The sequence below is a fragment of the Macaca fascicularis genome, chromosome 14 (assembly GCF_037993035.2).
Source record: "Macaca fascicularis isolate 582-1 chromosome 14, T2T-MFA8v1.1".
Classification (NCBI taxonomy): domain Eukaryota; kingdom Metazoa; phylum Chordata; class Mammalia; order Primates; family Cercopithecidae; genus Macaca; species Macaca fascicularis.
The window spans coordinates 128,228,858-128,496,773 of NC_088388.1; the positions used below are offsets into that span (position 1 = coordinate 128,228,858).

General features: G+C 43.5%; 3 protein-coding genes and 2 pseudogenes across 17 annotated transcripts; 2 read left to right on the forward strand and 3 right to left on the reverse strand.

Moving 5' to 3' along the window:
* Window positions 1-41,085: 41,085 nt before the first annotated feature.
* On the forward strand, window positions 41,086-83,634 carry TMEM45B (transmembrane protein 45B). Its single transcript, XM_005580164.4, has 6 exons — window positions 41,086-41,136; window positions 76,169-76,354; window positions 78,295-78,501; window positions 79,390-79,574; window positions 80,950-81,095; window positions 82,178-83,634. The coding sequence occupies exons 2-6, from the start codon at window positions 76,177-76,179 to the stop codon at window positions 82,287-82,289; spliced, it is 828 nt and encodes a 275-aa protein (XP_005580221.1). The 5' UTR covers window positions 41,086-41,136; window positions 76,169-76,176; the 3' UTR covers window positions 82,290-83,634.
* Window positions 83,635-86,326: 2,692 nt separating this feature from the next.
* Window positions 86,327-120,151, reverse strand: NFRKB (nuclear factor related to kappaB binding protein). Of its 8 annotated transcripts, none has more exons than XM_074015637.1 (28): window positions 120,079-120,151; window positions 119,135-119,315; window positions 118,954-119,033; window positions 117,336-117,491; window positions 112,928-113,129; window positions 109,835-109,962; window positions 108,966-109,140; window positions 108,275-108,376; window positions 107,594-107,667; window positions 106,640-106,724; window positions 105,647-105,827; window positions 105,294-105,402; window positions 104,935-105,061; window positions 104,650-104,715; window positions 101,701-101,780; window positions 101,546-101,592; window positions 100,545-100,605; window positions 99,951-100,125; window positions 98,602-98,708; window positions 98,035-98,158; window positions 97,743-97,822; window positions 97,352-97,572; window positions 96,984-97,254; window positions 96,122-96,334; window positions 92,744-93,511; window positions 89,209-89,315; window positions 88,290-88,425; window positions 86,327-88,173 (listed from the first exon to the last, which is right to left on the reverse strand). In XM_074015637.1, exons 4-28 carry the CDS (start codon window positions 117,468-117,470, stop codon window positions 88,048-88,050), a joined length of 3,900 nt encoding a protein of 1,299 aa, XP_073871738.1. In that variant the 5' UTR covers window positions 117,471-117,491; window positions 118,954-119,033; window positions 119,135-119,315; window positions 120,079-120,151; the 3' UTR covers window positions 86,327-88,047. The 8 variants fall into 8 exon arrangements, with proteins under 8 accessions (XP_073871738.1, XP_045225892.2, XP_045225894.2 ...); XM_045369957.2 differs by having other exon boundaries at window positions 108,275-108,412; XM_045369959.2 differs by lacking the exon at window positions 119,135-119,315.
* Window positions 120,152-124,603: 4,452 nt separating this feature from the next.
* LOC102143441 (small ribosomal subunit protein eS24-like) lies at window positions 124,604-125,221 on the forward strand (annotated as a pseudogene).
* Window positions 125,222-131,544: 6,323 nt separating this feature from the next.
* Window positions 131,545-232,154, reverse strand: PRDM10 (PR/SET domain 10). 8 transcript variants are annotated; one of them, XR_010581078.2, is made up of 22 exons: window positions 232,023-232,154; window positions 192,522-192,708; window positions 189,336-189,500; window positions 187,113-187,172; window positions 176,971-177,196; window positions 175,607-175,848; window positions 173,635-173,838; window positions 168,813-168,885; window positions 166,627-166,744; window positions 163,529-163,658; window positions 162,795-163,037; window positions 156,585-156,932; window positions 154,997-155,152; window positions 150,259-150,438; window positions 148,851-148,961; window positions 147,382-147,582; window positions 146,422-146,736; window positions 143,766-143,906; window positions 142,224-142,398; window positions 137,427-137,530; window positions 135,294-135,420; window positions 131,545-134,321 (listed from the first exon to the last, which is right to left on the reverse strand). XR_010581078.2 is itself a non-coding variant. In XM_015435950.4 (21 exons), the coding sequence occupies exons 2-21, from the start codon at window positions 192,588-192,590 to the stop codon at window positions 134,118-134,120; spliced, it is 3,426 nt and encodes a 1,141-aa protein (XP_015291436.1). In that variant the 5' UTR covers window positions 192,591-192,708; window positions 232,023-232,154; the 3' UTR covers window positions 131,545-134,117. The 8 variants fall into 8 exon arrangements, 6 of the variants coding, with proteins under 6 accessions (XP_015291436.1, XP_005580223.1, XP_065385301.1 ...); XR_010581076.2 differs by having other exon boundaries at window positions 135,294-135,951; XM_015435950.4 differs by lacking the exon at window positions 135,294-135,420 and having other exon boundaries at window positions 143,805-143,906.
* A 21,173-nt stretch (window positions 232,155-253,327) lies between these two features.
* On the reverse strand, window positions 253,328-255,768 carry LOC102145828 (elongin-B pseudogene; annotated as a pseudogene).
* Window positions 255,769-267,916: the final 12,148 nt, after the last annotated feature.

A 267,916-nucleotide genomic window follows, 5' to 3' on the forward strand; every position in this document is an offset into this window, starting at 1 on the left:
CTGGAGCTGAGTCAATTCAGAGAGCCGTGTGAAATGCAGGGGTAGAGGAAGCAGTGGGAAAATCCCTGTGGGCTCTCTGGGTCCCCCGGCAAGCCATTTCTGCCTTGCCTCCCAGGGGCCATTGGGGAGGGCTACCAGAGGCACTGGGAAAAGGCCACATGGAGAAGGAAGCCTTCAGCTGAACTATGTAACAATTCCAACTGAACAAGAAGTCTACTGGCCAAAACTACAGGGAGGGCATGAATCCGGTGTGCAGACCACAGGCAAGGAAGCACAAAGGGTTCACAGCTTTCACAGCTGGGAGACTGGTAGCCTGGGGCAAGCTCTCAGCCCTGCTTGCCCACTGCCTGGACACAGACTCAGTGTGTTGAGCAGGGAATGGTGAGAGTGAGACTGGCCCTTTGGGTTGTGTGGGAGCTGGGTGAGGCCTGTGACTGCCAGCTTTCCCTCACTTCCCTGACAACCTGCATGACACAGCAGAAGCAGCATAATCGTCCTAGAAACATAACTCCATTGACCTGCGAAGCACGACTCCAGCCCCCACAGCAGCCACAGCAAGACCCGCTCAAGGAGAGTCTGAACTCAGACATGCCTAGCACTCCCCCCACTTAATGGTCCTTTCTACCCACCCTGATAGCTGAAGATGAACGGCATATACTCTCGGGAGTTCTAGAGCCCCACCCACTACCTAGTCTCTCCCATACTACCACAGCTGATGCTCTCCTGAAAGTGCCACCTCCCAGCAAGAGGCCAACCAGCACAAAAATAGTGCATTAAACCACCAAAACTAAGGACCCTCACAGAGTCCATCTCACCCCCCACCACCTCCACCAGAGCAGGTGTTGGTATCCACAGCTGAGAGACCCACAGATGGTTCATATCACAAGACTCTGTACAGACAACTCCCAGTGCCAGCCCAGAGCCTGGTAGACCTGTTGGGTGACTAAATTCAGAAGAGAGATAATAATCCCTACAGCTCAGATCTCAGGAAGTCACGTCCCTAGGAAAAGCGGGAGTACTACATCACGGGAACACCCGGTGGAACAAAGGAATCTGAACAACAGCCTTGAGCCCCTAGACCTTCCCTCCAACAGAGCCTACCCAAATGAGAAAGAACTAGAAAACCAACTCTGGTAATATGACAAAACAAGACTCTTTAATACCCTCCAAAAAATCACACTAGCTCACCAGCAATGGATCCAACCAAAAAAAAAAAAAAAAACCCTGATTTACCTGAAAAAGAATTTATAAGGTCAGTTATTAAGCTAATCAAAGGGGTGCCAGAAAAAAGCAAAGCCCAATTTAGGAAATAAAAAAATACAAAAAATAAGGGGAGAAAGGTATCATATAATAAAAAGCAATCAAAACTTCAGGAACCAATGGATGCACTTACAGAAATTCAAAATGCTCTGGCAAGTCTCAGCAATAGAAGCGAATGAGCAAGAGAAAGAACCTTAGAGTTCCAAGACAAGGTTTTCAAAAGAATCCAACAAAGACAAAGAAAAAAGAGTAAGAAAATATGAACAAAGCCTCCAAGAAGTCTGGGATTATGTTAAACGACCAAACCAAAGAATAATCAGCATTCCCGAGAAGAAGAGAAATCTAAAAGTTTGGAAAACATATTTGGTTATCCACTACTGGGTATCTACCCCGAGGAAAAGAAGTCATTATACAAAAAGGATACTTGCACACACGTTTATAGCAGCACAATTCTCAGTTGTAAAAATGTGGAACCAACCCATATGTCCATCAATCAATGAGTGAATAAAGAAACTGCCATATACATATACAATGAAATACTACTCAGCCATAAACAGGAATGAATTAATGGCATTCACAGCAACCTGGATGAGACTGGAGACTATTATTCTAAGTGAAGTAACTCAGGAATGGAAAACCAAACATTGCACATTCTCACTCATATGTGGGAGCTAAGCTATGAAGATACAGAGATATAAGAATGACACAGTGGACTTTGGGGACTCAGGGAGAAAGGGTGGGAAGGGAGGGACGGATAAAAGACTACTACAATTTGGGTGCAGTGTCTACTGCTCGGGTGATGGGTGCACCAAAATCTCACAAATCACCACTAAAGATCTTACTCATGTGACCAAACACTACCTGGTCCCCAATAACCTATGGAAATAAAATAATTTTTTTAAAAAAACGAAACTAGGCTGCACGTGGTGGCTCACGTCTGTAATCCCAGCACTTTGGGAGGCCGAGGCGGTGGATTACCTGAGGTCAGGAGTTTGAGACTGGCCTGGCCGACATGGTGAAACCCTGTCTCTACTAAAAGTACAAAAATTAACCGGGCGTGGTGGCACACACCTGTAATCCCAACTACTCAGGAGGCTGAGGCAGGAGAATTGCTTGAGCCCGGGGGACAGAGGTTGCAATGAGCCGAGATCATGCCACTGCACTCCAGCCTGGCCAACAGAGCGAGATTCTGTGTCAAAAAGAAAAGAAAAAAAAACTAATAGGGAACAAAAGCTAGTATCACTCTTACACGAGATCTTTAGGTATTATACAGTAAAACTATCTCAATCTCAGTAAGAACTAAGTAAATAAATAAAATGACAATAAGGGACTTTTACGCATCCAAAATTTTCAGGCGAAGATCATAAGTTCTCTAGCATCATTACATGTCCAGGTTATATTTATTGAGCCTTACTTGCTCCTTCCCACACATTAACATTTCAGAATTATATATCATTGATAACAGGTATTCTCTAAACTCACCTGACAGGGTTAATATCAAAAAATAAAAACAAAATTAATGGCATTTAAATAAAAATAGCCTGTGGCTTGAGCCCATCCTGGCGACGACAGTGAAATTCCAGCATCCCCCCCAATCTTCTCAGAGTTCTTGGATGGCCTGAGAATGATCCCCACAGCCTCTAGCCAGTACCAGCAACGTTCTTGCAAGATGCTCCCCTCCTTCTTTCAATTGGTTCCACCTCTGTCTGCTAAGGCTGCTTTCCTTTCTCTCTTATGGCTCACTTTACTGATACTGAACTCCTCCCTTCCCAATATTGAGATCTACTGTGTCCTGGGGCTGGGACTGTACCTCTCCCGTATCACTCCCCTGCTCCTCACCACCACTGCTTCTGTCCTGAGTCACAAGCCCTCAGCTAAGCCACAGCATGCAAGTGTGTGTTTCAGTCCAGAGGCAGAGCTGGAGGCCACTCGCTCCAGAAGAAAATGTGCACTTTACTTTCTTGCCTTGCTGCATCCACAAGAGGGAGCCTCGTGCCAGCTTCTCCAGTCAGAGTGGTAGCCCCCAAGACTTCCTCTTCCATCCACCTTTAGGTGCAGCATCCAACAAGGTCAAAATCACAATGTCTTGCGTCTAATCAAAAATTACCAGGCATGCAAAAAAACAGAAAAATATGACCCTTAATATAGAGAAAACAAACATGAAAAACAACCCAGAAAAGACACAGACTATGGAATTAGTGGAAATAGTTATTGTAATTGTATCCTATGTGCTCAGAAATTTAGAAGACTGAACGTGTTGGCAGATACATTTTTTAAAATACCTTTTTCTGAAATTAAAACTACAATGTCTAACATGAAAATACATTGGATGAGATTAACAGCAGATTAGACACTAAGAAGAAAAGATATGTGAACTTGAAGACAGCAATAAAAAGCATTCAAATTGAAATACAAGGAGAAAAAAACGACTGAAAAGAAACGAGAAGAGCATCAGGGCATTGTGGGACAACTTCAATCAGTCTGAAAAATGAAAAGATGCTTCCAGATCTAAAAAAGAATCCTTTAAATTTTCAAAGAGCCCATCAGAATTTTTAATAGCTCTATTAGAAAAAGAAATTTTCATTTTGCTGCTTAAGTTCCAGCAGGCCAATCTTTGTGACGAATCCCTTGGGATGTTGCCAAACCAGACAGGCAGCTCTTAAGGTGACACAACAGTCATCCCAGGACTTACCACCACATCAGTCATTTTGTTACTGTCTTTAATCATGTAAAATACTTGACCAATGAGGGTTCCTTCCAGCAATGCAAAAGTTATTCAACAATAGGAATCCTGTCTACATCAATCATTACATTTATAAATTAAGAGGAAAACTCACATGATTTCATGAATTAATATAAAAAGGCATTTCTCTAATATTTAACAGCATTCTAATAAAAACATTAACATAGGAATAGAGAGAAGCTATCTAAACAAGATGAAAACTGTTTACCAAAACAGAATTCTATTTTTAATCATGATGGAATAATAGAGACTAGATGTACCTTCCCTCCTCACGTAACTAAAAGCTAGACAAAATATGTGAAGCGAAAGTTTTCAGACATTGGACAACAGGTAGTGCAAGACTGTGATCCCTGAGAGAAAGACAAGTGAGATGAGCCCTGCAAATACTCCCAGCTCACTTCCTGGAGAATTTCCAGGCTGACCACAGGAAAAAGATACCAAAACAGAGTCCAACAGTCTCACTGATTAAGGAGACAAAGTTTAGAGTTCCAGCAGGGCAAAATGAGAAAAAATTGTGAGGCAAAGTACAAAGAAAAAGAACAGCAGAGAGTGAGGGTTCCAGAGATCTGCAGAGCAGTCCCTCAAGACTTTGGCTGAGTACTGCTATGCGCTTGTGTAAGGAGACTACTGAGGCTGGGGAAAGAACAGCAGAGAAGAGTAAGCAGAACAATTTCAGGAGTTTACACAGGACCAGAAATAAGTGTCTTCCCTAGCCAGTTTGGGAAGATCTCCTAATACGGTGGGGCATTGGGTACAGTTCTCAAAAGCTTATTGCTTCAGTGGGGCCAAATTAACCCTCAGTGTAAAAGTAAAGTATCTAAAGGAATGTTTAGAAATCCAGCACCCAATAACATAAAGTGTGCAATGTCTGGTATTCAATAAAAGATTACCTGGTATGCAAATAAGCAGCAACATATGACCCAGTACCAGAAAAAAAAAATCATTCTATAGACATAGACCTATATATGACTCAGATGTTAGAATTTGCAGGCAAGGACATCAAAACAAGAATTATAAATTCACTCCGTATGTTCAAGAAGTACAAGAACGTGTAAGTATAGTCAGGAGAAAAATGAAACACCTAACTAAACTTCTAGAAATGAAAAATACCATAACTAAACTGAAAAATACATTGGCAGGATTAACAGCAGATTAAATGCTACAAGAAGAAAGATTTGTGAATCTGAAGATATGGCAACAGGAACTATCCAAATTAAACACTGAGAGAAAATATAAGCCAGAAAAAAAAACTAAACAAAGCATCAATAAGTTGTGGGACAATATAAAGTAGCCCAACATATACATAACTGGAGTATCCAGAAGAGGGGAGGAAAATAATACTTGAAAAAAATGGCCATTTTTTCCCAAATTTAATGAAAATAATTAACCCACATGTATTAGTCAGGGCTCTACAAAGAAACAGAAGGAATAGGATATATATATATATAGTATTAATATTAGTATTATACTGTACATAGCTTATATATATAAAATACATTACAGGTGTGAGCCACCATACCCAGTATATGTATTATTTATATATGTAAATATGTGGTATTTTTACTAATATAAATATATTGATAACATATAACTATATTTACATATACGAACATATTAGAGGGAGAGAGATTATATGAAGAATTGGCTCACGCAGTTATGAAGGCCAAGAAGTGCCATGATCTGCCATCTTCTAGTCAGAGACCCAGGAAGGCCAGTGCTATAATTCAGCCAGTGGTTGAGTCCATCCAGAAGCACTCTCATGGACACACCAAAAATTATGTTCAACCTGCACGGCCCATGGCCCAGTCAAGTTGACACATAAAATTTATTATCACAAGTCTACCCTTTGTCAACTTGGCACCCATACACGTCTCCTCAAACCAAACTTATTTTCCAAATAAAAATAATAGGTCGTAATTCTGCCTATCTTAATACTACCCTGGATACAATAAAAAACACAGTTAACTTCTTTCCCAGATGAGGAGGTAAAATCCTTGAAAGAAGTTTACTCTTTGATATCCTGTAACACTTGGCTGGGTGCAGTGGCTCACACCTGCAATCCCAGCACTTTGGGAGGCCAAGGCAGGCAGATCGCTTGAGCTCAGGAGTTCAAGACCAGCCTAGGCAACACGCTGAAACACCAACTCTACAAAAAAATACAAAAATTAGCCAGGCATGGTGGTATGTGCCTGTAGTCCCAGCTACTTGGAAGGCTGAGGTGGGAGGATGACTTGAGCCCAGAAGGCAGAGATTGCAGTAAGCCAAGATTGTGCCACTGCACTACAGCCTGGGTGACAGAGCCAGACCCTGTCTCAAAAAATATTAATTAAATTTACAATACTTAAATAGTATGATATAAAATAGTATAAATACACCTTATGTTACATAAGGGCATAAACGTGGAAGGATAACAAAGATACACAAATGTGTTTACGCAAAATAAAGGAGAAAATAGACATGGCAATTTACCATCTTTGTTTCTGTAATTGGCCACATGGTCATGGCCAGTATTTACAACTACCTTTTCCCACCACCCATTCTGTATTCCCGTTGCCTTCAGCAAGCACCTCAGCTTTATTCAGTAGGGCAACCTCAACTTTTATTCCTGAAGGGTCTGAGCCATTTGTAGCCCTGCCTGGTTGGGTTGTAGTTTTCTATTGACATAAAACACAGGGCATGGTAATACTAAAAGATACCCTAAGGAATCTCCTGTATTCTGGATATACTTTTCCTTAACTCCATTGTGGAATAGTAGTCCAATTTCCCCCTTGGTAGTCAGAACCAATCATCCCAGCCAATACTGTAACTCCCTTCTTTACCTATTAATTGAGAAATATGAGGACCCCAAAGTGGCCAGGCAGAAGTCTTAACTTCCAGTTCTTGGGATCATTGTTGTGTCTCCTGGTGGAAATGTCCCTGCCTTATGGAAATATCCCTTCCTCTAGAACTAAGACCTCTAGGTCAGCAAAGCATAAAGTCAGGAACAGGAAGCAAAAATTTTGCTAGTGTGTCACTCGGGGTAATAGTGAGTGGTGCCATTCCCACTTTTGTCCTTTGATTTCCTGACCTGTGAGTGCTACTAGCTACAGGAGAAACAAGATCTTATATTGGACTCTGATTCATAGCATATACTGCCTTCTGGGGAACTTCACTCCATCCCCGCAAGAAATTGCCACCTAGCTGGTGTCGTAACTGAGACTTCAAAATGCTATTCCACTGTTTTATCAAGCCAGTTGCTTCAGGATGATGGGGAACATAATCAGACCAGCAAATTCCACGGGCATGGGTCCATTGCTGTGTTTCTTTTGCTGTAAAGTGAGTTCCTTGATCAGAAACAACGCAATGTGAAATACTACAACGATGAATAAAGCATTCTACAAGCCCATGGATGGTAGTTTTGGCAGAAGCACTGTGTGCAGGGAAGACAAAACGATATCCAGAGTGAGTGTCTATCACATTAAGAACAAACACTGTCCCTTCTATGATGAAATGTCCCCACATAATCAACCTACCACGAGGTGGCTGTGTGATCACCCTAGGGACTCAATGTTGGTCTCTGCTCAATGTTGACCATATCAGGGACTCAATGTCGCTCTCTGCTGTTGGCAGATTGGACCTTCAGCAGTGACTGTAAGCCAGGTTGGCCTTGTTGAGTGAAGTCCACGTTACTTTACCAAGCATAACCTCCATCACTGCCATCATGGTCACTTTGTTCATGAGACCATTAGGCAATGACAGAGGTAGCTGAGAAAAAAGGGCAAGCAGTATCCGCAGAATGGGTCATCTTGTCCACTTGATTATTAAAATTCCCTTTGGTGAATATTCACATGGGACACAAATATCACCATGTGTTTTGCACACTCAGAGAAGTCTGTCCATATATCTCTTCCTTAAATTTGTCACCAATTTTCCAATCGTGTTCCTCTCAATTCCCTGAACATCCAGCCAAACCACTGGCCACAGCCTGAAGTGATATATAATCACAGGTCTGGCCGTTTCTCCTTCCAAGAGAAGTGCACAATCAGATGCACTGCTCAAAGCTCTGACTAGTAAGATACCCCTGTCTTTCAGGGATATCCCAGTAAGAGGTTCTAGTACTGCAGCTGTCCACTTTTGGGTGGTGTCTGCATATTGTGCAGAACCATCTGCAAACCAGGCCTGAGTCTTCTCCTGTCGATTGATCATAGGGAACTCCCGGTAACACCATAGGTGCAGGCAGTGGGAGAGAAGGCAGTGCTGCAAGAGTAGATACCATGAGCATTTGGGCCACTTCTTCATGGAACTTACGTGTGCCTTCAGGGCCTATTCCAACAGGATCATGTATGTACTACTTCCATTTGATGATGGAGTGCTGTGTATGCCAAATTTTATGACTTGGTGGATCGGATAACACCCAGTTCATGAATAGGCAGCTCGGGTTGCATGGTAACTTGGCAGCCCATGGTCAAACATTCAGTCTCTACTAAGGCCCAGTAGCAGACCAAGAATTGTCTCCCAAAAGAAAAGTAGTCATCTTTGGAGGATGGCAGGGCTTTTTTCCAAAATTCTATATGCTTGCACTGTGATTCTTCCATTCATCCCTATCTGCCGTTGACACCTCAAGCACCATGGGTCCACTGGATCATATGACTCAAGCAGGAGAGCAGCTTGCACAGCAGCCTGGTCCTGTTGCAGAGCCTTCTCTTGTTGTGGGCCCCACTCAAATCCAGCAACTTTTTGGGTTACTGGGTAAATGGGCCAGAGTAACACTCGCAAATGAGGAATGTTGACTCTAAAATCTTAAGAGGCCCGCTTTCTTGGTTGTAGGAGGGGCCAGATGCAACAATATACCCTTCACTTTAAAAGGGTTGTCTAGCCATGCTCCACGCCACTTGACGAATAGACATTTTGCTGACATATAAGCAAAATTTGCCTGAATTTTAGGCAAGTCACACAAACGTCTTACCAATAAGTCTACAGTAGCTGTTATTTCTTACTCACCAGGTCTAATCAGCATTTAAAATGCTGGAGGAAAAAAAAAGTTTAAAAAAAGGATCACTAAGATTAAAACAACATCAAGTAGCCTAACAACCGTATAATTGAAGTTCCCAGGAAAAAGGAGGAAAAAAAAAAACTTGAAAAAAGCGGCCATTTTTTCCAAATTTAATGAAATTATTAATCTAAATATTCGAAAATAGGCTGTGCATGGTGGCTCATGCCTGTAATCCCAGCACTTTGGGAGGCCAAGTCGGGCAGATTACCTGAGGTCGGGAGTTCAAGACCAGACTGGCTAACATAATGAAACCCTGTCTCTACTAAAAATACAAAAATTAGCCAGGCATGGTAGTGGGTGCCTGAAATCCCAGCTACTCAGGAGACTGAGGCAGGAGAGTGGCTTGACCCTGGGAGGGAGAGGTTGCAGTGAGCCAATATCGCACCACTATACTCCAGCCTGGGAGACAAGAGTGATACCCTGTCTCAAAAAAAAATAAAAATAAAAACAAATAAATATTCAAAAATATAAACTATCCTCAAGTAAGATAAACATTTATTTGAAACACCAAGGCACATCATAAACACACTGCTGGAAAGCAGTGATAAAAAACCTTTAAAGTAGTCAGAGGCACACTGCAATGACAGCAAACTTCCTAGGGTGAATGTAAGCCAAGAAACAATAGTGAGGCCACTTTAAAATACTGAAAGAAACTGCCAGTCTAAATTTCTATACCCAGTGTAATGGTTGGCTGGAGCTACCTTAACAAAGTACCACACACTGGGTGCCTTAAACAACGGAAATGTATTGTCTTACTGTTCTAGAGGCTAGAAGTTTGAGATCAAGGTGTCCACAGGGTTGGTTCCTTCTGAGGGCTGTGAGGAATACTAGGTTCCATGCCCCTTTGGTGGCTTCTGGCGGTTTGCTGGCAAGTTTTGGAATTCCTTAGCTTCTGCTGCTTCAACACCAACTTCCGCCTTCATTTTCACCTGGCATTCTCGCTCTTCAGTGTGTCTCTGTCCAAATTGCTCCTTTTGATAAGGACACCAGACATACTGGATTAGGGCCCCATTCTATTCCAGAATGAACTCATCTTAACGTAACTAATTACATTTGCAATCACCTTATTTCCAAATTAGCTCAGATTCTGAGATACCCAGGATTAGGACTTAAATATAAGAATTTGCGGGGACATGATTCAACCTACAATACTCAGTAAAAGTATCTTTTGGTGGGGCACAGTGGCTCACACTTGTAATCCCAGCACTTTGAGAGGCCGAGGCAGGCAGATCACCTGAGGTCGGGAGGTTGAGACCAGCTGACCAACATGGAGAAACCCCGTCTCTACTAAAAATACAAAATTAGCCAGGCGTGGTGGTGTGTGCCTGTAATCCCAACTACTCTGAAGGCTGAGGCAGGAGAATCGCTTGAACCCAGAGGCAGAGGTTGCAGTGAACTGAGATTGCACCATTGCACTCCAGCCTGGGCAACAAGAGTGAAACTCCGTCCCCCACAAACAAAAAAATAGAAAAGACGTACCAAAAGGCAAAAAACACAACTTGAAAAAATGGAGCAAACATCAGAACGAGACTTAGACATGTCAGGGACGTTGGAATTATCAGACCAGTAATTTAAAACACCCATGATACATATGTGAAGGGCTCTAGTAAATAGCATGCAAGAACTGATGGACGGGCAGGGCGCGATGGCTCAGGACTATACTCCCAGCACTTTGGGAAGCCGAGGCGGGCGGATCTCCTGAGGTCAGGAGCTTGAGACCAGCCTGACTAACACGGTGAAAACCTGTCACTACTAAAAATACAAAAAATTAGCCGGGCGCGGTGGCGGCACCTGTAGTCCCAGCTACTTGGGAGGCTGAGGCAGGAGAATGGCGTGAACCCGGGAGGCGGAGCTTGCAGTGAGCTGAGATCTGGCCACTGCACTCCAGCCTGGACGACAGAGTGAGACTCCATCTCAAAAAAAAAAAAAAAAACAAAAAAAAACCTCACTCTAAGACTATTTAATTTTCCTGATACATAGTTCATACCAAAAAGATAAGATAAATGCTTAATTCTTTCCTTTTAATTACTAATTTTTTAACAAATAATTTGGTGCCTTAGCAATCTCCAAAACTGTCTAATTAGTTTTATTTATCTTTCTTTTGAACTAAAATTAATGATTTTTATGAATTCAATGTTTTTATATATATTCAATATGTTGTAAGTTGTTGGCATTATGTTGGGTTTTCAAATTATCCCATCGTTAGACAGAACATCCCTTCAAGCGAGCTCCTGTTTTCTCTGGACAAACTCCTTTTTCTTTTAACCGAGGTTTCCCCAAGTCAGAGCCAAAGGAAAGGCTTCTGTGTAGGTAGCGCATTTGGGAAGGTGATTCCACGGAGCAGGAGTGCATGCCATGGGGAATGCTAGGAAGGGGGGACATGGTGGCCACTGGGAGCCTTTTTCTTTTTTTCTGACTTGTACTTTTTGAGGAGCATTTTAAAACATGTCTCAGAATTCTCCACCTAATGGCAAAGAGGTGAAGCATTTATACACTGGCTGCTACTCCTCACTGATCAAGAGTAACCTCCTGGGTTACTCCACCCAAATTCCCAGTTGCACTTGCATGACCACTAGGTGGGTTCCTACCAAGTTTCTATACCTAGGAAAGAGTCAGATACACTCTAGGGTGGAAAACAAGTGATCAGTAGCACAACCAGACAGGAAACATTATCTGTTTATCCCTGTACAAAACCTGTCAAAGCTTGCATAAACAACTGACCACAGCTACGCCCGAAATAAGAGGTGACGCTGGGAGGACTTTGAATGTTGCACAAGAGGTGTCTGGTGCTGTTCACTCTGAGCTATTCATGCATCTCCTAAGTCTAGTCTATCACAGAACCTCCTTCAACAGTGATCAGCCACAATTTCTGCAAGAATTCCATGTAAGTGGATAAGTGGAACAAATTACAGTTCCCACTGCTCAGCAGGTCCAACGCCATGATTGGGATAATCATCACATACCACCTTCATCCTCACTTCAGCCTGCAGCATACTTCTGAAAAGAAGTTAATCTCTTGAGGGTTTTTTTTTTTTTTTTTTTTTTTGCCTTTGAGTATACATGTGATTGCTAGATTGTAAATGCAAATTCCTGAAAGACTGTTTCTGAAAGCAGAATGATGCAGCAGAAAATGAAAAGGTTTCCCTCTTATTCCAGCAGTATCTTGTCTTCAAAGAGAAGTCCATTACATCTTGCCTTGATTTTTACGGTTGTGTTCTTGGATGGAAAGCTTAACTGGGTAGTAATTTCCAAATGTTCTTTATAACCACTCTGTATATTATAAGCAAAATTGTTTCATATTTTGTTGTATCTTTTCCTGTTTAGCACTTCATGCTTTTTAGTCTATTGCATTTGAGAATGTAGTTTAGAAATTATTTTACTGTTAAAGCCATGTGAAAACTAATAGAAGATAATGAAAATGAGTGTACGTTATTTTGTATTTAACTTACTGTTTTGTGGTGTGTGTAAACAAAACATTAGAAATATGTTGTCTTTTTATAATAATGCTCTTTGACCTCATTTAAAGTGATCTGCCATGAGGTCTCAATGATCAAGTTTTTGTTTATTCTAGTGTGTTTTATTCTAACACCTAAGGAATTCAGCCAACTTTTTTTCTATCATCAGATAGTCTCAGAAAATAATGTGCTTTATCTATATTATTGCCTCTTTTCAATATTTAAGAGAATAATTGTCTTCTGGTTTCTACTGAGCCTAGTAATAATCACTAAAGACCTAAAAAAAGTGAGTAATTTTTTTCTTCCGTTAGAGTATTTGGATAGCCCATTCAAGATAATGGTGGTGTGAAAATGAATCATCCAAGCTTTTTTGCCATATCTAAATTTTGAATAATACCCACTTCCAAAAATTTCAAATATTGTCTTATAGCAGTCACTACCACTTGCATTAATCCTGTATATTCAGTGGATGTGAAGTCATAATTTGGTATTGTATCAGAAGTAGTGTTAGTCACTGGTCTTGCTCGTTGAACATTATTTTCATTTGTAAAATTAGGGAATTGGTTTGTTATGATGGGAAATAAGTTAATTTTCAGGGTCCTGAGAAAGTTGCTTCATTCATGGCAGTGCTTGGGGTAACTACAGTAACTTTTTTTCAGGTATTTGGTGTCATGTTTTGGAGTTAATGTTTAGTGCTTACATAATTTTTAATTATTACATAATTTTTATTGGTATCTTACCTTTTTGGTATGAACTGTGTATCAGGAAAATTAAATAGTCTTAGAGAATGAGTTGTGTTTTTTTTGAGACGGAGTCTCACTCTGTCATCCAGGCTGGAGTGCAGTGGTATGATCTCGGCTCACTGCAAGCTCCGCCTCCCGGGTTCACGCCATTCTCCTGCCTCAGCCTCCCGAGTAGCTGGGACTACAGGTGCCCGCCACCATGCCCAGCTAATTTTTTGTATTTTTAGTAGAGACGGGGTTTCATCATGTTAGCCAGGATGGTCTCGATCTCCTGACCTTGTGATCTGCCTGCCTCGGCCTCCCAAAGTGCTGGGATTACAGGTGTGAGCCACCGCACCCGGCCGAGAGTTTTTATTTATAGAATACTGCACTCCAGCCTGGGTGACAAAGTGAGACTCTGTCTTAAAAAAATAATAAAATAAGTAATGAAGATAACTTTCCATATCTTCCTGTTATGCTTATACATGTAACACACATGTAAACATTTTTTAAACAACGTGTGTGTGTGTAATATAATCTCATTAATGTGAATCAAATGAACAAAAAAAAAAAATTACCAACTCGATCGAACATACATATCCTGAACACTCTACGCAACAGCAGCAGGACACACAGGCTTCTCAAGTGCACGTGGAACATTCTTCAGGAAGACCATATGTTAAGCCACAAATCAAATCTCAGTAGATGTTAAGAGATAAAAATCATACAAAGTATTTTCTCTAACCACAGAAACATGAAGTTAGAAACCAGTAACAGAAGGAAAACTTGAAAAATTACAAATTTGTGGATATCAAACAACACATTCTTAAGAAAACAATAGGTCAAAGAAGAAATCACAAAGGAAATTAGAAAATACTTGGAGATGAACAAAACGAGAACACAACATACCAAAACTTGTGGAATACAACAAAAGCAGTGCTGGGGGAGACAATTATAGCTGAAAATGCTCGTATTTTGAAAAGAGTGATGATCTCAAATCAACAACCTAACTTTACAACTCAAGGAACTAAAAAAATGAGAACAAACTAAACCAAAATCTAGCCAAGGGAAGGGAGTAATAATGATTAGAGCAGAAATACATAAAATAAAGAGCAGAAAAACAACAGAGGAAATTTAACGAAACTCAAAATTGGTTCTTTGAAAAACATTAATGAAATTGACAAACCTTTAGCTAGATTGACTAAGAAAAAGAGAGAAGTCTCAAATTACTTAAACCAGAAATGAAAATGAGAAATATTACTACTAATTCTATATAAATAAAAAAGATTTTAAGAGAGTATTATGGACAGTTGGACTCCAACAAATTGGATAACTGGTATAGTTTGAATGTTTCTGCTCCCTCTAAAATTCATGCTGAAATTTAATCCAAATGCAACAGTATTAAGAGGTGTGACTCTTGGGAAGCAGAGCCCTCATGAACGGAATTAGGTGCCCAAGGGGTTTAACTGAGGGAGTCCACCCCTTTTCCCCTTCCATGCCTTCCACCATGTAAGGACACAGAGTTCCTCTTCTCCAGAGGATGCAGCAACAAGGTTTCATATCTTGGAAGAAGCAGCTGGCCTATCACCAGATCCTGCTGGCACCTTCATTGTGAACTCCCCAGCCTCCAGAACTGTGAGAAATAAATTTCTGATCCTTATAAATTACTCCGTATTAGATATTTTGTTATAGCAGCACAAACAGACTAAGACAATAATGAAGATAATTCATAGAACCCACAAAACCCATTAAAACTGAGTCATGGCAAGCCAAATCCAACAGCACATCAAAAAGATAATTCACAATAGCCAAAATACGAAAACAATCTGAATGTCCATCAAGTGATGAATAGATAAACAAAATATATATGTACACACACACAATGGAATATTATTCTGCCTTCAAAAGGAATGAAATTCTGATACGTAACACAACATGGATGAACTTGAAGGCATTATGATAAGTAAAATAAGTCAGACACAAAAAGACAAATATTGTATGATTCCACTTATATGAGGTACCTATAGTAGTCAAATTCATAGAGACAGAAAGAACAGTGGTTACCAGAGGCTAGGGGGAGGGAGGAATGTGGAGTTAATGTTTAATGGGTACAGAGTTTCAGTGTGAGGTGATGAAAAAGTTCTGGAGATGGATAGTGATGACAGTTGCACAACCTGTGTAAATACACTTAATGTCACTGAACTGTGCAATTAAAAATGTTTAACACATTTTAGAAAGAAAGAAAGGCATTCTATAGTTCAGTGTGGACCCTCAGCCACCCTCACTTGTCCTTGTTACCTGCCTGGCTCTGTATCTTGAATTTTCTTTTATTTATTTATTTATTATTTTTAAGACAGGGTCTCACTCTGTCTCCTAGACTGGAGTGCAGTAGCACCATCATAGACCACTGCAGCCTCAAACTCCTGGGCTCAAAAGATCCTCCTGCCTCAGCCTCTCAAGTAGTTAGGATTACAAGTGTGTGCCACAATGCCTCGCTAATTTTTAAAAATTTTTTTTTTTTTTTGAGACGGAGTCTCGCTCTGTCACCCAGGCTGGAGTGCAGTGGCCCGATCTCAGCTCACTGCAAGCTCCGCCTCCCGGGTTCACGCCATTCTCCTGCCTCAGCCTCCCGAGTAGCTGGGACTATAGGCGCCCGCCACCTCACCCAGCTAGTTTTTTGTATTTTTTAGTAGAGACGGGGTTTCACCATGTTAGCCAGGATGGTCTCGATCTCCTGACCTCGTGATCCGCCCGTCTCAGCCTCCCAAAGTGCTGGGATTACAGGCGTGAGCCACCGCGCCCGGCAAGTTTTAAAATTTTTATAGAGATGGGGTCTTGCCGTGTTGTGCAGGCTGGTCTCAAACTCCTGGCCTCAAGCAATCCTCCCACCTTGACCTCCCAAAATGCTAGGATTACAGGTGTGACTCACTGTATGGGCTGCATCTTGAATTTTCACCTCCTACCTGCTTGCCCCTGTATCTTCAATTTTCAGTCATTTCTGAATAGTCTCAGGTTCTGATGAAGAATAAACCACCAGCCCACAATGACAACTGCCATGTACTGCTGAGACCCTAGAAGCTGAGACTCAAAAGAGATTAACTGACTTCGCCCCAGGTCACATAATCAAACAGAAACAGGTTCAAACACCTGCACCCGCCAGGACCCAGTGTGCACCCCCAAATCCTGATGCAACCATCAGAACTTCATCACAGCAATCCCTTTGTACCAACCTGCCAAGTTCCTGCTGCTGGAGGCACTGGCTCTGAAACCACATAGAAAGAGAGATTGGCCTTAAAGTGCCATCCTCACAGGACAAGGCTAGCACTTTCCCATCATTTCATAAAGATTGGGCGAAGGGCCCGCTCTCTTGGAAACTGGGACTCAGAATGTGATGATAGATCTTCTGCCTCTAGTAAGAATGGACTTAGAGAAGATGGGCTTTCCCAAGAGACTTAGAGTTTTGGAGGACTGTTATGGAATAGAAAGAAGGGAGGAACTGTTCTAGATCAGCAAGAAAGATTTACCACACAAAGACTGGCACAAGGGACAGCCTGGAAGAAAAGTAATCTGGTGTAACAGGAAAGGTGAGAATGGAAGGAGAGAGGTAGAGATGGCTCAGATTCAAAGTTTGATGAGTGTGAACAGGATCCAGTGAAAAGAGCAGAGACAAAGTCAAGGAGGATATGGGCTTAGGGAGGAGACTTGCATTTAGGAAAGAGTGGAGGGAATGAAGGTAGGAAGGGATCCAGTGAAGGGTAGGAGTCTCAGAACAGGTAGGGAGGAGGCTCTGAAAGAGAAGTCAGGGAGGCCCCATAAATGATTTAGTTACCATTTATTCAGATGGGCCCAAATACCATCAAGCTTCTGCAGTGCTCCAGGCCCTCCCATGCTCGGATCTCCCAGTCGTGATCCCTCCCAGGCGGGTTCTTCTAACTACAGGTCTGTGGGCAATGCAAGCACAAAGGTAGCAAGGCCAGCCAGTTGCAACTTTTTAACTTTACCAATGCATCATAACTATTTTCCTGGTCAATAAATATAAATCTAATTCATCATTTTTCAATGTAACACATTGCAGAAATATAATAAAATGCATGCTATATTTAACTACTCCCATGTTGACAGACATTTGCTATCTTGCACAATGCTGCAATAAGGATCTTCAAGATTATTCTTATCTACTAATTCTGTACAGTGGAGTTCCTAAACTGATTATTGGGCAAATTGAATGGTATATTGAGATTTTTCTTTAACCCATCTTTAACTTTCGTTTATCATGTAAAGTAGAAGGGGAGATGTTCTGATTTGGTTAGGATATGGAATTAGCTACATATAACAAAAACCTCAAGTAACTGTGACTTACATAGACATAATTTTATTTATCTTTCACCTAACAATCTGGAGGTGGTCATTCCAGGTGGGCACTAGTGGACACTAGTTTAGTAGTCTACACTAGTAAGAGACCACTGTGTGAAACTATCCAAGGATCTAGCTTCCTTTTGCCCTAACATTGGTCTAAGATGACGCATTACCATCTTCCAGGCAGCAGGAGAGGGGAAAGGGAGAAGATGGGCACACTCTCTTCTTTGCAGGACACCACCCGGAAGTTGCCTGTATCACTTCCACTCACAGCCCATTGGCCTGAACTTAGTCATATAATTCCACCTAGCTCAAAGGAAGGCTGGTGTGTTAGTCCATTCTCAAACTGCTATAAAGAACTACCTGAGACTGGGTAATTTATAAAGAAAAGGTTTAATCAACTCTCAGTTCCAGAGGCTATATGAGAGGCATGACTGGGGAGGCCTCAGGAAACTTACAATAATGGAGGAAGGGCGAGAGGGAAGCAAATACATCTTCACATGATGGCAGGAGAGATAGAGCAAAGGGGGAAGTGCTACACACTTTTAAACAACCAGGCCTCGTGAGAGCTCACTCACTATCACAAGAACAGCAAGGAGGAAATTTGCCACCATGATCCAATCACCCCCCACCAAGCCCCTCCTGCAACACTGGAGATTACAATTCAACATGAGATTTGGGTGGGGACACAGAGCCAAACCGTATTATTTCACCCCAACCCCTCCCAAATCTCATGTCCTTGTCACATTTCAAAATCAATCATGCCTTCACATCAGTCCCCGCAAGTCCAAAGTCTTATCTGAAACAAGGCAAGTCCCTTCCACCTATGAGCCTGTAAAATCAAAAATGAGTTAGTTACTTCCAAGATACAATGGGGATACAGGTATTGGGTAAGTGCTCCTGCTCCAAAAGATACAAATTGGCCAAAAGAAAGGAGCTACAGGCCCCATGCAAGCCCAAAACGAGCAGAGACATCATTAAATCTCAGAGCTCCAAAATAACCTCCTTCGACTCCACGTCTCACTTCTAGGGCACACTAATGGAAGGGGTGGGCTCCCAAGGCCTTAGGCAGCTATGCTCATGTTGGGAACAGGCCCCCCCAAAACCTGGCCATAAACAAACTCTCTGCAGCACTGTGACATGTTCATGATGGCCATAACACCCACGCTGGATGGTTGTGGGTTTACTGGAATGAGGGCAAGGAACACCTGGCCCACCCAGGGCAGAAAACTGTTTAAAGGCATTTTTAAGCCACAAACTATAGGATGAGGAATCTGTGTCTTAAGGACATGCTCCTGCTGCAGATAACTAGCCAAACTCATCCCTTTATTTCAGCCCATTCCTTCGTTTCCCATAAGGGATACTTTTAGTTAATCCCGTTTCCCATAAGGGATACTTTAAGTTAGTCTGATATCTATAGAAACAATGCTAATGACTGGCTTGCTGTTAATAAATATGTGGGTAAATCCCTGTTCGGGACTGTCAGCTCTGAAGGCTGTAAGACCCCTGATTTCCCACTCTACACCTCTATATTTCTGTGTGTGTCTTTAATTCCTCTAGCACTGCTGGGTTAGGGTCTCCCCAACCAAGCTGATCTCAACATGCTCATGTAACTCTGCAGGGCTCAGCTCCCATAGCTGCTCTCAAGAGCTGGCATTGAGTAGGCCTGCGGCTTTTCCAGGCACGCAGTGCAAGCTGTTGGTGGATCTACCATTCTGGGATCTGGAGAATGGTGACTGTCTTCTCACAGCTCCACTAAGCAGTGCCACAGAGGGGACTCTGTGTGGGGGCTCCAACCCCACATTCTCCCTCTGCACTGCCCTAGTAGAGGTTCTCCATGAAGCCTCTGCCCCTGCAGCAGACTTCTGCCTGGACATTCACGCATTTCTATACATCCTCTGAAATCTAGACAGAGGTTCTCAAACCTCAACTCTTGCCTTCTGTGCACCTGCAAGCCCAATACCACTTGGAAGCCACCAAGGCTTGGGGCTTGCACCTCTGCAGCAATGGCCCAAGCTATACTTTGGCCCCTTTAGCCAAAGCTGGAGCTGGAGTGGCTGGGACACACGGCGTCATGTCCCAAGGTTGCACAGAGCAGTGGGGTCCTGGGCCTGGTGCACAAAACCATTTTTCCTCCTAGGCTTCCAGGCCTGTGATGGGAGGGGCTGCCATGAAGTTCTCTGAAGTGCCCTGGAGGCACTTTCCCCGTTGTCTTGGCTATTAACATTTGGCTCCTCTTTACTTACACACATTTCTGCAGCAGGCTTGAATTTCTCCCAAGAAAATGGGTTTTTCTTTCCTAAAACATGGTCAGGCTGAAAATTTTCCAAACTTTTATGCTCTGCTTCTCTTTTAAATATAAGTTCCCTTTGCTTATGCAAATGAACATAGGCTTTTAGAAACAGTCGGACGACCTCTTGAATGCTTTGATGCTTAAAATTTCTTCCACCAGATACCCTAAATCATCTCAAGTTCACAGTTCCACAGATCCTTAGAGCAAGAGCACAATGCTGTCACTCTTGCTGAAGCATAGCAACAGTGACCTGTGCTTCATTTTCCAGTAACTCCCTCATCTCCATCTGAGACCACCTCAGCCTGGACTTTATTGTCCATATAACTATCAGCATTTTGGTCAAAACCAATCAACAAGTCTCTAAGAAGTTCCAAACTTTCCCTCATCTTCCTATCTTCTTCTGAGCCCTCCGAAGTGTCCCAACCTCTGTCTGTTACCAGTTTCAAAGTTGCTTCCACATTTTCAAGTATCTTTGTAACAATGCCCCACTTCTCCTGGTATGAGTTTTCTGTGTTAGTCAGTTCTCACACTACTATAAAGAACTACCTCAGACCAGGTAATTTATAAAGAAAAGAGTTTAAATAGACTCACAGTTCCACAGGCTATACAGGAGGCATCGTTGGGGAGGCCTCAGGAAGCTTCCAATCATGGCAGAAGGTTGCAGGGTAAAGGAGCATGTCTTCACATGGTGGCAGGAGAGAGAGAGCAAAGGGGGAAGTGCTGCACACTTTTAAACAACCAGATTTCGTGGGAATGCACTCATGATCATGAGAACAGCATTGGGAAATCTGCCTCATGATCCAATCACCTCCCACCAGGTCCCTCCCCCAACACTGAGGATTACAGTTCAACACGAGATTTGGCTGTGGACACAGAGCTAAACTATATTAGCTGGAGAAAATAATAATACTTATTCTGGATGGCTAGCACCATGATGGCCAAGGAGAGATTAGATAATGAGAAACTCTATAATAGGATCTTCCAAAAGAATAGTCAATTATACTAGCAACACACAAACCACTTCCCATTGAATTAAAATGCCATCCTTGCCTTTTACTAAGTTCCACATACAATTGGATTCATTTCAGAACACTAATCTTTCTTGCAATATTGGTCATTGCAAGGAAAATTTGTGTGTTTTTGCTTTGTAAGATTTGTGTGGTTTTGCTTTGCAAGTCTAGCACTAGGTTTTGGGAAATGACTGTATTGTGAAAGGAAATCAGAATTCTTTCTGAGCCTCTTTCATTGTCCCTAATATAATCACTTCCAGAAAATTGTCTATCTGGAATCAAAGAGATTTAACAGCAAGACTCCAGGTTGTTAAAATATAATCGTTTTTTAAATGCTCATGTTTGTAAAGCACCTTCGGTTCTTTGGATGAAAGGTGCTATATTCCCTCAGTGTAAATGAATAAAAGGATTTTACCAAGAAAGCCACTAATTTGTCCCACTATTATATTAAAACAGCTTGGTAATAATTATTAACTGGTATTATTGTATTATTCTATAATTGATTTATTAGTAATTTATCTTTTGTTAACTGCTTGATTGAAGTTGTTTGATTACGTTTGTTTTACAGGTCAAGTTAAACAGTCAGACTTACTTTTTAAAAACTGGTTTTTCATCCAGGTGCAGTGGCTCACACCTATAATGCCAGCACTTAGGGAGGCCCAGGCAGGAGGATCAATTCAGTTCAGGGGTTTGAGATCATCATAAGGAGACCTCATTTCTATTTAAAAAAAAAATTAAAATGAGGGAAAATAGCAGACAGGAGACAGAGCTAATGTGCAGCTCCCACATGAATGGACAGAACAGTATGTGGAGACTCACACCATAATCTTTTGCTCTAAGAACCACGGCAGGAACATACCAGGAAAACAAAAGAATTCACAGAGCCTTTGAAAGAAGCAGCACACCAATGCAAATTTCATGAAACAGGAAAAAAACCTGTGAGTTCCCAAAGTGTTAGAAGGGGAAAATTTACCTCTGAATACACATTCCCACTGGGGAATCTGAAAATTCAGATCACAGGACAAGGATTTAACCTTACCTAGAGATTAAATGGATTTAGGGATTCACACAAAGTATAAAAGCAGAAGTAGCATAGGGGAGTGCCTTGGATGTACTCCCAGTCTCCAGCTCAAGCCCAGGGAAGCCATCCCTCAGTATATCTTACAGAGGCCCTCACAGAAGGCAGCCAGTGGAATTGGGTAAGGGTCACAGGGTGAAGAAACCTCCCAACTGAAATTGGTAGTGGTTTCAACTGGGCACAAATTTTCTTAAGCGGAGTCTGAGGGATGAGTAGGAGCTGCTGTGGATACAAGCTGCTGCTGCCAATGAAATAGGCAGATGGGGAGGGGTGAGGTCTGAAAGTCATGCTTGCTTTCTCAGTGGGGTAGCTCACAGCCTGGGGCAAGGTCTGAATGGTCCACTGCAGAGAGGCTGGCCCGACCAACAGTGTAGGAGCTGAGTCAGGCCTCTTGCTAGCAGCTATCTCCTACTACCCTGGCAAACTATATAATACAGCGGAGGCAGGCAAAATCCCCTCTGGAACATAACCCAGTTGGCCTGAGAACTACCCCCATCCCTCACAGTGGCTGCAGCAAGCCCCACCCAAGGAAAATCTGAGCCTAGACCCTCCTAACTCTGCCCCAAGCTGATGGTATTTTCCTACCTGCCCTGGTAGCCAAACACAAAACTCAGATTTCGTGGGAATGCACTCATGATCACAAGAACAGCAGTGGGAAATCTGCCTCATGATCCAATCACCTCCCACCAGGTCCCTCCCCCAACACTGAGGATTACAGTTCAACACGAGATTTGGCTGTGGACTCAGAGCCAAACTATATTAGCTGGAGAAAATAATAATACTTATTCTGGATGGCTAGCACCATGATGGCCAAGGAGAGATTAGATAATGAGAAACTCAGAAATTTTTGGGAGCTTCATGACCCTGCCGATCACTTGAGTATCCAAAATACTTACCCTGACCATCTTAGGGCAAGCTTAGAGCCCCCTACAACTACTGCAACTGGTGCTCTCTTGAAAGCACCATCTCCTAGCTAGAGGCCAACCAACTCAGGCCACTACAGTAACCCATGACAGAATAACCCTGATCCCAGGAAGGAAAAGACAACACCTAAATCCACTTCCTGCAACATCCTGGCTAACCAAAGGTCCTGAGTGTGTTCATGTGACGACTTTACTGCTTGTATAACCAGCATTAGAGAAAGCCAGCACACTAAACATATCTACAACCAAGGACTCCCACAGAGTCTACCTCACTCCCCTGCCACCTCCACCAGAAAAGGTGCTTGGTATCCAAGACTGGGAGACCTGAAGAAATATCACATCACAGAACTCTTTGCAGACATTCCCCGGGCACCAGCCCATAGCCTGGTAGCTCCACTGGGTGGCTAGGCCCAGAAGAACGTAAGAATCACTACAGTCCAGCTCTTAGGAAGCCCCAGCGCTAGGGGAAAAGGAAGAGCACCACATCTAGGGATCACCCCATGGGATGAGAGAATCTGAACAGCAGGCCTTGAGTTTCAGACTTCTTCACTGAAATAGTCTACCCAAATGAGAAAAAAAAAAAAAAGAAAGAAAGAAAGAAAAGCAATTCTGGTAATATGACAAAACGGGGTTCTATAATAGCCCCAATGATCACACCAGCTCCTCAGCAATGGATACAAGCCAAGAAGAAATCTCTGAATTGCCAAAGAACTCAGAAGGATGATTATTAAGCTACTCAAGGAAATACCAGAGAAAGGTGAAAACCAACTTAAATACATTCAAGAAGCAATACAGGATATGGATGAAAAATTCTCCAGAGAAATGATATCATAATGAAAAAAAATCACTTCTGGAAATGAAAGACACACTTAGAGATATACGAAATGGATTAGAAAGGTCAACAATAGACTAGACACAAACAGAAGAACTTCAGACCTCAAAAGACAAGGCTTCTGAATTAACCCAATCAGACAAAGAAAAAAAGAATGTAAAAATGAACAAACCCTCCAAACAGCCAAACCTAAGAATAACTGATGTTCTTGAGGAAGAAGAGAAATCTAAAAATTTGGAAAGCTTATTTGAGGGAATAATAGAGGAAAACTTCCCTGGTCTTGCTAGAGATCTAGGCATCTAAATACAAGAAGCTCAAAGAACACCTGGGAAATTCATCACAAAAAGATCATTACCTAAGCACATAGTCATCAGGTTGCCTAAAGTCAAGAATCTTTTTTTTTTTTTTTTTTTTTTGAGACAGAGTCTCACTCTGTCACCCAGGCTGGAGTACAGTGGCCGGATCTCAGCTCACTGCAAGCTCTGCCTCCCGGGTTCACGCCATTCTCCTGCCTCAGCCTCCCGAGTAACTGGGACTACAGGCGCCCGCCACCTCGCCCGGCTAGTTTTTTGTATTTTTTTTGGTAGAGACGGGGTTTCACCGTGTTAGTCAGGCTGGTCTCGATCTCCTGACCTCGTGATCTGCCCGTCTCGGCCTCCCTAAGTGCTGGGATTACAGGCGTGAGCCACCGCGCCCAGCCTAAAGTCAAGAATCTTAAGGAAAGAATCTTAAGAGCTGTAAGGCAAAGTATTAGGTAACTTATAAAGGAAAACTTATCAGACTTCTCAGCAGAAACCTTGTAAGCCAGAAGGTATTGGGAACCCATCTTTAGCCTCCTAAAACAAAACAATTATCAGCCAAGAATTTTGTATTCAGCAAAAGCAAGTTTAATAAATGAAGGAGAGATAAAGTCTTTTTCAGACAAACAAATGCTGACAGAATTTGCCACTACTAAACCAGCACTACAAGAAATGCTTAAATGAATTCTAAATCTTGAAACAAAACCTCAAAATACACCAAAATATTAATAGAACCTCTTTAATCATAAATCTCACAGGGCCTATAAAACAGTAACACAGTGGGGAAAAAAACAAGGTATTAAGGCAACAACTAATATGATGAATAGAACATCACTACCTCACATCTCAATGTTAACACTGAATGTAAATGGGCCAAATGCTCCACTTAAAAGATAGAGAACAGCAGAATGGATAAAAATACACCAATCAACTATCTGCCGCCTTCAAGAGACTCACCAAACACTTAAGAACTCACATAAACTTAAGGTAAAGGGGTGGGAAAAGACGTTTTACATCAATGGAACCCAAAAGGGAGCAGGAGTAGCTATTCTTGTATCAAACAAAACAGACTTTAAAGTAACAATAGTTTAAAAAGACAAAGAAGAACATTATATAATGATAAAAGACCTTGTTCAGCAAGAAAATATCACAATCCTAACTATATATGCACCTAACACTGGAGCTCCCAAATTTATAAAACAATTACTACTAGACCTAAAAAACAAGATAAACAGCAACACAATAATAGTGGAGGACTTCAGTATTCCACTGACAACACTAGACAAGTCATGAAGACAGAAAATCAACAAAGAAACAATGGACTTAAACTATACAAATAGACCTACCAGATATTTCCAGAACATTCTGCCCAACAACTGCAGAATACACATTCTTTTCTTCAGCACATGGAACATTCTCCAAGATAGACCATGTGATAGGTCACAAAACAAGTTTTGGTAAATTTTAAAAAATCAAAATTATATCAAGTATCCTCTCAGACCACAGTGGAATAAAACTAGAAATTAACTCCAAAAAGAACCCTCAAAAGTATAAAAAATACATGAAAATTAAATAATCTGCTCTTGAATTATCTTTGGGTCAACAGTAAAATCAAGACGGAAATTTTAAAATTATTTGAACTGAATGATAATAGTGACACAACTTTTCAAAACCTCTGGGATACAGCAAAAGTGGTGCTAAGAGGAAATTCAGAGCGTTGAACATCTACATCAAAAAGTATGAAAGAATGCAAACAGACAATCTCAGGTCACACTTCAAGGAACTAGAGAAACAAGAACAAACCAAAAAAAAAAAAAAAAAACCCAGCAGAAGGAAAGAAATAACAAAGATCACAGCAGAACTAAATGAAATTTAAACATATATATATATATATATATATATATATATAAAACAAAAAGCTGGTTCTTTGGAAAGAAACAAAACTACTAGAACATTAGCAAGATTAACCAAGAAGAGAGAAGATCCAAATAAGCTCAATTAGAAATGAAATGGGAGACATTACAACTGATATCACAGAAATATGAAAGATCATTCAAGGCTACTATGAACATCTTTACACACATAAACTAGAAAATCTAGTGGAGACAGATAAATTCCTGGAAATATACCACCCTCCTAGGTTAAATCAGGAAGAAACAGAAACTGTGAACAGGCCAATTACAAGTAGCAAGATTGAAACAGTAATTTTAAAATTGCCAGGCAGGCACGTTGGCTCACAACTCTCAGCACTTTGGGAGGCCGAGGCAGGTGGATCACCTGAGGTCAGGAGTTCAAGATCAGCCTGACCAAAATGGTGAAACCCCATCTCTACTAAAAATACAAAAAATTAGCTTGATATAGTGGCAAGCACCTGTAATCCCAGTTACTCAGTAGGCTGTGGCAGGAGAATCCCTTGAACTCAGGAGGCAGACATTACAGTGAGCCAAGATCATGCCATTGCACTCCAGCCTAGACAACAAGAGTGAAACTCCGTCTCAAAAAAAAAAAATTGCCAACAAAGTCGAGTGTGGTGGCTCACAGTAATCCCAACACTTTGGGAGGCCGAGGTGAGCAGATCACTAGGTCATGAGTTCGAGACCAGCCTAGCCAACATGGTGAAACACCGTCTCTACTAAAAATACAAAAAAATTAGCTGGGTGCGGTGGCACACACCTATAATCCCAACTACTTGGGAGGCCGAGGCAGGAGAATTGCTTAAACCCAGGAAGCAGAGGTCACAGTGAGCAAATATCGTGCCACAGTGTGTCCAGAATTGGTTCCTTCCAGTGGGTTCTTGGTGTCAGAATGAAGCCACAGACCCTCAGGGTGAGTGTTACATTTCTTAAAGGTGGTGTGTCCGGAGTTTGTTCCTCCAGATGTTCAGATGTGTCTGGAGTTTCTTCTTTCCGATGGGTTCATGGTCTTGCCAACTTCAGGAGTGAAGCTGCAGACCTTGGCAGTGAGTGTTACAGCTCTTAAAGATGGTGTGTCGGAGTTATTTGTTCCTCCCAGTGTGGGTTCGTGGTCTTGCTGACTTCAGGAGTGGAGCCGCAGACCTTCACAGTGAGTGTTACAGCTCGTAAAGGTAGTACAGACCCAAAGAATGAGCAGCAGCAAGATTTATTGTGAAGAGCAAAACAACAAAGCTTCCACAGCCTGGAAGGGGACTGCAGTGGGTTGCTGCTGCTGGCTGGGGTGACCAGCTTTTATTTCCTTATTTGGTCCTGCCCACATCCTGCTGATTGGTCCATTTTACAGAGCATTGATTGGTCTGTTTTTATAGAGCACTGATTGGTGTGCTTTAGCTAGACACAGAGCGCTGATTGGTGCATTTACAAACTTTTAACTAGACAGAAAATTTCCCCAACACCCCACCAGACCGAGAAGCCCAGCTGGTTTCACCTCTCAACAGCACTCCAGCCTGGGTAACAGAGCAAGACTCCCTCTCAGGGGGGGAAAAAAAAAAATTGCCAACGAAAAAAGTCCAGCATCAGATGGATTCACAGCTGAATGCTATCAGACATTCAAAGCAGAATTGGTATCAATCTTACTGAAAATATTCCAAAAGATAAAGAAAGAGGGAATGCCACTAAATCATTCTATGAAGTCAATATCACCCTAATTCCAAAACCAGTTAAGGACATAACCAAAAAAAAGAAAGAAAAGAAAACTACAGACCAATATCCCTGATGAACATAGATGCAAAAATCATCAACAAAATGCTAGCTAACCGAATCCAACAGCATATCAAAGGGATAATACAGGTGGATTTTGGGATCATGGCAGATGGGAGGCAGGACTAGATTGCAGCTACAAACAAGGCAGCATGCAGAGGTTTGCACTGTGATTTTTAGCCCAGATTGACTGGAAGAAAAAACCAGCAATCCTGAGAGAATCCAAAGACCCTCGGAAGGAATCAGACTGCTCCTGCAGGACCGAGGAGACACCCTAAATACTGTGAGTGCCCCAACTGCAGAAGTGGGAAGGGAGACTCTCTCCTTTCCCAAACACACCCCCACTAGAGAAGCTGAAGGTCTGTTTGTGGGAGAAGTTTAACTTTACCTGGAGCTGAGTCAAGTTAGAGAGTGGAGCGAAATACAGGCGTACAGGAAGCACCAGAAAGGCGCTGGGAGCTCCGTGGGTCCCCAAGCAGTCCATTCCTGCCTGACACCACAGGGATCCATCAGGAGGATGGCCAGAGGAGCAGGGGGTAAAACTCCACAGGGAGAAGGAATTCTCTAGCGGAACTCTGTTAACAATTTGAAAGGGGCGAGAAGCCTCTTGGCCAGAACTTGGGGGAGGGCATGAATCTGGCGCACAGACTTCACAGGCAGGGGGAAGAACTAAAGCCCTTTTCTTTCACAGTTAGGAGGCAGAAAGCCTCCAATAAGTTTTCAAGTCCATCTCACCCTCTGCCTGGAAACAGACTCAGGGCTGTTGTGGGAGGCACAGTGGGAATGAGAGTGGCCCTTCGGTTTACATGGGAGCTGGATGAGGCCTGTGACTGCTGGCTTCCCCCCATTCCCCGGACAACCAGCATGACTCAGCAGAGGGAGCCACAATCCTCCTAGGTACACAGCTCCAATGACCTGGGAATCTCACTCCCATCCCCCACAGCAGCCACAGCAAGACCCGCCCAAGGAGAGTCTCAGCTCATCACGCCAAGCCTCGCCTACACCTGATGGTCCTTCCCAATCCACCCTAGTAGCAGAAGACAAACGGAATTTAATCTTGGGAGTTCCAGGGTCCCGCCCACCACAGTCCCTCCCCACACTACTACAGCTGATGCTTTCCGGAAAATGCCACCTCCTGGCAGGAGGCCAACCAGCACAAAAATAGAGCATTAAACCATCAGAGCTAAGGACCTTAACGGAGTCCACTGCATCCTCCACCACCTCCACTGGAACAGGTGCTGGTATCCACAGCTGGGAGACCCATAGACGGTTCACATCACAGGACTGTGTGCAGACAACACCCAGTACCAGTCTGGAACCGGGTAGACTCGCTGGGTGGCTAGACCCAGAAGAGAGACAATAATTACTGCAGTTTGGCTCACAGAAAGCCACATCCACAGGAAAACGGGGCGAGCACTACATCAAGGGAACACCCCATGGGAGAAAAAAGTCTGAACAACAGCCTTCAGCCCTAGACCTTCCCTCTGATAGAGCCTACCCAAATAAGAAGGAACCAGAAAACCAACCCCGGTAATATGACAAAACAAGGTGCTTTGACACCCCCCAAAAATCACACTAGTTCACCAGTAATGGATCCAAATCAAGAAGAAATCCCTGATTTACCTGAAAAAGAACGCAGGAGGTTTGTTATTAAGCTAATCAGAGAGGGATGAGAGAAAGGCAAATCCCAGTGCAAGGAATCCAAAAAATGATACAAGAAGTGAAGGGAGAAATATTCAAGGAAATAGGTAACTTAAAGAAAAAGCAGTCAAAAATTCAGGAAATTTTGGACACACTTTTAGAAATGTGAAATGCTCTGGAAAATCTCAGCAACAGAATTGAACAAGTAGAAGAAAAAAATTCAGAGCTCAAAGACAAGATCTTTGAATTAACCCAATCCATCAAAGTCAAAAAAAAGAGAGTAAGAAAATATAAACAAAGCCTCCAAGAAGTCTGAGATTATGTTAAATGACCAAACCTAAGAATAATCAGTGCTCCTGAGGAAGAAGACAATTCTAAAAGCTTGGAAAACTTATTTGGGGAAATAGTTGAGGAAAACTTCCCCAGCCTTGCTAAAGACCTAGACGTGCAAATACAAGAAGCACAAAAAACACCAGGGAAATTCATCGCAAAAACATCTTTATCTAGGCATATTGTCATCAGGTTATCCAAAGTTGAGACAAAGGAAAGAATCTTAAGAGCTGTGAGATGGAAGCACCAGGTTGCCTATTAAGGAAAACCTATCAGATTAACAGCAGATTTCTCAGAAGAAACCCTACAAGCTAGAAGGGATCGGGACCCTATCTTCGGCCTCCTCAAACAAAATGATTGCCAAGAATTTTGTAGCCAGCAAAACTAATCATCATATATGAAGAAAAGATACAGTCATTTTCAGACAAACAAATGCTGAGAGAATTCACCATTACCAAACCACCACTACATGAACTGCTAAAAGAAGCTCTAAATCTTTAAACAAATCCTGGAAACACATCCAAACAGAACCTCTTTAAAGCATAAATCATGCAGGACCTATAAAACAAAAATACAAGCTAAAAAGCAAAAACAAAAAAAGTACTGAGGCAACAAAGAGCATGATGAATGCAATGGTACCTCACATTTCAATACTGACATTGAATGTAAATGGCCTATATATGCTACACTTAAAAAATACAGAACCACAGAATGGGTAAGAACTCACCAACCAACTATCTGCTGCATTCAGGAGACTCACCTAACACATAAAGACTCACATAAACTTAAAGTAAAGGGGTGGGAAAAGGCATTTCTTGCAAAGCAAATGGACACCGAAAGCAAGCAGGCAAAAAAACTTTAAAGCAACAGCAGTTAAGAAGAACATTATATAATGATAAAAGGTCTTGTCCAACAGAAAAATATCACAATCCTAAACATATATGCACCTAACACTGGAGTTCCCAAATTTATAAAACAATTACTACTAGACCTAAGAAATGAGATAGATAGCAACACAATAATAGTGGGGGACTTCAGTACTCCACTGACAGCACTAAACAGGTCATCAAGACAGAAAGTCAACAAAGAAACAATGGATTTAAACTATACCTTGGGACAAATTCACTTAACAGATATATATAGAACATTGCATCCAACAACCGCAGAATACACATTCTGTTCAACAACACATGGAACTTTCTCCAAGATAAACCATGTGATAGGCCATAACACAAGCCTCAATAAATTTAAGAAAGTTGAAATTACATCAATCACTCTCTCAGACCACAGTGGAATAAAACTAGAAATCAACTCCAAAAGGAACATTCAAAACCAAGCAAATACATGGAAATTAAATAACCTGCTCCTGAATGAGAATTGGGTCAAAAACAAAATCAAGATGGAAATTTAAAAATTCTTTGAACTGAATGACAATAATGACACAATCTATTGAAACTCTAGGATACAGCTAAGGTGGTGCTAAGAGGAAAGTTCATAGCCCTAAACACCTACATCAAAAAGTCTGAAAGAGCACAAATAGACAATCTAAGGTCACACCTCAAGGAACTAGAGAAACAGGAACAAATCAAACTGAAACCCAGCAGAAAAAAGGAAATAATGAAGATCAGAGCAGAACTAAATGAAATTGCAACAACAACAACAAAAAAAAGATAAATGAAACAAGAAACTGGTTTGTTGAAAAGATAAAATAAAATTGATAGACCATTAAGCAAAATTAACCAAGGAAAGAAGAAAATCCAAATAACCTCACTAAGAAACAAAACAGGATATACTACAACTGACACCACTGAAATACAAAAGATCATTCAAGGCTACTATCAACACCTTTACACACATAAGCTAGAAAACCTAGGAGAAAGGGATAAATTCCTGGAAAAATACAACTCTCCTAACTTATATCAGAAAGAATTAGATACCCTGAACACACCAATACAAGCAGTGAGATTGAAATGGTAATTTTAAAATTATCAACAAAAAAAAGTCTAGGACCAGACGGATTCATAGGAGAATTCTACCAGATATTCAAAGAAGTGGTACCAATCCTTTTGACACAATTCCACAAGATAAAGGAAAAAGGAACCCTCCATAATTCATTCTGTGAAGCCAGCATTACCCTAATGCCAAAACCAGGAAAGGACACAATCAACAAAGAAAACTACAGATCAATATCCTTGATGAACACAGATGCTAAAATCCTTAACAAAATACTAGCTAACTGAATCCAACAACATATCAAAAAGATAATCCACCAGGATCAAGTGGGTTTCATACCAAGGATGCAAGGACCATTTAACCATATAGAGGTCAATAAATGTCACACTCCACATAAACAAAATTAACAACAAAAATCATACAATCCTCTCGATAGATGCAGGAAAAAAAAAGGATTCAACAAAATCCAGCATCACTTTATGATTACAACGCTCAGCAATATCAGCATACAAGGGACATACCTCAATGTAATAAAAGCCATCTATGACAAACCCACAGCCAATATAATACTGAATGGGGAGAAGTTGAAAGCATTCTCTCTGAGAACGGGAACAAGACAAGGACGCCCACTCTCACCACTCCTCTTCAACACAGTACTGGAAGTCCTAGCCAGAGCAGTCAGACAAGAGAATGATATAAAGGGCATCCAAATTAGTAAAGAGGAAGTCAAACAGTCACTGTTTGCTGACGTTATGATTGTTTGCCTTGAAAACCCTAAAGACTCCTCCAGAAAGCTCCTAGAACTGATAAAAGAATTCAGCAAAGTTTTTGGACACAAGATTAATGTACATAAATCATAGCTCTTCTATACACCAACAGTGACCAAGCGGAGAATCAAATCAAGAACTCGACCCCTTTTACAACAGCTGCAAAAAAAAAAAAAAAAAAAAAAAAAAAAACACTTTAGGAATATACCTAACAAAGGAATCAAAAGGCCTCTATAAGGAAAACAAAAAAACACTGCTGAAAGAAATCATAGATGACACCAACAAATGGAAACACATCCCACACTCATGAACAGGTAGGATCAATATTGTGAAAATGACCATACTACCAAAAGTAATTACAAATTCAGTGTAATCCCCATCAAAATACCACTATCATTCTTCACAGAACTAGAAAAAAAATTCTAAAATTCATATGGAACCAAAAAAAAGCCCACATAACCAAAACAAAACTAAACAAAAAGAACAAACCTGGAGGCATCACACTACCTGATTTCAAACTATACTATAAGGCCATAGTCACCAAAACAGCATGGTACTGGCATAAAAACAGGCACACAGACCAACTGAACAGAATAGAAAACCCAGGAATAAACCCAAATACTTAGGGCCAACTGATCTTTGACAAAGCATGCAACAACACAAAGTGGGGAAAGGACACCCTATTCAACAAATGATGCTGGGATAACTGGCAAGCCACATGTAGGAGAATTAAACTGGATCCTCATCTCTCACCTTATACAAAAATCAACTCAAGATGGATCATGGACTTTAAGACTTGAAACTATAAAAATTATAGAAGATAACACTGGAAAAACCCTCCTAGACATTGGCTTAGGCAAGGATTTCATGACCAAGAACCCAAAAGCAAATGCAGTAAAAACAAAGATAAATAGCTGGGACCTAATTAACTAAAGAGCTTTTGCACCACAAAAGGAAGAGTCAGCAGAGTAAACAAACAACCTACAGAGTGCTAGAAAACCTTCACAATCTACACATCTGACAAAGGGCTAATATCCAGAATCTACAACAAACGCAAACAAATCAGTAAGAAAAAAACAGCCACGCACAGTGGCTCACACCTGTAATCCCAGCACTTTGAGAGGCCGAGTCAGGTGGATCACGAGGTCAGGAGATCGAGATCATCCTGGCTAACATGGTGAAACCCCGTATCTACTAAAAATATATTTTTTTTTAATTAGCTGGGCGTGGTGGCGGGCACCTGTAGTCCCAGCTACTCGAGAAACTGATGCAGGAGAATGGCGTGAGCCCGGCAGGCAGAGCTTGCAGTGAGCCGCTGCACTCCAGCCTGGGTGACAGAGCGAGGCTCCATCTCAAAAAAAAAAAATACAAAATGAGCCAGGCGTGGTGGCAGGTGCCTGTAATCCCAGCTACTTGGGAGGCTGAGGCAGGAGAATCACTTAAACCTGGGAGGCGGAGGTTGCAGTAAGCCAAGATCTCACCATTGCACTCCAGCCTGGGCAGCAAGAACAAGACTCTGTCTCAAAAAACAAACAAACAAACAATCCCATCAAAAAGTGGGCTAAGGACATGAATAGACAAATCTCAAAAGAAGATATACAGGCCGGGCGCGGTGGCTCAAGCCTGTAATCCCAGCACTTTGGGAGGCCGAGACGGGCGGATCACGAGGTCAGGAGATCGAGACCATCCTGGCTAACACAATGAAACCCCGTCTCCACTAAAAAAAAATACAAAAAAAAGAAAAAAAAAAAAAAATTAGCCGGGCGTGGTGGCGGCGCCTGTAGTCCCAGCTACTCGGGAGGCTGAGGCAGGAGAATGGCGGGAACCCGGGAGGCGGAGCTTGCAGTGAGCTGAGATCGCGCCACTGCACTCCAGCCTGGGCGACAGAGCGAGACTCCGCCTCAAAAAAAAAAAAAAAAGAAGATATACAAATGTCCAACAAACATATTAAAAAATGCTCAACACCACTAATGGTGAGGGAAATGCAAATCAAAACCACAATGAGATACCACCTCACTCCTGCAAGAATGGCCATAATCAAAAAAACAGCAGTAGACGTTGGCGTGGATGCAGTGAACCAGGAACACTTCCACACTGCTGGTGGGAATGTATACTACTACAACCATTATGGAAACAAGTGTGGAGATTCCTTAAAGAACTGAAAGGGGAATTATCATTTGATCTGGCAATCCCACTAGTAGGTATCTACCCAGAGGAAAAGAAGTCATTATTTGAAAAATATACTTGCACATGCATGTTTACAGCAGCACAATTTACAACTGCAAAATTGTGGAACCAACCCAAATGCTGATCAATCAATGAGTGGATTAAAAAAAACTGTGATACATATATATGTATGGAATACTACACAGCCATGAAAAGGAATGAATTAACAGCATTTGCAGTGACCTGGATGAAACTGGAGATTAATATTCTAAGTGAAGTAACTAAGGAATGGAAAACCAAACATCTTATGTTCTCACTGATATGTGGAAGTTAGCTATGAGGATGTAAAGGCAAAGAATGATACACAATGGACTGTGGGGTCTTGGGGAGAAAAGTAGGAGGGGGTCAAGGGATAAAAGATTACAAATATGGTGCAGTGTATACTGCTCGGGTGATGATTGCACCAAAATCTCACAAATCACCACTAAACAACTTACTCATGTAACCAAATACCACCAGTACCCCAATAACTTAAGAAAAAAAAAATTTAAAGATAATACAGCAGTAGCCAAGTGGGTTTCATACCAGGGATGCAGGGATATATAAGTCAATAAAAGTAATATATCCAGTAAACAAAATTAAAAACAAAAATCACGTTATTATCCCGATCAATGCTGAAAAAGCATTTGACAAAATGTAGCATCGCTTTATGATTAAAACCCTCAGAAAAATTGACATGGAAGGGACATACCTCAAGATAATGCTATCTATGACAAACCGACAGCCAACATTATACTGAACAGGGAAAAGTTGAAAGCATTCCCCCTGAGAACTGGAACAAGCCAAGGATGCTCACTTTCACCACTTCATTCAACATAATACTGGAAGTCCTAGCCAAAGCAAGCAGACATGAGAGAGAAAGAAAGAAAGGGCATCCAAATCAGTAAAGAGGAAGTCAAACTTGCAGTTCACTGATAAGATTGTATACCTAGAAAACTCTCAAGACTCATCCAAAAGGCTTCTAGATTGGATGAATTCGGTAAAGTTTCAGAATACAAAATAAATGTTCACAAGTCAGTAACACCACTAAATACCAACAATGACCAAGCTAAGAAACAAATCAAGAACGCAATCCCTTTTACAACAGCTGCAATATATATAGAGAAAACTGTTGTGTGTGTGTGCATATATATATATATATATAAAATCATAAAGCATTGCTTTATGATTAAAACCCTCAGAAAAATTGGCATGGAAGGGACATACCTCAAGGTAATAAAAACTATCTAAGACATATATATATATAAAACCAAGGAGGTGAAAGACCTCTACAAGGAAAACTACGAAACACTGCTGAAAGAAATCACTGATGACAAACAAATGGAAACACATCCCATGCTCATGGATGGGTAGAATCAATATTGTGAAAATGACCATACTGTCAAAAGCAATCTACATATTCAGTGCAATTCCTATCAAAGTACCATCATTCTTCACAGAACTAGAAAAAAAAATTCTAAAATTCATATGGAAACAAAAAGGACCCCACATAGCCAAAGCAAGACTAAGCAAAACAAAAAAAAAAAAAAATCTGGAGACATCACATTAACTGACTTCAAACTATCCTGCAAGATTTAAACCAGTACCAAAACAGCATGTTACCAATATAAAAATATGCGCATAGACCAATGGAAGAGAATAGAGAACCCAGAAATAAAGCCAAATACTTACAACCAACTGATCTTCTACAAAGAAAGCAAAAATACAAAGTGGGGAAGGGGCACCCTATTCAACAAATAGTGGTGGGATAACTGGAAAGCCACATACAGAAGAATGAAACTGGATCCTCATCTCTCACCTCATACAAACATCAACTCAAGATGGATCAAAGACTTACACATAAGACCTGAAACCATAAAAACTTTACAAGATAACACTGGAAAAAACTCTTCTAGACATTGACTTAGGCAAAGATTTCAAGACCAAAAACCCAAAAGCAAAACTAACAAAAGCAAAAATAGATATGACCTAATTAAACACTTCGGCACAGCAAAAGAAATACTCAGCAGTGTAAACAGACACCTCACCGAATGGGAGAAAATATTCGCAAACTATGCATCCTACAAAGGACTAATATCCAGAATCTACAAGGAACTCAAATCAGCAAGAAAAAAAGAAATAATCCCATCAAAAAGTGGGCAAAGAACATGAATAGACAGTTCTCAAAAGAAGATATACAAATGACTAACAAACACGTGGGAAAAAAAAATGCTCAACATCACTAATTATCAGGGAAATGCAAATTAAAACCACAATGAAATACCACCTTACTTCTGCAAGACTGGCCATAATTTAAAAAGTCAAAAAATAGTAGATGTTTGCAAGATTGTGATGAAAAGGGCACTTTTACACTGATGGTGGGAATATAAACTACTACATCCACTGTGGAAAAGACTTTAGTAAAAAAAAGAGTTTAGTTCTTTATGGAAACTCCTTAAAGAACTAAAAGTAAAACTACCATTTGATCCAGTAGTCCCACTATTGAGTATCTACCCAGAGGAAAAGAAGTCATTATATGAGCCACTTGCATCTGCATGTTTATAGGAGCAGAATTCACAATTGCAAAAATACGGAACCAGCCTAAATGCCCCTTGACCAACAAGTGGATAAAGAAAATGTGATATATTTACACCATGGAATATTACTCAGCCATAAAAAGGAATGAAGTAACGGCATTTGCAGCAATTTGTATGGAATTGGAGACCATTATTCCAAGTGAAGTAACTCAGGAATGGAAAACCAAACATCCTATGTTCTCACTTATAGGGGGAGCTAAGCTATGAGGATGCAAAGGCATAAGAATGATATAATGGGCCAGGAATGGTGGCCCCAACCTGTAATCCCAGCACTTTGGGAGGCTGAGGCAGGCAGATCACGAAGTCAGAAGATTGAGACCATCCTGGTTAACATAATGAAACCCCATTTCTACTAAAAATACAAAAAATTAGCCGTTGTGGCACGCGCCTGTAGTCCCAGTTACTCGGGAGCCTGAGGCAGGAGAATGGCTTGAACCTGGGAGACGGAAGTTGCAGTAAGCCGAGATTGCACCACTGAACTCCAGCCAGGGCAACAGAGCAAGACTCTGTCTCAAATAAAAAAAAAAAAAGAAAGAAAAAAAGAAAGAAAGAAAAAGATAAAATGGACTTTGGGGACTCAGGGGAAAGAGGGAGGAGAGTGAGGGATAAAAAACTACACATTGGGTACAGTGTACACTGCTCAGGTGATGAGTACACAAAAATCTCAGAAATCACCACTGAAAAACTTACCCATATAACAAAAAATGACCTGTTCCCCAAAAACTATTGAAATTTTTAAAAATGTAAACATTAGCCACTCATGTTGATGCACACCTATAGTCCCAGCTACTTAGGAAGCTGTGGCAGGAGTATCTCTTGAGCTTGGGAAGTCAAGGCTGCAGTGACCTATGATTGCACCACTGAACTTCATCCTGGGCAACAAAGTGAGACCCTGTCTCAAACACACACACACACACACACACACACACACACACACACACACAAAATTAAAAACTGGTTTTGTCCTGGCACCTGGTTATTATAATTTGAGGCAGAAATAATTTTCTTTGTTTAGATTTTTTAATATTAAGCAGCATCTCAGCCGGGCGAGGTGGCTCACACCTGTAAACCCAGCACTTTAGGAGGCCGAGGTGGGCAGATCACCTGAGGTCAGGAGTTGAAGACCAGTCTGACAAACAGAGAAACCCCGAGTCTACTAAAAATACAAAATTAGCAGGGCGTGGTGGCGCATGCCTGTCATGCCAGCTACTCAGGAGGCTGAGGCAGAAGAATTGCTTGAACCCAGGAGGCCGAGGTTGTGGTGAGCCGAGATTGCACCATTGCACTCCAGCCTGGGCAACAAAGGCAAAACTCCGTCTCAAAAAAAAAAAAGAAAAAGAAAAGGAAAGAAAAAAGCATCTCTACCCACCAGTAACTATACAATTAAGAGGTCACACCTTTGTTTCATCATCATAAGCAAGGTAAATATTACTAAAGAATATACCTGTCCATAAAAGGGACCTGGTGACAGAGGACAGCCTCTCCCAGGGTAACAGGCATCCAGGACTCCACTCTATCAACGATTTCTAAAACAATGGGTGTGAACAAGTGCTAGGATACGTGTGATTAACTTCCTGAGCTGATGGCAAATTTAAAAGATGCCCTCCCAGCTCCTGCCTGCGTGCCGCACATCCTCCAAGGTGCATGACTCCATTATCCTTTTAACTGATGGCACTACCTCTTGGCCATTACCACCTCCCAAGAGATCCCATTCACTTTTTACCAGGGAAAGACCTGCTCCAGTTAATGCCTTATCCTTCACAGTGATTTTCTTTGACTTTACAGGAAGGGAGAGCCATTTGGTCAAGAGGCTTGCCCGTTGGATCCTGTGTCCTTCTGCACTGCTAATGTGTATCTGTGGCCCTGCTTTAAAACCCAAATACAAACACCTCTGCCACGAAGCCGTTCCTGATTGCCAGTGCCCTCAACAGTGGAATAAGCTGTCAGGCATCTTAGAGATCTAGACCCGTGGTTCTCAATCCCGACTTCCCCAGGCCTCCTGAGCAGTTTTTAATAGGTGCATCAGCCCTGGATTCTTAACAGTAGGTCTGAGAGGGGGACTTACCGCTTGCGTTCTTTTAATATTGTGCACAGGGTTGATGGGCAACACACACACAGGGTGCAGAACCATTCCACGAGACCAACCTCCTAGTGTGTCCAGAATTGGTTCCTTCCGGGGAGTTCTTGGTCTGGCTTTCAAGAACGACGCTGCGGACCCTCGCGATGAGTGTTACAGTTCTTAACAATGGTGTGTCCGGAGTTTGTTCGTTCAGATGTTCAGATGTGTCCGGAGTTTCTTCCTTCTGGTGGGTTCATGGTCTTGCATGACTTCAGGAGTGAAGCCGCAAACCTTCGCAGCCAGTGTTACAGCTCTTAAACGTGGCATCCGGAGTTGTTCGTTCCTCCCAGTGGGTTCACGGCCTTGCCGACTGCAGGGCTGAAGTCACAGACTTTTGCAGTGAGTCTTAGAGCTCTTAAAGATGGTGTGTCCGAAGTTGTTTGCTCCTCCCCGGGGGTTCATGGTTTCGCTGACTTCAGGAGTGAAGCCGCAGACCTTCGCAGTGAGTGTTAGGGCTCTTAAAGGTGGCGCTTCCAGATTTGTTCTTGCCTGCGGGTTCGTGGTTTCGCTGGCGCTGGCTTCAAGAGTGAAGCTGCAGATCTTCCCGGTGAGTTTTACAGCTTATAAACGTAACGCAAACCCAAAAGTTAGCAGCAGTAAGATTTATTGCGAAGAGCAAGGAACAAAGCCTCCAAAACATGTAACAAGACCCACCAGCTTGCCACTGTTGGCGCACGCGGCCAGCTTTTATTCCCTTATTTGGCCCCGCCCACATCCTGGTGGTCTATTTTACAGAGCGCTGATTGGTCTATTTTACAGAGTGCTGGTTGGTCCATTTTACAGAGTGCTGATTGGTCCATTTTTACAGAGTGTTGATTGGTGTGTTTACAAACCTCTAGCTAGACACAGAGCGCTCATTGGTGCATTTACAATCCTTTAGCTAGACAGAAAAGTTCTCCAGGTCCCCACTGGATTAGCTAGACACAGAGCACTGATTAGTGCATTTTTACAGAGTGCTGACTGGTGTGTTTACAAACCTTTAGCTAGACACAGAGTGCTGATTGGTGTGTTTACAATCCTTTAGCTAAACAGAAAAGTTCTCCAAGTCCCCATCCTACCCAGAAGCCCAGCCAGCTTCACCTCTCAGTAGCTTATACAAGAGGATGCTGCTGCGACAGCACAATACCACAAAGAAAGTCATGCCTCCTCAGCAGGAAGCCCCGTTCTCCAGGACAGGAACTTTGTCTCCTTCTTAATCGGCACCTAGAACTGTGCCCACCTGTCAGATCTGCTATCAGATGGGAACATGGCAGATTTGCTGAACGAATGAAAGAATGAATGAATGAATGAATGAAGTGACACTCAAAGTTAGCCACCAAACTTAAACTAGGAAAACTGGGTTGTGGACCCTGATGGACGGTTGGCGCCTTCTTCCTTTGCTGGACGGTGATCTGTGGCTGTTTCTCTGGGTGTGTTCGTAGTAGTTGCCTGGCTTGGTAACAAACACTCTTCAGAGCCACAGCCTCTGCTCGGGATCCTCGCTGCCTCCCAGGCCCTGCGATCTCTTTGCATCCCAGGAGGTCACGGTTGGTTGCAGTCCTCCTGGGTGACTCAGGAACCAGCCCCTCCTGAAGCACACAGCTTAGGGAGTTCCTGGGCCAGAGACATCTCCAGGGGAAAGTCAAGGGCCTGGAGGAAGTGCGGACCTGACGACAGAGGCCCCGCACGCTGGCCGGGACCGGGAAGGGCGGTCAAGGGTGGAAAGCGGCAGGCTGCTGCCAGGCCTGGAGGAGTGGAGCGGGGCGGGGCGCAGCGGGGCGGGGCGGGCCTGGAGCTGCACCTGCTTCTGGGCGGACGCACTTGGCGTGCGGCGCGGGCTGCAGACGGCTGCGAGGCGCTGGGCACAGGTCAGACGTCCGTACCCGCAGGGGGCTGGAACCTGGAGGAGGGCTCGAAGGGAGAGAGGGCCCCGCCAAGGAGCGGGGCTGTGATGGAGAGGGGGTTCCGACTCGCAGGGGACCTGCGGGGAAGGGGACGCGGACAGGGAGGGGCTACGGACTGGGAGGGGTTCTGGGACAGGGTTGGAGGCTCCGCTAGGGGAGGACGGGAGGGGATGGAGGGCCCTGGTGTCGCGGAAGCCCACCTGGGGCCCCCTCCGGGCTTCAGAACTGGTGCGCACACTACTCCCACCGCCCCCAAGTGCCTCTGTCCGGCTGGCCGCGGCCCTGGAATGAATATTCCTCGGTCCCCCGCGAGTCAGGTCTGCCGCGTTGCCGGGTGAGGGGAAGGTGTGAAGCCCCCGACCTCCGTCTGCCCCGTGAGTCCGGGGACGCGCGCCCCTGGGGATGCCATCTGGCCCCTGGGCTGTGTCCAGTCACAGCTCACATAGCTCTGGGCACTGGTACCCCAACTGCCTTTCCTTGTTAGCTGCGATACACAAATACACGAGCCAGATCCTTTCCTGAGGCCAGGAAGCCTGGAATCTAATAACGCGGCGGTGGATAAAGTCCCTCGAGCCAGCGCTTAGCTTCCGCTAATGGAACCATGGATAGAAGCGGATGTCAGGTGCAGTGGGGGAGAAATTTGCGGGGGTGGCTCTGTCTAGGGCCAGAGAAACAACCTCTGAAACTTTGATCCAGTCCTAGAGGGAAGAAAGATGTGAGTTTCAGCCAGGGAAACCTAGCACTTTAAGAAATAGAAACCCTTTCAAAATTTGAGGGCAGGTAGCTCTCCTAAAAGTTGCAGAAATGGCCACTTCTTTCACGTTCTCTGCCGCTTTCTCCTCCCGCGCCTTTTTGTCTCCTAGGGTCGCATAGCCTTCCGAACAGACCTGCCTACAGCATTTTACCTGCAATTTTACACTCATTGTAATAGGATGGATGGCTTATTTTTCAGGAGAAACGTGTACTGTTTTTAACCGGATGTGTAATATCTTCAGTGTAACCTGGATGTTGTGCAGTGGGAAATTATGGAAAGAATCGGGACACATGGTTAGGTAGGGGCCCAGTAGCGTCACACTTAGCTCTTCGTGACTGTGAGCTTCTTGATTTAATAAGGATATTGGCTCCCTCTGTTCCTGGGGTTTCTGGGAAAAGATATGGAACTGATACGAAGGTTTTATTGCATATGGCCCACTGATTTTACAAGCGGAGGTGCCTGAGATAAGCAGAAGGTGAGGCATGACCTCTGGCTGTGCATTATTTGTTATGATATTACAGGAGCCAAGCATTCCATTTCCTTCTTTTTAGAGAGCTTTGATTTCCTCTCACATCTTCATGAAGATGGAAACAGTGTCCCAACTTACTTATCCTCAGGCCACACCTGTTCCCATTTATTCCATGAGTTCCTCCCACACCCTTCTGGTCGGTGTTGGTTGTGATGGCCGAGGCAAAGCTATTGAATCTCACATTTGGCACCAGTTATTCCTGTTTCTCATCTCCCCCGTACCTTCAGTTAAACATCAGCTGCCATACTTAACTGTTCAAAGTACAGATGTTACCTGTGTTGGGTGTAATCAAAAGATTATCTCTTTTCCTCAAATGTAAAATGGGTGAGGACAGTTTCACCACACATAGAGTCACTCCCCTAGTCAAAGTCCTTGCTATTACAAAACTTTTTATTGTAATAGAATTGAAGTCACTAGTGTGTCATCAACTAATGGCTATTATATATTATAGACACATTCCATATTTGTTTCTATAGACAGGTCATAAGACAAACACTAGATTATTCCCAGTATGAGACCACACTGAATATGAACAATTAGAGGCCACAGGTGAGTGCTGTCCTCCTCACACTTTCTTTGAACTCTTAAGCTTCTACCCTTTTAACCAGCCAGCCCTCTCCTCGAAACCTTCACTGAGGCTAGAAACAAACACAAAGAGACTATTCGAATTTTAGCGAATTTTGTCTCTCTTTTCTGTTCTCTTGTGTAAAAATTAAATGGCCACAAGCTACACCACTGGAGGAAAAGGAAAGTCAAAAGGGGTATCAGCCTCCTGTATGTGATGCAGAGTTCAACTGAATATAGCAAGGTACACACCCGCGTTCTCCTTGCCAGGACTTAGATATCCTAAGCCATTATCTTGCTGGTTGTTGAAATCATAATGAGGCTTTACAGAGCACAAGGTGATGTTTGTAAACAGCACTGTTCAGGGAAGATAAGAATCCGCATTTCAAAAACAAGGAGATGGAAACAGAGATATTGTGTATGTGGTCCAGGGTTCGTCAGTAATTCAATGGCAGAGCCAGAACTTAAACCAGCATTCCTTCCAGAATGCCACAGCTGCCTCTGGAGTGGTTTTCGTTGTTCTTGTTGAATTTTGTGATGGAAGATTGTGATTTGTTTTTCTTGAACACTTAATATGTTTTCTGACTTGAATTGTTAGAATCTAAACTTAGAAACTCTCTTGTTTGGTATATCTCATGCCCAGCTTTGTTCCATATAATTACAAAAATATCTTAGAGCTGAGTATAATCTTAAAGATTGTCAAGTCCAATCTTGTGGTTTTTCAAGAAGAAAATTGGATTTAAGAAAAATAAAGCAAGTACCTCATGTTGCTTCCCCAAATCTACTTCATTGAAGAATTGGAGCTACAAACAATGTTCAGATTATTGCTCCTTCTGTCATGTGGTCCCTTGAGAATTTGCCAAATGTATAAATCCAGTGACTGACTTCGATGTACTTTTTTGGTTTGAGGTCTGTGACAGCAAACATAACCTCCCTCAAATGCCTATGGACCTTCTAACTGTAGCCGTTATTATAGTGGCTAAAGACACAGAGCTTTACTTGTCTTATTCCTAGCACAGTGCCCTTAGCAGGCATACATAAAACGTGGTCAGATAAATATGTCAGATAAACATCTGAAAAAGTGTGAGATGTCATTAGAAGTTCATTCAGCTACAAGAACAGAAAACCCTGCTACAGCAGCTTAAACAAGTAAGGAGTTTGTTTTTCTCAGAAAACGAGAAGTCTGGAGGTGAGAAGGCTGGGGCTGGGAAAGGGGTTCCGATGTGAACGTCATCTGAGACAGGTTCCTTCTGTCTTCCCGCACCACCCTCCTTAGCATGGTGCTTTCATCCCCACTTCCCCAAGTTGCAGCACAAAGACGGGCAGAGGCATGTGCCAGTAGGGTCTTGTCTTGTCTTGTCTTTTCTGTTTTCTTTTCTTTTCTTTCTCTCTCTCTCTCTCTCTCTCTCTCTGTCTCTGTCTCTTTCTTTCTTTCAAGACGGAGTCTCACTCAATGGCACGATCTCGGCTCACTAAAACCTCCGCTTCCCAGGTTCAAGTGATTCTTCTGCCTCAACCTCCGAGTAGCTGGGATTACAGACGTGTGCCACCATGCCCCGCTAAGTTTTGTATTTTTAGTAGAGATGGGGTTTCACCATGTTGATCAGGCTGGTCTTGAACTCTTGACCTCGTGATCTGCCCCCTCAGCCTGCCAAAGTGCTGGGATTACAGGTGTGAGCCACCGCGCCTGGCCTGTCCTTCTTTATAATAAATAATAATAATAACAGCTTTTCTGGTAGCCCACCCCAAAAGACTTCTTACATGTCATTGGTTAGAACCATGTCACATACACACTGTTAACGGTAAGGGAAATTGAGAGAATCTAGTGTTTTAGATGGACACGTTGCCAATACATCAAAATAAGAATTTTGGGCCGGGCACAGTGGCTCACACCTGTAAATCCAGCACTTTGGGAGGTCAAGGCAGGTAGATCACCCGAGGTCAGGAGTTCAAGACCAGCCTGGCCAACCTGGTGAAACCCCATCTCTACTAAAAATACAAAAAATCAGCCGGGCGTGCTGGCAGGCGCCTATAGTCCCAGCTACTCAGGAGGCTGAGGCAGGAGAATCACTTGAACCCAGGAGGCAGAGGTTGCAGTAAGCCGAGATCATGCCACTTGCACTCCAGCCTGGGCAACAAGAGCAAAACTCCGTCTCAAAAAATAATAATAATAACAAAATAGGAATTTTGTTAATAAGGCAGGGGAGAGAATGAACATTGGGTAGGCAGCCAGCAGTGTCTGCCATAGTGTGTTTGATGAGTCATAGATCCCGTCTCTAAATAGACTATTTGTTTTGGTTGTTTGTTTGTTTTACTACAGTTTGTTTTGCAGTGGGTCTAGGGGAACTTTTTTAAATGGTAGAGTGCAAGGACCACTCTGAGAACTGCTAATTATGTAGGTCTGGGCTGGGTCTATACATCTCCATTACAGACTGGCACGTCAGGTCATCTGAGGGCAGGTGGTTGCGGGAATACATTTTGAGAAACACCGAATGTCGGGTAGTTTAGCAGAAGCGCCTTCATTTTATTTCTGTTAGCTTTTTGCCTCACTCCTCTTGAGGAGTATTACTTTATTTTTTAATTTTCTACTTTGGTCAACATAAATCAATGTAGAATCTTAGAAGTCATTCGTTGTAGAAGGTTTTTACTGAGTTTATACTGAATACATAACCCTAGCGGCAATTACTTCAATGCTTTGGGTTGTGTTTTTCTGATATTAACATATCCTAAATAGTATGCAAATACTGGCCATTTCTTCTTCTCTTTTCCAGTTCTGGATGACATCGATTGACATCCTGCCTGGAAGGATGAGGGTTTAGCTCCTTTACACCCCCACCCTCCCTCTCACCTTGACATCCCTTTCTTTTAAGTTCCCAATATGGTTATATCCTAAATTTCTGATATGTCAATGTTTGGCGTTTATATTATCATGACCATGTATATATTATTCCCAACTAAGGCATGTGATACACCATGATCTTTACATTTCCCTTCTTGACCAGTCTTTTCCCCCTCCCCCTGGAACGGGGTGTAGGAATTGCTACGTTTTCTTTAGTTGTTTAGTTGTTTGAGAAGTCATCACCAAGGAGACATTTTCTGGAGCCAAGGAAACTCATGGGGGCCCTCTGAGTGCTGCTAATTGCATGGAGCTGTTGAGTGGGGAAGAAAAAGCAGGCCGCCATCAAGAAGCATTTGGGGTAAATTTTTTAAGCACATCTGAAAAGCAAGAGTCTAGAACCTCCACAGTCCCTGTCTGTCGTGATTTATTTTCTCATTCTAAATACATATGCACTTTTTTTTTTCTATCTAGGCCATCTCTTGTGGAATACATATGTACTTTCATACCCAATTATGTACAGTTTTTGTAATTTTACGCCTTTTTCTTGAAGAAGGCTCCCAAAAGTGTCTAAGATTCAGGCCCCATAAGATGCAGTTGCTTTTTGAGCTTGTGCCCATTTAAGAGGTCACTTTTCTTCCTTCACACTTGATTGCTGGTTTGGCTGCGTATGGGACATTAATTAGAAATCATCTCCTGTCCCAATTTTGAAAACATCACTCTACTTTCTTATGGTGCTGTTGAGAAGCTGATGCCATTCTAATTCCTGATCCCTTGTATTTCGTTTTAATATCTGGGCATTTGTAGGGTTTTCTTTATTGCTTATATTCTGATATTTCATGATGTTGTTCTTTAATGTTGGGGTGGGGTTTTTGGCGGAGGGGAAACAGGGAGGTATTGGTCACTGTCTTAGGTATTTTATAGGCCTTTTCAATCCAAAAATTACATTCTTCAGTTCTGAGTAGTATTCTTCTGTTATATAATTTTCTCGTTCTTTCTTTCTGAAGCTTAAATTACTTAGACTGAATCTGAAAATGGGATCTCTTGGATCTGTCCCGTAATTTCACCTTTTTTATTTAAAAAAAAAATCCCATGTTTTTTAGTTCTAATAAATCTTCCAACACTGCTGCTATTAAATGTTTACATTCTACCATTGTATTTTTAATTCTCAGAAGCTTTTATTGGCAAGTGGTGTGGTCTTCTAAATGGTTTTTACAGTATCCTGTTCTCATTTCATGAATGCAGTATCTTCTATTATTTCTCTGAGAATATTCATTCAGTACTTTTTCTACATTTTAAAAGTTTTCTTCAGCTACCTACAATGTCTGTGTCTATTTTCAAAGTGACTTTTAATGTAGCTTTTGGCCTGCCTCTCACATTGGAAGCTTTATTCGCGTGTACGTGTTTAGGGATGGTGTGCGGCGTCTGTGAGCGTGGCTTGTAGTTTGGCGGGCTTCATTGTAGGGTGGTTAGACAGAGAAGGCCTTTTTGATGGCTTATCATTGTCTGTCTCTAGTGCTTTCTAGTACATATAATGGGTTTCTCTGTAGAAAGATCTGATTTCTAGGCATTTATTCCTGTTTGAGAAAAGTCAAATAAAAACTTAGATGTATTTATTATGTCATCTGCTTAATAGCAGAGGTTCTTGTTGTGAGGTGGATGCGTGGAAGTCTAGGATTCAAAATGGGAAATGTGTCCTTGACTCTGCCTCCACTTTGAAGTTCCTGATGTTCTCCACGTTTTCTTTTCTATTGAAACATAAAAATAAAAAACTCCGAGATATTAGGGAATGAAAACTCTTTGAATACATGTACAACTAATTACTTTTTGATAACTATTTGCAAAATATTCATTACCCACCTACAAGGAAACAGTCACTAATCCAGTATAAATTAGGGCCTCTGGAGATGCTCCCTGTCTTGCCAGTGTTTTTCTTTACAAGTTGTGTAGGTGGAGGGCTTAGCTAAGATGGAAAAGTATAATTGGCACAGTGTTTTTCTTTGATGGATTACATTGGGAAAACACTTTTCTAATACCTCTAGAATTTGGGACAGAATTTCTGCCCTTGAAGATGACCCTCCAAATCCATGCAGTTTTCCCCTTGTGCAGCCCAACAGTGATCATCAAAACTTGGAGCAGATTCATCTTTATTTATTTATTTTTTTTTCTGGGAAAGGTTTAGATCAGGTGAAGGGAACAGATACGATGTATGATAGGAATAGTTCCTGCTTTAGCTTCCTAAGGCTTCTCTCTTGGAAAGCCTGCCCATTAGACCCTGGAGTTTTTGCTGTTAGCTTTTCCTTCTTAGAGGCCTTCAAAAAAGACTGCAAACTTCCTGACAGCAGGGGCCCAGGCTGGTCACCTCTGCAACTCCATCGCCCAGAACAGTGCCTTATGCGTAACAGGCACTTGATAAATGTTAGTTGACTTAAATTGACCCTATTATCTGTTTTAAACTAGCCCTTCCTACCTGTCCCCTTGCTACTTCCTCTGTTTCTCTTACATCTTTTTATGTCACCACCTCTTGGATGATGCTACCTCATTCTCAAATCTGATGGTATGGAATAGCTATAAGAAAACAAACTTAGAAGATCTCTAATTACTAGGACTCTAAGCAGAATTTCCAGGATTGAAAACTCCCCATATCACCTTATTAAATATCTAATTATTTCTCAGGTTATCACCAACCACCCTGCATTGAGTCCCTCCTGAGCCACAGTTCAGTTTGGATTATTTTTTCCTCATGTTCCATCCCTTGACTGTAGTGCCCTTCCCTTCCTTCCAGTGTCTTTGATCGGCCTCCACTTTGATCCAGAGCTTCTCTTTGATCTGTTCTAATGGTCATTTTTCTGCCTCCTCCCCTACATCGATCTACCATCTGGCATATTTTATACATTATACAAAGCACATTTTTGCACCGGTTTCAGAATACCTACCTGTCAATCAGACAGACATCTTTCAAACCTAACTCAGACCCACGATGAAAGTCTCTCTCTTCTGGCCATTACTGAGATAGCTCCTGCTTTGGTCTCACTGGGGCTGTTTATTTCTCTATGGGAGGTTCTAGAACAGTAACTAAACTACAGTGCAAAACAGTGGTCTGTAGATTAGTGTTTCTCAATCATCAGCACTAACAATAGAATCTAAACTCCCAAGGACCTGGAGACTTGGTTGAGAACAGCCTGGCATAAGTGCAGTCTCTCTTAATACTAAAAAATGTATGCTACCCCAAAATATGTCTGTATCTGTTTGAAAATGAAAATCATTTTTCCAGAATCTTTAGATGAAATTGATACTCAAGTATTATGTTCATCTTGTGATTTCAGATATCATCTGGGGGGAGAGGATTCACATATATGCCAGTCTGTGAGACACAGCAGTAGAAACCAAAGGACTTACCTAGCGCTAAGAATTGTATGAAAATAGTGATGGTACCAACAACTTTACCAATGGCTAGATTTAGGAGACAGTGTTCTCTTGATTCAACATTAAGGCTAAGCTGCATCAGTTCAGTTCAGTTCAGTTCAAGAACTATTATTATATAATATCAAGCTTGTGCTAGTTTATGATGGAGATAATAAGGTCTCTGCTCTTGAAGATTCTGTAGACTAATGGGCAAAACATATGTCACTATATAATTTTAATATAACATGATAAGTGATAAAAATCATGGTATGTATAAGGTCCTTTGAAAACACAGAGGTGGGGCACTTAGCCCAGCCTGGAGATTCACAGAGGCTTCCTGGAGGAGGTAAGGCCTAAATACAGAAACCAAGTAAGAGGAATGAAAAGGATGTGCAATGTAGAGAGACAACTTGAGCAAAGGGGACACTGTCAGGTTCACGGCAGGGAGAATTGGAAGGTGATGCTGGAGAGGAGCCACATCCAGGTATACCTAATGCAAGGGGACGTAGACCCCTCCACAGGCTGCTGGTTAGCCAATGGAACATTATCCATTCTCTAGTAGTGTAGTCACATGTACACGGAAGGTGGATGACTGGCTGCGGAGTGGAAGGATTCATGGACAGCAGGACTAGAGGCCTCGCAGTCATTTAGGAAAAAGACAATGAGAGCCCAAATGAGATCGTTGCTGTAGGCACAGAAGGGAAAGAGAAAATACCAAGATACTTGGGGAAGTGAATTTAGCAGAATTTTGGTGGCAACGGTGAGGGGAGAAGAGAGTCCGGAATGACTGCCAGGATTCTGGCTTTCTGGGTGACTGGACCTTAAGCCATTGCCCAAGTTTGGGATATGAGAAGAGAAGCCGATTCGGTGGGGAAAGAAGATGGTGAATTCAGTGTTGGACATACTGATTTGAGGTGTCTAAGAAACATCTATATGTTTATGTGCATGTCTGTCTATTCAGCAGGTTGTTGGATCTGGGAGTGTGAGACTTAGAGACAAGGTCAGAGCTGGAGATGAAGTTGTGGGAGTCACCAGTGTGTAAGTGGTGATTAATCCATGGGTGTGTGTGAGAGTTCTTGCAAGGGGAAGAGGAAATGGAAGTAAGGGCTTATGCAAGGAGGACTGTTGAGTAAAGTGGAAGATCCCAGCCTCTGCCTATTCACTAATGTCAGTGCTGAAGCAGCTCACTAGCAGTGGACGCTGAGGGAAGGAAGAAAGGAGACTGTAAACTTGAGCACTTTTTCTAAGAGGTGGAGAAGGCGGAGAGCTCAAGCCTTGAAGAAATGTTCCTTAGTGGCCTGGCATCTCGGAAATGTGACTCCATGACTTTGGAGAGATCTTTCCATCATTATTTTCCTTTAGCACCCAGAAAGAAAATTATGAGCTAAATGTATTCTTTCACATGGCTGAGTTAAGAATAGTGTTAATTACTGAAATATATGTAAGGGGTTTTTTTGTTTTGTTTTTTTGGTTGTTTCAAAACTAAGCCCACCTTTGAAGTCCAGAGATGTCCTTTCACTCTAATGTATGCTGAGGTGACAACTGGTAACTGCTTCTTTGTAGGTAATATCCATAGCCTTAGTTTCATCCTCTCTTCTCCATGACTAAAACTTGCTCCAACTTCTACATTTCGTTTTTGTGATATAATAATAAGGAGCAAAGACGTGAAGGGATTTCAGAATTCCGAAGAGCCATGGAGAGTCCCTCTTCCAAACTCCCTATTTAACAAATAAAGAAATTAGGACCCTCAGAGGCTTTGTGTCTCTCGTTCAAGGTCACAGAGTGAATTCCTAGCAGCATTCAGGCTAGGACCCAGGTATTCTGACTCAGTGGCCAGTGTTCTTGTTAGATAGTGAGAAAATAGAATTTAGTCCAATTTGTTTTTCAATCTCGAATTCAGGATCCAGCAAAACTGCCTAATTTTCATGACAGTTTGAAGAAAGGCCCAGATCAAATGTCACCTCCTCTGTGAGGCCCGCCCGGTTTCTCAGGTGAGAGTTACCCACTTTGTGTGCTATATGCTAGGACTGCTACCAGTACGTCCCAGGACAATTAGTCTTTCACAAGTATTGTCATGTAGCTCTTAACGACAGGGACATGTTCTGAGAAATGTGTCGTTAGGCGATTTTGTTGTGCGGACATCCTAGAGTGTACTTACACAAACCCAGATGGCACAGCCTACTACACATCTAGGCTATGCGGTGTATAATGTCAGTACTGAGCATACGCCCTGTTAGCAGATGCTGAAGGGAGCCTGTAGGCGTGAGCACTTTTTCCAAGAATTGACTTCAAACCTGTACAGCACGTTACTGTACCACACACTGTAGGCAGTTACAGCACAGTGGTAAGTATGTGTGTATCTAAACATGGAAAACATGCATTCAAAATACGGTATTATGGCCAGGCTCAGTGGCTCACACCTGTAATCCCAGCAGTTTGGGAGGTGGAGGCAGGCAGATCACCTGAGGTTGGGAAGTTCGAGACCATCCTGACCAACATGGAGAAATCCCGCCTCTACTAAAAATACAAAGTTAGCCAGGCGTGATGGTGCAAGCCTGTAATCCCAGCTACTCGGGAGGCTGAGACAGGAGAATAGCTTGAACCCAGGAGGCGGAGGTTGCCATGAGCCAAGATCGTGCCATTGCACTCTAGCCTGGGCAACAAGAGCGAAACTCCACCTCAAAAATAAAATAAAATAAAAATAATTAGCTGAGCGTGGTGGTGCTGCTCCCAGCTATTCAGGAAGCTGAGGTAGGAGGATCACTTGAACCCTGGGGCGGAGGCTGCAGTGAGTTGAGATCGTGACACTGCACCCCAACCTGGGCTACAGAGTGAGACCTTGTCTCAAAAAAAAAAAAAAAAAAGGTATTATAATCTTATGGGGCCACCATCATACATGCTATCTGTCATTGACCAAAATGTCATTATGCGGCCGGGCGCGGTGGCTGAAGCCTGTAATTCCAGCACTTTGGGAGGCCGAGACGGGCGGATCACGAGGTCAGGAGATCGAGACCATCCTGGCGAACACGGTGAAACCCCGTCTCTACTAAAAAATACAAAAAACTAGACGGGCGCGGTGGCGGGCGCCTGTTGTCCCAGCTACTCGGGAGGCTGAGGCAGGAGAATGGCATGAACCCGGGAGGCGGAGCTTGCAGTGAGCTGAGATCCGGCCACTGCACTCCAGCCTGGGCGACAGAGCGAGACTCCGTCTCAAAAAAAAAAAAAAAAAAAAAAAATGTCATTATGCAGCACCTGACTGTATACAGCTGTCTACTAGCTTATAAACTCCTTGCAGATAAAACTACTCATTTTATCATTATCCATTATATTATTTCCTTAGCACCCAGAAGAATCATATATTTAATTGGCTCATATGGAAAATTTTAGAAAGAGAGAGACAGCAGGGCTGAGACTATCTTCTGCTCAGGAACCAAAACGAGCTGGGAGATAACAGAGTTCTTTTTCGTAGTAATTGTATTCCATATCGTGGTGAAATCGTGCCAGAACAAGCTTCAGACTCTTTCTGGTCTTACTCCTTCTGACCGTGCTGTTCCAAAGAACGTCCCATACAGGATATAACAATGATGGCAGTAGCTGTCAAATTCTAAAGAGGGGGATAGACTGTGGACTTCCTCAGACCCCTGAGGTCACTGCAGAGCAGGGACGTGACTTAACTGAAGTTCAGGACTACGGCCACAGTCACATCCACCTGTGAGCAATGGAGGACTTTCAACACGGAACCCTCTGCTTCCCCTGCATTCTGTTACTAAGCAGCTCATAGAATGCTAAGAGGTATTAACCTTGTTATTTGCAGAGTTACAAAAAGCTGAGTCAGGTAGGTTTGGCTGTATTCCAAAGCAAACCCAGACCAGAAGCCACCTGAGAGTTCCTGCCGGCAAAGACAGATTCAGAATGTATAAAAATGATGAAAATAATATTCTATGATCACCCTATAACCTACTTCCTTACTGACCAAACACACGTCTCATTCCCATTAAAAAGTTATGCTCAGCCACTACCCTCTCTAGGATTATGTGATGTTAGACAGTACTTTTGCCATTTAGGGTCAGCTACTCAAAAGCAAAGAACAGCAACTTTAGGTCAAAAGTACATTCTCCTAGGAGAGAAGCCCAAGTCCCTCCCCCATTATTGCGGGATAGTGTACAAGCACCAGACTAGAGAGGAAGCTAGCACTTATTAAACATGTATTCTAGTCAGCTGCTAGACATTTTCTGGTAAGCCTCACAGGATCCCTCCAAGGTGGTATTAATGTCCCTGTTTTAGAAGGAGGAGTACTGAGACTCAGAGACATTAGGGAACTTGTCCAAGGTCTTACCAGTAAAAGTGGCAAAACCAGGATTGAACTTAGGTCTGACACTACATAGTTCATATTCTATTATGTGACTATATTCCTCCTTAAAGGGAAATTTAGGAATTCAGTTTCCTTTAGGAAGATGTAAGAAATAGAATGTACTGAAACTAAGATAACAGGTGACTTAAGTCTTTTCTAACTCAGCCTCCCTCAGGCCCATGTGTGAGTCAGTTTCTATCCTTTCCCTGAGACTCTTGGGAACATAGGACCATAATGTCTGCTTGATTTTACTTTTAAGTATATTCTTTTGGTCAGTCCCAATCTAACAAAATTTTAAGATTTAATGCATTCTATCCATGCAAGATAATTACATGTGGTTTTGCTTGTTAAAGAAGGTGGAAATGATACAGGGTAAAGAGAGTAAGTGACATTATCTAGTTCACTCCCACCATATAGACGATTGGCTGCAACTGCCTCTCAGCCCCTGCATGTGTTATTTGCTCTGACTAGAACTCCACCCACACTACCTGACTAATGCCTGTGTGTTTTTCCAGGAAGCTTTCATGACACTACCCTCTATAATCTTTCTCCTATCTCCTCCAGGCTGAATAGCAATCCTCCCTTTGTTTTCATTGTTATGACTGTTCTCTGTATACTCTAGTAAAGTATTTTTATATTAATCATAATAGTTCAATTAATCAGTTTTCTGATTCACAGTTTGAGCTGGTTATAGGCAAGGTCCTTCTGTAAAGAGTTGATGAAATTTACTTTTAAGAGTAGAAGGATAGACAAAATGCCAAGACAATTCAATAGGGGAAAAGAATAGTCTTACTAACAAATGGCTGGGACACTTGGATATTCACATGTGAAAGAATAAAGTTGGATCCCTACCTCACACCATATACAAAAATTAAGTCAAAATAGATCAGAGGTCAGGTGCAGTGATTCACGCCTGTAATCCCAGCACTTTGGGAGGCCAAGGCTGGATCATCTGAGGTCAGCAGTTCTAGACCAGCCTGACCAACATGGTGAAACCCTGTCTCTATTAAGAATACAAAATTAGCCAGGTGTGGTGGCATATGACTGTAATTCCAGCTACTCAGGAGGCTGAGGCAGGAGAATCACTTGAACCTGGGAGGCGAAGGTTGCAGTGAACCGAGATCGCGCCATTGCACTCCAGCCTGGGAGACAAGAGCAAAATTCAGTCTCAAAAAATAAATAAATAGATCAGACACATAAATACAGAGCTACAACTATACAATTCTTAGAAGAAAACGTAGAAGTGAGTTTTCTGACCTTTGGTTAAGTAGTGGTTTCTTGGATATGACATCAAAAGCACAAACAAAAGAAAAAAAAAGATAAATTGGACTTCATCAAAATTACAAGCTTCTATGCTTCAAGGACAGCATCAAGAAAAGACAACTCACAAAATGGGAGAAAATATTTGCAAATAATATATTTGATAAGAAACCTGTATCTAGAATAAAGAACTATTACAACTCAATAATAGACAAATAATCCAATTAAAATGGGCAATGTATTTGAGTAGGCATTTCTCCATAGATTTACAAATGCCCAATAAGCACATGAAAAGATGCTCAACATCACTAATCATTAAGGAAACAAAACAACAAAATACCACTTCATACCCACTAGAATGGCTAAATGAAAAAAGACATAACAAGTGTTGGCAAAGATGTGAAGAAATTGCTGGTGAGATTGTGCAAGGGTCTAGTCACTTTTGAAATGTCTGAGAGTTTCTCAAAATGTTAAACATAGAGTTACCATCTGACCAAGTATTCCACTCCTAGGTATACAGTCATCACCCTTTATCTGCAGGGGATATGTTCCAAGACCCCCAGTGGATGCTAAAACCATGGATAGTTAGTTCCAAACTTTTTATACACTATTTTGTTTTCCTAGATGTATATACTTATGATAAAGCTTATATAAATTAGGTATAGTAAGAGATTAACAATAATAGTAGGACTATATTAGAACTATATGTGTACTAGAACAATTACAATATACTGCTTACAATTTCATGGATGAAGATTTATTTTTACTGTAGATCTTAGCAACCTCAGCATACTATTTTTTTCTTTCCTTATTAAGAACTTTCATGTTTCCACTTAAACAAAACACTTGACAACTTCTCTTTGGCATATTCGAACTGCCAGCATCACTCCTTTTTCATTTTGGAGCCATTAGGTAAAATAAGGGTTACGTGAACACAAGCATTATGATATCATGACAGTCAACCTGATAATCCAGACAGCTTACTAAGTGACTAATGGGCAGACTGTGTGTACAGTGTGGTTATGCTGGAGAAAGCGACAATTCATATCCAGGGTGGGAAGGCATGAAATTTCCTTATGCTACTCAGAATGGTCTGCAATTTAAAATTTCTAAATTATTTGTTTCTTGAAGTTTCGATTTAATGGTTTTGGACCATAATTGACTGCAGGTAACCGAGACTGCAGAAAGCAGATCCATGGATAAGGGGAGACTAGTGCATATCCAAGAGAAATGAAAACATCTATACACACAGAAACATGCGATTGTTCACAGCATCATTATTCATAACAATTCAAACATCCATCTACTAACAAGTGAATAAATAAAATGTGACACATCCATACAATGGAATATTATTTGGCAATAAAAAGGAATGAAGTGGCCAGGCGTGGTGACTCATGCCTGTAATCCCAGCACTTTGGGAGGCTGAGGCTGGCAGATCATGAGGTCACCAGTTCGAGATCAGCCTGGCCGATATGGTGAAACCCCATCTCTACTAAAAATACAAAAATTAGCAAGGCATAGTGGTGGGCACCTGTAATCCCAGCTACTCCAGAGGCTGAGGTAGGAGAATCGTTTGAACCCAGGAGGTGGAGGTTGCAGTGAGCCAAGACCATGCCATTGCACTCCAGCCTGGGCGACAGAGCGAGATTCCGTCTCAAAAAAAAGAAAAAGAAAAAAAGGAGCCAGGCGCGGTGGCTCACACCTAGCACTTTGGGAGGCCGAGGCGGGCAGATCATGAGGTCAGGAGATCAAGACCATCCTGGCTAACACTGAAACCCCATCTCTACTAAAAATACAAAAAATTAGCCAGGCGTGGTGGCAGGCACCTGTAGTCCCAGCTACTCGGGAGGCTGAGGCAGGAGAATGGCCTGAACCTGGGAGGCGGAGCTTGCAGTGAGCAGAGATCGCGCCACTGCACTCCAGCCCAGCCTGGGCAACAGAGCAAGACTCTGTCTCAAATAAATAAATAAATAAATGAAGTGCTGATACATGCTATATCATGGATGAATCTTGAAAACATTATGCTGAGGGAAAGAGGCTCTATCTTGTATGATTTAATTTATATAAACTGTCTAAATTAGGCAAATCCACAGAGATGGAGAGCATATTAGTGACTGCGAGGGGCTTGGGGACTGGCGGGAAATGGGAATGACTACCAATGTGTATGGGAATTCTTTGGGGGTTGGTAAAAGCATTTTAAAATTGAATAGTTGTAATTTTATCTAAAACTAGATAGCAATAGTGGTTGCATAACTGTTAGTAAACCAAAAAATATGAAATTGAACACCTTAAAAGGGTGAATTTTATGGTATGTAAATTACATGTCAATAAGAGTGGGGTTTTTTTTAAGAGTAATGGCAAGAAAGTACAGAGAACCATCTTAGGGTGACTTTCAGAGCCATCAGGAAAAACTGTCACAGAAATAAAAAGTTAAAAAACTTAGTAAGGTTGTTGAAATCTTTGTAGCTTCGTTATACACCTGAGAGTTATTTTTCATAGTGATTTAGTAATTAAATCTATAAAAGGAAATGTAAGTATTAATTGGCCAGGTGTGGTGGCTCACACCCATAATCCCAGCACTTTGGGAGGCTGGGGCAGGTGGATCACCTGAGGTCAGGAGTTCCAGATCAACCTGGCCAACATGGTGAAACCCCATCTCTACTAAACATACAAAAATGACCCGGGTGTGGTGGCGCACCTTTAGTCCCAGCTTCTTGGGAGGCTGAGGCAGAAGAGTTGCTTGAACCCAAGAAGTGGAGACTGTGGTGAGTTGAGGTTGCGCCACTGCACCCCAGCCTGGGAGACAGAGGGAGACTCTGTCTCAAAAATTAACAGAAAAATAAAAAATAAAAGGAAATGTGTGAATTGATGAATGGATAAATAACATATGGTGTTATGGGCAGAATTGTGGCCCCCCCAACCTCCAAGTGTATGTTGAAGTCCTCACCTCCAGTGCCTCAGAATATGCCTGTGTTTGGAGCCGGGGTCTTTAAAGAAGTAATCAAGCTAAAATGAGGTCATTAGGACAGTAATCCAATATGACTGGTATCCTTATAAGAGGAACTTTAGGGCTGGGGTGCGATGACCAACACCCATAATCCCAGCACTTTGGGAGGCTGAGGCAGGTGGATCACCTGAGGTCAGGAGTTCCAGACCAGCCTGGCCAACATGGTGAAACCCCGTCTCTACTAAAAATACAAACAATTAGCTGGGCATGGTGGCAAACACCTGTAATCCCAGCTACTCAGGAGGCTGAGGTGGGAAAATCACTGGAACCCAGGAGGTGGAGGTTGCAGTAAGCCGAGATTGTGCCACTGCACTCCAGCCTGGGCAACAAGAGCGAACCTCTCTGAAAAAAAAAAAAAAAAAAAAAAGGACCTTTAGACACAGACACCTGAAAGACCATCTGAAGACACAGGGCGAAGGTGGTCATCTACAAGCCCAGGAGAGAGGCCTCAGAAGAAACCCATTCTGCCAATGCATTGGTCTCAGACTTCTAGCTTCCAGAACTGTTAGAAGACAAATGGCTGTTAAGTCCCCTAGTCCTTTTTTTTTAAGAAAAGGAGGAACCAAAACTTGACTTTGTTACAGCAGACCTGGCAACGAGTACAGATTTTGATACCAAGAAATAGGGTGCTGGTGAGCAGACGTGGCTTTGGAACTAAACAGTGAGTAAGGGCTGGAAGAGTCTGGAGGTGCATGTTGGAAAAAGCCTAAATTGCCTTAAAGAGATTGTTGATAGAAATGTGGACATTAGCCGGGCACGGTGGTTCATGCCTGTAATCCCAGCACTTTGGGAGGCTGAGGCGGGCAGATCACTTGAGGTCAGGAGTTCGAGACCAGCCTGGCCAACATGGTGAAACCCCGTCTCTACTAAAAATAAAAAAATTAGCCGGGCATGGTGGCAGGCACCCGTAATCCCAGGGGAGGCTGAGGCAGGAGAACTGCTTGAACCTGGGAGGCAGAGGTTGCAGTGAGCTGGGATTGCGCTACCGCACTCCAGCCTGGGCAACAGAGCAAGACTCAGTCTCAAAAGAAAAAAAAAAAAAACCAGAAATGTGGACATTGAAGGTGATTCCAGTGAGGACTGAGAAAGAAAAGAAGGAGCTGTAGAGAAAGCATCTATCAGCCAGGCACCGTGGCTCACGCCTGTAATCCCAGCACATTGGGAGGCCGAGACAGGTGGATCACCTGAGGTCAGGAGTTCAAGACCAGCCTGGCCAACATGGTGAAACCCCATCTCTACTAAAATACAGATGTGGTGGCGCGCATCTGTAGTCCTGGCTGCTCGGGGAACTGAGGCAGGATAATTGCTTGAGCCCGGAAGGCAGAGGTTGCAGTGAGCCAAGATCATGCCTCTGCACTCCAGCCTGGGTGACAGAAAGAGACTCCATCTCCACAAAAAAAAAGACAGAAAGAAAGACAGAAAGAAAGACGAAGGAAGGAAGGAAGGAGGGAGGGAGGGAGGGAGGGAGGGAGGGAAGGAAGGAGGGAAGGAAGGAAGGAAGGAAGGAAGGAAGGAAGGAAGGAAGGAAGGAAGGAAGGAAGGAAGGAAGGAAGGAAGGAAAGGAAGGAAGGAAGGGAGAGAAAGCATCTATCATCTTAGAGAATACATATATCATCAGTAACAGCATGTTGGTTAAAATATGAATGTTAAAGGTACTTCTGGTGAGATCTTGGACAGACATGAGGAACATGGTATTAGAAACTAGAAGAAAGATGGACCTTGTTAAAAAGTGGCAAAGAAATTTGTTGAATTGGATTCTCATGTTTCATGGAAAGCAGAACTTATAAATGATGAACTTGGATAGTTGGCTGAGGAGATTCCTAAGCAAAGTACTGAAGGTGGCCTGGTTTCTTCTTGCTGCTCATAGTAAAATATTAGAGATAAACTAAAAAAGGAATTTTTAAGAAAAAAAGGAACCAAAACTTGAAGATTTGGAAAATTCTTAGTCTATCTATTCTACAAAAAATGAGAACGCCCTTTCTGGAGAAAAGACCAAGGGTGTGGCTGAACCCCCCTCTGAAAAGATGGCCAATGTGATACATGGATACAGTCAACCAACTCAGCAAGTTGGGAACAGAGATGTGGTTTGCCCATGAACATCTGTGGAGGGCCCTCTTGTCAAGTGGCCTTGCCCCCTGTGGATTGCATAGGAGGCCAGCAAGGTTTTTGAGAATTTATACCAGCAGACATTGCCAGTTTGGACCAAATGAGACAGAAATAGGAAGAAATGAAGGAAGATTGTCAGACTTTTGGAATTCTGTAGGACCAGCCAGTACAGCGATATGACTGTGATCATGAGTTACCCTTAAAGGAAAGGGAAGAATGACCCTGAAGGCAGTTCAAAGATCTGCCAGGCTGCTACTGCCACCTTGGGCCCAGGGCACACAGATTCAGGGTCAGGACTGGTGTCATTTCCTTGGTTTCAGCAGGCCAGGATGCCCCAGCCAAGGACCAACGGGTGGGGCCACCATTTAAGGTAGAGGAATCAGGGTGATGGCCCTGGAAGGCAGGGCCACCCTGTGGACCCAGACAACAGAACATTGAGCCAAAGAGGATTATTCTCAAGACTTGGAATTGGGCTGGGCGTGGCAGCTCACGCCTGTAATCCCAGCACTTTGGGAGGCTGAGGCAGGTGAACCACCTGAGATCAGGAGTTGGAGACCAGCCTGGGCAACATGGTGAAATCCTGTCTCTACTAAAAATACAAAAATTAGCCGTGCATGGTGGCACATGCCTATAATTCCAGCTACTTGGGAGGCTGAGACAGGAGAATCACTTGAACCCAGGAGGCAGAGGTTGGAGTGAGCCAAGATGGCACCATTGCACTCCAGCCTGGGCGACGAGGGTGAAACTCCATCTCAAAAAAAAAAAAAAAAAAAAAAATTGAATGGAATTTGCCCTACCAGGTTCCAGGACAGGAGATCCATGACCACTTTCTTCTTTCCAATGTCTCCCTTTTAAACTAGAAATGTCTATGCTCTGCCTGTCCTGTTTGGGAAGCATATACTTTCTTGTCTGGTCGTAAAGGTTCACAGCTGGAGACGAATTTTGCCTCATGATAAACCATCCCTCAAATCGCACCCACACCTGGTTTAGATGAAACTTACATGAGATTTTGGACTTACAGTTGATGCTGGTCTGGGTTCAGACTTTTGGCACTGTTGGGATGAGGGGGAGTGTATTTTGCATATGAGAAGGACATGGATTTTCAGGGAGCAGAGGGCAGGGTGCTATGGACTGAACCGTGCTCTCTCCAAATTCAAATGTTGAAGTCTTATCTCCCAGTACCTCAGGATGTGACTCTTTCAAGATAAGACCTTTAAAGAAGTAATTAAATTAAAATGAGATCATTAGGGTGGGGCCCAAATGCAATATGAGTAATGTCCTTATAAGAACACAGACACACAAAAGAGGATGACCATGTAAGGACACTGACAGAAGATGGCCATCTCCAAGCCAAGGAGATAAGCCTCCAGAACTGAGATTTAAATGGTTGTTTAATCTGCCCAGTCTGTGGTACTGTGTTACCAGCCCTGGCAACCAGTATATGTGGTCTACCCACACAATGAAATACCATTCAGCCATCAAAAGGAGTCAGCGGTGATCCATGCTGCAACATGGAAGAACCTGGGAAACATCGTGCCAACAGAAAAGGCCAGTCACAAAAGGCCACATATTATATAATTCAATTTGTGAATTGAAAGGCAAACCTGTAGAAATATAAAATTGACTGGTGACTGCCTGCTGGACACCCTGCAATGCACAGGACAGCCCCACAACCAAGACCCCTGTGGCCCCGAGTATCAGCAATGCTGAGGCTGTGAGATCCTGCTCTTGCCCAGGCCTGCTTCCCAAAGCCCTTTAGTCCTGAAGGGAGAAGAGAACAGGCTGCATTCCTTCTTTGTTATTGAAATCCCACTTACTCCCTCATAGAGCATGCTCTTCTCCCTTCCTTTAGGGCTGGGGAAGGAGAAGATTGGTGAGAGTAAAGGGTTTCTTTCTTCTTCCTTTTTTTTTTTTTTTTCTTTTTTTGAGACGGAGTCTTGCTCTGTCTCCTAGGTTGGAGTGCAGTGGCGCAATCTCAGCTCACTGCAACCTCTGCCTCCTGGGTTCAAGATATTCTCCTGCCTCAGCCTCCTGAGTAGCTGGGATTACAGGTGCCCACCACGATGCTCGGCTAATTTTTGTATTTTTAGTAAGAAGGTTTCACTATGTTGGCCAGGTTGGTCTTGAACTCCTGACCTCAGGCAATCTGCCCACCTTGGCGTCCCAAAGTGCTGGGATTACAGGCATGAGCCACTGTGCTGTTTTTTTTTTTTTTTTTAGACAGGGTCTCCTCTGTTGCTCAGGCTGGAGTGCAGTGAGATAATCATGGCTCACTGCAGCCTCAACCTCCCGAGTAGCTGGGACTATAGGCACGCACCACCACACCCAGCTAATCTTTTTTCCTTTTTCTTTTTCTTTTTTTTTTTGGTAGAAATGGAGTTTCACCATGTTACCCAGGCTAGTTTTTTGTGGGTTTTTTGTTGTTGTTGTTTTTGAGACAAAGTCTTGCTTTATCACCCAGGCCAGAGTGCAGTGGCTCAATCTCAGCTCACTGTAATCTCTGCCTCCTGGGTTCAAGCTATTCTCATGCCTCAGCTTCCCCATTAGCTGGGACTACAGGTGCCTGCCACTACGCCCAGCTAATTTTTGCATTTTTAGTAGAGATGGGGTTTTACCATGTTGGCCAGCCTGGTCTTGAATTCCTGACCTCGGGTGATCTACCCAGCTCAGCCTCCTAAAGTGCTGGGATTACAGGCATAAACCACCGCGCGCAGCCCCCAGGCTAGTCTTAAAGGGAGAAGAACAGGCTCTAAGAAGGAGTGAAGTGGGATTTAAATAACAGAAAGAAGGCAGCCTGCTGTCTTCTCCCTTCAGGACTTAAAGGGCTTTGGGAAGCAGGCCTGGGCGAGAGCAGGATCTCACAGCCTCGACATTGCTGATACTCTGGGCCACAAGGGTCTTGGCTATGGGGCCGTCCTGTGCTTTGGAGGATGTTCAGCAGTGTCCCTGGTCTCGACCCAGAGAAGCCAGAGCGCCACCACCAGTCCCCGTTGTGAACCACTGGACTCGAGAATGACCTAAAGGCTTAACCTTGTACTGTGACAGAGCCCGAGTTACCTGAATTTTAATTATACAAAGAATTTTAATTACACTAATTTAATTTTAATTTTTTTTTTTTTTTGAGACAGAGTTTCACTCTTGTCACCCAGGCTGGAGTACAGTAGCGCAATTTCCTCTCACTGCAACCTCCACCTCCCAGGTTCAAGCGATTCTCCTGCCTCAGCCTCCTGAGTAGCTGAGATTACAGGCGTGCGCTACCACAACCAGCTAATTTTTGTATTTTTAGTAGAGACAGGGTTTCACCATGTTGGCCAGGCTGGTCTTGAACTCCTGACCTCAGGTGATCCGTCCACCTCAGCCTCAAAAGTGCTGGGATTACAGGCATGAGCCACCACACTTGGCCTATATAACATAATTTTTGAAATGACACCATGTTAGTAGTAGAGGATGGATTAGCAATTGTGGAGCTGAAGGGGTGGGGGACAGGAGGGAGGTGGCTGTGGTTACAGAAGGCCCTGGGCATCCTCGTGTTGGAGCTGTTCAAAATGTTGATTGTGATGCTAGAGACGGGACTACGCTAGCGATGACATAGATGGAACTTAATACTCATGTGAGGAGCAGTGAAACGGGAGGTCTGATAAGACCCGCGGATGATCCTGCTGTTGTGGTATTATGATAGAGGTTCGCTCTTGTTGCCAGGAAGGAAAGAGGGAGGGAAGGAAGAAAGGGGGATAGAATGTAGATAGGGGAAAATCGTCTAAAAACAAGAAGTACAAGGAAAATAAGGTCAAATCTCTTACTTAAATTGTGTTATTTTTCCAATGATCCCACTAGATATGAAATAAAAAGGAACAGTTGCTCAAGCCTCCAGTCTTCTTGGCTGCCAGCTTGGTTGCTGTTTTTAATGCTAGGCCATAGCAGCAGATCAGCCAGGGATTTAATAGGGAGAGTCTGGAAATAGAGTCATGGAAGTGTTGAGATGAGGGGTCTTCACACATCCCTGGCCGACTGAACAAGCTGTGCATCTATGGGGAAGACCTGAGACAGCCCAGCAGAAAGCGAAAGGCAAAGTTACTCCCTGTCCAAAACATTCAGTCCTCCCCTCACACTCCCATCATATCTCATGTGAAATTTAAAAAAAAAAAAGAGGAAATATATTGAAATAAGAAAGTTGGGGAATTTGCCTTTGTGAAAGCACTTATTTTTTTCCTTTGGAGACAGGGTCTCACTCTGTCACCCAGGCTGGAGTACAGCGGTGCGGTCATGGCTCACTGCAGCCTCAACCTCACAGGCTCAAGCAATCCTCCCACCTCCACCTCCCAAGTAGTTGGGACTACAGGCATGCCCCTCCATGCCCAGCTAATTTATTTTTAGTAGAGACAGGGGTCTCACTATGTTGCCCAGGCTGATCTTGAACTCCTGGGCTCAAGCAGTCTTCCCACTTCAGCCTTCCAAAGTGCTGGGATTACAGGTGTGAGCCACTGCACCTGGCCTAAAAGCACTATCTGATATTTGTTTTCCTATTTGTAAGTTAGTCCTTAGATTGAAAGGTTTTGTTGTATATTGCCCACACCAGTTGTGTATATTAGAAAACACATTCCTTAAAATTTTTTTATTTAATATTTACTTTATTTAAATTTTTTTAATGCTAAACCACAGCAGGGGCTTAGCCTATATTTAGATAATGGGTTATCCAAATTATATAGAAGTCAAAATTTTTATTGTTCTACTTGAAGTTAGTTTACCTTATTCCTCCTGTAACTAAAACTGACTCATCCTCCATCTCCTCCACGTGTTCCACAATGTAGCTAATCTAATGAACGAATCCATTAATTTGTTAATGGAAGAAATATAGCCCGTCCCCATTAAATCAAAGTACTCAGTCTTCTATGAATCATACATAAGTTTAAAGACATTTCTACAGACATGCTGCAGGCCCTGCTGTCCACTAGTGTGAAGTTTAGATGAGGTAAAAGGGAAGGGTGGGTCTTGACAAGCCGGTATCAAGTACATAGAGGCAGACAAGGACTCTGCCTTATTTCAGTTACTGCTTTTGAGAAAAGTGAGGAAGGGCAGGAAGGAGGGAAGCCGGTTAGTCAGTGGGCAGTTTTGACATACATTTGCAAAGCTGGTTTTTCTGCACCTTTGCCTAGGAAAATGAAGTATAACAAACTTGATATTGAAAGGGACCTGTGTTAAACATTAAACAAAAATGTAAATTTTTTATGTTCAAAGGAGGGTTTAAAAAGGAAGCGGGCCAGGCACAGTGGCTCATGCCTGTAATCCTAGCACTTTGGGAGGCCGAGGCAGGTGGATCATTTGAGGTCAGGAGTTTGAGATCAACCTGACCAATATGGTAAAACCCTGTCTCTACTAAAAATACAAAAAAATTAGCTGGGCGTGGTGGCACATGCCTGTAATCCCAGCTACTTGGGAGGCTGAGGCAGGAGAATCACTTGAATCTGGGAGGCAGAGGTTGCAGTGAGCCGAGATTGCACCATTGCACTCCAACCTGGGCAACAAGAGCGAAACTCCATCTCAAAAAATAGTAGTAACGAGGAGAAGGCCTTCCAGTTATGGCAGCACAGAGACAGGCAATTCCATTCTGTTAAAAAAAAAAAAAAAGCAACAAATAACAAAAATATATAAAACTAGTCAAAATTGTTTATCAAAACCAAGAGAGAACTGGAAATTGACAAAATGCAGGCAAAAAATTGAGCAGCATTTATTCTTGAAACACTGTAGATCTTCAGGCAAGTAGGAGATTGTGGCCTTTCTTTGCCTGTGGCTGCTCCTGTCACCCCCAAGCTCAGCCAATGACTTTTAAGTAAGATGGGACTGGCCATGAAAACTAGTAGCTTTGCTGCCACACGAACATTCAATTCAGAACAGTGGCTGGGGGGCTGAAAATCCTTGGCTTTGCTGGCTTCACATCGGAATGAACACCTGGAAATGGGCAGGGAAAATGCACAGCTTTGCTAGCTTGAGGTTGCAGCCCCACTTGGGGCAAGCAGCAGGCCAACCAGGAATTTAACAGGGAGATTCTGGAAATGAGAATCACAGAAGTATTGAAGCGAGCTCTTCACGCATCCCTGGCTGACTGAAAAAAACTATGCATCTATGGAGAAGACCTGAGAGAGTCCAGCAAAAAGTGAAAGACAAGGGAGACCTGAAAACCGGCCTTCTCCAACCCCCACACAGATCGACTGATAGGGGCTGGAAGTGTAATGGGCTTGAATTTTTTTTTTTTTTTTTTTTGGAAACAGAGTCTCCCTCTGTCACCCAGGCTGGAGTGCAGTGGAGCAATCTCAGCTCACTGCAACTTCCGCCTCCCGGGTTCAAGTGATTCTCCTGCCTCAGCCTCCCAAGTTGCTGAGATTACAGGCACCCACTACCATGCCCAGCTAATTATTTGTATTTTTAGTAGAGACAGGGTTTCACCATGTTTGCCAGGCTAGTCTTGAACTCCTGACCTCAAGTGATCTGCCCGCCTCAACCTCCCAAAGTGCTGGGATTACAGGCATGAGCCACTGTGCCTGGCCTCAGAGAATTAAAGAAAACTGTTCAAGGAATTAAAAGAAAATATGATTTAAATGACTCAACAAATAGGGAATCTAAATAGAGAAATACAAACTATAAAAAGAATTAAATGGAAATTCTGAAGTTGGAAGGTACAATTACCAAAATTAAGAATTCACTAGATGGGCTCAATAGCAGATTGTGAGATAGTGGAAGAACTAGTGAACATGAAATAGACCAACAGAAATGATCCAATTTGAAAAACAGAGAGAAAAAAATGAAGACAAACGAACAGACCTTCAGACACACATAGGATGATGTTAAATGTTCCCACATACATGTAATGGGAACCCCAAAAAGGGAGAGAGAAAAAAATAAGGAAGTAATGGCTGAAAGCTTCCCAGGTTTGATGAAAAATATTGAATTGCAGATTAAAAAAAAAACAAACTCAACCAACACTGACTTTTAAAAAACACAAAGAGAACCACACAGGAAGGACAAAGCCAGAAACATCACACTTCCTATGTTCAAATTATATTATAAAGCTATAGCAATCAAAACAGTACAGTACTGGCATAAAAACACTCTTAGAGCAATGGAACAGAATTGAAAGCACAGAAATAAACCCACTCATATAAGGTTAACTAATCTTCTACAGAGGTGTCAAGAACAAGAATGAGGAAAGAATAGTATCTTCAATAAATGGTGCTGGAAAAACTGGATATCCACATGCAAAAAAATAAAAAAGAAATTAGATCTTTATCTTCCATCATATGCAAAAATCAACGAAAAGTGGATGAAAGATTTAAATGTAAGACCTAAAATGGTAAAACTCCTAGAAGAAAACATGCAGGGAAAGGTACATGACATTGGTGCTAGCATTGATTTCTTTTTTGATACGACAACAAAAGCAAAAATAAAGGAGTACGGTTGCATCAAACTAAAAACCTTTTGCATAGCAAAGAAAACCATCAACAGAGTAAAGATACCCATAGAATGGGAGAAAATATTTGCAAACCCTATATGTGATAAGGAGCTCATGTCCAAACTATACAAGAAACTCTTACTACTCAATAGTAAAAACAAATAACCCTATTAAAAAGTAGGCAACAGGCTGAGTGCAGTGGTGCAATCTCAGCTCACTGTAACCTCTACCTCTCAGGTTCAAGTGATTCTTCTGCCTCAGCCTCCCGAGTGACTGGGACTACAGGCATGCACCACCCACACCTGGCTAATTTTTTGTATTTTTAGTAGACAGGGTTTTGCCATGTTGGCCAGGCTGGTCTTGAACTCCTGACCTCAGGTGATCCACCTGCCTTGGCCTTCCAAAGTGCTGGCATTACAGGCATGAGCCATGGTGCCCAGCCCATTTTAGACTTGTTGATTGCCCTATGATCTCAGTTCTCTAATGAGTTTAGGAAAAGTTATGATTTTGTAGTTTATCTGCTATCGTTGCTGTTAGGGTGTAATACTCATCCCAGCTTTCCACGTCCTGGATTCTTTGTGTTTTAAGAATTTTTTACTGTAATCTATTTCATATGTTCTACTGTATACACTGCCAATATTTGCTTTTATTTATTTGCGGTTTTGATTTCTTCTTTGACCCAAAGTTATTTAGTGACTTTAAAAATTTTTAAGCTGATTGAGATTTTTGTAAAAGAAAATATTTCTGTTGTTATAGCATTGTAGTCAAAGAATGTGGGCAATAAATTTCTGCTTTGAGAAAAAAAAAAAAAAAGTGGGCAAAGGACCTGAATAGACATTGCTCTAAAGAAGACATACAATGGCCAACTGGTTTATGAAAAGATGCTCAACATCACTAATCATCAGGGAAATGCAAATCAAAGTCACAATAAGATATTACCTTACACCTGTCGGGATGGCTATTGCCAAAAAGTCAAAACAAAAAACAAAACAAGATTGGTGTGGATGTGGAAAAAGGGAGGCTTCACATACTGTTGGTGGGAATGTGAATTGGTACATCTATTATAGAAAACAGTGTGGAGGTTTCTCAAAAAATTAAAAATAGAACTACCCTATGATTCAGCAATTTTACGTCTGTGTATATATCAAAAGGCAATAAACTCCCTGTCTTGAAAAGATATCTGCCCTCCCATGGTCACTGCAGCTTTGTTCACAACAGCCAAGATATGGAAACAATCTAAGTGTTCATTGATTGTTGAATGGACAAAAAAAAAAAAAATGTAGTGTATATATACAATGAGATATTATTTAGCCTTAAAAAAGAAGGAAATCCTGCTGTTTGCAACAACATGGATAAACCTTGAAGACCTTAAACTAAGTAAAATAAGCCAGACACAGAAAGACAAATACTGCGTGATCTCACTGATATGTGGAATCTAAAATAACAAACTGGACATAAACAGAGTAGAATGCCTGTTACCAGGGGCTGGAGCAGCGGGGGAAATGGGGAGATGTTGGTCAAAGGGTACAAACTTGCAGTTATGAGTAAATTTTGGAGACCTAATGGACAGGAGGGTGACTATCATTAATAATAATATACTGGCCAGGCACAATGTCTTAGGTCTGTAATCGCAGCACTTTGGGAGGTTGAGGCGAGAGAATAGCCTGAGCCCAAAAATTCAAGACCAGCCTGGACAACATAGTGAGACGTTGTCTCTACAAAAAAATTTTTTAAATTGGCCAGGTGTGGTGGCCCACACCTGTTGTCCTAACTACTCAGGAGGCTGAGGCGGAGGATCACTTGAGCCCAAGAAGTTCAGGGCTGCAGTGAACTATGATTATGCCATTGCACTCCACCCTGGGTGACAGGGCGAGACCCTGTCCCTAAAAATAATAGTAATGATAATAAACTGTATACTTGAAATTTGCTGAGAGTAGATCTTAAGGATTCTCATTACAAAGGAAAGGAAAAGGTAACCAGGTAAGGTGATAACTAGGTTAATTAGCTTGATCATAGCAGTCATTTCACAATGTATACATGTATCAAATTGTCATGCTATATACCCTGAGTATATACAATTTTTATTTGTCAATTATACCTCAATAAAGCTGAAAAAATATTAAAGGCCATTCTTCATATTGAAAGAAAATGAGATTTTAGAGTTATTAAAATGACAGAAATAAATGAACACTGGAAATGGTAAATATGTGATTAAATGTCAAAGAATATATATATTCATTCTTTGAAAAATGTAAAATTGCTTCAAGAAATAATTGCCACAGTTAGTTTATAACCTAGACTTTATATATTCTTAAATCTTAAACTTGAAAACTTTATAACAAGCCCAAACATAAATATGATATGTACATATATATGTATACACACACACACACACACACACACATCTCTGCCTTTTTGTTGGAGTGGCTTATTTAGTCCATATATATTCATATTAATGGCTCATTTAGTGTATGTATATATAATATATGCATGAAGGAAGGGGTAGGAATTAGAGCTATTATATATTGGAACAAAGTCACTATATTTTATCAGAATTAAAATACTATTAAAGTAGACCACAGTAACTTAAATATGCATACTATAATCCCTAGACTAGAGCATGCAGTAGGAAAAAATATATATAGCTTAAAATATGAAAAAAAGTAATTAAAATGGTATACTAAAATTACTTGTTAGACATAAATGACAGCAGGAAATGAGGCACAGAGGAACAAAAAATGAATGAGTGACAGAAAACAAATAGCAAAATGACAACTGTAAATATAACCACACCAATAATTACATTGATATGAATGGACTAAATAAACCGTTCCAATAAAAAGGCAGAGATTGTCAACCATGCAGATTCTCAAGGAATCTCCCTTCTATGCATAGTTTTGGGAATGCTAGACTTGTATTAATGGAAGTAAGCCAAGAAAGAAAAATAAATGGCATCCAAGAAACAGGGGATCCAAAACAAGGAAAAGGCTTTTTTGGAAGCTGCAGCAAAAGGCAGGGTGGGCAGAAAACAAGCAAAAGGCAAAGGGAATTTGTAAGATGGTGCAGAATGCTTCAGGAGGACAGACAACCAGTTCAATTTCGAAGAGAAGATTCTCAAAACAGGTCTCTAGGAATAAAACAGAAATAAGTTATCTGAGGTTAAAATGTCTAGAATTTAATTTGGTCAACATTTGACAGACCTTTTAGCTCTTTTGAGGAAAAAGATAGTGATCGATATTCGGGAAGATAAACATGTGGAAAAAAAAAAAAAGGCAATGATTAACCCCAGAATAAAACAAAAGTGTTAGGCCAGGCACGGTGGCTCATGCCTGTAATCCCAGCATGTTGGGAGGTCGAGGCAGGTGGATCACCTTAAGTCAAGAGTTCGAGACCTGCCTGGCCAACATGGTGAAACCTCATCTCTACTAAAAACACAAAAATTAGCTAAGTGTGGTGGCACCGTCCTTAATCCCAGCTACTCAGGAGGCTGAAGCAGGAGAATCACTTGAACCCAGGAGGTGGAGGTTGCAGTGAGCCAAGATCATGCCATTGCACTCCAGCCTGGGTGACAGAGCAAGACTCTGTCTCAAAAAAAAAAAAAAAAAAAGTGTTAGAGAAAACATAACCCATAATACAATACTTGGATCGCATTCATTCATTCCACAAGTATTTACTGAGTGCTCACTCTGTATCTGGCCCTGCAGTAAGCTGTGGACTAACCACAATAAGCAAATAGATCAAACCTCTGCTTTCCAGAGGCCCACATTTTAGTGGATGAAGACAGATGCTTACAAGAAAATCAGTCTGCAGTATCACATGGTGATTCATACTTTACAGAAAAGTTACAAGTCGACATAGATTGAAAAGTGGGGCAGGCCTGTATTTTACATGCAGTAGTCATGGAATAAAGTGGCATTTGAACAGAGACCTGAGTAAAGTGAAGGAGACAACTGTTGGCTCCCTGTGGGAACACTGTTCTAGAAGCCACAGACAGTGCAATGTCCTGAAGCAGGAATGGAGTGTTCTGAGCCGTTTAAGGGAATGGAAGGGATCCACTGTGGCAAGGGATGAGTGCTGGGAGAAATCAAAGAGATGGCCCAGGATCATATACGGCCTTATTGGCCCTGGTAAGGACTTTGGATTTACAGAGCCATGATAATGAAACTGATGATTTCAATAAGTGAGTATAATGCAACTGCTATGAAAATAGTAGGGTGGGGAGGAGGGAGAGGCTGTGAGAGAGCTCCAGGAAGTTGGCAGGTAATGCCTGACAATGATGAATTAACAAATGGCCGCATGCACAAAGTATTAGGTTGGTGCAAAAGTAATTGTGGTTTTTGCCATTATGTTTGCACCAACCCAACAACTACAATGGTAGAGGTAAATACTGGAGGAAGCAGCTGAAAGGGTTGAAAGTGGCTTTGCTGGGGGTGAGGAGGAATAGAACATGAGGCTGTTGCTTTTCACTATAAGCCTTTAATATGATTTGAGTTTTTGAAAACTGCAAACATTTTTTTTAAAGCTTGTGAAAGTTCTGGATGATGGGTGGGACCCTCATCTGTCAATGTGTAAGATGTGAAACAGCCCTGACAATGTAGCTGGTGCTAGAGAGATGGGTCTGTGTCCAAGGTTGGAATATGCTGTGTAGACCAGAGATGCTTTACATTCCAGGGTGGTCTTTTCTAGATCACTGTCTTAGTCTGCTTGTGCTGCTATAACAAAACCACAGACCGGGTAATTTATAAGGAATTTATAAGGAACAAATTTATTTCTTGCAGTTCTAAAGATTTGGAGGTCCAAGATCAAGGCACTGGCCTGTGGTATCTGTTGAAGTCTGTAGCCTCACATGGCAGAAAGGGCAAAAAAGGGAACCAACTCCCTCCATCCAGCCCTTTATAAGGGTGCTTAATCCCATCCACAAGGGAGGAATCTTTATGTCTTAATCATCTCTTAAAGGCCCCACATCTAATACTATCACATTGGCAACACCTGAATTTTGGAGGGGACCCTTTCAAACCACAGCATTCCAATCCTGTCCCCCCAAAATTCACGTACTTCTCACATACAAAATACATTCATTCCATCACAATTGCCCCCAAAAGACTTAAATCATTCAAACAGGGACTTTAAAATCTAAGTCCAAATCTTATCTAAATCAGGTATGAGAGAGACTCATTCACTTTGAGATAAATTTCATCCTGAGGCAAAGTTCTCTCTAGCTGTGAGCCTGCGAATTCAAATGACTTCCATACTTTGATTCAAATACAATGGCGTGACAGGCACAGGACAGATGTTTCTAGTTCAAAAGGGAGAAACAGGAAGGAAGAAAGAGTAACAACAGGTCTCCAGTGAGTCCAAAACTCAACATTGGATCTTAGGCTTGAGAATAATGTTATTTGACTCCACATCTCACCTTCTGGACACACTGGGGTGGGTGTTGGGCCCCCAAGGCTCCAGGTGATACCACCTCCAAGGCTTCCCTAAGTATTGGCCTACTGGGGGGCTCTCTGCAGTGGCTCCACCCGGTGACAAATCTCTGCTTGGGCCCTGAGGTCAAAGAAATCCTTTCGATCTAGGTGGAGGCAGCCATGCTCCCACAGCTCATACAGTATGCATACCTACCGAGTCAGCACCACAAGGATGCCACCAAGGTTTGTAACTTATGCCCAGCCTGCACCTGGTCCTGCTTGAGCCACAGCTAGGGTGACTGAGGAATGCTCTGCCGGAATGTGGGAAGCAGAGACCCAAGGTGGCCCTGGGCAGTGATCTCTGAGACCCCACAGGCACCTGGGCCCTTCCCCTGAAACTGTTCTGCCCCAAGGCCCTAACCCTCTGGGCCTCCAAAGACCAAGGCAGCCCCAAACGCCTTTGGGGTCATTTTTCAAAATGCCTTTGCGGTCATTTTCTCATTGTCTTGATAACTAGCACCTGGCTTCCTTCTACACATACTAATCTCCTTATCAGTCATGTGGCCATGCCCGTGGTTCTCTCTCCTACACGTACGTTTTTATCTTGTATATGGCTAGGCTGATAATTTTTCAAATATTGACGTTCAGCTTTCCTTTTGATGATAAATTCTGCCTTCAAATCATTTCTCTTTTCTCAAGTTTTTCTCTTTTTTTTTTTTTTTTTTTTTTTTGAGATGGAGTTTTGCTCTTGTCACCCAGGCTGGAGTGCAATGGCGCGATCTCGGCTCACTGCAACCTCCCCTTCCCGGGTTCAAGCGATTCTCCTACCTCAGCCTCCTGAGTAGCTGGGATTACAGGCTCTCGCTACCACACCCGGCTAATTTTTGTATTTTTGGTAGAGACGGGGTTTCACCGTGTTTTTCAGGCTTATCTCAAACTCCTGACCTCAGGTGATCTGCCTGCCTTGCCCTCCCAAAGTGCTGGGATTTACAGGTGTGAGTCACCACGCCCAGCCTCTCACATTTTTCTATAAGCAGTTAAGAGAAGCCACACAGCATCTTGAACACTTTGCTGCTTTCTATCTCTTCTGCCAAATATCCTAGGTCATCATTCTTAAGTTCTGCCCTCCACAAAGTCCTAGAACACGACATAATTCAGCTAAGTTCTTTGCCACTTTATAACAAGGATAACCTTTCTTCCAGTTTCCAATACCTTGTTCTTTATTTCTGTCTGAGACCTCATCAGAAGTCCCCTCACCATCCGTATCTCTATCAACATTCTGTTCAGGACCACTTAGGCAATCTCTAAGAAGAACGAGGCTTTCCCCACAGCTCATATCCCACACCTACAGCTCTCCTCTTCTTCTGAGCCCTCACCAGAATCATCCTTAATGCTCCATTCATGGCAATCCAGGCTTTTTTCAGCACTCACTTCAAAGCTGTTCCAGCTTCTATTCATTATCCAGTTCCAAAGCCACCCCCACATTTTTACATATTTGTTATAACACCTGGTTATAAATGTTATAAACTTCTCTGGTACCAGTTTCTTAGTCCCTGTTGTGCTGATATCACAGAATACGACAGACTGGGCAATTTATAAAGAACAAAAATTTATTTCTCACTGTTCTGAAAGCTGGGAAGTCCAAGATCAAGGCACCAGCATCTGGTGTCTGCAGAGGGCTGCATCCTCACATGCAGGAGGACAAATAGGGTGCCAGCTCCCTCCAGCCAGCCCCTGTATGAGGGCATCTACTCCTAGTTCAGGAGGGAGGGGCCCTCATGGCCTAGTCCCTTCTTAAAAGTCCTCTTCTCAGCAGGGTGTGGTGGCTCACACCTGTAATCCCAGCACTTTGGGAGGCCGAAGCGGGTGGATCACCTGAGGTCAGGAGTTCGAGAAGAGCCTGGCCAACAGGTGAAACCCCGTCTCTACTAAAAATACGAAAATTAGCCGGGTGTGGTGGCAGGTGGCTGTAATGCCAGCTACTCGGGAGGCTGAGGCAGGAGAATCGCTTGAACTGGGGAGGCGGAGGTTGTAGTGAGCCGAGATCGCGCCATTGCACTCCAGCCTGGGCAACAGAGCGAAACTCTGTCTCAAAAAAAATGTCCCCTTCTCTTAATGCAACACCTGGATTTTGGAGGGGACACATTCAAACCATAGCAATCACCAACAACTGGCATTTTTCTCCCACCCTACATATTCTTTAGGTAACCACCCAGGCCAGTGAGGAAAATAATCAATCTACTTCTGAATAAATCCTAGCTATAGTCTCATGCTACTGTAAATGGGATAAAAGCAAACCATGCCCGAAAATTTTTGGAATAAAGTGATGTTTATGCCATTATGCTGATTTTTACAAAATGTGAATCATATTGACCATGTTCATTTGTACTAGACCACCACACCAAAACTTTTTAAAATTATTTTCCAATTAGGTGACACACGATGTTGTGCTTTCGTATGTACATCTCTAATTTCTGGGAGATTTATAATTGTATTATTTTGTGAATCATCCGTTCATGTCTTCTGCCTATTCTCCTACGGTCTTTTTCTTATTAATTTGTAGACTCTAATGTAATAGCTGTTTCCTATACAGCTGCTACAAACATGTTTCTGATTTGTCATTTACCTTTTGATGTCCCTGATATTAAAAGATGCTTATATAGCTGAACATTTTTCTTTTCGAGTTCCCCCCCCCTTTATGTTTATGCCTTGGAAGGCTTCTCTACCTGAGATCAATAAATATTTACCTATCCTCCTCTTTCCCCACCCTCATCCTTTTATTTTGCCCACATGTTTAAAGCATTACAGACAGTGGAGTCCAGTTGGTCATGTAACTCACCTTACAGATGAGACTTCAGTGACATAACATAAAGGCTTGTTTTTTGTTTGTTTGTTTGTTTGTTTTGGCGGAGTCTCGCTCTGTGGCCCAGGCTGGAGTGCAGTGGCTGGATCTCAGCTCACTGCAAGCTCCGCCTCCCTGGTTCACGCCATTCTCCTGCCTCAGCCTCCCGAGTAGCTGGGACTACAGGCGCCCGCTACCTCGCCCGGCTAGATTTTTGTATTTTTTAGTAGAGACGGGGTTTCACTGTGTTAGCCAGGATGGTCTTGATCTCCTGACCTCGTGATCCGCCTGTCTCGGCCTCCCAAAGTGCTGGGATTACAGGCTTGAGCCACCGCGCCCGGCCAAGGCTTGTTTTATGAGAATGTGTTGATCCTTCTTAACGTGGCTTATGATTTGCAATCTCAGGCACATATTGTATTTCCTCCCAAAATATACATTTGTTTGCCTTCTTCATTAGCCACCTAACAGCCTTCTCCTAATTTTTTAGGTGTCCTGATGGCAAATTTCCAGGGCCATGCGCTCCCAGGGAGTTTCTTCCTGATCATTGGACTGTGTTGGTCAGTGAAGTACCCACTGAAGTACTTCAGCCACACACGGAAGAACAGCCCACTGCATTACTATCGGCGTCTTGAGATCATCGAAGCCGCAGTCAGGACTTTGTTTTCTGTCATCGGTAAGAGCAGGGGTCATTTGGTCCAGGGAATCTCCTCCCTCATACCCAGAACCTTTAATTCATGTTTTGAGCCCTGTGAAATAGATGTTTCCACTGGCAGAGATAATAGGGCAACAATTTCCAGATGGCCACTAGACTATTTTATTATAACATCCATTGCGTACAGAGCTTTATAATACTAACGGTTGACGGCTCTCACATCATGGGACACTGAAAAACTATCAAATCAACAAGGACACAGGTATGGAAAGTTGTAGGAGTAAAACACCAACTGTATGAAAAAGATCTGACACAAATACAAAGAGAAAAAAACCAAATAGATGACGCTCGTGTACCTGAGCTGTGACAAAGTAGAAAAATCACCTTTTTCCTCAATTGTCTCTCCCTCCAGATCCTTACAGTAGTTGACACTCAACCCATTGGCTCTTCCTCATCCTCAAGTCTCAAGCGCGTAGAGAGAGAGAGTTCATGCAGATTAATAAATCAGCCAGTAGGAGAGAAACAGCAGCAGAGGGCTGTTGGAGAGGGAATTTCCTTCACTCTGCCCCATTCCAACAAGATCCACCCACTCCCAGTTTCCTTTGCATCCACTTGGCTCCACTGGGGCCCTCCAAGAACAAGCAGTGATGATAGTAATAAGTATTCTTCCTCAGGACCAGCCCCACCTGGGGGGAATGAGGGGTCTTAATCTGCAACTAACAATCACCACTTGTCATCAGTGGCCTGTGGTTTCTTGAAGAGAGTGAAGCAACATCGCTGGCTTCTCTTGGAGGAAGCAAGGCTTTATGGAGCTTTGTTGGCCTCATCCTGCCGAACTTCCCCACTCACCATTCACGCATCAGAGGCTTCCCGTGAGAAGTGACAGGGACCTGCGGCCTAAAGGGTCAGGACAGCGTCAGCCTTGCCTAAATAAAGCTAGGACAATTACAGCATTTGGTCCCTTGACTGGGTGAAAATGGTACTCATTCAACAGCTCTCTGGCACTCCTACCACATGCCAGGAAGTCACTGTTCCAGGCACAGGAGATACACTGGGGAACCACACAGCCTCTGCTGTCACAGGGCTTCCATTTTAGTGTCACTGGGACTTTTCCTGGGTCATTTCCACAACTCCTCGACTCTTTGTGTGGGAATTCAAAAAGGATCTGGCTTGAGAAACAAATATCTGGGGAACAGAGTCCAAAATGTCATCATGGAGGATTTCTTCTAGGCTTCCCCAAGAACATTTTGGGTACCAGGCATAAAAACAAATCTTTTGCCTTGCAAATTAGGTATAAAAGTAGAAGGGATAAGAACGAAGAGCTATCCTGTGGCGCAGTTTCGTCATTTTCTGGCCCACACCATGGGGCCTCTGCCTTGTTTACCCAGTGTTTTAAAACACAGAGCTGGGAGGGGCACAGGGCTTGCAGAGCTGGCTCTGTGCCCAGGAAGGACACGCACTCAAAGTCAGCCCTGCAAACACGCACCTGGGAGCCGCCTGCCTCCCTTGGCACGTACAGGTATCTTCATTACCAGTGTCTCTGCTTGGATTCTGCTTTCAACCTAACTGTTTCTGTCGGGGATTTCTTTCACTGCTCACTAGGCAGGGAAGCCCAGGGATTATTCCATCAGCCACACTCCGACTTAAGTGATGATGTCTTGCTCATCTCCACTCCTGGACAAACCTCCTGTGGATCTGGTTGCGTTCGTTGATTCTTCTACCCTCAACCCCAAACCCCTAAAAGGAACAACAATGGCAAGATGTCTACACAGGTTACTCAGCACACACCCTATTTTATCCTGCAGCAGCTGCACCTGAGGCAGCAAAGTAGGTCTGCTGACCCGCAGGCCACCCTCACCTCACCTCATCTCCGCTTCATTCACGCCTTTGGGCTGTTTCTTGCTGCTATGTGTCTTGGAGTCATTCTTCCCTCTAAAACATCCATTCTCATTTCCCTGCAGGGATCCTGGCAGAGCAGTTCGTTCCGGATGGGCCCCACCTGCACCTCTACCATGAGAACCACTGGATAAAGTTAATGAATTGGCAGCACAGCACCATGTACCTATTCTTTGCAGTCTCAGGAATTGCTGACATGCTCACCTATCTGGTCAGCCACGTTCCCTTGGGGGTGGACAGACTGGTTATGGCTGTGGCAGTATTCATGGAAGGTAATTCTGTGGAACGGATGGAGAGGAAGGATAGCCTGACAAGCCGTATTTATGAAGGATCAGAGTACAAAAGACCAGAAATGTTGCAAATATAATAACCTTCCCCAGAAAATCCACATCTCTGGGCTGCCAAAACCTGAACAGGACCTAGTGCTCTGCTCTGGATGGGCAGGCGGCATATTCCTGAAAGCAGCCCGTGAAGGCTTTGAGGCTTGCAGGCAGCTACCAAGGCCCCTGGTTAACACTGCAGGAGTCCTCCTTGCCATCCCACTGCCGCCAGCAGTCCCTGCTCACGCACGTGCATACTCCTCAGTGTGGATGGATGTGTGCACATACACATGCGTGTACACACAATACCCCAGCAGGTTGAATGCCACCATGCAGGGGATACATCCCCTTGGTTAAGCGAAACCACACTGTACCCTTCACCCAGGGAGGTACCGTCTTGCCCCCATCATAAGTCTCAGGAGACCCACCCCGCTGCTAGGGGCACACTCCCAGTATGACTCACACTGACTGGGGTATGAAAATACATTTTGTCATCTAACAACCTCACTTCTGTACCTCGGCAAGTCGAAAAAGGTTGAGGGCAAAACTGAATTTCAAGTATACACATAGTCTGTTACAAGTCAGCAACATGCTTCAGCCGACCCATCCTATACTGACCCACCATGGGTTCCAGAGAGATTTTAAAATACAATCCCGGGCTGCTTTATACTCCTAACATACTCACGAAATACACTTACTCGCATCGGTTTGCTGCCTGTAATGTTATGTAAACTAACTTCCTAAACGCTGAAGAGTCTAGCTGAGACAGGTGTAGGAGGAAACATCGGTGATGGTGAAGGCCAAGCGTGGCACTGACAGCTGCCATCTGGTTTGTGGCAGGTTTCCTCTTCTACTACCACGTCCACAACCGGCCTCCGCTGGACCAACACATCCACTCGCTCCTGCTGTATGCTCTGTTCGTGGCGTGTGTTAGTATCTCCCTAGAGGTGATCTTGCGGGACCACATTGTGCTGGAGCTTTTCCGAACCAGTCTCGTCATTCTTCAGGGAACCTGGTTCTGGCAGGTGATTTTCCACACCCAGGCCCCTCGCTGGTATGGATGGAGCAGCGCCACCGAGTGTAGCCCTGATTATATGGGGTTTGCAAATGCAGCACTAACATGCCATGCAAAGGGTTTAGATGTGCCTACCCTTTGACTTCTAGTTTTATCCATTAACATCCAGAGGATGCGTTAGCAATCCAAAATTTAGAGCGTGCACAGTGAGGTTCAGCTGCCCTCCCCGAGGAGGGGCTGATGCCTTTCACAGGCTCTGCCTGCTAAACTCTCCACAGGAAATGTGGGCCCTGAAGTTCTGTTTTGTTTCTTTCGAGAGAGAATCGCCCTGTCATCCAGGCTAGAGTGCAATAGCGCAATCTTGGCTCACTGCAACTTCCATCTCCCAGGTTCAAGCAATTCTCGTGCCTCACCGTCCCGAGTAGCTCAGGTTACAGGTGCCTGCCACCACATCTGGCTCATTTTTTTTGTATTTTTAGTAGAGACAGGGTTTCACCAGGTTGGCCAGGTTGGTTTCGAACTCCTGACCTCGTGATCCGCCTGCCTCGGCCTCCCAAAGAGCTGGGATTATAGGCATGAGCCACTGCACCTGGCCCTGTTGTTTTTAAGTAAGCCTTAAAATTAACCTGAAGTCATTTTTGTTTTTTTGTTTTGAGATGGAGTCTTGATCTGTCGCCCAGGCTGGAGTGCAGTGGCATCTTGGCTCACTGCAAGCTCCACCTCCCAGGTTCACGCCATTCTCCTGCCTCAGCCTCCCAAGTAGCTGGCACTACAGGCGCCCACCACCACGCCCAGCTATTTTTTGTATTTTTAGTAGAGACGAGGTTTCATCGTGTTAGCCAGGATGGTCTCAATCTCCTGACCTCGTGATCTGCCCACCTCAGCCTCCCAAAGTGCTGGGATTACAGGCATGAGCCACCGCATCCGGCCTTTTTATTTTTTGAGACGGAGTCTTGCACTGTGGCCCAGGCTGGTGTGCAGTGTCATGATCTCAGCTCACTGCAACCTCCACCTCCAAGGCTCAAGCAGTTCTCCTGTCTCAGCCTCCCAATTAGCTAGGATTACAGGCACCCACCACCACACCCAGCTCATTTTTTGTATTTTTAGTAGAGACAGGGTTTCACTATGTTGGCCAGGCTGGCCTCGAAACTCCTAACCTCGTGATCCGCCTGCCTCAGCCTCCCAAAGTGCTGGTATTACAGGCGTAAGCCACCGCACCTGGCTACAGCCATTTTTCTATGTGAAAAGCTCTTTCTATGCTAACGAAGTGTGGGAACTACGAGGTGGTGGTAACATATGGGCCACTTCGGTGGCCACAGGAGGATGGCTAGGTTGCTTCTCAGGACAGCCAACCATAAGACCAACTTCTCTGTGTAATCCCCTAGATTGGGTTTGTGCTGTTCCCACCTTTTGGAACACCCGAATGGGACCAGAAGGATGAGGCCAACCTCATGTTCATCACCATGTGCTTCTGCTGGCACTACCTGGCTGCCCTCAGCATCGTGGCCATCAACTATTCTCTTGTTTACTGGTATGTCTGAGACTTTCGTGAAGGTTTTCCTCCTAGCTCTAAGCAGGACTGATGTGATTAATTCGCGCCATCTGAGTGCCGACTACATGTCAAGTTCTGTGCAAGGTACTCTCATGCAGGGAAGGTGTCACTACCCTTATTTGCAAACAAGGGGAATGAAGCTTTTCAAAATTAAATGACCTGTCTGGGTCATAGTAACCCGAGGGGCCCAGGTTTCAAATGCAGGTCTCACAGATTTTAAGCCTGTGGTGTGGTGGGGAAAACTGAAATGGGAATCAGTACCGGATGGTAGTCCCCGCTGTAACGGGTTCATTCTGGACCCATCATCTTACTTCCAGACCTGCCCTCCCTGCTTCCCAGAGACGATGTGACAATCAAAAAATAAACCAGAGCAGAATGTTAAGACAAACTGCACTCCACCCCTCACTGAAGTACTCATTAGAGGTAGATAGATAACAGCTATGGACTCCTATGCACTTGCTGTGCCCCAGGCCCAGTGGAAAGCAGCTACACTCTATTATCCCATTTAATCTTCATTGCTCTATGAAGTATGCGCTGTTAAGGCTTCCAAAAGCTGAGTAACTTGACCAAGGTCACCCCACTAATAAATGGCAGAGCCTCTCAGTGCAAGGGTGACTTTTAGCAAATGGTATTACCAGTTCTATTTGCTGTTTGGCTGCCCCTACCTTTCTTTCTAGGTCATTTCTCTAGATCCCAAGTAGAATATTAGGTTGGTGCAAAAGTAACTGTGATTTTTGCCATTATTTCATCCAGAAAGAGTTCCATATGGACCAAAGAGAAGGGAGCTCAAGTCAGTTTCTTCTAGTTCTGCTGCCCAGCCACTGAAACAGTAAACCAAGATAGGCAGGAGACTTGGCCTTAATTCTGACATTCAGTAGTTTCCACCAATGCCCCTTTATCTACTGGTATTTCCTAAGAAGTCTAGTTTATAGACATGTAATCACAGTATTTGATAGAAATATAAAGAAAATAGTTTAAGAACCAGTAGATGCCTTCACATCCTTGGGTAATGGATTAAGGGAATCTCTGGCTAATTGGCTCTTATTGTTTCTCTATTAAAGCCTTTTGACTCGGATGAAGAGACACGGAAGGGGAGAAATCATTGGAATTCAGAAACTGAATTCAGGTGACACTTACCAGACTGCCCTCTTGAGTGGCTCAGATGAGGAATGAGCCGAGATGTGGAGGGCGTAGACGTCCCACCGAACAGCTGGAATGAATGGAGTTCATCCCCCCACCTGAATGCCTGCCGTGGTCTGATCTTAAGGGTCTATATATTTGCACCTCCTCATTCAACACAAGGCTGGAGGTTCTAGAACAGGAAATCAGGCCTACAGCATCCTGTGTATCTTGCAGTTGGGATTTTTAACATAATTTAAAGTCTGTGTTGGTATAGTACCCCTCATAAGGAAAAATTAAGTAAGGCCTCCAAGCAGCAGGCCTTTGTGCCTCAGTGTAAAGAGAAATCAAGAGATGCTAAAAGCTTTACAATGGAAGTGGCCTCATGGATGAATCCAGAATATGAGTCCAGCAGGAGAACTTGCTGCTTTTGGTAACTTATCCCTTTTTCTCTTAAGAAAGCAGGTACTTTTTTATTAGAAATATGTTAGAATGTGTAAGCAAATGACAGTGCCTTTAGAGTTACAACTCTAACTTACATATTTTTAAGAAGTAAAATAATTCACAAGCTTTGGTATTTTAAACTACTGTTAAACATATCATAACTAATCATACCAGGGTACTAAACCACTGTTTATAAGTGACAAAGTTAGGCCAAAGGTGATTTTGTTTTAAATCAGGAAGCTGGTTACTGGCTCTACTGAAAGTCGGGGCCCTGATGTTCTGACTCCTCAAAGTCACCCTAACAGAAGATCTGATAGGAAAGCTGTATAATGAGGTAGAGAGAAAAATACCAGGTATGGAAGACTTTCAATTTTAATATAGCTGAAAGCAAAGGATCGCGAATCCAGAATTAGTAATGTAAAGTGCTGAAACCCTCATCTTGCTCCTGGATCTGGTCTTTTTAAAAAACTTCCTTCACTGCACCTGTAATCCCAGCACTGTGGGAGGCCGAGGCAGGCGGATCACAGGGTCAGGAGATCAAGACCATCCTGGCTAACATGGTGAAACCCCGTCTCTACCGAAAATACAAAAAATTAGCCGGGCGCGGTGGCAGGTGCCTGTAGTCCCAGCTACTCAGGAGGCTGAGGCAAGAGAATGGCGTGAACCTGGGAGGGGAGCTTGCAGTGATCCGAGATCACGCCACTGCGCCCAGCCCAGGTGACACCTGCCCAGCCCAGGTGACAGAGCAAGACTCTGTCTCAAAAAAAAAAAAAAAGAACTTCCTTCAACAACTATTTATTAAATATCTACTTTGCAACAGCACTGAAATGGCTGTAAGGACTCCTGAGACAGGTGTCCAGCAAGGAGTTTATAGTCGAACAGGAGAGACCTGCCAGTAGTTACACCGAGTGTGATGGGTGCTATGGGAGACAGGTACAAGCCACGATGAGAAAAAGGAGAGGAGGGGAAATACAGAACTTGCCCTGTACAAAAAACCCATCCCAGGCTGAGAAAGTAGCACATTAAAAAATGAAAGCATAAAAAATATGGAGAACTTAAAAAGATTAAGTTCTACAAACTGATAAAAGTGGGTTAGGACCAAGTTGATGGGCCTTAGAGACCAAATAATACTTTCCATGTGCATAGTATTTTTCAGATTCTGAGATGCGCCCGATCTCATTTGGTTCTCACAACCGCTTGTAATGTGTAAGAGCATGGGGGTCTTTCACAAAAGCTGGCAGTCCTAGCTGGGCACAGTGGCTCGTAATCCAGCACTTTGGGAGGCTGAGGCAGGCGGATCACGAGGTCAAGAGATTGAGACCATCCTGGCCAACATGGTGAAACCCTGTCTCTACTAAAAATACAAAAATTAGTTGGGTGTGGTGGCGGGTGCCTGTAGTCCCAGCTACTTGGGAGGCTGAGGCAGGAGAATCACTTGAACCCGCGAGGCAGAGGTTGCAGGGAGCCGAGATTGCACCACTCCACTCCAGTCTGGCGACAGAGCAAGACTCCACCTCAAAAAAAAAAAAAAAAAAAAAAAAAAAGGAAAGAAAAGTTGGCTGGCCTAAGACCACACAGATGCCAGGTGGCAAAGCCAGTCTTCAGTATGACTCCAAACCAGGCCTCTCTCTCACCATTCCACCCTGCTACGTCACACAAACCCAGGAGAGAGAATTTAATCCAGCACTGCATGCGCTTTGGAAGAAATGCTGTACTTCACTAAGTGAAGGTAACCTCCCAGGGTCAGCCAGCCTTTCAGAGTTGAAGTCACTGCTTAGGGATTCAAAATGAGCTACTAAAAGCACTAATTTAGTTACTAGAGAACCCCGGGTTCCACTTTCAGGAGCCACCGTGGTTGGCCAGTGGAGAAACACAAGCATTCTTCATTCAACAAGTACTGAAGGACCTATTATTGGCAATCAACATAAAATGTCTTCTTTCCCTGGGGATTGGAGGTGGGCAGAAGGACCTATTCAGTTTTACTTTCAAAGAAAAGATCCACATGAGTTATTTTTAAGTGTACCATATTTTAAGAAAATGTACTATTTTCTCCAGAGTGAGGGGCTGAGGTGTGAAGAACAGCTATATTAAAATGTATTTAGATGCCCTTCACACAGCAAGGCTTGTGATGCCTCCATGGAAGTAATCAACCCTATCATAAACATTATTAGATGTGGTATTAAAGTATACACTGATGACAATACTATTCTCCACATCCTGTCTCAGATGTGTTCTCTGAATAATTTTACCAATCTCTGTCAACCAGAGGCTCAATCGTTGCCACCAGATTCCTTCTGGAATCATTCCCTACAAAACACCCACCATGGCCGAATACAGTGGCTCACGCCTGTAATCCCAGCACTTTGGGAGGCTGGGGCAGGCAGATCACCTAAGGTGAGGAGTTGGAGACCAGCCTCGTCAACATAGTGAAACCCCATCTCTACCAAAAATACAAAAATTAGCAGGGCTTGGTGGCGCATGCCTGTGATTGATCCCAACTACTCAGGAGGCTGAGGCAGGAGAATCGCTTGAGCCCAGGAGCCAGAGGTTGCAGTGAGCTGAGATTTCGGTGCTGCACTCCAGCCTGGGCTACAGAGTGAGACTCCATCTCAAAAACAAAACAAAACACTCACCATAGCTGCGCCATTCATCTGTCAGAAACCTGAAACCAGCATATGAAGGAAGCTAGTGTGGCACAAATCCTGGGCTGTCACCGTAAACAGCTCCAGTAGGGAATTTCCACTCTACGCTATTGTTATTCCACCCACAGGCTGGATAGTGCCGAAGGTACACGTCCTGACAAGTCAGCATCCTGAAGCAACCTGAACTTTACACTCATTCCCTGCTCTCCAGAATGCACACGTCTGCATGTGCAAAAAATGACAAGCAGAGTCAGTTGACCTCAGCAAACAGGAATGCGGGCAGGGCTGTGGCTGAATGCCAGAGCTACTTTTATGAAATTCCTTGTTAATAAATTCAGAAGGGGTTTGTTTGTAGCTGGCAGTAAATACCTAAGACAGGATCTCTGGAATTTCTACCTTTTGTTTTTCTTGTTTAAAAACTGCCACATGGCTTTCTAGGTGAAATGTGATTCTTGAAAATAACAAAGATACGCAAATATCAAAGGATTATCAAACGCAGACACACTCGCCTTTCTCAGGTGGAAAGACCCATTTCCCCGCACTACATCCTACCTCTCCCCACTGCCAACCTTGTCCCGTGCCAGTCTACTTGCTCATCACAAGCTGAACCTGGGAGGCCCATTCACCTCTGCTCTCTGCAATGCAGGCTTCCCACTTCCTAAGACTGGATCGCCCCCAGGCTCGCCAGGATACATCACAGCCCTCCTGCCCGGAGGAAGGCAACAGAAAGAGACTGGACTTAGAATCAGAAGCTTCTCTTTAACTTCAACTCAGACTCATGTCTTCCAACGGTTAAAAGAGGAATGATGACACTGGTTTTACAGAATTGCTCTAAACGAAATGTCTGTGAAAGAGCTGTGGAGCCAGCCAGCCTCCCAGATCCTCCTCCGCTTCTCGGCAACCGCCTAACCACCCAACAGCTAAGCCAGCCTCCTTCCATCCCACATCCTCCAGCTCCACCTCTTCACCCAGAACCCACAAAAGAGCTTCAATACACTCCAAAAATTAAAGATATGTTTTTAATAATTTGGGCACTTTCAAGAGTCAGGGAAGCCCTATCACCTCAGAAAGCCTTTACCACTCACTGCTGCCCCAAAACAAGAGACACATATATTGTTGACAACCAGTGCTTGCATTAATTACATTTTAAAGTATCGTCCTGAGCTCTCCCTGTAGCTGACAGAGGCTGAGAAGCATGAAATAGCCAGGATTAAATGACCTGCAAATCTAGACTGGCTTCTTTTGGGGCTGGTAGTACCAGGCAGGCAGATCCCTGTTCCTTGCACCCCCACTGTCCTCCACCGTCTCTACTCTGGAGCAAGGCTCAAAAAACTTTTTTTTTTTTTTTTTTTTTTTTTTTGAGACAGAGTCTCACAGGCTGGAGTGCAGTGGCATGATCTCGGCACACTGCAACCTCCGCCTCCCGGGGTCAAGCAATTCCCCTGCCTCAGCCTCCTGAGTAGCTAGAACTGCATGCGCACACCACCACGACCGGCTAATTTTTTGTAATTTAGTAGAGACGGGGTTTCACCATGCTGGTCAGGATGGTCTCGATCTCCTGACATTGTGATCTGCCCGCCTCGACCTCCCAAAGTGCTGGGATTACAGGTGTGAGCCATCGAGCCCAGCCACAAAAAAAAAAAAAAAAAAAAAAAAAAAAAAAAAAAAAACATTTCTTAAAAGGCCATATAGGAAATAGTTTAGGCTTCAGGGCCACACAGTCTCTATGTCAACTACTCAATTTTGCCTTCGAATCTGAAAGCAGCCACAGATAATACAAACACAAATGGGTCTGGGCTGTGTTCCAATAAAACTTTATTTACAAAAACAAATGGCCGGCCCCAAGAACCTGGTTTGCAACTCTTGCTCTGGAGCAGAGCAGAATGTGTACTATCTGAACTACAACAAACTTTGTGCTGCAAAAGCAGCACCTCTGCTGTCACTCCCCTCCTCTCTGTCCACTGGCTCTGTACGTCCATGTGAACAGGCTTGCCAAGAAGGATGAAGCGGGCAGGTGAAGCTGAGGGGGCCACAATCAAGATCCCAACACCCCTATCTTTAACAGGCAGTGCCAAGAGAATCCCATTTCAGGGGACCCACTCTACCCCGCTGCCTACGGTGTCTTCCCATCTTAAAGCCTCTTGATTACTATGCAGTTACCAAGTTGGCTACCACCTTACTAAGATTCTTGCCATTTTCTTATTCTAGTCAAAAGAATAAGTCAGTTTGGTGGAGAGGGCAGCTAAAGCCCAAGTTTGTATTTGATAAAGATGTACAACAGGTTCTTTAAAAAAATAAATTACATAAAATTTTCTGGACACAAACTCCTATCCAGACCACTAGTCATGGAGAAGACCAGAAGCCAAAAAATACAATCCTCATGGAGAACCAGCTTATTCACTGTCTGTGCACTCTGCGACTGGTAATCCTTCCCTGGGGGTCTTACTCTCAGAACTCTGGCTTGTAGGACATGACTGGTACCTCCTGCAATTCCAACAGAATATTATCCTCGATTGGTAGACAGCAGACCCTGGAACCCCGGAGTGACCCTTTCTCAGGGTGCTCCACTATGGCACGTGGCAGCAGAATCCAGGCCACTGTTGCCATCACCCCCAGCTTGGCTGCCTTGAACAGGCAAGCTTAAAAGAATGATGCAACCTCCCTGCTCCCTTCTCAGCCAGGACAGACCAGGCATGGTGTTTCATGGAAGCCATCCTCTCTCATAATCATTGTTGCTCAGGTGCCTGTTTAGGAGATGGAGCTGTAGTCACAACAACAGTGGAGACTGCTTTGGAGGAGCCAGAAGCTGTTCCCTGTTGGAGATGGGATGCAGGGACAGTCTGGATGCGCACCTGTTTGCAAAGAGAGAAGGTCAGGTCAATGGACTGCAAGTGGGCTCACCAGTTAAGAACAGCAGTGGAGTCAGAGAGGAGCCCGATAATGGTGAAGAATTTGCCCTGAGCCTTACCTGTGTGGCCTGACCTTGCTGCTGAAGCTGCTGCAACTGCTGAGCAGTGAGGAAACTAACAGGCTTATTGCCAGCAATAAGCTTAGTGCCCGCTGGCATAGTTGTGAGGATGATGTTGCGGCCCAACCCACTGAGGCTGTGGAGGGAAAGCAGGGGTGAGGTATAACAATATCGGCGGGTATTCTCTGGCCCAGATTTAGGCCATGCATTGAAGGACAACAGGGAGGTCTGTGCCAATGAAAATCCCAGCATTTCAGATTGAAATGGAACCCAATTGCTGAGACCACCTTTCTTCTAGCTTTTCCACTTCCCATAGCAGGAGAAGACAGTAATCCCAGAAGCCCCTAGTGCTCTGGATAAAATGGCCCTTGGCTCCTGGCCCTGACCAGCAGGAATAGTGGACAGGGCCCCAGAGAGGTATGCATGTCCGCAAGAAACCCTCCCCCAATAGCCACATCTCATAAGCTGCCCTGAGACTGCCAGACTGATTTCAATGTGCCCTTGATCCCTGTTTAAATCAAGGCCACAGGTGGCCCTCATTCCCTGAACTGCTTCGGTTCAGAGCTCAAATGTCAAAGCGAGGGCCACAGGTGGTCCTCACATCTAGCTGAGCCCCATCCTAGCACTCCCCACACCCTTTTCTCTCCAGTATGTATCACCACGCATGCTGCTTTATTATTACTTCTCTACTTTACAATGTATGCTTGGAGAACAGCAAGGATTTTCATCTGTTTTAATCACGGCACCTAAAACAATACTAGGTGCTCAATAAATACCGTCGATGAGCACAATAAAGGAGAGGTGTCAAAGGAGGGACCCAGAAAGAGCAGCCACTTTGCCATTCGGTGACAAGGACTGGTAAGCCCTGCCTGCCACCTCCACCCCGAAACTGGTTCCTTCACAATGACATAGTACTTACTTGGCTCCAAGGTTGCCTTTGATGATGGGGGCTGTGACCACACTCTTGCCCTTCATTGGCTGGCTGATCACAGACAGGGGAACTGTGATCCGTGTAGGCAACTTCCCCTAGAAAGAAAAGGCAGTCAGGTTTTTAAGACAGGAGGTAAGGAAAACCAGCAAGTGTCACCTCCAGGGCATCAGGAACTGAGGAGCAAGCACTACAGATGCTGTGAGTCCCCAGAACCCAGCAGGGTCTCAAGGCTCCTAAGGTTTGGGCCCAGGAAACCCTAACGAAACTACTTATACCATAGTCAGGTGAAATCTGATCTTTTATCATCCTCTTTCATGCTACCAAAAGCAGCAGCAACCCTATCTATCTGCTTTCAACGGGATAAAACCTGTATCTGAATCACAAAGGCAGGTGTGTCCTCGCTTTAGCACAGTCCAAGATTCTGAGTTCCTTGGAGGACATGGCACAGTGCTGGGCACACAATCACTATTTGGTGAAATAAATTCGAGGAAGGACAGGGGACCTCAAGAGTTAATACCTAAAGCACACAGCTACTCACTGGAGCGCAGGGCCACTGGTGACGAACAAACAGCAGGAAGTGCTAGATTAGGGAGAGGCCATGCTCTCTGGTGCTTGCCATTTCTCCCGGAGATAAGAGAGATTAGCTAGGGGACACTAATAATAAACTCAATCAAGTGAAAAGTCCAACTCCCAAGCTAATAAAGCCGAAAAAGAATTTTTTTTTAGAAACTGAGAAGGCCTAGAGTCTTTGGGACTTAGATGGTTAAGACAGGTCACTGCGTCACCTGTTTTCAGAGTGCCTTGGTTTTAATGCTTGACTGGTAATAAAATTTATATGCAATAAAATCTTATGTAAATTAAATCTGAGTTTTAAAAAATTGAAGAGGGCTGCCTGACAGGATGCTGGGAGAGGGCATCAGCATTCCACAGAGGCAGGCTAACTCTAAGGAGACGGGCCCTCAGCTGCAAAACTGCACCGCAGGTCCCTGCACCTATCTCCATGGGGTTCACCCACAGCCTGCAGCCTGTTAAAAAAGCATGCAGAGGGCAACAGGCAACAGAATTCCTTGAGATGGTACCTCCAGATACATTTACGTATGGTTTTATTTTCTTCCTCAAAATGCCTTTGTTGCTTAAAACATCTCAGACCAGTACATCACCTAGAATGATCCCTTCAGGAACTACCTAAAAAGCTGACTAGACAGTGGGAAAAAGCACCATCAGTACTTCCCACCCCACCAAATGCTCTCCAGTTGCACCTACCCAGGTTGATTGTAACAGGACAGATGACACTTGATACAACCTTTCTATGTTAGAGGGATTCGACAGAAACAAAAGTAGATCAAGTGAGTGCAGTTTCCCCGCTTCCTTATTTCAACTTTTACGATGTAGAAACCTAAGTAACTACTTTTGTGTGTGTGTGTGTGTGTGTGTGTGTGTGTGTGTGTGAGAGAGAGAGAGAGAGAGGGAGTCTCGCTCTGCCACCCAGGCTGGAGTGCAATGGTGCAATCTTGGCTCACTGCAACTTCCACCTCCCGGGTTCAAACAATTCTCCTGCCTCAGCCTCCTGAGTAGCTGGGATTACTGGCACCCATCACTACACCCGGTTAATTTTTGCATTTCTGGTAGAGACGGGGTTTCACCATGTTGGCCAGGCTGGTCTCGAACTCCTGACCTCAGGTGATCCGCCTGCCTCGGCCTCCCAAAGTGCTGGAATGACAGGTGTGAGACACTGCGCCTGACCAACTATTTCTTTTTTAACCACACTATGTTAGGGTTTTCTGTTTTGGGTGTTCATTTGACTTATGTTTACATCCTTCTTCATTGCTCTGGCTTTTATCCCAATTAATGACGGTTTCCCTACATAGCTTGCTCAGTAAAGTGAAACTGTATTTTATACTGTCCACACACACCTCTCTTCTGAACAATGCTCCTTACCTAGAGGCTAAAGAGTAAACACACATGCATCCACAGACACCTGTGTGGATATGAGGATTTGGTTTATGATAACTGTAGCCTTTCAAGCTAGTGGGGGAAGCAACAGCTGATTAGTTTGGCAAATTTGAAAACTGGGAAATGAGATTTCAACTTCATCCTATTCACAAAAATATATTTCAAATGCATTAACAATTCTACTTTTTTTTTTTTAAAACTCAAAGTATTTTATGAAAATAAAGGTTAACATTTTATAACCCTGGGGTAAGGAAGACACAGACACAAAACCTACCAGCCATTAAAGGAAATGCTGACAAATCTAATTAGATACAATTACAAAGCTCCGTAGAGCTACAGACTCCATCTATAAGGTTAAAAGATGACAGGCTGGAAAAAATATTTTCTATGCATATGAAGAATTCACATCCACAGATTCCGTATCTTCAGGATGTTATAAAAAGCCACCTCAAACAATATGAAAATGCCAAATACCGCAAAAGAAAAGTGGCAAAGATTTACTCCCCAGGGAGCGCATGCCAACCTCCAAATGAATGGATACTCAACTTCACTCACATCAGGGATATGAAATCAAAAAAGAACCCCCTTTTCACCAGTAAGACATGTACATGAGGTTAAAAAGACGTGGTATCAGCACTGGTTAAGGTAAGGCCTAGGTGAAACAGGAGGCTTGCTGATGGGGCACACGTGGATGTGGCTTTTCAGGCAGTGCCGCTGGAGTATCTCAACTCTCCAAGTGTGCACCCCCAAGGCTGGCGCTAGCACTCTCCGCTTCAGAAACGTTCACACATAAGCCCAGAAACATTCGCCACTGCCTGGTTAATAGTGGAAACGCATCCTTTAGCAGAGCCCCTTCTACTGGTTGCTATACCATTAAAAAGACCCCAGTCAATATCTGTGTACGGCCTAGAATGATCATCAAGACATTTACAAAAAATAAAGAAGGCAGGCAGGGGCAGTGACTCACGCCTGTAATCCCCAGCACTTTGGGAGGCCAAGGTGGGCGGATCATCTGAGGTCGGGATGTTCGCAACCAGTAGGGAGGCAGAGGCTGCAATGAGCTGAGATCGCACCAATGCACTCCAGGCTGGGCAATAACAGTGAAACTCCGTCTCAAAAATAAATAAATAAATAAATAAATAAATAAATAAATAAATAAAGCCAATCACAGAATATATAAAGTCTCTCATGGGTGTTTTTTAAACTACGTGTACATGTATGAAAATGCTCAGGAAAAGCACTAGAAGGATAAATGCCGAACTACCAACAGCAATTAATCTTCATGAAGGGAGAACTGGAACATGGTCAGGTTTTATTTCATCTGCACTGTTCTTTACTATTTGAAAAGAATGTATGCATGTACCACACTTTGATAAATTGTGTTTCAAAGGAAAACAAAAGTCTATCAGTAAACAAATCTCTCTGGGGTAAATGAGGTGATATTTAGGGCCTCTAATTTCCACTCCTAAAAAGAAGTTTCCTAGTTTTTAGGGAGTCTCTCGCACAACGGGCAGTTGAACCTTAAGTAGTTTTCTAAAAAGAAGGCCTAAGCTTCACCCTAGTTACTCACAGCCTGGGGCGTGGACACAACCGCGGTGCTGACGGGGACCTGGCGCACGGTGGGGGCTCCTGTGCCAATGCTGATGGGGGTGCTTGCAGTCCCAGAAGCCACAGCCACAGTCTTGGACACGGCAGCATTCATACTGGGCAAGGACACAGCTGAAGTATGGACAGTTCCAGACCCACCGGCCACCGAGGCCCCCTGCTTGGCGTGGGTTGCAACGGTGATGGTCTGGCCTGCTTTGGGAGGCATCACTCCCAGTCCCTGCACGATGCGGATCGTGGCAGCTGGTTTTGCTTCTGAAGAGGCCACTGTGCTTTTTCCCTTCTGGTCAGCCACACTCACGCCAAGAGCTGGCATCAAACGAAAAGCTGAACTTGAGGCTTCTGTTGGCTTGAGGTCAGGAGTCACTTTGACCACAGTGGTACCTGTTGGAGTGGACGAAGGGGCACTGGCTGAACTGGCCTTGGCAGGGCTATCAGCGGCATGGACTGGATTGGAAGTGACGTGTAAGGTGGCAGAGATGCCTTTGCCTGTAGTGTTGCCTCCTGTCCCGAAGAGGTCCTGGGTCAATTTGACTGTGGTAACCTGGGACTTGGCCAGCGTGGCCATCATGTCCGGAGTGATTCGCAGAACCGTCTGGCCCTTGGCATCTGTGGTGATGGAAGAGGGTGGCAGACGCAGTACATCCTTACCCTGGATGCGGAAGTTAGTGGCTGTGAGTGGAATGCTGTTGCCTGTTTGGGGCTTCACACCAAGCTGCCCAGTGATTGCCACCTGGAAGGGGAGAAGCAGCACTTACAAGGGATTCACACTAGTAAACTGGTTACAAAACACAACTAGACAAACTTCCGTTTCTTGGGTAGATGTTGTGTATTTTTTTAAACTTTTTATTTTGCAAACATTCACAGAAGTAGAGAACAGTATAACAAACCCTTATAACCTTTCACCCAGCTTCAAAAATTAATACTTTGTTTTAGCTATCCCTCCCCACTGTGGTGGGGGAGGGAGGAATTAGAATATATAAAGGTAAATCCAAGATCTATTATTTTACTGATCAGTATCTCTGTACACATCTATAACCTAGAAAAGGACTTTTTGAGACGGGGTCTTGCTATGTCACTAGGCTGGAATGCAGTGGTACAATCAGAGCTTACTGCAGCCTCGAACTCCTGGGCTTAAATGTTCCTCCTGCCTCAGTCTCCTGAGTAGCTGGGACTACAGGTGTACCAGAGCCTGGCTTCCCACCTCCTAAGGCCAAGTCCCTCATGTGTAACAGATGCAAGCCTTTTAGCCTTACTCAGGGACTTCCTCTCTCTGTGGCGTGATCGATCTTCTCCCTTCTACTGGACCATGACCATCAGAATGCAAACATGCTGTAATACCTCCCATCCTAAAAAACAACCAATCCTGGCTAACTCTACACCTCCCTCCACCTACTCCACTCCACACTCAACTCCAGTACTCTGCTCTCTTCAGAAGCAAAACTCCTCTAAAAACTACCTAGAGTCACCCCTCGGTATGTGCGAGAGACTGGTTCCAGGATGCCCCCAGGCAGATACTAACATCCACGGAAGCTCAAGTCCCTTACACAAAATGCACTATCTCCATAAAACCAACAAACATCCTCCCGTGTAGGTAAAATCATCTCTAGATTACCTATAATATCTAATACATTGTAAATCCTGTGTAAATAGGTTGTATACTGTATTGGTTTTTTAATCTGTATTATTTTTTACTGTATTATTATTTTTTATTGGAGTTTTTTCCAAATAATCCATGGTTAGCTGAATCTGAGGATGTGGAACCCACAGGTACAGAGGCCGATCATACTGTCTCCACTTCCTCACCTTACCTTCTCTTTTGAACCCATTCCCCAAAGCCACCAATCCACTGGACCAGTGAAGCCCATGCATTATCCTGATCCACCGAGTCTCATCTCACGCTGCCACTACATCTCACACCTTCCCAACTACACTTTTCTCTCTCTTGCCGTCTCCACAACTCAATTTTCTCCTGCTTCAATAAATGATGCCACCATCGATCCAAGCACCCAAGCCAAAGCCATGGATGGGGTAATTCTCACCTTCCTCCTCTCAGACCCCTACTCAAGCCACCAGCAAACTGCACTGGCTCTCCCTTCAACCACATCCAGACCCCACTACTCCCCTCCACCTCTGATGAACAGTCACTCCTATCTACAGCAGCCTTGCTTCTCACCTGGACGACTGCTACTGCCTCCTACAGGGGTTCCCCATTTCCATTCTTGTCCCCCACTGTTCCTTCTACCCAGCAGCTGGATGTTTCATTAAATGCAAACCAGATCAAGTCACCCTTGCTCACCATCTTCCAGTGGTTTCCCCTCACATTCAAATTAATTTTAAAGTCCCACATAATCTAACCGCTGGCAACCTCTCCCATCCTTATCTTCTAACACCCTCACACTTGCTCCCTATGCTCCAGCCACAATGATTTTCCTCTCGTTCCTCAATCATATTCCTGACACAAAACATCTGCACTCGCCATTCCTGGGCCTAGAATATTTTATCTCCCAATCATCGCTTCATGGCACGCTCTTTGTTTCACCACTTTCAAATGTCATCTTCCCAGAGAGGCCTTCTCCAATCACTCCAGCTAAAATAACACGCTACTGCTCTCCACCTGAACCTGTCTACCGACCTGCATAGCATTTATTACTATCTCACACTGAGGTACTTATCTCTTAGCTCTATCAGAACACGAGTTCCGCGAGGGCAGGGACTTAGTCTGTTTAATGTACTATTAAATCCCCAATACTTAGGACAGTGTCTGACTTAATGTTTGTTGAACAAAAAAAAAATTACTTTATTATTATGTGGTTCCATTTTCTCATCTGTAAATAATAAGAGTGCCTACCCCATAGAGCTAAGAAGATTAGACTATTTAACAAGCAAAAAATGCTTAACGCAGTGCAGGCACACAGGAGGCACTCCTATCAGTATTAGTTGCTATACTGCTTAACGATTCTTTGAAGTTCGATGATTATTCTTTTATATTCACAACCAAGAAAGCAGAAGCAAATTCTACTTTTACAAGTGGTAAACTGAGAAGCCAATAAAATATGGCCATGGGAATTTAACTAAATGAATTCATGGAGAGTCGACTCTAAATCCAGAAACTCCACTATTAAATGCTGAGTTAAATGGAATGAAACAGAAGAAACCTCTTCAGCATCTATAAAGGCTGCACTGCCTTTGGTGGGAACTCACACCTAAGTATCTATAAGCTGAGAGTCAAAGCTGACAAATCTTCTTCCCATGTGCATGCAGTCTGGCCAAGAACCTCCAGCTCCAGTGGTCCCTGCTCCAGGATGAAGGATTGAGATCCCCCTGAAAGAGCCCCACCTACCTGCTTGATGATGTTCTGTCCCGTGACGTTTTGAATGACAGCTGCCGTAGATGCACTGGGAGCAGAGGTCCCAGGAGAACTCGTGGCTGGCTTACTCACAGGGCTGGCTGTGGCAGGGAGACTTGTCACCGTGAGCCCTGTCTGTCCAGGTCCAGGCCGCTGCACAGTGGCTGCCGTAGTCTGCGCTTTGACTGGCACAGTGGCCATTACTGTCTAGTTCAGGGCATGAGGCCGAGAGCTTAATTAGACTCTAAGATGCAGACCCCATTCTAAGCAAGAGTCTCCCTCACCGCATCCAGGAAGCACTCCTCTCAAAGAGCTTCTAACCCCACAGTGCTTAAGGCACATCACTCTCTAAAATGGACACTGTAAATGTCTTATTTGTGTACATCTTAATTTTCAGAATTTTACATTTAACATCTCATTTTATTCCTACACAGAGGACAAATACTATTTTACCCCTTTTAGAGCAAAGGAAACTGAGACAAAGAGGATATAAATCTTCTCTAAACTCACACAACTAGTTCATGGCATAGCTAAGACTAGAGGCACCGCAGAAGGAGCCTGAGATGTAGACTCACAAGGTCCGAATTTACAATCCGCCTCTACCAAGATCCTGATGTTAGGGTTCTGGGGAAACCACCAGACTCCTCTGAAGATCTGATTCTCAACACATAAACACACTATCTAACAATGCTTACACAGCTTTGAACATTAAGTGGCTTATTCTGATGAATGTCATCACCAGTAGCAATAATCTATGGCTCCCCCAGGTCCTCACCCAGACTCTGCCCATCTGACTCATCAGCCCACCTCTGGGTCTGCATCCCTGCTTCCCAGTGACCACAGCTTCCCTCTTTACCTGAGGCACTACTTTGGTCTGTGTGGCAGTGGCTGGAACCCGGATCTGCGGTCCTGCTGGCATCTGTGGCAGCGTCTGTGCTGGCCCTGCCGACTGCTGGGGAATAGCAGGAAGGCTAGGCTGGGCCACCACTCGCACCTGGGACAGTCCGGCAGAGCCAGAGTGGCTCACCACCCGGGCAGCAGCCTGAGAACTGGGTGTAGTCTGGCTGGAAGCTGGGGAAAGCATTGTTCCCAGATGTGGCATTGTTGGTGAAGACACCAGAAGAACACTATGAAGAACATCAGGGAAAGACAAAAAACAAAAACTTGGGACATGCATACAAAAGGCCTCTAGAACGAAAAAGCTGAAGAAAAGGAAGAACTTACCCTGAGCTAGACTTAGCTGGTTCTGAGACTGTGGTAGGGCCGCTTTTGTTCACCGCCGATACAGGTGGAGGGGAGATGGGAATGGCAGGCAATGCTGGTGTGGTGGGGGTTACAGGTGTGACTGGAGTGGGTGGCATACTGGAGTCACTGAGGCTCATCTGGCTCTGCTCAGAAGGGCCACTGCTAAGGACCTTTATGGAGCTCTCCTTGCTACTGGACTTCTAGAACAGAAGACAAAGAAAACTCACCTGCAGGTGTCGTGAAGATCCCCCTAAAGGCAGGGATGCCCCTACAGCTCCTGATGCCCCACACTAAGTAAAAGCCAAGCAGCTACTCTTAGTTGCCTCCATCCCAGAATCCGTAAGGCAGACACTCTCCTGAGGTCACTTACCACCTTGGATGGGGGCTTGGGTTTTTGCTGAAGGGCTTTTCTGGCTTTAGCTGCAGCTGCTTGTGCTTGGTGAATCCGCTCTGTGAACAAGAGGGGCAAGCTTCAGCCAGAGTTTAACCTTAGCGAACTAAAGACGGGCTTTGTTAAAAACCAACACCTTGCTGATGGACTGAATCCTGCCTCTACCATCTTGCCCCACCTATACACCAATGAAAAGAATAATGGAATTGGGGCAGAAAGTCAGAAAGTATCCCCAGTCGGGCTGGACACCATGCCCAGAGGCCTCACGCACCAAACTCTTCTTCACTCCGGTCACGATGCAGGTAGATCCACAGCTTTCGTCCAATGTCGTATTTCACACAAGGATCTTTCTCATAATGTAGCCGATCCAGTGCACCACTCACTACTGTATTTACCTACAAATCAGACAAAGGGAAATAAGAAACAAGTCAAGTTCAGATAACAGAAGTTATTTGGACTCCAGGAAAAAAAAACATGTCATTGTATCTAAATCACAGCTGATACAGATTCTATCTCAGCCTAGCTGCATATTTCCAATAGTTCACCAAATCGTTTGGCGAGACAATAAATGCTGTAAGACTACTGAGATATTGATCTATTTTTACTGTAAGGATACTGTGAAGTAAGTGACCAGCCTGTCCTTTACCATAAACTAAAAGAAAGCCTAGAGCCAAATTTGTGTTTCACTAACAGTAAGGGTTTTGATCACTACGCATTTTTCAAGACACGTTTTTCACTTCGCTCAGTTTTTTAAAAATTTGTTATATTTTATATTTCTTAGTAAGTTTTCTTAAATCCATTCTGGAACAAAGCAGAAGTAATCTCTTCTCCATCCTACCTGAGTGCTGGTGACATCTGGTGCAAGGAACTGGGAGTCCTTAAGCAGTTCACAGATTTCTGCCCGTGTGCCTTCTCCATTAGGCAGTCGAGCCGCAGCGTCCCGAACTGATGACATGAGAAAGCACAGTCCACAAGTCAGGCAGGGTTCCTACAGAGGTACAAGCTCCCCCACCTGCCGTGGTGGGCAACGCTCCCTGGGGCTCCTGCTCCTCTACCTTCCCTGACGCCAGATTAGGTGCACTCTGCCCTCCAGCAGCAGGCAGCTCAACCACTGGCGTTCCCTACACACTTGTTTTTTTTTTTTTGAGACACAGTTTCACTCTTGTTGCCCAGGCTGAGGTGCAAGGGCATGATACATCACTGCAACCTCCACCTCCCAGGTTCAGGCAATTCTCCTGCCTCAGCCTCTCGAGTAGCTGGGATTACAGCCGTGCACCACCATGTCCAGCTAATTTTTGTATTTTCAGTAGAGACAGGGTTTCACCACATTGACCAGGCTGGTCTTGAACTCCTGAACTCAGGTGATCCGCATGCCTTGGCCTCCCAAAGTGCTGGGATTACACACATGAGCCACCACATCCAGCCCCTATACATTTTAAGAGTTACTTTTAGGTAACACCTTAAGAATTCAGAGGGCCTGTGAACTCAGGTGGGAAGCAAAATTACATTTTTAACTGAAATTAAACACTTCCTTCAATTATGAACAAAGGGAACAAACGATATACTGGCAGTGCTGTGATGGTGTAATGGAAATCAAACATTTTCATATATTACAGCTACTGCAGATAGCTAAGAATATCATTTATACTCATCACTACTTGGAAATTTCAAGAAATGTCAGACCTCATGCTAGACCTTGTCATATAACATCATAGTAACAACACATATTTTGGCACCATAAACTTGTTTTAACATTTTGATAACTATTTCAAAACAAATGGTCTCTTTTGTAACTGTATTTTATTTTATGCATTTAAAAGCATAATTCTGAGAAGGGGTCCACAAGTTCCACCAGATTGCCAAAGAGATTCCTGGCATTCAAAAAGGTAAGAATCCTCACTGTTAAATGAAGCACAGCCTGGAGGAAGCAAATTCCTATATTTAACCTATTAGCTGGTCTGGGAGCAACTCCTAACTGAACGTAAACGTAAGCCCAGACTTGAGGAGAAGACTGGGAGCTGAAGATGTCCCCTTCAGCTCCCAAACTCCAACACTTCAAAAAACTATGCCTTGTTCTCAAAGTCTACCCTGGCTGGAGGGGTGTGGAGAGGACAGAGTTCAGAGTTGATAAGAGAAAAGCTGCACGGTGAAGAAAGGGATCTCTGATAAGCAGCATGTGCCACCTACCGAGAGACAGAATGGTAACGTAGGCAGGCCGGTCGGAGCGCAGCAGGGAGTGCTCCCGAGCCTTGTTGAGCGAGGTCTCCTTGTCAAACACGCCCTTCACTGGCCCCACCACAGACTCAAAGCCGTGCATGCGAAAGGTGAACGCCTTATGGGGTTGGCTATACCGGTAACGCTCCTACCAAGAGACAAGGGACAAGGCTCCTGGTCAGAATTAGTGGGGTTCTCTCTCGGGCTTTCTTACAATATAAGCAGATCCACATGGAACAATTAAAACAGGAAGGAACAAGTGATTCTAGTAGGAATGCTCAGCCAACCACAGTGGAAACAGGACGGCTCTCAGAGCCAGTCACTGAGCAGAGGGACAAGGAGGTAATATAAAGGCACTTTGCTACCTGGAAGATGAGATCATGCAAGTATTTCTTACTCCCCTTCCCCACAGTTTCCACCCCCAACAAGTAATCCCAGCCAACAGAAGGTCTAAGGGGAAGGGTATGAGTTTCTTGCAAGAAGGCAGATGCAGGAGAGTCAGGCTGAGCTTCTCCCTGCACGGCTCACAGAGGCAGAGACTCCCACTGGCTTTTAGGTACTTCTTACCTGCTCCTGAAAAACCCGCTTCTCCTCCCCTGTGCTGGGCCGCACCACATAGTCAGTTCTTCTGGAATATAAAAAATTCTGTATCAACCCTGAGAGCTGGCATGTGTGTCAGACCCACTGCCCCTGCTTCAGAACCATTCCCACTATGACATGGAAAGATGTCCCTCAAGAAGCACTCAACTCTTACAAAGGAGAAGAGCCCACTTTCCAGCTCCTATGAAGGAAATCCTGTTGGTATTTACAAAATCACTTGATTCTTAGAAATCCAGAAAGGTACTGGGTGGATAGATGGGCAAGAGGCTGACATCTTTACCTATTGTTTTCAATATTGCTGCTAAGTAGGTCCATTCTAATGGCAACAAACAATTCGGCCTTAGAGGAACAAAGGGCTTCAGGTGCGTTAGATAAGGGTTATTTTTCTACCTCCAAGGAAAGTACCCAGGGGCTTGAGATCTACACCTCTATTACATGAAGAAAAAGTTCTGCCGCACTTAAGACTGAGCCTCTGTCTGTTGTCAGAAAACTACGGAACTATGCCAGGACAGAAACAGAAACGTGGGACAATGTGATATAAAGAGCCTAGGACTAAGAGTCAGGAGATCTAAGTTCTAGAAGGTTAGTCCTACTGCTAACCTTCAGCAAGTCACTTAACTTCATGCTTCCATTTATTGGACTAAGGTGGCCTAGATGAATAATTCTCAAGTAGGAGCCCAGGGAGGAGTACACATTAAAAAAGTATGTCCACCTACAAAGGAGATTATATGCCCCTTAGAGGCTCTCCTGCCAGCCCCTCTCTCCATCAGACCCCATTCCACAAGGAGTCCCGCTCACTCAGGGGGTGTGGCCTGCCTCAGTATGCCAAGTCAGGAAGAACCAGGGGACTCCTCAGAGCTCTGAAGCCCATTACAGCTCTAGCATACCAAGAAGTATCAACAAAACCAAGGCAGTATCTGAACTACAGTTTCCCGGGACACCACCCACCACTAGAGTATTGTACTCACACCCGAGGGACAGGTGTCGTGGCATCTGAGCTGTCTTCATTTTCTTGCTGGAGAAAAAGAAAACGTTGACAGGTAACTGGACTAAAGAATTCGGGCAAACTTAAGAGCTCTGGAAACCTAGTGAGAAGGATCTGGTATTTCTTAAAAAACCATACCTTACAGAAGGCCTGATCTTTGGTCTCTAGCCATAGCTGGAAGAGGGCAGCTAATTCCTTTTCATTATCTTGGGATTGGCCTATTAGAGGAATAGAGATAAAAAATAAGGTCTAAGGTATTACTGAGAATCCTGCTTTCTCTTTACTAGCTTTATCTACACCACAGGGAGATTCTATCAGGAGCTGTAACAACAATCCTTCACACAGCCACTGCCTTCCAGCTGGTGGAAATCAGCCTGGACCACCGCTCTTGGATGCCATCTAATCAAATCATTCACTCTGTAGGCATCTGCTGAGTACCCACTGTGCCACGCACTGCATGTGAAGCTAAGGTTACTCAGTGAATTCAGTCTCCACCCTCACAGGAGTTTACGGTCAAGTGAGGAAAGAGCACACGTTTCAAAATCAATTCAAAAGGTGGTAGGCATCACAAAAGATGTAATGATAGCTTATACCAAGGTAATTATTCTATTTTTGTAGGTAAGAACGGTTTCTGGCTATTGGGGCACAGAGAAATTCTATTCACTAGCATAGCAGTTAAGATCCTGGGGCAGGAAAAAGCTTGACTTCCCATGACCCGCCTAGAAAGAGATAAGCCCTGTCTCCTGTGCCCTCCTCTGAGGTCACTCTGTTCAGGCTGTCTGAGATCCTGATGGCACCTGTGTCTCCTGCCCAGGTTAGAAGCCACAGGATCATCATCAGCCAGGTTTGCTTATGTGATGAATACAGCCCTTCTCAAAGGGGCTGTTTATCTTTGTTTTCATAGTCAATACACAATATCACTATTTGCAGAAAGCTCTCAACAATGGCAGAGTAGCTTCAACTAAAGCACCTGGCCGACAAGCTTCAAATGCTTATCATCTGGCCCTGCATGAAACAGTCTGCCAGGCCCAGGTATATGTGTTCCCTCCATGGCTACTGCAGCCTGACTGACGGGGGGAGTGCTTGCAGTCAGCTACCATCATCACCTTCAGCTCACGGTGGTTTCACCTCCACTGTTCCACTAGGGACTCATGCTCACTGAAAAATTCACAACTTCCTCCATGTTCACAAATCTTTAGTCTTTGTCTTACTGAATCTTTTAGGAACTATGGAGGAAAATGACCACTCCCCACTTCTCAGGCGCTCCTATCTCCTGGCTTCCAAGACTCTGGAAAACCCTGTTCCAGGCTTTCCCCACCTCCACAGTCCCACCCCCCGCCCACACTCTCATGCCCTCACTCAGACCCTCTGCCGTGAAGAGCCCTTCTCCACCCTCTCTCCTCACTCTGTGCTTCCTCCCCAGGTAACAGCATCATCGGCGCCCTGCACCAGACACATGCTAACACTCTCCCTCTTAAACTCTCTGGTCTGAATTCTAAACCCACACATCCTACTGTCCACTCAACAACTCCACTGGAATACCTCAAACGCAGCTCTAAAACTAAAGTCAGGCTGGGTGCAGTGGCTCACACCTGTAATCCCAGCACTTTGGGAGGCTGAGGTCGGTGGATCACCTGGGCTCAGGAGTTCAAGATCAGCCTGGGCAACATAGGGAAACCTCGTCTCTACTAAAAATATAAAAAACAGCCAGGTATGGTAACGCACGCCTGTGGTCCCAGCTACTCAGGAGGAGGAGGAGGAGGAGGCAGGAGAATCGCTTGAGCCCGGGAGGCAGAGGTTGCAGTGAGCCAAGATCGTGCCACTGCACTCCAGCCTGAGGCACAGAGCAAGACTCGGTCTCAAAAAATAAATGAATAAATAAATAAATTTTAAAAACTAAACTCGGGATCTCCACCCTCCAAATCCAGACCTCCACAGCTGCTACCTGCACAAAAAACACCTTCCTCCACCAGCTGCAAATCTAGCAGGAGCCGTGCCTCACACCATTCTCCTTCACTCCCCACAGCCAAGCCACAACCAAGCCCACCTAAATCGTTCTCCAACGTATCCTCTCCCGTGTCTAAATTACCATCAGCTCTCATAGCCTGTGGGTTGCGTGACTATTTTAGATCACATCTTCCCCATGGAAAGGTTCTAACTCCTCCACCTCGAATGCTGCTGCCTCCCCTCTGCCTGCCTGGCTCGGTCCTATTCATCACATACCTCTGCTCAGACGCTGCTTCCTCAGCAAGGTCCTCCCAACTCTGCAACTACATCAATTCCTATTATACTTTTCCTTTACAGAAAGGATCAGTTTGTCATTAAATCTAATAAGTATTTGTTCCCCAAACAGACCTTAGGCCCTATGAGAGGAGCGCACTGTCTCAGAAGCCATTGTATCCCCCCAGCACCTAACAACAGTGCCTGACACCTAGAAGCTGAATAAATGTAATAAATAACGAATGGATGAGTCTACGGTTTTCATAACCTGCTCTCCATACACTTCTCCACAGACCACTCAGCACAGAGAAGTGCCTGTGAATTTCAACAGGAAACCAACACGGATTTCTCTCTTTTCACCATCACCAGGCAACAGCCTCCAAGTGACTTCAGATGCATGTTATGACAACTTACACACTAAGTGGGCTTTATAAACTTAAAAATCAGGACTCTGTTCTTTAGAAACAATTTACTCGGGGCTGCTGCACATTCTCCTCAATAGCAAAGCCCACTTTTAGGAAAGAAAAATATTTATAATTACAAATTAATCCAAAGTCATTGGTATGATTAATATAAATGTTGACGCTCTTGCAAAATACCCTTGCAGATTTAAATTTAGCCATCACCAGACTACATCATACAGAAAGGGTATTCCTTCCATCTCAGCACTGGTCCAACCAGAGGAGTCAGTTAACCCACCTTGAGAGTACAAAAGGGTCTTGAAGGACTCCTTCCCAGAGCAAAATAAGATCTAATACTGCTTTTTTAAACCAATCTGCAGGACCATATTGATTGGAAGGCAAAGAAACTTAGGGGAAGAAACGGGAGGATGAAAACCTGTAGGGGTAGGTAACACGGATTACTCACCAAGCAACTTCCACTGTTGGGTTTTCTCTTTGAATTCAACAAATGGAGAGAAACTGGAAGGAACAGCTGCAAGAAATGGACCACATAAATAAGCCATACAGGTGCATCCCTGAACTCTGAAACAGCTTTTGAGTGTTCCACAGTGTATTAGAAAAGCAGGAACCTTCAAGGCATAGCATTATGCAAAGGCATAATGGATTACAGCAGTAAAGCTGCAGTTTATTCTGATAATTAATTCGACGAAAGGGGGAAAAAATACTGACCCTACAAAAAAAAGCACCTTACCTCGACTTTCTCCAGCAAGATACTGCAGGGCTGGTAGTACCAACTCAGCCCAGTTGGGGGCCGCAGAGAACCAGCTGTTGAGGGAGCTGGCTGGTGATGACTGCCAATCCAAAACTCGCTCCTCTAGCTGAGGGAAAGCAAAGGCAGAAGCCAGTTAGACTTCTCTTCTATACCAGCAATTCCACACAAGTGCCACCACAAGCTGGGGCATATGCATCCGGAGTTTGTCCAAATCACAAAGCAAGTTAACTAGAGAGCTTTGAGAGGAACCCAGACTTCCACTTCTCAAGCTATAGACTATTCAGGATTTGAACTCTTTGAATACTCTAATGTACCTCCAACTTTTCCAAAATGCTTACCATAGGAAGGCTAGCCTGACTCTCCAGCAGCAAGATCTCTAATAGAAGAGAGAAAAAGCTGGAAGATATTTCATTGATTCCAAGGCAAGGCTTGAGGTCTTCAAGGGGCCTAATGAGGGAAGAAAAATAAAAGAATCAAAAAGACCAAGAACACATCCCTAGATTGATTCAGGCCCCCAAGCCTCCTAGCAGTCACAAAAGAGTTCAAGAAAGGAGCAAACAACACATTTTCCCAGCAGTATCCCTGGGACTCCAGGTCTACAAGTCCAACACACTTACAGCTATGACAAGCCCTGGGGGCCAGGGCACACCCATTCACCCTGAGAATTACAGAATCTCTGTTGCTCACTTACTCCTCCTTGATAGCAGGAATTGCCAGCGGAGAGGGGGCCTGTGAGAGAGATGCAACCCCTTCAGTACTGCTTAGAGGCTCAGCCAGGTCCTCTACCTCTGATTTGATCGTTTTTATTTTCTTCTTCTTCTTTTCCTCTTTTTCCTTAACCTTTTTTTTAAGGACAGCCAAGTCATATAAGGCTGGGAAGGAAAAGTAACACCAGTCACAGAAATGTATCTCCTACACAGGGAAGTGAGGGGTCTTATCTGCATATTCTTTTCCCAAGGCCCACCAAAGATAGAAGTCTCAGTAATAAAACACTCAATGAAACCAAATGCAGTGAGTGATTTGCCGTTAGTTTTTTTTTTTTTTGAGACAGGATCTCACTCTGTTGCCCAAGCTGGTGTGCAGTGGTGCAATCATAGCTCACTACAGCCTCAACCTCCCTGGCTCAAGCGATCCTCCCACCTCAGCCTCTCAAGTATACGGCTTAATTTTAATATTTATTATAAAGAGCTGATAGGCCTGGCACAGTGGCTCACGCCTGTAATCCCAGCACTTCGGGAGGCCGAGGTGGGTGGATCACGAGGTCAGGAGATTGAGACCATCCTGGCTAACACAGTGAAACCCCATCTCTACTAAAAATACAAAAAATTAGCCAGGCATGGTGGCGGTCGCCTGTAGTCCCAGCTACTTGGGAGGCTGAGGCAAGAGAAGTGTGTGCACCCGGAAGGCGGAGCTTGCAGTGAGCCCAGATCGCGCCACTGCACTCCAGCCCGGGCGACAGAGCAAGACTCTGTCTAAAAAAACAAAACACAAACAACAAAAAAGCTGATGCTCTGTTGTGCTGATTTTACATTCATTTCCCACCTGTAAGCCCATAAGAGGTAATAATAAAGGTTACCAGCATGAAGGAGGCCATGGTTTCATTTATTTGTGCCACATGCTATGGGCTCATGCAACTAAACACCATAGTCAGATGAAGGCTCCTAGAGGGCGCCCAGTCATTTACCTGCGAGAGAGCCCTTCCTGCCAGCATTTACTCGAGTCATGATGTCATTGAGGGTCAGGTCCCCTGTCAAAAGGTCCGGGTGATCCTAGATGTGATATCCAAAATTTGGTCATGGAGGCCCAAAAAGGAGCAAAAACTAAGGTGATTTTGCAAATTTATGTAACAATTAGATGTTACGTACACTTGGGGAAATCACATTGAATAAAAAATATAGAGAGAGAAAACTATTCAATTTTTCCCTATCATATCCCCATTTAATTAAAAAAAACAAACTTGATACTGGTGCATAGAACCCAGTCCCATCCTTCCTATCGTTCAGCATTTAGCTATAAAGCTCTTCTGCATTCCTTGTCTCATGTGCTCTGCACACAGTCTTGTGAAGTATTAATATGTTTTACAAAATGTGGAAATAGGGTTTAGAGAGGTATCACAGTAACTAGAAAAGAGAGAGTACTGACTTCCCATGTGGGGTTCTTCCCCTCTCACCTCCTAGCCTTAGAAGGACTGTCTTTTCTTCTCAAAAAGGCATCATCTTTTCTCCACTAAACTCTCTGAGGTGCTAGCTAGCTACCTCAACTTGGTAGCATGGAATAATGGAAACAGTAAAAAGTGGGACAAACCCAGGGCCTGACTCCTGGCTCTGCTGCTTACTGGCTATAGGACCAATGACAAGCTCCCTAACCTCTCGAGCACTGTTGAGGTGGAAACGACCATTCCTATACTCGACAGTGTCACTGTAACAATTAACGCAGACAACACATTCAGCAGGCCCTGTGAAGTCAAAGCCCCCACGCCTCACATCGTTGATGCCAGCCAGCCTCATCGGCTGGTCCTGTGCCCACATGGTAGGGAGGACATACAAACAAGGCAGTGATGCCCCGTGTCTTCCTCAGGACAGCCAATCCTGAAACATCAGGCTGAAAACCACACGGCCGCAAGCCCTGCCCATCTTACTGGCTGATGTTTCCGCTTCTCATGGTGCTTCTTTAACATAATCTTCAGGTCACTGTCCCCCAGTTCTATTTTATCTGAGAAAACAAACCAAACCACATTCACTACCATGATTCTCCAATTTACATCTTTCTGGTCACTTGTCCAAAGAAAGATATTTCTGAGTTTCCCTTCTGACACCTGTGAACTACAAGTACCAAAAATCTTTAAAGTCACAGGATCAACACTTCCACTTCTCCATACATTGGTAATAAATGACTTCAGTGACTCTGCTGGTCCTAAAACACACTTAAGGTTCTTAACATTCTTCTTTGCTTCCTATTCCAAATAAAAACTCTTCTCCAAACTCACAGCCACTCTGGAGAATGGCTTGGCTCTGGTTATTCCTTTGTCCTCTTACTGAACTGTCCCTTCGTACTGCTGTTTCGAGATTTTGCTTTCTTTAGCCCAAAATATCAGCTTCTGAGAAGAAATTTTAAAACAAAGGAAAAAAGGCAGGCCTATGTCCAGATGTAAAAAATAAAATAAAATGGTACAAAAACTTTACCAAACAAATCGCCTAGTTCCAGGGAGCTTTGTTTTCCTGGCAGTTAGGAATCTGCCCCCACCCACCTCCCTCTAAAGGAGTTTTCAGGTCTCCACTGCAATGTCCCAGAATGGTGACGGCGGCAACTCGGTTCTCACCTGCAGTTTTCATATCCGTGGTTGAAAGTGTGGGCACCACCCTCAGGGGCACCGCAGGACTAGGAGAACGTGCTGGAGAGCTCGGAAGCCATGAGCTGAGATCTTCAAAAGAAAATTGTTCTTGTAAATCCAACGTGGCTGTGGACTCCAATAGGGGAGATTGGGTAAGTGGCCATTTGGGTTCAACAAGGCTAAGCCAACAACATGGAGGCCAGGGTTCCACACTCCTTTCTGACCCTTCCCCAGAGGAGCTGGAGCACACTTAGGCCATCTAACGGCTCTTCCAGGAAGAGAGACTTCAACAGAGTGCTGGGGTCGCACTGCAGCAGGCCGACAGCCACTACTACTCTCCTGTAAGGGGAAAACAGTTCTCTCAAGTGGCAAATGGGACCAGTCAGGCCCACTGCGGAGAACCCTGTCATGCAGGCAGTCGCCTGGTGGGCTCTCATCTAAGCTCAAGCGCCACAAGGCCATGAGGGTGAAAAAGGCCATGTAGTCACTCCCCATCTGACGGCAATGCCTTAGCAACCCAAAGACCAAGGCCTTCCGAGCCCCGCTATCCACCCCAGACCAAGACAACTCAAGAGGGTTTCTCTGCCGGGGAGATAAATGGCTACCACTGGCTCCAACCGGACAAGCGGCCGGTATCAATCCAATACCCCAGCTACCCCAAGTGCCCGAGGACACTCACCCTCTTCATCAGATGACAGGGCTGTGTCACCACACTCCTCTTTCACTTCCCTCAAGACCTTCAAGTAGCGCTGCTGGGTCCGCCACTCCCGCTCCTCAGGAGTGCGGGATGGTGAAGGCCGTTTCTGCCGGAAGGGAAGGGCGGGGCCGCTCCGCCGGGCCATCTCCAGCAGATCCTAGGAAGAGATCAGGTGGGGGTACACGTCATCATCCAAGACCTGTTCTGGAACAATGAACACTCTACAAGTCTACGTTTTCTTCAGTGTGAAGCCCAACTCCTTTCCTCCAGATCACAAAGAAAGATACACATATATATCAACACATCCAAATAAAAAAAACCTGTATTGATTACATGAAGAAAAATCCCAAATCTGAGTGAAGTGCTCTACTAGGAATGAATACTTTTTTATACTAGACACCCAAGTATTTCTGTACCAAAGCTTAAAGGATGACTTAAAACCCAAACAATTTTGCCTCTAAGAATTTCCAGCGGCCATTGGGCCTATTATGCTACCATCCATCACAGCGTTCGGAGGCCCGTGCACACCTTCATATCCATTCCAAGGAATCCTGGCTTCCCTTAATAACCCATGATGGATCCCAAATCCATCTGTTTATCTCGGTAAACACTGAAGCTACTGTAATTTCGTCAATTTTAAGAAGCACTTTTTTTTATGTTTTAACATCTCTGAAATCAGGACACATTTGAAGTTTATCATAAGAAAGGATGGCATAGCTTAACTGTGTTACAGATTAATCGGTAGCATTTTTTCTTAGTGGCAACTTTTGCGTTTTGCACCTGAAATGCTTCTTGAAGTCATGATACCTGTGACCAGCCACATTCTATATCCAGTTCCCAGCACTACTTACACTCCGAGAAGCAAGAATTTGCTTCAGCAGCCGATGGAAATACTGCTGCTGGGAGTTGAGGTAGCGCTTGTACTGTGACTTGAAGCATAGCTGCCGGTACTTGACCACCTCGGGGTTAAAGTGTCCATCTTAAAAAAATAAAGGTATATATATACATCAGTCAACAAATATACATCATCAGTCAACAAATATATTGAATGAGTGCTTAACATGGTAAACTCTGTACCACAAAACTTAAGGGAAAAGTGAACATCTAAGAGAATCAGGAAACAGAACCAAAAGTAAGTGTGCTGAGAAGCAATGACAGCTCATTTAAGGCTGATGACCATCATAGCCACAGTAATGCAACTGTCTTCAGCAACACTAGAACTGATACGTGGCATGGGTCAGAGTGGAATATGCAGGAAGTCCTGCCTTGACATTCCTCACTTGTATCCTTACCAGACTGCCATACTGTTCTGGGGGAAACATGCCAGCACAAGAGACAGTGCTACCATTATGGAAGGTCACTTACAGAGCCCCTCTAAAGCCAAGTGGGTCTCCCTGACTTCTGCTCTACCAGAGGAGACAGTGCACCCTCAGCTGTAGTGAAACAGATCTCCGACAACCATAGAGGGGCATTCCTTTTCACACTAGTAACCCACCAAAGGTGGCAATGTTCATTTTAAAGCCTTAAAATAATGAGATTTCAGATTATAAGCCTGCTCTCTCTGGTCATTAGCAGCTGTCAAGTTGCCGAGTTTAACAGAATTCAAGATGTGCTGCTCATTCAGGGCCTTGTGTCAGAACAAAGTCACCCTGGAAAGGAAGGGGAAGAGGCTTCCTTGGCTCCTCTCCATGGTACAGAAAGCAACTGTAACTTAAAGAGTGGTCCAAACCATCCTGCAACTCCCAATATAATAACTGATGCGGTTGAGAATCACCCATGGAAGCAAAAACCACTGGGTAAAACAAAGGCTTTTGGAAAAGGAGACTATCACATGACCCATGATCCTAAAGTATCATCCCACAGTGCTTCTTTATGATAAAGGAAAGAAAGTACCTTTATCTTGCTTGCTTACAAGTATCTTGCTTGCTTACAAGCAAGAGGTATGGCAGACACCACTTAACCAAGTGATCACATGTGGCTTTACCAAAATGGAAAAACTGACACCACGTGCCTCCTGAGGTGACACAATGGGAAAGACCACATTTCCTATATCGTATTCTTGCCGAAAGCCTTTAACCCAATCTAAAGAAGAGAAAACACAATGACAGACTCCCAGGAAGCAGGACATTTTATAATTGAAGTGTCCTGGCTCTTCAAAAATGTCAGCGTACTGAAAGACAAAAACAAAAGGGACAAAGGGCCCTAGATTCAAAAAGCTAGAGACATAAGGCCCACGCACAATGCATGAACCCTGAACAGATCCTGGATTTACACAGCCACTCTAAAGGACGCTGCAGGAACAATTAAGAAAATTAGAACACGAAGGCCGGGCGCAGTGGCTCATGCCTGTAATCCCAGCACTTTGGGAGGCCAAGGCCGGCGGATCATGAGGTCAGGAGATCGAGACCATCGTGGCTAACACGGTGAAACCCTGTCTCTACTAAAAACACAAAAAATTAGCCAGGCCTGGTGGCGGGCCCCTGTAGTCCCAGCTACTCAGAAGGCTGAGGCAGGAGAATGGCGTGAACCCAAGAGGTGGAGCTTGCAGTGAGCTGAGATTGCGCCAGGTGACAGAGCGAGACTGTCCCCCCCCCAAAAAAAAAAGAAGAAGAAAACTTGAACATGAAATAGCCTATGATATTATCTGCTCAATGTAAAATTCCTTGTGTGTGGTAACAGGGCTGTCATGATATGGGAGAGTGTCTGTTAAGAGACATGGACATGCGGAGTCGAGCCAAGCGTCGCCGCGATGGTGTTGTTGGAGAGCGAGCAGTTTCTGACGGAGCTGACCAGACTTTTCCAGAAGTGCTGGACGTCGGGCAGCGTCTATATCACCTTGAAGAAGTATGACGGTCGAACCAAACCCATTCCAAAGAAAGGTACTGTGGAGGGCTTTGAGCCCGCAGACAACAAGTGTCTGTTAAGAGCTACCGATGGGAAAAAGAAGATCAGCACTGTGGTGAGCTCCAAGGAAGTGAGTAAGTTTCAGATGGCTCATTCAAACCTACTGAGAGCTAACATGGATGGACTGAAGAAGAGAGACAAAAAGAACAAAACTAAGAAGACCAAAGCAGCAGGAGTGGCGGCAGCAGCGGCAGTAGCAGCAGCAGCAGCACCTGCCGCAGCAGCAACAGCAGCAACAAGAGCAACAAGAGCAACAAGAGCAACACCAGCAACACCAGCAACACCAGCAGCAACAGCAGCAACAGCAGCACAGTAAAGGGCACAAATTTCCTGCTTTCACCAATTAACGACTGAATTGCTATTTTTTCCTTTTGGCCACATAGCTAGGTTTCTGGTTCCCCCACAGTAGGTGTTTTCACATAAGATTAGGGTCCTTTGGAAAGAACAGTTGCAGTGTTTACAGGGTAGCTGTGGTAAGAATCTAGTTTATTTTGCATTTGGCTAATTGGTCTGTGTTGCGTGGTTATAGTCTCCTGGATTCTAGATTAAGTCTCTGTAGGCATCTCTGTGAAGAGCAAGCTATCATTAAACATGTCTGTTTATCAAAAAAAAAGAGACATGGACACGCTCAAGTGCTTGGCAGTGAACTGTCACATCTTCTGCAGCAAAAAGTATGTGTGTACCTAAACACACACACACACACACCCCTTGATATGTGCAACAAAGCAAATGGCAAGCTCTTTTAAAAAATTTTTAAAGACTAGGCATGAAGGCACCTCTAGTATGCTGGAAATGTTTTTTTTCTTTATGTAGATGCTGGTTACACAGCTGAGATCATATTATGTACTCTCTATATAAGTCAATAAATTTTATTTTTTGAAACACAGCCTAGACAGCAAAGTGTAACACAAATCCGCTCTCTGCCAGCTCAGTATCTGTACATGAAGATAAAGAGAAGAAAAGGAAGAAAGGAATACCCACATAAGTGAATGTGTGCCCATCTACCACTCCCCTCAAAGAAAGAATACTGAGCTACAAACCTCGGAAAAGCTTCTGGGCAATGTGCAGAGGATTTCCAAAGCGGAAGTTCTCCCCACTGAACAGGGCTAAGATGAGTTCGTTCTGCTGCTCAGCACTGTCTTCAGGAAACTGAGGCAGAAACTGCTGGAGGTGTTCACGCTGAGAATCACTTAACACTTCCTGCCATGTTGAGAGGCTGACAACATCAAAGAAGATCTCAGGCTAGAAGAAATAGGAAAGGTAAACAAAAGTAACATAAATTTTTAAGTTTTTTGTATGTGTGTGCACACAAAACATTACATAATATACATAAGATTTACCAATTTAACCATTTTTAAATGTAGACTTCAGTGGTGTTGCATTCACATTTGCCGTGCAACTATCACTACCAACTTTTCATGTTTTGTTTTTTTTTTTTTTGAGACTGAATTTTGCTCTTGTTGCCCAAGCTGGAGTGCAACGGCACAATCTTGGCTCACTGCAACCTCTGCCTCCCAGGCTCAGGCGATTCTCCTACCTCACCCTCCCGAGTAGCTGGGATTACAAGTGTGCATCACCACGCCTGGCTATTTTTTGTATTTTTAGTAGAGATGAGGTTTCACCACGTTGACCAGGCTGGTCCCGAACTCCTGACCTAAGGTGATCTGCCTGCCTCGGCCTCCCAAAGTGCTGGGATTACAGGCATGAGCCACAGTGCCTGGCCTACATTTTTTAAAATAAACTAAAATTCCAATGATCTGAGCCACAGTCTTTTATCAAACAGTAAATAATAATCCAGAGGAAAATGATTTTAGTAGAGAATCCCACTTGGAAGCCGCCTCTGCCAACGAGGGTATGAGGGTGGACATCTGAATTCAGCTTCAACTGAGTGGCAGGAAAAGGTTAACACGAAAGGAATGAACTTGAGGAATTGAAGTCACTAGCTAAGAGTGAGAAGAAACAGGACGGAGTTCATTTTCAACTCACGGGTTACATACTGGATACCTTCCATGAGCAAAATGCTAATTTGGCCTGGCATATATGCCGTCTGAGGTGGGGAACAATTAAACATTCAGTTACAATGTAGTTAAAGAAGTGCTGATGTGTATGGAAGCAAACATCCCACATTTACAATGCAGAGAACGCTCACCAAAAAAACGTTGTTTAAGACAGGAGAGGGACAAGGAAAGAGAAAAAAGATGGTCGGGGACAGGGTTAGATATCCACAGAGCAGCACCACAAAAACAAACAAACAAAAATTAACACAAAAGAAAGGACAGCAGTTGCCTGTGGGGGAATGGAGAGGGATAAGACAGGGTGCGTGGTGGCGGGCTTCAGTGGTCTTCGTAGTGCTCCTACCCTAACTGAAGGCTATACCCATGTTTTATTATTGTTTTACCTGTGTGTATATATATGCATTTTATAGACTCTTGTGTGTGATACATTTCACTTTTTTTTTTTTTTTTTTTTTTTAAAGAGTTCAGGCTGGCCGGGCGCGGTGGCTCACGCCTGTAATCCCAGCGCTTTGGGAGGCCGAGGCGGGCGGATCACAAGGTCAGGAGATCGAGACCACGGTGAAACCCCGTCTCTACTAAAAATACAAAAAATTAGCCGGGCGCGGTTGTGGGCGCCTGTAGTCCCAGCTACTCGGGAGGCTGAGGCAGGAGAATGGCGTGAACCCGGGAGGCGGAGCTTGCAGTGAGCCGAGATCGTGCCACTGCACTCCAGCCTGGGCGACAGAGCGAGACTCCGTCTCAAAAAAAAAAAAAAAAAAAAAAAAAAAAAGAGTTCAGGCAATATTTGGCTAGAGCAAGAACAGGGAGAGAGGTGGAGGCAGCAGACAGCAGAAAGATGCAAAGGACGGCAAGCATTTCAGGTAGTTGTGACTTTATCCTTAAGGACAATAGAGACCCACCAAAGGGGTTTCAGCAGGAAACAACCCAGAAATCACAACCACCTACTCCAGGCATCTTTGCATGAATGTATCAAAAACTCCTCAGTCCCAATGCCCAGGATTTTCCCCTGCAAGCCTATTTTTGCCTACCATTTTATTCCCAGCATCTAACTCAGTGTCTGGCATAGAGGTGCCTAATGGAACAAGTGTTTGCTGACTACATGAGTAACATAAAGGGATTGTCCTGAAAGAGTATGCCAAGAAAACATGGATGGGAAGCATGTACACCAACTGCAGTACAGTTGTTAGTAGCTGGGAGAGAGGATCAGACAACAGCATACTGGTGGCTTTCATTTTATCCGTAACACTTGACATACTACCAAAGAAGAATGTAAAACAAAAAACTAAATTATCTCTTAAAACTGGGTGATGCACAGATGACTGTTTGCTATATCATGCTCCACACCTGTATGTTCAAAATATGGAAAACAAAAGAAATATGTAATTAAATGAATGTTTTCACGTACATAGTGGCTTGCAAATAATAAGCACTTAATAAACAGTAGCCACCTTAATGATGATGATGACGCATCTTGCCTGTGAAAGCGGACAAAAACAAGCTGGCATCCCATCCCAGGGCATATACTATTATTGAGTAGCGGGTTACCTTACGGATACAGAAAATACGTGTAGATTTTGCTTAATGTTCCACGACATGGTAACCATTTTAAACGCATATATAATTCTGCTTTTAAAATATACCTTTTAAAAATGTTTGTTTATTTTCTATTAGTAAGTGGTCTTATTGACATCACTGAACATAACCATGTATAACATTTATTCGTTTCCCACTGAAAGGCTTCCCAATGGAATTGTTTCCAGTAGAATATAGATCCAGGCATTAAGCATTTCCAGTGATGTTCTACGGTTGAAAAGGTAGTGGTGACCAGAACCAGAGGCCTTGTCCGTGCTTGCAATGGGACTCAATATTATCCTGCTGGGCAAAAGAAACGCTAAGAGATACAATCATGCCATGACTGAAAAAAGCCAGGAGCACAAAAGATGCCAGAGAGCCCACAGGTTGAAAATCAGAGCAAACGACACTACCTCTCCCATGTACCAATATGCTCTGAATCTAAAATAAGTCCGGGCAGCAAACTAAGAATGACAGTCTATTTCCTATGGTTTATTAAGTTTGGGCCCTGCAGATAAGACTGCCAGAAAAGCAGCTATAGTTTAAGTGGTCCAGACATTTCTCATCTGAACATAAACAACGATCAGCTCATTCAGATTGCTGGGTCCCTACTCAGTTGTTGGAATGAGGGCAAGCATGGGGCAATCCAGGCCAGACAAAAGGAGTGAACTGGGGTGAATGACCCCAGGCTGTGATGGATTCCCTGAGTCACCAGGACCCTCAGGGGCTTAAGGCCCTACACAGAAATTCCACTGCCAGCCTTAGCACCATCAGCACCACTGCAGCGGCCTCCATGGTACTCCACTGTCAATCAATCTGTAACCACAGTGCACACCCTCTTAGTGACTACGTTTTTAGATCACACATCAAATTATTAATGTAAACCAAACTACTCCATTTAGTGATAAACATGTACTTCATAAATATCAGGGAATGAAAGTGTCTCAAATAGTTGAAAAAGAACCAAATGAATAAAGGAGACTGCCTCTAAGTTTACAACAAAAACATTTAAAAGAAATACTGCAACTGTTAACTAATAGATTTACTAACACAGTAAGACACTGCGTCAGAGAGGAATTAATTGCCAAATATTTCACAGTGAAGATTAAGTACTCAGAACAATCTTCTGGTTTTAGTAGAAAAGACACCCACTGATGTATTTTTTCATATTTGTTTTCCATAATTTCTACTTTTTTTTTCTATTTTTAATTATTATTTCAATAGTATTGGGGGAACAGGGAGTGTCTGGTTACATGGGTAAATTCTTTAGTGGTTATTTCTGAGATTTTGGTGTGCCCATCACCCAAGCAGTGTACACTGCACCCAATGTGTAGTCTTTTACCCCTCACAGCACTCCCATCCTTCCCCGCAAGTCCCCAGAGTCCATTATCATTCTTACGCCTTTATGTCCTCAAAGCTTAGCTGTCACTTAAAAGTGAGAACGATGTTTGGTTTTCCATTCCCAAGTTACTTCACTTAGAATAATGACCTCCATTTCCATCCAGTTTGCTGCAAATGCCATTATTTCATTCCTTTTTATGGCTGAGTAGTATTCCATGGTTAAAATATACAACCTTTTTTAATGGATGAAAATTATCTTGTTAAAAATAGGGCTTATATCACGTTATCAAGTTATTTTGACATGTTATTAAACATGCAGAATGCAGCTTGTTTTCTTCCTTAATCAGATACTAAATAGACTCTAAACTTTAAAAAAAGATAAGAGATCAGGCTGCCTGCAATGTAGAAAATGAACGAAAGGGAGCACAAAAGACTGGAAATGTAGAGTGGAAAAGGTTTCCCATAACTGTTACAAGGAAGCTGACAGAGAGGAAAAGGTCGCAACCATATTACTACTCACATCCTCCAGAAGGTCCTCAGGCAGACTAACTCTGGTGCCTCCCAGGAGGCAATCCTCCATGATGCGCGTGCCATGGCCATCTCCACATGGACCAAGTTCCAGAGGATCTGTCAGCATATGGTCTAAGGAATCCATTGTTTCTTCTCCACAGGTACTCTGGACAAAGACATGCATCTTGAGACAGAAAGGCAGAAATTCCAGGGATCTAGCTGATGCTAACACTCCTCCAGAAAAACATTCAGCCTCCAGCCAGTTCTTACACCTTATCCTTGCACCCTAATTACAGCTAAACAGCTCTTCTCCCTCCCTTTCACCACAGCATTCCCACTGGAATTTTCAAGTGTTATCTGGAAGAGTTCTTTTCTCAGAATGCTCCTACAGTAACTCCTAAATTCATAAATTTCATATGCCTTCACTTTACAGATGAGTAAAATGAGCCTGAGATTAAATGATAAACAGATCACAATCTATAATTTACACTTCCCAGACCAATAATCACTCTCCCACAATGTAATTCTTTAACAACTGTTTTTTAGCAATTAATTCTTTGTTGTTGGCTGGGTGCAGTAACTCACACCTACAGTCCCAGTACTTTGGGAGGTTGAGGCGGGCTGTCCCCTTTCATCCAGGAGTTTGAGACCAGCCTAGGGAACATGGCAAAACCCCTTCTCTACAAAAAATAAAAATAAATCAGCCAGGCGTGGTGGCACACGCCTGTAGTCCCAGCTACTCGGGAGGCTGAGGTGGGAAGATTGCTTGAACACGAGAGGGAGAGGGTGCAATGAGCCGTGATCACACTCCAGCCTGGGCAACAGAGACCCTGTCTCAAAAAGAAAAAAAAAGAAAAAGAGAAAGAATATTCTTTGTTGCTCTTTCACAAAAGAAAATTTGCTGAAAATCAACCTACACTAGTAAAATGCAAATGCTAACGGTCACTTTATGAGGGCCTATCAAACACCAGGCCTTTCACATATCTCATTTAACTCCTACAACTGTGCAAAGTAGGGTCATGGGTTTTTACAACAGAATTAAAACTGAAAATCAGAGTAGGTCAGTAACTTGCCCAACCCCAGAGGCAGTACTGAAATTCAGGTCTGCCTGCCTGCAAACCCATGTGCTTAATGCTACACATAATACCTCTTGTATAACCTCGCAACATTTAAATAATGAAAAGGAAGCTTACTGATATGACTTTATTAGTCCACATAAATTCCTGAGGTTCCACACACCTGACCATAACAACCAGTAAAGTCGATGGCCAATCTGCCTTTAGGTGGTCCATCTGATCCGTATAATCACGTAAATTAATGCTACTTTTCTCCTTCCTGTAATAACTGAACACTGCTGAACACCTTTAGAAAACTACATATTACAACATTTCGGACTGATGGCTGGGATTAGGTGTCAAGTTGACAGCACAGGACTGCACAATGCTAACAAGACCACAGGGAGCTTCAACTCAATCACTCTGCTAACATTTACTCAATCCATCCTTTCCAGCTCCTACTTCCACGAAGTGGGCTAAAAAACACACTAAAATGAAAAGAAAAAAGGATGTTAACAGTCAAAACACCAGAATTCCAGCCAAGGTCTGCCAGTAACATTCCACAGATCTTACCAAGCCAGGTGTCAATTTCCTTATTTGATGAAGGGAAGCGGGACCGGGTCCTCCCTCCCGTTATTTCCAATGCTGAAATCCTGCAATGAATAATCTCCAGATGAGTGACAGTGTGAATTACGTAATACAGGTACTTTTCTTTCCCAAAATTCTCAAATGATAACAGATCTAGAATAACTACACGTAAAGTGAAGCATGTTCCACTAAATTATTTCAAGTTCCCTTGAAGAGATTTCAGATCCATGTAAAGATACAGCAAAAACTTCAGTGTTGGGTCAAGGCAGGTGGGTGGTCCCCAAGCAACTCTGCCCCATCATCGCCCTTCAGCACATGGTGAAATGACATCCTGACCATGCCTGTGCCTAAATAAGTGAAGCGGGTGAGACAGCACATAGTATATGAGTTTAACGAAATTTCAAAATAGCAAAAAAAATTGCAGAAGCAACCTGATGCTCAGAATAAAACCTTCTTAACAGAACTGGCATAGAACAGACTATCAGCTGCAAAGTCAGTGTCCTACCTGCCTCTTGGGAGGTCTATCTCTACACAACTTGCTCACAAGTTTCTTCAAAGACGGTGCATGTCTAGCTAAATTTTATCCAGTCCGGTGACAACCTTTGCACTGCCACTATTCCGAACAGAATCTCAAAACACCAAAACCAGGCAGCTGCCAGGGAGCTGGACCCCGGAAGCCCAGGATTTCCAGGTCTTGGTGCGTTCTGAACCTCTTCACTAGACCAGGAAGCCCTGTCGGCCTCTCATCACTGGCTTTTCCTCAGCACCTGGTCTAACTTTCCCCGCTGGACCCTCCCCAGTGCAGAAGCTAAACCCTCGGGTCCTTCCGGAGCAACAGCCGGCTCCAAACCCGTCAACTCTGCAGCAAATCCCGCGCCGGGCTGGCCCAAGCCGGGGACCCATCCTCAGCACTGCACGGCTCGGCCCCGCCCCTCCCCCACGCGTGCCTAACCCTAACCCCCAGCCTCACGCGTCGCACCGCTCCCCACGCCCCGCTCCCGCTCCCCACGCCCACAGGGGCAGCGACCTCGCGGACCCAGCCGCCTGCTCCCGCTCCCACCACTCCCCCCAGACACTTTAACCCTTTCGCCGCCCCTTGCCCGCCCTCACCTGAACCGCGGGCGCCGGTCCCCTAACCCGCAGCCCTTCTCGGCCGCGGGGTCCCGGACGCGCTCGCTCCCGCAAGGAGTCTGGGTGCGCGCACGCTCTGGGCCTGAGCGGCGGAAGGGGCGGGGCAGCGCGGGGCGGGGCCTGGAGGGTGCCGGGGCGGGGCCACAGCGGGCGGGGCCCGGAGCGGGGCGACTGGCACGACGGTCGGCAAAGGTCCCTGCGCGCGTCTGGGCCTGGGAATGCAGGTTCCAGACCGCTTGCGCGTCTCACCTGATGTAGGAGCTTCCAGAGGCCCCAGATAGTGCCTGTGTTTGCCTGACCGCGAATCAAAGTTCCATAGCTCATCAGCGAAGGCACGTCTATTAGCTGAGGTTTGCAGAGAGCATACCCTGCCCCAGGCCCTATGCTAAGCACTTTCTACCCACCGTCTTTGTGCTGCAGCCCTGTGAGCTATGCACTCTTAGTGCCTATTTTACAGTTGAGGACATGAGTAGAACGCGACCTCAGCCTGTGCCTCTGAGTTCCTTCATTCCTCCTTCCGGTCCCCGGGCCCTCGATGTCCAGAAAGAAAGTAAACACATCGAAGGATCACATTTTAAGTTAAACTCCATCGTGTTCCTCTTATTCACTGGGTTTTGCTTAGTACGGCTTCACACTACTTATTATTCCAGGTACTCCCAGCAGTGGCGCAGAGACCATCCTCAGTTCTCTGTGTGGATGGAACCAGAGAAGCCGACCGGCCGAGCTAATGTTCTTCCTTTCCTGGAAAAGAGCGGTTTCCAAACCACCCAATCTGTGCTCCTCTGCTGGCTCCACAAATGCCCTAAGTTCCTGTTACACTGTTGAGAGGCTCTTGAATTAGAAACGATCACGTCTAAATGGCAGTGGACTATCACTCCATAGTTGTCACCGATATTTCCCTTACGTTGCGATTGTGACAAGACCAGAAAGAGAAAAAGAGTAAAAACAATGGAAACTATAATTTTTGATTGACTTTGTTTTTTAGAGCAGTTTAAAGTTAACAAAATTGAGCAGAAAGATCAGAGATTTTCCAAATACTCCCCGCCCCACCTCCCCACATGCATCGCCTCCCCTTTAATCAACATCCCCTACCAGAGTGGTACATTTCTTAGAACTGATGGACACTGCCCGGCCTGGTGGCTCACGCCTATAATCCCAACACTTTGGGAGGCCGAGGCGGGCGGATCCCGAGGTCAGAAGATCGAGACCATCTTGGCCAACATGGTGAAACCCCGTCTCTACTAAAAATACAAAAATTAGCTGGGTGTGGTGGCGGGCACCTGTTAGTCCTAGCTACTCAGGAGGCTGAGGCAGGAGAATTGCTTTAACCCGGGAGGCAGAGGTTGCAGTGAGCCGAGATTACGCCATTGCACTCCAGCCTGGGCGACAGAGTGAGACTCCGTCTCAAACAAACAAAAGAACTGATGAACCTACATTGATACATCATTACCCACCATCACAGTATAATGCAGAGTAATTTCACTGTCTTAAAAATCATCTGTGCTCTGCATATTCATCTCTCCCTCTCCTCTATCCCTGGCAACCACTGATCTTTTTGTCTCCATAGTTTTGCCTTTTTCCAGAATGTCTAGTTGGAATTACATAGTATGTAGCCGTTTCGGATTGGCTTCTTTCTCATAGTAACAGGCATTGAAGTTTCCTCCATGTCTTTTCATGACTTGATAGCTCCTGTTTCTTTTTAGTGCTGAATAATATCCCATTCCATTGTGGTATTCCAATAGATACGCCACAGTTTTATCTACTCGCTTTCTGAAGGACGTCTTCATTGTTTCCAGGTTTTGGCAATTATGAATCAAGCCAATTGCCAAATTACCTTCCAAAGCAGCTATACCATTTTGCATTCACACCAGCAATGAATGAGAGTTCCTGTTGCTTCTCATTCTCACTAGCACTTGGTATTGTCAGTATTCTGAATTTTGCCCATTCCAATAGCTCCATAGTGGTGTCTCGTATTCTTTTTTGTTTTTAATTTTTATTTTTTGTAGAGACGGGGTTTCGCCATGTTGCCCAAGCTGGTCCCTAATTCCTGGGCTCAAGCAATCCACCCACTCCACCCTCCCAAAGTGCTGGGATTACAGGCATGAGCCACTGCACCTGGCCTCATGTTGTTTTAATTTGCATTTCCCTGACGTAGAGCCTCTTTCACATACTTCTTTACCATCTTTATATATTTTTTACTGAGGTGTCTCTTAAGGACTTTGGCCCATTTTTTAGTTTTCCTATTGTTGAGTTTTCGTTGTTCTTTGTATATTTTAGATAACAGTCCTTTATCAGGTATGTCTTTTACAAATATTTTCTCCCAGTCTGTGGCTTATCTTTTCATTCTCCAGTCTCTCTCTCAGGACAGAAATTTTAAATTTTAATGAATTCCAGGCTACCAATTATTTCTTCGTGCCTTTGGTGTTATATCTAATAAGTTATCACAAGACCCAAAGTCATCTAGGTTGTCTCCCATGTTATCTTCTAGTTTTATAGTTTTGCGTTTTACATTTAGGCCTATAATCCATTTTGAGTTACTTTTTGTGAAGAGTGTAAGGTCCATGTCTAGATTCATTTTTTTTTTTTGCATGTGGATCCCCATATGTTCCAGCACCAATTTTTTTTGTTTGTTTGTTTTTGAGACAGGGTCTTACTCTGTCACCAGGGCTGCAGTGCACTGGTGTGATCTCAGCTCAGCTCACTGCACCCTCTGCCTCCCAGGCTGAAGCAATCCTCCTGTCTCTACCTTCCAGGTAGCTGGGACTATAGGCATGTGCCACCATGCACAGCTAATTTTGCGGTGTTTTTTGTTTGTTTTGTAGAGATGGGGTTTTGCCACATTGCCCAAGCTGATTGCAAACTCCTGGACTCAAGTAATCTACTCACCTTGACCTCCCAAAGTGCTGGGATCACAGGCATGAGCCACTACGCCTGGCCTCCAGCACCATTTCTTCTTCTTGAAAAGACTATCGTTTCTACATTGCCTTTCCTGCTTTGTCAAAAATCACTTGACTGTATTCATCTGGGTCCGCTACTGGGCTCTCCATACTGTTGCACTGTTCTTGTCTTTCACCAGTATCACATTGTCTTGATTACTGTAGCTTTATATTAAGTCTTGAAGTCCGGTACTGCAGTCTTTCAACTTTGTTGTTCTCCTTGAATAATGTGTTGGCTATTGAGGGTCTTTTGCTTCTCCATGTAAACTCTAAAGTCAGTCTGTTGATATCCACTAAGTAACTTGCCGGGATTTTGATTGGGATTACATTGAATCTATAGATTAAATTGGGAAAACCTGACATCCAGACACTATTAAGTCCTCTTATCCATGAATACTTTCATTTATTTAGTTCTTCATTGATTTCTTTCGTCAGATTTGTAGTTTTCACCATATAGATATTGTGCATATTTTGTCAGATGTATACCTAAGTATTTCATTTTTGGGTGTGCTAATGTGAATGGTATCATGTTTTGCCTTTCAATTTCCACTTGTCCATTGCTGGTATATAGGAATATGATTGACTTTTTAAAATTAACTTTATACCCTGCAACCTTGCCATAATTGCTTATTAGTTCCAGGATATTTTTTTTTTATTCTTGGCCAGGCAGGGTGGCTCACACCTGTAATCCCAGCACTTTGGGAGGCCAAGGTGGGTGGATCACTGGAGGTCAGGAGTTCAAGACCAGCTTGGCTAACATGGTGAAACCCTGTCTTTACTAAAAATACAAAAATTAGCCAGGCATGGTGGCGGGTGCCTGTAATCCCAGTTACTTGGGAGGCTGAGGCAGGAGAATTACTTGAATCCAGGAGGCAGAGCTTTCTGTGAGCCAAGATCACACTATTGCATTCCAGCCTGGGCAACAGAACAAGACTGTGTCTCAAAAAATTAAATTAACCTCACACCCTGCAACCTTGCTATAATTGCTTATTAGTTCATTTTTTTTTTTTAATATTTTGGATTTTTGTCACCTGTGAACAGACAGTTTTTTTTCTTGCCAATCTGTATGCCTGTGTGTGTGTGTGTGTGTGTGTGTGTATATATATATATATATATATATATATTTTTTTTTTTTTTTTTCCTGTCTCATTGCATTAGCTAGGACTACTGGTACAATGGTAAAAAGCAGTGGTGAGAAGGAACATCTTTGTCTGGTTCCTGATATTAGCAGGAAAGCTTTGAATTTCTCACCATTAAGTGTGATGTTTGTTGTAGGGTTTTTGTGGATCTTCTTTATCAAGCAGAAAAAGTGCCCTTCTATTACTAGTTTGAGATTTTTATCATACGTGGGTTTCAGAGTTTTGTCAAATGTTTTTCTGTGTCCATTGATATGATCATGAGATATTTCTTCTTAGCCTGTTGGTATGGTGTTTTACATTAAATTGTTTTCAAATGTTGAACCAGCCTTGCATACCTGGGATGAATCCCACATGGTTGTGGTATATAATTGTTTTTATACATTGTTGAGGGCTTTGGCATCAATGTTCTTGAGCTATATAGGTCTGTATTTTTTCTTGTAATGTCTTTGTCCGATTTTAGTATTAGGGTGATGCTGCCCTCACAGAATGAGTTAAGATCCTCTTTTCCTCCCTGGCTGTCTCAGGATAGACCGCCATCATGAACGATACAGTAGCTGCTCAAACTAGAAAGTCCATGACCAACCGACTACTTCAGAGGAAACAAATGCTCATTGATGTCCTTCACCCCAGGAAGGCAATAGGCCTAAGACAGAAATTCAGGAGAAACTAGCCAAAATGTGCAAGACCACACCAGCTGTCATCTCTGTATTTGGATTCAGAACTCATTTTGGTGGTGGCAAGACAACTGGCTTTGGCATGCTTTATGATTCCTTGGATTATGCAAAGAAAAATAAACTCAAACATAGACTTGCAAGACATGGCCTGTATGAGAAGGAAAAGACCTCGAGAAAGCATTGAAAGGAACACAAGAACAGAGTGAAGGAAGTTAGGGGAATTGCAAAGGCCGATGTTGGTGCTGGCAAAAAGCTGAAGGAGTAAAGGTGATGCCATCTGCAGCCACTGGGGATTTTTCACAAGATGAATAAACTAAAAACTTTTTAAAAAGATGTATTCTCTCTGCTTCTATCTTATGAAAAAGATTGGAGATAATTGGTATAATTTCTTAAGTGTTTGGTAGAATTCACCAGTGAACACGTCTGGCCTGGTACTTTGTGTTTTGAAAGATTAATTATTGATTCAATTTATTTCATATATATATGAAATATATATGTATATATGTGTATGTATGTATATGTATGTGTATATATGTGTATATGTATATATGTGTGTATATATGTACATATGTATATGTGTGTGTATATGTATATATGTGTATATATATGAAATATATATGCCTGTTCAATTGTTTATTTCTCTTCTATGAGTTTTGGCAGACTATATCTTTTAAGAAATTGGGCCGGGCGCGGTGGCTCACGCCTGTAATCCCAGCGCTTTGGGAGGCCGAGGCGGGCGGATCACAAGGTCAGGAGATCGAGACCACGGTGAAACCCCGTCTCTACTAAAAATACAAAAAATTAGCCGGGCGCGGTTGTGGGCGCCTGTAGTCCCAGCTACTCGGGAGGCTGAGGCAGGAGAATGGCGTGAACCCGGGAGGCGGAGCTTGCAGTGAGCCGAGATCGTGCCACTGCACTCCAGCCTGGGCGACAGAGCGAGACTCCGTCTCAAAAAAAAAAAAAAGAAATTGGTCTATTTCATCTAGGTTGTCAAATTTGCACGCATACAGTTCGAATAGTATTCCTTTATTAGCCTTTGCATGTCCATGTGATCTGTAGTGAAGTCCCCTAATATATATATTTTTTTCTTTTTTGAGACGAAGTCTCACTCTGCCCCAGGCTGGAGTGCAGTGGCAAAATCTCAGCTGACTACAACCTCTGCCTCTCGGGTTCAAGCGATTCTCCTGCCTCACCCTCCCGAGTAGCTGGGATTACAGGAACCTGCCACCACATCCGGCTAAGTTTTGCATTTTTAGTAGAGACGGGGTTTCACTACGTTGGCTAGTCTGGTCTCAAACTCCTGACCTCAGGTGATCCACCTGCCTCAGCCTCCCAAAGTGCTAGGATTATAGGGGTGAGCCACCGTGCCCGGCCTATATATTTCTGATATTAGTAATTTCAGTCTTTTTTCTTAGCATGGCTGGATACATCAATTTTATTGATCTTCTCAAAGAAGCAGATTTTTGTTTCATTTATTTTCTTTATTGATTTCTTGTTTTCAATTTCATTGATTTCTGCTCTAATTTTTATTTATTTTCTTATATTTATTTTGGATTTGTTCTTTTTCTAGTTTCCTAAGGTGGAACTTCAGATGATTGATTTTAGATCATTATTTTCTTTCCTTCTTTCTCTCTCTCTCTCTCTCTCTTTCTTTCTTTCTTTTTGAGATGGAGTCTCGCTCTGTTGCCCAAGCTGGAGTGCAGTGGCGAGATCTCCGCTCACTGCAAGCTCCGCCTCCCGGTTTCACGCCATTCTCCTGCCTCAGCCTCCCGAGTAGCTGGGACTACAGGCGCCCGCCACCTCGCCCGGGTAATTTTTTGTAATTTTAGTAGAGACGGGTTTTCACCGTGTTGACCAGGATGGTCTCGATCGCCTGACCTTGTGATCGGCCCACCTCGGCCTCCCAAAGTGCTGGGATTACAGGCGGGAGCCACCGCGCCCGGCCTAGATCATTATTTTCTACCATATGAGTTCAATAATAAAATTTCCCTCTCAGTACAACATCCCAAACATTTTTATGTTTTATTCTTATTTAGTTTAAAACAAAAATTCTGGAGGCAAAGTCTCACTCTGTCACCCAGCCTGGAGCACAGTGGCACAATCACAGCTCACTGCAACCTTGACCTCCCAGGCTCAAGCAGTCTTCCCACCCCAGCTTCTCAAGTAGCTGGGACCACTGTGCTCAGCTAATTTTTAAAAATTATTTTTTGTAGAAATGGGGTCTCACTATGTTGCCCATGCTGGTCTCAAATGATCGTCTTGCCTCAGCCACCCAGAGTGCTGGGATAAGAAGTATGAGCCACTGTGCCTGGCCCACAATATTTTTTAATGTGAGATGTCTTTTTTGGTTCATGTGTTATAAAGAAGTGTGTTTAATCAGCAAGTCTTTTGAAAATTTACAGCTGTCTTTTTTATTTCTAGTTGAATACCATTGTGGTATAAGAGCAGACATTGTATGATATGTGTTCTTTTAAGTTTGTTAAGTGTATTTTATGCCCCAGAATGTGTCCTATGCTGGTTAGTGTTCCATATGCTTGATAACAATATGCACTCTATTATTAGAAGAAGCAGTCTATAGATCTTATTTCCCATTGATCTTTGTGTTGAGCATAACTATGTCCTTACTGATTTTCTGCCTGCTCGATCTGTACATTTCTGAGAGATGATTCCACCATTATAGTTGGAGACCAATGACCCTCTGTTTTTCCTTGTACTTGTTTTTGCTTTACATGTTTTGATGCTCTATTGCTAAGCACTTACCCATTAAGGGTTCTTATGTTCTCTTGGAGAACTGACCCCTTTATCATTATATAATGCCTCCACTTTATCCCTGATAACTTTGTCTGAAGTCTGCTGTCTGAAATTAATATAGCTACTCCCACCTTCTTTGATTAGTGTTAGCATGGTGTATCTTTCTCCATCCATTTGTTTTTAACCTACATGTCATTATATTTAAAGTGGTTTTCTCATAGACAAAGTATAGTTGGGTCTTGTTTCTTGATCCAGCCTGATAATCTCTTTTAACCGGTGTATTTGAACACTGATGTTCAAAGTGATTATTGATATATTTGGGTTAACATTGACTATATTTGGATTAATACTGACTATATTTGTTCCTGTTTTCTATGTGTTCCCTTGTTCTTTGCTCCTATATTGTCTTCCACTCCTTTTCTGCCTCTTGTTTTTGAGATAGGGTCTCACTCTGCCACCCAGGCTGGAATGCAGTGGCACAATATAGCTCACTGCAGCCTCAAACTCTGGGACTCAAGTGATCTTCTTGCCTCACCCTCCTAAGTAGCTAGGATTATAGGCACATGTCACCACGCCCTGCTAATATATATTTTTATTTTCTTTAAAGACAGTCTCACTATGTTGCCTGAGCTAGTCTTGAACTCCTGGCTTTAAATGATCCTCCCACCTCAACCTTCCAAAGTGCTAGGATTACAGGTGTGAGGCACCACACCTAAACTCTTTTGTGGTTCTAACTGAACATTTTATATGATTCTATTTTCCTATTTTCCTAACTTTCTTAGAATATCAGCAATACTTTTTTTTTTTTTTTTTTTACTTTTTAGTGGTTGCTCTAGAGTTTGCAATTAATTCAAGTACATTTTCACATAACACTATCCCACTTCATTGATAGTGTGCATATCTTTTTTTTCTTTCTTTCTTTGAGATGGAGTTTTGCTCTTGTTGCCCAGGCTGCAGTGCAATGGCATGATCTCGGCTCACCACAACCTCCGCCTCCTGGGTTCAAGAGATTCTCTTGCCTCAGCCTTCTGAATAGCTGGCATTACAGGCATGCACCACCATGCCCAGATGATTCTGTATTTTGGTCAGGCTGGTCTCAAACTCCTGACCTCAGGTGATCTGCCTGCCTTGGCCTCCCAAAGCGCTAGGATTACAGGTGTGAACCACTGCACCCGGCCATAGCGTGCACATCTTATAATGAAATAATCCTAATTCTTCCCTCCCACCCCCCCATCCCTTATATCATTGCCATCATTCATTTCACTTACATATGAACATATATACAGATATATTAGTATACATCATTGCTATTATTTTGAACAAACTGTCATGTGTTAGATCAATGAACAGGCCAGGCACAACGGCTCATGCCTGTAATCCCAGCACTTTGAGAGGCTGAAATGGGTGGATCGCTTGAGCCCAGGAATTCGAGACCAGCCTGGGCAATATGGCAAAACCCCATTTCTACTAAAATAAATACAAAAAATTAGCCGGGTGTGGTGGCACGTGCCTGTAGTCCCAGCTACTCAGGAGACTCAGGTGGGAGAATCGCTTGAGCCAGGGAGATCAAGGCTGCTGTGGGCTGTGATTGCACCACTGCACTCCAGCCTGGGCGACAGTGAAACCCTGTCTCAAAAAAGTAAAAAGAAAAATAAATCAATGAAGAATGAGAAAAAGCAAGATTTTTCTTTTACCTTTAGTTATTAAAGGTAATAATGATGCTCTTTCTTTAAGTAGATCTGAGGTTCTGACTTTTATCATTTTTCTTCTCTCTGAAAAACTTCTCTTCTTTTAACATTCTCTTCAAGGCAGGTCTACTGGCAACAAATCCCCTTTACTTTTGGAGGATAATTTCATGGGGTACAGCATTCTAGGTTAGTCTGCTTTTTTCTCTCAACACCTTAAACATTTCATTCCACTCTCTCCTTGTGTGCACAGTTTCAGAAGAAAAGTTATTTTTTGTTCATTTGTGTTTTGAAGGATTTTTTGCATTTACCCTGTATGTCCTCTGAGCCTCTGTGGTTTCATGTTCCATATTGATTTGGGGAATTATCAATCATTATTGCTTCAAATATTTCTTCTGTTCCTTTCTCTGTCTTCTTCTAGTATTCCCATGAGACATAGTTATACCTTTTTTACATCATCTCAGTTTTTGGATATTGTCTTTCAGTTATAGAGGTTTCTATTGAGATATCCTCAAGCTCAGCAATTCTTTCTTAGGATTTTTTTTTTTTTTTTTTTTTTTTGAGGTGGGGTCTTGCTCTGTCGCCAGGCTGGAGTGCAGAGGCGCAATCTCGGCTCACTGCAACCTCCACCTCCCAGGTTGAAGCGATTCTTCCACTTCAGCCTCCCGAGTAGCTGGGATTACAGGGGCCCACCACCACGCCTGGCTAATTTTTGTACTTTTAGTAGAAGCAGGGTTTCATCATGTTGGCCAGGCTGGTCTTGAACGGCTGACCTCAAATGATCCACCCACTTCAGCCTCCCAAAGTGCTGGGTTTACAGGTGTGAGCTTGCATGCCCAGCCTATTCTTCATTTTTTATCTCTAGCATTTTAGCTCATTCTTAGGATTTCCATGTCTCCTTACATTGTTTGTTTGTTATTGCTTGTTGTCTACTTTCTCTAGTAGAGCCCTTTTCATATTGATCACAGTTGTTTTAAATTCCCAGTCTGCAAATTCCAACATCTGGGCCATATCTAAATCTGGGTCTGATGTTTGCTCTCTTTCTTCAAACTTGTGTCTTTTGCCTCTTAATATGCCTTGTAATGTTTTTCTTGATAGCTGGTTATGATGTGCCAGATAGAGAGAATTTCTGTAAGCAGGCCTTGAGCAATGTGGTGGTAAGGTGTTGGGGTCGGGGAAGCATTCTGTATACCTAAATGAGGCCTCAGTGTTCTGGTGACCCCGTGCCTCTGGACTGTGTCCTTCATGAGTGCTATGCGGTTATCCCCTCTTAGATGAGGGACGATGGCTAGAATGAGCTGGGTTTGGGTATTTCCCTTCCTCCAGGTGACTGAGGTTCTGCTATAACTTCAGCAGGTTAGGTGCTTGTTACAATAGAAAGATCAGAAAGCTCTGGAGTATTTCTTTTTTTTTTTTTTTTTTTTTTGAGACAGAGTCTTGCTCTATTGCTCAGGATGGAGTGCAATGGCGCGATCTCGGCTCACTGCAAGCTCCGCCTCCCGGGTTCACACCATTCTCCGGCCTCAGCCTCCCGAGTAGCTGGGACTACAGGCGCCGGCCACCAGGCCCGGCTAAATTTTTGTATTTTTTTTTTTTTTAGTAGAGACGGGGTTTCACCGTGTTAGCCAGGATGATCTGGATCTCCTGACCTCGTGATCCGCCTGCCTTGGCCTCCCAAAGTGCTGGGATTACAGGCGTGGTGAGCCACTGCGCCCGGCCTACTCTGGAGTATTTCAAAATGGTTCCTTCTCCCCTTCCTCTGCTGGAAACGTGGGGATTTTTCTCCGAATTTCACTGTGAGGACCTAGTCAAGCTCCTGGGGATAAAACTGATAAAAGTGTGGGTCTCCCTTGACCCCCCTCCAGTGACTGAGTTCCCTGGAGTTTTTAACTTCTCAGAGCTCTCCACGCTAAGCCTGCAGCAATTTGTCAAATAGAGTTCACGTTTTCCTAACCTGGCACTGGTTCTCACAGAGGTTACTGCTCATGGATCTTTTTCTCACGGGTTTCTGTTCTATAAGCTACGATTCTCTGTATTTGCCTGTTTGTCTTTCCAATTTTGGGGACAGCAGTTTGTCCTGTGAGCTCAACTTTCTGACGGATCTAAGGAGAGATGCTGATCTTTCCACTTGCTCAGCTTCTTACTTACTGCTAGGATGGAGAAACAACTTCCGTGCTTCCTGCATGCCACGCTGGAAACCAGAAGTTGTAATTCTTAAAAGAAAAAAAAAAACAGCTCTTGTAGCTTCACGCATACAAACAGGCTTATTAAAAAATATATTTATTAATTTGTACACCTGCTGCATAGCACAAGACTATTAACACTATAACTCACTGAATGTACAATAAATGTTCACATTTAAATAACAGGATAGGGTCAACATTTTCAACCAGTGGGTCAGCTTCAGCATCTCATGAAGTGCTTTTTAGACCTAGATATCTTAAGAGTTTTTTGAAAGGATACTTCCGAGTCAGAAAACAAGAAGATCAAAACAATAGGTTTTTCCAGAAAAACAGGAATTTTACATGATGAAATATCTATTTCTGTCGGTACAAATCAACAATAAAAACAAAATCTACATCCAACCTACTCCAAAATACTCACACTGCACTGAATGAAGTCTACAGTGTCAATGTGTCTTGAGAGAGGCCACAATATCCACACTGGCTACATACATGTTTTCCAAATTTAGTTTTCTGATGGCTCATCATTTACCATCAATCCAGGTCCTTTTACAAATCTATGACCTTGGAATGAACGTGGAGAATACCTGATCTGAAAGCCACGTGACTTGGCTCGACTGCCATCCGCATCTCTGGCTGATAATATACAAATTAGTTTGAGAGTCTTTATTTCACATAAGGACCAAAGAAGAAGAAGAAAACTTAGAAGGGAAAGCAACAAAGAGGTCCTTCCACAATGTTTTCCTCTGTGTATTTTAAAACTTAAAATAACTGCCATAAAATGAACATTCCATTCAGTGATTCTTTTCAGTTTTCCAATAAGTTATTCCTGAGGGGAGGGAAGATACCTTATGGTTCAAATTAAAAAGAACATAACAGGGCCAGATTTCAGTTATAAAAGCTAAAACTGGACCTTTGGAAAATTCTACTATTCTTCCCCTAGAAAGGCTTTCTGGACAGGACACTAGGATATTTGTAATCATTACACTGTGGGACTTAGGGAACCCGAGTCTGTATTTTGTAATGCAGGGTCAATATTTTCTGTTGAATAGCTTTCTCCCAAAGACAGAGAGACCATTTTCAGTTTCTGTGTATTTATGAAGTAACTTTCTCAAGTTCTCTTCGTACTCAAACATTGGGGAATAGCTATACGAACGCGGTCTCAGAAATAAAGTGCGAAATCTACCCATCAGTAAAGTTCTTTTAACAGAACTGTTCACTTTTCAGAAACTGTCTTTATCATGAAGAAGCTACTCTACTTAATTTATAGAACCAGTTTTTACCCAGAAATGTAAATTAATTAACTTCATTTGAAATGAAGTAAGGTCTTTCTGTCCTGGAGTAATAAATTCTACTATGCAAAATTATTCTAAAAACGTGTTAGCATGTCACAAAAAGTTGATAAAATGTATTCTGATTTTTTAATGCCCAACTAATAGTATATTCATAAAGACTGGATTTCTTCCAGATCCCTTATAACTACTTTATTTTAACTTTTCCTCACATTTTAATTTTTTCCCTAAGTGTGAAGTTGATCATCTTATTAAAAGGTCCAGATGAGTTACAATATGTTTAAAGTTAAAAGTGTTAAGAAATAAGAAATGCCAGCTTTCCATCCAACTTTAAAGAATGTTCATTTTAAGACAGCATTAAAAGTACTAAAATACACTGAACACTGTCAGCAAGAGTTAAATGTACACTTGGTCAAGGAATATATCTTTTACCAATGAATGATAAAATGGATCCTGCAAGGCAGAACAAAATTTCAATTCTCTCTCTTCTCTCTCTCTCTCTCTCTATCTATCTAGTTTTGGTAATTTTTCTTGATACCAATATCTCCTTCTTACCACCACCACAACCAGAGAATGGGAGGCAAAGTTTTAATGCAGGGGTTTAGATTTTGCTGACATCAAGCAGACTTTTGTCTTTCAGGGAGTCCACCTCTGTGAAATAATGAAGAACTATCAGAACATGAGCTTCTGACCTAATCCACTGAGGACCAGCATCTGTGGAAAGCACTACCAACAGCCTAACAACAGTTTTCTAAAATAGGGAAGTTAAAAAAAAAATCAGCAAGAAAAATTTAGATGACAGTTTTTGCTTCAGAACGTCACTGTCAAAGCTTTTGTTTCATCATTTTCATTTTCTTATTCAACAAGCTCCCTTTGTTAAATTACTGAAAACTAAAACAAGACAAAGCAGTTCAGACCTAATACACACCCACAAAATGCCCCTTCTCCTTCGGTGCCACAGCTTGGAATAAGAAGTCCAGTAACTATGGACTTGGCACATCCTGTCTCCACCTTTGGTATGAACACAATACGCCACTTAATATTTCCACAAAGGAAAAGTAAGGCTTGTCAGTGTGTTAAAAGACCAACCCAAGAGCAAGGCAAATTCTCTCCATCTCGAAATCTACTTTCCCCTGAAAGATCTCCGTTCCGTGGCAAAAAACGAAGGGTTTGAAGAGTCAATTTGATAAAGATGACCTTGGCAAAATAAACCCCAGTGGATGGATGAGAGACAAAACTGTCGTTTCCAGACTCTTGAGTGAATAATAAATCTTACAAAAGAGCTCTAAGTGTCAGAGCTTTCAGACTTATGAGAACAGACATGAGGTGGGTGCTGGATTCGAGCTCCAGGGCGGAAGTCATGGTTTGGTGATGTGCACTTCACTGCTTCCGTTCCCATTGGTGGTGGTGGTGATGATGTACTGTGTGGTCTGCTGTTGGCTGGTGGTCTGGGGATCCAAGGAGTCACTGTGTGCAGGTGGCTGGACCTGGACTCCACCAGAGAGGGCGGAAGTTTGCTTTTCCTCCAATTCTGTTTGACTTTCTGATAACACATAATGACCCTTAAGGAAGAAGAAAAGGATGTTTAAAAACCTGGGGCCTTAAAGGGAGGATGAAGCTACTAGGGAAGGAGAGAGATGCGAAGAAATGTCACAAGGGACCCAAAATAGGCATCTATGAGAGATACTTTACCTAGGTCCTTTAGAGAGGGCGGATCAGTCACAATAATTGACTACAAAGGTAAGCTCCTTAAAGGAGCACCTTAGCAGTTTCACCAAATGCTAGAGTGAACAACTTCAGGTACAGTAATTTGCATCATGGTGGTAACATTCGACGTGGCAAAGAAAACGTGCTGTTGCAATGCTCCTAAGAATTTACACATTCAGAAAAGACAGTTGACTGTCCATTCGATCTTAAGATTAATACAGAATGGATCCAAGAAGAGATATTTAAAGTCTCCTTGAAGAGGAAGAATGACCCTGAAGACAGGTAGTCAAGATCAATGTTCTCAGAGTTCAGAATTTCAAAAGACCAGCAAAATTTTAAAAAATAATAAATGGAGGCTGGGCGTGGTGGCTCACGCCTGTAACCCCAGCACTTTGGGAGGCCAAGGTGGGCGGATCACCTGAGGTCAGGAGTTCGAGACCAGCCTGACCAATATAAAGAAACCCCGTCTCTACTAAAATTACAAAAAAAAAAATTAGCTGGGCGTGGTGGTGCATGCCTGTAATCCCAGCTACTTGGGAGGCTGAGACAGGAGAATTGCTTGAACCCGGGAGGCAGAGGTTGCAGTGAGCCAAGATCGTGCCATTGCACTCTAGCCTAGGCAACAAGAGCAAACCTCTGTCTCAGAATAATAATAATAATAATAATAATAATAATAATAAATGGTTCCCAAATTGTATTTTGTTAAGTAAGGTCATTTAAAACACGCTACCATCAAATAGAGATTTTAACACTCAAGAGCACAGGAACGACAGGATCTCAGAATGAAATCCCTTACACTGAATAAATGTAGCTTTATGAAAACTTACACATTGTCTTTGTTTTCTTATTTTTCCCCTCATCATGAAAACGTCTTCAGAGCCCTGTAGCTGGCTATTTTGTTACATTAACATTTTTAAAGAAATGTGTCTGTCAGTCAGAAGGAGGGTTGGTCAGCTACAGAACAGAGGAAAAGAGAGGTCACACAGAGACTCTCAGGCACTAGCCTGTCTGCACTGCCCAGAAAAGAGCCATCGCCAAATACCCACTTGATTCCACTAGGGCCAGATGTTCTGAATTCACCCCCACCAGGCAACGTTCTGATCGTGATTGTTTTTTCCATGTGGGGAGGGGGCTGTTTCTCAACCTAGGGTCCATTGACTCCTAGAGGGGTCCATAGGTCAGCTGCAAAAAATGCATGAACCCCCAAAACTGTACATCAAACGAGTGTGCATGTACACTGTGGCGGGGGAGAGAAACAAGCTTGGCTGAAACCATTCTCAAATGAGTTCCAGGCCAGAAAAAGATCAGAGTCAATGGGTCGTACAGGGAACAAAAAATGTCCTGGTCATGCCAGCGTGATGATCCCATTTCACATTCGTTACTGTTTTCCCTGACAATGAATAGTGTTACTCTGGATTTGCATCTCTCTCCTAAGTCTAGTTAAAGTGACTGTGTGTGCTGAGAAACAGGCGAGCTCTCCGTATACTAAAAAAAAAAGAAAGAAAAAAACATCAGGGTTTTGAGACCACAAGACTAGCTAGCTATCCTCTGAAACCTCTTAAGAAAATCTTCCCTTGATAATATCTCAATATTGCTAGCCATTGAAGAGCATTTTTCTTTTTTTTTCTTCTAGCTTTATTAAGATATAATTAAACCAAACAGCCTGATTAACATATCCATCAACTCATGCACTTACCATTTTATTTTGTGGCAAAAAACATTATCTATACTAACAGTTTTCAAGTATACGATACATTATGAACACAGCCAGCATGCTGTACACAAGATCTCCAGAACGTATCCACCCAGGAGTATTTTTCTTTTTTTTCTTTTCTGAGACAGAGTCTCACTCTGTTGCCCAGGCTGGAGTGCAGTGGCATGATCTCGGCTCACTGCAACATCCGCCTCCCAGGTTCAAGCAATTCTCATGCTTCAGCCTCCCAAGTAGCTGGGATTATAGGGATGCACCCCCACACCCACCTAATTCTTGTATTTTTAGTAGAGGCAGGGTTTTACCATGTTGGCCAAGTTGGTCTTGAACTCCTGACCTCAAGTGATCTGCCTGCCTTGGCCTCCCAAAGTGTTGGGATTATAGGCATAAGCCACTGAGCCCAGCCAAGAGTATTTTTCTAAATTCACATGTATGTACTCTGTCTTCTAATAACTTAAGAGGCAGGCCAGAACAAACCAGTGAAGATAAAAACAGAAGAAGGAGACACAATCAACATTGTACCTGCCCAACTTAGATAATTTAAGGCAATGTTTTTCACCTTCAGGTGGGTGAAATGTTTAATACAGCTCCATAATTGATTCATTATATTATTCTCTCCCAACCCAGTTGAGGGCCAATTGTCTTGAGGACTTAATCTTTCCAAGAAGCATATAAAAACGCTCATAAGGGCCGGGCACAGTGGCTCACGCCTACAATCCCAGCACTTTGGGAGGCCGAGGTGGGCGGATCATGAGGTCAGGAGATTGAGACCATCCTGGCCAACATGGTAAAACCCTGTCTCTACTAAAAATACAAAAATTAGCTGGGTGTGGTGGCGCATGCTTGTAATCCCAGCCACCCTGGAGGCTGAGGCAGGAGAATCGCTTGAACCCAGGAGGTGGAGGTTGCAGGTGAGCCAAGACTGCACCACTGCACTCCAGCCTGGCCACACAGCGAGACTCTGTCTCAAAAAAAAAAAAAAAAAAAAAAAAAAAAAGGGCTCATAGTGATGGAGCTAGGACCATTACAGTTATTAATTAAACAGATATTTATTGAGCATTTGCTATATCCTAGTCTCCTGGATAGGGCACTGAGGATAAAGCGATAAGACCCAAGACCCAGCTTTCAAAGAATTCATCAACTACTGTGAGAAAACAGAGTAAGCCAATCATTAAAAGATAAGTGGTGATAAGAGTTATACAGCACCACAGGTTGGAAAGGAAAAACCCGACCGAGTAGCACAGCTTACCGGAGTAACCGCCTTCACCTGGCCAGTAGTAACTGGAGTTGCCACACCACTGTCCGTGATCACAAACTGACCTGGGGGAAGGGTCATCATTTGAATCTCAGATGCTAAAAAACAGGAAATATTCATAGTTCAGTGGTCTCAGATTTTAACACAAATCTTAGAAATAAAAACATAACCAGTAGCCACAGTCCCCACTGATGTGCTTGCCACAAGAGTCTTACAATGATATGATTTCTCTGCTACAAATTGAGAAGAGACTGGTACGCAGCAACCCAGTGTCAGAGACAATCAGTGCATTCCCCTTCAAATGTGGCTTCTCAGTATCCACAAAGACAAATACTCAACAATTTTTAAAACCTTGAAATAAGTCAAAAAGAGTTACCTTTTAAATCAATATTTTCATCTTTTATATTCAGATTTGAATTTGTGACACAAATGTATCCACACTTGGCTCTCATAATTTAACCCAACTTGAATTTTATTTCACCACCAGTGTTATTAGAGCACATTAAAAATAAAGCCAACCCTAGCATCTTGTTGATAAATAATATTTTCTACTAAAAGAATGAGACTTTCTTGGGAAAATGGCTGATTCCAGACCTGGGCAGAAAGCTTGTGAGACAATTGTGGGGCACTGTGTCTTCCCAGCACACAAGATGTGACGAAAGGCTATCGGGTCATGTGGGAGTAATGCAGGAGCCAGTTAGAAGAGGCTCCTACAAGCCAGAGAGGGGATCACTTGAGCATCGGTAAGGATCACAGCTGCAATGGGCTGAAACACACCAGGCGTTGAAATCCACGGGTACAAAACCACACTAAGACGTGCACACACACCCCTATCACCTTGGATAGCATAAGAAATCAATTCATTTTGTGAAAACTGGTAAACAAAGGAAATGAATCAGGTATTTAAAGCATTTATCCTGCCTTTCTTGTACAAATTGTACCTGAGAGAAACTTGGTAGTTAAAATTTTTTTCTTTATAAAAGTTTTCTAGCTAATTAATGAATAAGGTGCTAGAATCATGGCCAGGCACAGGGATTCACGCCTGTAATCCCAGCACTTTGGGAGGCCGAGGCAGGCAGATCACTTGAGGTCAGGAGTTCGAGACCAGCCTGGCCAACATGGTGAAATCCCATCCCCACTAAAAATACAAAAATTAGCCAGGCAAGGTGGCAGGTGCCTGTAGTCCCAGCTACTTGGGAGGCTGAGGCAGGAAAATCACTTGAACCTGGGAGGCAGGTTGCAGTGAACCAAGATCGCACCACTGCACTCTAGGCCTGAGTGACAAAGCAAGACTCCATCTCAAAAAAAAAAGAATATCACAACTTTGCAAGCCCTAATGAAATAATGGAGCTAAGGAATAAACACTGATGGCTGCTAACATCACAAAAAGAGAGACACCTGAACATTATGTGCTTTTGATAGAAGTACACACACCAGCTATGAAGTATCAGGAGGCAAAAAACAAACTGCACCTGAGCAAGCCTGTAGCTCGAATTGCCAGTCTACAGGAAATGAAAGGAACAGAAGAGCACATATTCACTGCACGGTAACATGGGAATCCCACCAGCAAAATCCAGAATGTGGAAAACAGCACAAACGACCCGGTTTCCTCAACACAGAAATTATAACTTAAAATAGTGAACACATACATTAAAAGAAACTCAAAAGTCATCATCAATTGCAATGTATGGCCCTTATTTGGAACCCAATATGAGTAAACCAACTTTTTTTGTTTGAGATGGAGTCTCGCTCTGATGCCCGGGCTGGAGTACAGTGGCGTGATCTCGGCGCACCACAACCTTCACCTCCTGGGTTCAAGTGATTCTCCTGCCTCAGCCTCCTGAGTAACTGGGACTACAGGTGAGCACTACCATGCCCAGCTAATTTTTGTATTTTTAGTACAGGCGAGGTTTCACTATGTTGGAGAGGCTGGTCTTGAACTCCTGACCTCGTGATCTGCCTGCCTCGGCCTCCCAAAGTGCTGGGATTACAGGCATAAGCCACTGAGCCTGGCTGAGTAAACAGACTATTTTTTTAAAAATTTCTGAGACAATCATAGAAATATAAAAACCCTGACTGGGCATTTTAAATGTATTTGTGGGTATTAAAGAATTACTGTTGACTGGGCACAGGGGCTCACGCCTGTCATCCTAGCACTTTGGGAGGCCAAGATAGGAAGATCACTTGAGCCCAGAAGTTTCAAAACCAGCCTGGGCAACACAGCGAGATCTCATCTCTACTGAAAAATTTAAAGGAAAAAAAATTGGCAAAGCATGGTGGTATGTGCCTGTAGTCCTAGCTACTGGGAGGCTAGGGCAGGAGAATGGCTTGAGCCAAGGAGTTGGAGGCTGCAGTGAGCTATAATGACATCACTGTATTCCAGACTGGGTGATAGACAAGACCCCCTCTCTTAAAAAATAAAGAAAGAAAAATTACTGTCATCTCTTTTTAGGTGTGACAATGTTGTATGGAGTTGTGCTTTTAAAAAATAGTTTTTTTCAGCTGAGCATGATGGCTTATGCCTGTAATACCAGCACTTTGGGAGCCCAAGGCGGGAGGATCACTTGAGCCCAGGAGTTTGAGATCAACTTAGCAATGTAGTGAGATCTTCGCTCTAAAAAATTGTTTTAAAATTAGACTATACATGGTGGCTCACATCTGTAAACCCAGCACTTGGGGAGGCCAAAGTGGGTGGATCACTTGAGTCCAGGTCAAGGCTGCAGTGAGCCATGATCACGCCACTGCATTCTCCAGCCTGGAATACAGAGCAAAACCCTATCTCAAATAGTCTTTTTCTTTTAGAGATATACCAAAATATTTATGGATGAGGTGATATGATGGATCATTATCCAGTTGGAGGATGGGAGATAATGATTGGCGCATATATGAGACAAGGTTGGGTGTAAGTTGGTAACTGCGGAGGCTGGACAATGGGTACAGGATGGTTTGTTACACTCTCTCTACTTTTGTATATTTTTATATTTTTCCCTAATAAATTTCAGTCCCAGAATCTTTTTTACAGGTTAGAATGCTAGCTCATCGTATTTTTACCATGAGTATCTTCATCACTCCACTTTTTTTTTTCTTTTTTGAGATGGAGTCTTGCTCTGTCACCCAGGCTGGAGGGCAGTGGCACGATCTTTCTGCCTCAGCCTCCTGAGTAGCTGAGCTTACAGCCACCCACCACCACACCTGGCTAAAGTTTTTTGTATTTTTAGTAGAGATGGGGTTTCACCATGTTGGCCAGGCTGGTCTCAAACTCCTGACCTCAAGTGATCCGCCCACCTTGGTCTCCAAAGTGCTGGGATTGCAGGCACGATCCACAACACCCAGCCCACTTCACTTTCTTTCACAGAAATTATACTGAGTACAGAGGTCAGTCTATTCACCAGATTCTAGTTGTAAGAGAATCCTTCCCTGAGTGGAAACTAGACCCAGCCCTCGTTGTGACGTCCAGTGTTTAAGAGTACAGATTGTGGCCGGGCGCAGTGGCTCATGCCTGTAATCCCAGCACTTTGGAAGGCTAAGGTGGGCGGATCACCTGAGGTCAGGAGTTCGAGACCAGCCTGGCCAACATTGTGAAACCCCGTCTCTACTAAAAATACAAAAATTAGCTGGGCTTGGTGGCCCGTGCCTGTAATCCCAGCTCCTCGGGAGGCTGAGGCAGGAGAAATGCTTGAACCCAAGAGGCGGAGCTTACAGTGAGCCAAGATTGTGCCACTGCACTCCAGCCTGGGCAACAGAGCGAGACCCCATCTCAAAAAAAAAAAAAAAAAAAAGAATATTGACTGTAAAAATAAACTAGATGGTAGAGTTTGAGCCTGACTCCACAGCAAATCTATGTAACATAGCCAAGGATCAATCATGACAAAGACGGGCCCCCCCAAAATAAATCAACAGTAGAAGAAAGATCAATACTGACCCTTTCCCTTCTCAGCACCTATTCCTCCTAGTTTCTACTGCTGAGGTCTGTTACGTCTGCTACTCCTTCCACACCTTCCATGACAAAGGTCTCATACTTCCTGGCCTGCAACCCAAAGCTGTTTCCCCACCAAGGGGTTCACCTACTCCGACCTGTCAGCCAGCCTGTTACTGTTTCCATAGCACGAATCTCAGGGTTTTGGAATCAACCACTCATATATCTCTCTCCTTTACTAGATGACGGTCAGCAGCACAGTGGGGTGGTGTAGAGTGTACACTCTGAAGCCAAACTGCCTGGGCTCCAATCCTCTGTTTACTAGCTCTTGGAAAAGTGAGTGTGTGGAAATTGCCTTGTCTGTAAAATGCAAATAACAATTGTACTTATCTCATAGGTTGTTGTGAATACTGACTGTGATATATATGGTACGGAATCATTCCTGGCCATACAGTAAGAGCTTAATGAAAGTTGGTTAACATTATTATTGTGTGGTGTTACTGATACTAATGAGAATATTATTCTTGGTATGGCCAGGGTCTAGTACAGTGATTGATACACAGGCATTCTAAAAATATTGGTGGAAGGGGTGACTCAACATAGCCTATATCCATCTATCTTACCATTTAATTACATAGCTATGCTTCCTCCAGCGATATACCTGGCGTTTCAAAAATGTCCTAACAGGGTATCTCCGTGAAATCAGAATGCTACACCTTGAGTTTTGTCATGAAACTCATTGAAGTACATGAACTAGAGAGTGTACAAAACGGTCAATAGATACTTTAAAAATCTATCATAAGCTGAAGAAAGTATGACACATGGCTGGAGATCTCCCACCCCTGACCGACACGGCATCGTCCCTTCTTACTTACAATAGCCACGGAAGGAATTCCAAGCACTGGGCAGGTACGTGTGCTGCACAGAGGAACTCTGCTGCTGCTGCTGCTGCAGGGCCTGCCCCTGTGTGGAAGAGCTGCCCTGGATGTGGGAGGGGCTGAGCCCCTGCTGAGCCTGCTGGGCTGAGGGACTCAACGGCTGCCCAGATACCTGGGGAGAAAGAGAAAGCAATGGTAGGGAATTATGAACTTCTAATATAGTGAAGACTCACAGATAACTGAAGGCGGTAAATCAGACTAATATGAATTATAATGCTGAAACTATCATTGCTTTTTCTTTTTTTTTTTTTTTTTGAGATGGAGTTTTGCTCTTATTGCCCAGGCTGGAGTGCAACGGCACGATCTCGGCTCACTGCAACCTCTGGTCCCCGAGTTCAAGCTATTCTCCTGCCTCAGCCTCCTGAGTAGCTGGGATTATAGGCATGCGCCACCACGCCCGGCTAATTTTGTATTTTTAGTAGAGACGGGGTTTCTCCATGTTGGTCAGGCTGGTCTCAAACTCCCGACCTCAGGTGATCGGCCCCCCTCAGCCTCCCAAAGTGCTGGGATTACAGGCATGAGGCACCGCGCCCAGCCTATCGTTGCTATTATTAAAAGTAATATTTTAAAAGAATAAAATCAATGAAAAGCAAGCATAACTATGAAATTCTAATTTGTTTTCAAAGGATTCTCTACCAGAGTATGCAAAAAAATTAATTTCAATCAACTGTTAGAAAGATAAATGAAAGAAAATATAATTACCTACATTATACAAGGTTAAAAATAATGGGAGGTGAAGTAACTTCCCTGTGTCACAAAACTAATCTGGAACACAACATGAAATGGAACTCAAAGTTCATCATTTCCATTCACCAGCACTGATTAATCCCACCTGGCTGGTGGAGTTCAGCACAGGTGAGTGGAGAGGCCCACTCCTGACAACAGAATGAGGCCAGAGGTCTCCAGCCTGCCACCTGCAATTCTGCTCCAAACTACCCACCCGGCTTCCTTTCCAAACATCATTTCCTGTTAGTAATCCAAACAGAATAACCCTGTTTCAGAACCGTACCCCTCCTCCAAGACCTCAAAGACCACTTCTACAAAAATGCCCTGGACTCCCTCCTAAACCTAATCTCTCCCTCTCTGAACTCCGAGAACGTATCTATGTATCTCAATTCCAGACTCAAGTACACAAACACAGTATCATACAATATACCATAATACTCCACAAAGCCACTGTTCCAAACCAGAGAAGCCACTTAGCCATTGCATTTACAATGGAAAGCAAAGACCACTGTTGTTTCTAGGATGTCATAGCACAGGACTCTATGAGGGCAGAAACAGCTAATAGCTTAATGTGTGTCCACAATACCAATATAAAACTTGGAGGCAAAGGTAAATCCTTCAATAAAAATCCAAAAATAACAGTATCTCAGTAGCTGAGGAGACTAGGTCTGAAGGGAATGTCCTCCCTCTCATTAACTCTGATAGTCCCTGAGGCCATGCTAACACCGCCAAATAGTCTGTGGAGCAGGGTACCTGGGCAGAGGACGGGGCCGAGGCAGTAGGCTCGCTGACCTGGATGTGCTGCACCTGGATGGCGTGCTGGGGGTAGGGCTGAGGATCATGGAGCTGGCCAACATCCACGGTGGACTGCTGTGACTGGTGAGGGGAAGTGGCCTGGAAGGAGAGAAAACAGGCCCAGAAACCAGATATATATTGATTGAGATTAAGGGAAATCCTTCCAGAGAAAAGGTTTAGTTAAAAACAATATCCTGGCCGGGTGCAGTGGCTCATGCCTATAATCCCAGCACTTTGGGAGGCCAAAGCGGGTGGATCACTTGAGCCCAGGAGTTCGAGACCAGCCTGGGCAACATGGCAAAACCCTGTCTCTACAAAAAAAATATAAAAATTAGTCAGGCGGCCAGGTATAGTAGCTCACCCCTGTAATCCCAGCACTTTGGGAGGCTGAGGCGGGGGGATCACTTGAGGTCAGGAGTTCAAGCCAAACCTGACCAATATAGTGAAACCCTGTCTCCACTAAAAATACAAAAAGTAGTTGGGTGTGGTGGTGGGCGCCTATAATCCCAGCTACTCAGGAGGCTAAGGCGGGAGAATCACTTAAACCTGGGAGGCAGAGGTTGCAGTGAGCTGAAATCGTGCCACTAGACTCTAGCCTGGGCAACAGAGCAAGACTCCATCTCAAAAAAAAAAAAAAAAATTAGCCAGGCATGGTGGCATGCCTGTAATCCCAGCTACTGATAAGGCTGAGGTGGGAGGAATATCTGAGCCTGGGAGGCAGAGGCTGCAGTGAGCCATGATTGTGCCACTGCACTCCAGGCTGGGTGACAGAGTGAGACCCTGTCTCAAAAAAAAAAAAAAAAAAAAAAAAGCAAAAACAATATCCCAATATATGCCAACAGAAATAGAAGAATGGAAGGGATTTCAGCTCCAATGCTGCACTCGCAGATAGCCCACACCTAGACCAAGCCAGAAAACAGGATAGAAAAAGATCGTTTAAAAGAAATGTGCGGCCGGGCGCGGTGGCTCAAGCCTGTAATCCCAGCACTTTGGGAGGCCGAGACGGGCGGATCACGAGGTCAGGAGATCGAGACCATCCTGGCTAACACGGTGAAACCCTGTCTCTACTAAAAATACAAAAAACTAGCCGGGCGAGGTGGCGGCGCCTGTAGTTCCAGGTACTCGGGAGGCTGAGACAGGAGAAAGGCGTAAACCCGGGAGGCGGAGCTTGCAGTGAGCTAAGATCCGGCCACTGCACTCCAGCCCGGGCAACAGAGCCAGACTCCGTCTCAAAAAAAAAAAAAAAAAAAAGAAATGTGCTTCTAACACATAAGCCACTAATGTTATTAGATTCTGGAAGAGAAGGAGAGAGAGGAAAGATAGTTCCTGACAATAAGCTGAAAAAGAAGTTGTCAGGAATCAAAACTTTCAGTTACATTTAATGATCTACCCTTTATCAATTAAAAGAGATCAAAGAAGAGAATGTGCTTTTAGTTTGTCACCATTAACCTACTACAACCATGGTTCTTAACCTTTTATGTATCATAAACATCTTTGAAAAAGTAGCTAAAGTACAGGCCCTTTTTCTAGAAAAGTGTACCTATACATCATAATTTACAGGCAACTTCAGGGACTCATATAGGTTTCTCCAAAGTCTGAAGTTAAAAACCCTCCATAAGAAAAACAAGACAAAGAATAGTCAATGACAGTGGCAACTTCCAATCTCCTGTTCCCATGTTAGTTTTAAATTTTCAGAGACCAAATGATTTCAAAGCAACAAGTTTGTTCATTTGTGCCTTGGGGACACTTCTCCTCAGTGTAATTAAATGAAACAATAGTTCTGGGAGAATCACTTTCATTTAGTTCCTTAGTCAATAAGAATGAGTTATTCATTATCTGGTAGAAGGAACACAGTTATACCTCTATACTACAAAGGCACTGACTGATACGCAGAGATTCAATCAACATTATTCCTTTTTTTTTTTTTTTGAGATGGAGTCTCACTCTGTCGCCCAGACTGGAGTGCAATGGTGTGATCTCGGCTCACTGCAACCTCCGCCTCCCAGGTTCAAGCACTTCTCCTGCCCCAGCCTCCTGAGTAGCTGGGATTACAGGCATCCACCACCATACCCGGCTAATTTTCGTATTTTTAGTAGAGACGGGGTTTTGCCATGTTGGCCAGCCTGGTCTTGAACTCCTGACCTCAAGTGATCTGCCCACCTTGGCCTCCCAAAGTGCTCGGGTTACAGGTGTGAGCCACTGTACCCAGCCATCAATATTATTCTTTACAACCTCTCTTTGATATAAGACATTTGATATGCAGGTCATGATTCATCAAACTGGCTCATTACGAAGCAGCCAACCAGGATGGTAAACGATAAGGATTCAGAGGAGGATCAGAAACAGGTGCTGTGGCTACTGTCCTGCCATAGCACAGGAGGCTTGTATATGCTGGAGCCTAAAATTTCCTGACTACCACAGACAGAAATCTCTTACACTGCTAAGGCCAGAGGCCTCATCAGCCTGAAAGGGGAAGGGGCATTTGTAAAATGCCCAAGGCTCAGAACTTCCACGCAGAAGGACATTACATAGATCCCAGCCCCAGATCGGAGAATGAGGTGCTAGTGGCAACACGGCATTCATAAGGCAAAGGGAAACCCGAGGCACGCAGTACCGGGGCCACTTGCACCACTTGAAGCTGTATGTGCTGAGGCTGCTGGAGGCCAGACGCCGACTGCGACACAGGGATGTACTGAATTCTCTGGTAATCCCCTTGTGGCGTTCGGTAGTCTGTTGTCAAGGTCTGGGACAGTTCTGTCATTGCTTGGGTGAGCAGGTCCGTCGTCACCACAGTCTCTCCGGTGGCGCTGTCTGTAGTTAAAACCGCTGGGGTGGCACTGATCACAGCTGTCGTCAGTGGTGTGTGTATGGTGTTGGAGAGCTGGGCGAACTCCGGATGCTTCTTTCGAATGTGCTGGACCATCTTGGTCTGAAAAAGCAAGGCAAAAAACAAGAATTATTATTAGAATTTGTGATTTTCCATTTTTCTCATATGTAAATCCTCCAAAGATTCCTAAAGTCTTTTATCTTATGTCTTAAAAAAAGAAAGGTCAGAGCAACACCGACTCTATGCCTGTACTTCCTGGGGTAACATAATGCTATGAAAGCAGGAAAGAGGGTGGGAATGAAGTAAAGCCCCACCTGGTCTCACACCACCAGCAAGGTCTCAACAATCCCCCCAGCTAGTACCTGCAGCAACAGTCACAATCCCCCCAGCCAAAACCGCCTCCTCTGTAAAGCCACCGCTTAACCCTCTATGCGGTGCTTCCATAAGCCTGAACTCACCAACCACAAGCACAGAACATTCAAACGTGAGGCCCTCCGCAGGCCAAGGGAAAAGGCAAACAGCCAGCTGCTTGGGCTGCAGTATGGCACGAATTCTGGGGGAGGTCCACAGTATTCTCCTTCCATTCTCTGCTGTGGTCCCTGTTTACGGTGACTAGGACAACAGCTCTTTCAGTCCCCGTCAACTCGGAAGGAGCCGCCCAGACCATGTGGATGAGAGGACGTCTTCCCTTAAGAGATTCCCTACGTGGCTGTTTTGACCTCGGCTTTAGTCAGAGACCGCCCCTACCTTGCTGCTGTACTGCTTGGAGCAGTGGGGACAGCAGACGGGAGGGGTGGCAATGGTGCCCGTCAGCTGGGTGTGTGTGCTCAGCATGGGGTCTGGCTCTCCGGGACCAGCGGGCCGGAGCTTCCGGATGCTTGGTGGGAGCTCTGCTCCTGGGTGGTTCTTCAGAATGTGGGCTTTGCGCTTGCTGGCGCTTTTATAAACCTGCGAATGTAAGTGCCTGCCATGAAAGCAGTATACGGTTCCACTTTCTTGCTTAAAGCAAACTAACAATTTCATTATAAGACATTGAGGAAAAGTATTGAAGTAGACCCAAATAAAATATATGAATACGTATATTAACAGATCTATTGAAGGACAACAAGCATATACCATAAATTAGAATAAAATAAGAACATAATGTAGATATGCCAGGTTTCTTTAATCCATAAATCTAAGATAATAACTGTGAAAGTACCCTTTATCCTAAAGTTTAAAATTTGGATATGACACACAGACACAGGAAGGTAATTGTTTTCAAGGCCCATCCACCTCATATGAGAGCTGCCTGTGAAAGCTCTCATACTACGTATGCAGCTGAAGACCAGGAGCCAGAGACTCTTCCAAACGGCAACGTCAGTAGCAACTGCTATCTATAGTGGGAATCTATGTTAAAAAATGTTTCTCACTTTTAAGCTGATATAGCTACATTATATAAGGAAAGGATGGCCAGGCGTGGTGGCTCATTCCTATAATCCCAGCACTTTGGGAGGCCGAGGTGGGCGGATCACCTGAGGGCGGATCTTCCTGGCCAACATGGTGAAACCCCATCTCTACTAAAAATACAAAAATTAGCTGAGCGTGGTGGCGGGCGCCTGTAATCCCAGCTACTCTGGAGGCTGAGGCAGGAGAATCGCTTGAACCCAGGAGGCAGAGGTTACAGTGAGCCGAGATCATGCCACTGCACTCCAGCCTGGGTGACAGAGCAAGACTCCATCTCAAAAAGAAAGAAAGGATATTATGGTGGAACAACAAATATATATTCTGTGTCTTTTCTGAAACTACACAAAAATAATGGAGTACAAGTAGAGTACTCCACCACGAAGCTTTCCCAACCCCTCCCCACCTTATAGAAACCCCCAATGTACCATATATGTTATAGGTCATATGATAAATGCTCTCACTTTAGAACCTAGGAATTTGAAATTAATTCATACACTAGGCACTCAGTAATAAGCCTCTTCTTGTGTAACAAAAATCACAGAGAGAAGGGACAGTAAGAAAAATGAAGTCAACTACTTCTTAAGAAAAAAAAATTGGCTTAAAATTAGGCTGCATTTGTAGTCCTTTCTTGTCTGAATGGAGACTACGGAGAGACAGGGAACCATCTGGTCAGAGCAACAAACAAATCATAGCATATATTTATAAATGCGGACGAGTCAGCTCTAAGCAGGAGCCCCAGTGGCACACCAGCACGAATATTTCCCTTTTACCTTATCGCAATACTGACAAAAGTAATCACGATTGGGTTTTATGATGGGTAGAGTTAACTCTGGCACCTCTTCTATCTTCATGTCTGGGTGTCTCTTTGACAAGTGATTTACCTAAAGTGAAAACAAAGAACAAATGAGAAAAAGAGATCCCATTAACCAAACGGAAGCTACACAAATGCCTCTGATAATGACCGCCAGAAGCTGAAATTCTCTGAAGCAATGCCCCAAAACAATAAGGCATTTGGCCAGGACCAGCATCACCAGACCCCATCTGACACCAAAGCACTCACAGTCGGGGTTAACAGGAGTTAATAATTCACCAGACAACTGAAGGTGAACTCACTGTGGTGAATTCAGCCATCAACAGTCTTTGGCTGAAAGAACTACTGTTGGAAAAAGGAAAATTACACTGATATGAATTTCTTTGGTGAGTTCTCCTCATGCAAACCTGTCTTTCATTATTTAATGCCCTAGCCTTACTAAGAACATGGAATGAGATACAGACCAAGGTTCTGATTTTTAAATATTGCTCTATGACTTTCCAGCTCCTGGCAGAAATATATTCTGCACCTGTAACAAGGTCAAAATGAGTTGAGAGCAGAGCACTGGCTGTCCTGATACTTCAGCTAATCTAGATGCACATACCCTGCTTTGATGGAAAGCTTCCTTCTACTGCTGTTTGATATCTGGAAAGGAGCGACATTAAAAGTAAACAGCTGGGGGCTGGGCGCAGTGGCTGACGCCTGTAATCCCAGCATTCTGGGAGGCTGAGGAGGGTGGATCACCTGAGGTCAGGAGTTTGAGACCAGCCTGTCCAACATGGTGAAACCTTGTTTCACCATGAAATACAAAAATTAGCCAGGCATGGTGGTGGGCACTTGTAATCCCAGCTACTCAGGAGGCTGAAGCAGGAGAATCACTTGAACCTGCGAGGGGGAGGTTGCAGTGAGCCGAGATCACGCCATTTCACTCCAGCCAGGGCAACAACAGTGAAACTCCATCTCAAAAATAAATAAATAAGATAAAATAAAATAAAAGGGAACAGCTGGGGAGAAGGCAAACACCCCACAAGAAAATACATTCAGGGACACAAAAGAGGGAAATAAAATAAGGTGACAGCAGAGATTGAGATGGGTAAAGAAAAACAAAACTAGTAAGGAAAAGTGATTTAAAAAAAAAAAAAAAAGCCTCTTGCAAGAATTGACCCAAAAAGCAGCAAGAGGGCAAAGGGAGGCTAGAAAAGACAGAACTCCAAACTGGGAATTGTTTGCCTCTGTTTCTTCTCCGGACATTGACAAAACCATTGATCAATATGACTTAGGACAGAATACAACACAAAAGTCACCATCATCGACAGAAATGAGGTGTGCTGGGAAGACAGAGGAACCCGCGGCCACTTGGCACTGACCAGCATGCCGCGCCGGCGGAAGCCCATCATGCACAGGCGGCACTTGAACGTGAAGCTGTCGTAGTCTGTGGACGTGATGCGGGGCTTGAACGTCTTGGAGCGGCTGATGCGGTCGGCTTTCTTGGCCTCCCTCTCAGGGTTATGCATCCTCTGCATGTGTTCCCGTAGTTTGTCTTTTCGCTATTTGGAGAGAATTTTTGAAAACAGGGTAGACATGGTGGTAGAACATTTTTAATTGAAGGGATAATTGTAAAAATCAATACAAATTAGCAGTAGCCACAAGCCTCCAAGAGACATTTGAGTTGCTGGAACACTAGGACATTGAAAGACGTGTTAAAAGTGCCTGGGAGTTACTCTGTTCACTAGCAAATATGTGCATTCCAATGAACCTTGGTTTAAAATGACCAGTAAATAGGAAAGATACATACCGACTTTTGAGAATAAAGACCATGCATTAAAGAATTAAAGAGAACATGGAATAAGCCTGGTATAAAAGAAGACAAATTGATAATAGGTAATACTAGATTTTAGAAGCCATGCGTAGGCCGGGTGCAGTGGCTCATGCCTGTAATCCTAGCACTTTGGGAGGCTGATGCGGGCGGATCGCCTCATGTCAGGAGTTTGAGACCAGCCTGGCCAACACGGTGAAATCCTGTCTCTACAAAAAATACAAAATTAGCTGGGTGTGGTGGCGCACGTACTCCCAGCTACTCAGGAAGCTGAGGCAGGAGAATCACTTGAACCCAGGAGGCGGAGGTTGCACTGAGCTGAGACTGCGCCACTGCACTCTAGCCTGGGCAACAGAGCAAGACTCTCTCAAAAAAAAAAACAAAAAAAAAAAAACCAGCGTATACTCAATTCCCACACATTTCAGCAAACATTATATTTTTCTAAATCCCAAAAGAATTTAAGTGAGAATCTCTATCTTATGGATTTAGAACTTCTCACCTTACAGAATTAGAAGTTCAAGTAAACAAATCCATTGTTCATTATGATGGAGCATGGGGCCCAGGGCTCAGCTCCCGGTTTCACTATTTAGTGACACATGCTGATGTGAGTCCATGGAGAGAATTAGGCAGAGCCCATCCTGAATACAAACAAAGTGCCAGCTCCCTGATCCAGTGAGGCTCTCTGCTCTGGGACACATGAATGAATTGTTATTAGTCCTGTAGAGACTCTGAGCCTTTCTACAAACCAGTTCTTCCCACCTTTTGGTACAGGGACGTTTTTAAGGACTTCATTTTCCAGCACACTTACTCAACAAATATTCCTTGAGTGCCTACCAAGTATCGGGGAGCAGGCTAAGGGCCCAGCTCCACTGCCGGACCTCCCTCACCCACCTGCCTCTTCTGCTACAATGCATATGACCCAACTGCTCTTTCTTCCTATCCCACCCGCCTTCATTTCTGGAAAGCCCAGGAGGGAATGTTCAGAGCTTTGTAGGCTGCAGTAGGATTTGAATTAAGGACACTGCCCTAAATGATGGTATTTTTCTTTAGTGTAATACGATGACAACGCACTGCTGCACTGCCGCTATTTTTTCTTTTCCTCTTCCTCCAACTCCTCTCGCATTCCCACTTTTTCCTAAGCATCAATGTTTACTAGTTCCCCTGTCTATTCCCTTTAAACAACCAATTTACCTTAACCGAATCATCACGTAAATTTCAAAGCCTAACACAAATACCACACCATGCTATGCACATCGTGACAGGCACACATTTGTTGGATGCCAAATCTCCATGAGGCCTTTCCATCCTAACATCCCCCAAACCAAATCCGCTATCTGCCCCCACTCCTTCTGCCTAAGTCGTGCTTTTTCATATCAGTGGTGCTCCTAAACATCTAGCCTCTCAAGCTGCAAATCTCCATTCCTCGTTGTCTACCCTTCCGCCTTTCATCCAAGTGCAAGGTCTGGTCAGCTTCCCATGACGCCTGTCTTGAACACAGCCCGTCTTCTCCACACCCACTGCCTCCACCTGAATTAGCCCAGCTCTGAAACACTTAGGGCTCACTTCCTGGTAAGTCTGATGACTTAGCACAGCGCGCTAGTTTAACCTGCTTCCCTGGCTTCCTCTTGCCACACCCTCCATCACTCCCCTTCTCCCCATCTCCTGAACGTGGCATTGTTACTCCCTGCTGCTCCCTCTGCTTGAGATGCCGATATCCCTCCGATATCCTTCCGTCACTCCTCACCTCTCCCTTTCCCCAGCTGGCAAAGTCTTTCCTACCCATGAGTGGATTCAAGTGTCACCGTATCCATGAGGTCTCCCCTATACCCCAAATCAGTGAATCCCTCTCACGGCATTGTTGAGATGGAGTCTCACTCTGTTGCCCAGGCTGGGGTACAATCGCACGATCTCAACTCACCGCAGCCTCCGCCTCCCAGGTTCAAGTTTTTCTCCTGCCTCAGCCTCCTGAGTAGCTGGGATAACAGTCATGTGCCACCGCGACCGGCTACTTTTATATTTTTAGTAGAGATGGGGTTTCTCCATGTTGGTCAGGCTGGTCTCAAACTCCTGACCTCAGGTGATCTGCCTGCCTCAGCCTCCCAAAGTGCTGGGATTATAGGGGTGAGCCACCGCGCCTGGCCACTTTATTCTTTTCTCTATTCTAGTGTGAACTCCCTAAAGTCAGAAGGTCCCACCTTGACTTCAATGCTGCCCTCATGGAGCTTACACTTAGCAGGACAGGCAAATGCAATACACAAATGCTACGACAGGGTCACCAGCAAAAGGCCCTGTGGGAATTCATGGGAGAAGCAGCACTTAATCCAGGGATCAGAAAATGCCCCATATGAAGTGACATTAGCCAGGTAAAGGAATATGATAGTTTGAAAGTGCGTTTCAAGTCAGGACGAGGAGTGAGAGCAAGTGCAAACAAAGGCCCAAGAAGAGAGAGTACGCCACACTTGGGTAAAGCTATGGAGTTCAGGTCACCCTGAGTGCACAGGGAGGCGGGAACCAGAGAGGCTGGCAGGAGCCAGATCTTGTAGCATCTTAGAAGTAACAAGAACTTCGGGATTTATCTGCATGAAGAGCTATTAAAGAGTTTTTCAGAAAGGACATGACATCAGAGCTGTTCTCCAGAAAAATTACTCTGATTCTAGTTTGAAAATATGCCAGGAAGGTAGGTGGTAGTGGTTTTGTGCTGGGTCAACTTGGCTAAGGGGAACTACATTTGAAGGGAGTCTCCTTCCCAGCATGGTTCTGAGTTGGGTTAGCCAAACAGAAACTCATACCAGCCTGGAAGGTGGAAAGGAAGCAGCTCCATGCTGCTCTAGACAGTGTCACACAGAGGTACCTGTGGGTCCCTACTTATCCTCTCTTTCCCACCCAGCCACAGATGTCTTCCTGACTGGCAGCCCTGCTGGCCAGCTCCATATCTGCCACCAGATGCAGCGACACAGTCTTCCACAGACCGTACCAGCTCTCCTTCCCGGCCCCCACCGCAGGTGGAAGGGCCTGGTTCCTAGATTCCCAGGTAAGTTCCCATTGGACCACCCAGACCAGTGCTTCTGTGGGCATACTGCTGACTTCCGACCTCCCAGCTTCTCCCTTTGACCCCCACTTCTCCATCTTCTCCTATAATTCAGTTCTCAGTCCTATAAGAAAATCTTCTGTGACACTCACAGCGGCTTTGCTTCCCTGACTGAACTGTGTTGAATATGCTGGGTCAAAGTAAAAGAGAAAATGAAAGCAAGAAAAGAAATTTTAAAGAAATATTCCAAGGTGTTAAAATATGGTATCTGGCACAAAATGAAAAATCAAAAAACATTGGCTGGATGGGATGGATGGATGGCCAAACAGTATCACAAAACAGGAATCCTTTTAGATATGATTTTTTTAAAAAAAACAGAAAAATCCCAGACCTATTTATACTTTTCACATTGGAGTTCGCTACACAATTCTAAATTGTGCTACTATATATTAAAAGGCATTAGATTATATTTTATAACACACTACCATAAAACAAGCTTTGAAAATTCTATTTCTCTTTAATTTCTTTGCATCTGTTACAAATATACCCTTAGCTTTCCTCTCCTGAATCCATTTCTGATTCTTTTCCAGTTTCTATGAGAGTGTGGCCTACAATCATATTCAGTAGAATATCTTCCGATGACAGTTTTGCAGAATCACCTGATTTCCCAATGAAGCATCTTTCATTGTTTTTACATTTATTTATTTAACTTTTATTTCTGGGTCCCCTGCAGGGTTTTGCTTGGCTTCTTCTAAGTTCCAGGTAGGTTACCGACACTTATAATGTTCTACTTTAATCTTTGAGGTCATTAACATTCTCCAAAGCAGTCTAAGCCTTCTCAGCACTCTTCGGATTTCCCACCTGTGTTAGATGAGAGTCCTGCTGCCTGCGAGGCTCAATTACTGGCTCTTGTACTTAATCAGTGCTCAACAAAAACCTCTTGACCTGAACGTTAAGTAAAGGTATTGGTCTGTCAGGAAATCTCAATAGCAATTTAGTTATACTTGTCATTATACATTTGGATTCTTTTAGGAGATGCATTTTCACTCTACTTGTTTGGGGATTTGAATTAACTATTTTGAGACAGTAAGTTTACCCCCTTAATTTTATAACTAAGTCAAACACAAGGCCCAAAGTGCATCTCAGGTCCAGTTCATCAGAAGTGGGTGAAAAACTGATGAACTGAACAGGCATTTACCCTCAGCTTGCTATAATTCCAGTGGCCACGAGAACCACCTTGGGCTGTGTCTTGGTGTCATACCTTAAATTGCTTCCCACAGGTGGAACACAGGAAGTCTTTGCGGTCTGAATGCCGGAGCATGTGGAGTCGCAGTTTATCGGGGCGACAGAAGGCCTTGTCACACTCTGTGCACTGGTAGATCTTTTCTGAGTGGAAGCTGCGCACGTGTTTTTTCACCTGGCAGTAAAAACCATGGGAAAACTCAGGGGACACAGGCACCAAAGGAAATGACCAAAGGCAGCTTGTGAACGCTAGAGGGAGCCAAATGCATTACCATGGGTTTTCATCAACCCCCGCCGAGGAATCCAATCAGATGTGATAATTGGCCTCAATAACACATACTGTCCCTGTCACAAAGAAACAAAACAAGTATCCAGAAAGCCTTAGAAATCCTAACCTCCCCGACAACTTGAAACATGAGAGAGAGAGAGGAGGGAGAGTGCTTGCTTGGAGCCCATTTTTTAAAGATAAAAAGTAAAAGTTCCTTGGGTTTAAATGAATCTTGCTAAAAAGGATCTACAGGAAGACAAAAACCAGTTCTTCCTTACTTTTCTCCAGCTTTAATCTGCATAAAAGCAATTTAGCCCCTTTTGATGCTTTTACATCTTCTTATAAAATCAAGTTCTGAAGAATTAAAGACATGAATGAGTGGATACAGAAGACATTACCGGTTTATGAGAGCAACATGACGCTGGCGCCATTTCTCAACTGGGACTTACTTCCCTTACTTTTAGACAAATAAAGGAATAGGGCTTCTGAACTCTCTTAGCCACATATATCCAATGAAGAAGAGCTGACGAAGGAAGCTAAGTAGTGAGTCCTATCAAACTATTCCTATAAGACAGTTTGCTTCATTATTTTTGGAGTTTCTTTTGCCATTAAATTATGCCTTAAAGCAACCTTTCTACTAGTTTGTGTGAAGTGAGAAAATCTCCAAGACTCTCAACACTAGCAGAACTAAAAGTAAATCCTCGTCTTCTTTTCCTTTGGTAATTGAAAAGGTGTATTTTTAGAAAATGTTTCATTATTCACTGACAGGCATAGGAAAATCTTATCATGTAAAGTCCAAATGAAATCATGAGTATTCTGAAATTTATCTTCACCCATTTTGCTCCAACAAAGAATACACTACAGGGGAGGAGGCGGTGGGTTCTTGATACAAAAGTATATTATATACCAACTTTCTCTTTGTTTCCTTCCAAAACGCATGGCCTTGGTTAAAGCAAGCAGGAAACCACAGTAGTAGTAGGGATGTTCCCAGCCCCTCAGAAATGGGAGTATGTCTTCTACAGGCTCTGTATATTTTATAAGCAATAGATATTGACATGGATTATGAAAGATTTTTTAAAAATTATAACAGATCTGGGTGTTTATTACTTGTAATATAACTGAAACACTTTAATGTCAATGTCTGATCTGGACAATTAAGGGTCATAATAATCTTTTGTTTATAAAAGTAGTTTGATTGAAGAAATATTGTTCTCAATTGTAAAGTTGTTTCAAAGAAGGGATGAAAATGCAGGTGCTAGGCAGTCTCGGTTTTCCAAAAATCGAAGTTTCTTTTACCAAAAGAAGGAAGCAGACAGGAATCTCAGTAGTAGACACTCACCTGGATAAAATCTGGGAACCGTTTCTTACAAGTTGGGCAGGTGAAGTAGCCATCATTGATATGAATGGCCACATGATCTTTCAACAAATCAAGGCGGTCAAAGGATTCTGGGCAAAAAATGCAAGAGTAAGTCTTCTGGTCTGAGTGGAGCTTCATGTGGCTCTCCAAGGATGCGCTGCTGATGAAGCCCTTGTTACAGAGGTCACAGGTCAGTGGGCAGTTCCCCTCCCGCCCATGGAAGCGCAAGTGCTGGTCCAGTTTGTCCTTTTCCCGGAAGGCCTTCCCACACTGCAAGCATTTAAAAGGCCGGAAGGACTTCCGAATAAACAGATGCTGAAGAGCTGCATTCTGAAAGACATACACAAATGTGATCATTTAGTGATGAAATTAAGAGTGCAACTGGATCACACTTTTACAGAGAAAGAGAGGATGATCTCTGCAATCACAGACTTCCCATAGAAGTTCAACTCTAGGACACACACAGTTGAAAGATTTTTCTGGTGAAGACACTGAAAATGAAGCCATCCTCAAAGAAGTTCATCTTGAAAAGACGAAACGTTTTTGTGTTTTGTTTTACATCTATGTATGTGGGTTTTCTTTTGAAAGGGTTTAAGTAACACAAAAAAAGTGTTCCCAATAGAAGACTTGTATAATAAAACAAATCCCACACTGGAACAGGATAAAAATGGAAGATTTGGAGGAAAAGACTTAGGGTAAGTCACACATGCAGGAATCAGGCTGGAGCAAGTCAGCCAAATGTTACTTGTTGAAATCCATGAGAAAAAGAATTTGAAGCTTGATTAAAACGTTTAGGGGAAAAAAAAGACAATAAAAAGAATTGAAGGGTAGTCCTTGCCAGTGGCAGGGTAGAGAAGGAAATGGATACCAGGCATCTTTTGGGGGTGATAGATACCAGGTTTCTTTTGGGGGTGATGAAAGTGTTCTGGAATTAGAGAGTGGTGAAGATTGCACAACTTCAGAATATTCTAAAAACCACTTCAAAGGGTAAATTTTATGCCATGAGAATTATAGATCTCAATTCAAGAAAAAGAACTGAAAAGGATTCAGATTTATGTGAATGAGACATGAGCACACGTCATAAATGGAATATAAGCATTTCATCACTTTCTACTTAGAAAACAGAAGATAAGGTCCCAGCATAGCTAGTTAGTTCTACTGGTTAGAATGCCATGCTAACAAAGTTAAGCTCATCACACTGTTCCCTGCCTAGACCAGGCAATTCTGCTGTTTGTTTTCAGGCACAGATTGCACTTGTAATGCTGATTAGCCATCTTGTAAATTCATGCAGTTGTTATAGGGAACCCAAGTGGGAGAGCATGGGTACTCGGTGCAAACCCATCACCACCACTACTGGGAAAACTACTCATGCTCTGCTGAGAGCAGATCGACAAAATCATCTCTCACACGGAGAATGCAGAATCAATCAATCTTTCAGTTACGCTTATAATGAAGATTCATTCATGAGTTCCTCAAAACACTGAGGGAACGCTCTAGATTGCTACAAGGCAGGGGTGGGGGGTGGGGGAATCTTTCAAGTATGTCTGTGAATGGCTGAGCCTATGTAGCTATAAACGAACAGTAATTGAAGGATTAATGGAGATCTTAGTGCGATTTGTGTAATGAAGAAAGTGCAGTGAACAATGCTTACACTCTTAACTTCAAATTACTTGTAAGCATCAACTTTTAAACTAAATTTAATGTGAAATCATCATGTGAGGAAAACAAAATACTTTTGATTCAGTGAAATTTCTAGACATAATTACTATGTAACACGAAATTTCCTTCTCAGGGCTTCCCTAACAGGGCTAGGAGAAAGATTTTTAAGCTGCTACCTAATCACTTATGTTGAGTAGATAAACAGCAATTCTGTTGTCTTCTTCAGCTCATGGGGCTGCCTCAGGGGATGTGTCATACTTTATTCTCCTTTATATCCAGATTCCTTAATAAGCTGCTTAGCTTATAGGAAGTCTTCAAAAGTAGTTTGAGAATCAGTGAAATATATTTCATATGAAACTAAAAAAAATGATTTCAAGGATTTTTCTATAGCATCTGCAGAGATTTTTAAGAATAGGTCTTTCTTGGCTGGGCACGGTGGCCCACGCCTGTAATCCCAGCATTTCCGGAGGCCGAGGCGGACAGATCACCTGAGGTCGGGAGCTTGAGACCAGCCTGGCCAACGTGGTAAAACCCTGTCTCTACCAAAAATTCAAAAATTAGCCAGGCGTGTTAGCAGTCACCTGTAACCCCAGGGCTGTAAACCCAGCTGCTTGGGAGGCTGAAGCAGGAGAATCACTTGAACCTGGGAGGTGGAGGTTGCAGTGGACTCTGTCTCAAAAAAAAAAAAAAGCATAGTTTTGTTCTCAAATCAGCCGCAGGGCTTGCTTTCACATCTGTGCACAGTTCAGCAGCCACCTCATCTTTTTACTCCATCTGGATCCTAATTTTACATAAAAGCTTTACTATTTTGTCTACTTTCAAAACTTTACAGAAATACTGCAGATGAACCAATACTATTCTGAGGTTCAAAGGTACAAGATTTAGAGCACTTTTGCCATGTAGGAATCTTTTCCTTTATCTACGTTCACTGAAGTGTCCAAGAACAGACACAATGCACATTGATTGTGGTCCCGCTGAGGATGCCATTTCTCCTCAGGTGCCAAATCCAGAACTCAGTTTTGTTTTGATCCATTATGCTAATCGGTCTTCTGTCATTTCTGATTAGCGCGAGTACCTTCAGACACTTGATTTAAACTGAGCCACCACCTGGCTCCACTTTCTTGGCTCTATTGACAAACCTTATCATCTTTTCAATTTCCATGGAGCCCTGAACATTGTCTATACTCAAGTAGATTATATTTCTCTGATCTAATGATACTAATAGAATCGTTACAAGGTCGTAAAAATGCTGAAACTGTTCCCATCCCTTGACCCATTTGCAGGCCATTTCTGTTCTAAGGTGTCTTCTGTAGCTCAGAGCCACAGCCCGTACACATTTCTAGAAGAAATCATGAAAAATGTTGGAAAGAGCACATAGATCCACTCTAGTTCTTCTGCTTCCTGAGTTCATCAGGCAATCCACCACACTATAAATATATATCAGCTACTCTAGGGATACCAAAATCGTATTGTTGCTAAACTCTGTGATTTGGGATTCAACTCACATTGCAGTGAATTCTGAGACAACGGATTATTTGTAGACAAAGATTATAAAATGTTTCTAAAGTTTAGGGGGTTTTTTGGTTTGTTTTTTAGAGATGGAGTCTTGCTCCATCACCCAGTCTGGAGTGCTGTGGCATGATCATAGCTAACCGCAGCCTTGACCTCCTGGACTCAAGCACTCCTCCCACCTCAGCCTCCAGGGTAGCTGAGACTTATAAGTATATGCCACCATGCCTGACTAAAATGCTTCTAAAGTTTGATATTAATAGCTAAAAGAACCTAAATTATTAATCAATTTTCATACTAATTTAATCCTGACACAAAAAGGAAATCAAACAATCATATTTGTTGATTTGGGGTTTGGGGGGCTTTTTTTTTTTGAGACAGGGTCTCACTCCATCACTCAGGCTGGAGTGCAGTGGCACGATCACAGCTCCCTGCAGCCTCAACTTCCCAGGCTCAGAGGATTCTCTCATCTCAGCCTCCCGAGTAGCTGAGACTACAGGTGCGTGCCACCGTGTCCAGCTATTTTTTGTATTTTTTTTTTTTTAGTAGAGACAGGGTTTCACCACGTTGCCCAGGTTGGTCTCAAACTCCTGGGCTCAAGCAATCCACCTGCCTCAGCTTCCCAAAGTGCTGAGATTATAGGCGTGAGCCACCATGCCTGGCAGTTTTGGGGTCTTTTAAACAACTTTCCTTTGGACAATTGTCTGCCCACTTTCAAAGCCTTTGGTTGGCCATCCCTGCCCAACTCAGCTCACTCTGCACTGTCCTTCCAGTGCACCCTTGCTAGGGCCAGGCTCATGTCTGCACTGTCCGAACCACAGCAAGAACCTCCTGTGTCTGGGCCTGTGATCCTAAAGCTATCATTCTTTGAAACAGTCTACCTTCCTCCTCTCTCTCTTTCAAGGGCTGGTCTAAGTCTCACCTCAGCCAGGAATTATCCCGACTCCTCTATTTTACTTCGACTTTTCACTCTTCCAAGTTATACTTTCACATTTAACACCTAACCGTAAACTCCCCTACATTAGTACTGATTTCCTACTTAGACTGCAAGCTCAAGTGAAAATTCTATTGTGTACCCAGCACAGTGCCAAATAGACAGTTAGAACTCAACAGAAGTTATTCCAATGGTTTTAGCGCTGGAAGGGACCTTGGAGATCACTTAGTCCTACCCTTCATTTTGTATATGAGGAACCTGCAGCCCACAATTTATTCATTGATCTATTTACAATTAAATTATCATTATTTCATTAATTTGCATTTACTGTAGCAACCAAATTGTGGTTTCCACCAGGATTTAGTAAGTACAGGTTGCAAAGAACAGCAGGTCAGGCAAACACTTAAGTAACATTCTGTTATGTGAAACACAGGAAACAAACCTACCTGCAGCTCCAACTGAGCAGGCAGCATTAGAGGAGAGAAAAATAGTTACATTACCAATTGGATTGGAAGACTTCCCTTCAGTTGGTCATTACCAATCTGGATAGAAAAGATGAAAAAATACATAGCCCTGCTTTTTAGAATGTGTGAGAGAAAAAAAAAAAACAAAATAGCTCAACTAAGACTGACCTCCAAAAACCAAATACATATGGCTTTTGCTTTGCCACAAGGAACCTTGTACCAAAACCAGTAACCCTGCTCATTCAAAAATGCAAGTACAACTACGGCTGGACTGTGTTTGTGCATCCACAACTTCACTGCATGTGTGGGCTTCGGGTTTTTTTCCTTCCAAAAAAAAAAAAAGAAATCTAGCAAGCATTTCTCTGGACTTAGTAAAAAAAATCAGAATGGCAGAGCAGAAAACATAGTAACTGAGCAAGAGAAAGAAGTGCAGATCAGGAACTAAAGGGGAATGACGGATGGGATGACATTAATTCATAGCTTTTTTTCCTTGCTGTCCTATATTTCTGTATGTTGATATACTCTTGTGAAATAATATACAGTGAGCTGAGAGTTTTATATGTTTTGATTACAGGGCCCTCATAAAGGCTGTTTAGCCTCAGAGTTCTTAGAGCCCTTCAAAGCTATCAAATGTTTAAATGTGTTTTTACATTGACTACAAATGTTTAAATGTGTTTTTACATGAAGGCACGGACTAGACTATTTTTCAAGGTCCCTTCTAGCCTATAGGCAAATAAGAAGACCAAAAGAAACATACACTGAAACAATCATGCATGTAGAAATTATACAGCCTAGGAAGTTACACAAAATGTCTCTTTCATCTACTGGAAAGTACCAGTAAGTCTTTATGCACTCAGCTGCCACAAACATGGGTTTTAAGTCATTGGTTTTTATCAGCACAGACACTTATCATCCCACAAAGCCATATTGTTTTCCACCGAATCCCCTGCAGTTCCTAACTCAGACTCAAATGCTATTTGTGAGATCAGAGAAAACGCATCTGAACTGCAAGTCAGGAAAGCCCTGCAGCCGCATGGCCTGAGGCCAAGACGCAAGTCACGTGGCTCAGACATGTCACGTGGCTCAGGCACTGACTCTCTCCGACTGACAGCTTTGGCTCAAGCTATCCCCAGGTGTGTGAACTGTACCTGCCATATCAACTTGGACACAGGTCACTTTACATTGATGAGTAATGACATTTGCCATTCTCCCCTGGGAAGGTGTAGATAAGCACATTTAGTTACCCAAAATTAACTTGAGAGCTATGATTAGGCACAAATTAGCCTGGTTTAAAATATAAATGATTATTATAATTAAATGTACTTATTTCTCCACTTCCAATCTGTGAATTGAGGGATGCAGAGAGCTAGTCCAGGAGCTGCCAACCTCTAGGCCTCTGTGTCATTACTAAATTGGTTGAATCTAGGACCAGCCATGCCAGCCTGCCATGGGGCACTGAGACATTGAGAAATAATGGGATCTTTCGAAATAATGGGATCGAGCACGTGACGGGCTAGATGCAAGATTTCAGAGTGGACGGTGAATAGGTTGGAAAACCACCAGAGAGCTGCTAGTGGGAGGAAGATCACCGGCAGGTGCAAGGAGCCGCCGGCTTTCCCCACTTACTCGGATGCGCTTGGCTCTGCGCATGTCGTCGGCTGTCAGCGTGCTCTGGGTGGGCACCACGCTCTCTTCATGCTGCGGCTGCAAATGCAGGGTGTGAGTTTCTGGTTCATGTTCCAGGGAAGACTGGGTTTCTTGTGGCAGCTGAGGGATTGGGATAGTGGTCTGTTCTGGTTGATCCAGCCCATTCAGAGTGGCTGGTTCAGCCTCATCAAATTGCTCCTTTGTGGGAAAATGTAGCAAGTCCTGAAATTTGAAATAACCAGGAATAGAGATCAGTGCCAGGGGGACTGTCGGCTCAGATTTAGAATTGCTGCTTATTTAGGAATGACTAGATTCATAATACTCAGAAAAAATATTCTCCCTCTGGGAAAGTTAATTAGGTAACTATGCACAGAAGGCAAAAGCAGGATAGGTTCCAGACCACTTAACAAGGAAAAGACTGTGATCTGACTTTTCTGGAATATCAATAATTTTAATTGTTTAATTAAACAAAGTCCACCTCTACTAACTCTGGTCAATTTTATAGAGCGGCAAAGTTGGGTTTTTGTTGTAGGTAACACTTGAAAATACATTCTTTTCTGGCATTCTCCAATCATGCTTTAATTAACAGGCAGCAAGCTCTGATAGGAAAGGTCTACAAACATTGGGAAGGTCTTTGTACTTAGATCTTGTCAGGGATCTGGCGAGTCCTCCACACAAGCATCTAAGGAGGGCTCCTTCCCATCCCCCTGTACCTGTGTCCCATCGTCACTCTTTTCCCCATTTTCGCTGGTGATTTCCAGGCGGATAAATTTTGGAGGACGCCCTGGCCGTCGACCTGGACCAAATCGCCTCTTGCCTCGTCCCCTTCCTCTGCCTCTTGTTCTAGGGACAAGAGATTGGGTTACGGGTCGTCGTGGTTACATAATATTCCATAACAAGTAGTGACCTAAATGATTCTTACTAACCCCAGAGTATGATTCCTCTCACCTTATTACTTTCCCAGATTTTCTCCAATGGAAACAACTGTTTTACTAATATACACTTTCTGAATGTCTCATCCTTCCCCTCTATTACAGCTTAAAGATATGTCTTCAATTATTCTGAAGAAAAGAGCTATAAACATTCAAATCACTGACAATATTTTGCTTCTGAAATGATGTGAGAAAGGCAGACAGGACAGAACATGCTAAGCCTTCGAGTGTGTTCCCAGGAGATGTCATCTGAGACAAGATTCCCATTATTTCTCTTACTCCCCTGGCCTCGCGTCATATTCCTTCTAAGAAACGTGGCCAAATTCAAACAACTTTCTCGTTTTACTACAAGCCTCTGGGAGGTCGGAACAAATTTCTAATTCAATTGTTTCATAACATTCCTAGTAAACATCAATTAAATTTTACATCCCCTTTAATGGATTTTTTTAAATTAATTAATTAATTATTTTTTTGAGACTAGGTCTTACTCTGCTACCCAGGCTGGAGTGCAGTGATGTAATCATGGCTTACTGCGGCCTCAACCACCTGGGCTCAAGCGATCCTCTAACCTCAGTGTCCCAAGTAGCTGGGACTACAGGCATGTACCACCACGCCCAGCTAATTTTAATTTTTTGTAGAGACAGGGTTTCACCATGTTGCCTGGGCTGGTCTAGAACTCAAGCAATCCTCCTTCTTGGGCCTCCCAAAGTGCTGGGATTACAGGTACGAGCCACCATGCCTGGTATGAATTGCCGGCAAACACAAATTCCTTAATAAAAGAGGCTTTAAAAAGTAGGTTATGAGAGCTGCTTTTAGAAGATATGTATGTGGAAAGCGTACAATGTCAATGAGATCAAATTTTATCCTTCCACTCATTTACTTAATAATTTAACAAATACTATATATTTTTTCCAGGAACTTTTAAAAGACTCTTCATGTTGGAAAATTCTGAACCTAGGTAAACATAGAGAATAGCATGATAAGCCCAATGTACCCATAACCCAATTCCAACATTTTTCAACCCATGGTCAACCTTTTCCATCTATATCCCCACCACTTGCCCACATACATACCCAGTAGATGATCTGGAAGCAAATCCCAGGTATCTTTTCATCTCTAGATATTTTGGCATGTCTCTCTGAATCATAAGGACTCTTTATATATATATGAGCACAATACCATTATCACACCTAAGAAATACCTGATAGTTGCTGAGTATTATTATATCCAGTCAAAGTTTAAACCTTCCTAGTTATCCCAAGTTTCTCTTAACAGTTGGCTAACAAACGTATTACCTACTGTGTATCACATACTGTTTCTCAATGTGTGTTATGAGCACTTGGCAAAGCCACAACCCTGTGTAATCCAATTCCTGCCCGCTCTGCACCAGCATCCTTGCAGCTGAATGAAGCTAGGCACTAAGGACATCAGATTACACACAACAGATTTTACCCTCAGGGCTCTAGAAGAGGGAGGTGGCATATAAACCAAAAATCACAATATAAAATAAAAAGTGCTACAATAGAGCCACCAACAGAGTTTTGGAGATACCCAGGAGTGAGTGACTCAAATCTCACTGTGTCCACCCCCCCTTAGACATTTACCCCTGTGGTCACATTCTAGACCCTGTCACCCTTATAAGCCTCTTCACGCCAATCCCATGCACTGCCCACTCGGGCACTACCCTGGCTCTGTAGTTTACTCCCTCTGGTACAAGCACTCAGCAACCCTTCGGCCACGCAAGCATCTCCAGTCCAATCCTTCTGGTGCTCCTGTGCAGCTCTGCACCACTGCCTTGATGTTCTCTCCCCTTTTTCCACAGCACACACTCCAAGGTCATCCATGGGAACCACTCCCTTGTGCGTACTCTCAGTTCCCATCCCACAGCTGCTCTGTTTTCTCAATGTGTGTTATGAGCACTTGGCAAAGCCACAACCCTGTGTAATCCAATTCCTGCCCGCTCTGCACCAGCATCCTTGCAGCTGAATGAAGCTGGAGAAAAACGCACAGTCATGCGAGTGGGTTCACTTCCATTTCATAACCATGAACCCCAAGTGGGCATTTAATGTAGTGGGCAATTGTATGGTACTTCCCTAGAACATTCACTTTCCCACTTACCTAACTACCATCTCACACGTCTCCTCTCTTTCCAAACCCTGGAAAAGCTGGCAACCCTACATCTGTCCCCCTGGCACGACCCTACTTCAAACCACCCTCATTCCGATCCCAAACTGTTGTGATAGATGCTAACAGGACTCCTTGTCTTCACTCTTACTCCAATATAAGCTGGTGGTTATTTTTTTCCAGGTGTTATTTTTATCCAAAATGGTTTTCAAAAAAATACAATCAACATCACAATACTCCCTGACCAAAACCCTCTAAAGACTTCTCATCACACTTGGAATAAAATCTAAATTTCTTACCATTTCCCATAAGGCCCTACCTGATCTGGCCCCTGCCCCCTTCATCCTATACAATTCTCCCCTCAGCTGTCTTTTTTATACAGTGGAATTAAACATATGACTTGGTTTGATTAAGTAATCGTACTGCTGAAAAAAGTCTGAAAATCAGAGATCCGGATTATTTTAAAAGTAGGTGCTATCTCAAAAATTCCTATTTCAGAATCTCCAGTTAAGGGAGATTTACCTAAGATGAAAGGATCTCCCATTGCTGGGTACTGGTTATGCTGGCAAAGATGGATAACAGTAAATGAGGAGCAGAGGGAAAAGGAGATGACAGGTAACACCGTTCCCTCAGTAGCCCACCTGGTTACCTGTCTACACATGACACTTGGAGACACTCATTAGCTAGTGGACAATACAGAAATGATTCTGAACCTTTATAAGCTCCGTCTGTGGGCCTTTCTCCCTCATACCTACCTGCTAAACACATCTAGTTTCTCATCATGAGAATTGAGATGCTGTTGCAACTGCTCCGAGCTTATAAATCGGCGGTTACATTCATAGCAGGGCCAGTTCTTCTCTTGCTCCCGAAGAACTACAGTCACAGAAGAGAAATCATGAAGGCTGATGATCAACAGACACCAATACAACTCAAATGCCTGCGATCCCCACCATTCTTATCGTGCTGCAGCCCAAAGCATTCATAGCTATACAGTATCTGCTATTTGCATGACTGTTTTGTTATCAAATCAAAAGCTAAAACTTGGCAGAGAGTTGCTTTTTAGGATCTTACTTTCTAATGCATCCATGCAAGGCATCAAAGGAACAAATACCCTCACATCACCCTCTCGCAGCCTCAAAACACGCACACGACTTCACCGCACCAAAAACACATGAGATGTTACAAAGGTCTGTATTCAGATAGCCTAGTATTCAGACCCAGGTTTCATAATCTGAGGGTATGTTTTAGAACAAATAACTTAAAACTCAATGCCCAGTATAATCACTTCAGCAAAATGCTCAGAAGCACCCCCTAAGTTGAATATAGGCATACTCCATGACCCAGCAACTCCACGCCTAGACACATACCCAACAGAAATGTGCACATAGGTTCACTAAAAGACATGTCAGAATGCTCGCAGCAGCACTCTTCAAAATAGCCAAAATCAAGAAACAATCTTATTGTTTAATAAAGAATCTGCCTGGTCTTTTTCCCTAGTTGGTAACCTTTAAGTCACTGGAATTTCCTGAGTAATAGGAGTGTCTTTGTTATTCATGGTGTCCCACCCCACAAACATACCCAAATGTATTCTAATGAGATGCTTCAGAGCAGGGACAGGCCATGCAGGAAAGCTCAACCATGTAATTGGAGATGTGGGGCTTTGAGCCAGGGGTTATCGGCCTGACCTCATGGAAGGAGGAGGAGAAGGGGGAGCTGGCAGTCAAGCTTGATCACCCGGACAATGATTGAATCAGTTATGCCTGTGTCATGATGTCTCAATAAAAATGCTGGACACTGAAGCTCGGGTGAGCTTCTACGGTTGGGAATCATATATCAATGTACCAGGAGGGTGGCATGTCCTGAGGACATTTTGGGGCTTCCCAGACCTCACCATATGCATCTCTTCATTTGACTGGCCCTAATATATAAAAATCATACCTTTTAATATATTAGATATATAGATCTTTACATTATAATAAATATAAAGGATTGTAACAAAATGGCCATCGTTAAGAACAGCTCTTTTCCGAGTTCTGTGAGTCATTCTTGTGAATTATCAAACCTGAGGAGGTACCGGGAACCTCCTAACCCGTAGCTAGTTGGTCTGGGGCTTGGGACCTCCAGAGCCTGCAGCTGGTGTCTGAAGTCTTGACTGCCCTGAGCCTGTGAAACTTGACCTAACTCTGGATAGTGTCAGAATTGCATTTCACAACCAAATCTACAGTAAAATGGAAAAATCAATTGTTTTATATTCATACACCAGAATACCAAATAACAACGAGAATAAATAAATTATAATTATATACACCAACATGGATGAATCTCACAAATACCATGTTGAGCAAAAGATGCCCAGGCACCAAAAGGGTACATATCACATCATTCTATTACGCACAGTTCGATAACAAGCATATCTTATTGTGCGGTACTAGAAGTCAGGAAAGAGTACTTAGGAGTGAGTAGGAATTAGAAGGCAGCACAAAGAAACTTCTGGGGCACAGTAATGCTCTGTTTCTTGATCTGGGGGCAGGTTACATGGGTGTGTTCACTTTGTGAAAATTTAAGCTGTATACTTACAATGTGTGCAGCTTTCTGTATATAGATTATACTTCAGTGACGTTTGCATTAAAAACAAAGCCAATGCCTGCCTTGGTATATCCTCAGAGATGATAAAATCTGGATAGGAATCGTCCTCTGATCTAGGTTCTAATTTGGCATTTGGAAGTTTTCATTATATTAAATATTATTTTCCAGCACACATGAAAGAAATGTAAACGTCATTGTAATTTGACACTGAATTAGATGGAGATGTGTGTCTCCAAAAAACCTACTGGAATAGTTTCTGAAATATACTGAGACAAAAAATTAGAGGTTTCATAAAGATGTGATATATACAATTTAGAATTCATATAGAAAATGTAAAACATAAACGTCTAACCACCTTTCCTTTCTTCCTCAGAAATGTCATGAATTTTCTGGTTCACGAACTCAGCATAGGACGCGGCATACCACACCTGCAAGAAGCAAGTATATCATCAAGAACTGGGGACATCACCAGATGTTCCTCGCATGCTTACATTATTTCTCCTGCTTCCAGGAAACAATTCAGGCTTTTCCACAGCCCATTAACAAAGGAAAAAAAGATCACGCTGTGAGCTCCCCTTGCAATACCTTTCCAGCAGATCAGTCAGGAAGTTCATTTGCCAAGACATACTGCCTGTTTTTTCTTTTTCTTTTTCAGAAAATAGTTACTGTTACTAGAATAACTTCACAGGAATTATAATCATAGTCTCTTCAACTAAATAAAACAGCCTCCTCTGATTTCTTATCTATATTTAAACACCGGTTTTTACAGGGTTGTAGTTACAGTGGTTGCCACCAAACACCCCTTACTGGAGTCACCAATGACAACTTCAAAGGCAACCACCTTCTCCCGCCCACCCACTGGCTACTTCTGATCACTCTGTTTGCCTCTTTTTTTTCTCCCTAACTTCTACATATTGGTGTGGCTCAAAGCTTAGTTAGAGTGTACGGCCTTCTTATTTTGACTTCAGGTGGCCACTTTCATTTCCAACCAACTCTATGCTAATGACTCCCAGATTAATATCTCCATCCCAGACCCTCTTTCTCTGTTCTCTCTGAGTGTGTCTGACTGGATGTTTTGGATGTCTCACAAACAGATGAAACTTAGCATGTCCAGAATGGAATTCTCAATGCTTTCCAACTCACGCCCCCACCCATCTTCCCCATCTTGATGAATACCTTCCACCCAGCTGCTCAGACTTGAAACCAAAGGTGCCTTTGATTTCTCTGCTTGCTTCCATATGCCTTTAGCAAGGACTGCCGCTCCCTCAGGTGTTCTCCATCCCTACTTTTGCCACCCTGATGCATGTCAAGACCATTTCTTGCCTGGATGATCACTTGGCCTTCTGACTGGCCTCTCCTTTTCTCTGCAATCTACACAGTAGCCAGAGTGGTCTCAAATCCCAGTTACCCCAGTTGGATCATTACACATCATATACAGGCATCAAAATAGCACATGTATCCCAAAAATATGTACAACTAATATGTATCAATAAAATAAAAAGAACACACAATCAGATCTTGTCATGCAGGCAATGGCTTCTCATCTCATAGTAAACCTGAAATACTTGATAATCTCCAAAGGGCTCCACAATCTCCCCAACCTGGAAAAGCAACCTCAGCCCTTGTCAGTCCCCCTGACCCACGCTTCAGTCAACAGGGCCTGCTTTCAGCTGCTCAAACATGCCCAAGTCCTTCACCACCCCAAGCATTCAGCCCTGCTGTTTCACCCTCACCCCTGCCATAACCCTCCGTAGTGCTGGCCCCATTCCATAGTTCTCAGCCTCAGCAGTGCCTCGTCAGCAAGGCCTTCCCTAACCATCACATCAAAATCGGTCCCTTCTTGTTACCTGCTCTTTCTGCACCATCTGTTTCCTTCATGGAACTTACCCCATGAGTTATGATTTGCTTGTTTACATCTTTCTGTGCATTTCTGCTCTAGAATAAAAGTTCCCTGAACACAGGGAGCCAGTCTGTTTTCTAGGGTCTCAAACACAGTAAGAGTTCAATATATCAATTACCAAGTGAATTAATCATATATAATCTTATGGATTATTTTATATATATGGAAATATTTATAAAGACACTTTGTTTTTTACTGTGGAATAGACTACATAGTCTGTATTCTATAATTTAACTAACTATGCCCCTGTAGTTGTACTTTTAGATGGATTATCATTTCACTATTATAAATCCTACCCTAATCTATCAATTCCAAGGTGTATTTTTAAATATTTTCACAGGTCAGAAGTCAGGATGTGTTTCACACTCTAGGGCCTTCTACAGTCATGGCCACGATGGAGCTCTTGCTACCTGCCCACTGCTCCTGCACAAAGCTGGTCAAGCTCTTTGTACTGTTCTCACCTCATTCTGTTATAAGCCCACTGACACCTCATGAGTGGACACTTGCCAAGCAATGCAAACGAAGGCCAAAAAGCTCTGTCATTTCCCTGAGAACAAACACAAGAAATCTGAAAGCCATGCAAGGCTGGCGTGCGTCCTGCAGGGCTTCTCAGTAAGGCATCAGCGGTCAGAAACTTCCTACAGACTTGATCCGAAACCTCTCCACTTCCAAGGATATGTGATTCAATTGAGGAAAAAGGCACAGATGAGTTCAGTCAAATGGGAAAGCACAGTATCAAAACTTGCAGGAAGGTGATCAGTGGCTTGAGGCAACATCCCAGGGGCAACAGCAGAGCACTTATTTTTAAAATATTGCAGCTGCATCAACACTCTCGATGGCACAGAAGATGAGAGCATACAGAAAGGCTCCAACATCCACAATGAAGTCAAACAGTGATGCAGGAAAAAGAATTCAGGCTCTGCACACAAAGCAGTTTATACCTCAACCAATTTATTTTGCTTCAGTGTGTCTTTTTATGAATGCACAAGTATGATATAATTTTAAAATTATGTCAAAATAAGTCTAAAATAGCTCCTTCTAACCATTTTTTATTTTTAAAAAGCACTATAATAGGTAGCATTTTTTTCTTAATGATGCATAAAATAAAAGTGTATCCTAAAGTCACTGGTATCTTAGAGTCAGTAAAATACAGTAGAGTCTAGTACTGTCTTCTTTTTATAACTATTTCCTCAGATTAATGTTCAATGATTAGATTTAGCCAGCCAAGAACACTTTTGCTATATACTTCCAGAAATGTTTTATGAAATGCAATTCTACAATTAACATTCCTATTTTTAAACATTCACATTCATTGTACTGTGTCCATTTATTTTTGCTAATTGAAACATAAATAGTAGCTCATAGTTATTTTGAGGGTTTTTTAAATTATTAACGTTGAAAAATTTTTTTGACTTTTTAAAGTTCCAGGGTACATGTGCAGGATGTGCAGGTTTGTTACACAGGTAAACATGTGCCATGGTGATCTGCTGGACCTATCAACCCATATGTAGGTATTAAGCCCAGAATGCATTCGCTATTTTTTCTGTTTTAAAACTTTTTTTTTACTATTTGTTTCCTCCTCCAGATAGTCAACTCCTGACATTTGTTCATTTGTCCCTCTGGGGGTAGTGAGGTCTGTCAGTTTTCAAAGTTGAACTTTTTAATGTGTATTACAAATATTTCCCCCATTCTGTTGTTTCCTTTTTATTTGTTTTATGGTTGTTCATTAGACTGAACTATTATATTTTTATTTGTTTCTCTCCAACTTTATAGTTCTATCTACTGGTTTCAAGGAGGAAATCTCCCCTTCACAGTTAAAAAATATTCACCTCAGTTTCTTTTCTAATCAGGAATTTATTGGGATACATGGTATGAGATACAAATCTCCTTTTACATGTTTTCTTCAGGGTTAATGGATTCTCTAGCTGATGGTTTCAAAAACAGAGGCTCTGCATACCTTTTTAACAAAATCCAGGATTCTTTCTCCCTCAAAAGACGTATCCATTTCTAATTTGTACCATATGCAGGCACTGTGCAATTCAGTGTTTGTGGACTTACATGATCATTTCATTTTTCATTTATATCAGGAAGCTAAAGAGTATTTTGATCCCCTCTTTTGGCATGTTCTTAATATAAGTTTTATTTTAAAAAAGGAATTTTCATTTAGAATCATAGCAAAATTTTGTTATGTCATCAAGAATTATTATTTAGATAAATTTCAATAGTTATTACTCAAAAATATATTTCTGAAATCAGAAGTCAGCACACAGGATTCTTTGAGTGAAACATTCATACACAGAAAAAAATCTTGCTCATATATCTAAACATCTTGCCCATACCTCTAAAAATCTGTTTCCCAACTATGGAGTGTGTAAATGAAGTTAACCCACATCTTTAATCACTTCGTCACAGATACAGACGCGTTCCTGTCAATGGTTTGACTTACAATTTTTTGACATTACGATGTTGCAAAAGTGAGACGCGCTCAGTAGAAATCGCCCGAGTGCCCGTACAGCCATTCTGCTTTTCACTTTCAGTATTCAATACATTATATGAGATAGTAAACACTTTATTATCAAAGAGGCACTGTGTTAGATAATTTTGCCCAACTGTAGGTTAATGCAAGTGTTCTGATTACATTTCAGGCAGTCCAGGCTGAGGTATGATATTCGTAGGTTGAGTGTATTAAGTACATTTTCAGTTTACAACATTTTCAATCACAATGGGGCTTATTGGGATCTAACTTCATCATCGGTAGAGGACCATCTGTACCGGTCTACTCCCCAAAACAACTACCTCTTTACCCCGGACCTCATGCTTTCATATTGGCTCTGCACAATCTCCTGGTTCAAGCGATTCTCCTGCCTCAGCCTCACAAGTAGCTGGGATTACAGGCACCCGCCACCACGCTCGGCTAATTTTTGTATTTTTAGTAGAGACGGGGTTTTGCCATGTTGACCAGGCTAGTCTTGAACTCCAGACCTGAAGTGATCCAACTGCCTCAGCCTCCCAAAGTGCTGGGATTACAGGCGTGAGCCACCATGCCCGGCCTCACATAGGCCCTTTGATAAGCATAAAAGTCTATACTTTTCATCCTATTTGCAGGATTATGACAGTGTATACTACATGGTAGCTACTCAATAAGTATGTGAATAAGCAGGAAATGACTCTTTTTTAAAAAAAAAAAACAAACCCACTTTAGGGAAATAAACTTGCAAAAAGCCCTAAACAATCACTCTTGCTAGCAAATAGCAGCACGGGTCTGGCAGCGCTGTACCTTCAGTTCCTGCTTGGGCTCCACATTTTTTATGGTTGTATAATACACATGGTGGCCATACTGGTAAGCCACCAGGTTCTGCTCCAGGTGATTCTGGGCTGGCCGTACAAACATCATCCAGTTACAAAGCGTCTCATCCGACAACTCAAACCATAGGTCCTCATGTAAATCCCTGTCTTTTCTGTCCCCTTTATCAAGAGAAACCTGTACGAAAAAAAGCCACACAAAAAACAAAACAAAACCTTCAATATGAGACACATTTTATAATGTCACAATACTCAAAGTATTGCTCCTGAAAGTAACCATACATCCTGGCTCTTCCCTTTGTATCTGCAAAAATCCTAGACCTATGACTGGATGTAGGAAAATTACCGGGCACAATCTAAAAGTTAATCTAATTGCGTAGCTTTAGCTACTATTTCACAAAACATGACCAAAAATGCTATAAATATGCCAGAAAATGCAAGCAAAATACTCTCTAGTTCATTACAATTTGCCTCCTTTTGGGGTTTCATTGCATTCATTTATAATAGGCAGCCCAGGGACAGGCATTTCTCTTTACAAAGTAATATTCTTGCTTGGAGGTTTTGAGAACACAAAGAAAACCTCCCCGCGACAGCAGATGACTTGTCAAAAAACGCATCCCAAATATTCACCCCTTCCCACTGCCCTTTCCTCGTTCTCTGGAGCGGTTACACGAAGCAAGGAGCAGAGAGGGCTGGACAGAAACACAAGGGTCAGCTGCAAAGAGATGACTATAAACATACGTCACCATACAGGGAGCTATTCTTTAACCAGAGTCTACAGGTCAGACCTGTTTCAAAGCTGGAAAGGGGGTTTCTTGCAAACATTACGGGCACACAGCAGATTACATTAAGCCTACATAATTCTCTTTGCATTCCAGTCAAAATTATTTTAAATACAGCAAGCAAGCCCCTGTTATGGGCTGAACTGTGTCTTCCTCAAAATCCACGTTGAGGCCCTAACACCCAGTACCTCAGGCTGTGACTGCATTTGGGGACAGGACTTTTAAAAGGGTACTTAAGTTAAAATGAGGTCATTAGGGTGGGCCTTAATCCAAACAGGACTGGTTCTTATAAGAAGGGAAGATGGGCCAGGAGAGGTGGCTCAGGCCTGTAATCCTAGCACTTTGAGAGCCCAAGGCAGGAGGATCACTTGAGCTCAGGAGTTCAAGACCAACCTGTCTCCATAAAAAATACAAAAATTAGCCAGGCGCGGTGGCTCATGCCTGTAATCCCAGCACTTTGGGAGGCTGAGGTGGGTGGATCATGAGGTCGAGAGATTGAGACCATCCTGGCCAACATGGTGAAACCCCGTCTCTACTAAAAGTACCACAATTAGCTAGGCTTGGTGGCAGGCACCTGTAGTCCCAGCTACTTGGGAGGCTGAGGCAGGAGAATCACTTGAATCCAGGTGGCAGAAGTTGCAGTGAGCCAAGATCGTGCCACTGCACTTCAGCCTGGTGACAGAGCGAGACTCCATCTCAAAAAATAAATAAAATAAAATACAAACATTATAAATAAATTAGAAGGGGCAATTAGGACATGGATACACATACAAGCACCGAGGAAAGACTCTGTGAGGACATAGTGACAAGGTGGCTTTCTGCAAGCCAAGGAGAGAGGCCTCAGAGGAAACTAACCTCAAACTTCCAGCTTCCAGAACAGTGAGAAAATAAATGTCTGTCGTTTGAGCCTCCCAGTCTGTGGTATTTTACTATGGCAACCCTAGAAAACTACTGTAGCCCCTCAGAATAACTCATCTAATGGTTTCAGGGACTAAAATTGTAATCTCCATCTCATTAGTGAGTTTCCATTTAACCAAATTAAGATAGAAAGAAGAATACTAGCGAACAACCGCTAAGGAACAGGAATGAGACTCAGCAGACAACGCAGTGCTCCTTGAAACACGGCTGAAGAACAGGAGTGAGGTGTGATAAAGCATAAATTACCTTGAGGTGAATATAACAGTCTTTCAGCTCCGAGCCCCTGACGAGAGGCCCCTCCACGGGGCCGAACTGGGTGCGCTTGGGGATGCGCCGCTTGGAGAACACGCCGCCCAGAAACCTGTCTATGTAGAGCACCAGGGGGAGGCTCGCCCTCGCACGGGTGAGCACCGGCCGGTTGGGGATCGGGTGCAAGGGGCCATGCTTTGGGCACACTGAAGAATGCGCGTTATTGCACTCTTCACACCCTGCAAAAGAGAGAGAGTCTTGAAGAAAAGTCCAATTCCTCAGTATAACTTGATGTGAGGTAGAAAAATTCTGACCTGAAAAATCCCCATCTGCGTTTTCAAGCCAAAATGCAATGAACTCCTAATGGTGCTACCCGTTCAATGGTAATTCACTCTCTCTGGTAGACCAGTAGTCCCAGCTACACCTGTAGTCCCAGCTACTCGGGAGGCTGAGGCAGGAGAATCACTTGAATCGGGGGGGCAGAGGTTGCAGTGTGCGGAGATTACAGGAAAAATCCTGTAATTCTCCTCTAACATCAGACAGAATTTGCTTATGCCTGCCACAAACAACCAGCAGGCCACGACTGACTTCTCTGCTGGAGAGGCCTTTGAATAGTGGCCACTACATTTACAAATCACATTTACAAATCAATTACAACAAGAGTAAAAAGAGCTTATCAGGCTAAATGTTGCACTATCTGATGAGACAAAAGAGGTGAATTTTATCGTATGCCAATAATCTCAATAAAACTTCCGCTGCCGAGGGGCTAGACTGCCTGAGCTGGAGTCCTGACCCTCAAAGTGTTGGCACAGCCCTGGGAAAGTTACCCACCTCATGGTACGGCCATGGAGGGCAGGAAGGAGGCAGTAGACGCAGGGCACCCACGCCTGGGATAGAACGGCATTCTTAAAAGGCTAGCATGGAAGAGGCAAAGCAGCCAGGCAAACGTACTAAAGCTGCAGTGGCTGAAGAGCGCGGGATCGGGCACATCTACCATGGTGGTTTGGTAGCTGAAGCTCTGGTGTGAGAGACCTCGGTTCGGCTGCCTGATGCCCCTTCATCCCTATGTGACCCTGAGCGAGTTTCCCAATCTTCTGAGCTTCAGTTCACTCATCAGTAAAATCAAAAAACGAAGGGCTTCAAAGGGCTTCAAAGCCCTTCAAAGGGCTGCAGTGAAGGCCAGGTGGGATGATGCAAGCAGAGAATGTGGCACAGTGGCTGCACACGGAAGGACCTGGTTCACGGGAGCTATGTTCACACACACACACACACACACACACACACAGGCAAACACAGACATACACACACACACACACAAGACAGACACAGCTTCCCTGGGGGAGTCCAGTGCCCACACTTACATAAGTCGTGCGGGTCGAAGGGCCGGGGCGGGTCTGGCTCCCAGTCATCCAGATCTGTGTCCTCTCCGTCTTCTTCCTCATCTTCCTCAGTGTCCTCATCCTCATCCTCATCCTCTTCCTCTTTGGCCTCCAGTCTGCCTAGAGGGGTCTGCAGAGTTGCCAAAGGGTCGGAGCCATCCACACTCTCGATGGAAGGCAGCACCTGGTTATGCACTGGCAATGAGGCCTGGGCAAAAGGTGAAGGCACAGAGTAAGCAGACATGGACACCTGCTTTCGGTTCGCTGGTGCCCGCTGGCAGAAACAGGGCGCAAGCGCTGGGTGGAATCTAGTCTTCGTACCTGCTCCTTCCAGGCCCTGGAAAAATGACTTCCCTCCACAGGCTGTGAGGAAGCGCTGGCTTCCTTTTTGATCTGACTGCTCACAGCCTTTAACCCCCGCCCTCCCTCTGCCCCTTCGGTCCCACACCTGGGCAGGCCGCTAAGAAGGCTCAGGTGCTCCCTCCTTTGGCAGCGGGGGAGATTCAAAACTGGCAAGGCCCTGGCCACCTGCGCACTGACCCCACCCCTTAAACTCAGGAAAACCTGGTGTCCGCCGGCTCATTCAGGCCGTTTCACTCTGCCTGAGGGGCCTGCCCTGTCTCCCAGAGACTTCAGATAGGTGAGCAACAGACCGTTTCGGCGTGTGCACATGTGAGGCACCATCGGTTTCCACATCTGAACTAAACCTGGGGTGGGGGGTCCCTCTTGCCTTTCCAGCGTGGTCCCACCACAGTGGAGGGGGGACATGAGTTGACCTAACCTCAACCACTTGTCTTTTAAAACTCAACACGTCGTGCAACACATGGTTAACAAAGTTCAATAGCTCACAGCTCTCCTTTTCGACAGCTCAGGCAGACTGAGGTTTTAAGTAAGAATAAAAGAGATGAGATGCCTGTTTGTTTCATCATGCTGAAGTCAGTCTCCTGCAAATAAGACACAGCTTGGGTCACGTATTAGGTTAATGCTCTCGTATCAAATATCCTGGCAGAAAATGGTACCTGAAAAAGTTCTCCTGCCTCCAATCTAAGTGTTATGGGATTATACACTGGCCTAGAATCCCTTTATTCAGTCTTGCTCCTCCTGACCAATTAGCACAAGGTCATACTCAAGCCATGTCCTAGTCAATAAATAAAGGAAGCTTTTAAAGATGCCACTCCCTTCATCTCATATGTTGTTTTCCTCACCTAGAATACTCTTTCCTCAGCAACCTTCTAAATCCTACCACATTCCAGTTTCCCAGTGAACCGCCTCTGATGCCTCCAGCCCTCCCTGAGTCTCCTCTGCTCTGAACTCCTGCAGCCCTTGGAGCCATAGAATCCCTCTTACAACAGCACTCAGCGTCTGCTTCCACACTTCATGACCTCACCAGGCAGCCTGAATCATTCTGGAATAGTTCTATGACATTTTCTGTGGAGCCCAGATCTTCCACGCTTTGGTCGGGGCCCAGGACTTTCCTCTGGAGGTCGGTAGAATAAGTGTAACCCTTCTGCCACAAGAATCAAATATCTGAAGGCCAAAAACCCCTAATTCATTCAGTCATTTCTCAAATGACCAAACTCCCAGCTCCCTGATCATCTTGTTGTCTTCATTTATTTTGCAGTGGATTCCATATTTTTATTAATACAACATCAGGGTGCATTAGTGTTTACGCTGGCCACATTGTTCTACTGCAGACCCATCTTGAACCTGCAGGTAACTAAAATTCCTAAGTCCTTTTTTCCCTACATAGAATGCTATTAAACCATTTTTCCCCTCCTCAGGACTTCAAGAGCTGATTTTTACTTAAATGGGGGATTTTGCATTTATCTCCAGTAAATTTCATTTCACTACTTTTATCTGTTCTTCCCGTCTGCCAAGATCTTTAGACTCTAGATCCAGACATCTCACACATTAACTATCCCTACAGCTTTGCATCCATTGCCAGACACCATCTATTTTGGTGATAAGTATGCGTTTTCACATGAGTCCATCTTGCCTCTCCAACTGCACCTCAGGGAAGTAGACTATGGGCTTTGGAGTCAGGCATTTAGAGTAAAATCCTTGCCCCGCCACTTAGCAAGTTACTATAGTTCTCTGAACCTCAGTTTCTTTGTCTGTAAAATGGACACAGTAATACATGCCTCAGGTTCTGTAAGTACTAAGTGAAACAATATGTATATAAGGTCAGTAGCAGAGTATATAGCATTTAGTAAGTGCTTAGTATCAATCATTGTTATCCTAAGTTCTTTAAGGACCATGATGGTATCATATACTTTCTCCTCAAATTTAAAAGATTGCTGAGCATAAAGTAGGTATTCAATGAAGATTAATTTGTTGAAATATATTTGGCCTTTTGGGAAATGACATCAATCCCTTCAGGCATCTAGAGGAAGTCTTTGTGGCTATTCACAGAAACATCCTTTTCCTGCAGTGCATCTGAATCGAAGAATTTATCAAACCCTAAAAAGAGGCAGGGCGTGGCTGGGCATGGTGGCTCATGCCTGTAATCCCAGCACTTTGGGAGGCCAAGGTGGGCAGATCACCTGAGGTCAGGGTTTCGAGACCAGCCTGGTCAACATGGTGAAACCCCATCTCTACTAAAAATACAAAAAAAAATTAGCTGGGCATGGTAGCGGGCACCTGTAATCCCAGCTACTCGGGAGGCTGAGGCAGGAGAATCACTTGAACCCAGGAGGCGGAAGTTGCAGTGAGCCGAGATCACGCCATTGCACTCCAGCCTGGGCGACAAGAGCAAAACTCCATCTCAAAAAAAAAAAAAAAAAAAAAAAAGAGGCCAGGCGTGATGGCTCATGCCTGTAACTCTGGGAGGCTGAGGCAGGAGGATTGCTTGAGCCCAGGAGTTCGAGACCAGCCTAGGCAACATGGTGAAACCCTGTCTCTACAAAAAATACAAAATTTAGCTGGGCAGTGGTGGCATGTGCCTGTGATCCCAGCGACTCAGGAGACTGACGTGGGAGAATCGTTTGAGCCCAGTAGGTCGAGGCTGCAGTGATCTGTGATGGTGCCAGTGCACTCCAGCCTGGGTGACAGAGCAAGGCCCCGTCTCAAATAATAAAAAGAACTCTAAAGAAACGGTACTGAGTGTGTTTATTGAGGGCCCGACCTGCAGTGGCAGTGTAAGAGCATTGCCCAACATTTGAAACGCTCGGGCTCCAGAAAGCAGATCAAATCGGCTATCTCAAACTGCATCCGCACGCTTAACACATGCTCATTTAACTTTTGCATGACATTCCACTTCTGCGACTCAGGGTCTTTTAGAAAGTTTTACGTGGGAGGCCAAAATTCTGGAAGACGCATCTGCCTCAGCTTCAGTAAAAACAACATAAAATGCCCTGTGAGGCTGAGGACTCCACAGGGAACTTCTAGCGGTGCAGCTGCTGTAGCCACCTCCCCCTCGACCTCCTCCATAGAACCTTCGAGGAAGTGACTGTATTCCTGCTCCCTGTCTCAGAGCACAGCTTACAATATTGCCCCTTGTCCTAAGTGCTTAAGCATTATGCCAGGGTTAGTGATAAATGTTACCATACATTGAACAAACCAAAGCATATATGCACCTCTACTCCTCATAAATCCGCTCTGCAGACCCAACCTGAAAGAATGAATTCAGCAATTCAGTTATTCTAGTGAAACCGCAATGTATTTTGCCCCAACAGATGCTGTCAGAAGGACTCTGGTTTGGCAAGGTGACTGGCTTCTTGCCACTGCTGAGAAAGCTGACATCAAGATAAAACCAACCTTCTCTTCCCCGTGCTGGACCTCTCTCCTAACAGACTGTGGCAAAAGGAAATGCTTAAACACTCCAGCATCATCTTAGAGGGCTAACGTTAAAAGCAGAGTTTGGATATTTACCAGAAACATGCAAACTACTGTTGAAAAGGAATGGAAAGAGCTAGTGACTATCATTTCTAGGTAAGAACTGTATACTTCTAGACAACACAGACCTTAACATACAACAGGCATGCATTACAAATTTAATGAATCACAAATTCAAATTCAGCTGGTGTTTACTGATGCTGGGCACGTATTTGAATTCCTTTGAGGTCAGGTGATGTTACAACCCTCCTAAGTGGCAGAGATGAAGTTTAAATTCTGACTCTGCACTGCTTTTTCCAGTACATGACAATGGTCCTAGGGAATTCAGTCCATTCAAGGAGGGCAGCAGAAGAGGTAAACATCACTCACGCTTTGAATACCTGGGCAACAAGGTAACCACACATGCTCCTGAGGTCACCGCCAGGCAGTAGGTTGGCAAGCAGTGTGTGTGTGTTTCACTTAGAGGAAGAGAGTACGAAGCAAAACCATTTTAATCTTGTGCATTTTGTCATGTACAATAAAATACAGTAAAAGGAAAAAGAATCTATAAACTTATGGTATACTTTCTCCTTCCCACTTAATACCACTCTCTGTAATTATTTCTGAAAGGACATAATGCATTTCAGGATGCAATTTATCTGAGAAGTGAAACATGAAACGACTACGCTGGACAGCAGCACACACAACAGAATGCTTCTTGATTCCTACTGAGACCAATTATCAGGGCAGCATATTTTCCTCTCAGTGTGTGGGGAGTCACACATGTTCATTTTCAAAAACAATGGGGAGACTATGCCTGGAGACCACTGATGCCTTTCTTAAGGCCAAGGGAATGCGTACGTGAAAAATGCTTCAAGCACGTTTTGCCCTCACTAAAAACAACTGAAAATATAACAGGAACCTTTTACCTAAGAAGAAAACAAAAACCAAAAAAAAAACAAAAAAAACAAAAAAAAAAACCATCATCTGTGTTAAACTCTCAATCTAACTTTCTATCCAGAATTTATCCAGGTCACCAGATACACCGACAACCGCTGAGGTGTTATAACCAGAAATAACAACTGTGCTGGTTGAAAGGAAACTGCAATGGAGAGAGATGCCAAGCCAATAGTTCCACTGTCTTGTAATGTCAGGGTTTGTGGAGCTGAGCACAACTTTCCTTCTGAGCACAACATGAAACAGGCAGATTGTTTCTGGAGATGGGGAAAGATGAAGAGCCCTTTGAAGTGCAAATGGCAACGAAGCCTTTCATTAAAACTATCTCTCAATAATAAAACAACACAAATCTGCCTATCAGATGGGCAAAATTTGAAAAGAATGCAGATACTCAGTGTGGCAAGTGTGTGTGGAAATGGGGCACTCTTGGACAGTATTTTGTTGGTGGGAATACAAACATTTTCAGTGTCTGAAAAGCAATTTAGAAAATCAATTATCAAAATAATTTCACACAAATATCAAATAGAATAGTATAATAAACCTCATGTATCCATAACTCAGCTCAACAATTATCAATTCATGGCCAATCAACTTTTTTTTTTTTTTTTTTTTTGAGATAAAATATGTCTGTCTGGAGTGCCGAGTGGCTTAATCACAGCTCACTGCAGCCTCAACCTCCAAGGCTCAAGTGCTCTTCCCACCTCAGCCTCCCGAGTAGCTGGGATTACACATACATGCCACCATGCCTGGCTAATTTTTTTTTAGTTTTTGTAGAGACAAGGGTCTTCACTATGTTGCCTAGGCTGGTCTTTAACTCCTGGGCTCAAGTGGTCCTCCTGTCTCAGGGATCCCAAAGTGCCAGTATTATAGATGTGATTCACCGTCCCTGGCCAATTCACGGCCAATCTTATTTCAATTAATCTACCTACTTTCTCCCTCATTGGATTACTTAGAAGCAAAACCAAGACATTATACGTTTTCATCTGTAAATAGTTGAGTACAATAAAATGACTTTTAGATTGCATATCTTATCATATCTAAAAAAATTAGTCTTTTTTTTTTTTTTTTTTTTTGAGACGGAGTCTCACTCTTATCTCTCAGGCTGGAGTGCAATGGCACGATCTCGGCTCACTGTCACTGCAACCTCCGCCTCCCAGGTTCAAGCGATTCTCCTGCCTCAGCCTCCCAAGTAGCTAGGATTACAGGTACCCACCACCACACCCAACTAATTATTGTATTTTTAGTTAAGATGGGGTTTCACCATGTTGGCCAGGCTGGTCTCAAACTCCTGACCTCAGGTGATCCACCTGCCTCGGCTTCCCAAAGTACTGGGATTACAGGCATGATCCACTGTACCCAGCCGTCATTTCTGCGTGTGTGGTTTTTTTTTTTTTTGACGGAGTCTTGCTCTGTCGCCAGGTTGCAGTATAGTGGTGTGATCTTGGCTCACTGCAACCTCCAGCTCCCTGGTTCAAGCGATTCTCCTGCCTCAGCCTCCCAAGTAGCTGGAATTACAGGCACGTGCCACCACGTCCAGCTAATTTACATATTTTTAGTAGAGACAGGGTTTCACTATGTTGGCCAGGATGGTCTCGATCTCCTGACCTCGTGATCCACCCACCTAGGCTTCCCAAAATGCTGGGATTACAGGCGTGAGCCACTGCGCCCAGCCCCAGCTGTCATTTCTTAGTACTATCAAATATCGACTTAGTGTTACAATTTCCCCAATTGCCTCATATATTTTTTTACAGTTGGCTTGTTCAAATCAGGATCCAAACAAGGTCCATATATTGCATCTGACTGATATGCCTCTGAAGTCTCCTTTAATACATAAGCTCCCCCTTCCTCTTTTCCCTTGCAATTTATTTGGAAAAGAAGCTAAACCATTTGTCCTAGAGAATCTCCCACAGACTGGGTTCTGCGGACTGCATTTGTGTGTATCTTTTCATTTGTTCCATTTTGTCTACCATGCTTGAATCTAGATATTTAATCAGATTCCAGTTTGATTTTTTGGGAAGAATGCTTCATATGTGATATTGTATTCCTAATACAATAGGAAGTACACAATACCAGGAGGCATATCATGAATGGCTGTCTCTCTGTTGGTGATATTATCACTTGGATCTATCCATTATACCATTCCTCATCAGCTTTTTCCTGATGGTTTCAGGCTACCATTGACAATCATTGCCTAGGTCCGTATGTCATTAGGGGCTGCAAAATGGTGATATTCTAAGTCAATCATCCCATCTTTATTTATTAGTAGGAATGCTTCTGTAAAGAAATTTCCCTCCTCAAGTAATTGGTTACCTGGGTACCTTCAAGGAGAAAGGCAGGATTCTTTTTCTCCATTTGCCAGTTTTTAGAATAATATGGTAAATTCTAGCATCCTCAAAAAGTGACCAATCCAATAACTCCTTTTAGTATCACTATGAACTTGTGGACCTTACGTATATTTAGGTACTTCAATCTATTGTAGATGTTATCCTTTTTTACAGGTCAATTTGACCCATTTTGTCCCCTTCAAGTTCTTGCCATAGGAAACCAGAAGTTTTTAATAGCAATCCTGCATTCTGAGAAGACAAGATGCTCCAAATTCATCAGTGCATTCCCTGCCCCAGAGCTAGAATCTGCCATTTCTCCAAAAAGCCCTAATTCCTTTTGCTGGTGAATTGTATTTAAGAGAACACATGGCAGCATTAGGGATACTCACTGCTAGTGGGTTGATCATCGTATCTAAACTACTTCAATGGCCAGAACTAGAAAAACGTGATTTTTGCTTTTTTTTGTTTTTTGTTTTCTTTTGTTTTTGAGACAGAGTCTCACTCTGTCACCCAGGCTGAAGTACAGGGGTATGACGTCAGCTCACTGCAACCTCTACCTCCTGGGTTCAAGCGATTCTCCTGCCTCAGCCTCCAAGTAGCTGGGACTACAGGCATGAGGCACCACGCCCAGCTAATTTTTGTATTTTTAGTAGAGACAGGGTTTCGCCATATCGGCCAGGGTGGTCTCGAACTCCTGACCTCCGGTGATCCACCTGCCTCGGCTTCCCAAAGTGCTGGGATTATGGGCGTAAGCCCCCACGCCCAGCCTGTTTTTTGTTTTTTTTTTTTTTTTGAGACAGAGTCTTGTTCTGTCACCCAGGCTGGAGTATAGTGGTGCAATCTCAGCTCAATGCAACCTCTGCCTCCCAGGTTCAAGTGATTCTCCCAACTCAGCCTCCAGAGTAGCTGGGATTACAGGCATGAGCCATTACACCCAGGTAATTTTTGTATTTCTTGTAGAGACAGGGTTTTGCCATGTTGCCCAGGCTGGTCTCGAACTCCTGGCCTCAAGTGATCTGCCTGCCTCAGCCTCCCAAAGTGCTGGGATTACAGGTGCCTGGTCAGAAAACATGTTTTTTAAGAGAAAACATATTACAAGTCCATATTCATATTCCAATTCAAATTTAGAATTCTGGGTTTTTATTTCATTGGTTTGGTTTTTATATTTGTATCTTTTTCCACTTTTACAAAAAGCTTGGTTCTTAACTTAAAATACAAATATCTTCTGTCTCTACCATTTCTCTTTGGGGTATTTATCCTAAGGAAATAATCTGATATGATATCCATGACAGCGTTCTTTATAGTAGCAAAATAAGAAAAAAAAGGAAATAATCTACATGTAAAATAATAAATGAAGAATATATCTAATAGTATATCCATATATATATATGTGTGTGTGTGTGTATATATATATATTCCATTGCTTGCTTGATGGAATCAATGTAGCATCCTGTTGGAATCAATAACTACAGAAATGAGGTTTGGGTCAAGAATATACCTAATTATTACAAAAAATTATTCAAACAAATAACAGTTCTCATTTAAGTTCAAAGACCCCCACTACATTGCCATTCACTGCCAGTCACGAATGAATTTAACCCCAACTTATATAACAAAGGCTCCTAACAGTCCTCTCTATATTTCAGATGATATTAATACAACTAGTGTTCATTTTCTAAATTTTAAAACAGAAGCATACAAATCTTCTACCAAGAAATAAAAAAGCAGAAAGTGCTTCTTCTTTTAAATTTTAATTAATTAATTAATTAATTAATTAAGTTTTTTCTTTTTTTTTGAGATAGAGTCTTGCTCTGTCGCCCAGGCTGGAGTGCAGTGGCACAATCTTGGCTCACTGCAAGCTCCACCTCCCAGGTTGAAGTGATTCTTGTGCCTTAGCCTCCCAAATTAACTGGGATTACAGGTGCCTGCCACCACGCCTGGCTAAGTTTTTTGTATTTTTACTAGAGACAGGGTTTCACCATGTTGGCCAAGCTGGTCTTGAACTCCTGACCTCAAGTGATCCACCTGCCTCAGTCCCCAAAAGTGCTGGAATTACACACGTGAGCCACCATACCTGGCCAGAAAGTGCTTCTTAATGAGAATAATTTAATTATTAATCAGTCATGGCACTCAGTAATACAGACAAATTACAGTCACACTACCTGACATGAAAGTAAACCTATTTGGTTTTTGCTTGTTTATTTTTTGAGACAGGGTCTTACTCTGCCACCCAGGCTGGAGTGCAGTAGTGTAATCAAAGCTCACTGCAGCCTCAGACTTCTGGGTTTAAGGGATCCTCCCACCTTAGCCTCCCAAGTAGCTGGAACCACAGGTGTACACCACCACATCTGGCTAATTTTTAAAATTTTGCAGAGATGGGGTCTCTCTCTATTGCCCAGTCTGGTCTCAAATGATTCTCCCACCTCAGCCTCCGAAAGTGCTGGGATTACAGGCAGGAGCCTCTGTGCCCAGCTGCTCCCACACCTTCTTTATCACTTTCACATTCTTGCAAAAAATGAGGAGGAAGTCATCAAAGCCAAGTAGGATATATGAAGAATGAAGGTAATGGGAAAGAAATGTTTTAAAAGAAAACCAAGAAGAACTCAACTTTTTAGAAGCTGGCACGAGGAAAATTGGAACCACATTTATATGTAATTTAAGCAAGAATTTTTTTTTTCAGTATTTAAAAATAGAGCAAGCACAAAAGCTGTATCAATTTCCAAAAAGGGAGACACTTTTAAACCTCATGATTATTCCTTGGTTCTTGAACCAATACCCTGTTTATATGCTTATTTTAAAAAATTTCTCGGACAAATCACTTTCTATTACCAAATCATTCCAGTATATACTTATTGAAATATGTTAATATTATGTTACATTTTGCTTTGTTTTCATTAAAGGAGCTGGAGAACATTCTTAGTACATAAGAAACAAACATCCAGAGATGGTGCAGTGTGAAGGGATGGGGGCATTCCAGGCACAGTGGCATTCACAGTGTTATCCCCAAACAAGAAAAAGACAATTCATTACCTGCTGAGCTGTAGCATCCTGTTGGACATAAGCTACCTGGCCTGGGTCTGTAAACAGAGTCTAAACAAACAAACAAACAAACAATTAGCAGTAGCTCTTTGGATAGCCTGCCTACACAGAAAAATTATCCTACTGCTAAGCACCAATTTTTAGAAAAGCTAACTCCCATTTTAGCTAGTAATAATCTTTGATTAATACAGAAAATAAAGATAGTAATCTTAAATTTAGCTAAAGCCTTTCATTCAGATGGCTCCAAAGAGATTGTAGAAGCTAACCATCCCAATGGCTAACATACTTCACAATTTTACTCCTAAGCAAAGCCTCTCTTGGGGCTGAATGTCACAGTTCATTAAAAAGGCATCTCGTGAAAACAAAAGAGACATGACGTGAACAAGGGTTCATAGGTTCACACATAACACTGCTCACAGTGTAGCCTTGTGATTAAATGAAAATGGATGGGGATAGACAGGCATCCAGAAGAGGATTACATTCCCAAGGATTACAGCTCTTTCAAACGTAAGTGCATGTTTATTATCAGAAGAGAAGTAGAAGGAAAGTAAATTGAACTTAATGTTCCATGAGTTCTTTTTTGGATAGTCAATAAAGTCATAATTTTTTTAAAAATCATCATCATAAACTAAGTTGGGTCATGATGCAGCAAAGCTAAGTAGAGAAAATTCTTTGAAACTATTGTAGCCAGGGCACCATGGTTACTATCTCTAATCCAGAAAAATGTCAAAATGTCCTTTCTTCTAAAGTTTCTAAACATCTAGCTGGGCGTGGTGACTCACGCCTGTAATCCCAGCACTTTGGGAGGCTGAGGCAGGCAGATCGTCTGAGGTCAGGAGTTCAAGACCAGCCTGGCCAAAACGGCGAAAACCCATCTCTACTAAAAATACAAAAATTAGCTGGTTATGGTGGTGGGTGCCTGTAATCCCAGTTGCTTGGGAGGCTGAGACAGGAGAATCACTTGAACCAGGGAGGTGGAGGTTGCAATGAGCTGAGATTGTGCCACTGCACTCCAGCCTAGGAAACAGAGCAAGACTCTGTCTCGAAAAAATAAAAAATAAGTAAATAAAATAAAAATTATCCAAATTCAGACATTTAGTAACATTGTAATAAACTAAAAGTTGGTCACAGGACATTCTTACATAAACTAATCTTATTTTAATATAGGCAGAGGTATTCCAAAAGTACCACTAAGTCTTCAGTGATTTCATACTTACGTAGATTTGAAAGGCACTGATTAGGCCGGCCTCATTTCTTTTTGGGAATGATCTGAGCCTCTTTATTAATATCAAATGAGGACAAATTTTTATTACCAAGATGCTACTATAAAAGCATGGAATTTAGATGTTAAAGATACACATCTCAAAGTACTTTATACATTGTAAAGTGCTAACAATGTAAATTAACATTTATATGTTGGGGAATATTGGTGTCACTCATTTGGAAGCTACACTGCAAGTCACTGGCAACAAATAAAATAAAAGCAGCTATAATTGTACAGCTTTTACCAGTAAACATCTTTGCTTCTAGTACAGCCTTGCAAATCAGTAAGTTATTAAGAAGTGGTAGCTAATAAGCTTAGCAGGACCCTTTCTTACACATTTAGCTGAAATAATCTGTATGTTTTCACAGAGCCTGGTTCTTGATACTTAGGAATAATAACAAATTCATAACCTAGTCAACTAGAGAGAAGAGCTATATACGAACCCATGCTCTTCTTACTGCATTTAGTGTCGAGAAGTAAATCACATCTTCCTCTGCCAAGCTGGTTACAAGCTCCTTGAGAACATAGATCTTTTCTCTTTTTTTGAGACAGAGTCTCGCTCTGTCACTTAGGCCAGAGTGCGGTGGCATGATCTCGGCTCACTGCAACCTCTGCCTCCCAGGTTCAAGCAATTCTCTGCCTCAGCCTCCCGAGTAGCTGGGATTATAGGTGCCCACCACCATGCCTGGCTACTTTTTTGTATTTTTAGGAGAGACAGGGTTTCACTATCTTGCCCAGGCTGGTCTTGAACTCCTGACCTTGTGATTCACCCACCTCAGCCTCCCAAAGTGCTGGGATTACAGGCATGAGCCACCGCGCCCAGCTGAGAGCACAAATCTTATCTGAATACGTTCTGCATCACCAGTAGCTAGCACAATGACTGACAGAAGGTAAACACAAGTAATCGGTTAGTTAATCAACAAATTATAAACAAATAATCCTTCACATGCCTGCGCGGCTTCCACTGGGTGGATGTATACCAGCGTGTGCTCTGGACCATCCACTGATGTGTAGGAGGCACCATCTGCCGTGTACACCACCTGCTGGGGTGGGCGAACCTGGTCATCGGCATAGACGATCTGAGCCACCGTTCCAGTGTCCGGAACAAAGTGCACCTGGCATAAAAAGGAGGCAAGGACGAAGAACAAAATCAGTCTCACGAAGGTAAGAGATCAACAAGCACACCTGGGATTCTAAAATATCCCCAATGAAAGGAGAATGGGGACGGATACACCTTCATCTACACTGAGCTGATGACTAGGGAAGGATCTGAGGACCCTGTCATTGATTTACTGCTAACTGTTAGGCAACCGACTTAAATTCCCCTTTGCCTCAAATGTCCAATGCAGATAACTCTTTTGGGGAGTAATAAGGATGTGGTTAATTGATCCTGGAAACAACACTGCAGATTCCTGCTTGACAACACTACCAGAATAAAACACACAAATTACTCTGTGGTGTGAAAAAATATGTCAAGACTCAAAAGCCAATTGCTCTCAACACATCATAAGAATTCTATTTTATAACTAACAGTGTCTTTCAGCAGACACATTAAAATAAGGTCACTTTTGGCCAGATGTGGTGGCTCACACCTGTAATCCCAGCACTTTGGGAAGCTGAGGTGTGTGGATTACCTGAGGTCAGGAGTTCAGGACCAGCCTGGCCAACATGGTGAAACCCTATCTCTACTAAAAAAAATACAAAAATTAGCTGGGCATGGTGGGGGGCACCTGTAATCCCAGCTACTCGGGAGGCTGAGACAGGAGAATTGCTTGAATCCAGGAGGCAGAGGTTGTAGTGAGCCGAGATCACGCCACTGCACTCCAGACTGGGTGAGAAGAGTGAAACTCCGTCTCAAAACTAAACTAAACTAAACCGAACCAAACTGAACCAAACCAAAACAAACCAAACCAAACCAAACCAAACCAAACTAAACTAAACTAAACTAAAGTCACTTTCTTTCCTGCAAGTTGTTTCATACACAAAGCACATACTGGAGGTGTATCGGTAAATGCTTGCTGAATCATTGAATGGAATAGAACTCTTCCTTGCCAGGTAGATGAAGACACAGAAAATTCTAATAAAGTACTTTTAAGGCGTTCTGGACAACTATTTCAGCTGTCACCAGGGTAAATAATTTTCTCCCAAGACCTAAAGAACTAAAGCAGAAATCAAGTTTTGTAAAATATTTTCTGAGTGGTCAGCTTTGGAGGATTGAATTCTTGAAGGCCTGAGCTTGGCACATGGCCTGATGCCTGATATTGAAGGTCTGGAAGCAGATGGCCAAAGCACACATTTGGGAGAGAAATAATTTATGTGTTGCTATCGAAGTCAGGACTCTTAGGGTGGAATCCTTGCTCTTATACTGCCTTGGCTTTGGGCCTAACTTTTTTATGTCAGTTTTCTCTAGTGAAGGATTGTAGATCCCAAAGATAATATAAACTAATTTAATCCCCAGAAGGAAACCTAAGAGACAAAATGTAATCAAACACCACAGAAATACAACAAACTTCTACCTCTACACTAAACGATTAGTCTGGCTTCTACATAAATTTGATTTGTCTGGGAAGATAAAGTTTGTCTATTGGAAAAATTAGGCTCATATTTGAGCAGGCTTAATTGCTATAAGACAATTTTGTGACTTTAGATTTGTTCATTAACATCAAAGCCTTGAACTAGTTTCAGTGCTTAAGAAGGGAAAACATGTTTCCTCCAGACAAGTTATCCAAGCTTTTCCGCTTGGTCTTCAGCACTCATTACATCAGAATTCCCAGCTGGCGGAAGAACCAATTGGGAGCAAGGAGTGCCACAGGGACCCTGACCTTGGCTATCTACTATCTGGTTACCCACAGGCAGGGCCCTGGTCATGCAGTGTCACAACTAGATTTTCTTTTGTTTTGCTTTTTAATGAACTACAATTTTGTTTATAAATAAAATATACCAAAATACATAGCTGCATGGAAGTGACCTCAAAATGATTTCCAGGAGAAATAAAACAGAATTCTCATATACTCTGCTGAAAACATCGGTGGAACTTTTTTAAGTAATCAGACTAAGACTTCATTTATTTTTATTTTTAGAGACAGGGTCTCATTCTGTCACCCAGGCTAGAGCGTAGTGGTGCAGTCATGGTTCACTGCAGCCTCCACCTCCTGGAGACATGACTGCACCACTACAGGCATGCACCTGTCCAGCAAATTTTTTTTTTTTTTTTTGTAGAGTCAGGGCCTCACTTTGTTGCCCAGGCTGGTCTTGAACTCCTGGCCTGAATTGATCCTGCTGCCTTGGCCTCCCAAACTGCTGGGAAAGGCATGAACCACCATCTTTGGCCCATATCGAGACTTTTTAATCATACCAGATGACCAATTTTATTGATTGTATATTTATTATATTGCTTAAATTAAATAGAATCTGCATACTTAAATGTTTCAGTGTAACTTCTTGATTTTGATATGGTACTATGGTTATGCAATTTAATGAAACATTAAATTTGTATGTTTACTATAATGTTTAAAAATTAAGTTTTATGCTTTGGTCACATATAAAACATGGCTCCATATGACTGCTAATCATCCCAAAATTCAATTCCACACCAAAAATGCAGAGATTTGCCGTCACTAAGAACAGTCAGAATAACGTGGTTGGTTCTAGCAGCAATCTGAAAGGATGACAGCAGCATTTGATCAAGTGACTAACCTCTAAAGTGGCTGACTCATAATGGAACAACTTTCACTTAGAGGTTTATATTCTGAATTTAAAAAGAAAAGAAAAGGCCACTCACTTTAAATACATACTTGTACTCATTACACACAAAGGACCAAACTCCTACGGATAACATAAAAGAAACAAACTATAGTTTGAGGTTTTCAGCACCAATAACAGAAATAAAACAGGGTAGTAAAACACACTATGACAGTAAATTGCAGACAATGCAGAGAAGCCTATAGGTGGTGGTCTAGCTCTCCTAACTCACAGTGAGCCACGTCGATGGAGCATTCAAGGTGCCAAAACAGTCCCTATTCCCTGGGTACGAGTTCTCCATGTTGGCTCCTCCCAACCAATCACTACTAGATAGTCAGCAAACTGTGTCCAGCTGAAAACCTCTCAATACCAAGCTGGAAAAGACCAGTCTTCACCTGTGCAGCATTCTGTTCGTGCTCTGCAGACGTCGGCCACACGTGCGAGCTTTCATCTTTGGAATCCATCTTCTCCCAACTGGACAGCTCCACGTCTGGCACACCTAGAGCAGCACGGGGTGCAGGACAGTCATCTGTCTACCACACGTGTGTTCATGAAGGACAGAAAGGTCTGTCTGCAGTGAGCCTGAGAAAACACAGAAAGGAACCAAGACTTTCAGTAGATAAATACATTTCAATAGATTACCATTTCAACCACAAAGAGTAAAACAAAGATTTGTCATAAAGCAACACACCTGGGCAAAAAACGTAAAAATGAAGATATTATTTGTGATAATAATATAGGCCAGGTACAGTGACTCACACCTGTAATTGCAGCTCTTTGGGTTTTTTTTTGGGGGGTGTGGGGGGAGTTGTTTTGTTTTTGAGATGGAGTCTCAATCTGCTGCCCAGGCTGGAGTGCAGTGGCACGATCTAGGTTCACTGCAACCTCCGCCTCCCAGGTTTAAGTGATTCTCCTGCCTCAGCCTCCTGAGTAGCTTGGACTATGGGCATGAGCAACCATGCCTAGCTAATTTTTTGTATTTTTAGTGGAGATCTGTTTTCACCATGTTGGCCAGGCTGGTCTCAAACTCCTGAGCTCAAGTGATCCACCTGCCTTGGTCTCCCAAAGTGCTGGTATTACCTGCATGAGCCACCACTCTTGGCCAATCCCAGCTCTTTGAGAGGCCAAGATAGGAGGATCGCTTGAGGCAGGGAGTTTGAGACCAGCCTGGTCAACATGGCGAGACCCCATCTCTATTTAATAAAAAGAAATTTAAAAATATAATAATATAATGTATTGCATGCTTGCTATGTTCTAAACACTCATTGGGGGTTTGTGTGTATAATATCTTATAAAATTATATATTTTGCATATATATTTGTGTATACATACATGTGTACATGTTTGTATAATGCAATCCTCATTAAAAATACTGAAGGTAATCTTAGTTCTCGTGAGGAGAATGAGTTTCTCAGATGCCAAAAGCAGGCTCTTTCCTTGTAGACACTAATTTCCCATTCCACCTTTACTTCAAAATGAACAGCAGAATAAGAAGTCTCAAGACGAGGGGAAAGTGGCAATTTTCTGTGTAAAAAATTTGGTGAATGCAAATACAAACTTTTTTTCTCACATGGTCAGTGCTGGAGTGATTAGCGGCCAAATAAAAAGCCTTACTAAGTTTCAACACGCACAATAGCTGCATCTCAAAGTCTTATTCCTTCCCAAAACAGGCTTTTTAAGGTAGTCAGTCTTCCCTTTTGATGATGATAAAATGTTGGTATTTTAGAAGTCCACTTGACATTTGCTGTGTTAACAGGGCAGCAGCCACAACACCAGAATAAAGACCAAAGAAGAAAAAAAGAGGAGGTACGCGAACTTCCAAAGTCTGTGCCCAACTCTGGAAAACAGGGGATGACATGTCCATCTTCTGAGCCATCCAGGGGCCTGTTCCTGCTTCGCCTCAACATGATCATTCTCATCCCCACCATGCAGCGCCCCCCACCACACTTACTCACCCTGCATGCACCCTACTCTTCCAATCCCCATTTGGGGGGGACTGGAAAGACTGACACATCCACCAACAGGTGAATGTAAGAAGAAAGGAACACAAGGGAACTTCATGGAGAAATGGGAATATCCTGCATCTTGTACCTGAATTGCAGTGGTGGTTACATAAGGAATATGTGTGTCAAAAGCCATCAACCTATTAAGTAGAGATATGTGAATTTTATTACATTTAAATTATACCCTAATAAAGTTGATTTTTTTAAGCATACCTTCCTCATACAGCAGTACTATTTAAAAATATATACAAAGATATTCAGGGTGAGTTTCATATGTATATAAATTATATCTCAACAAAGCCATTATTTAAAGAAACAAAAAGTATTAAGAAAGGAATAGGCTGGGTGCAGTGGTTCACACCTGTAATCCCAGCACTTTTGGAGGCCAAGGCCGACCGATTGCTTGAGGCCAGGAGGGCAAGACCAGCCTGGGCAACACGGTGAAACCCCATCTCTACAAAAAATACAAAAATTATCCAGGTGTGGTGGTGTGCACCTGTGGTCCCAGCTTCTCGGGAGTCTGAGGTGGAAGGATTACTTGAGCACGGGAGGCGGAGGTTACAGTGAGCCCAGATCACGCCACTGTACTGCACGGGTGGCAGAGTGAGATTCTGTCTCAAAAAAAAAGAAATTAAGAAAGAAAGGAATAAATGTCACCAATCATCTAAAGATCTATAAGAAGAAAATGACAAAATTGTACAAAAGGACATAAAAGGCTCAGTAATTACAAAATCAGAGCCAGGCATGGTAGGGCATGCCTGTGGTCCCAGCTACTCAAGAGGCTGAGGTGGAGGATCCCTTGAGCCCAGTTCAAGGCCAGCAAGGGCAACACAGAGAGACTTTGCTTTAAAAAAGGAAGGAAGGAAGGAAGGAAGGAAGGAAGGAAGGAAGGAAGGAAGGAAGGAAGGAAGGAGGGAGGGAGGGAGGGAGGGAGGGAGGGAGGGAGGAAGGAAGGAAGGAAGGAAGGAAGGAAGGAAGGAAGGAAGGAAGCCATAACATGTTCCATGTAGGAAGCTTTTTTTTAAAAGTTGTTTATTCTGAAATAACTTCAGACATAAAAGTTGTCAAAATAGTACAAAGAATTCCTGTATTTCTTCACTCCAATTCCCTGGATGTTAACATTTTACCATGTTTACTTTATTATTTCCCCTTTCTCTTTCTTTCTCTCCCTTTTTTCACCTGAACCATTTCAGAGTAAGTTGCCAACACAATGCCCCTTTTCCCCTAAATTTCTAAGTGCCTAATTCTATTTTTCTTTTTTTCCCCGAGAGGTAGTCTCGCTCTGTCCCCAGGCTGGAGTGCAGTGGCGCGATCTCCACTCACTGCAAGCTTCACCTCCCAGGTTCACGCCATTCTCCTGCCTCAGCCTCCACAGTAGCTGGGACTACAGGCGCCCGCCACCACGCCCGGCTAATTTTTTTTGTATTTTTAGTATAGACGGAGTTTCACCACGTTAGCCAGGATGGTCTCGATCTCCTGACCTCGTGATCTGCCCGCCTTGGCCTCCCAAAGTGCTGGGATTACAGGCGTGAACCACAGCACCAGGCCCTAAGTGCCTCATTCTTAAAAACAAGATTTTCTTATAACCACAGTACTATTATCGAAATGAGGATGTTAACATGGAAACAGTACTATTACCTAATTCACAGACCTTATTCAAATTTTGTCAACTCTAATGAACGTCCTTTAAAAAGAATACAACATTTTTTCTCCTGACCTGGGATGCAATCCGGTATTGCACACAGCACACTCAGCTCTCCTGCCCTTCAGTCTCCTTCAATCCCAAACAGTTCCCTGCTCTTTCTTGGTCCGCCGTGACCTTGACATTTATGAAATGCACAGGTCATTTATTTTTCAGAATGCTCCTCAATTTAAGTTTGTCTGATGTTTCTTCATGGTTAGATTCAGGATATGTATTTTTAGCAGAGACACCACAGAAGAGATGTGGTGTCCTTCCTATAGAGGAATTTGAGTTGTTTTGTTTCCTTCAGCTTGGCTCACTGATTGCACAAATGCTCAGGTGTGTACTATGCTAGGCACTGGGGTGCCACGGGGATCAGCAGGTACAGTCCATGCCCTCACAAAACCCACACAGCCCGGAGCATCTTTTTGTCTTTGTTTTCATGTCTAGAAAGGTATACTTTATTTCTTCTTTTTAAATTATATTTGTGGCCGGGCGCGGTGGCTCAAGCCTGTAATCCCAGCACTTTGGGAGGCCGAGACGGGCGGATCACGAGGCCAGGAGATCGAGAGACGATCCCGGCTAACACGGTGAAACCCCGTCTCTACTAAAAAATACAAAAAAACTAGCCGGGCGAGGTGGCGGGCGCCTGTAGTCCCAGCTACTCGGGAGGCTGAGGCAGGAGAATGGCGTAAACCCGGGAGGCGGAGCTTGCAGTGAGCTGAGATCCGGCCACTGCACTCCAGCCTGGGTGACAGAGCAAGACTCCGTTTCAAAAAAAAAAAAAAAAAAAAATTATATTTGTATCTCTTTTAATAGGTAGTAAATGCAGCTGGCTCAAAATTCAAAAGGCACAAAAACGTATACAGTGGACAATCGCCCTACCTGGAATGCTCTAGCCATTCCTCAGAAGCAACCTATATTATCAATTTATTGTATTTTCTTCCAAAAATTATTTTGTGTACATACACACAAGCATATATATTCTCTCTCCCTCTCCAACCACAAATAGATGCATACTACTGATTCCATCAAGGTAGCATTTCTTCTATATCTCGTTTGTCCCATGTAATATCATACCTTTCATATTATTCCATATATATACAGACATTCCTCATTCTTCATTACAGCTGCATATTTTTAATCTTGCATTCATAAACGCTTAGGTTATTTCTAATATTTTGCCATTACATGTGACACTATGATGAGAACTTTGGACACTATGATGAGAACTTTGGACATACACTGCTTTACAATGTATCTTGCATTTTATGTGTTAGTACCCCACGTTTTGGAATCTCTGAGGGAAGATACTAGTGAAGTTAAAGTGATTATCATATGTAAAATGGAGATGATTTTATTGTGAGGGTTAAATGATGTATGTAACAACTCTAGGCACAAGGTCTAGTACATAGTAGGTGATCAAATAAATCAATTTTCATATTTCACAAATGAGTCATACAGAGCTTCAGAATTTTCAAAACATTTTATACTCTTTAAAAATCTAACAATTTGGCTGGGCAAGGTGGCTCACACCTGTAATCCCAGCATTTTGGGAGGCCAAGGTGGGCAGATCATTTGAGGTCAGGAGTTTAAGACCAGCCTGGGCAACATGGTGAAACCCCATCTCTACTAAAAATACAAAAATTAGCCAGGCTTGGTGGCGTGCACCTGTAGTCCCAGCAAGTCAGGAGGCTGAGACAGGAGAATTGCTTGAACCCAAAAGGAAGAGGTTGCAGAGAGCCCAGATCATGCCACTGCACTCCAGCCTGGGTGACAGAGCAAGACTCTGTCTCAAAGAAAAAAAAAAAGGAGAAAGAAAAGAAATCTAACAATACATTCCTTGTACCTGAATATCTTTGATAGTAAGGCTTGTCATATTGATTTTCCTTTATTAATTTTCTTTTTAACTCCACAATGATTGCAGCCCTGTTGATTTTGATTTACGGGAGACAGTAGAAGAATCCCAGGAGCAGGAGCCATGCTACCGCTGTCTGGCCGGCAGGTGCTGACAGGCTCTGGTAACCAGGGATAGACTTTCGCCCCTCACCTTTTTGCCTCTCCTACAGACCTGAGGGAACGGACCACCACAACTATACCTTGTCTAGAAAACAGCAGCCATTTTCTGTCCTTTTCCCCTTGTCCTAAAAGAGTTAGAGATTTCATTTCCAGGAAGAGAATGATATGGTTGCATTTCTATTTTCTCTCTAATGATTGACTTTATTCAACAAGTATTTATTAGTACTTGGTATGTGCCAGGCACTGTTCTAGGTCCTTAAGAAACAAGTTTATCAAAAAAAAAAAAAAAATCCCTGGCTTCTTGCAGCTTCTAGTCTAGTTGTTTCTTTCCTGAACAGTGCTGTACAGGGTCTAAAGTGTGAACTTTACAATCAGACAAATCTGGGTTCTGAGCTCCCAAATCTTCCATGTACTTAGTTGGGGCATTAGTAAGCCAAACGCTCTGATCCTCAGTATCCGCACTTAAAAGTCCAAACTACCAGCTGGGCGCGGCGGCTCACACCTGTAATCCCAGCACTTTGAGAGGCCGAGGCAGGCAGATCACTTGAGGACAGGAGTTCGAGACCAGCCTGGCCAACATGGTGAAACCCCATCTCTACTAAAAATACAAAAATTAGCTGGGCACGGTGGCGTGCGCCTGTAATCCCAGCTGCTCAGGAGGCTGAGGCAGGAGAATCACCTGAACCTGAGAGGCGGGTGTTGCAGTGAGCTGAGATTGAGCCACTGCACTCCAGCCTAGACAACAAGAGGGAGACTCTGTCTAAAAATAAATAAATAAATAAATTAATTAATTAATCCAAATTACCTGCCCTGCATGGTTACTGTAAAAATTAACTACATGTTATATATTTCATCGAGTCTATAAAGCACTTTCCCCCCATATTTTAACATTTCTGGAATAGGTATCTATTTTACAATCAGTGGCATCTTGCAGTTACTGTCATCCAGGTGGCAGTCGGGACATAGGGTCACTGCCCACTCATGTGTGATCTCACTTCGACTGAGTCATGTGCACTGCTGACATACTTAGCCTAACCGCCACTTTAAATGTCTTCAAAAAGATTACACGATAACTCGGTATTCAAACCGAAAGACATGGAAACAGTAGCAGGGCACAAATTTTATTAGAGAAGCAAATACCCACCACTGGAAAAATGACCTTAACCACCGAGGCCCTTACAGAACCTGGCTATAAAAGACAGCCCATGTGGATGAAGCTGCATGATGTGTTGTTATTACTGAGATTCACAGGAAAAAAAAAATGGCCTGAGGTTGAGTGAGAAAACAGCAGGTTTAAAACTTGCAGAACAGGTAATAGATGCTTAGAGGAGATTCCCGGAGACAGTGGTGTGCCCTCTTTTAAGAAACGCCACACACCAACGCTCTTGGTGGCACAGAGAATGATACTGTGTGGAAAACCACCCACATCAAGTACTCTGAGTCACCAACGATTCTGAAGAATCAGACTCTTGGAGAAATTTTAGGAATATCTTAGTCAATCTATTTCTCTTTATATTTTCACTCTTTTGTATGCCGAAGAGTGAGATGATAAAAATCAATGTCTAAACAAATCTAGAAGAGCTCTTTCAATAAATATATAATTAAAATACTAAATGACAGAAAGCACTGGTGAAGCCAGGCACGGTGGCTCATGCCTGTAATCCCAGCACTTTGGGAGGTCGAGGCGGGTGGATCACGAGGTCAGGAGTTCGAGACCAGCATGGCCAACATGGTAAAACCCTGTCTCTACTTAAAAAATACAAAAATTAGCCGGCATGGTGGCGTGAGCCTGTAATCCCAGCTACTTGGGAGGCTGAGGCAGAACTGCTTGAACCGGGGAGGCGGAGGTTGCGGTGAGTCAAGGTCGCGCCACTGCACTCCAGCCTGGGTGACAGAGTGAGACTCCATCTCAAAAAACAAACAAAAAAAAAAACAAAAAAAGCCACTTGTGTCAGAAGTACAGTTGGCAAGATTTTTTTCTTACTAATGTGTAAAATCACTGTGTATCTTACCATCAACATCTTAGACTCAATAAAATATGGCAATATTTGTGATCACATAACAATGATGAACATTGAAGAAAGGGTAGCAATTTTTTTCATGCTTGGTGAACGTCACACACATTTTTTAGTACATGGCAAGCACGGGGAGAAAAAGGTGAGCAGAAAACTCTGCTCCCAGAGAACTCACAATCTAGTTGGAGAGATGACATCCCACTTTGCAGCTCACCCCATGGCTACACTTGCAGGGTGAGAGTGACAGTGATGAAGAGTGAGGGGAAGTAGGAAGGAAGGATAAACCTCTACGTTTCCAACTAGTTCAGCGATAAGGCTGGGCAGGCACCAGACAATGGAGTATCCTAGTGTGCCAGCCTCCACCATCACCTGCCCGCCTAGGAGCCCTGAGTTCCCATCGTGCCGTTCACCCCACAGCCCTACCCGCTCACCATCCACCAGCCTCCCCCGCCCCCAACATCACTGAGCCCTTCTCAGCTAGAGCCGACATCCGGAACTCGCAGGGACTTAGGATGCAGGAGCTCCTGTCTTCATCACCTGCACACACAGGTGGAGGAAGAGGCCCAGATTCACCTTCAAAGGTAGATGAGTATCTGGAATCCCAGGCTGAACTACAAATACAATTTCACTTAAAATGTTGTGACACACAGTGGTTAAGTTCCACAGCACTGTTGGTACATTATTAACCTCAGACACATTGAGAAGCAACAAAGGTTTCTGTACTGGCCTTGCACCTAAAATGCCAGACACGTCGTTATTGACAAGGAAAGCAGCGTACCACATTCCAGACAACGCGCTTACAAATACACTTTTCTGGCTCGTTATGAACTAACGAGCACAAACTGTGGGCTCTCTCCCTGAAATCCAACTCTACACATGCCACGGAAAGAAGTTATGGGGAGATTGATTTTCTGACTCATTATGAACTAACGAGCACAAACTGTGGGCTTTCTCCCTGAAATCCAACTCTACACACGCCACGGAAAGAAGTTATGGGGAGATTGATGAGCCTGCAAGATGAACATAAAAACTGTGAGGACAAAAATGGAGGAGGGTGAGTGCCAGTCTGGGGAGGGAGTTGTGGATGGGCCCAGGAAACAGCCCAGATAGACAGGGCCCAGGTTCCACAGAAGAGATTAGGGGGTGGAGGCAGAATTTTTCTGTTGTTTTCTCTCTGATATTACCCTGAGCTCCTGCCGCCCAACCCGCAATCCTACCCCCTCACTATCCACCAGCCTCATTCCTAACATTACTAAGCCCTTCTCAGCTAAAGCCAACATCCAGAACCCCCCAGGATGTAGGACTCAGGAGCCCAAATTAGCAACCTGCTGGGGGAAAATGTGGCAAAAATTAAGCAATATCTGCTGATGCAGTCATCAACACTGCAATATAGAAACACAGCAAAGGATGAGTGCAAAGAATCAAATCGTAACAGAAAAAAATTAACACAGCAGCCAGCTCTGTGCTGCATGGCAGTGGGAAAACCTCAAGGCAGCAAAAAAGGCTGGGTAGGGTGCAAATAGCGGGTGCTAGGAGGATGGCAAGGTACTGGGCACTCTGCTGCCACACACTCCCCCGCTGCAGAGCTAGCAAAAACATGTTCAGACAGGACGGTTCCTCTAGGGGAAAAGGAGTGGATGACCCAGAGACTCTGGCCTGATAAACAAGCAATTGCTCATTTAAAAAAATTTAACATTTCACTTTTCTTTCAACGAATATGCACTAGCTATATGGTGATTTTTGCTGACCCAAGCATAAAAAGAGCATTCTTCAGAATATTTATATAGCAATTAGTCTCCATTTAAAGAAATGATACTTGGGCTTTGTTTAAGTGAGTTACCATAAATACTACAGGCCTTGGGCTGGATTTGTACATATTTGTGTTAGAGTCGTCTTTGGAATCAGACAGGCTAGCTTCAAAGCTTGGATTTGCCACTTGTAGCTTTTGGCAATTTGCTTAATTTCTCTGAGCTCCACCTTCTTCATATATAAGGATAAAGAACTAAGAATATTAGATATTTAACGAATAGGAAGGCCTGGCACAGTGACTCATGCCTATAATCCCAGCACTTTTGGAGGTCAAGGTGGGCAGATCACTTGAGGTCAGGAGTTTGAGACCAGCCTGGCCAACATGGTGAAACCCTATCTCTACTAAAAATACAAAAAAAAAAAAAAAAAATTAGCCAGGCGTAGTGGTGCGTGCCTGTAATCCCAGCTACCCGGCAGGCTGAGACACAAGAATCACTTGAACCTGGAAGGCAGAGGTTGAGGTGAGCTGAGATTGTGCCACCACACTTCAGCCTGGGTGACAGAGTGAGACCCTGTCTCAAAAAACAAAAACAAAACACAAATAGAAAACAATGGTAAATTGTGCGTAACACAAAACACCTGTATGTCAAGAAACAGAAAACACACCCTTCTAAACTCATACTTAAGATCAGATTCCACTTGGTAACTAAAAAAATAAGTGATTTCACCCTGTGTATAGAGAAAACACATCTTCTTTAAGATATTGAGTTATAAAAAGGGGGAAGAAAGATAATAGGAAATCAAATTCTATGGCGTAGAAAAACAGAACTAATTTCAGAATTAGAAGAGAAATTCTAGGCCCACAGTTCTGAAATATGTTCAGATGACAGGGACCCTGAAGACATAGCACCATGAAATATTAATAGCTGACATGTACAGCATTTGTTATGAACCAGGCACGTTCCCTAAAAAGGAAGGGAATTCTGGCATATGCTTCAACAGGGAGGAATCTTGACGACATTACACTAACCACACATATTGGTTCATTTAATCCTCACAATAACTTATGAAGTAGGTACATTATATCTCTACTTTACAGGTGATGGATGGAGACAGAGAGAGGCGAAGTGACTTGTCCAGGGTAACAGAGCTAGGAAGCAGTGGAGCTACGATGCAACCTGGGCATGAGGCTGCCTAGCCCACATGCTCAGCCACAATTCTACACTGCTTCTCATCCCACAAACTAAGAACACTGGACCTGCATGATGATTCCAGTATAAATGACTCCACTAATGAGCCATGTAACAATCATATCCAGCCTCACTTCACTTTTTTTTCTTTTTTTTTTTGAGATGGAGTTTCGCTCTTATTACCCAGGCTAGAGTGTAGTAGCGCAATCTCAGCTCACTGCAACCTCTGCCTTTTGGGTTCAAGTGACTCTCCTGCCTCAGCCTCCTGTGTAGCTGGGATTACAGGTGTCCACCACCACGCCTGGCTAATTTTTTGCATTTTTAGTAGAGACAGGGTTTCACCATGTTGGCCAGGCTGGTCTCGAACTCCTGACCTCAGGTGATCCACCCGCCTTGGCCTCCCAAAGTGCTGGGATTACAGGCATGAATCACTGCACCCAGCCAACTTTATTATTATCATTTTTTGAAGTGTTAAATGAAGGAAGATTAGGTATTCCCAAGTTTTCCACCAACTTTTTTGCCACTTGTTCGCTTGTCACATCCTAATGCTGGCTAAAATGACTGGCAACAACAGCAACAAAGAGTTAACAACATTTTGTGAGACTGAAAAATCAAAATTAAACAAATACTGTCCTTGATTTCTATTAAATGAAAGACACCTCTGTCTAGCTCTAGAACACTAATGTTTTAGGGAGAATAGTTTCAGGACAGATCATCTAGAACAACTTCTATTTTATAGAATCATGTCAAGTCCAGAGCAAGTCAATGGCAACACCAGAATCAGAGGCTGAGACTTCCAACACTCTTAGCCCTAGGTCACACTGTGGCCACAGGACTGACCATGGAAAGGATTTAGAGGAGTCTTCAACGAGAGATTCCTGATTCTGCAGGACACTGTTTATCTTAGCTTTGTCTTTGTTTCTTTAAGACTGTGGCCCTTGACTGCCCGCTTAGAGAAACAGTATTGCGCTCTGTAGCCCAAGTCAAGGAAAAGTGTTTTACCAGCCATCACAATAGTCCAGCAAAGTCAGCAACCTCTGCTTAAGAGTTAGTGAGATTCGAGAGGGCAGTGATCTGGACAGAAAACTCATGCCAGGTCTCTGAAGGGTGGTCTCCTGGCAAGAGACGAGCCCTCCCTCCTTGTTACAAAAATGTTTTTCACTTTTTTAGTGCCTTTCTCTTTCTTCCTTTATTTCTATTTTCTCTTTCTTTCTTTTTGTCTAAGATAAAAGTTCTAGGATACAAATTAGCTCATTACAAAATACCCACTTTGAAAATTTTAGAATAATCCTATGAGATTATAAAAGCTCTGCATAACAACCATACATCAAAGAAAAGCTTGATGTAGAGTAACGAAGGAGAAAAGCAGTGTCACAGGAAGGCCCAAATTAGCAACCTGCTAGGGTAAAAAGTGGCAAAAATTAAGTAATGTCTGTTCTATGCAAATGTTCAAGGTCTGTGAACCGAAAACAGTGAATAAAGCTAGGTGGCAATGAATGAGGTAAGAAAACCAATGAGGTAAGAGGCACCAAGCTAGAACCTTCCCAGCAAGAACGGGCACAAGACAAAAGACAACTTCGATATAGGTTAAATTCCAAATGCACATTGTAATTTATTTGATGGCATTTTGAATGTATACTCCCTTTAAAACTATGTTACACACCATCTTTTGATTCTCAGAATAATAGAAAAGCATATTAACTTATAATTAAATTGAAATAAATTAAGCTGAAATAAAATAAAAATTTAAGCAATCATCTGTTACAATGTCGGTGATTTAAAAAAAGCAAGGAAACAAAACTAAATGCATTTAGACAAACCAGTTACCTCTTTGTGAAATAAGCTCATCAAAGTATCTTTTCAGCTCTATAATTGAGATGAAATGATTTTTTAAAAAATCATGGTACTTGAAGAAACAGAAGACTAAACAGTGTAAGATAAAACACCGATAAGACTCTTACGTAGGTATAAAGATGAGACTTGTATCCAGAAGACTTGCATCCAAAATTCTAAACATTTTGGAGCTAGGTGGGACAAGAACTCACTATGTTTGATTTGACTTTGAACTACAACATTCCTCCGCCTTGAGCACAGCACAAGGCATTCCGGCATCCTGCATTCCCAGCACGCTCAGCAGTGCAGAGTGGAGGGGCCAGGCACCCACTGGAGCCACCCAGCCCGGCTTCCAGCCCCGCCTCCAGCTCACCAGCAGCTGAGCTGGTACGAATTGCCCAGCCTCTCTGTGACTCAACTCTATCACCTGTAATATGGAGACAAGAACGTATCACCCTCATACAGGTGTAAACAGGACTCAATGATATAATATTTGCAAAGTGCTGAGAACAGAGGCTACACTATGGTAAGCACTTATACATGTTACATGAAAGAAATAATGACCAGGGTCATTTCTGAGACACAGATTTTAAATGGCAGAGCAAGAAGAAACTAACTAGGGGAAAGAAAGGAATACAAAAGGCAAGAGAAGAAAAGAGAAAAAAGTAATGGAAAAACAGAAGGAAAAGAGAGTATATTCCAGAAGAGAGCATTTAGAGGAAATGACATGAGAGGACAAGAGGAATAAATGGAGTGGGAGTGGGGAGGAGTCTAAGAAAGAAAGAACTGGATAAACAGTAAACAGAATAAGTAGAAGGTGAGGGGGAGGGAAACAGAAAAACTAAAGAAAAGAGAAAACATGAATCAGGTTGTTCTGTGCTAACTAGATAGGAATTAGAAGTGAGAGTGGAACAGTCTAAAAGATCACTCCCATGAGAAAGATCTCCTGGGTTGAAATCCACTCCACAGTTAGATCTGAGGACAAGGATATGGGGACACTTGCTGGGCGCGCACCATTCTCAGATGCCCGAAGACACGAACAGCACCTCAATAAAGTGCCCAGTATGCTGCTCTTAATGCCAATAGCGCCCATCCATTGAGGAATGGGTCAACAAAATGTGGTCTGTACATACAGTGGAATATTATTCAGCCTTAAGAAGGCAGGGAATTCTGGCATATGCTTCAACAGGGAGGAACCTTGAGGACATTATGCAAAGTGAAATAAGCCAGACACAAAAGGGCAAGCATTGTATGGCTCCACTTATATGAGGTACCTGGAATAGGCAACTCCAGAGACACAACGTAGAAGAGTGGTTGCCAGGGGCCTGGGCAGGGAACAGGGAGTTATTGTTCAATGGGGATGGAGTTTCCTTGGGGTGAAAGACTTTGGAAAACGGATGATGGTGATGGTTGCACAACAATGTGAATGTACTTAATGCCACTAAATTTTACACGTAGGCCTGTAATCCCAGCACTTTGGGAGGCCGAGGTGGGTGAATCACCTGAGGTCAGGAGTTTGAGACCAGCCTGACCAACACAGTGAAACCTTATCTCTACTAAAAATACAAAAGTTAGCCAGGCGTGGTGGCGGGCACCTGTAGTCCCAACTACTCGCGAGGCTGAGGCGGGAGAATCGCTTAAACCTGGGGAGGCAGAGGTTGCAGTGAGCTAGGATCGCGCCATTGCACTCCAGCCTGGGTAACAGGAGCGAATCTCCATCTCAAAACACAAAAAACAAAACAAATTTTACACCTAAAAGTGGTTAAATGGTAAATTTCACTTTATACATTTTACTGCTATAAAAAATGTAAATAAAAACTGCTGGAGATGGCCCTGGTAGTAATCACCATCCCACTGCCCCATGGTGGGAACTGGACTTCACTTCACCTTTCCCATCATGACAATGAATAAACCCTTGCCACCCCAGGGCCACTACTGCCCACATTCAAGGCAAACCCTGCCTCCCACTGGCCCTTCCTCTGCCCAGCCACACTGACACCATTCCCTTCCTGCCACCACTGCAATCTCTCCCAGCTCAGGTCAGCGAAGCTGGTCTCCAACCCACACCCTCTGGAACTGCTGGGAGCCAGTCACTGCTCCTGGAACAGGGTGGCTACACCAAGTGCCTTCCAAGGTGCCTGGCGCATAGGAGGTGAACAATCAATAGCAGTGACTGCTGTTGTCGCCAATGTGCTCTCAAACCCCAGTCTCACTATCCCACTTCCTAAGCTGGTGTATTTAGTTGTACTAGAGGTGGGGTCATGGGAAAAGGCAGTGATACTCGGTCTCCTACAGTGCCTCATCCACGCATGGTACATCTAAGGTTTCTCAGGGTGAAGGGAAGCAGAGCAACTAGAGGGTTACCTGGAAGGTCCTGTCCAGTTCACACATGGGTCCCTTCCTGTTCAAGGCCTGATCAGCACAGACCATCCTGTGGACCTATTCCAGCTGCTCCTCTTTTTCCCCACCCCCTGGTTTCCTAAGCCATAAACTCTGAGGCTCCAATTCTAGGTTTACTTCTTGGATCTCTGGCCCCTGATTCACCTTGGGTGTCGCTCCATGCTTTTTATACAAGATTTGTGAAACTCCATACCCCATTGGCCAACTAGAACCCACCATCAAGCAAAGGCTGTTGCCCTGTGCTCCCAAGCATGGCCAAGGGGAAGAGAGTGGGTACAGGACCATCCGAGAGACAGGATGTGAGGACAGCCAGCATGAACTGAGTGCTTACCGCGTGCTAGGCCCTGGTCTAAGCAGCCAACATTCATCAGTTCAGTCCATTGAATGCCCATGACAACTCAATGAAGTTGTTTAAAACTTATGTTCAGAAAAGAAGTGGTAGTACAGAACCATAAACTAGTGCTCTACTTCGAGCAGCTGCTGATGACCACATGACTGAGAGGTGTCACATTAAATCATGGAGCTACAAAATCAGACCAAGAAGAATGAAAATAAAGAGCTTCTATTATGTTCATTCATTTGGAGTTTCCATTTAACTGATTTCTGGAACAAATAATTTTAGAACTCAGAAGTAAAGAAAAAATAATGGACTTAGTTCTAAATGGTGAATAGAAACTGGCAGCAGAATTAGTGATGAACAAATAACAAAATAATACAAATTCCAGCACAAATTCCCCATATGAGATGGGGAAGCCCAAATCCTTCATCACGTTTCTCAAATTTTAAAAGATTAACAACCAACCATTAGCAGTCCTGAGAAAAAATAAAAATGACTAGTTATGAAAAACACAACTCCCTTCACCTTGCCTAGCAAGGTTCGTTCCAAGAGCCCTCCCAGAGGCTGTTTCACGTGCCCCCCACCCCCACCGCATGACGGAGCCAAGGTGGGCTTCTTCTCTACATCTTACAGAGGAAGAAGACAGCAATGTCACTTGCTCATTCCACTGTCCAGGGTCTGGCCAGCCTGAGTCCCTGGAGCAGACAGAGCACGGTGCCCCTCTTATCGTACCACTATGACCCCAGCTAAAGAGCGACTAAAACCTAGAAACTGGAGCAGAGTAACATGACTAAAATACACACACACACACACACACACACACACACACACATATATTTTGAAATGGAGTCTCCCTCTGTCGCCAGGCTGGAGTGCAGTGGCTCAATCTTGGCTCACTGCAATCTCTGACTCCCTGGTTCAACAATTCTCCTGCCTCAGTCTCTCCAGTAGCTGGGATTCCAGGCGCCCACCACCACGCCCAGCTAATTTTTGTATTTTTAGTAGAGACGGGGTTTCACCATGTTGGCCAGGATGGTCTCGAACTCCTGACCTCATGATGTGCGCGCCTTGGCCTCCCAAAGTGCTAGGATTACAGGCGTGAGCCACCGCACCCAGCCTAAAATATTTTTATTTTATTCCACTAGGAAGTAAACTAAACACACCTATAGTTAGGGGAAATATGCCTGAGGAACCGAAGTAAAGAAGCAGGGAGGCTGGGCGTGATGGCTCATGCCCATAATCCCAGCACTTTGGGAACATGAAGAGGGTGAATGGCTTGAGCCCAGGAGCTCAAAGCCAGCCTGGACAACATGGGGAAAACCCACTTCTACAAAAAATGCAAAAAATTAGGCAGGCATGGTGGTGTGCACCTGTTGTCCCAGCTAAGCTGGGAGGCTGAAGTGGGAGGATCGTTTGAGCCTGGAAGGTTGAGGTTGCAGTGAGTGCAGTGAGATCGCAGCACTGCACTCCAGCCTGGGCGACAGAGCGAGAGATCCTGTCTTTAAAAAAAAAAAGAAAGAAAGAAAAAAGAAAGAAAGCAGGGAAACCAGGCTTTCATAAAGGATTTCAACAATTTTTTTTTTTTTAAAGAAAAGCTGTTAAGTCTCTGATTAGGTTCCAAACAAAATTGTTTTGCTTTTTGGTTAAGGCATTATGGATGTGGCATATTTCTACATAAACAGAGAGGCCTGAAGGTAAAGATAAAAGAAATGAGGCTGTGATAATGCCGGGGCACTCCAGGCATGTCTAGGGGCCACTCACATTGACCAGTTGTTTCAAGTGTGGGCCGTGAGGCACACGATGGAGCTCTGGAAGCTCCAAGGCACAAGAGGACTCCTCCAGATGATGTGAGTTTAAGCCATTTGGAAAAAACTCCAGAAAAGCCTTCAGAAACTGGGTGAGCAATGGCAGATACATTTCAGAGAAAGTCGTGCTTCTGATACGAGACTGAGCTATCTGTTACAATCTAAAACCTAGTGTGTAGCGTGTCCTAAAGAAACTTTCCTGACCTGTCTCTGGTTTCATCAAGGAAGATACTGTGTAACCAGAAGAGAACTGAACTAAGGTTTGGAGGCTTCAAAACAAACCAACCAGGTGAGAAAACACAGGATGACAGAAACAAGCCCAGCAGCGAAGCCTCGGGCAGGTCTGAGACGGTGACCTCCGCCTGCTTCTCCCTCTCCATGTGGTGTCCCTTTGACCTGCCACTTCCCATGTAGAAATCTTCACACCAGGCAATAATGCTTCCTACTTTCCTTGTGCACAAAGGGCTGCAGAGACGGTCAGCTCAGGTTTCCCATCAGGGTGTGGCACCCCTTTCTTCAGGCCGCAAAGGAGGCACGCAAGCAAATCCTTCTTCATGTTCACCCAAGAAATGTGGACTTTTCCCTAATTCGATTAAGACCTTTCATGTACCAAAAAAACAAAGACCGATCCTCCCATTCCATTTGAGAGTTTGTTAGTGATGCATGAGGGCCCCATCAGGTGCTTCAAAGGGGCTCCTGCCACTCACTCAGACAGAAGAAACATGAGGCTGAGACACTTGTTGGGGGTCCCAGCCCGACAATCCTACATGAAAATCCTTCAGAGTTTAAAAGGAACCAACATTCAGTGTGAGTTCTAAAGAATGATAAACCTTGATGTTTGCCTTTTTCTTTTTATAAAGAGTAGCAGCTGGTTGGCTGGTAAAATGTGAAGGCAATTTCACAAAGAAATCTGTCAGGGGTCCTGTGTTCTATCCTCACAAGATAGCAGGTGGGAACCTCACAGCGCCAGAGTGCATCACGCGCCTGCAGAAAAATGGCACAAATCCTAAGCGTCTGACCTGAGGGCCACTCTCAGAGGAAACGCCTCTGGCTCGAGGAGCAGAACTCCACTAGCACCCAGAAGCTCCTGCACCCTCTCCCCAGGATCCACCCAGCCTCTGGTGGGCTGCAGAGGGCAGAGCAGCGCAGTCCGGAGCTCACCTGAGGCTGGTTTCTGACTGTAAGACTCAGTCGGCTCCAGGGTGTGACCTTCCAGGGTTGCAGGGGAGACTGTGAGGTGCATCCTAGGGCTCCCCTCCCTGGCAGGTCTTCTACTCCGGTTTCTGTCTCCCCAGCAACTTGAAACTACTGAAAATCCCCTCTTCTATCCCACTGTGTTTTGACTTCTTTTTTTGACCAGCACAGCCTGGTAAGCAAAGCCCTCAAGGAGAAACCAGTGCTGGACTTGAGGCTCACGTCCCCATCCCTTCCTGGCCTCGGATTCTGCCCCTCCTGTTCTAACTGCCTTCACAGCCCTTCACGCCCCATCCTTTACCTCCTCCGCCCTACCAGGAGGATCGCCTGGAGCTCTGCAGGCTTCTCTGCCTCTCAGCAGCCCCTTCCCACCTTCAGTTCCTTAGGCGTATGTCCCCTAACGAAAACTGTGTTGATTTTACTTCCTAGTGGAATCTAGTTGCCAGGAAAATGTAAATGAAAGCCATAATGAGATGCCACTTTACACTCACTAGGGTGGTTTGAATCAAAAAGGTAAGTGTGGACAGGATGTGCTGAGATCACAGCCCTCGTAGGCTGTTGGCAGGAATGTAAAGGGTGCAACCACTTTGGAAAACAAGCTGGCAGTTCCTGGAACAATTAAACATCATAGTTACCATATGACCAAGCAATTCCACTGCTAGGCACAGACCCTAGAGAAAGGAAAACATGGATGCACACGAAGACTTAGACACAAAGTTTACAGTAGTGTTACTCATCATCGCCAAAAGGTGGAAACAGCCCAAGTGTGCATTAATGCAGGGGTCTTAGACCCCCAGGCCGCACACAGGTACCAGTCCTGTGGCCTGTTAGGACAACGGCAGCATTGGACTCTCACAGAAGCAGGAACCCTGTTGTGAACTGTGCACGTGAGGGATCAAGGTGCTCACTCCTTTTGAGAATCTAACTAATGCCTGATGATCTGAGGCATTAGATTCTCAGCTTCATCCCAAAACCACCCCCAACCCCTTGTCCATGGAAAAATTGTCTCCCACAAAACAAGTCCCTGGTTGGGGACTGCTGCATTAGTGGACAAATGCATAAACAAAATGTGGTATATCCATACAATGGAATATTTATTATTCGACCACAACAAAGGAACAAAGTATTGATCCATGCTACAACATAACTGAACTTTGAAACATTATGCTAAGTGAAAGAAGCCAGTCATAAAAGACCACATACTATATTTTTAAAGTCCAAACCAGGGAAATCTATAAAGACAGGAAGTAGATTAGTGATTTCTTAGGGCCAGGAGAGGATGGGAAGATGGAGAGACAGCTAAAGGGTATGACATTTATTTTTCTTTTTCTTTTTTTTTTTTTTTTTTTTTGAGACAGAGTTTCACTCTTGTTGCCCAGGCTGAAGTGCAGTAGCGCAATCTTGGCTCACTGCAACCTCCGCCACCCAGGTTCGAGTGATTGTCCTGCCTCAGCCTCCTGAGTAGCTGGGATTACAGGCATGCACCACCACACCCAGCTAATTTTGTATTTTCAGTGCAGACAGGGTTTCACCATGTTGGTCAGGCTGGTCTCGAACTCCTGACCTCAGGTGATCCGCCTGCCTGGGCCTCCCAAAGTGCTAGAATTACAGGCGTGAGCCACCGTGGCCAGGCTATGCTGTTTCTTTTTCAGGTGATGAAAATGTATCAAAATTGTTTGTGATGATGGTTGTACATACCTGTAAGTATGCTAAAAACAAACAAACAAACAAACAGTGAATCGGGGAAAAATTCTGACAGTACAGAATTATTTGAAATAAACAGTAAAAGTTACCCTCTCTCCCACCCCAACCCATTCCCTAGATATTGCCATGGCTGACGTTTTAGTGTCTGTCTTTCCACTGATCTATCATGTATAAACACAACACACATAAACTAGCTGTCTTTATACACAAATGTACTCATGGAGAAATGTAACCATACTTTTTTTTCCATTATCTTATATACAGAAATATACTTTAACTTAACAGTAAGCTGTGACACCTTTTCAGATACTGAAAGTATCTGCAGTAATCTTATTGCTTTCAACGTGATAGATATGCCAATCATTTATTTAAATATTCCCCTGATGGGCCAGGCGCAGTGGCTCACGACTGCAGTCCCAGCACTTTGGGAGGCCGAGGTGGGTGGATCACTTGAGGTCAGGAGTTCAAGACCAGTCTGGTCAACATGGCAAAACTCCATCTCTACTAAAAATACAAAAATTAGCCAGGCGGCCGGGCGCGGTGGCTCAAGCCTGTAATCCCAGCACTTTGGGAGGCCGAGACGGGTGGATCACGAGGTCAGGAGATCGAGACCATCCTGGCTAACACGGTGAAACCCCATCTCTACTAAAAAAAATACAAAAAACTAGCCGGGCGAGGTGGCGGGCGCCTGTAGTCCCAGCTACTCGGGAGGCTGAGGCAGGAGAATGGCGTAAACCCAGGAGGTGGAGCTTGCAGTGAGCTGAGATATGGCCACTGTACTCCAGCCTGGGCGACAGAGCGAGACTCCGTCTCAAAAAAAAAAAAAAAAAAAAAAAAAAAATTAGCCAGGCATGGCGGCGGGTGCCTGTAATCCCAGCTACTCAGAAGGCCGAGCCAAGAGAATTGCTTGAACCTGGGAGGCAAAGGTTGCAGTGAGCCGAGATTGCACCATTGCACTCTAGCCTAGGCAACAAAAGCTAAACTCCATCTCAAAAAAAGTATAATTAATAAATAAATATTCCCCTGATGGAAATTTTTTTTATCCTCATAAAAAAATTATAAAATATGGCCAGGCGCAGTGGCTTACAGTTATAATTCCAACACTTTTAGAGGCCGAGGCTGGTGGATCACTTGAGCTTAGGAGTTCGAAACCAGACTGGGCAAGATAACGAAACCCCGTCTCTACAAAAAATACAAAAATTTAGCTGGGTGTGGTGACAGGTGCCTGTGATCCCAGCTACTCCGGAGGCTGAGGTAGGAGGATTGCTTAAGCCTGAGAGGTCAAGGTTGCAGTGAGCTGTGATGGTGCCACTGCACTCACCCTGAGCAACAGAGCAAGACCTTGTCTCAAAAAAATGTGTGTGTGTACGTGTGTGTGTGTACACACAGACTGGAGTGCAGTGGTCCAATCTCAGCTCACTGCACTCCGCCTCCTGGGCTCAAGTGATTCTCCTGCCTCAGCCTCCTGAGTAGCTGGGATTACAGATGCCCACCACCCCACCTGGCTAAGTTTTTGTATTTTTAGTAGGGAAGAGGTTTCGCCTTATTGGCCAGACTGGTCTCAAACTCCTGACCTCTGGTGATCCACCTGCCTCTGCCTCCCAAAGGGCTGGGATTACAAGCATGAGCCCCCACGCCTGATCTAAAAATTTATTTTTATTTTGACAAAATATTACACTGTAATTGTTCATTCCTAGTGAGCTAATTTTTCCAGTTAGCTTAGTGTATACAGGAGAGGAGAAGGTTTAGGATGGAATAGACTAACTGAAAGAAGTGAAACTGAAGAGACCTTCGTTCCCACTTCCTGAGTATGGCACTAGACTAAACTATAGGAAGAACATACTCCTCAAGGTAGCCTAGAGGAAAGCAACATAAACATTGTTATTGAAACAGATTCCGAAGTCCGCCGTTATGTGACCCTCCCGTGACCACTTTCCTCTCACTGACTCTGTGCCATACCCACACTGGAGGGAACCCTACGTGGATGCTGCCAGGTCTCCCTTTAAATTCAGGGCCACTGATCTCAAAGGAGCACTCAACATTGGCTCCCACCCTATTCTGCCTTGGAATTAACTTTGGATTCTTGTCTCCAAAAAGGACTACTCCTTTCCCACCTCTTTCCCCTTAGGCTTCCCCACCACCATCCCGACTCCAGCTGATGCCTCACACTCCCCCGGGAAAAGAGAGCCCCTCAGGCAGGTATTCCCTCAGCTCCCACGTCAGCACCCTGTCCTCACCACACTGGCCCAGTGGAGGCGGCCTTTCCCCTGGGTGGCTGGCACCAGGCCTTCTGGGGCCCTCCGGGCCTTCTCTGCGCACCAGCTAGCAAGTGCTAGAATCTATCTTTATTAGAATAAAAAAGTGTGCACTTATCTAGACTTATATTTCAACAAAATCTTTGTATTACACAAAACCTTCCCTTGAGCCCGTGTTCCTGCTCACCTACCTGCCATCTCTCTGCTCTTCCCCACACACACTGAGACTCTGCAGCGTGGCCTGCAGTCCAGCCCCACGGCCTCACTGTCCCCTCCCTGCCTCGGCCTCGGCCCACCCCACTTGGGCTTCCATCCCCACGACTCCCTGAGATGGCACATTCTAGAGCGTCTACTGCAAAATCCAGCACTCCCCACAGCTCTCATCCTCCCTGTCCTCACATGGCACTCACACCGTCTGCAAATCTCTTCCCTTCATTCCCGATACTACGCCTTCCCGATTTTCCTCCCATCTCCCGGGCAACGCCTCCGCAACCTCTTCTGGTGGCTTGACCTCCACAGGTCGCGCTGCTGGGTTCTCTCTTGGGTCCTCCTTCTTGTTTTTGGCTTCATACTCTCCTTCTGCTTGCCCAGCCTTTAAAGTGGCAACAGCCGTCTCCTCTGTGGGAATGCTTTCTCCGCCACTGTCCACCACCTACCTCCTCCTCATTATCCAGATCTCAGGGTCAATGCTACCTCCTCAGTAGGCTTTTCTGATCATCCTTTCTCATGGGATTCTGCTGTAATACTCTGCAAAGCATTTACCATCAGTTAGGCAAGTTCAGTGTGTGTGCACCACCTGTCTTCCACTGGAAGGCTGCTGCAGCAGCATCACCTCACTGGAGCTGATGAGGGAGTGTCCCCAGCACCTGGAGCCATGACTGGCCCAGGAGGCCATCTGGAAGGAATATAGTGCAGTCTTCTGCTTAGAAGGTAATTTGTTACTTCCCAAAACCCTCTTAGGATGAACTCTCATAAACAAAAGAGTACTGCCATTAAAAATAATGGTATTTAACTGCTTCCACAGCTAAGATAGCAGGTGTGTGTATGTATACATACATATATATAGATATGTATATATATCTCAATGTTTATAACTGGATTTTAATGAGCTGAAAAGAAAAAACAACACTACGGGGGGAAATGCAATTGCCAGATGACATGATCTAGTACAATACAACTGGCAAGGCATATGGAGATCGACTGCTCCCAAGCCACACAAAATCAAAACCAGTCTTTGTGAATGCAAAGAATATGCTATAAGCCAAATATGGTATTGGACAGGGCTCGGTGGCTCATGCCTGTAACCCCAGCACTTTGGGAGGCCAAAGCGGGAGGACTGCTTGAGCTCAGGAGTTTGAGACCAGCCTGGTCAATGGGGCAAAACCTTGTCTCTACAAAAAATTAGCCATGTGTGGTGGCATGCATCTGTAGTTCCAGCTACTCAGGAGGCTGAGGTGAGAGGATCACTTGAGCCTGGGAGGCAGTTTGCAGTGAGCCGAGATTGTGCCACTGCACTCCAGCCTGGGGGACAGAGCCAAACCCTGTCTTTAAAAAAAAAAAAAAAAAAAAAAAAAAATATATATATATATATATATATAGTAATAAAAGAAATTATTTAATAAGTCCAATTCTTAAAACCCAAGGTACAGATCTTGAGGTTCATATATAGTCTCTGAATATTTTCATATTCATGAGCTGTGGCCCTCCCACACCAATGCTGCAAGATTAGTCCCAATGCTTCCGTTCTTAGTGTACACAGAGGTGCTGGGTTCACGGTGGCTAATAGCAGGCTCATGGTGGCATGGCAGAGTCTGGGGTGTGTGGTTCTAGGACAAGAAGGTAGATCTCCTCACCCTGTGCCTCCAACCCATATTAGTTAATAGAGGGGACAGAGGCTTAGGATGGCAACAAGAATGGTTGGAAATCACATGTAGTGCTCCCTTGTGTAGTGGGCTGTGGCAAGTCCTTATGTCATAGCTGGTGCCTTAACGTGATCTTCTAGCAGCCTGCTACTGACCAAACTTCTTCCTCCCCACTTCTAGCGCTGCTGCGTGAATTTGGTTTGCTTTGGGTTTTTTTTTGAGACAGGGTTTCACTCTGTCACCCAGGCTGGAGTGCAGTGACACAATCTTGGTTCACTTTCAACCCCTGCCTCCCAGGTTCAAGCAACCGAACCTCAGAAACACGAGTAGCTGGGACCACAGGCATGCAACACCATGCCTGGCTAATTTTTTTGTATTTTTAGTAGAAACGGGATTTTGCCATGTTGGCCGGGCTGGTCTCGAACTCCTGGGCTCAAGCGATCCACCTGCCTAGGTCTCCCAAACTGTGTGAGGCACCACGCCAAGCCTGCTGCGTGACTTTGAGTGGAGGACCACAGATCTCTAGGGTCAGGGGCCTGGATTGAGGCTCCTCGGCTGCCAGCTACAGCTCCATGACCCGGGTGAGTGAAGTTACTTCTCAAGCCATCATGACTTCATCTATAGCATGGTTACAGCAGGACCAATGGTTCCAGTTCCCTAAGGTAGAACTATGAAATAAATGAAATACACTGCAAATGAAAACCCACACCTGGCCCACAGGAACACTCAAAAATGCTCATTGTTGTCGTTTTTGTATTTATTAACATATACTTACTAATTCTCCCATCAATTCATGTTCATTCCCAGGGTTAAAAGGAATGAGAAGAGCCAAATGAAAATAAGCACCTCAGATTCTTGTCTGCTATTGTGTAGGCAAAATGAACCTGAAATTCAAATCACACAGATCATAAACTCTCCACTAACAGGAAAGGTTTGCCCAACTAAGAAAAATTCTGAAGCATACTGTAGCTTCAGAGTAATACTTTTATGGCCTCAATTTCAGCAAAATATTAATCTATATCCTTTATTGTTTAGCGAGCTCCAAACAATAAAGACAACAGTCTTCATGCCATGTCAACAAACCACACAAAACTGCCTTTATTAATGATACTCTATATTCTATTATGCTTATTTTTGTAGTGCATTTTCATCTTTTCAATTTCATTCAAAATTCTGATAGGGCAACAGGTAATAACCAGTGTGGGTAAGGATGAGGAGAAACTGGAACCCTCATACACTACTGGTGAGAATGTAAAACACTGCTGCCAATATGGAAAACAGCCCAGCAATTCCACAGAAGGCTAAACATAGACACACCAAATGACTCAGCAATTCCTCATCAAGGTGTAATAAACCCAAGAGAAATAAAAGTGTATGTCCCTAAAAGACTTGTACATGAATGCTCACCGTTGCATTATTCGTAATAGCTAAAAAATGGAAATGATCCAAATACCCATCAACTGATAAATAAACAAAATGTGGTATATCCATTTAATGGAATATTATTTGACCATAAAAAGGAATGAAGAACTGGAACATGCTACAACATGGATGAACCCTGAAAACATTATGCTAAGTGAAAGAAGCTAGTCACAAAAAAATACACATTGAACAATTCCATTTATGTAAAATATTATATGAAATATTAATTTGCAGAACAAGCAAATTAACAGACACAAAAAATAAACAGTGGTTGCCTAGGGCTTAGGAGGAGATAGAAGAATTAATGGTGACAGCTAAATGGTTCAGGGTTTCTTTTGGAGGTTATAAAAGTGTTCTAAAATTGATTGTGGTGAGTGACAGCTGCACAACTCTTTGCATGTATTAAAGCCATTGAATTGTACACTGTATTTTTAAATTTTTATCTATTTATTTATTTGAGACCAGGTTATGAGACTGGCAATTTTTGTATTCTGGGTAGAGATGGGGTTTCGCCATGTTACCCAGGCTGGTCTCAAACTCCTGGGTTCAAGCGATTCACCTGCCTCGGCCTCCCAAAGTGCTGGGATTACAGCCGTGAACCACTGCACTTGGCTGAACCATGTACACTTTAAATAAGTGAATTGCACAGTATGTAAATTGTATTTCAATAAAGCTGTTCTTAGAAGAAAAAAAAAAAAGATGAGTGGTTAAGTCAATGCAAACTTTCTAGAAAGTTCCAGAGGCAAGAGAAATTGAGGGGATGCTTAGGTACCAGTAACTATGGGAGAGACAAGCCTCAAAAAGTAGTAAGGATGGGGTTATACAAGACCACAGAGGAAGTAGGATAATTTAAACTTTATTCAATTGGTCTACAGTTCCCACACTTCATGAACTGGTTGTACCAGAATAACATAGAAAGCTAGGTGAGAGACAAATTCCAGGCCCGCACAGTGGCTCACATCTGTAATCCCAGCACTTTGGGAGGCTGAGGCAGGATGATCGCTTTAAGCCCAGGAGTTCCAGGTTACAGTGAGCCGTGATCATGCCACTGCACTCCAACCTGGGCAACAGCAAGACCCTGTCTCTGGGAGGTAAAAAAAAAAATCATTGAGCATGCATGTTTCTCAGCTATGAATAATGAATTTAGAAAGCTTCAAGCACACATCCTCCAGCTCCCTTCTGAACAGCAGTATTCAGTCACAAGACAGCTGGTGGGGGGTACAGATACAATGTAAGACCCTGTTTCACCCACGCACCCAACACTATTTGGCCCCCATATCTCAAGCTCTTTTGTTGAATTAGCCAGTGCAGTAATTAAGTAGGAGACTTTCAGGTGGGTCTTACGCGGCCTGAAAAGCTTTCCTTACAGATGGTTCTGGTTGGTACCTATGACTCAACAAATCACAAACCCAAGTTGTTAGGATAAACTCCTGGTTAATGTATAGAGGCACAATCTTAAGTAGTAGGCTGTTTCCTCAATAAACACGTGTGCTTTAACATGTTTTAACTAGGGAAAACTTTTTAACGTATTAAAATTGCTTAGAGGAAAATCATCCTAGAGAGTAATTTTCATAATTTAACACTACAATATGTAATATAAAACAGTGTAACTACTCGTTCACTCTACAACTCCTGAAACATACAGTCTTTAGTTCAAATAGACTGAACCATGACTCAGACACAAGATTAAGAAGAAAACTCAGGCCAGGCACGGTGGCTCATGCCTGTATTCCCAGCATCTCGGAAGGCTGAGGCAGGTAGATCACCTGACATCAGGAGTTCGAGACCAGCCTCAGCAATATGGTGAAACCCCATCTGTATTAAAAATACCAAAAATTAGCCAGCCGTGGTGGTGCACGCCTGTAATCCCAGCTATTCGGGAGGGTGAGGCACAAGAATCACTCGAACCTGGGAGGTAGAAGTCGCAGTGAGCAGAGATGGCGCCACTGCACTCCAGCCTGGCCGGCAAAGTGAGACTTTGTCTCCAGGAAAAAAAAAAAAAAAAGCAAATTGATACCGTACTGGTTTGAAGTAATTCCCTTTACATCCAATTCACACCCCTGTAAACATGTTAATGGCGTCCTCACCTGTTTTTATTATTATTATTTTGTAGGGACGGGGGTCTAGCTATGTTGCCTAGGCTGGTCTCTAACTCCTGGCCTCAAAGTGATCCTCCCACTTCAGCCTCCCAAAGTGCTGGGATTTACAGGCATGAGCCACTATGCCCGGTTCCCCACTTTTTTTCATTTTCAAATTCTCATACCTTTAAATATGAAACACAGATGGTAGAAAAATAAGTATTTTATTAAAGACAGTGAGCTCAGATAGACAACATATTGACATTTTACTGCCTTCATAAAAACTCTGTCTCACTGGCATACAATAAAGACCTACAAGCTACCAAATTTCAACCTCCTCCATCTTAATCAAACCACCACCGTAGGACTATGTTCGCTGGTCTAGGATTCAAAGTCGCCTTCCGCTAGCTGAGGCATTTCTTGAAGTGGAAAAAGGATTTGAAGGCAAGCAAATCACAGGCTCACTGCTAACATAAAGTGGGATAATGTCTTTTACAATATAGCTCAATAGTATAGAGTGTAATGCAAATGTTAATAATTATTTAAATTGTGAGGGCCACAGGCTGTTTTAGATCATGAAGGTGTCTCATCCAGAAAAGACTTATTCTCGATTAAAAGACATTTTAATACATTTTCATTATTAAACAATTGTTTCGGGAATAGATCATTCTTAACTGCAGGCTTGGATTCTCTCTTAACTGATGTATTTCACCACAACATATGTAAAGTTCAACTTAAAACTGATAAAATTTTAAAACTATGTGATTAGCAGCTGGACGCAGTATCTCCCACCTGTAATCCCAACACTTTGGGAGACCTAGGCAGGCAGATCACCTGAGGTCGGAGTTTGAGACCAGCCTGGCCAATATAGTGAAACCCCATCTCTGCTAAAAATACAAAAATCAGCTGGGTGTGGTGGCCCGTGCCTGTAATCCGGCTACTCGGGAAGCTGAGGCAGGAGAATTGCTTGAACCTGGGAGGTGGAGGTTGCAGTGATCCGATATCGCACCACTGCACTCCAGCCTAGTGACAGAGCAAGACTCCATCTCAAAAAAAAAAGTAACCAGCCTGGTGGCGCACGCACCTGTAATCCCAGCTACTCGGGGAGCTGAGACAGGAGAATCAGAGAATCGCTTGAACCCAGGAGGCAGAGGTTGCGGTGAGTCAAGATCACGCCATTGCACTCCAGCCTGGGTGACAGAGTAAGACTCTGTCTCAAAAAAAAATAAAAATACAAAAATAAAAACTATGTGATTAGCATTTTCTTCCACAAGAGACACAAAATAGAAGCATTCCTGTTTAGAAATCTTAGCCATAACTATTCTTTGTAAACACTTAACCAGACCATTTCACTCAGGTGTTCCTACAACATGTTAGCTTCATTTGCAAATTCCCTGAAGGAATCACAGACCACAAAATTAGAATCCTTTAACAGATGCAGCTCTTTATTTTAAAAATCAGACTAATCATAGTCCACCTGATTCGAAATGCATTCTGTGGAAATTCAATGCTACTTAAGTAAACAGCTAGTGGAACAGTAATAATTACAGCTACAGGCATTTACGGAGCACCTATCCCGTACCAGGCACTGTCAGACATCCTTTAAATACCTGATCTCAATTAACCCTCACCACAACCAAGAATGATTACTTCTCCAAGGTCACAGTGCTGACAAGTAGAATTTAAGCCCAGGTTTCTTTTACTACAAAGCTTGAAGCTCTTTCTCCTCTTTGCCACAACAGCTTTCAACCTGGGCAAAGTGGTCAGGACCCGAGCATGGTTTCCACCTGCTGTTGTAGCCTTGCTCTCCCACCAGATGACGCAATCACCAGGTTAGACTTGATCTCAAGGGAACCAAAGAACGTTGTAATTCACTACACCCACAAACAAATTTAATCGAGTGAACTACTCAGCGGCCAGAGTTGAGGTAACTACAAAGCCATGATGAAGGGCTCCCATTGTAAAAATTCAAATACTTTTTTAAAACACAAGAATACTTATTAAATGCTATTCTGTTTCCAGCATTGTTTTAGGAATTGAAGAAGACATTGGATGGAATATTTAAACATTCAGCAGAGAAGGAAAACATAAATAACATTTATTCACCATTGTTCCAGAAACAAAGCTACCTGTGTGTTCAGAACACGACACAGCAGTCCTGAAATATTAACTGAATCAGTATCATGAAAATAAATTACTCCAAATACTTTTTCTAGTTCTCTCAGGCATATGCGTTTCTCTAATACTGGAACTGATGGGCATTAGAGTATGCATGTTTTGAACTTTCTTGATAATACTGTTTCCAAACTAGTCATACGAATTTATATCTGTACCAGTCATCTATGAAAGTCCCTACTGTTTGGCCGGGCGCGGTGGCTCAAGCCTGTAATCCCAGCACTTTGGGAGGCCGAGACGGGCGGATCACGAGGTCAGGAGATCGAGACCATCCTGGGTAACACAGTGAAACCCCGTCTCTACTAAAAATACAAAAACTTAGCCGGGCGAGGTGGCAGGCGCCTGTAGTCCCAGCTACTCGGGAGGCTGAGGCAGGAGAATGGCGTGAACCCGGGAGGCGGAGCTTGCAGTGAGCTGAGATCCGGCCACTGCACTCCAACCTGGGTGACAGAGCGAGACTCTGTCTCAACAAAAAAAAAAAAAAAAAAAAAAAAAAAAAGTCCCTACTGTTCAACATCCCACTTTAATTGAGGTGTACAGTATTCTGGCACTGTGGCTGAAATTTGCATTTCCTTGATTATCAACATGGTTGAACACCTTTTCATGTTTATTAGACATTTGGATTTTTCCTTTTCTGAAGTGCCTGTTCAAGACTTTTGCCCATTATTCTATCTATTAGTGCCTGTAGCATCTTGTTTAAGAAATGCTCCACTATACTGAGGTCATGAGTATCTTCTCCTGTGTTAATTCTAAAAGTGTTACTGTTTTGCCTGCCTTTCTGCCATGCCTCCAGGTCACAAATCAAGTGTCTGGCTATGCAGGATACTGTGTCTGGACTCCATATGCTGTTCTATTGGTCTATCATTATTAGCCTATCCAATGCCAATATTACACTATCTTTTGTTTTTGTTTTTGTTTTTGAGACGGAATCTCGCTCTGTCGCCCAGGCTGGAGTGCAGCAGTGCAATCTCGGCTTACTGCAAGCTCTGCCTCGCGGGTTCAGGCCATTCTCCTGCCTCAGCCTCCCGAATAGCTAGGACTACAGGCGCCCCCCCACCACGCCCGGCTAATTTTTTGTATTTTTAGTAGAGATGGGGTTTCACTGTGTTAGCCAGGATGGTCTTGATCTCCTGACCTTGTGATTGGCCCGCCTCGGCCTCCCAAAGTGCTAGGATTACAGGCATGAGCCACCGCGCCTGGCCCAACACTATCTTAATTATTATATCTCTTCTTGAGATAGAGAAGTTTTCCTAACTTTTCTTTTTCAAAAGTGTTTTGCCTTTTCTTGGGCCTTAGCAAATGTTTTAGAATCAGCTTGTCTTAACTTTTTTAAATGTGGGATTACATTAGATCTATAAATCAGTTTCCCGAAAATTGACACATTTACAATATTGAATCTTCCACTCCTTGAGCCATTGTGCTCTTTATTTATTTAGGTTTTATTTAAAGCCACTCAATAAAGTTTTAGAATTTTCTATATCTGTCATAGTTTATAACTATTTAAAATCATGAATCTGAAAAATATTTTTTAAATGACGTATGACATAATTTTTTGGTGAGATACCTAGAGCTTGGGATAAGTATATGTAAGTATCAAAATAAACTGGGGCTGGGTGCAGTGGCTCACACCTGTAATCCCAGCACTTTGGGAGGCCAAGGTGGGTGGTCAGGAGTTCGAGACCAGCCTGGTCTCGAGACCTGAGGTCAGGAGTTCAAGACCAGCCTGGCCAACATAGTAAAACCCCGTCTCTACTAAAAAAATACAAAAATTAGCTGGGCGTGGTGGTGGGCGCCTATAATCCCAGCTACTCAGGAGGCTGGGGCAGGGAGAATTGCTTGAACCCAGAAGGCAGAGGTTGCAGTAAGCCAAGATCGCACCACTGCACTCAAGCCTGGGTGACAAAGCACAACTCTGCCTCAAAAAAAAAAAAAAAAAGAAAGAGAAAAAAAAGAATATAAACTGGTGAGGGTGGTTTGCACCTGTAACCCCAGCTACTTGGTTGGCTGAGACGGGAGGGTGGCTTGAACCCAGGAGTTGGAGACTAGCCTGGGCAACACAGTGAGACACTATCTCTAAAAAAAATTAAAAAATATTAAAAAGTTAACATAAACTTTCTCTTTTTTTGAGACAGAGTCTCACTCTGATGCCCAGGCTGGAGTGCAGTGGCGCAATCTCAGCTCACTGCAATCTCCACCTCCCGGGTTCACGCCATTCTCCTGCCTCAGCCTCTCGAATAGCTGGGACCACAGGCGCCCTCCACCACACCCGGCTAAATTTTTTTTTTTTTTTGTATTTTCAGTAGAGAGGGGTTTCACCGCGTTAGCCAGGATGGTCTCGATCTCCTGACCTCGTGATCCGCCCGCCTCGGCCTCCCAAAGTGCTGGAATTACAGGCGTAAGCCACTGCATCCAGCCAACATAAATTTTCTTAAAATGTTTAAATGAAACAAAGTTCATCAAAGTCCAATTACTATGACACAATTTCATTTTAATTCTAGAATTACTGTTTTGTAGTAATGTAGTATCTCACTTCCACAGTACTTGAGAGAACTTGCATGTCACATAAAGTGGTGTCCAAACATTACCATGCATGGGTCCTTATATTTACCAAGTGATGAAGTACTTACACAGTCCAGCATAATTTTCAATTCATCAACTTCAAGAGAAAAAGAATGAAGGAGAAAATGAATACATGATGGAAGAGACTGAAACCTTATTAATATACATGCCCCTGCCTGGGGCTGAGGATCCAGACCCTTTACTCCCATGCGCTCTGACCCCTCTCTCATACTTGCTTAACTCCCTGACCCTCTACCTACTTTCTCTCCTTTGCAAAAGTGGACACGGTTCTGTCAATAGTCTGTGTTAAGGACTAAATGTAAACAAGTGTCTTGGAGAGGACAGTTAAAAAGTCAAATAAAGAGCAATAATTAGTTACAGGAGTGACAGCTAGTCCCTATTAGAAGGACATTCTATTAAGACTGCCTGTAATCATGGTTTGTGGAAAGACTGAAAATAACCCCCAATAAATTTACCTCAAAATCTTCAAGCAATTCTAAGAAAATAGTAGAATTTGCATACAAAAATAAGAATCTTGACAAAAAAGGGGGGGAGGGGGCGGGGGCGGTAGCGTATGCCTGTAACTCCAGCACTTTGGGAGGCTGAGGCAGGCAGATCAGCTGAGGTCAGGAGTTCAAGATCAGCCTGGCCAACATGGTGAAACCCCGTCACTACTAAAAATACAAAAATTAGCCAGGTGTGGTGGTAGGCTCCTGTAATCCCAGCTACTTGGGAGGCTGAGGCAGGAGAATCGCTGGAATCCAGGAGGCAGAAGTTGCCGTGAGCCGAGATCACGCCACTGCACTCCAGCCTGGGTAACATAGCGGGCCTCTGTCTCAAAAACAAAAAAAAGAAAAAGAAAAAAAGCCAAAAAAAAAAGGGAGGAAAACTTTACAAACAACTTCAAGTATTTTAATTCACTCAGTTATCCCTCAAAACATTTTAGAATCCAGTAAGTAAAAGGCACTCCTTTATACTGCATTCTATATGAGGGGGCTAAAAATCACCTGTAGCTTCCAGAAATTTAAAATCTGGGAAGCAAGAAATAAGCACAAATAATTGGAGTACAATACAACGTAAGCACTGAATAAATGTTACTGTTACTATAAAGCAGTACAAAATCCTGCAGGACCTTCAGAGACAAAAAAGATTACTTTCAAAAGAGATGGTCTCGACACTTCAACAAGGGCGGTGTGGGTTCAGCTTGCTCTGGTACAGGGGATGGCGAGCCACAGCCCGCAGGCAGCAGACATGTTTTTGTGCAGCCTGTGAGCTAAGAATGGTTGTTACATTTTAAAATATTTGAAAAGTCTCAAAAGAAGAATAATATTTCCTGACACAGGAAAGTTATATTAATTGAAATTTAAGGTCCAAAATAGTTCTTGGAACACAGCCATGCTTTCAGATGCCACAGCAGAGGGGAACTGTTTCGACAGAGACCATATGGCCCACAAAGCCAAAAACATTTACTACCCGGTCCTTTAAAAACAGTTTTGCAGTCACTGCTCGAGAAGGATGGACAGGATTCTGGCGGGCAGAACTAGGAGAGGAGAGGAAGGAGAGCAGAGAGGAAGAAACATTCCACTTGGGAAACGAAGGCATGACAGCACAGAGAGAAAATCCCGAATATTTAAGGAACAGTGGGAGGACCAGTTTGGCTGAAGTGGGGGTTCCAAAAGAGATAAACAATTTTTGAACCATTTAGAACTGTGTGCTTTGTTATTGAGCCATTTGTACAACTGTGGTGAGTGATCAACAGGCATCCTTACTCAGAGTCTATGAGGTTGATGACTGTTATTATCCCTAGTAATAATTAAGAAACTAGTTGAAAGATTTGATAAGCAAACCAAGGCTTACAGAAGTAACTTGCCCAAGATCACAGCCAGCAAGCCGAGCACAGCAGCGAACCTCTTTGCCCGAGGCCACGCTGTGAGTACTACGCCCCAGCAAACCCCCGTACAGCGTAGTACAGGGAGAGGGATCCACAAAGGCAGGTTAGGGCAAAACTGTCAACGTTTGCAAACATGGAAGTAAAAAAATAGGGATTTTATGTGTAGGTTATGTTTCTCCAACTGTATTTAAAAGGACAATTCTCCCGGCTGGGTGCAGTGGCTCACACCGGTAATCCCTGCACTTTGGGAGGCAGAGATGGGTGGATCGCTTGAGCCACAGGAGTTCCAGACCAGCCTGGGCAACGTGGCAAGAGTCTGTCTCTACAAAAAACACAAAAATTGGCCAGGCATGGCGGTGCACACCTGTACTCCCAGCTACTCAGGAGGCCAAGGTGGGAGGATCACTTGAGCCTGGGAGGTCAAGGCTGCAGTGAGCTATGATGGTGCCACCGCACTCCAGCATGGGTGACCGAATGAGGGCCTGTCTCAAAAAAGAAAAGAAAAAAAAAAAAAGACAGTTCTTTCAGGAGCTGGTCCAAACGGTTTCTTCCACCTTTAGAATCAAAGTATTGTGGTTTTTTTCTAAATCACAGGAGAAAAAAATATATACTCAATGTTTCCAATTTCAGGTTTCTCTTAAACATCTGAAAAATGGTAAATTATAAAAATCAATGTATAAGTAACACACCAAGTTTGGAAAAATTTAGCTGATTATGCTTAGTTCAACTTTTTTTTAATGGATTATGTGCTTACTGATGTCATTTTATTATTTTAAGTTCAAATGATCCATTGAACACATTAATTCAGTAACAGTTAACTCAATTATCTGGAAGTGGTTTTGAGATTAAGATATTCTTCAAAATAATAATCATGCTTTTGTGAGAGCTATCATAAGCACTAAAAAAACAGACATCTACATATTAGCAGTATCTATTCATTCAAATTATAGAAACCAAAAAACAATACCATCTTAATGCCATCTGGGAATACCCTCCCCCCAGCTGACCAAGGCTGCACTGTTCAAAGAAATATGCAAGCCACATACATAATTTAAAATGTTCTAGTATATACATGGTTTAAAAGTAGAAACAGGTGAAATTAATTATAATAGTATATTGTATTTTACCCAGTCTATCCAACATATTGTCATTTCAACATTTAATCAATATTTTATAAATCGAAAGATTTTATTCTTTTCTACTAAATCTCAAAATCTGAGTGTACATATTTCACACTTCACAGCACTAGCCATATTTCAAGTGCTCAAAGCCACAGATGGCTACTGGACAGGACAACACAGGTCTAAGGGATCTGATTTCTAGAAATCACAGCAGGAAAGAAGCTGTGGAGTACAACTTTACCATCAGTGAAAGTGAAGGACGTGGGTTTAAAAAAAAAAGGGGAGGGGGAGGAGCATTTGTCTCCAATATTCTCATGTTTGCAATAAAGGAGAGTTTAAAAAATGAAGAGTAAACAATAACAGACTATATTACCAGACAGTAACCTTTTAGCAATCTAAGGTTCTAAAAATATTGTGCACTATTGATTTTATAATTGTTTTCACCACATTTTAACTAGTCTTGCTTAACTGTACTTAGGGTTACCCAAACCTTCCCTCTTTCCACTCCACTTCCTCACCCCCTCCCCATTCCCTAAACTGTTTCAAGTTACAGAAGAGCCTACCTTCAGGTGCTTTCTACAACAGAAATTTAAAATCTACATAAGGATGGTCAATGGAAAGGCACAGAAAAATTTTGGAAGGTGGACAGAAATGTCCAGAGTGCTCCACACAAGTCTTGAAATGGGTAATGACTTTTTTTTTTTTTTTTTGAGACAGGGTCTCACTCTGGTTGCCCAGGCTGGAGTGCAGTGGCACGATCTCGGCTCACTGCAGCCACGACTTCCTGGGCTCAGGTGATTCTCCCACCTCATCCTCCTGAGTAGCTGAGACTATAGCTGTGGGCCACCACACCTTGGCTAACTTTTTTGTTTTTAGTAGAGGTAGAGTTTTGCTCTGTTGGCCAGACTGTTCTCGAACTCCTGGACTCAAGCAATCTGCCTGCCTTGGCCTCCCAGAGTACTGGGATTACAGGTGTGAGCCACCACACCCAACTGTGTTATAACATTAATAGAAAAGAGGCCAGATATTCTTAAGCAGTGATTCAACTAAACCATGCAAACAGTTTAATGCTAGAACAGGGAAGAGATAAGTGTCACCAATGTGGGCCAAAATAAGTCACAAAAAGCTCCCCTCTCACCCTCCTGCCTCTACCCCATCCACCAGGAGAATTTGAGTGAGATCATTCTCCAAAGAATTGGTTGTAGCAAATGTTTCTTTTTAACCGACTGGCTCTTTCTAGACACCAGACCAAATTCTGCTTCGTTGATCTATTCAAGTACCTATGATAAGTTAAAATAGTAGACAATAAATTCTGCTTGTGAAAAACAAATTGCTGGACTGGGTGTGGCTACACTATCTGGGGTGGGGTGTGATGGGAGAAGACTATGTATTTTAGTGGCAATAGGTCAAAGTACATCAGCGTTCAAGTTTAAAACAAACTGAACAACTCAAACACCGCAACAACAGGATGTTTAACAGTTTCTTTTTACCAGATATAATTACGCGGTTACCAGGTGTTTACCAGTGCTTAAAATGAAAAATTGAGGAAACCAAAATTACAGCTCAGTAGTTCTCAGCCCTTTGATGAATTATGTTTGTTACCCAGAAACCTATCCCTATCAATTAGATTATGCTTTTAAAAAGTTACAAGAAATCAAAATATTATAATTCTTTTAGTTCAGCGGACTTCATGATACCCCCTTCAAATAATGGAAGTAATGAAAGTGCCAAATCATCAGCAAAGTCTTTAGACACCTATTTACGTTTTGTTTTAAAAACTAGATACTAAAGCAAGATTATGTCGTTTGTACAAACATTTTATACACACACACACAGAAAACTAACTTGAAATACACCAAAGTATGAGGAAGGATTATCTCTGGGTAATTATGGGTTTTGTTTTTTTTCACTCTGCTTCTGAATTTTTTTTTTTTTTTTTTCGAGACAGAGTTTCACTCTTGTTGCCCAGGCTGGAGTGCAATGGCCTGATCTCAGCTCACTGCAAACTCCGCCTCCCTGGTTCAAGTGATTCTCCCGCCTCAGCCTCCCCAGTAGCTAGCTGGGATTACAGGCGCCTGCCACCATGTCCGTCTAATTTTTGTATTTTTAGTAGAGACGGGCTTTCACCATGTTGGCCAGGCTAGTCTCGAACTCCTGGACCTCAGGTGATCTCCCCGCCTCGGCCTCCCAAAGTGCTGGGATTACAGGCATGAGCCACTGCACCCGGCTTAAATTTTATGTTTTCTGCAATTATCACACATTATTCTTTAAACTAGAAGGAAAAACAGGCAAGTAGAAACTGAGGTAGTGCCAATCAAGCTGGGATTATTTTGAATTGTGCTACCCTTTATACGTCCATAACCTCTAAGTAAAAACCATTCGGAGCGCCCCTTGAAGACAGGAACCTTGCCTTTTCTAAAATATATACTCAATTACATTCAGATATACAATATATGATGCACACATTAATATGTGGTGGAGCATCCTACAAAACATTAGAAAAACTAAAAATGGCTTCTTTGAAAAAGCAGAACAATCTTGCCTTGAAAAACAAGTAACAGCACAGCAAACAGTGGGAGCTTACGGGGCAGGAGAAGGCACAAGACATTTGTCTTGATCCAAAACAAACAAAAAATGTAAACCTTCCACTAAGCGCCCGTGTTCACTTTTAAATGGTTCATTCTCTGTCAATTTCACCTCAATTTATTATAAAAGGAAACCTAAAGACCGAGCACGGGGGCTCACGCCTGCAATCCCAGCACTCAGGGATGCTGCGGCGGTAGGATTGCTTGGGTTCAGGAGTTCGAAACCATCTTGGGCAACATGATGAAACCCCGTTTCCACAAAAAGTAGAAAAATCAGCCAGGCGTGGTGGTGCCTGCCTGTAGTCCCAGTTACTAGGGAGGCTGAACCAGGACCTTGAGCCCAGGAGGTCGTGTCTGCAGTGAGCCAAGATCGCGCCACTGCACTCCAGCCTGGGCAACCAGAAAACCTGTCTCCTAAATAAATAAACCTAGCAAAGTTACTTTCTAAAAACCCCATATTGAATAAACACTGTTTAAACGCTGCTTTGCCCCCAACCAATCCTAATTTAAAAAAAAAAAAAAAAAATCTTGTTTTCTCTATTCTAGAGCAACAAATAAGTAATGCTCATCAAAGTGGAAGCTATTGTGGCGCTGAAATGGGTAGGAAGATACAAAAAAATACAATGTAATAATACACCTTCTTGCCTAACAGCAATGGTGGAGAAACAAAGAACAGGTCAGAAAAAGAGGCCACAAAACAGTCATGAGTGATTCTGCTGTTTTTAATAAAGATTAAGTACTGTTGACTTTAGAGAATTTGGGGTGACGAGCCAGGCAAGATTTTAACCGGCAAAGGAGCAGATTTAGGGCACAGGGCAGAGCTGGGTGCGTCTCATCACACTTCTAATCCTCGATGACAGCACAAAGCCACCCCTCCTTGTGCTTAAGTGTACACGCACATTGATTGAAAATGCACTGAAATCCAACTCATCCACCAAGCAAGGCTAAAGGAGCGCACACAAATTCAACAGCGCTGCGTTCGCGTGGCTGGAGGGCAGACCGTGAATATTCCATTTTACTTAGCAGAGTACCAACACCTAGCTGCACGGCTAAACCTGCTTAAAAACAGCTGGCGAGAGGCTGGAGAGCTGCACACCGTGAGCCCTCTCCCGAGCGCCGACCGGCCTCGCCCTGCCTCCGCGCTGCACCCCGGATGCGGACGGACTGGGGCAGGGCCGCGACCCCGGCCCCGGCCTCCGCCCGGCCGGCCCCGACACCGTGCCACGGGACAGACCCGCAGGGGCCGCCCCACACCCCTGCGGGCCGGCCCCCCGCCCGGGTCCTGGACGCCAGCTTGGGACCGCAGGCCGGGGGCCCAGCCATCGATGGCAGGTGGGCGGTGCGGCCTCCGCAGATAAACCTGAGCGCCCCATCGGACAGGACCTTCCGCCCCACGCGCCCGCAACCAGCCACCCCCAGCCCGGTGCCCAGCCCCTGGCCCCCGGCCCCCGGCCGCCGGTGCTCGGCTCCCGGCCGGCTGAGACCTGCCCGCCGCGCCCGAAGCGCCCGCGCAACCGCCGCCGCCGGAGCGCGCAGGCCGCCCAACCGCCGTCCCGGCCCAACCAACGCGGGCAGGGGAGGAGAGGTGCGCGCGGCCGGCGGAGCGTGCGAGCCACTCGGGGGTCGCAGGGGGAGGCTGCGCGCGGCGAGGGCAGGGGCGAGGAGGCGCCGAGGCCGGCGCTGAACGCGGCGCCAGGAGGGCCTGCTGGAGGGGGCTTTGCCCCTTTCCCCTTGGAAGGTGCAGATGGTTTGACCCCCCACCCCGAGTGAGGTGCCTCGTCCCAGCCCCGGCTGGACTGTACCATCGGGCGGTGCCGCCGGGATTTCTCCCCCCCACCACCACCATCAATTCCCCCCCCACCCGGGTCCGCGGTCGGTTGGCCCCGGCCGGGCTCTGAGACGCGGAAAGAGCTGGGCGCCATTTTGGGTGGGACTAAGCAAAGACGAAACACCCTCCCAGTCTATGGGGTACCCTGGACCCTGGCTTATCTGGTTCCCTTAATCCTTTAGGTACTTACACGACGTTGGGTGAGGGGAGCTGGAAGATCAGCGGGTCCCCGATCCTCTCTCCCTAGGGGTGATAGAAATCAAACCCCCCCGCCACCTCCAGGTGGTTCTTCCCGCCGCAGAGTGGGAGCAGCATAAAAGGCGGGGTCTTATTAGCATAATCTGCCTGGCAACCTGATCTCGACGTTATATGATTGGTTAAACTCTGTAAGCCCCATGCCGTGCCTAGAGACGAGAAATGCTGGGGCGAACTGACAGGCCCAGATTTAGGAGTCATGACGAAGATCCCGAGACGCTTATTCAGTCTGCAGAGAAGCCAAAAGGAGATTCACACAATGGCCCAATGACTGAAGGCCTCTTTATTTCGTGCTCTGCTGTTCATGTAAAACCCAATCGCAGAGCGGGTCTCAGGCGGCGCTCGCCTGCGTTTCTACTCTCAGCCAATCAGAAAACCCGACTCTTCGCTTCAGGGTCAAGCCCCCGCTGCGGCCCGCCTGCCGACTGGGAGGAAGCGTCCAGCGGTGCCTGGGTCTCTCGGACGCCGACGGCCCAGGGTCCCGGGAGGCGCGCGGGGGTGAGGTGACCCTCGCGTCCGCCCGCCCCGCCGCAGGTCGCCTCCGAAGCGGCCTGGCCGCGGAGCGCCGGCGAAAACCGAACTCCCGCCCGGCTCCTGGGCTCGGTGCGGCCGGGTAACGCCTGCCGGGGTCTCGCCCTCAGGACCCCTAGGGAGCGGCCGAGCGCCGCCAATCACCCTGACCCACCGCACCTTGCCAGCGCTGTCACTGCGCCTCTTTTTTTCCCCTCTGCCAATCTGGAAAGGAAGTGATTGTCATTTCAAACATTGAGAAGCATTATTCAACACTGGTTACCCAGTGACTCAGCTCACTCCTTAACCGCAGGCTTCCACATCCTGCTGTCCCTTAAAATTGCCTTCTCAAAGGGCAGCCAAGAGCCCAACTTTGGAGAGATACCCAGCTCCAGCTACCCACTGGCAGGCAATACGCATGGCAGCTAGATGGCAGAGAGACCTTGGACCTTCGGACCTTCAGGGAGCGATTTTCCCTTCCTTGATATCTACCTTGCTACGTTATTTTGAAGATTAAGTGAGCTCTTACTTTACCGAGTAAAGTGCTTTGCTTAGCACACTGGAACTTAAATGAGAAGTACTGACAATATAACCTACAAAAATCCCAAACTATTGCCTAACTGAGAAAAAGAGGGAGGCAGGACAGCTAAGCAAAAGACGAGAATAGAAAACACCCACAGCGGGAAAAACTAAAATTAACTCAATAGTATTCTCTTTACTGTTTTGTTTTGTTTGTTTTTTAATACGGAGTCTTGCTCTGTCGCCCAGGCTGGAGTGCAGTGGTGAGATCTGGGTTCACTGCAACCTCCGCCTCCCAAGTTCAAGCGATTCTCCTGCCTCAGCCTCCCTAGTAGCTGGGATTACAGGCATGCACCACCACGCCCGGCTAATTTTTGTGTTTTTAGTACAGATAGGGTTTCGCCATGTTGGCCAGGCTGGTCTTGAACTCTAACCTCAAGTGATCCTCCTGCCTTGCCCTCCCAGAGTGCTGGGATTACAGATGTAAGCCACCGCGCCTAGTCTACCATTTTGTTTATTTAAATAGCTGGAAACAACGGGGAAAGAAAAGAGCTTTTTTTTTTTTTTTTTAAACTTCGTGACAGGGTGCGGTGGCTCACGCCTGTAATCTCAGAACTTTGGGAGGCCGAGGCGGGTGGATCGCTTGAGCACAGGAGTTCGAGACCAGCCTAGGCAACATACTGAGACTCTATCTGTACAAAAAAAAAAAAAAAAATTAGCCAGGCATGGCGGTACACACCTGTGGTTCCAGTTACCTGCAGGCTGTGCAAGAGGGTTGCTTGAGCCCAGGAAGTCAAGGCTGCAGTGAGCTGTGATCGTGCCACTGCACTACAACCTGGGTGACAAAGCAAGTCTGTCTTTAAAAAACAAAACAACAACAAGAAACTTCAGACAGTTAACTACCTTGTAAGCAACTTCACGACTTCACTTTTTTGCAAGCAAAAAAGACTAGGCCGTGTCTTTTTCTTCCTTAAACTACTGTACAGGTAGCACTGGACTTAGATGAGGCCAACCTTAACATAGCTAGTGAGAGACGCTAGTAGCTCTTCTCCGGGTTTATAGACATGGAAGTCAGTTGCCTACCGAAAGATCATAATGGTTGAGAGAGTCACTTGAATGCTGCCTTTTAGTGTTGTGAGTAGATGAACAATGCCACAGGTCGGACAGGTCCTTCTGTGGCCTTGCAAAAGCTGCTACTCCACATACCCCTGGCCTGGGTGAGAACGGCTCCCTTTTAGATTTAACATCATTACATCCTTGCTGATGAACTGAGATGGTCCCAGCTGAGGTCCACTGACCAGAAACAACACCACAGAACTCAAAAGAGAACGCACCATGAGGAATGGGGCTATTCAAACTGGAGAGCCTGACTTACTCTCATGGCTTTAGAGAAATGTTCTAAAACTTCTAAGTACATAAATATGTGCAAGGAGATTCCTCCCCACAGAGTTTTTATACAGAGGATCTGTAGTGAACATCAGGAATTTGCTTTTTATGTGGATTTTTAAATGACTTTTAAAATTTACACTGTAAAATTCACTCATTGGGGTGTACAAGAAGTATTTATTGAATACATATTGTGTTAGAACTCACTGTTCTAAACAATAAAGATAGAATAGGGAACAACAGCAACCCAAAAAGGCCCTGCTGTCATGCAGCTTTATTCTAGTGTAGGTAACAAGAAGAAAATTAACTCCAGGTGATAAGTGCTATAAAGAAAGTAAACCAGGAAAACGCAGAGAACGCTGGCAGTTTAAATAGGGTGCCAAAGAAGTTTTCTCTAAGATACCAACGTTTGAGCTGAGCCTTGAGTTATGGGGGAAAAAAAAGCCAGCCATGTTAAGATCTTGGAGAACATTCCAGTCTAAGAGAATGGCAAAAGTAAAGACCATGAGGTGAAAAACAAAAAAAATTAGTATGGCATGCACATATTCATTCTTCAATTGAATAGATTATTCATTGAATGCCTCCCAAATGCCAGGCACTGTCTTCCATGCTCTGGGATTTGTCAATTAACACTGTAGACAAAAGGAAAAACACAATACAAAAATCCATGCCTTGACTGAGCTTTCAGTCTAACACACTGAGAAACAGTAAGAAGGCCAGAGTTGTTGGAACACAGGACAGAGTGATACAAGAAAGCGTGGAGTGAGACAAGGATACAGTGATACAAGAAAACTTGGGGAAAGAGGTCTGGGACAGACCACATAAGGCTTTGAAGGCTATGGTATTGGAATTATTATTGAAAGTGCGACTTAATAGGATCATTGACTCAGTGTGGGAATTAAAAAGAAAAAAGAAAGAAGTGCAACTTACACTAGTTGGAGGTTTTAAGGGAGTAACACAGTTTTTTCTTTCAGAATAACTCTGGCTGCTCTAGGGTGCTTATTTTGTTTGGGGAGAGGGCAAGAGACAAGGAGTCTGTGCCAATATGCTCTAAATAAGAAATGATGGCCCATCTTGACTAAACTAGAAGTAGCTTAAATGGGGAGAAGTGTATGGACACCAGATATATTTTGGAGGTGAAGTCACAGAACTTGCAAATGAATAAGATATGGGACGGGACAGAGTGTAAGTTGCTCGTGGTGACAAGGCAGTAATCGAGAATGACTTATAAGGTTGAAAATTGAGTGGCCAATAAATGTTGGTGCCTTAGATTGGGAACACTGGGAGATAAACAGTTAGAAAATCAAGAGTTGTATTGTAGCCATGTTAAATTGGAAATATCCTTTGGAAAATCCAACTAGACACACCATTTAGGCAGTTGGAATCCAAAAGAGAGATCAGGGCTGGAAATATAATTAGAGAAACACAGTTCATCAGATTATACATTGTATCTAAATACATAGAATTAGGTGTGGTCATCTAATTAGGATTAGACGAGAGAGTGTTTACAGAGAAGACAAGCGTATCCAGGACTAAGCTCTTGAGAGCTGCTGAATTTAGAGGTGGATAATAGGAAGGCAACCATCCAAAAGGCTGAGAAGGAAATAACACAGGAGGAGAACCTGGAGAGGATGGTGTCTGAGAAGCCAAGGGAAGACAGAAGACAGTCTTTCAAGAAGGATGTAGTGGCCAGCTGCAGCAAATGTTGCTGAGAGCTGATAACGACAGTTAACCTGTGGATCTGGAAAGACGGACGTGGAAATTGCTGGTAACTTTGACAATAGTAGCTTCAAGGGAGAGCTAGGAAGCTTATTAGGAGTCGCCTGAAGAAAGCATGGGAGGTGAAGAGTCCCATCTGTTGCCAATAGTATAGCAGATAAGATAGGCCAACGAAAACGACTAAGATGCTGCAGTAAGCTATGATCACACCGCTGCACTGCGGCCCAGATGACACAGCGAGACCTCGTCTCAAAAAGAAAAAAAAAAGTATGTCATGAAAGGCAAAGAAAGCCTGAAAAACTGTTCCAGATTAAAGGAGAATAAAAAGACAGAACTAGGCTAGGCATGGTGGCTCATGCCTATAATCCCAACACTTTGGGAGGCTGAGGCAGGAGGATAGCTTGAGACCAGGAGTTGGAGACCAGCCTGGGCAACATGGTGAGACCATGTCTCTTCAAAAAAATTTAAAATTAGCCAGGTTTGGTGGCATGTACCTGTAGTCCTAGCTACTTGGGAGGCTGAGGTGGGAGGATCACTTGTGTCTGGGAGTTGGAGGCTGCAGTGAGCCATGTTTACACCACTTCACTCCAGCCTGGGTGACAGAGCAAGACCCTGTCTCAAAAATAAAAAAAAAGTCCTAAATCTAAATGAAACATATGCCCTGGATTGGATCCTAGATCAGTAAAAAGCATTTATTATAGATATAAAGGATGTTAGTATATCAACTAACTGGTCACATTGGAGTAAGGTCTGTGGATTAGATGATACTTGTGATAACGTATAAATGTTAATTTCCTGATTATGGTCATTGTATTATGAATTTATAGAAATATGTCCTTGCTTTTAGGAAAAACACACTGAGTAAAGGGGAAATAGATCTGCAATTTACACTCAAACAGTTAAAAAAAAGAAAAAATATATATACACACATGCAAAGACAGAAAATGAAAAACCAAACATTGTTAAAATGTTAACATATGGGAAACCTCTGTGATAGGTATATGGGAATTTTTGTATTAACTTTTGCAACTTTTCTGTAAGGTCAAAATAATAAAACAAGATAGTAGTCAAAACAAAACCAAAAAAAGGTCAGGCGTTTGTCTTCAGGTGTCTACACCATGAAGAAAGATGACAGAAGTGAAGGTCTGATATGAGAACTCGGTAGGCTGCAGACAAAGAATCAGGGAGTTTGTGACCCAGTCAGAGTGATTCAGAGCTTGAAGCCTCAGTACAGGTGGTTCGAGAAGAAGCCAAAGAAGGTTGCTGTGGTTTGCATGTGTGCCCCAAAAACCATACACTGGAAACTTAATCCCCAATGCAGCCGCATTGTGGGGTGGGGCCTAATGAGAGGCGTTTAGGTCAGGAGGGCTCCTCATGGATTAATGGCAATTAGAAAAGGGCTTGAGGTTTCAAGTTCAGTCTCTTGCTCTCTCTTGTGCTCTCTTTGCCCTTCTGCCATTGGATAATGCAGCAGGAAGGCCCTCACCAGATGCCAGCCTCATGATCTTGGACTTCTCAGCCTCCATGAACTGCAAATTTCTGTTTATTATAAATTATCCAGTCTCAGATATTCTGTGATAGCAGCACAAAACAGCCTAAGATACGGGTCTGGGTGTGGCTGACCAAGAGCGTAACTGGGTGTTTGACATCTGTTCTGGGTTGAATAGTGTCCCCAGCATTCATATCTAGAACCTATAAATGTGACCTTATTTGAAAATAGGGGCCATGCATGGTGGCTCATGCCTGTAATTCCAGCACTTTGGGAGGCTGAGGCAGATGGATCACCTGAGGTCACGAGTTCAAGACCAGCCTGGCCAAGACAGTGAAGCCCTGTTTCTACTAAAAAATACAAAAAAATAGCCGGGTGTGGTGGTGCACACCTGTAATCCCAGCTACTTGGGAGGACAAGGCAGGAGAATCACTTGAACCCGGGAAGCAGAGGTTGCAGTGAGCCGAGATCGTGCCACTGCACTCCAGCCTTGGCAACAGAGCGAGACTCCCTCTCCAAAAAAAGAAAATAAGGCCTTTCCAGATATAATAAATTAAGATGAGGTTATACTGGATAAAGTAGGCCCTAAAGACCTGTAACTGGTGTTCTTTTAAGACAAGAAAATAAAGACATATATCCACAGAGGAGGGAATAGGAAGGCTGAAAACAGCGACAGAGAGTGATGCGTCCACCAGCCAAGGAATGCTGAGGGTTGCCAGCAACCTCCAGAAACAGGAAGGAGATGGGAAGGGTTCTTCCCTAGAGGCTTCAGAGGGAACAGGGCTGGCACCTTGATTTCAGACCTCTAGCCTCCAGAGCCAAGAGAGAATACGTCTCTAAGGTTTTAAGCTACCTGTTTCTTGATTACTCCGTTTGTGATACTTGGTTACAAGAGCCATGGGAAACTAATTTAACATTATTAAACAAGATTGTTTGGGGCTGTGGGGGAGAAGAGGCGAGAGTGAGGAATTATCTGAATGTGGATAGCTGGGATGATGAGTATTTATAAGATAGCAATGGTTTGAGGTGTTTTTGGTTTTAAGATTTGAATGAAAAACTAGCTGGGGCCAGGTGGCACAGTGACTCACACCTGTTAATCCCAGCACTTTGGGAGGCCAAAGTGGATCACTTGAGCCCAGGAGTTTGAGACCAGTCTGGGCAACATGGCGAAACCCTGTTTCTATTTAAAAAAAAAAAAAAAAAAAAAAAAGTAAGAAAGAAAGAAAAAGAAAAAAGTAGCCTGGCGTGCTGGCGCATGCCTGTAGTACTAGATGCTTGGGAGGCTGAGGTGGGAGGATCACCTGAGCCCAGAAGATTTGAGATTGCAGTGAGCCATGATTGTGCCACTGCACTTCAGCCTGGGTAACAGGGTGAGACCTCATTTCCAAAAAAAAAAAAAAGAAGAAGAAGAAGGAGAAGAAAGGGGGGGAGAGAGAGAGAGAGAGAGAAAGAAAGAAAAAGACAAAGAAGGAAGGAAGGAAGGAGAGAGAGAGAGAGAGAAAGAGAGAGAAAAAGAAAACTATACAGGGAGGAAATCATATAACAGGGAGGAAAAACTGCTATTAAAATGTCAAGGCTCATTAGACACCAAAGAAGACATGCTGGAGAGATTGTCCTTCCTATGCACATAAGGAAGGTGGGAAAGCCTTCAATCGCAAATCAAATCTCACGGAGCATGAGAAAAATTCATCCAGAAAAGAAAGCCCTGAATGGAATCGATGTGGAAGTGTCTTAGCTAGAAGAAATACTTCATTAAAGATCAGAACATTCACACTGTAAAGACTGAGAACTCTATGAATGTAAGAAATGTGGAAAATCTTCAGCCAAAAGGAAAACTTCATTATTCATCACATAATCCATATAAAAAAGAAATCTTATGAATGTAGTAGGTATGAAAAAGCTTTTATTCCGAAGTCAAACTTCATACCAGAGAGGTCATACTGGAGATAAACCCTACGCAAGTAGGGAAGGTGAGAAAGCACTTAGTGGCAAATCAAATTCCACTGGGCATGAGAAAATTCAGATTTGAGGCCGGGCATGGTGGCTAACACCTGTAATCCCTGCACTTTGGGAGGCCAAGATGGGTGGATCGCTTGAGCACAGGAGTTCAAGACCAGCCTGGGCAACATGATGAAATCCTGTCTCTACTAAAAATAAAATGCAAAAACAGAGGTGGGAGGATCACCTGAGCCTGGGGAAGCGGAGACTGCAGTGAGCCATAATCCCACCACTGCACTCCAGCCTGGGTGACAGAGTGACACCCTGTCTCAAAAAATAAAAAGGGAAGAAAAGAAAATTCAGATCTGAGGGCTGCCCTGTGAAGATAATGAAAGCACAATAATTTTAGGGCACAAGCTATTCATCATTAAATATTACAGTATTCATGACGGGGGAAACACCCTATGAATCCACTAAGGGTGGAAAAGCTTTCTCTGTGTCATACTGCTTACTGTACGTGTAAGAACCCACACGGGTAATAAACAGTATGAATGTAAAACGTGTGGTAAAGCCTTCACTCCATGTTTAACCAGTGCTCTACATAAGAGAACCAATGCCAGTGAAAAAAACTAATGAAATCTCTCAAACAGAAGTCGTGCCACATCTGACATCAATGAATTCATACTCATTCAAACCTTATGAATACCTTGGATTTAGGAAAGGCTTTAGCAGGAATTCGTATTTCATAGCACATCAGATAATTATATTTTAGAGTAAAATTCAGTTAATATGAGAAAGCCTTAAGCAGAAACCCAAATGTTATGATATTAGAGATTTTTAATAAGGAGATATTTCATCAGTATAATAGAAATTGGATCCAAAGGCCAGGCATGGTGGATCATGTCTGTAATCCCAGCAATTTGGGAGGCCGAGGCAGGCAGATCACTTCAGGTCAGGAGTTCAAGACCAGCCTGGCCAACATGGGGAAACCCTGTCTCTACTTAAAATACAAATATTAGCCGGGCCTGGTGGCACACACCTGTAATACCAGCTACTCAGGAGGCTGAGGCACAAGAATCACTTGAGCCTGGGAGGTGGAGGTTGCAGTGAGCAGAGATTGCACCGCTACACTCCAGTCTGGGCAACAGAGCAAGATCCTGCCTCAAAAAAAAGAAAAAGAAGAGGAAGAGGAAGAAGAAGAAGAGGAGGAGAAGGAGGAGGAGGAGGAAGAGGAAGAGGAAGAGGAAAAGAAACTGGTTCCAAAAAGCCATCACAACAAATATAATTAATGCTAAACTTTTAAAAGCATTCCAACTGAATGTCAGGAACAAGTGATGGATGCTGTTACCCTACTTCTAATTAACATGGTCCTGAAAGATTAACCAATGCAAATAAGACAAAGAAAAAGAGCACAGGGATTAGGAAAAAAGAAACAAACTTGTAGGTTTCTGAGAATATGATCTGCTAACATATATTACAAATCTATGATCATTAAAAAAAACTTTGGCCAGGCACAATGGCTCACACCTGTAATCCCAGCACTTTGGGAGGCCAAGGTGGGAGGATCACCTGAGGTCAGGAATTTGAGATCAGCCTGGCCAACAGGGTGAAACCCTGTCTCTACTAAAAATACAAAAATTACCTAGGCGTGGTGGCAGGTGCCTGTAATCCCAGCTACTCAGGAGGCTGAGACAGGAGAATCACTTAAACCCAGGAGGCGGAGGTTGCATGAGCCGAGATGGCGCCACTGCACTCCAGCCTGGGCCACAGAGTGAGAGTCTGTCTCAAAAATAATAATAATAATAATAATAATAATAATAAATCTACATCATAATAAATGTAAAGCAACTAAACAATACAACAAAAAGAAAAAGATAGTCACAAATAATGTATATACAAATACACACACACAAGCTGTTTTTAAAAAGACATCTGAAAAATAAAGACACAGGGACACATGTTTTCAGGACCTCCTAGGCAGGTGTCATGGGTAGAAAAAACTTTAAAAAATAAAAATAAAGGGAAAAAAAAAGACACAGCAAGTGCTGAAATTCAAAATGTAGAAAAAGACATCAGGCAAACACTAACTGAAGGAAAACTAGAATTACTGTCAGACAAAATAGATCTTAAGACAGAAAGCGCTGCCAGAGATAAATCAGGCCACTACAGAAAGATAAAAAAGTTTTTAATTCATGAGAAAACATATACACTGTTTTGTACTATTTTTATATAAATTCAGAAACATTTTGGTAAAGAACTTCTGCTTTCAGCCAAGAGGGAAAAATGGGACTGTATTTATTCCCTCACCTAAAACAACTAAAAAAAAAAAATCAGACAAAGTATTTAAAAATACAACGTTTAAGAAAGTGAACATAAGGGAACAAAGGATAGAAACCAAAGAGAGGAGACCTGCACCACAATTCCTCCAGCTATCTAGAGCTGCAGTATGCTTCGCTCTCTGCAGTAAGCTGTAGAAACTCTAGTAAACTTCCTGCAGAAAATGACACACTGCAGTGAAGAGTGAAAAACCCTGGAGGAGCTTGGCAATTTCTTTCAATTGAGGAGACACGACTGGGCTTCCAGGGAGACTTGAGTTTGCAGGGCAGAGTGTCAGAAGAGGGCTACACAGAGATAGAGAGCTCTGGAGATGTACAGAAGGCCCCCTTGAATCTTCAGCAGAGTAGTGATCAAACTACATATAGGGGAACAAAAGTAAGAACCACAGCAGGCTTCTCACTGGAAAAAAAATAAACAGACCCCTCACCAAAGGAGATACATGCATGGTGAATAATCACATGAAAAGATGCTGTACATTATCAGTCATTAGGGAAATGCAAATTAAAACCACATGCAGTCTGGGCACAATGGCTCATGCCTGTAATCCCAGCACTTTGGGAGGCCAAGGCGGGTGGATCACGAGGTCAGGAGTCGAGACCAGCCTGGCCAACATGGCAAAACCCTGTCTCTATTAAAAATACAAAATTAGCCGGGCATGGTGGAGGACACTTGTAATCCCAGCTACTCGGGAGGCTGAGGCAAGAGAATCGCTTGAACCTGGGAGGCGGAGGTTGCAGTGAGCTGAGATTGTGCCACTGCACTCCAGCCTGGGTGACAGAATGAGACTCTGTCTCAAAAAAAACCACATGCAATACCACTAATAGGTGTGTACGTATTATTAATAGAATGTCCAAAAAATTAAAAAGACTGACCACATCAAGAATTGACAAAATGTGGAGCAATTGGAACTGTCATAACTGTTAGTGGGAATATAAATTGTATGAGCAATTTGGGAAAAGCTTGGCAGTTTCTTAAAACATTAAACATATACCTATCATATGCCTTGGTCCTTCTACTCCTAGGTATTTACCAAAGAGAAAATGAAAGCATATGTCCATATAAAAATTTGTATATGAGGCTCATGCTTGCTATCCCAATTTTGGAGGCTGAGGCAGGTGGATTCCTTGAGCCCAGAGGTTCAAGACCAGTCTAGTCAACATGGTAAAACCTCATCTCTACAAAGAAATACAAAATTAGTTGGACATAGTGGTATGCATATGTAGTCCCAGCTACTCAGGAGGCTGAGTTGGGAGGATTGCTTGAGCCCAGAAGGTTGAGGCTGCAATGAGTCATGATTGCACCACTGCACTCCAGCCTAGATGACAGAACAAGACCCTATCTCACACACAGAAAAAAAGCCTTGTATATGAATGTTTATATTTGGTAATAGCCAAAAACTAGATTGTTCATTAGCATTTGAATGGGCAAGTATATAGTGGTGATATGGTTTGGTTGTATCCCACAAATCTCATCTTGAATTCCCACATGTTGTGGGAGGGACCCGGTGGGAGGCAACTGGATCATGGAGGCAGGTATTTCCCATGGTGTTCTTGCAATGGTGGGTGGGTCTCACAAGATCTGATGGTGTTATAAGGGGGAGCTTCCCTGCACAAGCTCTCTCTCTCTCTCTTTGCATGCTGCCATCCGTGTAAGATGTGACTTGCTCCTCCTTCCCTTCCACCATGATTGTGAGGCTTCCCCAGCCACATGGAACTGTTAAGTCCAATTAAACTTCTTTCTTTTGTAAATTGCCCAGTCTTGGGTATGTCTTTATCAGCAGCATGAAAAGGGACCAATACAAGTCGTATATCCATACAATCTAGTACTATTCAGCAATAAAAAGAAATGAGCCAGTTATATGTGCAACATGATATCAAAATAATTATCCTAAGTAAAATAAACCAGACTCCCCAAAAGAGTATTTACTGCATGATTCCATTTATATTAAATCCTAGAAAATGCAAACTAATCTGTAGTGATAGGAAGCAGATCAGGGATTGCCTGGGGAGTAAAGAAAGGTTGGCAGGGGAAGGATTGCAAAAGTTCCAAAGGAAATATTTTGAAATTATATGTCAATTATAGCTCAACAATGCTATTAAAATTGCTTTGGAATTTCTGAAAATTATATTAATCAAAGAACATTTTTAAATTGGCTAAGAATTTTAAAAGGAGAATTTACTTCTCCCTTTGTTTAAAATATGATTAAGATTTATTATGATCTCTTGGGTTTTTTTAGGTGAATATATCATTAAAAAAAGACTAAAGACAAATACAACAATAAAGTAATAAACATCTTGCAAGACAATCTAAGATACTTACCTGTACCATCTCTTCTAGGGACAACGGTGACCTTTACCCAAGTTTTGAAACTGAGAAGCTATAATTGTAAAAACGAACAAACAAAAACTATAATGAAGACAATACGCATATTTACAAACAGCTAAACAAAAACTTCAGCTATATACACCATAAATAAATTCAATAAACAGTACATTAAAATTTTTGTGATAAAACAAAGAATAATTTCTTTTTATTTATTTTTTAATTGAGACAAGGTCTTATTCTGCTGTTCAGCCTGGAGTGCAGTAACACAGTCACAGCTCACTGTAGCCTTGACTCCCCAAGCTCAAGCAATCCTCCCACCTCAGCCTCCCAAGTAACTGGGACTACAGGTGCATGCTACCATGCTTGGCTAATTTTATTATTTTTTATTTTGTAGGGTTTTGCCATATTGCCCAGGCTGTTCTCAAACTCCCAGGCTCAAATGATCCACCTGTCATGGCCTCCCCATTGCTGAGATTACAGGCATGAGCCACTGAGCCAGGCCTATTTTTTGTAGAGAGAGGGTTTTGCTCTGTTGCCCAGGCTGGTCTTGAACTCCTGGGCTCAAGCAATACACCAGTCTTGGCCTCCCAAAATACTGAGATCACAGGCATGAGCCACCGAGCAAGGCCAGAGAACAAAGAGGAATTTCTTACAAATTTATAAGAAAAGGCAAACAACCTAATAATAGACACAGAATATCAAGAAAATTTTAGGGAAAACAAATCCAAATGCCAGAAGCTGTATTAAAAGTGCTCAAACTACATATCAGGAATATGGAAATTAAAGTAATTATTATTATAAATATCACTTTATGTTCATCAGACAGAAAAAAGGTAAAAAGAACTGTAGCACCTATGACTTTGTATTTTCATACAACATTAGTGGTGCTATGAATTGTTCCAGCTTTTTAGGAAAGGAGGTAGTAACATCAATTAAAATTAAGTATGTATAAAGGTATACAGTCCACCCTCTGTATCTGTAGGTTCCCCATCCATGGATTCCACCAAGCAAAGATTTGAAAGTATTTGGAAAAAAGCAATTAAAAATAATAATACTACAATAAAAAATAATACAAATAAGAATCAAGTACATAGTGGTGATATGGTTTGGTTGTGTCCCCACCCAAGGCCAGGTGTAGTGGCTCATATCTATAATCCCAGCCCTTTGGGAGGCCGAGGCTGGCAGATCACCTGAGTTCAGGAGTTTGAGAGCAGCCTGGCCAACATGGTGAAGCCCCATCTCTACTAAAAATACAAAAATTAGCTAGGCCTAGTGGTGCATGCCTGTAATCCCAACGACTCGGGAGGTTGAGGCAAGAGAATTGCTTGAACCCAGGAGGCAGAGGTTGCAATGAGGGGAGATCATTTCACTGCACTTCAGTCTGGGTGACAGAGCAAGACTCTGTCTCAAAAAAAAAAAAAAAGAATCAATACAGTATAACAACCATTTACCTAGCATTTACATTGTATTGTTGTTGAGGCTGATGGTCTGAGGCTACTATCCACAAGTGGAATTTCTTCTTCCCAGAAATCTCAGTTCTTCCCTTCCCTTCTTTCAACTAATTGGATGAGGCCCACCCAGATTATCTAAGATATACTCCTTTACTAAAAGTCATTGATTATAGATTTTCATCACAGCAACACCTAGATTAGTAGTCGATGGAATAACCAACCAGTTGACACATAAAATTGACCATCACTTTTATGTGGTATTATAATATATAATCTAGAAAGGATTTAAAGTATATGGCAGGATGTGTCTAGGTTATATGCAAATACTATGCCATTTTATATAAGGGACTTGAGCATATGTGGATTTTGGTACCCACAGGTGTCCTGGAACCCATCCCCAAGGATACCAAGGGATGACTATGACTCTACATATTATAGGAAATATTTGTATAATTGTTTTAACTCAAAAATTCTCCATTCTGGGATTCTATCTTGAGGAAAGAAAAGAACCAATATAAGGCATTTAAGTCAGCGTTTTCCATAATGGCATGAAACTGGAAACAGTCAAAAAATAATGGCACATCTATACCATAAAATAGTATGCAGCAATTAAAGTGGATGAACAATAGCTATGTCAGTGGACTTAGAATAATTTCCAAGATATATTGCTGAACGAAAAAGGCAAAATGAGAAAAAGTCCATTCTATCAGTCAGGGCTCAATTAGGAAAACAGAAACAGCAGGAGACATCATAAGGGATTTGTTGAAGGAAATTCAATTACACAATTGATCGATTAATCATCAGGTCTAGCTAGGCAAGTCTGAATCCATAGAGCAGGCCATAAGGAAGGGCAGGTGGCACTCTCTGGCATGGGCTGAGGCTGCTACCCACAGGTGGAATTTCTTCTTCCCAGAAACCTCGGTTCTACTCTTAAGGCCTTTCAACTGAACGGATGAGGCCCAACCAGATTATCTAAGATATTCTCCTTTACTAAAGTCATTGATTATGGACTTTAATCACAACAGCTAGATTAGTAACTGAGGGAATAACCAAGTTGACACATAAAATTGACCATCCCATGTGTGATATTTCATTCTGTAAAACAAATATTGAAAAAAAAAATCTGTGTGTGTGTGTGTGTATGCAAATATATAAACATCTGTGAATATACAGTTACCTGGGTATGTGGGTTAGGGTGAAGTAGGCAGGAGAAGAGGAGAACGCAAAGCAAAACAAGAAGGAAAACAAGAAGAAAAAGACCACAATATGAAAAACGTAAAATCCAAGATATATAACATGATTGCATTTATGGATTTATAACAAATATTAAATTTATGTGCATATACACATACAATTTTAAAACTAAAATACATACTTTTTAAAAAATGCATACATTTTAGCAAGCAAGATGCTAAAAACTCATTTGATTAAAGAGTGTTTATTCCTTATTAATTTTACAAAATATCCTAGTCAAAGAGAAGTAGAAATGTTCTTAAATACCTATTTTCTTTTTTTTTTTTTTTTTTTTTTGAGACGGAGTCTCGCTCTGTCGCCCAGGCTGGAGTGCAGTGGCGCGATCTCGGCTCACTGCAAGCTCCGCCTCCCAGGTTCACGCCATTCTCCTGCCTCAGCCTCCCGAGTAGCTGGGACTACAGGCGCCCACAACCGCGCCCGGCTAATTTTTTGTATTTTTAGTAGAGACGGGGTTTCACCGTGGTCTCGATCTCCTGACGTGATCCGCCCGCCTCGGCCTCCCAAAGTGCTGGGATTACAGGCGTGAGCCACCGCGCCCGGCCAAATACCTATTTTCAAATATAAAAAACATATGTATTAGTTTCCTAGGAACAAACTACCATAAACTGGAAGATTGAAACAATAGACATTCATTCTCTCCCAGCTCTGAAATCTAGAAGGCTGAAATAAGCTATTGGCAAGGCTGTATTCCCTCAGAAGTCTCTGGGAAAGAATTCTTTCTTGCCTCTTCCTAAATTCCTGTGTTCGCCAGCAATCCTTGGAATTTCCTGGCTTGCAGTTTCATCACTTCACTTTCTGCTTCTGCCTTCACCTGCCCGTCTTCCCTGAACTGTGTTCATTTCCAGATCTCCCTCTCCCTACAAGGACAATAATCATTGTATTTAGGGTCCACCCTTATCAAGTATAAACTCATCTTAACTTAGTACATCTACAAAAGCCCTATTCCTGAAGAAGGTTGCATTGACAGGTATGAGGAGCGGGAGAGGGATTAGACCTTGAGTATCTTTTTAGGGGGATAAAATTCAACCCCCTACAATATCCTACTTATGATAATCAACTGAAGCATTCCTATAAAAAAGAGATGATAAAAAGAAAAATAGAGACAAGCATGGTGGCTCACATCTGTAATCTCAGCACTGTGGTAGGCTGAGGCAGGAGGATCACTTGAGTGCAGGAGTTCGAGACCAACCTGGGCAACATAGTGATACCTCGTCTCTATTTGTTTTTGTTTTGTTTTAAGGAGGTGACAGCCGGGCGCGGTGGCTCACACCTGTAATCCCAGCACTTTGGGAGGCCGAGATGGGCGGATCACGAGGTCAGGAGATCAAGACCATCCTGGCTAACACGGTGAAACCCCGTCTCTATTAAAAATATAAAAAAATTAGCCGGGCATGGTGGTGGGTGCCTGTAGTCCCAGCTACTCGGGAGGCTGAGGCAGGAGAACAGCATGAACCTGGGAGGCAGAGCTTGCAGTGAGCCGAGATCGTGCCATTGCCCTCCAGCCTGGGCAACAGAGCAAGACTCCGTCTCAAAAAAAAAAAAAGGAGGTGACAACAATGCCATATGTTGCAATTATTTAACACTGCCTTGAGGCTGAACACAATGGCTCATGACTGTAATCCCAACACTTTGGGAGGCTAAGGTAGGAAGATTGATTGAGACCCAAGGATTCGAGACCAGCCTGGGCAACATAGCTATACCCCACTCTCTACAAAACATTGAAAAATTAGCCAGGCATGGTAGCACATACCTGTAGTAGTAGCTACTCTGGAGGCTGAGGCTGGGATTGCTTCAGCCCATGAGTGTGAGACTGCAGTGAGGTATGGTTATACCACTGCATTCAGCCTGGACAACAGAGTGAAACCCTGTCTCCACAAGCAAACAAACAAACAGCACTGCCTTGGAAGTTCAAACCAATGCAGTAAAACACAACAAAAATAAGAGATAATTATTAGAAAAGAGAAAACAAAATTATCGTTACATACAGAGTATACAATTAAGTCTACAAGAGAGTTTGGTGACTAGACACAAAATAAATACAAATTAATAGTTTTCCCTAAATAGTAACAATAATTACAGGAAATGCCAAAGAAAAATACAAGTTCATGAGCCTACTATGTACTTAACTTGATCCTTCAAAAAATTAGATGTGTGAGATGATTCGATTGTTAGAAATGATTTCTGGAATGCCTGAGGTCAAGGTTTCTGCCCCAGACACGCTTGACTGGTTCCACCACTTTGCCTATGATCTATCTGTTCACTTGCCAAGCCTAGTTTTGATTCTCTCTACTCCTCACTGACAGCAGGAAATACAACTGAGCAATCTGTGATTCTCTTTTCTCTGATCGCACCAGTTGGTCCCAAGGGAGTTAACGGGTCGCAGCCCAGTGGCCCCTTTGTGTGCGTTCACTTGTGCTGGATTGCTACCTGTTTGTTGGAGAAGGTTGCTTTCCAGCCTGTTTTAAAGAAACGGTGGCCTTTTGCCATCTTCTTCCCCCCTGTTTATAATTTGGCTTGATGGCTAGCTGAACAATAATAGGGGAAATGACAAAAGAACATAATAGGGATGGAAGAGAAAAACAGTTGTAGACTTTGGGCCAGTGGTTTGCTTGCTTTCCTTACAAAGAAGAGCGGAGAAGTAGTACTGGGAAGGAAAATGTAAAGAGAAAAACAAAAACAAGCACAAAACCTTTAGTAGAGTAGGCTAAGAAGAGATGAATGATTCGTGTTTTAAATGACAGCTCCCAGAAAACATTATAGAAAATACTTTTTTTTTTTTTTTTTTGAGACGTAGTCTTGCTCTGTTGCCCAGGCTGGAGTGCAGTGGCACGATCTCGGCTTACTGCAAGCTCCACCTCCCAGGTTCACACCATTCTCCTGCCTCAGTCTCCCGGGTAGCTGGGACTACAGGCGGCCACCACCACGCCCGACTAATTTTTTTTTTGTATTTTTAGTAGAGATGGGGTTTCACCGTGTTAGCCAGGATGGTCTTGATCTCATGACCTTTTGATCCCCCTGCCTCGGCCTCCCAAAGTGCTGGGATTACAGGCTTGAGCCACCGTGCCCGGCCAGCATTGAAAATACTTTCTAAGAATTTTCACTGATGAGACATTCAGACATCTTTTTTGTTTACTTAAAGCTTAATTTTAAAAACTCAATACAGGACAAAATATTTTTATCTTGAGTAAAACCCGTCTTTTTGTATAGTGTTCTACAACACACAGAGCCTTTCATATACATAGTCCCATTTGATCCAAGTGAGATTGCAAATATCGTGGCTGACCAAATGGTAAACTAGGGAGAATCTTATGGTGAATGGGAGAAAGGAAATGGAAAATTTTTTAGAAAACAAAACCCTAAGCCAAATATAGCAAAGATTAAGATCTACAGGAACATTGTTCTGAATATTTATGGGTAATCCATGAATAATCCTCAGACATAGATATTGCTCATGCAAATCAGATGAAAAAATTTGGATGGATTTTTCCAGCACATATGGCAATAAAGCCTATGAGAAGACTAAAAAGACAGTGACATTCTTTTTTTTGTTGTTGTCGAGATGGAGTCTCGCTGTCGCCTAGGCTGGAGTTCAGTGGTGCAATCTCAGCTCACTGCAACCTCCGCGTCCCGGGCTCAAGTGATTATCCTGCCTCAGCCTCCTGAGTAGCTGGGACTACTGGTGCCCACCACCACGTGTGGCTAATTTTTGTATTTTTAGTAGAGATGAGGTTTCACCATGTTGCCCAGGCTGGTCTCAAACTCCTGACCTCGTCATCCGCCTGCCTCAGCCTCCCAAAGTGCTGGGATTATAGGCTTGAGCCACCACGCCCAGCCTGTCACACTTCAAATAAACTGTTTCCATGAGATGAAAAGTTACAGCACTCACCACTATTTAGAGATCTGAAGTTGATTTTTGCCAATGTCATACATCACGGAGGCTCTCTGAATTCCCAAATTTTTGTGTTTATTCCATCCACCCAATTTATAGATTGGTTTGTAGGAATTTAATAAAATGCCATCTGTCCCCAAGTACAGACATAGATAGAAGCTGGTGATGCTTCTGGTTTTTTTTTTTGAGACAGAGTCTTGCTCTGTCGCCCAGGCTAGAGTGCAGTGGCGCGATCTTGGCTCACTGCAAGCTCCACCCTCCCAGGTTCACGCCATTTTCCTGCCTCAGTCTCCCAAGTAGCTGGGACTACAAGCGCGTGCCACCACGCCTAGCTAATTTTTTTGTATTTTTAGTAGAGACGGGGTTTCACCATGTTAGCCAGGATTGTCTTGATCTCCTGACCTCTTGATCCGCTCACCTCAGCCTCCCAAAGTGCTGGGATTACAGGCATGAGCCACGGTGCCCAGCCTGGTCTTTTTATTTTTAAATGTCATTGTTGCCTTATCTTCAAAACTGTGAAATACTGCCTTTTCTTTCATCTTTAGGCATGCAAAGCTGTATTATAAACAGGTATCGACATAGGTAAAACAAATACATTTTATTATTCCAGTAGGGACAGGATCATCATTGTTTTTACAAATATGTTTGCCTTATTTTTCTTCTCACTTGCTCATTATGACTGACTTACACGAGATTTATTGATACCCATCAGGAATTTTTGCCAACATCTGAAACTTAACACAGAAAAGTAAACCAACAATTCTCCTTTCTTACTAATATGTATCTTCCATTGTCCATATAACAACTTTGTGGTCAAAACCTTAAGATTTTGTTTGACTCTACATCAAGCTCCACACTTAATCATTCACCAAGTCTTATGAAACCATCAATATGTCTATTGTTTCCTAGAGTTAGCCACTATTTCAAATGGGAAACAAAAGACTGACACTAGTTTTCTTTCCTTTCAGCTCTAACCAAAACCCACAGCCTCCCCTTTGAGATCTGAAAGAAAAAGACAGCAAGGAAGAGGAAGAGAAGCTACCAAAGAAGGGAAACAGTAGTATAAAATGTGTTCTGATATTGTTTATACCACACCTTAAGTAGAGAGTAGGACTAACCCATTTAAAAAATTGTGCCATATATAGGAGAATCACTTGAACCCGGGAGGTGGAGGTTGCAGTGAGCCGAGATCGCGTCACTGCACTCTGGTCTAGGTGACAGAGCGAGCCTCCGTCTCAAAAAAAAAAAAATGTGCCATATAATGCAAACTGTTAGGGACATGGGCCATGCTGTCAGATCTACTTGTCCCATTGTTTCTTAGCATTTTTTTTTTGAGACCCAGTCTCACTCTGTCACCCAGGCTGGATATCAGTCGTGCAATGGCACGATATCAGCTCACTGCAACCTTCACCTCCCAGGTTCAAGCGATTCTCCTGCCTCAGTCTCCAGAGTATCTGGAATTACAGGCGTGTGCCACAACACCCAGCCAATTTTTGTATTTTTAGTAGAGACGGGGTTTTGGCCAGGCTAGTCTCGAACTCCTGGCCTCAAGTGATTCATCTGCCTTGGCCTCCCAAAGTGCTGGGATTATAAGGCATGAGCCACCATGCCTTGCCTGTTTCTTAGCATTCTTTTTTTTTGAGACGGGGTCTCACTCTGTCACCCAGGCTGGAGTGCAGTGGTGCAATCTTCGCTCACTGCAACCTCTGCCTCCTGGGTTCAAGCAATACTCCTGTCTCAGCCTCCCTAGTAGCTGGGACTACAGTCACACGCCATCATACCTGGATAATTTTTGTATTTTTAGTAGAGACAGAGTTTCACCATATTGGTCAGGCTGGTCTGGAACTCCTGATCTCAGATGATCCACCCACCTCCACCTCCCAAAGTGCTGGGATTATAGGCAGGAGCCACCACGCCCGGCTCTTAGTATTCTTATACCTCATTTTCCTTATCTATAAACTGAGGATAACACTGCAGGCTCCCTACCTAAATATCCATCCCTCCCTCCTCTTTATTAAGGGAATTTTATTTGGTGGTCTCCCAGCCTTCCTTGCAACTAGCAGTAGCCAGGTAACATAGCTCTTATCAAAGAGATGTTGACAGAAGTCCTTGTAAAGAGATACCTACTGCATTTCTCTCTGGAAGGCAGATATAATGTCTTGAAAAGTTATATTATGACCTTGAAAATGAAAGACATACGCTAAGAATAGTGGAGAAAGAAGACAGAATGAGCCTGGGTTCTTGGTGACCTCTCATGGTCACACAAAACTGGACTGGCCTCCTTATTGAATGGAAGAAAAAAAAAACCTGACTTCTTATAATAAGGTTTTCTGTTACACGTAACACAATCCTGATATATGATTTCAGAGTTACTGAGAACATTATTAAGTGTAATAATGAACAAAAAATGGTTAACACAGGGCTTAGCATATCATAAGCATGCATTTAATGTTAGTAGTTAACACTGCCATTATTAGCAGTACTGTTATTATTATTCCCCGTGGCTTCTTTGTTCTCCCCTTTCTTAAGCACAAGCTTTTTCCATTCTACTTCATTTCCACACATTTCAATCACATTCAGGCACTCATGACATTACCTCTGGATTATACTCTTGGTATTCTAGTTGTACCTGGAAAGATGAATTGTTTTAGATAGGCAGAGAGAAGGGTGGAGGGCCTTATTGGTGAGGATAACAGAAATTCCATGCTTTTCTGGAGGATTAGTGGGAGATAAGGTGGAAAGATAGGTTGGAGCCAGATTGTCAGGGGTTTTCTATAAGTGGCAAAGGGCAGGCCAAGGAATTTGTAGTACATTTTCTTATAAAAAGATTAGGCTCCCACTTGCCTTTTGTTTTTTGTTTTTTGTTTTTTGAGGTGAAGTCTTACCCTGTCGCCCAGGCTGGAGTGCAGTGGTACAATCTCAGCTCACTGCAACCTCTGCCTCCCAGGTTCAAGTGATTCTCCTGCCTCAGCCTCCCAAGTAGCTGGGACTACAGGTCAGCCTCCTGAGTAGATGGGACTAAAGGCACCTGCCACCATGCCTGGCTGATTTGTGTAATTTTAGTAGAGATGGAGTTTCACCATGTTGGGCAGGCTGGTCTCGAACTGCTGACCTCAAAGGATCTGCTTGCCCCGGCCTCCCAAAGTGCTGAGATTACAGGTGTGAGCCACTGCACCTGGCCACCTGCTTTCTTTTAAAAAAGTTAATAATATGATGAAAGGAAAGTCCAAATACCCTCTTTTATTTACTTGGTGGTGTTATTCAGCTTCTCTGGAATTTCGTTTGTTTGGCCATAACATAAAGAAGTTAAAACAAATGCTCTCCAAGACCCAGGTCAGTTCTAAAATACTAAGATCCATGGGAAATCACTGAAATAACAGTATCTAAGCTTGAATTAAGAGCCTCAAATTAATATTAGCTCTGACTTATTCTTCCATTCATTTATTCTTTCTTTCAACAAAGTGAATTTATGTTCCATACTTTCATATAAGGAACCTTGCTGCTACTTCAAGTCTCATTGGAAGCCAACCTAGATCACCCGTAACAATCAGAATAATCTTCCTCAAATACTTCAGGAATCTATAACAGCAAGCCTTGGCCCACCTTGCTTTCTTTTTCTCTTTTTAAGATAGGGTCTCACTGTGTTGTCCAGGCTGGAGTCCAGTGATGCAATCATACCTCACCACCGCATCAAACTCCTGTACCCAAACAATTGTCTTGTCTCAGCCTCCTGAGTAGCTAGGCCTATAGGCACACAACACCATACCAGACTAATTTATTTTGTAGAGACAGGGTCCCGTTACATTGCCCAAGCTGGTCTCAAACTCCTGGGCTCAAGTGATCCTCCCTCCTCAGCTTCCCAAAGTGCTAGGATGGCAGGCATGAGCCACTGCGTCCAGCCCGTCCTGCTTTCATCCTTTGTCAACAAACTCAGGTCCCTGCCAACCTCCTCTCTCTCTGGTCTTCTCCATCCTTCCACATCTTACACATGATGCTAGACTCAAAGCTAAGCAGAACATTAATTTACAAATCAAATGTGACATAATAGTACAAATGGCTTAGTAACTAATGAATATATCACGCTTATTTTAAAAATAGGTTTACCGTTTTTCAATTATATTTGTAATGTCAATAATAAGAGAAAATAGAGGAAATGTTTTAAAGGAATAAGGAGGTAACATCACCATCCAATGTGAAAAACAGTAACTTTGGGGGATATTTCTTTGCAAGATTTTTGGATGGCTTTCAAGTAGCTGTAATCATTTTGAATATGTAATTTGTTTAACTTAATGTCATAGTACAAACTTTTTCCATGTTTTTTCTTTTTCAGACTCTCAAATCTCTTTCATCGGGGGGAATAGGCCTCTCGGGGGTCCTCACTGCACAGCTGGTTCACCGGCACTGTTTCCCGAGTCCTGGGGCTTCATCACGTCGAGCAGCTCGGGCGGGCTGGAGAACGGCTCGATGCACAGGGCCTCAAAGGTGTCGTCTGCCCGGAAGGCCAGCCCCACTGAGGCTGGAGCCAGTGGCCGTGCTGTTTGGCTGGTGAAGCCACACTCGCCAAGTGTCTTGCCATCATCCAAGAGCTGGTCGTCCTTGTATAGCCGCTGCTCGTCGGGAGGCCGCTTGAGGAGTCCCTCCACGAGGCGCTTCAGCTCGGACACCGTGATGGACTCCTCGGCATCAGTGAAGATGGCGGTTTTGTGGCGCCGAATCCTGAGGAACAAGTCCATCGCGGCGGTTGCCGCTTCCCTCAATGCGCCGGCGCGGCCGCGCTCCGCCCCGTTCCCAGCAGCCCGCGCGCGGCCCGGCATGCCCCGCCTCCCCCAGCGAAGGCACGTTATTATATTGCCTTTCTGTGGAACTGTTTTATAGCTACATAATGTTGTAAATTTACCATGAAAGATTTACGATATACAAAAGATAAAAAGAATAATGGAATGAACATCCATGTATCCCACAGAGCTTAAGAAATAAAACATTGTCAGTGCAGCTGATACCCTCTGTGTAATCATCCTCATTTGCAGCTTCCTCCATCTCTAACATATGTAACCACTTTCTGAAATTTGGTGATTATTCAGCCCATGCATTTCTTTATACTTTTTTTTTTTTTTTTTTTTTTAAAGACGGAGTCTCGCTCTGTCGCCCAGGTTGGAGTGCAGTGGCGCGATCCCGGTTCATTGCAACTTCTGCCTCCCAGGTTCAAGCAATTCTCCTGCCTAAGCCTCCCAAGCAGCTGGGACCATAGGTGCACGCCACCACGCCCAGCTAATTTATTTTGTATTTTAGTAGAGACGGGGTTTCACCGTGTTGCCCAGGCTGGTCTCGAACTCCTGAGCTCAGGCAATCTGCCCGCCTCACCTCCCAAAGTGCTAGGATTACAGGTGCGAGTCACCAGGCCCAGCCTACTCTTTATACTTTTACCACATATGTATGTATTGCTAAGTAATATGTAATATTATTTGCATGTTTTAAACTTTATATAATTAGTACCATGAAATGTATAAAGTATTCTACAACTTGCTTTCATTTCCTTTTCAACATTTTGATTATGGAAGTTGTCCATGTTGATTCATATTTGCTCAAATATTTGATAAACATATCATATCTATTTATATAAATATATTCTCAAATAAATATACAATAATTTATCTTGTGTTCTCCTACTGTTCAATATTCAGGTGGTTTGCAACCATAAATAATATTTTGACAAATGTCTTTCTGCATAATGTATATATATTTTCTCATTTAGGATCATTCCTTAAGTATAGATTCCAGAAGTTAAATTACCAAAAAGCATGAACATTTTTAAGATCCTTGCATATACTTACTGCCACACTGTGGGATTGTACAAATTTTATACTGCCACCAAACATATATCAGTTCCTTGTTTTATCACATACTTAGAAGCTTTGGATGATGTCACTAGTTCTTTCTTTTTAACTTTGGCTAATTTGCTTAGCAAAAACTGGTATACTGATTTCTGGGGAAGTTGAAATTGAATAACTTTTCCATGTTATCTGTTAATCATATTAACCCTTTTGTCTTTTCTTGCCTTTTGCCCATCAGCACTGTTGGAGACAGTGTTTTATCTTAATAGCTTTTTTGTATAACACTATATGTACTAACTCTTGTCACGTTAGCTACAAATATTTTTCCTAGTTTTTTTTTGTACCTAGTTTAATTTTTAAATACTGTCTATATGTATATAATTAAAGGGTCTGATAAAAATTCTGTTATGTCAACTTGCTTATATGGCTGTCATACATATAATAGCACAGAACAGTATGATTGTAAGCTCATTAATGTATCATTAAATTTACAAATGCATATGCTAATTTGAAACTGGCTAAATTTTTTGATTCTCTTAATAGTTTTGACTCATCCAATTCCCAGAATAGCATTGCAAAACTGCTTAATATTGACCTCCATGATAGGCAGCCTTTAATAGTCCATGGAGATCTTTCATTTATGTTTTCTTTTTTTTTTTTTTTTTCTTTTTTTTTTTTTTGAGACGGAGTCTGGCTCTGTCGCCCAGGCTGGAGTGCAGTGGCCGGATCTCAGCTCACTGCAAGCTCCGCCTCCTGGGTTTACGCCATTCTCCTGCCTCAGCCTCCCGAGCAGCTGGGACTACAGGCTCCCGCCACCTCGCCCGGCTAGTTTTTTGTGTTTTTTTAGTAGAGACGGGGTTTCACCGTGTTAGCCAGGATGGTCTCGAGCTCCTGACCTCGTGATCCGCCCGTCTCGGCCTCCCAAAGTGCTGGGATTACAGGCTTGAGCCACCGCGCCCGGCCTCATTTATGTTTTCTTTCCTTCATTTATTTTTATGCTCTCCTAAGAAAATAATTAGCAGTTCAAATTTAAATGACCATTAAAGCCTTTCAAATTACATTTCACTAAATAGTCTAATGTTAAGAAAATTAACACTCAGTTGCTATTTCTTTATGAATTTCTTCTAATTTGAGAAGCAGCCATTTGTACAATTTCTTTTTTTTTTTTCCGATACGGAGTTTCACTCTTGTTGCCCAGGCTGGAGTGCAATGGTGCGATCTCAGCTCACTGCAACCTCTGCCTCCCAGGTTCAAGCGATTCTCCTGCCTCAGACACCCAAGTAGCTGGGATTACAGGCGTGTGCCACCACACCCAGCTAATTTTGTATTTTCAGTAGAGACGGGGTTTCTCCATGTTGGTCAGGCTGGTGTCGAACTCCTGACTTCAGGTGATCCACCTCCCTCGGCCCCCCAAAGTGCTGGGATTACAGGCGTGAGCCACTGTGCCCAACCCATTTGTACAATTTCAAAACAAAGATTTGACCTTTAAAAACATTCAAGACATAGGTTGAATTAATCAGTGATTCTACTCTGAGAAGAAGAGTAAAAATAGGTAGTCATTTATTCCCCATTCTCACACCTCCTCTGCTATGAAGAATGTCCTAGGACTGAGAAGTCTCCTTTGAAGGCTTATGGAATTAATATAGCTCTTAGCAGGTCAAAGCAACTCTCAATCTAACAAGAAATATTTACTGAACACTTGTTCTATATCCAGGCGTGAGGCAAATGCTGAAAAATACAGGAAGAATGAATAGTGGTCCTTCCAGAAAGAGCAGAAAGGGGAAGGAAGATAATGGTGAAAAACAAAGCTGTAGGTCGGCAAACCAGGTTATATAATGATCTTTCATGATCTGGTAAAGAATATGGACTTTGTTTCACAGCAATTGACAGCCTTAAAATATTTTTTCTTTTATTTTGGCCATCCCATAGATCAATAGGCATCTTTAAAATACGCAGACATGTTTGGTATCACCTTTGTTATATTTGCAGCACCATGAATCTAATCAAATAATAAAATGTCATTGGCCAGGTGCAGTGGCTCATGCCTGTAATCCCAGGGCTTTGGGTGGCTGAGGCAGGAAGAACACTTGAGCCAGGACTTTAAGACCACCCTAGGCAACATAGTGGGACCCTGTCTCTGCAAAAAAAAAAAAAAAAAAAGGAAAAAAATTTTGAAAAATTAGCTGAGTGTGGTGGAGTACACCTGTAGTCCCAGCTGTTAGGGGATGGGAGTTGGGGTGAGGCAGGTGGATCGCTCTTGCCCAGGTGGTGTAGGCTGCAGTGCACTATGATCACGCCACTGCCCTCCAGCCTGGGCAACACAGCAAGACCCTGTCTCTAAAATAAAAATAAAATAATAAAATGTGTTCATTTATTCTTGAATAAAAGATGCATATCAGAAAGACAATTCAAAAGGAAGTGTAGAAAATGGCCTGGATAGAGGAGCTATGGATGGAGGATGGCTGCTGGGAGACAGATGACAATAGTCCAGACAAGATATAGGAAGAAGGTCGATGTTACACAACGTCATGCTATGCACTGCGGGGAATACGAAGCTGAACAAGACACAGCCCATGCCGTCAAGGACGGATGAGTGAAAATGCCAACTCCATGCTTGTTTACCCTAACATAGTCCCCCTAGAGACAGTGATATAGAAAGATACGGATAAGAGAAGATAGGCTTATATTAAAATCCTGCTGAAGATAAAGATTATAGAAAGCAATAAGTTTTGCTTGATGTTTTCAATTTGACTGTGTCATTTCCCATGTTTTTATATAATCAATTTATACACCCTGCTGTTTGTGTTTTGGCCAGCCATACAAAACAAGGCAACGGGAACAATGCAGTCAGCAGTTGCCTGGACTTGTTAGCGGATGTGATTTCAGTAACTAACTACTTGCTGACTCAGAAACAGTGGAAAGCAAAAATCTCCTCTCCCTGTTCTGTGGCCAGTCAAGTGATTATGAGGCTGTCAAAGTCCACAGTGATGGGGACTCTTTATAGTGCTCAGCTTATTCCTTTGCTGTGTCACTGGTTGGCCTGGACTGAAGTTTCATTCCAAACATAAAGAGATGGTCGGGTGCGGTGGCTCATGCCTGTAATCCCAGCACTTTGGGAGGCTGAGGTGGGCGGATCACCTGAGGTCGGGAGTTCAAGACCTGTCTGACCAACATGGAAAAACCCCGACTCTACTAAAAAATACATAAATTAGTCGAGTGTGGTGGTGGTTGCCTGTAATCCCAGCTACTCAGGAGGCTGAGGCAGAGAATTGCTTGAATCCGGGAGGTGGAGGTTGGAGTGAACCGAGATCGCACCACTGCACTCCAGCCTGGGTGACAGAGCGAGATTCCATCTCAGAAAAAAAGTTAGCTGAGCATGGTGGTGCATGCCTGTAATCCCAGCTACTCCGAAGGCTGAGACAGGAGAATTGCTTGAACCCAGGAGGCAGAGGCTGCGGTGAGCCAATATTGCACCATTTACTCCAGCCTGAGCAACAAGAGTGAAATTCTGTATTAAAAAAAAAAGAGACAAATGAGTTATATAAATCATTGTTGGGGCTTGGTATCTGGTCCAAAAAGACTAGCCCTCCTTCTGTTTTCCCTGGCTACAGGCTCCATTATGCACCTGATCACTTGGGTGGATCCACAGAGTAAGCTAGAAGCAGAGTTACTGCAGCGCCCTCCCCCAGCCCTATTAACCAGCACAAACACCCTGCACAGAGCCAGTCCACAGTAGAAAGGGATGGGATTTGGAACTAGATAGGGTTGAATACTGGCTTTGTCAGGCTGAATGACCTCCTGCAAGTTAGTTAACCTCTTGCAACCACAGGTTTCTCACCTCTAAAACAGTGGTTATGAAATGCCCATACACATGTATTCAAAATAATAGATGTACAGCACCTGGCACTCTCATGCTTTGCTGGTAGAAATGTAAAATGGTGCAGCCACTTTCGAAAACAGTTTGGCAGTTTCTTAAAAAGTTAAACATAAATTTACCATACAACCCAGCAATTCTATGCCTGGGCATCTACCCAAGAGGAATGAAAACATATGTCCACACAAAGACTTGGTGTGAATGTTCATAGCAGCATTATTCATAACTGAACTGCAAAAACATTATGCTAAGTGAAAGAAGCCAGACAAAAAAGATGACATATTGTATGAGTCCATTTACATGAGGAAAGGCAAAACTAGGGAGACTTAAAGTAGCTTAGGTTTTCCTGGGGCTGGGAAACAGGAGAGGAAGAACAAATGGGCATGAGAGATCTTTTTGGGGTGATGGAAATGTTCTAAAATTGGATTGTGGTGAGGGGTGCACAACCATAGATCGACTAAAAGTTATTGAATAGTACACTTAAAATTGTGACATTATTTGGTGTAGAAATTATACCTCGCTGGGCATGGTGGCTCACACCTGTAATCCCTGCACTTTGGAAGGCCGAGGCGGGCGGATCACCTGAGCTCAGGAGTTTGAGACCATCCCTACCAATACGGTGAAACCCCAGCTCTACTAAAAATACAAAAATTAGCTGGGCATAGTGGCAGGCGCTGTAGTCCCAGCTACTCAGGAGGCTGAGGCAGGAGAATCGCTTGAGGTTGCAGTGAGCTGAGATGGCACCACTGCACTCCAGCCTGAGCGACAGAGTGAGACTCCGTCTCAAAAAAAAAAAAAAAAAAAAGAAAGAAAGAAAAGAAAAAGAAGAAAGAAATTATACCTCAATAAAGCTGTTTTTAAAAACCCACCAGCACATAGGAGGCTCTCAATACTGTAGCAAATAGCTGACATTTAGTACATGTTTATTGGTAAGCAAGCACTACTTTAAGCATGCCACACGTGACTTTGCTCAGTTTAACTCATTTATTTTCTTTCTTTCTTTTTTTTGAGACGGAGTCTTGCTTGTCACCCAGGCTGGAGTGCAGTTACATGATCTTGGCTCACTGCAACATCCGCCTCCTGGGTTCAAGCCATTCTCCTGCCTCAGCCTCCCCAGTAGCTGGGATTACAGGCACGCACCACCATGCCCAACTAATTTTTGTATTTTTAGTAGAGACGGGGTTTCACCATGTTGGCCTGGCTGGTCTTGAACTCTTGACCTCGTGATCCACCCACCTCAGCCTCCCAAAGTGCTAGGATTACTGGTGTGAGCCACCGACCCAGAGCAGTGTTTCAGAAACTTTAGTCTTTCAAATGCCACTTTCACTATTTTTTCCATAATGGCTACTTACCACCTGTACAATCGATTGTTAACCTAACATTTTTATTTAAATCCACTTGTTTTTAAAAAATGTATAAATGAGGCCAGGTGCTGGTGGTTCACACCTGTAATCCTAGCACTTTGGAAGGCCAAGGCAAGTGGATCACTTGAGCTCAGGAGCTCAACACCAGCCTCTGCAATATGGTGAGACCCCCCATCTCTGCAAAAAATGCAAAACTTTGCCACGGATGGTGGTGCATGCCTGTGGTCCCAGCTACTTGGGAGGCTGAGGTGGGAGGACTGCTTGAGCCCGGGAGATCGAGGTTGCAGTGAGCCACAATCATGCAGGATTGTAGCCTGGGAACCATAGGCTATATCATACAGCCTGGATGTGTAGTAGGCTGTGCCCTCTGGGTTTGTGAAAGTGCACTCTAGGATGTTTGAACAATGATGAAATCACCTGATGATGCATTTCCCAGACATATCCTGTTGTTTAGCAATGCATGACTGTACAGTGTACAGTGAAAATAAGCACGAGGAAGGCCAAATGGTCTTAGTTTGTGGATAGATGCTGTTGCCTCAAGAAGGCTTGCTCAGTCTCTGAGTAGGCACAGAAAGGAGGCTAAGCGTGAGAGAGGCGGCTTAGCCATGCTAGGTGTAATCACACCGGAGACTGGGGTCCAAGGTTGAGAACAGAGAAGGGCTTTTGCGGCCGGGCGCGGTGGCTCAAGCCTGTAATCCCAGCACTTTGGGAGGCCGAGACGGGCGGATCACGAGGTCAGGAGATCGAGACCATCCTGGCTAACACAGTGAAACCCCGTCTCTACTAAAAAATACAAAAAACTAGCCGGGCGAGGTGGTGGGCGCCTGTAGTCCCAGCTACACGGGAGGCTGAGGCAGGAGAATGGCGTGAACCCGGGAGGCGGAGCTTGCAGTGAGCTGAGATCCGGCCACTGCACCCCAGCCTGGGCGACAGAGCAAGACTCTGTCTCAAAAAAAAAAAAAAAAAAAAAAAGAGAAGGGCTTTTGCATTCCCCGCTATTCTGCAGCGCTGAAAGACTGAGGCCAGACACCTCCTCAGGGCTCATCACTACCCCACGGCTGCTCCTTCAGCTTCATCATCATCCAGAGTCCGTGGAAGTGGAGCTGGAGACGCTGGGGATAGAGGTTGGGGTGGGGTGGGAGGCAGCATGACTTGGAGGTTCAGTGAGGGGCCTGGGAGAGTTGCTGAGACTGGGAGAGTCGGAACTAAGCGGCTCGCAGCCTGTGGAGTGTGAGGGGACCTGGGGAGCCCAGTGTGCACCCCGTGGAGTTTGGATGTGTGCGACCCTAATCGTGACCCCTAGGAATGGGAGCTGAGGGACAGTTGAAGCGGTCAAGCCCTGGTGACCCTCCCATGTCAGCGAACTGCACAGCTCACCGAAGAACTCACCCTCACTTTGCTGTGAGAGTCAGAACTCGGATTCCTGGACACCGGGCGTCAGTAGCCAGGGAGGGGCCGTGCGGCCCAGAGAGGACCACAGGGCATCTCTTGTGGAGGCGAGGTGTATGTTCCCTCCCGCGGAGAAGAAAGGAACCTGGAAGGATGCAGGAGGGCACCAGGCAAACACTAATTTGGATACGAAATTAAAAATTTAAACTACACTGGTTTTTCTGGTAACTAAAACTGATCAGACATGCATGGGCTCTGCCCAAGAGGTAGTTAACGGAAACTTACCTTTCTTCAAGTTAAGGGCTTACCAAGAATATGGGAAATATTTGGAAAGAGGGAATAATCTTTCTTTCTTATAAGGAGCGAGAGATTGAGTGCGGTGGAAGGTGGTAGTTAAAGAAAACAAAATATTTCTTTTGCTACTCCACTTGATTCAGACTGTTCAGTCAATTGGGGAGAGAAGGATTAAAACAATTTCAAAAGATTTCATTTTTGTACCCTGCCATTCAACTAATGCCTGTTATTGTAATATCTAAAATTATCTTTGGTATCTGCTATATTTTGGGAAACTCTGCTCTAGGGGAAGTGAAGAGTTACTCCCCGCCCCACCCTCCAACCCTGGGGTTCCCAGCGGAGGGACTGAAAGCTGCGGGGTAGAATCGTGTCTAACCTGTTTCTCTTCTCAATCTTCAGCAATCTGGGTCTGTCTTTTGTACTTGACCAAAATGACCATTTTCTCTCCATGTATATTTTCCTCTCTTTTCACCACAGAGCCACCAATGTTCCAGCTTGTTATTTCCTCTTTCTGTTTTCCTCATTTGCTCTGTTTCTCTTCCCTCTTCCTGATTTCTTGACTCTTGCCTCTCGTTGGTCAGCAACGGAGAAGTTTGCACATTTTGCTCTCCTCTGACCATTCTTACGGCAAAATGAAAAAACCCCAGGCCGGAGCTACCCAAGGCGCTATGAGAGGCAGTGTATTGGCGGGGTGCAGAATCTCCAGGCCGGAGCTACCCAAGGCGCTGTGAGAGGCAGTGCCTCGGCGGCGTGCAGAATCTCCCACCTGCAAAGCCAGGGAGTGAAACCAGGGTGTGATTTCAGGTTCAGCCTCTTGTTAACTATTTAGCCTTGGGCAAGTCTCAACTTCTTTTTTTGTTGTTGTTGTTGTTGTTGTTGTTGAGACGGAGTCTGGCTCTGTTGCCCAGGCTGGAGTGCAGTGGCGATCTCGGCTCACTGCAAGTTTTGCCTCCCGGGTTCACGCCATTCTCCTGCCTCAGCCTCCCGAGTAGCTGGGACTACAGGCGCCCGCCCCCTCGCCCGGCTAGTTTTTTGTATTTTTTTTAGTAGAGACGGGGTTTCACCGTGTTAGCCAGGATGGTCTCGAGCTCCTGACCTCGTGATCTGCCCGTCTCGGCCTCCCAAAGTGCTGGGATTACAGGCTTGAGCCACCGCGCCTGGCCAAGTCTCAACTTCTTGAATGATGTTTCTCCATCTGTTAGGTGGGATTACTAATAATACCTGCTTCCTAGACTTCTTAGGAAGCTCAAATGAGGCGACGTGAAAATACACACCATAGGGTTCTAGAAAAAAGTTTCCTTTTATTATTATTATTATTTTTATTATTATTATTTTTTAATTTTTTTTTTCTGGAGACGGGGTCTCACTCTGTCGCCCAGGAGGCAGGAGTGCAGTGGTGCGATCTCAACTCACTGCAACCTCTGTCTCCGGGGTTCAAGCGATTCTCCTGCCTCAGCCTTCCGATTAGCTGGGACTACAGACACAAGCCACCATGCCTGGCTAATTTTTTGTGTTTTAGTAGAGATGGGGTTTCACCGTGTTGCCCAGGCTGGTCTCCAACTCCTGAGCTTAGGCAATCCGCCTGCCTTGGCCCCACAAAGTGCTAGGATTATAGGCATGAACCACCACGCCCGGCCATGCTGGTGGTTTTTGATGGAACACCTTTTAAAAAATAATTTTTCTTTTTCTTTTCTCACTCTGTTGCCCAGGCTGGAGTGCAATGGCAAGACCTCAGTTCACTGCAACCTCCCCATCCCGGGCTCAAGTGATTCTCCTGCCTCAGTCTCCCGAGTAGCTGGGATTACAGGCGCCTGCCACCACACCTGGCTAAATTTTGTATTTTTAGTAGAAGCAGGGTTTTACCATGTTGGCCAGGCTGGTCTCAAACTCCTGAACTCAGGTGATCCGCCCACCTCGGCCGCCCAAAGTGTTGAGATTACAGGTGTGAGCCACTGTGCCCGGCCAAAAAATAATTTTTCTTTCTTTTTTTTTTTTTTTTAAGACAGAGTTTCGCTCTTGTCGCCCAGGCTGGAGTGCAATGGCACAATCTTGGCTCACTGCAACATCCGCCTCCTGGGTTCAAGCGATTCTCCTGCCTCAGCCTCCCAAGTAGCTGGTACTACAGGCATGTGCCACCACACCCAGTTAATTTTTGTATTTTTAGTAGAGACGGGGTGTCACCATCTTGGCCAGGCTGGTCTTGAACTCCTGACCTCATGAGCCATCTGCCTCAGCCTCCCAAAGTGCTGGGATTACAGGTATGAGCCACCGCTCCTGGCCTTTTCAAAAAATAATTTTTCTAATTAAGATATGTGTAGGCCGGGCGCGGTGGCTCAAGCCTGTAATCCCAGCACTTTGGGAGGCCGAGACGGGCGGATCACGAGGTCAGGAGATCGAGACCATCCTGGTTAACACGGTGAAACCCCGTCTCTACTAAAAAAAAAAATACAAAAAACTAGCCGGCCGAGGTGGCGGACGCCTGTAGTCCCAGCTACTCGGGAGGCGGAGGCAGGAGAATGGCGTGAACCCGGGAGGCGGAGCTTGCAGTGAGCTGAGATCCGGCCACTGCACTCCAGCCTGGGTGACAGCGCGAGACTCCGTCTCAAAAAAAAAAAAATAAAATAAAAGATATGTGTATATGTTTTAACATCTTTCAGAAACATAAAATTGAATGAAAAGAGTAATTGCAGAAACACATGCAATATAATTTATTGTGCATTTTTAAACACACAAAGCAGGACTACATGATGTTTGTGTATGCATACATACACACACACACACACACACACACACACATATATTTAAACACGCAGGCCGGGCATGATGGCTCACGACTGTAGTCCCAGCACTTTGGGAGGCCAAGGCAGGTGGATCATCTAAGGCCAGGAATTTGAGACCATCCTGGCCAACATGGCAAAACCCCCTTGCTACTGAAAACACACAAAAAATTAGCTGGTCATGGTGGCGGGTGCCTGTAATCCCAGATACTAGGGAGGTTGAGACTGGAGAATCGCTTGAACCTCAGAGGCGGAGATTGCAGTGAGCTGAGATCATGCCATTGCATCCCAGCCTGGGCAACAAGAGTGAAACTCTATTAAAAATAAATAAATAAAATAAAATAAACACACAAAGCATATGTTTCTTTTTTTTTTTTTCTTTTTTTTTTTTTTTTTTTTTGAGACGGAGTCTCGCTCTGTCGCCCAGGTTAGAGTGCAGTGGCCGGATCTCAGCTCACTGCAAGCTCCGCCTCCCAGGTTTACGCCATTCTCCTGCCTCAGCCTCCCGAGTAGCTGGGACTACAGGCGCCCGCCACCTCGCCCGGCTAGTTTTTTGTATTTTTTAGTAGAGACGGGGTTTCACGGTGTTAGCCAGGATGGTCTCGATCTCCTGACCTCGTGATCCGCCCGTCTCGGCCTCCCAAAGTGCTGGGATTACAGGCTTGAGCCACCGCCCCCGGCCATATATGTTTCTTTTTATCTATATTACTTATATATATGCTTTTGTAATATATGTGTGTATATTACATATATATGCATATATAACATATATACATGCTTTGTGTGTTTTAAAATGCACAATAAATGCATATATATAAACATAAACACACACACACACACACACACGTGCGCGTGCGTAGGAAAAGTACTTAGAATGGCAGCTCTTGGGGCAGAGTGAAAACCTAAGACCAGGGCTACCTAAGACACTGTGAGAGGCAGGACATCGGGGTACAAAGTCTCCCACCTGCAATGGATAGGAAAAAAGATAGGAAAACATTCTAAATTCACATTAAAGGTTGCTCCTGGGGAGAAAGTGCAATGGCATTGGGGAAGGGTACACAAGGGGCTTCAGCTATAGCTATAGTGTTTTCTTTCTTCAAAAAAAGAAATGTGTAAAACAAATATAACGAACTATGAACAACTAACTGTTCAATCTTGATGGTAGGTACGTGAGTGTTTACTATATTATTTTCTATGCTTTTCTCTATTGAAAAAATGTGTTCTTAAGAAATGTTTTAGGGCCATTTGCCTTGGCCCATAATCCCAGGGCTTTGGGAGGCCAAGGTGGGAGGATTACTTGAGGCCAGGAGTTCAAGTCTAGTCTGGGCAACATAGTGAGATCCTTTTCTCTACAAAAAAAAAAAAAAAAAAATTAACCAGACATCCTAGCTGTTCAGGAAACTGAGGCAGGAGTGTCACTTGAGCCCAGGATTTCAACTTTACAGTGAGCTATGATCAAGCCACTGCACTCCAGCTTGGGTAA

Excerpts from the sequence above, each read along its gene's own strand:
- PRDM10 (XM_005580166.5), bottom strand. The coding sequence starts at position 192,590 with ATGGATTCCAAAGATGAAAGCTCGCACGTGTGGCCGACGTCTGCAGAG. Across the intron at positions 168,886-173,634 it reads AGCCCAAGCAGGAACTGAAG|GTGTGGTATGCCGCGTCCTA; the intron begins GTACAGCGCTGC and ends TGCTTCTTGCAG. Across the intron at positions 155,153-156,584 it reads GGTTCCCAGATTTTATCCAG|GTGAAAAAACACGTGCGCAG; the intron begins GTGAGTGTCTAC and ends TTTTACTGCCAG.
- TMEM45B (XM_005580164.4), top strand. The coding sequence starts at position 76,177 with ATGGCAAATTTCCAGGGCCATGCGCTCCCAGGGAGTTTCTTCCTGATC. Across the intron at positions 76,355-78,294 it reads GACTTTGTTTTCTGTCATCG|GGATCCTGGCAGAGCAGTTC; the intron begins GTAAGAGCAGGG and ends ATTTCCCTGCAG. Across the intron at positions 79,575-80,949 it reads AGGGAACCTGGTTCTGGCAG|ATTGGGTTTGTGCTGTTCCC; the intron begins GTGATTTTCCAC and ends GTAATCCCCTAG.
- NFRKB (XM_045369955.3), bottom strand. The coding sequence starts at position 117,509 with ATGCATGTCTTTGTCCAGAGTACCTGTGGAGAAGAAACAATGGATTCC. Across the intron at positions 109,963-112,927 it reads TGCCCAGAAGCTTTTCCGAG|ATGGACACTTTAACCCCGAG; the intron begins GTTTGTAGCTCA and ends TATTTTTTTAAG. Across the intron at positions 100,126-100,544 it reads AGCGGGTTTTTCAGGAGCAG|GAGCGTTACCGGTATAGCCA; the intron begins GTAAGAAGTACC and ends GTCTCTTGGTAG.